Genomic DNA, 288,358 nt, shown 5'->3' with positions numbered 1-288,358 from the left:
GTGTCTTTAGCCTTGCCCCACAAGTGCAAGCTACCCCGATTTTTCGTCCTAGTTCATTAATCAACCTAATGGGAACTTTGTCTAGGCCTGTGGCTGTGCGCTTAGGAATTTTCTCTTCGGCTTTCTTCCAATTAAAATTTGTCAGCACCAGCTCGTTCATGCTCTTTTTTGCCTCAAATACAACTTCGTCATTGCCTTGGAAAGATTCGGCTGCTATTTTTCGGATGTAATTTAATGCCGCTACCCCTTCCAGTTTGTTTCCATCTTCGTCTAGGATATGTTGTCTTTTTCCCGACTTACTGCCTAACAAGTTTATGTGGTTCCAAAATATTCTAGGTGGGGCCTTCTTTTTCTCACGTATTTCTGACAACCAACGTTCACTTTCACCTTTTATCGTTGCTTGAACCAGTGTTCGAACCACAAATATTTTCTAGCGGTATATTTATCGTTTTCTGGCTACTTCATCCTGCGGCAACTGCGCTTTTTTTGCCTGCTTGTGCTCTCGTGATGCTTTCTGTCGTTCGACAATCGCTTCTCATATCTCCCTGTTCCACAAGCCTTTCGGTTTCTTTTTGCCTTTCCAACGAGCATGTTGCTTCTCTTTCCGTATTGATGTCGTAATTAGACTTGAAAGCTCTCCCGTGATCTTTGCTTGGCCATTTGCCAATTTATTCCTCTATTCTTGTGATTATGTTCTTTATTTGTTAAGCGTTCAAATTTGGCTTTGAAGGCACGGCAGCGCCATCTACATTTCACGGCGCCAACTTCTCGCTGAAAAAAAAAATCAAAATTTGCCGTTCGACGCTTGTTGCGCCAAGAAGTCTACTGCTCCAACTCAGATCACATCGCTACGACGTCGCATATACAGAGCACACATCAACACACACAAAAAAATGCGGGCTCTCCCGTGATTGAGAGTAGATGCAAGCATGAAATGGCTACCGCAAAGCAGATTGGTGCCGCGACACAGGCCTCACAGCTTACTGAGTCGGAATGAACCTGTTTTGAAATCAACCTCGTTGCCAGTCTTGTCTCGGCCAAACAACCATCCACAGCGCACCGGACCCTGCCGACCTGGTCATAGGGTGCCTCGATGCCAGCGCCACCGTTCAGGGTGGTGCCATCCTTTGACCGCCCCCGCGCCGCCGCTTTCTCGCTGCGACGCCATCTTGAATCACAGCGAGCGGTTGCGAGTGCTTGGTGCCGGTGCTTAGTTCGAGACACAGTGCGCGCGGATGCTTCGCTGACGCTTCTACTTGCTGGACAGTGTTCAGCCGCATGAATGACAAGTTGTCAAGTGCATCGAGTCGACATGACGGGCTGTTGTGTTCCCAAGTGCACAGGATCGACGCGTAAAGGGCTTCGTTGCTACGCTTCCCCCGGGACCCAGAGCGAAGGAAGAGATGGGAAGCCCAAGTAAAGTGGTGTCACTGGAAGGCAACGGATAACTCCTACATTTGCGAGGTAAGTGTCAAGTAAGTTTAGACTATCGCACCGTGTTTTTCATTTAAATAAGAAAGTATTCTCTGATCCTCGCTCACGTACCTACGTTCGCTCACGAACTAAGCACTACACCGATGCTGTCTGAGTAGCCTATAGCTTGCGAGCGCGCGTCGCGTAGACTTTTGCCGTTATGATCGGTGCAGTCTATGCGAGTAGTACCCTTATTTTATGGACTAACGAAAATGCTTCGCCGCGAAATAGTCTTCCATTAGCTACAAATCGTCATGTAAACCACCTTTTTCTACTTTTTGATGGGAAGTACACATCGTGTGTCTCTTGTTTCTTTTTTTCCTGAGTTTCTTTTTTCGCTACTGGTTATTTGGGACTAAAGAACGCAGTGCTTATTCTGGGGAGAGCGGCTGTTGTATACGTGTTGTGTACGCGGCAAGCGAAGCATTGTGATTTTCTCTGCAGATATCTTGCGGATCTCAGGTTGTTACGTTATATAGCTGATTTTTTAGGCGAATATATTTGTAGCGTGGTGCTCGTAAGCCGATGGTCATTCGTGCTCATTCCCGATTGTAGTGGGTACTGTGACGGTCTTTAAATGCCTGTGCACGGTATGCCCAGGTGTAGTAGAGTTAATGGGCATCATGGGACCAAAATGATTCGGCGCTTTCTGGCAGGGTGTCTTTTGTAGCCTGTGCATTTCTTCGAAACGTGTGAAGCGAGGTAATACAGCATTACTTCTGCGAAAATTTATTTTTAAGCACTGTAATGGGTTCTCTGTATTTACAAGGCAACTTTTCATATCAATAATCACTTTTGTTGTTTTACTTGTACTTAGAAACACTTTGAAGAGGACCAGTACGAGGGAAATCGACAGGATGGGCGCCGTCTGTTAAATTCAACAGCCCTACATCATCATGGACTATACTTTCGAAGTAAAACATTGCTAATCTGTATTTGACTGTCTTAGTTTCATTTACGGTTTTTGTACGCGATATGTATGCAGTGTTGTTTATTTTTTCAATGTAGTTATCAGTGTTCTAGTGGTTATCTATAAAATGTGCTGTACTCGCCATCGATGTGTTTGGCTAATGCGACGTATTCGATAATAGCTGATGTATTCTGGCTGGATATCTTGATTAATATTACCCGTGGTAGCGTTTTCTTGTTTGTATTCTTGTTTTCGATTTATATTGTGTGTAATAAGGTTGATGTACTCACTTGAACCCCCCCCCCCATGTATTGAATAAATAATAAAAAACTCCCTAACCCGAATTGTGTGTGTCGAGCCTACCTTGCGAACTTTTTTTTTTCTCGTCTTTCAACATAACCTTCAGGCGTCACACAGTCCATATTTTTCATGTACATATCTCTTTCATGATTGACTGTACTAGACATCACTAAGTAAAGGGATTTTGTGCATCGTTTGGTTTCTTGTGTGTACTGCGCAAGATTGACACAGGCAAGTTACGTTACATTTTTCTCTACAGCAGTAACTAAACCTTATTTTCACATCGCGGTTATTTTTACACCTGCTTAATCCTGTCAGCACACAGTTTTGTGGGCAAAAAAAGCAAAATTGCGCGTAGATATCGTCAAATAATTGCAACGAACGCGAAGAGCACGCGCAACGCAAGGGAAACTAACCGCCGTGCGCGAGTGGCTGGCTACGGTAACGGAGGCGTGACGTGTAAACCAAAATACAACAGCGAAAAAGAAAAACTTCCACACACAGGGGGTCGCAAACCTTATATACCAAGCATCAAAGCGCAAAAAAATAGTGCGTATTTCAAACATACACACCGCATATTAAATGCGATTGAATTAGGCAACTTGGGGCATGTTCCCGGCAGCATACATTTACGTCTTCGACCTTCGACGAGTTAACGGCTATTGGTTATAAAGATGTGCAGATGCGATACCGATAAAAAAATCCTGAAGGCAAAGCACTTGGAAGTGCGCCGTGAGCGCAATTTATGAACGCAAGCATAGCAGAGTCTGAGCTCGTGTGATTCAATATGGCGGCGCCAGCGGGGTTGTCTCCGCCCTTAACGGCGGTCTGGCATCGAGGCACTCTACCTGGTCACGCAGCGTGGCGCCATCTCTCGAAGGCGCCGGAGCAAAACCCGCGCCGCTGAAATCACGGAACTCTGGGCTTGAAAAGAGCGCAGACAACCCTGTCTAAGCGCCAAAAGACGAGAAGCAAGTGTAAGGTGCCTTTTGAACGTAGCTATTGGAAATGACAAATAAAACGTCAGCGTACTATAATTACAGCTTCAGTGATATTGTTACGAAGAGTTGTGAAGAAATGGTTTTATTTTACAGGAGATGGGCGATGATCGGAGCGTGATCGGAGCGCAGTCCGGCCTCTCGAGCTCTTCTTCTCTTCGTCTTCTCTCTTTTTGTGCCTGCCTTTCGTATCCGTTACATTTCCCCGCAAGCAGACCAAGCCCGTGGGGTGAGTCAGGATGGACAAGCAGGGTAGAAAGGCTTCTGGCGAGCGATGTGAGTCAGCTGAGTTCTGCTTGATCGCTGACCATTGCACAGGAGGCGAGCTATTACGTAAGTGAGTTCGCTCAGGCGATCCACAACTACAAATGGGCCTGAATATTGTGACAAGAGCTTCTGGCACAATCCACGCTTGCGTTGCGGTGTCCAAAGAAGGACCAAGTCAGCTTTTTCGAACGATACTTGTACGTGACGGTCGTCGTATCGCTCTTTCGAACGACTTTGCGAGGCCAGAGTACGAAGACGAGCTATTCGACGGGCTTCTTCGGCGAGACACAGTCTTCGATATAGAATGGTCATTGTGCAGAACGAAGGGTAAAAAAGTGTCCAGAGGGCTTCGCGGTAACCTTGCATACAGAAGATAAAATGGGCTATAGTTCGTGGTTTCGTGTTTTGCCGTGTTATATGCGTAAGTGATGAAGGGTAGCACGTCGTCCCAGTTCTTGTGATTGGAGGAGACGTACATGGCAAGCATGTTGGTCAGCGTTCTGTTTGTCCTTTCAACGAGGCCATTGGTCTGTGGATGATACGGCATGGAATACGGAACTGTGAAGTGCACAAACGAAGTAACTCTTCAATGGCATCAGCAGTGAACTGGCGACCGCGGTCGCTGATGATGACACGTGGTGGGCCATGACGAAGGACCACGGAACGCAGCAGGAAGACCGCCACGCAAGCAGCGGTGGAAGAGGGTATGGCTGCAGTTTCGGCATACCGTGTAAGGTGGTCGACGCAGACAATTATCCAACGGTTCTTGTTGTTGGATAACGGGAATGGACCCAAAAGGTCAGTGCCTACTTGCTCGAACGGCGTACTAGGCAGTGTCAATGGCCGAAGGGGACCCGGGGCTGCGGTGGTCGGTCGCTTGTGACGTTGGAACGTTTCACAACTAGCGACATAGCGCTTGGTTGTTTCGTACATCTTGGGCCAGTAAAAGCGCTCCTGCGTGTGGTGTAGCGTTCGTACGAAGCCGAAATGTCCGGATGTCGCATCGTCATGCATGGCGCGTAGAACGTCGGAGCGGAAACTCTCGGGGACAACAAGCAGAAAATGCGCTCCATGCCCGGATTAATTAGTTTTGTATAGCAACTCATCACGGACAGTAAAGCGACCACTGCCTTGAGAAGTACGGGCGGCAACAAAAAGCGGATCGAGGGTAAGATCATTCCGTTGTTCTCGCTGAAAGTCTGCCGCATCAGGGAACGTACAAGTAACAGCAGTGAGGCACTCGTCAAAATTCTCAGCATCGCAGTCGGTAGTTGCAAGAGGAATCCGAGAGAGGCAGTCTGCGTCAGCGTGACGACGGCCACTCTTGTACGACACCACAAAGTCGTATTCCTGGAGGCGCAGCGCCCAATGTGCGAGGCGACCAGAGGGATCACGCAAACCGACCAGCCAACATAAAGAATGATGGTCGGTGATAATCTTGAATGGTCTACCGTAAAGATAACACCGAAACTTCTGTACAGCGAAAAGAGCTGCCAGGCATTCTTGTTCCGTAACCGTATAATTGCGTTCCGATTTGCTCAGGCAACGGCTGGCATATGCGACAACATGTTCTGAGCCACTGTGACGTTGTACAAGCACCGCGCCTATCCCGATTCCACTAGCATCAGTGTGAACTTCGGTCAGGCAAGATGGATCAAAGTGACGCAAGAGGGGTGCTGACGTTAGTATAAACTTCAATTTAGAGAATGAAGCGTCACACTCTGGTGTCCAATGGAAGGCCGTATCTTGTCGCAAAATACTTGTCAATGGGTAAACGATGTCGGCAAACCGGGGAACAAAACGACGGAAATACGAACATAGGCCAATGAATGAGCGAAGTTCTCGTGCTGACTGTGGTGGCTTGAAGGCGCTCACCGCTTCAATCTTACGAGGATCGGGTCTGACGCCATCCTTGTCGACTAAGTGTCCCAGGACCAGTGTTTGGCGTTCGCCAAACCTACATTTTTTTAGTTCAGAACCAGTCCAGCTTTTTCGATGCAGTCGAGAACAAGGCTGAGGCGTTCGTTGTGTTCTTCAAACGTGCGGCCAAATATTACAACATCATCGAGGTAACACATGCATATCTCCCACTTTAGACCACGTAGTACTGTGTCCATGAATCTTTCGAAGGTGGCAGGAGCATTGCAAGGGCCAAAAGGCATAACATTAAATTCGAATAGGCCATCTGGAGTCACGAAAGCGGTCTTTTCCTTGTCGGCAGCGTCCATAGTTATTTGCCAATACCTCGATCGCAAATCAAGTGTTGAGAAGTACGAAGCAGCGTGCAAGCAGTCAATGACGTCATCGATTCGTGGTAGCGGATATACATCCTTCTTTGTCACTGCGTTTAGGCGTCTGTAATCTACGCAGAATCTCCAGGAGCCATCTTTTTTCCTGACCAGGATTACTGGGGCTGCCCATGGGCTAGACGACTCTTGAACGACACCTTTGTTCAACATCTCCTTGACTTGCTCTGCAATAACTTTGCGCTCGGAGGATGACACTCGGTAGGGCTTCTGGCAGATGGGGTGCGCTGAGCCGGTATCTATTCGGTGACGAGCGCGGGACGACGGTAGATGAAGGGGTGCATCTCCATGCGTGAAGTCGAATGCGGCCTCATGCCTGGCAAGGACCTGTACCAGTGCTTGCCGTTCCGATGTACAGAGAGCCTTGCTGATCATGCCAAGCATTAACTCTTCAGAATGGCGATTATCGCAAGGAGAGCAAGCCGCAGAGACGTCCGCAGTTAGTGCCGCTATTGAGCTACAAGCGGCTTCATCGAATAGAGCGATTTTCATACCACGAGGGAGGACAACCGGCGTGGATGAACAGTTCAGCGCCCATAATGTGGCAACTCCTTTCGTCATGCACACGACAGAGCAGGGCACAAGTATACTTTTTTTAGCACAGTTTATGCGGAGAGGCCTAACTACAAGGTCAACACAATCAGCGTCAACAGTATGTGCAAAAACACCAACGGGCACCACGATGGTGCAATCACTTCATCAAGAACATTGAGCGTGTCTGTGGCCCTGTCTTCACCACGCGAGCTTTGTTCGGGAAGTGCTGATATAAATAACTTGTTCAACGATATTTCGCCACAACCACAGTCCACGGAAGCACCGCATTGTTTAAGAAAATCGATACCAAGAATGTTCTTTCTCGTCGTGTGAACAACGAGAAAGAACAAGGAATGCCGACACAAACACTTTCCCAGCCAACAAAACAGTCACAGCACATATTGTTAACAAAAATTAGGAATAACTCGGAAGCAATAATTTTTGTAACTTGTTTGGGCAGTAACTAGCGTATGTAATGCGTTCCTTCACAAAGGGTTGAGGGCAAGAGACCGCATTTTCTTTGAATGGTTTCTCGGATGATCTCGTTTTGTTTTCGCAAGGATGCCCGGATGTTCTCGTTTGAGTGCCCGGATAACGGCTCTGGATATATGGCTCAAGGTCACTTGAAGGTCGCCGGCAACGGGAGCTAAAAGCATTTCATGCTAAATAAACGTAAGTGAGAATGTTCGCCACAAGGTCGTGTCACAATATGACCTTATAGTACACCTATCTATATTTATAGGCATCATTTTATAACTGCACGCATTGCACTAGTGATTCGTGAGAGTTTTGCGTAAATTAAGAGCAATGCGCTCACCCAGAGTTTGAACGAAGTAGCATATCCTTAGCACCCACATATATCTGAGCGAGCCACCGCTCCACCAGCTTACGCTGTCACTGTGCTGCGTGTGCAGCGCAGGCCTGTGACTTTATAATACGCCTTCCACTTATATGCTTGTTAATAATCTGCGCTAGTGATTATCTAGCCAGAGTAGAACTTGTTGCTGGGCGAGTTGGTTGACATCTGAGGAAAGCATGGTTGCGCGAACAGGAAAAGAAAGACATGGAAAGAAAAGTAGGAAGCGATAGGTCAGGCACAGATTTTTTTTCAACTGTTTTTTTTTTCTTTTTTCAACTGTTTTATTCTTACAGCAGAGCAGGAGGGAGTCAACAAATGCGCATGCGCGTGTCAGTGTCGTCTAAGGCGAGAACAGTGACGTTTTTTTTAGCAGCTGCATCTTGTTGCCAAACAGATGAACAGACGTATCACTAATGCAACTCGTGCCTCTCTCTTTTATGTGATAGGCCTCCAAACGTTCTCTAGCTAACGTATCTCCACTCTTGCCAATTATCTTAATGTCACGCAGTAGTGGTTTACACGTGCCGGCCAAGCAAACCATGCAATGCGCAGGTAAGTGCGCATTACCTTTGTTTATGACTGACAATTCATGCTCCCGTGCCCGGTCATTGACACATCTTCCCATTTGGCCCACGTAGGACTTCCCACATTTCAGCGGTATCTTAACGCCAGTCGCACATTTCACATAAGGTCTGGTGTGGTTTTTCTGGCATCCCGACTTTTTGTCAACGCGGCTAATGCGCGGACACAGTCCAGCCAACTTTCGTGGCGCCGAGAAAACAAGAGGTACTCCAAACCTATTTGCGACTTTCTTCAAATTGTGGGAAAGTTTGTGGACATATAGCACCACTGCGGGCTTGCATCCTTTTTGGTTAGGGTTAGGCATATGCTTTTTGCCCTTCACCTTCTGGAGCAATGTTTTTGAGACGGCCCCTATTGGATTAGTTATTAGCTATTAGTTGGCTGAACTGTGTCCGTGCATTAGCCGCGTTGACAAAAAGTCGGGATGCATGGTTTGCTTGGCCGTGGCATTAAGATAATTGGCAAGAGTGGAAATACGTTAGCTAGAGAACGTTTGGAGGCCTATCACATAAAAGAGAGAGGCACGAGTTGCATTAGTGATACGTCTGTTTATCTGTTTCACAACGAGATGCAGCTGCTAAAAAAAACGTCACTGTTCTCGCCTTAGACGACACTGACACGCGCATGCGCATTTGTTGACTCCCCCCTGCTCTGCTGTAAGAATAAAACAGTTGAAAAAAGAAAAAAAAACAGTTGAAAAAAAATCTGCGCCTGACCTATCGTTTCCTACTTTTCTTTCCATGCCTTTCTTTTCCTGTTCGCGCAACCATGCTTTCCTCACATTATCTAGCCACTTCCCCCTTTTTTCGCGCAGTTTCGAAGTCAATATGAGCCAACCAACTCGCTTTAAGACCCTTCTTACTGGACCACTTTATTCTGCCGAGGCGGCGAAGGGGAGAAAGCCCACTCACAGTAGTCATTTACGCTTGTCATGAACAGCTTGTCCTCGCAAAATATATTTCCAGTGCCTAACAAGATCATGGACTGAGGAAGCTACGCACTCTCAGTGGTAGAATAATAACGCGTGCTACGTTTTTAGCGCGATATATTTAACGATTTAACGCCAACAAATGTAAATGCGTGTCCTTCTCCCGCCGTCGAAACCCCATCTTTTTCCCATACACAATTAATAACATGCCACTAGAACCAGTGCAATCTTATAAGTATCTAGGTGTAACATATCTCATGATTTGTCTTGGCGCGCACATGTCACTAACATTATCTCCGCAGCTAACAAAACCTTAGGCTTTCTAAAACGGAACCTACGGAACGTTCCACCAGACGTAAAATTACTAGCTTATAAGTCACTTGTTAGGCCGAAACTAGAATACGCGTCAGCCATCTGGAACCCGCATCAAGCATATCTCATCGACGCACTAGAATCAGTTCAAAATGGTGCTGTTAGATTCATTCATACCTCATATTCATATGACGTTAGCGTTTCATTTCTGAAATCAGAATCCGGCCTATCAATTCTTTCATGTCGACGTCGCATTTCCAGTCTTTCCCTGTACCACAAGTTTTTTTTTCTACCTAGATATAGCAGAACGTCACACCAAGGTCATACAACTCGATGCCGATACGCCCGCGGTCGACGCGCATCTTCTCCACCTCTGGGAAGCCAGAAGTGCCCTCCTCAAGAGATGGAAACGACAAAAGCTTAACAGAAAGCTAAAGACACGCGTCGCTCTCCTTACCAATCAGGCTCAAGAATATGCAGACCAACTCGCCAGGCAGAACTGGCATGCTTTCTGTGACAAGCTACAAGGGACTCTGAGCACCAAAAGGACATGGCACCTCCTACGCGCACTCCTAGCCACGGAACCTACCAAAGCGGAACAGAAGCAACATCTCCACAGACTTATCCACAACCACGACGGATCAGAAGAACATCTCCTCCGAGAAATACAAAAGAAGCTCTGCGGAGATGCACCTTCTCGCGTGTCAACTAGCAGCAAAGTATACGCTGGAAAACCGAATCCAGAACTCGACCGACCCTTCGCGCAGGCCGAACTCCACGTAGCACTATCCAAGCTGACTAGAAATACCAGCCCCGGCAAAGACCGGATTGCCAACAAGCATCTACGCAACCTACCGCAGCAGGCCATTGCCGCTCTCCTCCGGTACTACAACGAGTGCTGGGAGAAAGGAGAACTGCCTGATGTATGGAAGCACTCGGAGATCACTATGATACCCAAGCAAACAAACATCTCAGCTTGGAGAACCTACGCCCGATCTCCCTCACTTCGTGCGTGGGAAAGCTCTTCGAACATATGGTGCACGACCGCATTACCCAGAACCTCGAAGATAACGGCCACCTACCCGACACCATGTTCGGCTTCAGGCAGCACCTTTCATCGCAGCATGTACTCTTACAACTGAAAGGAGACCTCCTGGATCACCTTAACAATCGAAGCAAGTACTGAATACTGGCAGTAGACGTCAAGGGAGCCTTTGATAACGTCAGTCACGACGCGATCCTCAACAACCTCGAAGGCACCGGCTGCGGCACTAGGACCTACGCGTACGTCATAAACTTTCTGACAGACCGCACGGCAACCGTCGGGATCTGTAACATCCGCAGCGAAAGCTTCCAACTTCCAAACAGAGGCACCCCGCAAGGGTCGGTCATCTCACCGCTACTCTTCAACGTGGCCATGATCAAGTTATCCAAACTTCTCGAGACCATACCAGATCTGCATCACGCGATGTACGCTGATGACATCACGCTCTGGACCAGAGCTGAGAACATTGGAAGGCAAGAAAGCGCCCTACAAGAAGCCGTAAACACCATCGAAAGCTATCTCCAAAACTATGGCCTCCGCTGCGCCCCCGAGAAATGTGAGCATCCCGTCCTGAAAGCAAGAACGAGAGGCAGGCCACCCAGCTACGAAGAGCCCGACCCCTGCGTCACTCACCCTCAATGGGACGCCAATCCCGAAAGTAGACACGTTACGAATACTGGGACTCCTTATTCACAAGGACGGATCCGGAGCGGCCAGCCTACCAAGACTACAACGCACCCTTTCGCAACTCACGCACCTCGTCAAGAGGATCTCAAGCCAAAGAAGCGGCCTCAAGGAGCAAGACACGCTCAGAATAACACAAGCGCTGCTCACTAGCCGCATCACATACGGCATGCCGTACCTGGCTTTAAAGAACACAGAGATCGAAAAGATCAATATCATGATAAGGAAGGCAATCAAAGTCGCCCTGGGACTCCCCCCCCCCCCCCCCCCATGGCATCTACTGCACGTCTCCTTAAGATGGGCGTCCACAACACGTGGCAAGAGCTCGCTGAAGCGCACAAGAACAACCAACTGGAACGACTCAAGCTTACACCCACCGGGAGATCAGTACTCCGACACCTGAAATACAGTGAGACGTACGTCGCAGACACGGACAAGAAAGAACGAATCCCATCGGACGTTCGAGAGTCCCTCTGCATTGCACCCATCCCGCGCAACATGCATCCCATATACCACAAGAGTACAAGGCAAGCTAGAGCCAACGCGATCAAACGAAGATTCAAGCAAGACCCAGACGCCCGCTACACCGACGCGGCCAAGTATCCGCATCGAAACGCGTACGCTCTCAGCGTCGTAGACTCCCGAGGCCGCGAGTTAGCATCGGCAACCGTCAAGGCACGCAACCCGGAAACGGCGGAAGAAGCGGCAATCGCTCTCGCTACCACCACATGCACAGACGCAGCAGTCATTTTCACCGACTCTCAGGCCGCCTGTAGAAATTTCTCGAGGGGCCGCATCTCGGCTGATGCACTCAAGTTACTACAACGACGTAGCACTCCGCTCCCGTACACCTGCGTAACGTGGGTACCCGGACACGAGGGACTAGAGGGGAACGAAGCAGCCGACGCCGCTGCCCGCGAGCACGTCAGCCGGGCTCCCCTCGCCCCAAACGCCCTCCAACCCGCGGCAGAAGAGTTGGAAGCCGTACCCAACAACTTTTCGGCGATATTGCAACACTACAGGCTCGAGCGCCGCGTGTACCCTCCACCGCACCCAAACCTCGGCAAAGAAGAAAGCGTGGTCCTCAGACGCCTACAAAGTAATACCTACACTCACGGAACTATAATACACCGCCTCTACCCGACGCTCCACAGCTACCTCTGCCCACTTTGCAACGTTTCCGACACCCTGGCACACTTGCTCTTGGAATGCCCGTGGCATGAAGATAGCGAAATGCACCCGGAAATGGACGCCAACCGAGCACCACAAGCAAACGAAGACCACCTATTCGAAACGTGGGAGGCCAAGATCGCCCTCGGGGACCTGGAAGACCAACGACAACTCATCGCCAGGGCCAAGAGGGCAGCCGAAGCCAGAGGGTTCCTGGACTAAGGAACCTTCCCACCTCAGGGTGATACCGGGCCTCGCTCGGGACACTGTTTCACTAATAAACGTTTCTCTCTCTCTCTCTCTCTCTCTCCCTTAATCAACCACCTTACATCAGAGCAGCAGCCCACATATCTCACCGCACAAGCCACCCACTTCAAGTAGCGCGCCCACGTGCTCGGACAACCACCTTCACTGGCTAATTTTTCTTCCGAACCGCGACAGACTGGAATGGCCTTCCCCCGAACATCGCCGCGAGGAACACCGCCTGCCCATCTTCGTTTATAGAACTTGTCACTGACCAATTTGTTAAATGATTATTTACCTCGATGTTTTTGCGATTTTATGAAAACCCACTCCTTATGTAATGCCCCTACGGGGGACCTTTAGGGTAATAAACTGAACTGAACTCAGCAGACAGCCTACGCACTCGATGGCAGCATACACTTGTTGACCGTACCGCCACTGGCCATTTCCTTCTGTTTGTACGACTAAACAATGCACGCGATATCCGCAAGGGGGCGCACATTGTAGGATGCCGACTGAAACCAAGTACAACCAAGTACAAGTGGCATGGGAAGGCCGAAAAGGAAATGAAATGGTGGGAATTCACCAAGGATTGAAGCAAGGATGCCCTCTGTCACCATTGTTGTTCACGCTTTACGTCAAGGGCATAGAAAGACGACTGGAAAACAGCGAATTAGGTTTTGATTTATCCTACATGCGTAATGGACAAATGGTGCAACAGAAGGTCCCTGGACTGATGTACGCAGACGACATTGTGCTACAAGCGGACAATAAAAAAGATTTACAGATACTTGCGAATATCTGTGGGAACGCAGCGACAAATCTAGGCCTTAAGTTTAGCACAGAGAAATCAGGGATTATGATCTTTAATGAACACACGAGTAACTTCGTGGTGTCAATTCAACAGCAAGTAATACCCATAGTGAAGCAATATAGGTACCTCGGCGTACACATAAACGAAGGAAAGAATTACTCAAGCAACCACCAAGATAATCTGAAAATAAAGGGGAAGCGGAATGCAGCATTAATGAAACACAGAGCACTGTGAGGCCACAATACGTATGAGGTGGTGCGTGGAATCTGGAAAGGAGTAACGGTGCCAGCGCTAACATTCGCAAATGCCATTATATGCTTAAAATCGGATATATTGGCGGGTTTGGAAGTTAATCAAAGATCAGTAGGCCGGTTGGCTCTGGGAGCACACGGTAATACGACAAATGAGGCAGTGCATGGAGACATGGGTTCGGCCTCTTTTGAAGTCAGAGAAGCACAAAGCAAAATTAGTTTTGAAGAAAGGCTCAGGAACATGGATGAAAATAAATGGGCGGCTAAAGTGCACAAGTATCTCTACATGAAAAGCGTGGACACAGAATGGAGGAAGAGGTCAAGGAAGTTGGCAACCAAGTACAGGATAATCGAAACTGTAAATAGACAACCAGGGGTCATCAGAAAGAAAGTGAGAGAAATAGAGACCGTGAATTGGATGCAAAGAATGGAAACGAAAAGGACAATGGAGATTTACAAGAATGAGAAGAATGAGAAGAAAGAAATTAGAAGGGAAAATCTGTACGATAACACAAAGGGCAGTGCCTTGCTATTTGAGGCTCGAGCCGGTTGCCTAAGGACGAAAACATATCGGAACAAATATTCGGAACTAGATGAGACATGTGTATGCTGCAGTAAAGATCCAGAGACCACTCAGCACATCCTAATGGAATGCGACGGGATCCACCCAGCGAGAACCGTAGGTAACATGCAACTCCCAGAAGCGCTTGGGTTTAAAGTGGAAGGAAACAAACAGATCAGCCGTAGAGATCAGCAAGAGACGATTAGAGTACTGGTGGAAAAAAAGCAGGGAAAAGATGGATACGACCTGATCTCTTAAAATCATAGGCAGCAGTACAAGGTAAATTTTTGAAAAAGAAAAATAATGAGAGGTATGCAAAAATGCTAGATAAAGAAGATGTATAGTATACCTGATTAAATCAAGCAGGCTAGGTGACTATTTGTCGCCGCCCCGTTTCAAAGGGGATGCCAATATATCATCATCATCATCATCATCGACTGCCTCTCCCGTCAGCCTGTCGACCACCCTGACGCTTGTGCTCGGCAGAGCAGGAGCGAAGGAGGTCTTCCACTACTCGGGACAAGAAGGTGCGGCCGCGATCAGTGAGTGAGGAGCTGCCGGGGTGCGGCTGGCGTATGCAACTACGCGCTCTTCGTTGCGCTACCATTGAACGAGTACAGCCCCAATTCCATGGCCACTGGCATTAGTGTGAAGTTCAGTTGAAGCCGTTGGACCATAATGAACCAGTAATGGGGGCGCAGTTAGCAAGCGTACGAGGGCGGGAAAGGCTTTCGTCTGAGCAGGGTTCCATGTGAAACAACGTCATTTTTAAGTTGGCGAAATTCTTGTGAAACGACAGAAGTAGGAGCATAGTCCAACAAAGCTTCTTACGTCTGCGGTGGAAGACGGAACAGGAAAGTTCTGGACAGCGAGAATCTTGTCAGGGTCGGGATGAATGCCAGCGGCACTGACGAGATGGCCAAGAACGGTGATTTGACGACGTCAAAAGTGGCACTTGGATGAGTTCAATTGGAGGGCGGCGTGTCAGAAAACAGCAAGAATGGCCGATACACGCGTTAAATGACTCGCGAAAGTTGGCGAAAAGGCTATCACATCGCCTGGATAATAAAGACATGTGGACCATTTATAGCCGGGAACTAAGAACTCCATCATACTTTCGAAGGTTGCCGGCGCATTACAAAGGCCGAACGGCGTAACCTTGAGTTCGTAGAGGCCGTCAGGTGTGACGAAGGCGATTTTCTCACGATATATGTCATCTACCGAGATTTTCCAATAGCCTGATCGAATGTCCATGAACGAGAAGGACTTGGCTCCGTGCAAGCAGTCCAAAGCGTCATCAATACGCGGCGAGAGGTAGACATCCTTGCGCGTGATTTTGTTGAGGTGACTGTAATCGACACAAAAGCAAGGACGGCAGGGGACGCCCACGGACTGCAAGATGGCTCGATAACGCCTTTAGTCAACATCTTATCGACTATTTTAACAGCGAAGCTGTTTAAGCCAGCCGTAATTTGTGGTGCGTAGCCGTGGTAGCCATGTCAACCCGGCGGAGGAGGAGGGGGAGACCGCATGCATGCGCACACAGTCTCCTCCTCGCCTGCTCCCTGCGTTCCCGACCCTGCCTCTCTTCTCTCCGCGGCGCGTTGAGCCAGGAGAAAAAAAAAGGCGAAAGCTTGCACTAGGCCACGCAAAGCTCAAGACACAGTGAAGCTGGCTGATTGATATCGAGCAGCTAGCCTCCAACGCGTTCGGCGTCGGCAAGCAGCAGCGTTCTTGGCACTGTGCCAACCTTGGTTAGCCTGCCTGCGTTTGTGGCATGCCAGTTACGCTGTCGCTCGTAGGCGCCGACGCGTACAGCGCTAGTCACGCGAAATATCGCCAACGCGTTCGGCGTCGGCAAGCGACAGCGTTCTTGGCACTGTACCAAACTTGGTTAGCCTGCCTGCGTTTGTGGTATGCCAGGAGCGCTGTCGCTCGTATGCTCCCACGCGTCCAGCGCTAGTCACGCGAAATGTCGCGAAAGGGAAGGTACCTCCGAAAATGATCGCTCGAGAATACCTTCCCTACATGCGCAGTTAAGCTAAACAAAGTTAAGACCTAGCAGCAACCAAGTTCAGACCTAGCAGTAGCAGCCAGTAAGCTTCATTGTGCCTAAGCTTTGCGCGAACGAGTGCAAACTTGCCAGATTATTTATTTATTTATTTATTTATTTATTTATTTATTTATTTATTTATTTATTTATTTATTTATTTATTTATTTATTTATGCATACTGCAGGCCAACATACTGGTCCATGCAGGAGGAGCATTGAGGTTGACAAGGTAATGACAATGCAAGAAAAATAGAAAAATATAAACGGTGCATGAAAAGGATGTAGCCCATAGACTTCAGACTCTGCCCAGGCGGCGCTGCGGAAAAATCCGCCACCAGCGCCCCCATCGCAGCCTTGGCGCAAACTGAGTAGCTGTCCGCACAATAGAGCCCCGTCTTCCGGTTTTGTTGAGGCACGGTTTCCTAAAAATCAAGGACCTGGAAAGCTTCTTCCGCCCATCCACGCTTCGGAAAGGGAGGAGAGCGAAGTACGTGTACAATGTAAAAGAAGTTTCAGGTGTTATTTCGGCGCGCTGCAACTCGCAAGTACAGCGAGCATCGTACAACGTCGAGTTCGAGGCAAGCACTCCGATGTCCGTTCTCTAGCGCCTAAATGTGTTAAATTTAGGTACGTACATAATGTCAAAGCGATGAAGTACATATATGATTCAGTCAGTTAACTATGTAGCTTACGGTCAGTGGTACAAAGCTCGCTTTATCACGGGCGAAAGGCCCTGGCGACCTTCGCCTTTTCAGTTGCCTTCTCGCTTCAGCTCTCGCTTCCTGGGCGTTCGAGCGTGTTATCGCGCATCTTCGAATGTTTTCTTCACGGTTGTCTTCCGTTTGTATTTACTGCAAATGGAGATTTCATTTTTTCCAAGGCAGCAAACAGCCTGCGAACATAACGAAAGTAAGCTTCCTACAGTGCCTGCCCGAAGCATATTCCTGTCTCGCGGGAGCTACAGCACCGCTCAGTACCCTAAAATTTTTAGCAGACGCTTAAAACAACACACGCGCACAAATGAATGTAAATAAACGCGACATTTTTTTTCTACACACATGCGTTACTTCGCAATTACTCATCCAGTGCTCCCACAGCAACTGTATTGCTCAGATTTAAAAAAAAACGCAGTCAAGAGGGCTCAGTGCATTGCGAAACGTGCTTGTTGTATCGGAAAAGCCGAAACTAGAAATGAGCTCGCGATACCACAATGCCATAGAACACGATTTTGAACTCATAAAGGAACCAAAATGTTTGGTTAAACTGACCTGCCAAATCTCTCCGTTCCACTTGCTGAGTCAAGCGGAGGCGGACGTGTGTAAAACAGGTAGAAATATCGATGGCACATACGCAGGATGGTTCACAACTTTGCTTATTTCGTTGCCAACGAAGGGGCGGCTGCAGATTCTTTAGTTTTCGCTTGGTTGCCATAGTCCCTCGTCAGCGCTACGCAACACATTTACAGCAGACCAACATTATCACACTTTCTCATTTGAGCGGCTGTGTTGTGGAGAATGCGAGTAATTCGCTTACCCAACACGCGAACGGCCCGTATCTAGCGCTCTCGCCCTTCTCCTTCATACGACCGGGATGGAAATCGGTAAAACTGAACGTTGTTATTCAGTCCTTCACGTTCATGGCAATTTACAACGCAACAGTAACGTCGATTGCGGCGTTTCTTCGTAGCACGCGGAGCTGTCGCGGTTGCCGTCGTGCTCGCCATCGTCAACAAGAACTTTATGGCAGTTCGGCGGCGCGTCCGACTAGCGGAGAAATTCATAGCTCTCATTCTGGGTGTTAAATGCGCAAAACATTCGCAATATGAACCAAAATTAAGTTAAATCTTTGTTTCGCACTCGCTAGCTGCTTAGGCAACTTAGCGAGGGAGTCGGACTTTGCACTACTCAATTATTACCTCTTCGCACCGGCAGGTGGCGCTACACGTCTTGCAAAACTCCAGAGTCTGACGTCTATAGCCACGTTACAAAAATCGAAATGCTTGTCTTAGCACAGTAACTGCAACAAAAAGAACCGCATATTTGAATTTATGTGTGGATGAAAAACGCTATGCCAAACAATAATCGAGCACTGAACATAACAAAATACAGGAAGTTTCACATAAAAAACGAGAAAATAGTTACAAATACTGCTTATGGTAGTGTTAATTTATGTGGCGTTACATAATGAGGCATTTGAAGCACGATTTTTCCATTTATGATGGTATGTAAAAACTGGAGACGACTAACTTTACGCCTGTGTTGTAGTGAACTGATTTTATTTCTAAGCATTAGTAAGGACAGGGAATCTTCTCTTTCATATTTTCCAAAGATAAATCTAACGGCCTTCTTTTGTACACGTTCCAAATTCATGATGTCCTTTTTCGTATGAGGATCCCATACAACCGCCGCGTATTCAAGTTTAGATGGCACGAATGTGTTATTTGCTAAGATTTTCGTGTTTACCGGTGCCTTTCTAAGTTTCCTTTTCAAGAACAATAATTTGCGCAAAGCTGCTGAACATGTAAGGGAAATATTATCTGACCAGGAGAATCTGTTAGTCAATGTGACACCTAAGTATTTGTAATTTTCAACATCAGTTATTTTTGTGTCGTTTAGAACATAAGAAAATATATTAGGCTCCTTTTTTCCTGTTACTCGCAGCAAGACTGTTTTATGTACATTTATTTCTATGCCCCAAAGTTTACACCAATCGGAAATTGCAATAACTGACTTCTGCAAGCATGCGTGATCGTTTCGTGAATCATTTTTTTTAAATATGACATCAGCAAACAAATTAACATGCACATCATCGGGGATTTGGTCTATTATATCATTAATATAGATAAAAAAAATAAAAGGGGTCCTAATACGCTGCCTTGCAGTACGGCCGAAGTTACCTGACGGACACTTGAGGAACATTTATTACCTTCTATGAACTGCTGCCTATGTCGGAGATAGGCCTGGATCCATGATATAAATTATATAATATTTGAAGGAAGACCAATGCACTCGAGCTTGTAGATTAATTTTCCGTGGGGTACCTTATAGAACGCTTTAGTAAAATAAAAAAGAGCCTGGGAACTTGTCCGGACGAGTCAAGTACTTCAGAGAATTCATGAACAACTGACACAAGCTGAGTTGAAGTCGATAATCCCTTCCTTAACCTATGCTGTAGTGGAGATGGAGGAAGGAAGGAAGCAAGAGAAAGGCAGAAGGCAGGGAGGTTAACCAGAATAACGTCCGGTTGGCTACCCTACACCGGGGAATGGGAAGAGGGAACACAAAGATGACAGGAAGAAAGAGGAGGGAAGGAAAGAAGGGAAATGAGCGGTTAGTTCGCTGACGCGTGTGTTAGTGCACTAATAGTCACAGACGTTGACACAGAGTGGAGATGGAGATTGTGATTTGTCAAATACTGACGAATAAAGCCTGCGACAATTTGCTCTAATAATTTTCTGCATGTGCTTGTAATAGAAACAGGACGATAATTTGACACTGTAAGGTGATCACACTTTTTATGAATTGGGACAACTCTTGCTTCTTCACTTCACTTCACTTCACTTTATTACCTTAAAGACCCCATTGGAGGGGTATTACATAAGGGGTGGTTAAAAAAATAAACATCAGATACAGGCGTTTACGCCAGTCTGATAGTATCTCCGCTAAATGTAAGGATACTTTGAAAAGCTCTGTTAAGAAAACACATATCTGTTTCGCATACCTTCGTAAAAACGCATTCGGAAGCTCATCAGGGCCTGCAGATTTCCTAACGTTGATATTTAGGAGCATTTCCAAAACATCTTCTCGGGAAATCGTAAGAGCGCGTAAGAAAGACCTATTTGTATTGCATCGTTCGAATTCATCTAGGTCAGAAAATACACTCCCGAAGTAATTATTAAAATGCTGAGCCATTATGTGGGCGTCTTCAATAATTTTACCATTATTCTTTATTTTATGTGGTGCCTCTTTTGATTGACCTAAAAAGCGCCAAAACTTCTGTGGAGCATTTGAAATAAAATAAGCAGGGCTATGACTGAAGAATCTTTCTCGTCCAGCTTTAACTTGTGCCAGTAAATCATTTTTTAATTCTTTTACATGCGAACTCTTTATTTTTTTATGTTTTGGTTTCATTCTTTTCAGCTTCCGCCTAGTTTGGATAATGTCTCTGTCGATCCAAGGGTTAGATGGAGGTTTCTTGACCGCCTTCAAAAAATATATATTTCAATACAATCAGTAACAGTGTCCCTGAACCTTTGCCACGAAAGCTCAACATCATCCTGGACAATATTAAGGTGCAGGTTCAAGTATTTAATAATCGATGTATCATCTGCTTTAGCATAATCCTTAACCTGAATTTTTTGCCGGGGTAGTCTGACATTATTCACAGCCATCGATGTTGAAAAAGAAATAAATTTATGGTTGGAAATGCCAGTGTCAATTTCGACGGGTCCTGAGTAAATCAGAGGAAAGACTGAATCCATCACTCCAATTTTGCCATTCTATTTGTGGGAGATTAAAATCACCAGTAATTATTAAGCTTTTTCCTCGATATTTCAAAAGATGATCATATAATTTCTGTATAAAGTGATCATCACCATTTGGTGTCCGATACACAGAACATTGTAGGAGTCATGAGGGAGGTAGTGGCCGAATACTGCACCAGGGAGGCCAATTCCTGTTCTGATGAGGGAGCGATCTTGTTGAAGGTTAGTGGGCCTTCCTAATTTGGTTGCACCTGCAATAGTATAGCCACACTAGCTCTTGGTGATATTTTTTGCCGATGTCAGGCGCCACTCCATGCCTGAAAATATGGTGGAATCGAGGAGAATTCGAACTTACGACCTTCAGATTAGAAGCCGGGTATTCTATACCTCTGCTCCACGCCACCACTTTCACGACTTCAAGTGTACCAGAGAGCTGGAAGAACGCCAACACTAGACTAATCCATAAGAGGGGAGACGCTAAAGAATTGAAGAATTGTAGACCCATAAGCTTGCTTTCGGTATTGTATAAAATATTCACCAAGATAATTTTCAATAGAATCAGGGCAACACGACTTCAGCCAACCAAGAGAACAGGCTGGCATGCCACAAACGCAGGCAGGCTAACAAATATTGGTACAGTGCCAAGAACGCTGTCGCTTGCCGACGCCGAACGCGTTGGCGACATTTCGCGTGACTAGCGCTGGAGGCGTCGGCGACTACAAGCGACAGCGTTGCTGGCATGCCACAAACGCAGGCAGGCTAACCAAGGTTGGCACAGTGCCAAGAACGCTGCTGCTTGCCAACGCCGAACACGTTGGAGGCTAGCCGCTCGATATCAATCGGCCAGCTTCGCTGTGTCTTGAGCTTTCCGCGGCCTACGGCAAGCTAGGGAGCCTACATGCAATGTTGCATGTAGGCTCCCTACTGCAAGCTTTCGCCTTTTTTTCTCCTGGCTCAACGCGCCGCGGAGAGAAGAGATGCAGGGGTCGGGAAGGACGCCACGTGCGCATGCACGCGGTCTCCTCCTCCTCCTCCGCCGGGTTGCCATGGCTACCACGGCTACGCACCACAAATTACGGCTGGCTTAAACAGCTTCGCTGTTAAAATAGTCAATAAGATGTTGACTAAAGGCGTTATCGAGTCATCTTGCGGTCCGTGGGCGTCCCCTGCCGTCCTTGCTTTTGTGTCGATTACCGTCACCTCAACAAAATCACGCGCAAGGATGTATACCTCTCGCCGCGTATTGATGAGGCTTTGGACTGCTTGCACGGAGTCAAGTCCTTCTCGTCCATGGACCTTCGATCAGGCTATTGGAAAATATCGGTAGATGACATAGATCGTGAGAAAAATGCCTTCGTCACACCTGACGGCGTCTACGAATTCAAGGTTATCCCTTTCGGCCTTTGTAATGCCCCGGCAACCTTCGAAAGTATGATGGTCTTTTTACTTCGCGGCTATAAATGGTCCACATGTCTGTGTTATTTAGGCGATGTGATAGCCTTTTCGCCAACTTTCGCGAGTCATCTAACGCGTCTATCGGCCATTCTTGCTGTTTTCTGACACGCCGCCCTCCAATTGAACTCATCCAAGTGCCACTTTTGACGTCGTCACATTACAATTAGCCATCTCGTCAGTGCCGCTGGCGTTCAACCCGACCATCACAAGATTCGCGCTGTCCAGAACTTTCCTGTTCCGTCTTCTACCGCAGACGTAAGAAGCTTTGTTGGACTATGCTCCTACTTCCGTCGTTTCACAAGAACTTCGCCGACACCGATCGCCCACTGACCAACTTAAGATTGACGTTGCTTTCACATGGGGCCTTGCTCAGGCGAAAGTCTTCTTCACCCTCGTATGCTTGCTAACTGCTCCCCCATTACTGGCTCATCCATCCGCTTCCACTGAACTGCTCACGAATGCCAGTGGCCATGGAATTGGGGCTGTACTCGTTCAATGGCAGCGCAACGAAGAGCGCGTAATTGCATACGCCAGTAGCCTCTTGTCACCCGCCGAGAGGAATTTTTCAGTTACTGAACGGGAGTGCCTTGCGTTAGTTTGGATAGTAGCCAAATTCCGCCCCTACTTGTACGGCCGCACATTTTCCGTGGTTACCGATCACCACGCCTTGTGCTGGCTCTCGTCACTGAAAGACCTCACTGGACTATTGGGCAGGTGGGCGCTACTGCTCCAAGAATATTCATTTTCTGTTTTATACTGTCAGGGCAGCTTGAACAAGGACGCAGACTGTCTCTGCCGTCATCCTGTCGACCTCCCTGAATATGATGCGCATGACACCGACTCTTGCATTCCAGCCATTTCCGATCTGCGCGACATCCGCACTGAACAGCGGTGTGACGACTGCTTACGTGTTCTTATCGATCATCTTAATTCTGCACATTGGGAGCCCACGGTGGGCATGTTCCTACTCCGCGCCATCTCCATACATCTATTTTTGAGCAGTTGCATGAAGCACCTGCTGCAGGCCACCTAGGCGTTTCTCGCCTTAGTACGGCGCCGCTTCTACTGGTGAGGCCTGTACTGCTCTGTGCGCCACTGCGTTGCAGCCTCCTGTACGCTCTGTCAGCGCCGCAAAAAAAAAAAAAGAACACTGCTGTGCTGCCCGCCGGACGCCTTCACCCCATCGATGTGCCCTCAGAACCATTCTTTCGCGTCGGTCTCAATCTTTATACGTCGCGACTGATTAAGCGACCTGCGCGAGCTTTGCCCACAAGCTGTGCAACTGAGGTGGCGGATTTTCTTTTGCATGACGTCATCCTCCATCCCGGCGCACCCCGGCAGGTCCTCACTGATCGCGGCCGCACCTTCTTGTCCCAAGTTGTTGAAGACCTCCTTCGCTCCTGTTCTGCCGTGCACAAGCGTCAGGGTTGTCGACAGGATGACGGGAGAGGCAGTCGGCGTCCTACCATTCGCGCCCCCTTGCGTACATCGCGTGCATTGTGTAGTCATACAAACAGAAGGAAATGGCCAGTGGCGGTACGGTCAACGAGTGTATGAAGCTATCGAGTGCGTAGGCTGTCTGCTGTCATATATCGCGCTAAAGACGTAGCAAGCGTTATTATTCTACCACTGAGAGTGCGTAGCTTCCTCAGTCCATGATCTTGTTAGGCACTGGAAATATATTTTGCGAGGACAAGCTGTTCATGACAAGCGTAAATGACTGACTATTGTGAGTGGGCTTTCTCCCCTTCGCCGTCTCGGCGGAATAAAGTGGTCCAGTAAGAAGGGTCTTAAAGCGAGTTGGTTGGCTCATGTTAACTTCGCAAATGCCCGAAAAAGGGGGAAGTGGCTAGATAATAACTAGCGCAGATTATCAACACGTACATAAGTAGAAGGCGTATTATATATATATATATATATATATATATATATATATATATATATATTGTACTGAAGGCAGTGGGTCACGGTGCTGGTGAAGGAAGAAGACGAGCAACGCTTGCTCGCCCGCTTCGCCATAGCTCCCTTTGACTTGTTCCGGTCTACCGCTGAAGCTCTAGATCGAGCGCTGCTAGGCAAACATCCCCATTGCATCTGGTGGAGGCGCTGGGTTTCTGTTCCACATCCTGGAACTCCGCAATCGGACGTTACCACCAGCTCCTGCAATGAATGATCCCGGACAGTCCCAGGCTGCTGCTCCCGTACCCCCGACCATTATCTGCCCTGGCGTCGTCCGGCAGCGCGATCCTGCTACATTTAGCGGAGCAGACGACCTCGACGTGGAGGACTGGCTCACCGAATACGACCATGTAAGCGCATATAATAAGTGGGCCGACCGCGATAAGCTCACTAATGTAGGCTTTTATTTGACGGGCGTGGCGAACCTATGGCTCAGAAGTCACGAATCCAGTTTTACCACCTGGTGCGCTTTCACGAGCACTATGACTGAGGTCTTCGGCCGTCCCGCCGTTCGCCGCCTTCGTGCTGAGCAGCGATTGCGTGGTCGCGCTCAACGCAATGAGGAGAGCTTTACCAGCTATATTGAAGACGTGCTCTCGCTCTGCCGGCGCGTCAACTCATTCATGGACGAAGCTGACAAGATCAAGCACATCATGAAAGACATCGATGACCACGCCTTCCAGATGCTCGTCGCCAAGAGTCCCCAGACGGTAGCCGAGGTAATTCAGCTCTGTCAGCAGTACGACGAGCTGCGCTAGCAGCGTGCCTCAACACGTTGTGCTGCTCAGCAGGATACCGCGGATCTCGCTCCCTTGGATTTCAGCCGCGACACTGCCGACATTTCTGCTTTAATGCCGCAAATAAAGCAGTCCTTCAGCCAAGAAGTCGCGCGGCAACTGTCTCTGGCGAGTAGCCCTCCTGAGCCGGTGACATCCTTGGCTCCTTCGCTTCGTCAGGTGCTTCAAACGCAAGTTGCTGAGGCGCTGTCACCTGCCCCTCATCCGCAGCCCGTTGTTGGACCACTGACTTACGCCAACGTTGTCGCCCGGCCTTATGTTCCTCCGGTTCCTGACGCCTACCGGACCACCGGAACTTTCCCTGTACCGCCACCACCTTCACGTCCGGTTCCTTACTTGACCGCTGGAGCCTCTGTCGTCAACCCGTGGCGCACACCTGATAACCGGCCAATATGCTATTCCTGTGGTTTCCCGGGCCACGTAGCACGATTCTGTTGCCGTCGCAACTACCGTTTCCCTGACAGTGGGAGCGCCTCCGGCTACATGCCTGCTCGACTTCCGCGTCATGATGTGTCTAATCTTCCTCCGGACTCGTCTTCTAGTCGCCGCCCCTTCGATTCACGCCGGTCGCCCTCCCCACGTCGTCGATCCCTTTCCCCCATGGTTCGTCGACTTAGTCCTGCCCGCGAGGAAAACTAACAGTCGCAGTTCTCGAGGCAAGAACTGCGTTTACGTAGAACATTTCAAGCCCTCATTTTTCCCCTGCGAACGAAATTGAACTGTCCGTAGATGGCGTCACCGTACACCCACTTATTGACACCGGAGCCGCCGTTTCTGTTATTAGTGAAACGTTTTGCCGCAGTTTGAACAAAGTGACCACTCCACTTACCTATCTATCGCTGCGTACGGAAACCTCGCATTGCATTCAGCCTTCAGCATCATGCACAGCTCGAGTCGTCATTCAAGGCGTTTTGTATGTTGTCGAATTTGTCGTCCTATGCCGTTCCTCGCACGACGTCATTCTTGGATGGAATTTCCTATCTGTAAATCACGCTGTTGTCGACTGCGCTCGTGCCGAACTTACGTTGTCAGTGCCGTGCTTTGACCCTGACGACCACCGTTCTACTAAAGTTGTTGCTGCCTCGGACATCGACATCGCACCTTTTTCAGCCGCTCTGGTCCCTGTGTCGTGTGACTCTGTCGCGAACTCATCTGTTTTGTTTACGCCGTCTTCCTCTTGTGCGAGCCGTCGGAACCTTCTGCTTCCTTTTGCTATCGTCAGTTTTTGCGGCGGTACTGTTGCCCTTTACGTGTGCAATCCTTCCACGAGCCCTTCATCCATACTTCGCGGCTAGTGCCTGGGGAGCTCTGAATATTTCGACTGCGTCCTCCCGGCTACCATGTTTGACGATGCGGCATCACTTCCACTTTGCGCCGTCACTCCTCACGCGACCGATGCCCCTGTGGACGTCTTCGCTCATGCCGTCGACTCGGCACTCACACCTGTCCAGCACGCGGAAATTATCAAGCTCCTCCAGCGTTTTCGGGCCTCATTCGACATTGGCCAACCGTCCTTGGGTCGCGCGTCAGCAGTCGTTCACCATATCGACAGCGGTCAACAAACCCCTTTGCGCCAGCGTCCGTATCGTGTGTCGGCCGCTGAACGCCGGATCATCGACCAGCAGGTTGAAGACATCCTGCAGCGTGGCATCATCCAGCCCTCTAACAGTCCCTGGGCATCTCCGGTTGTCCTCGTTAAAAAGAAAGACGGCTCCATAAGGTATCGCCGCCTTAACCGCATAACGCGCAAAGATGTCTATCCTCTGCCGCGCATCGACGATGCCTTGGACAGCCTACAGGGCGCGGAATTCTTTTCCTCGCTGGATCTGCGCTCCGGGTACTGGCAAATGCCGATGGCAGAGGCCGATCGCCAAAAGACAGACTTTGTAACACCTGATGGCCTATATGAATTCACCGTCATGCCCTTCTGCCTTTGCAACGCGCCTGCCACTTTTGAACGAATGATGGACACCATTCTCTGAGGCCTGAAGTGGAATACCTGCCTTTGTTACTTAGATGGCATTGTAGTTTTTTCTACCGACTTTGCGTCACACCTCAGCCACCTCGAGCAAGTCCTTGCGTGCCTCACCGCTGCAGGAGTGCAGCTAAATTTGAATGCCACTTCGGCGCTCGCAAGCTTACTATTCTCGGTCATGTGGTCTTAGAAGATGGTATCCTCCCGGACCCTACGAAACTTAGGGCCGTGTCCGCGTTCCCCAACCCAACTACCCTGAAAGAGCTTCGCAGCTTCATCGGCTTATGCTCGTATTTCCTACGCTTCGTCCGCAATTTTGCCTCCATAATCGCCCCCTTAACCGCGCTCCTTACCGGCCGTTCCGAGCTACCGGACTGGTCCCCGGCATGTGACGACGCATTTGAAGAACTGCGCCACCTTCTCACCTCACCGCCAATACTGCGCCACTTCGATCCCTCTGCTCCAACTGAAATTCACACGGACGCTAGTGGGGTCGGACTAGGCGCTGTTCTTGCACAGCGCAAGAGTGGCTTCGATGAGTACGTCGTAGCGTATGCCGGCCGCACCCTTACCAAAGCTGAGGCGAACTACTCCTTACTGAAGATCACGTGTATCGTGACGCCATCGGGCTAAAAAGGATTTTCCACATCCACCCACCATGGTTCTGAGTGGCGCTGGCTAACACTCCTAGGGCGAGATCTAGTAAACATAAATACCCAAGTTAGTGGACGAATTGATGGCTGTCGCTATAGCACAATTGGTAGTGCAACGCACGCGTAATGCGGAGGTTGTAGGTTCGGCTCCCCGCCGGCGACAAGTTATCTTTTCGTCCACTTTCCATTTCCCTTTTCTTCATTATTTTCTACATTTATGTGGTTATGACTAATAAAATCGAGCCCCTCGGTTCCCATTCTTCTTTCGTATTTCATTACGAGGATCTCGAATCTGGCAGCCTTGATGTCATTAGGCAGCATGCGAGGGTTTATTAGCCACGTGCCTGCTCTCCCAAGGTCACGTGTATCGTGACGCCATCGGGCTAAAAAGGATGTTCCACATCCGCCCACCATGGTTCTGAGTGGCGCTGGCTAACACTCCTAGGGCGAGATCTAGTAAACATAAATACCCAAGTTACTGGACGAATTGGTGGCTGTCGCTGTAGCACAATTGGTAGTGCAACGCACACGTAATGCGGAGGTTGCGGGTTCGGCTCCCGCCGGCGACAAGTTATCTTTTCGTCCACTTTCATTTCCCCTTTCTTCATTATTTTCTACATTCCAATTTCAACTACACTTAATTTCCCCGATGCTTTCCTTGGCTTCGTTTTCTGTTGGCTTTATGTGGTTACTGAAAAGGAATGTCTGGTCATTATTTGGGGCTATCGCAAAATTTAGACCTTACGTGTATGGGCGCCCTTTTGACATCGTGACGGACCATCATGCCCTAGGCTGGTTGTCTTCACTCAAAGATCCAACTGGTCGGCTCGCTCGTTGGGCATTACGCCTACAAGAATACGACACCCGTGTTGTTTATCACTCAGGCCAAAAACATTCCGACGCAGACGCTCTTTCCCGGTCACCCCTGTCACCTGATCCTATCTGCTCGTCTGTTTCCGCCTGCGGTGCCTTCGCCCTCAACAGTTCCGACAAGCCATCAGAGCAGCGCAAGGACACATGGATCTGTTCGCTTCTAGACTTCCTGTCTAGCCGGTCGCCAGCGCCGATCTCTTGGACGCTCCGTCACCAAGCCACGCCCTTTATTATTCGGGATAACCTGCTTTACCGCCGCAACTACAACTCCAGCGGCCGCAAGTGGTTGCTTGTTATTCCCCGACACCTCCGCTCCGACATCTGCGTCACTTTCCACGATGACCCACAATGCGGCCATGCTGGGGTATTGAAGACATACGCTCGCCTCCAGGTTCGGTACTACAGGCGCGGTATGTACCGTTTCGTTCGCCAGTATGTACGGTCATGCCCCCTGTGCCAACGCCGCAAGACGCCACCTAAACATGCTGCCGGTCCCTTGCAGCCTTTACCATGCCCCGCTCGAGCGTTCGACCGCGTCGGCGTTGACCTATACGGTCTGCTTCCGAGCACTCCCAGCGGCAACCGCTGGGTTATTGTTGCTATCGACCACCTTACGCGGTACGCAGAAACTTCAGCCCTGTCATCTGCCACAGCAAAAGACGTCGCTAGTTTTATCCTTCAGAACTTGATATTACGGCATGGAGCACCTCGAGAATTACTAAGCGACCACGGTCGCGTTTTCCTTTCTGACGTCATTACAGCGTTGCTAAAGGAGTGTCGCATCATTCACCGCACTACCACGGCATACCATCCCCAAACTAATGGCATGACAGAGCGTTTTAATCGCACCCTTGGCGACATGTTGGCCATGTATGTTTCATCTGACCACTCGAATTGGGATCGGATTCTGCCTTTCGTAACATACGCATACAATACTGCAACGTAAAGCACTACTGGATTTTCACCTTTCTTTCTTCTTTACGGACACGAACCTTCATGTACAATGGACACAATTCTACCCTACCGGCCGGATGCTTCGGAGTCGACAACTGTTTCCCGAGCGGCTGCATATGTCAAAGAATGTCGCCTGCTCGCTCGCTCGTTCACATGTCAGGACCAGTGGCGCCAAAAGAATCACCACGATGCGTCCACTACGGCTACATCCTTTGCTCCCGGCTCGCTGGTCTGGTTGTGGGTGCCGTCTACTCCACCAGGCCTTTCCTCTAAGCTGCATTCCAAGTACCTAGGTCCCTATCGGGTACTGCGACAAACATCCGCAGTCAACTACCTCATCGAGCCGATGGACGCGTCTTCCGACCAGCGTCGTCACGGCCAGGAAATTGTCCACGTCTCCCGCCTCAAGCAGTGCAACGACCCCCTTGTCTTCTCCTGCCCCTAGGTCGCCAGGATGGCTCTTTCGGTGGGGAGTGATTGTACTGAAGGCAGTGGGCCACGGTGCTGGTGAAGGAAGAAGACAAGCAAGGCTTGCTCGCCCGCTTCGCCATAGCTCCCCTTGACTTGTTTCGGTCTACCGCTGAAGCTCTAGATCGAGTGCTGCTAGGCAAACATCCCCATTGCAATATATATATTGAAAGACGGAAGACGACCAGGACAGGCAGCACTGGCAGACCCGTTTATTCCACCGGCACGGCCGAGGCTCCAACAAGAAGAAAAGAAACAGGGATGATGGTAGCTATATACAAAGATATATATATATATATATATATATATATATATATATATATATATATATATACACACATTCACTTCGACGAAGGCAGGTCCTCGGGCCGAAACGTCAGTAAATAGATACGCCATAATGTTCGTTTTCCCCCCTTTTGCATGTTATACCGTCAGGTATAATATTCATCGGCTATATATATATATATATATATATATATTGCGAGACAGCTGTTCAATCTCGACGGTTTATTATGCCGGCCACGCGCTGAAGCGAATGACGCTGGCCATGATGATGAGTATATACAGATGAAGAAGATGAAGGGCTAATATAATGCTCACACAATTACCCCCGCGCATGGAAGCGGCCAACCTGGCCGCTGGCTATAGCGGCGAACGCCGTATGAAAGGCTTCAAACGTGAGACATGCATAATCTCTGTGGTACGGCAGCGGCCGTCGAAAGGCGTAACAACGGGCGCGACACGATAGTTAACTGGCGAAGTCTGTTCCTGAACTGTGTAAGGCCCGAGAAAACGGGACTGAAATTTCTCGCATGAACCAGGAACGCGAACTGGAGTCCACAGCAACACTTCGTCTCCAGGCTGGAAGGAAACGACACGGTGGGATGCATCATAGCGAGTTTTGCGGTCTTGTTGACTGGCGTCGGTGTTGAGGCGGGCGTGTTGGCGACACTGGGTAATTCGCGAAACAAATTGCTCACACGTTGATGTGGACGATGGCACGGGGACGTCAAAGAAAGAGACGTCGAGGACAGTGATTGGTTGACGCCCATACACAAGGAAAAAGGGCGAGTACCCCGTTGTGCGTTGGACGGCCGTGTTGTAAGCGAAGGTGACGAATGGGAGAATAACATCCCAATTGGTGTGATCAGGGTTGATGTACATTGAAATCATGTCGGACAGCGTACGATGAAAGCGCTCTGTGAGGCCATTAGTTTGAGGGTGGTAGCTGGATGTCGTTTTATGGATGGTATTGGACGCACGGAGAACATGATTGATTGATTGATTGTTGGAGTTTAGTGGCGCAAGGGCCAGGTATGGCCAAAGAGCGCCATGACAGTATTAGTTCGCGCCAAGACGATGGTAATGGCTTGTTAGTGGTAGATGAATAGGGAATTATATGAACATTAGATGTGGCATGGCTGTAAAGGGGCCTAAAATCAGTCGCTGTAAAGTGCGTAAAATCTATAAGTAATAAGATTATGGCAATGAGTGATTATGTGTACTATGGACATGAAGAATGCATTGCGAAAGAATGATACGAGTTACAAAAAATTAAAGATACAAGTATTGGCCAGAAGCACAAGTGCCTAAACAGAGTCCTTGAAACACAAGGGCCTGGAGGCATGTGCAGTTAAAAAACTATCGCAGCAACATCCTCTGGAGAGAGGATGCACTACGAACTTATTGGGCTAGTAACATGTAGCACAACATCTTTCAAGAAAGCAAGGACTGCGTTGGTGCTAAAAAGTGGTTCTTTACCGAGAAACATAGCGGGATGCAGAGGGACACAATAGCGATATGCGAGAGGAAAATGTTTCTTTCTTTCTCTTTCGGCTTCCCGACACTCCAAGAGGACGTGGAGGACGGTGAGCCTGTCGCCACATCTACCACATGTTGGAGGATCATTTCCATTCAATAGAAAATTGTGAGTACCATATGTGTGTCCTATTCTGAGATGGCAGAATAGGACATCAGTTCGTCGTGTTTTAGTTGTACAGGACCAGAAACCTAACTGTGGCTTAATCAAGTGGAGCTTATTAGTTGTTTCGGCGTCCCACAGACGCTGCCAGTGGCCTCGCAGTTTCCTTCGCAAAAAAGGCTTCAGATCTGTGGAGGAAATAGCAGCGGCAGGATTAATAGCTTGCGATGTAGTTGATGTGGCCAACTGGTCTGCTAGCACATTGCCCTCGATGCCTCTATGACCAGGCACCCAGCATATTATTACATGTCTACGAGCTTGGTAAATGTTACACAAGAGTGAGTAAAGCTCGATAACAACAGGATTCTTATGCTTTTGTAAAGATGTTAGCGCTTTTACAAGACTCAACGAGTCTGTGAATATTATTGCCTTTTGTAGTTTCAATTTCTCTATATGCTTCACCACAGACAGTACTGCGTAGGCTTCTGCGGTGAAGATACTTGTTAGGGGGTTCAATACGTCAGATTTAGAAAAGGAGGGGCCAACAGCGGCGTAAGATACGCCAGCATGGGACTTGGATGCGTCGGTATAGAATTCCGAGCACGAGTACTTCGATTGAAGTTCGCGGAAATGCATTGCAATTTCGAGCTCGGGAGCGTGCTTTGTGACCTCTACAAAGGATAGATCACATTCTATCACCTGCCACTCCCAGGGCGGTGAAAGCTTAGCTGGAGGTATTAGGCGATGTTCTAGAAGTGGGATATCCATCTCTTCGCTAAGTTCTCTAACACGCAATGAGAAAGGCCGCCTCATAGAGGGTCGATTATAGAAAAGCGTTGCACACTTCAAATCATTAAGGGTTGTAGAACAAGGATGTTCACGATCGGAGTGTACTTTGAGAAAATAGGTGAAGCTGATGTATGTTCTCTGGAAATGGAGTGACCACTCATTGGATTCTACGTATAAACTTTCGACGGGGCTTGTTCTGAATGCGCCAGTGGCCAGGCGGATACCTAGATGGTGGACGGGGTCTAGCATTTTTAGCGCGCTCGGGGCGGCAGAGTGATATACTACGGCACCATAGTCCAATCGGACGCACGGAGAACATCGTCGAGAAGTTTAGACAGAAAGGTCCTGCCGCGGTCACTCAAAAGAATACGTGGGGCTCCGTGTCGTAAAAATATCGTTTCCAAGAAAAAGGATGCAACCTCCGCTGCGGAACCGGAAGGTAATGCGGCTGTTTCAGCGTACCGTGTCAAGTGGTCTACAGCTGTGACAATCCATCGTTTACCGCCAGCCGATAAGGGTAGTGGACCATACAAGTCGATACCAACTACTGCGAAAGGAGCTTCAGGACACGGTACAGGTTGTAGCAGTCCAGCCGGAGGTGAGGTCAGTCGTTTGCGGTGTTGGCAGATCGAACAGGAAGCCACGTATTTTGCTACGCTTGTTGCAAGTCCAGGCCAAGAGAAGCGGCTGCGAATTCGCTCATAGGTTTTATGAAAACCAAAGTGACCGGCAGTGGGATCGTCATGAAAGGTCTCCAGTATCTGGGTCCGAAGTTATCGGGGAACTACAGGGACCCAACGGTGTCCTTCGGGATGAAACACGTACCGGTATAGCACCGAATTTTGAATCTTGTGGTTCTTCAACTGCCGACGGAGTCGAGCGTTAGGTGTGCGAGAGGATCCCCGAATACGTTCCATAACGGAGTGGCAGTAGGGGTCACTACGTTGGCAAGTTGCAAACGTATGAGAATGGCTAGGTGGGAGCCGGTCGAGAGCTGCGAGTGAAGGAAATGCAGGAGAGACGTCCGGCGGGTTGCTCACGGAAGGTGGTAAGCAGGCAGTGTTTGAAGACGGTGGTAGGGGACAACGAGAGAGAGCATCGGCATCCTGGTGTTTCTTTCCAGACTTGTAGGAGACGACGAAGTCGTATTCTTGTAAACGAAGTATCCAACGGCCGAGGAGGCCCGTTAAATTTTTTACCGTCGCCAACCAGCACAAGGCGTGGTGATCAGTAACGACCGTAAAGTGGCGGCCGTGCAGATAAGGCCGGAATTTTTGGACGGACCAAACAACGGCAAGACACTCTTGCTCGGTAATCGTATAATTTTTCTCTGCAGGTGTTAGCGTGCGACTTGCGTATGCGACCACACGTTCTTCGGAAGTTTGCTGACGTTGCAGAAGAACAGCCCCGATACCATGGCCGCTGGCGTCAGTATGTAGAAGAGTGGGTGCGGTGTTGTCGAAATGACAAAGCACAGGTTCGGACGTGAGGGCACGCTTGAGGGCGTCAAAAGCAGTTTGGCATTCGTCCGACCATACATAGGGAGCTCCAGAAGGAAGTAGTTGATGGAGCGGCGCCGCAATGGTGGCAAAGTTACGTATGAAGCGCCAGAAATACGAGGATAGGCCAAGGAAGCTACGCAAGTGTTTGGCGCGTTGAGGCCTGGGGAAGCGCAGGACAGCGGTAATCTTATCGGGATCAGGTCGAATGCCCTCCTTGCTGACAAGGTGTCCGAGTACTTTAATGGTTTTGCTGGCGAAGTGGCACTTTTTTGTATTCAGCTGAAGGCCAGCAGCAGAGAGGCATGTCAAAACTTCGTCGAGGCGCTGCAAGTGCTGATGGAAGGTCGACGAAAATATGACGATGTCGTCAAGGTAGCATAAGCAAGTCTTCCACTTTAGGCCCCGCAGTACGGTGTCAATCATCCGCTCAAATGTGGTGGGAGCATTACACAGGCCGAAAGGCATTACGTTAAATTCGTAAAGTCCATCGGGAGTGGCAAAGGCAGTTTTTTCCTTGTCTTCTTCATGCATCGGGATCTGCCAGTATCCGGAGCGTAGATCAAGGCTGGTGAAATACTCCGCGCCTTGTAATGAATCTAACGCATCATCGATTCGGGGAAGGGGATATACATCTTTGCGGGTTATTTTGTTCAAGGCACGGTAGTCTACGCAAAATCGCACTGAGCCATCTTTCTTACGCACCAAAACGACAGGTGACGACCAAGGGCTTGAGGAAGGGCGGATGATGCTTCGTTTCAGCATGTCGGCAACGTGGGTATCGATGATCTGGCGTTCGGCGGAAGAAACACGATATGGCCGCCGGCGCACGATGGAAGTCCCATCTGTGTGTATGCGATGAGCCGTTGCAGAAGTCTGTCCCAGAAGAGGAGAGTGCGCGTCGAAGGAGTCTTTATGCTTGGATAACAACGCCAGTAACTCTTCCGTCTGCTGTGGCGTTAGATCAGTGCTGATTGCACTAGCGAGAACAGAAGCAGGGGCTGGCTCTATAGCTGTAGGTGCCCGTGAAACAGCAGTAGTCGAGGTAAGCACACAGACAGGCTGAGTGTCCAAGACGCAAATGACAACAGCGCCTTTAGGAAGAAGTACTGGCTCAGTGGTTGTGTTGAGTACAGCCAAAGTGGCCGTACCGTTGGTAAAGCGAACAAGGCTAGGTGCCAGAGCAATCCCTTTGGATAGGCAACGAGCTGATGGTACAACTAAAACGTCACCATCGGCGATGTCAGAGTTAACCACAAGAAGTTGTTCGCGGCCAGGAGGCACCATACAATCGTCAGCAGTTCGTAAGCGAAGGCGCGGGTCGGGCACGTCGTCGGAATTGTCGGTCTCGGTCAAGTTAACGAGGCGTTGACGGCACGAAATAAAAGCGGACGCGGAAGAGAGAAAGTCCCACCCTAGTATAAGCATGTGATCACAGGAAGTCAACACTGCGAACTGAATATGGTGGCGAATCCCGTCAATCGAAACTCGAACTGTGCATTGCGCCGATGGCCGAATCACAACATTATTTGCGCCATGGAGAATAGCTCCATTGTAAGGTGTAGTAACCTTGCGTAGACGAGAGCACAAGTCAGCGTGAATAACAGAAACAGCTGCGCCCGTATCAATCAATGCAGGAACGGGTACACCTTCTACACACACTAATAAAGTATTGGCCGGGCACACTGGAGGAATTGTAGTCTGTGCGGGCCATGCAGCTTTCCCTCCAAAAACTGCACCATCTAGTTTTCCGATCGGTAGTCAGGAGTGCGGGAGGCCGGTAGCAGAGGTGATGTCGAGCGTCGGAGAGGGGAAGGCGAGCGGCGGCGCCCTGGACGGTAGTTGTGAGGCTCTTCGGGATTTGGAGGCGGAGTAAGTGAGCGTTGGGAAAGCCGGCGCTGGTAGGCACTTGGAAGAGGCAGGTCTCGCTCGTAAACATCGTAACCACGGCGTTCGTCCTGTTGTCGTCTGCGACAAAAGCGCGATATGTGCCCGCGAATACCGCAGTAATAACAAATGGGGCGGGGCGAAGGCCGGGTAGGGTAATATGCTGTGGCAGGTGCACGAGGTGCCAGAGTCGCCAGGTGGTTGGGAGTAACAGGAGCAGGAGGCGTTGTCTGAACGAACGCTGGTTGCATAGCCGCAACCTGAGCATACGAGGGCACCGGCGAGGGAGGGACACAGCCCACAGTGCAGGTCATGGAGGACAGCTCCTCTTTGATGATGTCGCGCAGGCCAGGAACCGAAGGTTGCGGCTGAAGAACGGGAGGACTGCGCGGGCCGTACACTTGGAGCTCCTCGCGTATGAGAGTCCTAATCAGGACAGGCAGGTCCGTATCGGAGGAAGGAGGCGTGTCACAGGCGACAGGTTGTAAACGGATGGCCTGCAGGGCGTCCAGATGCTGGAAAGTCGCGATAACATCGTTAACGGTATTTGGATTCTTGATGGCCAGTGCGTTGAACGCGACGTGGGCAATGCCCTTGAGGATATGACGAACACGATCTGATTCAGTCATGGCTGCGTCAACCCGGCGACAAAGGGCGAGGACGTCCTCGATATAAGAGGTGTATGTTTCCCCGGGAAGTTGCATGCGTGCATCAAGCTTTTTCTTGGCTACCTCAGAGCGGACGTTGGGGGCGCCGAAAATTTGCCGAAGCTGGCGTCTGAAAGCCGCCCAGTCAGGGAAGGAGCGCTCATGGTTAAGAAACCAAGTCCTGGCAACGTCAGTGAGGTAGAATGCGACGCTCCGAAGCTTGTGAGAATCATCCCACCGGTTAGACTCACTCACGCGGTCATAATTGTCTAACCAGTCGTCAACGTCCTCACTAGGAAGGCCAGCGAACATGGTGGGATCGCGCTGCCGCGCGCTGACGGTCCATGAAGGAACGGCCGGTGGGGCAGAGACGGTGACGCTGGGGGCTCCTGGTGGATCTTCTTGGGGCATGGTGGCGGAAAGGCGGGGCAAGCGGCGACCGGAACGAAGCTCCAGGGAAACTCGAAGTCGTAGAGGACCAAGGGATCGAGAGCACTCTCCACCACTTGCGAGACAGCTGTTCAATCTCGACGGTTTATTATGCCGGCCACGCGCTGAAGCGAATGACGCTGGCCATGATGATGAGTATATACAGATGAAGAAGATGAAGGGCTAATATAATGCTCACAATATATATATATATATATATATATATATATATATATATATATATATATATATATTGTGACAGGTGAGAGTCTAGGAAAACAGTCCAGCACCGGTTGCGTTCTGCGCTCCGCACCCAAAAAGATGCGTCGTCCTCTTCCTGTTGCCTCAACCAAGGCGTTACATTCCCCGTTTCGCAGACAAAGCCCACCATGGGAGTTAGGGCTGAGTGATAGTGTGATATCGTTTGAGGCGTGTAACTTGCGCAAGTTGAGTTAATAGAGCACTGCACGGGCTCGGGCACGGCGTGTGCGGCCGGGCTCGGGCTCGGGCTTTCTGGTGGTGTGCATATAACGTGCAGCGTGTTATTCTCGGGCGTCTCAACTCTGAAAAACATTATTTTTCGGCTCGGGCCGGCTTCGGGCCGGTTTCGAGTCGGGCTCGGGCCGGGCCTAAGGTGAAGGGGTGGCGGGCCAGGCTGGGCCGGTAACGTAGATTATTTCCGGGCCCGGGCCGGGCCCGGCTTGAAAAAATCGGCCCGTGCAGTGCTCTAGTTGAGTAGCGCTAAAGTTGCGTCCTGGTGACCTTACACGGGCGACCACATAGGTTAAATCACTAATGCGGTCAATGATGGTGAAGGGACCTTTTACTGAGCCAAGAACTTTTGGCATAACCCACGTCTGCGCTTAGGGGTCCACAGCCACACCAAGTCACCTTTTACGAATGAAACTGAGTCGTGGCGGCGGTCATACCGCTCCTTGGAGCGATCTTGTGATGCCAGTGTACGCAGACGAGCAATTTGTCGGGCTTCCTCAGCACGGCACAAAGTTTCGGCAACTGAATCTTCTGTATGGAGAGTAAAGGGGAAAATGGTATCGAGACAGTTGGGCGGTGCCCGAGCATGGAGTAGGTAGAAAGGTGTGAAGTCCGTAGTTTCATGCTTCGCTGTATTGTAGGCATGGGTAATAAATGGTAAGATGTCATCCCAGTTCTTGTGATTGGATAATACATACATAGCAAGCATGTTGGTCAGGGTGTGGTTCGTACGTTCGACAAGACCATTCGTCTGGGGATGATATGGTGTTCAGTGGCGGAACTGTGAAGTGCAGATTCTAAGCAATTCTTCCAAGGCGTCGGCGATGAATTTGCGACCACGGTTGCTGATGTTTACACGATAGCGGACCGTGGCGTAACAAGAAGGCAGCGACGCAAGTAGCGGCAGAGGGGGATATTCCAGCGGTTTCAGCGTATCTAGTAAGGTGATCGACACAGACGATGACGCAACGGTTGTTGTTCGAAGAACGTGGAAAAGGTCCTAACAGGTCGATACCAACTTGGTCGAAAGGTGTAGTAGGCGGCGCTACAGGATGAAGAAGGTCTTGTGGAGCGCTTGTAGGTCGCTTGTCACGCTGGCACTTGTCGCAGCTCGACACGTATTGTTTAGTAGAATGTCGCATCTTAGGCCAGTAAAAACGCTCCTGGATTCGATGTAAGGTGCGAATGAATCCAAGATGCCCTGACGTCGGATCATCGTGCATGACACGGAGAACGTCACCTTGCAGGCTTTCGGGAACAACCAGTAAATACCGCGCGCCACTTGCTGAGTAATTTGTCTTGTATAACAGTCCGTCGCGAAGACAAAAGCGACCACTGGCCTTGGGACTGCAGGCATCGGCGAATAAGGCGTCCAAACATAAATCATTGCACTGCTCCCGCTGGAAGATGGTGGCGTCAGGAAACGAATGAGATACAGCAGCAAAGCAGCTGTCGAGACAGTCCACGTTATCCTCCGCTGTGGACAGAGGAAGGCAAGAAAAAAAGGCATTGTACGAAACAATGAAGTGAAATTCTTGGAGCCGTAAAGCCCAACGTGCTAGACGACCGGAGGGATCCCGGAGGGTAACAAGCCAACATAAGGAATGATGGTCAGTTAGAATTGTAAATGGACGCCCGTAGAGGTAGCAACGAAACTTCTGAACAGCGAATACAGCTGCTAAGCATTCTTGCTCTGTCACAGTGTCGTTTCGTTCAGCCTTGCGGAGAGAACGGCTCGCACAGGCCACCACATACTCTTCATTGTTATGGCGCTGAACAAGCACTCCTCCGATGCCGATTCCGCTGGCGTCACTCTGTACTTCAGTAGGAGCGGACGGATTAAAGTGCCGAAGAATGGGTTCTGATGTCAGCAGAAACTGGAGTTGCGGGAATTCCGCGTCGCATTTAAGTGTAAACTCGTATGAGCTGTCTTTTGCAAGAGACTTGTCAATGGATAAACAATGTCCGCGAATTTAGGCACGAACCGTCTAAAGTAGGAGCATAATCCCAGACAGCTGCGGAGTTCTTTTAGTGACTGAGGTGGCTTAAAGGCACTGAATGCTTCTATTTTCCGGGGGTCTGGCCTGACACCATCTTTGTCAACCAGGTGACGACGGACTAATGCTTGTCTTTCGCCAAACCGGCACTTCTTAGAATTCAAAACCACGCTGGCCTTTTCGATGCAGTCTAAGACGAGGTTTAAACGGGCGGTATGCTCTTCGAAAGTACGTCCGAAGACGACAACGTCAGTTAGATAGCATAAACGTACCTCCCATTTTAAACCGCGCAGAATCGAGTCCATAAATGTTTCGAAAGTAGCGGCGGCATTGCAAAGACCAAACGGCATAACCTTAAATTGATACAGTCCATCGGGTGTGACGAATGCAGTCTTCTCCTTGTCAGCAGGGTGCATAGGGATCTGCCAATATCCTAATCGTAGATCTGGTGAAGAAAGTAGGAAGCCGAATGCAGGTAGTCGATGACATCGTCTATCCGAGGTAGTGGATATACATATTTTTTGGTGAGGGCGTTTAATCGCCTATAATTAACGCAAAAACTCCAAGAGCCGTCTTTCTTCTTAAAGGGTCCCTGAAACGGTTCGGACAAATTTTGTAGACGCGTAGGGTGCAGCTACAGTAAAACATTCGCGTCACAATTTAAGTGAAGCGTCTCATATTAAGAGAGCTACGGACGATTACAAGTTACCCTCCTCCCTAGCCATGCATTTCCTCCTCAACTTTCTCGCCTAGTGATCGGGGATAAGCTCCGCCAGCACTGGCTCAGCGTCATGTTGTGACGTATGTTGTCGTCTAATTCCGAGTCTTGGAGCCAGGGCGCGAAGGCTCGCCAACCTCCCCGCTAGCCGCCCGGCCGTCTATCCCCAGCGAGAGCGATCAAGCAGCGTGCGTTGCGAGCGTTCTGTCGCAGCGCCGAGCGTGTCCGGTATTCCAGTAACCACAGGCGGGCTGGGTGTTTTGACGGATATCCAGATGCGTAAACTAAAACCCCTCCATACCGCTGTGATGAAGGAGCTTCGTAGACGTACGTGAGCAGCCTGATCGGCATGCACGATCCCGGGTCCAGCCATCTGGCGGCACAGAGTTCAAACAGCTAAATACAGATCTAATATTCCTGTAACCAAGTGTAAAACATTTGAAACATAAAAAGACAACGTGTTCAAGATTACCCTCCTGCCAAAAATTTGAGCCAGCAGCAAAGTAGAAAAAAAACTTGGTTATTGCTATATTAGCTGTGTGTTTGGTTGAGCTTTGTGCCGCCAGGTGGCTGCACCGTGCAAGCAGTTCACCTTGAAACTTTGGGTAACAGCGCAAACAGACGACCACAAGAAGGGAGACACGGACACACAGGCGCTGACTAACAACTGGTTTTATTGTGAAGGATAGCACACCTTATATATGCCACCCGATAGCCGCATCCAACCCCCGATAGCCGCATCCAGAAGATAAAATTCAGCGTCAAAGAGAGCAAGGGAAGGGGTGCTGAAGCACTTGCTACCGAACTTCCTGATGTGGTAGGCTTCCAAACTGATGCGCGCTGGTGAAGAAAGTTGAGTCCGGTATTCTGGATGCGGCTATAGGGGGTTCAGATTAGAAAGAAAAATAATTGTTTGCGTCTTGTTGCGCTTGGTTGGCTGTTTTGCGCTTGCGTTGTTGGCACGATGTTACCCTTGTTATGTTTTCCCCTTTCCCTTGCTTCACTCTGGCACAGGCGCGGATCCAGGGGGGATGTCCGGATGTCCTGACCCCCCCCTCAGATTTCTGCATCGCCCCCTCGCTGACAAGGGGATGGCCCTGTCGCAAAAAAATATGGCCACCAGCATTTTTCAAAATTATTTTTCGCGAGTACCAGTGGTAACAGCCACGTAGAAGTAAAGCTAGCTCGCTCACAAGCTTAGTTGTATTCCGTAGGGGTGTGGTGTCGCGAGGTTGCCGTAGTTATTTTTTCTCATGCACACCTTGGACCTCCTGGCGCCGGCCGTGCCTTACTCGTACCGTCGGTGGCGTCGAATGAACGAGGGGACGTCCCTTTTGCCAAGCATGCCGATGTCTGCGCGAGCGCCTTCGCGCCTGATCAACTTAGTTCCCCCTCGGGGTGTCATCGGTTGCCTCATTGGCTGTCATCGGTTCCGCGACCAACCTGCTTAATGAAAGAGATCTCTCGCTGAAGTGTTCATATATAAACAATAACAACTAACAGCTAAACTAAGGACTACGCATAGGCGACTTTTTTTTAACTGTAGCACCAATTGTGATCACAGTTACACGTTGACAATATCCAGTACGAGCACAGTACCGTTCGTATGCTACAAGTTTTTCATTGTAATTTCGCAGTTGTCGTACATTAAGCATAGGAATCGAGGGTTCGACGGAAGCCCGTCTGGTCGGGATGAAACATGAAGCAACAAAACGACATTGTGAACAAGGCTTCCGTAGCGAAGCCGAAACGTCTTTTAATCAGTTTTTATTATTTTTTAGCTTTTATTTTGGTCGGTGTCTGTCGTTTTGTTGCTTCATTAAGCATAGGAGGCTCAAAGCCGCCGGATCCGTTTATCTGAGTGGCCGTGCTCGCGGAGCGGGGCGAAACCTCGAGCAGCGGCTGCGAAATGGGGGAGCGTGACGTCAGCGGCCAACGCCAGCGCGCGGGCATAGGATGGCGTCGCGTGATTAGAGAAACGGGAGCAGATGCGCGCCTTGTGTAAAAGGATGACGTCGCGTGGGAAACAAAACATGAAGACGCTGGCTCGCCCTCTCGGCTACTACACCACATCGTTCTTCTTGTAGGTGGCGTCGTGAGTCTTCATACGCGGTGATTCGCATATCGTAAACAACCAGCGTAGTGGTTGCCGCGTTGGAGCTCCAAAGCAAACGAAGGTGTCTCAGCCGAACGCCAAGAATCTCCTTAAGGAAAACAAGGTGTCCCAACAGAACTCCGAAGATGGACCCGTGCTTACACGTTTATAACGAAACTGCGACAGATGATCCCAAATTTTATTTTAAGAAACAATACAGGCTAGATATACCGGGTGTTCAAAATTAAGCTTTATGGTTTTCTTAAAATGAGGCACTGGGAGGCACGTGAAAACCACCTGCGCAAATAAGTTATGTGGCCAGGGGGACACAAAGTGAGATGATAATTATCGCTAGTCAGCAGCCGAATTGACTAAAATTGAATAATTAACTTTTTATTGACTGCAGTAAGTGTGTATGTTTGTATTCAAAAGTTAGAGGCAGTCGTGTTTCTACACAGTTTCACTTCGAAGAATCCTTCTTTACTCGCGGACAACTTTCTGTGGCAATGAAGGGAAAGCTACGGAGGCAAAGCGCTCACAAGTGAGGGTGCTTCTGAAAAGAGGCCCGCGTTTTAATCCACGTTGGTTTATGTTGGCGAAGAGTAAACATAAACAGCTTATTAGCAACAGTTAAATAAGACAGAACACACCACTGAGTGTAAAAGTTTACTCATTTTGCGGCTGTTCCCTTCCGCGTCTGGGCAAACGCGAAATCGTCGCACGTGGAAGTTGCGTCGATTCAGCGTCTGTTCCGAGCAACCAAAAGCACTGTCAAACGCTGCCGGACTACTTGGCGCGGTAACACATGTGCAGCATCCACGCGCCCGTAGCTTGCCCTTCATTGCCACAGAAAGTTGTCCGCGAGTATAGCGTGTCTATGCTCCGAGATATCCAACTACAAATTGTAATTGTCGTTTGCATGATTACGCATGCAAGAGAGTGAGGTTCGGCGCAAAGCTCCTCCCTGATGTGCCGCGGCTGTTGGGTACGGCGCTTAGTCTGACAACGCGGCGGAGGCATTGGCAAGATAATAACTGTCCCCCTTCCCCTCACGGCTGGCGAAAAAAAAATCGAAGAACCCGTAACCGCTGTCGTAACACGCGACCGCGCAGCCTGTAAAAATGGCGGCAGCTGCCATGCCGAGATAATGGCGCGCGCAGAGAAGCCGGAGGGCAGTGCGCGTGCGTAATGGTGACTAGACGACCGGGCATGGTCCTTGCTTGGGCTACGCAAATAAAGTGACTGCTGATTTCTAAGTATTGTAAGTTTTATTGAAATCAAAAGCAACAACGGTACCATCAACAGCAGAAACCTTTTTAGCTATGCTAACGAATATTTCATACTGCCGCTTTAAATTTGGTGTTGTCATGCACAAATTTCATGACAACAATTCACCCATCAAGATGTCAATGCCCTAAAAATGTTCAAAATGCCTCCCTTCCACAGCAATGCAAAGCATAAACCGCTCTCGCGTCAACTCGATAACTCTGCGCAGTACAATTGAAATTTGGAGTGGGATATCTCGGAGCACGAACACGGCTAGAATAATTCTCCCGACTGATGCTGTGTAGACACACGACTGCCTCTAAGTTTTCAATACAAACATAACCACTTACTGCAGTCGTCAAAAATTCTTGTTCAATTTTAGTTAATTGGGCTGCTCACAGCGATAATTATCTCACTTTGTGCCCCCCTGGCCACATAACTTATTTGCACAGGTGGTCTTCGCGTGCCTCCCAGTGCCTAATTTTAAGAAAAGCATCAAGCTTAGTTTTGAACACCCTGTATTATCAGGCACAGGCGCCAAGCGCATGGCTGTATTGGGTAATGTCATTTTCCTATAAGCTCGGAGAAACCGATACCTGGCTTCGCTATAGGGCTTCTTCATCTTTCTGGGGTTTTAGGTGCCAAAACCAGTTCTGAATATGAGGCACGCCGTAATGGAAGGATCCGAATTAATTTTGACCACCTGGGGTTCTATAACGTGCCCTACAACGCAAGCACACGGGCGTTTTTGCATTTCGCCTCTATCGAAATGCGGCCGCCGCGGCCGCGATTCGATCCCACGATCTCGTGCTCAGCTGCGCAACGCCTGAGCTGACTGAGCCACCACGGCGGGCTACAGGTGTTGTTCTAGCCGTATGAAACGCGGGTTTATCGTGAGCAGAAACGGTGAATTTCGGTAAATGAGAAGCTACTGTCATCATCATCATCATCATCATCATCATCATCACCGACAAAAGCTGACCCCCCCCTCAGAAAAAACCTGGATCCGCCCCTGCTCTGGCATATATAAGGTGTGCTATCCTTCACAATAAAACCAGTTGTTAGTCAGCGCCTGTGTGTCCGTGTCTCCCTTCTTGTGGTCGTCTGTTTGCGCTGTTACCCAAAGTTTCAGATGTACCAACTCGCCCAAAAAGAAGTATTGATCAAGCAGTTCACGTTTGCCCTTCCGTTCATCACGTAAGACGTGGTAAAACGGCCAGTACACTACTGCTTGCGTTCAATTGAATACCGGACAAGCCAAATTCTATTGTGGCAATCCTTCGACGTGATGTGACGTCCGCAAATGCGTAGATGCTGGCGCCGTTTGGATACCGTCAGTCCGATGCGCTGCAGCCACTGCGCTCGTCTGCTGCCCAGCAGCGGGGCACGATGTCGCATCTTGACATGTCGCCGATCGCTACGTTTGCAGCCCAAGACGCAAGGGCGAACCATGGTGCTTGCGAAAAGAAAGAACAAGACCAACACTGACCGCGCAGCTCTCGTCAACACGGAGCATGTTGCAACACAAGCAGACGACACTTGCTGTGGGCCGGAAGTGCTTTTTGTGTAGTGATACATGTCCTTGTGCATTCTCTTTCTGTTACTTTCTTTTTATAGAAACAAATTAACTAACATCTAAACTATTACGAACAACATTTGTTCACCATAATGTTGAAAAAATTATCGATGACGCGCCCTAGGCAGCCAATCGGATAGCTGGCCCAGTGACGTATTCTGGGCAAAACACGTCATCTGGGCAAAAAAATCAGCCGCTTGGCGTGCTGCAACCGGTAGCGATGTACATTTTTAAAACCTTATAATAAATTACACGCTTTACGTGGAGCGCTTAGAAGCGTCAATTAATGATCAGAAGGACCTACTCTAACGACTCAGTACGTTTGTACACAATCGTTAAAATCGTTTCAGGGTCCCTTTAACCAAAATGACAGGTGCTGCCCAAGGGCTGCATGATTCATCAATAACGCCTTTTGCAGCATATCCTGAACTTGTTCGACAATAACTTTCTGCTCCGATGACGACACTCGGTAACGTTTTTGCTGGACCGGATGAGCAGAACTTGTATCGATCCTGTGCTGAGCTCGAGAACAGGGTAAATATGGTCGCCTTCTCCTTTTCGCAGAAGTCAAACACAGAAGCATGTCTCTCCAATATCTCCACCAATCTTTGCCGCTCGTGCGACCGTAGGTTCTTACTAACCATGCTCATAATCTGCGACTCGTAGGAGCAACTGCATTCGCCAACGGCCAAGCGAGTTTGATCTCCTTCGCCGTCCACGGCAGCGATAGAATTTCCGATGGAACCATCAAAGACGGCAAGCTTCATTCCTCGAGGAAGTATAAGAGGCACTGTCGAACAGTTAAGTGCCCCCAAAACGAGGCTCGGTTGCTAATTGACACAATACAGCGAGGCACTAAGATGTCTTTCTTAGCACACTCACCGGTGAGAGGTTGAATGATGGCATCAAAGGGATACGGCAGAGACGGCAGCAAACACGGCAACTGACCGCATGGACCATGGTGGCACTGTAAGTTCATCGGAAACAGCCAGTATGTCTTCCGCGGGCGGCAGCTCGTCACCGAGGGCAGGAACAACTTCACTGCTGACTGAAGGTTCACCGGTGCCACTGTCGACAAAAGCGCCACACTCTTGGAGAGAGTCAATACCGAGAATAACTTCGTGTGTACACCGCTGCAGAACGCAAACGCAAACTCCCAGAGGATGAAGCCTTTCTCCGCCGACACCAGGAAATCTTGTATATTTGTGCCAAGAAAACATAACTTTGTGGCCAATGCGATCTTTGAAGGAACGACTCATTACAGAAATGGTTGCACCAGTGTCCACTAAAGCACTTGCACATACTCCACCAATTAGCACGTGTATCTTGTGCTTAAGCATCGTAACTGACAGAGGCATCTGAGGTAAGTCATGTTGTGCGACCTCACCTCCATCGGTCGCGCCGGCTAGTTTCCCGGCGGTGGCGGTGGTGATAGCCGCTGCCGCGGTGAAGGCGAGCGGCGCAGTCGGGCGGACGGAGGTGTCCAACTACGGTCAGAAGCGGGAGAACTATTGCGCCGATTCTCTTGTCGTGAGGTGCTCCTGGAACCAGGGATCGTTGTTGTGATCACGGCCGGCGCGAAGAAACGTTGATGCCGGAACATATCCTGATGTTTCCCTGCGCCGACGACACAACCGAGCTCTGGTTGCACCACAACAATAACACACAGGAGGTTGACGATATGCACTGTACTCCTGAAAAACATTGTCGCAACGCTGTGGGACAAATGCATCTTCACGCGGCTCCTGGTGTGTAGCGGTCGGCTGACGAGGATAGCTGAAGCGGCGTTCGTACCGCGACTCCAGGTAGTGATTGCGCTGCGGCCTCGGTGGCGAGCGAAAACTGTAGTTGCAGTTCTCGACGCCAGTTGCAGCGATAGAAACATTATGAGAGGGGACCGGGATTGGCGCAGCATCATAAGGTGTCGAGTGTACGTGTCGGGCGAGCTCTTCCCGTACAATCTCACGTATCGTAGACGCGAGATCAAGGGACGTGTAGTCGTCAACACTCACAACGGTAGTTACATTCGGTAACCGACCGAATTTAGGCGTGATACGCCGCATCTTTAGGGTCTCAAATGTGCGACAATGCCGTATGACGTCAGCTACTGTACCAAGGTTCTCTTGGCCGATGAGAAAGTGACATACATCCTCGGCAATCCCTTTTAAGAGGTGGCCGACTTTGTCCTCCTCTGACATGCGAGGGTTGACAGTCTTGCATAGCTTCAATATAGCCTCAATATACGTCCTGCACGTCTCACCTGGCACTTGGGCTCTTTGCAACAGCGTTTGTTCAGCCTGCTTCCTCTTCGTGACTGAGTCTCCAAAACACTCCGTTATTTCCGACACGAACCGATCCCAGGTCGTGAGGGTGTCCTCATGGTTGTCAAACCCCACAAGTGCTGTGTCCGTTAAGAAAAACACGACGTTGGACAGCTGAGTTGCCGCATCCCAATGGTAATAGCTGCTCACCCGTTTTTAGTGAGTAAGCCACTCATCCACGTCTTCGCCAGACTTGGCTCCGAATGTGCGAGGCTCTATCAGGTGCTGACGCTGCCAGGGACCAGCCGCGGCTGAAGAAGGTACCGAAGGGGCCGCTGTGACCAGAGCAGGGGCTGCAGCTGCAGGAACTGGTACAGTCCGGGTTCCGTCTTCACCGCGAGACATATCGACCACCAGCGGCAACGGCGGCAGTCGAGCAAGGCGGCGGCTTCGGCGCAGATCAGGTGGTTGCAGAGCCGTGCTGCGTGGTTGAGTACCCAGCACCTTCCACCACAAAACTGTTACGGATGAGGCTCGTTTATTTACAGATGATGGATGAGAGTCTAGGAAAACAGTCCAGCACCGATTTCGCTCTGCGCTCCGCACCCAGAATATCCGTAGTCCTCCTCTTCTTCATTTTGCGTCAAACAAGGTGATGCAATATATATGTCGTAATGTATCGAGTCATTGCCCCCCCCCCCCCCCCCCGCCACTTGAAAGAGTGCCTAACAGAGCACGCCGTTTGCTTTGCCTCGGAGCTGCTATGGGTGAAGGCCCAACTTCGCAGTGTGAAGCAACAACTTTATTCGTGCCAGCGGAAGCTCGCAAAAGCGGAGGCGCAGGCAAATGAAAAACGTGGAATGCAGGAAACCATTCAGAAGCGATTGGGCCGCGAGAAGCTCATTCTAGATCAGTGCATCATGAAGGCAAACATGAAGTCCACGAAATCAGCGCGGTAAGCCCGTATTGGTGATGTTTTTTTCTATAAACTGCGAGAGTGTGCGTTTTAGAGGTTTACTTGAAGCGCCGGATTTGCAACGCACGTGTTTACTTTTTGCTTCATGATCCAAACGAAAAAGTGATAGCGTAGACTAAGATCAAGATGGGCAGCGCCTACTCTTAAAAATGCAAAATCTCTTTCAGCATAAAGAACCTACTGCTAACCTGGTAAACTTTTTAACACACACACCAAAACAACTTGCACAGTAGCTGTGTACTGTATGGAAACGTTATAATGATCACATAATGATCCATATGATGCTAATGCCATACACGTCTGGTTGTTTGAAATGCAGTGAACATCTATTATGCCTTCTGGTGTTAAAAATTTCTCACTCTTGCCATTCACCGATTGATAGAGCAAAATATTTGCGCTTCAGATTGATAACCTGGCAGTTCTTTTGGACGATATATTGGAGCCTGCTGACTGCATGCAAGATATCAATCGTCCGGAGTCAACGAAGGACTGCATTTTGGACTACCTTGATGGCTACATTGCACGAAAGGTTGCTAAAATGAGCTGCAAGGACTGCCTCCAAACACTGCGGAGCACCTTCCTAGAGCCAAGTGCACTGACGGAAATAAAGACTAGGGGGTTTTTGCAAGTACCATCAGACTAGCTGCTTTGCCTTCTGCAAACTGTTGAAGAGCACATAGAAGTGTGCACCGTGGACAATATAGCCTGTGCCAATGTCTACATGAACATTGTTGAAGACATCCTGCTGGACGACCGTACTTAGTCGGCCAGTGTTGGCTGCACAACACATTTTGTCAGCACTACGGCTGAAGTTGTGTACTATTTTTATTAGGTGCCGTTTGCATTTTTTTACACGCGAAAGGAACAGGCTATTTCGGGCGGGTCCTCGTTCATCCTGTCCAGCCACAGGAGAGAGGAAGGGAGTGACAAAATATTTTTCCAGGTGTTTTGTCTGATTCCCTCTATTCACCAACTTTTCCGCCAGTCTATGAAACGCAATCTTAATTGCAACCGTATGTGCAGTAGTGCTTGCGGCACTTTTGCGTTCTTGACGCTTGCTACTAATTGCTGCCTGATAATTGTCCGCCATGCCATCTATTCCGCCCTTTTACTAAGCAGACACTGTGTTGCAATGGGCAGCCTAGTGAGCACAAGTCAAAATGCTATCCACAAAGACCTACGCAAAATCGTTTTCTGTTAGGCAGAAAAAATATAACGAAAATTAGGCTCTAGTTGGATTACGAACACTGAGTATAAATACAAACAAGACAAACATGCAAAAAAGTAATATAGTTATTCAGTTTGATCGGTAAATGTAGTCCTTAATGACCTAGTGACGATGGAAGCTGCGAGCATAGTTTCAATCTGCTCTGGTATTTTATAAAAAAAGACGCGGGTGGTGTTTTAGGGTGACTAAGTGGAACGCGAAGCTTGAACTGATGGTCACTGCGACATTACATGTGAATAGATTTTAAAAAAAAAGAACAGTCGCGCAGTTTTAAACTGATCATGTTCAAATTTATGTGCGTAAATACAAGAACTTTCGCTTAGAAACTGCGGTAGATAGATAGATAGATAGATAAATAAATATATAAATAGATAGATAAATAAATAAATGGATAAATAGATAGATAAATAGATAGATACTGTAAAAGTAGCGAATGTTCGCCAAGAAATGCTTCGCATTTAAAAAGCAGCGCAGATTCACTTAACGAGTGAATCTGCTTCACTCTACTTAACGAGTAATCTACTTAACGAGTGAATTCACTTAACGAGTGAATTCACTTAACGAGTGAAAGCCGGAAGATCCCACACTCAATGGGAATCGATGTTATGCGAAGCAGTGTACAGGGAGCCTACCAAGCTAACGAAACGACCATTGGAGCACCGAGGCGTAGGCGGCTGTTTCATGATCTACATGACACGCATGTCATGACATTTATGTAATGACCTATCACTTATATTCGTCATACACTCCTGTCATACTATGCCCATTTTGGTACCTACTAAGTTAACGAAACGACCATGGGACCACCAACACGTAGGCGGCTGTTTCATTACCTACATGACACGCATGTCATGACATATCATTTATGTTCGTCATATACTCTTGGCAGAGTATGCCAATTTTGGTACATACAAAGTTAACAATACGACCTTGAAAGCACAAAGACGTAGGCGGCTAGATAGATGATAAATAGATAGATACTGTAAAAGTAGCAAATTTTCGCCAAGAAATGCTTCCCATTTAAAAGTCACAGGCCTGTGCTGCACACGCAGCACATTCACAGCGTAAGCTGGTGGAGCGGCTCAAGAGTAGCTCCAATTTGGGCACCGTGGCACGCACAACAGGGTCTTCGCGGCAGTCTGTTCGCCTCGTTTTGACGAGATCTGAACTGTCCGCCCGGCGTCGACGGCGAGCTGGCGCTTTTAATGCTCTCTGCACAGCAGTTTGCTGTGCCCGATCAAGCCTTACAACTGCAACTTACATGTCGGGCAGGCTGCGTTTGCAGGCACCTTAAATAAATGGCGCCACCACGCTGGCGGAGGCTCGGCAGCTCGGGATCGAATTGATTGCGGGCCTCGTCTGAATCGCATCTCGTCGTCTGCGCCTGCACACGCTGCGTTTGCAGGCGTCTTACCTAGATGGCGCCACCATACTGGCGGAGGCTAGGGTCGTCTGCCCCTACGTGCTTGCCTTATAGGGCATTTTCCGCTGCCCGATAGCAAGCGCTTGCGTGGCTCAGTGGTCGAGCATCTAGCTCCCACGCAGCGGGCGCGGGTTCGATCCCAGCGGGAATCTGCTACTTTTTTCGCATTTCCGGCGATAGCGGTTACGGCGCCGTACACCGGCGGTGGCGCCATCCTCGCGAACCGAAACGGCTATTGGAATGAGCCCATAACAGCTTACGCTGTAAAAAAAAAGTTTACAATGTCTTGTTGGCGGAGCTTGCGGACGACGTGGGTGCCGCCATTTTGCAAACTCCAGAAACGACTTTGGCCCCCAAGCGGCTAAGAGTTACTTGGTGGAATGAAAAAACCTCAAGCGACAATAGTTGGACAACTTTGAACGATCCATTATGATCCTAGCAAACGGCAGGGTGCGTAATTGGGTGTTGCAGATAAGCTACAAGGGGCAATAATGGGATAAAGAACCGGTAGAATGCAATGATTGTACACTTTTCTTTTCAACGACAGTGGTAAGCTCCCAGTCAGGATTTGGCAATGCCTGCCGTATGCACTCCAACCCAATTTTATTCTTCTGTAAATTTCTTTCTCATGATCAGGGTCCCCTGTGAGTAATTGACCTAGATAAACATATTCCTTTACAGATTCTAGAGGCTGACGGGCGATCCTGAATTCTTGTTCCCTTGCCAGGCTATTGAACATTATCTTTGTCTTCTGCATATTCATCTTCAACCCAATTCTTGCACTTTCTCGATGAAGGTCCTCAATCATTTGTTGTAATTCCTCTCCATTGTTGCTCAATAGGACAATGTCATCTGCAAACCGAAGGTTGCTGAGATATTCGCCATCGATCCTCACTCCTAATCCTTCCCAGTCTAAGAGCTTGAATACTTCTTCTAAGCATGCAGTGAATAGCATTGGAGAGATTGTGTCTCCTTGCCTAAGGAGTCTCCTTGCCTAAGATATAGCATGCCAAAAAAGAATATAGCCAAAAGCACATTTTATTTCCACACATGATTGCATCACTTTACTTGCTATGTGGGTTGAAACGATGGAGCCCACACATGCAAAAGTTACTGAATTTTCCTTTGGCTACCAGTGTCATGGCGACGCTTTATTGCCAATATCGAACGGAGCCCCACTGTCCATCCCCTGACTGTACTCTGCTGTTAGTGTTCGTGGGCCTAATGAAGCGCTGTTTTAACGGGATAGCCTTAAAGGCCCCGTGTCGCAGAAAATCCGGCGTTGCCCGGCCAAGAAAATCATCCCGAACCACGCAGGCCCTTCGCGTGGCGCTGGTAAACTAATCGAATTTCTCACAGTAAAATGCGTCAGAAAAATCGTAAAGTAGGACGTAACCACAGCGTCAGATTGTAATAAGAATACACGAGAAAACGATTTTCTTACGCGGAAACTCAAGCTCCTTTTCCAGCATTTCTACCACTCATACAGCGGCGCGCCGCGGTTTACTCCTTGCAAAAATATCATTCACATGGCGCTCGCCTCCTCGGCAGCCTACAACAGCGCGTTGCATGTAGGCTCCCTACGGCAGCTGCATGCGGAGGCGAAAAGGAAAGCTGCAGTTGCCGGGAAGCCTGATAAGCAGCCAGGGATCTTTTAATACTATCGCGTTCCACTCTTACCCGTCCTCCAATTTTATTGTGATAGCAATTATATGGACACCCCAAAACGGATTTCTGCCGTCGCCGTCGCCGTGAGGTTCCGTATGACGTCAACGGCGATGAAATCGTCGCCGCGCGCCGGACGCTGTATGTGCGAGTGAGGGCGCGAGGGACGCGCGCTTTCACGGGGAGTGAACGCACGGCGGAGAACAAACGCGCGTTCTGCGCTGTGCTCCCTTAAAGGGACACTAAAGAGAAACAGGAAGTTCAGCTGGAATAAAAGAGGGACCTTCAGGAATGCATGCCGTTTTTGTTGGGTGCAAAAATATGAGTTATTAGCGGAGAAATTCGTAAACAAAGGCCAAATATCTCTTCCTCAATTTCTCTCACCCTAGATTTGGCGCTGAAGCAGTGTCGTCACATATTGCATTGCTCTCAGCGAATCAGAATGCGCCATGATACGTCACCGCTTGCGTAAACGGCCGAGGCGCTGGGCTGGATGTATCATGGCTGCATGCATGGTCGCTGCGTTTGCGTTCGCCGCGATGGATACCGTAGCTGCCGCTGAACCTTGCAACGAAGAGCTCGCCAGGAAAGCAGGACTGCATTTCAGCGATATTCAGTGAAACGGAGCGCGAAATGATCCTCTGTGCTCGAGCGGTAGGTGTTTCCGCGTGCGATGGCGGTGAGCCGCCGGCCGCGCCGGCGGATTGCAGAGCTTCGTTTTCGTCGATGGGAGGCGAAGCGTCCGGTCCGCCAGGCGACGGTGTTCCCGACAGAACAAGCGTAGAAAATTGTGCACGTACTCAGTATGGTTATTTCGTGGCTTTATTTAATGACATTCAGCACTCACCGAGCCGCCAGTTTGCTGCTGCAGCCCCACCGGTAGGAGGTTTGATGAAGGCAGCATTGAGGGAACAGCTGCTCGAGAAAGGACTGGCCTCTGGGGCACGCCAAGATACTTTCCGAGGGCAAGATTATACACATAATCCGAGGGCGAGAAATGCAGAGAGCACACCATCGGTTTCTCTGGCTCTTTTGCCGTTTTATCATCGGCAGAGCACTGAGCCATTGCGAACGCCGGGGAGCCGGGGCTCTCCGAGCGACGCCACATGAAAGGACACAATCGAGTCAACACTGCCGCTGCCCCTGATCAAGCGCCTTGGGCCATTTATACAGCGCTCAACACTACACACACGAGGCATTTTCTGGCTGTTTCCCGCGAAGTCAACGTTTTTCGAGCCACGCAACACGCAACCAAACACCGTAGAGCGGAACAGGCGCGCGCGACGATGCATTGACCAAAAACGAAACTACGAAACTATCACGGCCGCATGTTTCGCTATGCCACTTTTTCTTATTTATTTAATTTTGTGCTAAACTTGTACTTCCTCGCTTGAAACGGTTTAAAAAGTTGGAAAATGCTGTTTATGTACGTTTAAGGTGTATTTCATTTTGCATTTTATTAACAGCGATAAATCGCTCTCGACCAATCGCGACCGGCCTGCGTTTGTTATCTCCGACGTCACATCACGTAGTGCGGGAATTTCGAAGGGGCGTCAGCACCTATTCTTCAGTTTTTCGCTATTTTCTCGCTTATTAAACATCTGTTTGCAGTAAGAATGGTATGGCTGTGATCGTGAAGGGATAATCTACCATTTAAGCTCAACTTCCGGTTTCTCTTTAGTGTCCCTTTAAGGGCTGCAGAAGTAGGCGTCTCTTTCCTCCTCTACAATCACCATATATGTAGAGCAAACGTGCCTTCTTCCGACGCGCGAAAGGCCGTGGGGGAGGGGAGAGGGGGAGGGAAGGGAGGCGGCGTTTAGCGGTGGCACTGGCACCAAAGTGCCTATTTATATCAGAGGCTCCGGCAACAGTCACCAACGCCGCATGCATTTTGAGCGAACGCGGGCAAAACGCCGACGGCGTCGACAACAGTTCTGCGTGTTGCCGGTGCTGCTGCATGTCCAAGTTTATACAGCTGATAAAGCTGCTATCATTACTCCGCATAGCTCTCTTCAAATTTGCTATCGCAATTGATACTTCGCCTTGCAGGTGAAACTGCGAGAACTTTTTTTTCAGGCCCTGCATCCATTTATTTAAGTGACTGACACACACATCGAAGCTGTAAATAGCTCCTCTACAAGCTGCTATTCTGATTTTCAGTAAAACAGGCAACGGATCCTAACACTCACGAAAAGTGCGATCGAGTGGCTGTATAATCGGGTAGATTTGTTCAGTGGGAAGCAGAATCTATAATGCTGCATTTCTGATTTAATAACAGTTGACGACGTACGAGGTCATGAAGTCCCAGCAGAATATTCAGCATTCTGAGGAGAACCCCATTTTTATGCAACGTTCAAATTGCCGCAACAAAAACGCTAATGAGCAGGCCGGAAGAATTGAAAAAATTCAGCATTAGGGGATGCTTTGATGAGCAATAAGAAAGGCGCCTTACCTCGCAACAATACTGTTCCTTGTCGGAACAAAGCTCTTTCGGCCAATGTTGTGCAGCCACTGCTTCTTGCGCAAGCCATCACGCTTTCCTTGGGGTATCGTAAAAGCTTCATAACCATCATCACGCTTCTTGCTGCAGTTATGTGCGCAGCAGCATGGCATAGCGCTATCAGACAGTGCACGAAACAGCGTGCAATGTTAGCGTGCGACGTTCTCTATACACCGAGCCAACCAAGCTAAGGCGCAAAATGGCGCGAACGAAAAAGCAAAACACAAGGAAAACGCAATCTCCGCTCGTTTCCAAGGGCAACGGCAGGGAGACCAATCATCGTGCAGGAAAAAGGGCGCAAGACTATCTACCGCGGAGGGGACTCGTGAGGGGCGAGCATGAGGCGAGGAGGTCGCGCGCCGGCGGCAGAGTACTAAGAGTGGCGGTACTTAAGAATTTTCAAGGGGCTTTATGCTCGACAGGTGGTGCGACAGCTGCATACTCTGTTGGGGGCGCCACGGTAGTTCCGCGGTATGAAAATGACGGAGCACGCGCGCCTCATTCTCTCTCTCCTGTGCAGCGCCGCGATGAGCGCTCGGGTCGCTGCCGCGAAACCATCTCCCGCTCAAGCTAACCATCTCCCCGCTGCTTCGCATCCACACATGGTTCCCTTTAGCGGGACATGGAGTAATTTCCTTGTTTTCTCGCCTCAACCAAAAATTACTGGAATTAAAATTGCTACATCAGAAGCTGAAAGGTTGGTGCGTATGAGGTATCTTACGTATTTTTATCTGGCCTTAATGCTTAATTTAGATCTGAACATCGTCAAAAAGTGACTTTACGCCAAATTTAGAACTAATTTTCTAGAAGAGTACTTGATTTCAGAGTTGCAAGGAAATTTTACCGTAAACTAAAGCAATCATAAAAATATTAAAAGAATGTTGTGGCTGTAACCTTACCGATGTTTATGCAAAAATTGATGAAAACACACTTTCTTGCTTTTTCAACTCAGCAAAATGAACGAGGAAAGTTAACGTGTTAACCTATGACGTCACATGAAAGAAACACACCAGTACAATATCCTAACATACATTTGTCATTGTGCTTAGTTTTACACTCGATTAAAAACGCTATGCCTCCAAGCAATTTTTGCTTCCTCGCGCAAAATTGTAAGAGCACTTGCGTCACCAAAAAGTTTTTACGTGTAAAATGCTTTGGTGAGACATCATTCACATAATCCCCAACACGCCCCATTTTTTCCGAGAGAATCGGCGATGGACACTTTTGGGCGTCTGGGATGTTTCGCGTGGAATGACCCTGTCGGAGCTAACACGAGAAAGATCCAGCCCTTACAGTGTTGAGTTTTCGAACTGATTTTTTATGCTCGCTCTGCACCTGCCGCGCGGTCGAATGCCAACTTCGTCTTCCGTGACGGGCACCGCGTGCTGAAACGCTACAGGGCTCCCCCCCCCCCCCGTAGAGCGTGAGCCATTGAAGTCTCCCAGTGAAGGTGCTTGGATGTGGGCATCCAGACTGGAGATGGAAGCTCCGCGGAAACGAGAGCGGCAATGTATGCAGGTTTTATTCGATCGGCAGCCACGACGTCTTCACGGCCGTTGGTGTCCAGCGTGAACGTCTTAGGTGTACGATGGAGTACGCGAAATGGGCCATCATAGGCCGGTGTGAGTGGTGGCCGTATTTGGTCACGCCGAACGAAGACGTGACTGCAGTCATGCAGATCCTGGCTGACGAAGACAGACTGGGGGTGTCGGTCGGCAGGAATTACAGGAGCAAGGTCGTGAAACGTGGTGCGCAGCTCTCGAATGTACGTGGAGGCATCATGAGTGGAAGGGGGCGACGATGGCTCAAAGAATTACCCTGGAAGACGCAGGGACACGCCATAGACTAGTTCGGCTGATGCAGTAGAGATCCGTCTTCAATGCTGATCGGATGCCCAGAAGTACGAAGGGGAGGTGATCAAGCCAACGTTCTCTTGGCTGGTGAGCAGTGAGGGCAGCTTTCAGTTGTCGATGAAGCCGTTCGACCATGCTATTGGCTGAAGGATGGTAGGCAGTCGTGTGGATGTGTCGAATGCCCAAGATATTGGCAAGTGCGGCGAAAAGGGCCGACTGAAATTGACGACCGCGATCGGTGGTGACGACAGAAGGGCATCCAAAGCGTGATACCCTGCCGTTTGTGAAAGCCTTAGCCACTGTCGGTGCTGTAATGTCGGAAATGGGAAACGCTTCCGGCTATCTAGTGAAGCGATCGACACATGTCAGTAGGTAACAGGCCCCTTGTGATGGTGGAAGAGGGCCGACGATGTCGAGATGGACGTGGGAAAACCTGGCGTCGGGAGGCCGAAAGGGGGATGGTGCCGTGACCCTGTGACGGTGAATTTTAACACGCTGGCACTGAAGGCAGGTTCGCGCCCAGCGTCGGACGTCAGCATTGATGCTTGGCCAAAAGAAACGAGATGCGACTAGCTTCTGGGTCGCACGAATACCCGGATGGCTCATGTTCTGCAACCGATCAAAAATTGCACGACGAAAAGCTGTAGGCACGAAGGGCCAAGGAACACCAGTAGACGTCTCGCACGTTATTAATGAGGTAGAAAATGGAAGCAGGCACTCCATGAAAGATAGAGACGTGGATGAAAAGCGAAGACTATGCCGCTCAGGATCGTTCCTCTGGGCAGCTGCTAGCTCTTCCATGGCTGGGTCGACAAGGCAACGATGCGTGAGAGTGCATCAGCGGCGGCATTTTCCGGCCCGTGGACGTGTCTTGAGATCCACGGTGAACTCGGAGATAAAGCATAGTTGACGGATCTCCCTTGCAGTGTAATTGCCGTGATTGCGATGGAAGGCAAACGTCAGGGGCTTGTGGTCTGTAACGACGTAAAAGTCCCGGCCCTCCAGTAAATGGCGGAAATGTTTGATGGCGAGGTACACCGCAAGGAGTTCTCGGGCAAATGTGCTGTATTTTTCTTCCGGTGGTTTGAGTTTTTGCGAGAAAACCCAAGGGGCTGCCAACCTGATGTGTGCTGCTCGAGAACAGCGCCAACTGCCACACTCGATGCATCGGTGGTGAGACAAATTGGGGCATCAGGAACGGGATGTATGAGCATGGTGGCGTCTCCAGAGCCTTTTTGGCAGTGGCGAAGGCAGATGCGGCATCGTCGGTCCATTCCAGTGGCGCAGCCGGGTCTTTTTTTTTATGCCTAACAGGTCAGTCAAGGGCTTTAGGAAAGTGGCACACTTAGGAAGAAAGCGGCGATGGAAGTTTACTAGGCCCAGGAATTCTCGGAGTCGTTTCATTGATGTCGGGGGTGGAAAGTCTAGGATAGCCTTCACTTTGCTGGCGAGCTGTTGGATACCCTATGGAGTGACAAGGTGGCCTAAGAACTCGATCGTAGCGACGCCAAACACGCACTTATTGGGATTAATGACGAAGCCGTAATCATCCAGACGATGAAACAGGGTGCGCAGTTGGTCTTCATGCTCAGCGCCCGATGAGCTTGCGACCAGGAGGTCATCAAGGTAAGCAAATACGAAATCGAGACCTCGCGTGACCTTGTTGTTAGTGCGCTGAAAAGTCTGTGCTGCGTTGCGCAGTCCGAAAGGCATCCTCACATATTCGAACAGACCAAATGGGGTGGTGATGGCCGTCTTTGGAATGTCAGCGGGTTCTACAGGAATCTGATGGTAAGCCTTCCTTCACTAAGTCAATCTTAGAGAATATCGTGCACCCAGCCAAATTTGATGTGAAATCCTGTATGTGAGGAAGTGCGTAGCGGTCTGGTAAGGTGTGGGCATTGAGAGCGCGGTAATCCCCACATGGTCTCCATTCGCCAGGATCTTTCTTCGGCATCATGTGGAGTGGCAATGCTCAGTTGCTGGAGGAAGGCCGCACAATGCTAAGTTCAAGCATGTGCTCAAACTCACGGCGGGCGATGGTGAGGCGTTCTCGAGATAGTCGACGAGGCCGTGTAAAAACGGGAGGTCCAGTGGTCACAATGTGGTGAGTGACGGAATGCTTCACCGGTGACTCTCTGGTGTGCGGCTTCGTGATGTTGGGGAAGTCAGCGAGTATTTTTGCATACGGCAAAGCGGGTGTGAGAGCTCGAAGACTCGTTGACGAGGAAGTGCAGAGTATACCGTTGATGGATAGGCGCGTGTTGAGATTGATGAGGCGATGAGCATGCATGCCCACAGCAAGGTTGAAAAAACTGAGGAAGCTCCAAGAACAGCTTGCGAGACGTCAGCGAGGATGAAAAGCCAGCGGAACGTACGGCGTAGTCCAAGGTCAAGTGCAAGAGAGCGTTGGCCGTATGTGGGAATGGCGGAGTTGTTGATCGCTTGGAGTGGGCAGGTCTGTTCGTTGCGACGGCGATCTGCACAGGAGGCCGGTATGACGCTAACCTGGGCTCCTGTGTCGACGAGGAAGCAAGCGCCAGTCATCTTATCGGAAACATAGAAAAGGCGGCATGACTTTCGAACAGTACCACTTGCCGCCGTCAGTGGCCGGTCGTCACATTTCCCGACCAGGAGCACGGGCGAGTGAACTTGCGAGCAGAGGCCCCAAATCGGCGGTGGTACAAGCACATGGTCGAGCGGTGGTACCAGCACATGGTTGTCTGAAGTCCCAGAGAGGGTGGAGACGTCGAGGAACGACTGTGGAACTGAAGTCTCGATGCCAATCGGCGATGCGCAGGTACGAAGTCATCGAGACGTCTGACAAGGGCGTCCAAACGGTTGTCGATGCTCGCGAGCGCGGGGTCTGCAGCGGTGGCCGGTGGCGACGTGGTCACGGCGTTGAGGCTTTGTGCCCGCGAGTAGTCTGCTACTCGATCAGCCATTTCAGCGAGCGTGTCTACTGGGACATCTCCTGCAGCGACGAGGACCGGGACCATGCTCGGCGGTAAGCGCTGGAGGAACAACTCTCGCAACAGCTTCTCATCTTGAGGAGTGGAGGTCCCGCCTATGAGCTGGCGCATGCGTCGCAGGAGCTGGGATGGGCGACGGTCACCGAGCTCTGTGGCCGTGATGAGCTGTTGGAGTCTGCTGTGTTCAGACTCGGACTTGCGGGAAATGATAGCTTCCTTCAACGTGTCGTAGGGATGACTCGGGTGCGGCGAAGCTAAAATATCTGCAAAGTCTTCGGCTACGTCCGGAGGTAAGGAGGACACCAGATGCCAGTACCTGGTCTGTTGGCTGGTGATTTGCCGTAGACGGAAGTGCGCCTCGACCTGCAGTAACCATGTGCGGGGGTTGTTTGGCCAAAATGGTGGCAGGTTGACGTGTCGCAGCCACCGCAGCACTGCTAGGTCTGGCGTCTTCTTGGGCGTCAGGACCGGTAGGCTGGGTGGAAGAGCCGGCGGGATCCATGCGGGATGGTTGGGGTTGCGTGTTCTTTATCGGGTCACCATTAACTGTCGGAGCTAACACGAGAAAGATCCAACCCTGACAGCGTTGAGTTTTCGAACTGATTTTTTTTATTCTCGCTCTGCACCTGCCGCGCGGTCGAATGCCAACTTCTTCCTTGACGGGCGCCGCGTTCTGAGGCGCTACAACCCTATAGAGTGCTAGATGTCGTCTAGTATATTTCATGCAGTGCATCAAGCCCCCAAGAAACGTGTACAGTTACGCAGATCTCGCAGAAAAATGCTTGGTCAACTGCAGCGAAGCAGACGACGCTGACGGTTCTCTCTCTAAATTATCCCCGCGGTATATTTCCGTGATCTGAACTGTGATCGCATTAAAGACGACGCATTTACAGGCAACCGTAGACGATGAGACGGCTACGGCGTATTCGGAACGAGCCATCGCAGGCGACTGACAACCGCAAACGCGCTGTGGCCTGCTGCCCTCCGCGCCGTTCTCGCACACCTCACCACCACCCTAAAAAAATGGCTTGTCTATAGCGAAGAAGAAACTACCAAGACCAGCGTTCCATACCTTAGTCGAGTCAACTGTATTAACCTTTTGAAAGGAATATCAACTCATCATCGTTCTATGCACGCGCACGCTAGCGTTTCTGCTGAACTCTAATGTGAGCAGTAAACGTCAAGTATCCAACAGACTAGGCGTTGTTGTTGTTGTTAGAACGTTTATTAAGATAATCATAAAAAGTTTCCGCCCCCAGGAAATGAATCCATCAGGGCGGAGGGAGGGGTAAAAGAGGAGGTTCAAATATTATTCATCATTTTTGACTCTTGTAAAAATTGTAGTAACGACTGGAATATGAGGCACCGTCTCTCGGGGGGACCAGTGGGAAGGCGCCAGGAGTCCTGAGGCCTCAGAGTAGGGGGAAGGGTAGCTATCGCTGTTCTCTGGTGTTCGGTGAGATCCGAGCAGCCCCAGAGTATGTGGTTCTGATCCAGCAGCTGGTTCCCTGGACAGGAGCGGCAAGTGGCTGATTGCCAGGTCTGGAGGCGCATCATGGCGCGGCGGGCTGGTGTCACTGCTGTCTCCGTGACGATGCGTCGCAGGCGTGTGGCCTCAGCACGGGTAAACTTCTCTGGCAGGGGCGTAGGATTTTCCGGGAGGATGTTCAGGAGCGTGGCCCTTCGAGCAGCCTTCGCCTCTGCCAGGACTGTGTCCGGGTCGATGGGGTACGGGTCGTCAGGCACTTGTGGACGCGTCTCTGAGGGGCAGGAAAGAAGCTCCCTTGCCAGAGAGTCGGCCATTCGCTTGCCAGCGACCCCAGCGTGACCTGGTACCCATGCGAGGCGGACAGTGTGGCCAGCCTCGTCAGCGATTCGGATCGCCCGGTGTACTGAGTGAACAGTACCACTGCGCGAGTCCAGCCGGGCGCAGGCCTTTATGGAGGCCTGCGAGTCTGTGTAAACTGTGTGATGAGTGAAGGCTGCGAAAGGAGGCTTGAGGACGGCGTCGCATACAGCGGATATTGCAGCCAGTTCCGCCGTTAATGGGTCGTTGCAGGCAGGACGACAGGAGGAGTAGGCCGTGGCGGTGTATGGGCAATAGTTGACTGAGGGCGGCGTCGTCACTGAGGGCGGCGTCGGTGTAGACAGCGTGGTGATGGGGAGGAGCGTCATGAACTTTTGCCTCATGCCGCCTTGCGTAACTGCCCCTCTGCGTGATCGGCATACACGTTTTGGGGAATCGGTGCAAAGTCCCCGGTCAGGGGACAGTCCTACGGAGCAGGGAAGGAGGGCAGAGGCGCTGAGGGGACTGGCAGATGAAGCGAAAAGATGCTGCGACCGGATATCGTGGCTCTTAGTCGGAACTGTTGTGAATGCTTCGCAGCCTCGGCTATTGCCTCGATCGGATTCATCTGGGCCATTTGGGCAAGGCGGTGCAAGGGTGTGAAACGCGGCAGGCCGGTGACAACCCTCATGGCTTCGTGGTTGAGCGATTCCAGTTTTTTTCGCTGCTTTTGGGTAAGACTGTAGAAGTTATAGCCATATACAGCACGTGAGATTAGTAGAGCAGTCACGAGACGACGGAGAGTTCGCTCCTCACTGCCCCAGTTCTTGGACGCGATGCGGCGGATTAGGTGGAGTATCTGATGCCAGGTCCGAGTGATGTTGCGAAGCCATGTTGCTGCACCACCATCTGCATCGATGCAGATGTTAGAACTCGAACACCGTCAAAGGTGAACGAAAATTGCGAAGCAGAACGGGCTGTCTTCGTGCCCAGTACTACGAAGTTAGTTTCGTCAGAAGGTGTGAGTCCAACCTCCTTCAGAAATGTGGCAATGGTGTCGAGTCCGGTTTGAATGGCATCGGACTGGTCGCCGTCGGAGCCTCCGTTAGTTCATATTGTGGCATCGTCCGCGTACACACTGAAGCGAAGTCCAGGTATATCAGCCAGGCGATAGCAAGGTGGTGCCATCAACAAGTTGAACAGCAACAGCGAGAGGACTCCACCTTGCGGCACTCCCACTCGTGATTTCTTCGTTGCGGAGAGTGTCTGACCTACAGCGACTTGAAATTCACGGTCACAGAGAAATCCGCGTATGTATTTCCAGGGAATTCCTGTGATACCGGCGCCAGCTGCGGAAGCGAGGATCGAGGGGTGAGGTACGGAGTCAAACGCCTTGCGTATGTCGACCGTAACCAAAATCTTCACATTTAAGCAATGGCGTGTGTGTATAAGGTCCTGCGAGAGTAGTGCCAAATTGTCTTGTGTGCTGTGACGATGGCGGAAGCCAGTCTGGCAGGCATGATCGATGCTGTTGCTTTCTATGCTATGTGCCAGTCAAGGCGACTCAGTGCCATTTTTTCTAGAAGCTTTCCAGCCTGGGAAGTTAATGATATAGGCCGAAGGTTGCTCAGAATAGAGGCTGATTTTCCGGGTTTGGGAATGGGCATGACCGTTGATAGCTGCCATGAACCGGGCAGTTTTCCACTGTCCCAAACCTGATTAAGAAGAGCAAGAAGTTCCTTGAGGGTATTGTCTGGAAGGTTGCGGAGGATAGCATATGTAATGCCGTCCGGGCCTGGTGCGCTGGACGTGTTGGTGGAAAGCAGTGCAGCACGAAGTTCCGCCTTGGTGAAGGGCGAGTTCATCCCATCGTCCATCGCACGTGGACTTGGGTTCGAAGTTATGTTTGAAGGATCGTATGAGGGTGGGGGGTTCATTAGGGAAAAGCGGTTCCGGCGATGTCTGCCACTTCTTGTGCGGTGATTCGGAGGGAAAGAGCTAGGTCTTCTCCTGCTGTGCGAAGGCGGGGGCGCTGGGATAGTCCTCTGAAGGTGCGCCAAACGCGGCCGGCTCCTGTGTGGCTGTCAAATGTTTCACAATGCCGCTGCAAATTTTCACGAGCCAGTCGGTTGGCATATTCGGTTGAGTCGGCAGTTGCGCGGTTAAGGCGAATTCTGTCAGCCATTGTTTTGCCGCAGGTGAGGTAGATATCTTGGGCTTCTTGCCTGGCCGCCCAGAGGTTGAGATGTTGGTCGGGGACTGGCGTGGAGTCAGTAAGCTGCAAAGTACGTGCGGCGGCACGTCTGGCTTCTTGGAAGCGGTCAAACAACGGCCGTTCTCGGGAGAGATCTCAGAGTGCAGCTCTGAATGCATCCCACTGAATAATGGGAACAGGTGAGCGGGCCTTTGCGCGGCTCAGTGCCGTGAGTTGTATTCAGATAGAGAAATGGTCGCTGCACCTGGCGTCTGCGAGGACATTCCACGTACCGGTAAGTTTCCGAGAGAGCCAGGTAAGGTCCAGCGTGGTGGCTGATTGAGCCGCATGTAGAGTGTAGTGCTCAATTCGCCTGTCTGGCGAATTGAGCAATGAAAGATGAAGCTTGTAAAGTCGATGAACCGCGGGCACTATCGTGTGCATAGATAGCTCCACGCGCGATGTGGGGCATTGAAGTCGCAACCGATGACACAGATATGGAGAGTGAGGTTTGAAATTTCGGCAAGCCATGATGCGTCCGTGTCACCGGGAGCTGGTTTCCAGTACACCGACGACACAGACAGTGGCTGGGAGCCAAGTTGCACAATAACTGTTGTGAATTCACGAGTCCCTGTATTTAGGTGATACGTTGGTACTTGCGTCGCAGGAATTGAGCGTTTCACGAAAACGTGAGAAAAACCGGGGGGGGGGGGGGGGGGGAGGTGGAGTTTGTTGGCGAGCGTACTGGGGTGGTATAGAAGGCTGCTTGAAGACGCGGTAACCGCGCAGGGTGAGTGGCGATAGGTTAGCTTCTTGCAGCAATATAATATCAGGGACTTGGTCTTGGGCAATCCAAACAGAGAATTCGGCGTTTTTGTTGCGGATTCCACGACAGCTCCTTTGAAGGATAGTGTAAGGGCTTGCCTTAGGTTGGAAGCCATGTTGTGCCACGGCGTTTAGGAGAGGCGAGGTGGTGCTCATCATCCTGGCGAAAACATTTTCCACAGTTTGAGTGAACTGGGTGGTTAGGCAAATGAGTTCATCTTGTAGGCGACGGTTCAGCCTTTCCTCAAGAGCTGCCAGGGCTGCTCGGTACGGCTCGGGCATAGGGGCCATCACTTTTGGTTGCGGGGCCCGTGTCGCTGATGCGCCTGGTGTAGAGATTACGGGCGTCTGTGCACACAAGTTTGGCGACTTTGCTTTTTTGCTACTTTATTGTGAGAAGGAGCTGGCTGAGATTTCTTGGTGCCTGTTGAAGTCGAGGCTGCTGCCTGATGAATGTTTGGGTGATGAGGGAGTCTTGGCCACTCCACCCAGTCAGTGGTATGGCGGCTCAATGGAGGCGAAGACTGGGAGCTGTGGTCGCCTGGTTGAAATGTGCTAACGATTATTTCACTGTTATGATTGATCGGTGCTGTGGGAGCATTAGTGCGGGTGGGTTGGGGCGATTGGCGATGCCGAGCGATGCGTACCTTGTGTTGGGAGCGACGCTGCTTCGTGAGCTGTTTCTTTAATGGGCAAGAGTTATCAGTGGCAATGTACGGGCCTTGACAATTTCTGTATATAGGAGGCTCATGGCACCCATCTATCTGAACACGGTTAGGTGGACGGCCACATGTGGAGCAGCATGGTGTCTCTGTCGGGCACACGTCGTGGGTGTGTCCGAGCAGGTGGCAACGGGTGCAGACCGTCGCCTTAGGGCGAAACGGATTAATCTGCTTGTGATGTGGGCGGTAAGTTATGAAACGTGGGAGTGTGGGCCCGGCGAATGTCACGAACACGCTCCGGCCTTGGCTGTCGAGCGGACGTGCGGCCACCGGCTTGTGGGTCCGGCAGACGATTTGTGCGAGGAGCGTGGGGCCATCGTCTTTAACGTTGAAACCATGAAATATGCCCCTTGCGTGGTCTGGTGGCGTTGCTTCGTACGGGCGGAATGCAAAATGTCCAACTCCGTCTTGAATGGTTGTTAGCCCGAGAAAACGGAGTATGAGGAAGGGGTTCCATGCGTCAATGGCGATGAGATTCGCGTCGGGCTGAATGCGGATGCGGTAATCTTGGGTTTGAGGGCCTCCGATGGCCATGACACCATCCTGAAGCGCTCCGTGAGGTATTTCCGACACGGCGAAACGCTCGGCAGGCCGGAGCAGGACCGTTTGGCATGTGCGAGTCACAGGTTGCGGAGGTGTATTCAAGCTTGATGCTTGAATTTTGGTGCGTTTTCGCTGCTGCTGCCATGGGCGGTTGTCAGCTTCCGCTGCGAGGGAGCTCCACACTACTTGGAAATGTGGTGTTATTGTCGGGACAGAATTGCTGTCGCCGATGCGGTTGTTGCCGGGGTTTAGCACGTCAAATGGGTTAGGAGAATAAAATCGACTGACCATGCACTGTGCCGTGCGTGGCATGAGTGTCCGTTGATTTGAAGGCAGTAGGTTGTATCGATGATTTGGTGCTTGTTAGTGGTGGGGCTGTTATGTCCATCATCTGTGCCACCGTGAGTTCCGGAGCATTAGATGCGGGCCCCGAAGGGTTGTTCGTCTGCAATGGGGTCGTAGTGTCCATTCTCACCTTTGTTGGCTGGATTGCAGAGTTCGGGGGTTGGTCCGCGATGCGTGCATTGGTTAGTTACATGGCATCTTAGCTGATGTTTCGGTTGAGAAGAAACTGCTGCTGGCGGCATGCATGCAATTAAGCAACCGGTAGTAGGGCGGCAGGGGATGGGTCGCGAGCAGACGACAGCGAGAGGGGCACCGGAACCTGAAGGCGCGCGGAGCCGGCGGGGCTCTGTTCGCCGTTCATCGCCGTGAACGCCGCCGCCGCTGCCGTTAGGCTTATCGCCGAAACGGCGGCGATGCTTGCCTTTCGGTGCCTGTTAGTGCCGAGCTGGAGGTCAAACTCTGTTGAAAAATTGTCCAGTAACGTCGGAGGCGGGTTGGAGTATACTGGCCGGTCGAAGAGCAGAGTTTCGAAAGCGTTTCCAGGAAAAAAAGATGTCGCAGTTTCACCCGAAAGGCGACGCATCAATTGCGATAGCAAATTAGTAGAGATAGTAGATTTATCGGCTGCATAAACTTGGACACATTCGCTTACTAACTGAATTAATAAGCGTGGTGTCAACGCGCACAAGCAAACATGAATAGATCACACTGAATGACCGCAGACAACGACTCTCAAAACGCTGGCAGCAAGCGCAGCCGCCGCAGCGGGCGAAGGTTCGCGCGGTCTGTCGCTTCAACGGGAACTCAGCGGCGAATGTACTGCGCATACAAAGGTCAGAGCCGTGAGGAGATAAGAGACGGTGCGGGCGACCGCCACCGCCGCGCAATGTTCAGAAGAGTTGTGCAGAGGAGAAGTTGTTGGCAGAGGAGAAGCTGCCCCCCCCCCCTCCCTCCCGCGCTGCCTTCCCTCTTTCTTGATTTCGCGTGGGAGATTGAGTGGCCAGTTCCCCTTGCGCCCGGTTGCAAGATAAGCGTTTCGTGAAGCAGCACAGCATCTCCCCACCTCCCTCCCTCCCTCCCTCCCATACTCCCACGGCTTTTCGCGCGACGGTCGCGTTTGCTTTCCGCCGTGCGTTCGCTCTGTGTGATAACGCGCGTCCCCCGCGCGCTTTCACTCGCGCATACGGCGCGCGGCGACGATTTTATCGCCCTTGGACTTTATACGGAACCTCACGGCGACGGCGACGCCGACGGCAGAAATCCGGTTGAAGTGTCCACATAATCACAATAAAAAGGGAATATTGACGGAGCGTAACGAACATGCGACTATTCGCTTGCACGCTCGCAGCGCCCTCCTACTAGGCACTGAATAAGGGCGACGGTCAACCTCGCATACCGTGGAGCTATACCAACCCCAATGGCGGCACTTACCACGCGAGCGCTTCTGAGACGCCTGGCAGCAGCTGCCGGGCCGTTGTTCCTCTGTCCAGCAGCCGTTGCCTTGCGCGAACATGTCTCACCCGCGTACACCGCCTGATGACTTGACGCGTAACCTTGCTATTGCTGTCAATGCTTCAGCTTAGAACTAAATTGCCAGAATTTTTAATATCGAAGTGCTTTCTGCGAGTTGCGTTTATGATTTGCAATGTGGAACTCGCGCCTTATTTTGTACCCAGGCAACCGCCCTATGCAAGCGCTACTGCATTTTCAAAATAAGAGCCCTGGAAATTTGAAGAACAGCGCATTCAAAGGCCGACAGCTTTGCTACACCTGCGCCGTAACACACGGAAAATGTGAAGCAAGATCGCCCACGTGATTGGACTTTACGCGCCATCTGCACATAAATCCCGCACATCGCAAGTGGTTGTTGTTAACTTTGCCCACTGCAATAACAACCAAAAATAAACACAAAGTTTGTTCCGTTTATTAAAATTATGTACAGGACTGCACTGACAATGCGCCCAGGTGTACATGATGAAACCGGGCTTCATACAGGTGGCTAAACGAATACTTGGCAATGCGAAAAAGGTGAGAGCAACGTGGCTAAAAACGTGGAAGAAAATGCCCACTGCGTGATCGCCACCGGCATTAATCACTTGGGGTAGAAATCCGAGATGGGGAGGCGGGTGACCTCAGAGATCCAGTCGAGGTACTTGGCGACGCGCATGTAGACGCCTGGAACGTCCGGTGTGCCACAGTCGATGCCCCAGGCGACCAGGCCGGCCAAGTGGTAGCGGCCGTCTGCGGTGTAGCAGGACAGAGGCCCGCCGCCGTCGCCCTGCGCAATGATATATCGCCGGCTATAGAACAGTGTATGCGCCCGAGAGGCATCCGGCGCTGCGTAAATAAAATGGACCGATTCATTCAATTATTTCAACACCAAAATGTCGGCCACCATAGAAAAAGCATTCGCATGGTTTGACGTGGTCCTTCATAACAGGCAGTGGCAGAGCATCACGCCTGATATATTGACATATTGATATGATTCGTAATTATTTGCGCTTAAGTTATTACCGCGCATCTGCAAACAGAACTGCGTGCATAATTAAAATGAGCTCCAAAATGACAACAGGCTATGAGAGACGCCGTTTTCATTCTGAACGCGCAATCAAAGCGCAGTGTATGCGCTCCACTACCAACCATTCCCGTGCGGCACACATTGCGAGCAGCAACATGACATTTGATCGCCTAAGTGCTTTAGAATACCTCGATAAGCTAACGTGACTTTGCATGAACGCCTTCGTCGACTTGCAAAAGCACAATTGCGCGCACAGCAAGTTCGACCATCTGTGTAAGCCGAGTGCAATGCCGTGACTAGACTTACTCCGGCGATGAAACGCTACAGTGTTGCGCTGCACAGGATCTTTTTTTATTTACATGATACTACAGGCCAACATGTGGCCCAGGCAGGAGGGAATTCGTTCATACAGTAATGAAATTACATACGTTCAAAGAAATACATGCGAAATATGAAATACATTGAAGCAAATCACATACATTGAAGGATGATATCAAATAAATTAAAAAACACATTCTACAAGCATACAAAGCAAGAGATTGAATTGAAAGGAGAGAAATATTTCCAGTACCAGTTTATACAGTTTTTTTTTCAGGCCTAACGCAGCGAAGATAAACAAGTGATCTCTCTCATGCGCTGGCTAACACGCATGAAAGTACTCACGCGCTCATACGTTCATTTGAAATGCAGTTTTTCAATGGCATGTGGTACGTTATTGGACAGGAATACATCGGCCGGCAGAAAGTTCCAATCATTTATTGTTCTAGGACAAAATGAATACTTAAAGCAATTTGTGCGCGCGAAAATAGGGGTTGTCTTGTCGCGGTGATGATTTCTGGTAGGCCTAGCTGGTAGCGGCTGGAGACATGGTGAATGATCAAGTTGTAGTTCCCGTTTCCAAAAGCGGAAAAGCAATGTTAGGCGTGCTACCTTTCTACGGGATTCTAGGGTGGCAATATTATTTTCGTTAATCAATTGAGGTGGGGAGTCATAACATCCATAACAATTATATATGTAACGGACGGCAAGCCTGTTAATGTTTTCCAGTTATGTTAACATTTTTTTTTTCGTGAATGGGTCCCAGACGACGCAAGCATATTCTAATCGCGACCTTACCAGTGTGTTGAATGCTAATTGTTTCACAGATGGAGGAGAATGTTTCAGTAGGCCGGGTTTAAGTCGAGCAAAGATTTTCAACGTGTTGCGACCAGGTGAGGCGATGGTTACACCTAAATATTTAAAGGAGTCTGTTTCAGTGACCGCGGATAGGTTAACAGTGTGTTGATATGCTAGAGGGTGTTTTTTGTTGGTGAAGCGCATAAAAACAGTTTTTTCTTCATTATATATATATATATATAAACTTTATGTGGCTGGAAACTATTTTAAGTATATAAATGTATATATTGTAAAGACGAAGTGAACTTCATCTTCGAACGGGCTCTGGAAGAAAGAGACGACGAGGCAGAATAGAACAGCTGGACCAGCGAACGGGTGCTGTGTCTCTGTCTTCCCTGTTCTTTACAATGGCGCAGTCGGCAATAAACCTGTCTTAAGGTTCCTTCAGTGTTCCTCGCCGGGTCCCTCCCCAGGAACGCCGTTCACGCTTCCCCCGGTATGGAGCCCGCCACCTTACCGTCGCAGGTACCCACTGCACCGTCCGGGGACGGCGTCCACGCCTCCTCGGCGGCTCTCGGACAGGAATGTACTGATGCCCTCGTCCACGCCATCGCCGAGCTGACACAACAGCTTCAGGGTATGACGACCGCGTTCGCGTCCGTCGGCGGTTGCAGCCTGCCTGGGAACGCCGTCCACGCTTCCCTGCCGCCGGCGTTCGTGGAAATACCAACGTTTCGCGGCTTTCCAGACGACGTCACCCTTTGGCTCCACAACATCAATGCCTTGGGTGATCGTCATACCTGGCGCGACCACACAAGATGGCTGGTTGCAGCACAACGACTATGCGGTGCCGCCAAGGCGTGGGAAAGCTATGAAGGCATCAAGCAGCTTTCCTGGTCTGCATGGAGCACAGCTCTGATAGCTGCTTTCGGCCCGATTCCTTATGCCTGCGGCGAGTCCGATCAGCACAGTTCTGCGCAGGGCGCTCCGGAGAGCTACCGCTTCAAATCTGCGGCAGGTGTGCCCAGCAACACCTCAACAGCCGCAGGCTGCCCCGCCGCAGATGCCGGCTCACCGGCTGTCGTCGTCGGCTCTAACGAAGACGGTGGGACAGCGCTTCGGGCCCTCCGTCTTGGACCTGTCCTGCCTGGGAACGCCGTCCACGCTTCCCTTGGCAAAAATATCATGCCCGGAACTTCTTCGACTCCTCAGCCACCAAGGTATGCCGTCGATGCTTCCTTTGTGGTAGAACCAGCTGCTACTGCTACCACAGCGACCCCACTGTCCGTGGACACCGGCCCTGGTTCCTCGGGCCGATGGACAGGTAGCCTGGCGGAGATGATACGCTGCGACTTCCAGCAACCAGATTTCATACAAATTCCGACGTTTCGCGGCTTTGAAGATGACGTCATCCCTTGGATTCGCGCTATCAATGCCATGGGTGACCGTCATGCTTGGTCAGACCAACAAAGATGGCAGGTTGCGGCAAACCGTCTTTGCGGTGCCGCCAAGGCTTGGGACAACTACGACGGAATCAAGCAGGGGTCCTGGCTTGAATGGAGTGCAGCTCTTATAGCTGCTTTCCGCCCGCTCCCTTATGCCTGCGCTGCCCCTACATCCCCGAACATCAGCTGCGGCTCGTCGTCATCGAATATCGCGGCCGAGAACCAACGGTTCAGCAACAGCGAGTCGATCCCTCAGCCGCCCCCGCATCAATCACAGACCTCCGGTTCGAGGATCTCCACGTCGGCGTCCACTGTTTTCCATAGCATACTCGGCAGCATGGCCTCCAAGACAGCAGATGAAGCTGCACCCGCAGCGGCGGCGGAAGCAGACGCATGCGGCGACGATGCGGGCAATCAGCAGTACGGCGACCCTTGGGACACGGACCCAGCCGCCGTGGCTCTACGGCTGCTGAGGGCCGAGGATAATCGCAAAAGCACCACTCCGGCACACGCCACCCCTGCCCCAAAGGGGGCGCCATCCACCAACGAGGTGGCCTGCCAGCCCGTCTATGAGGTGGCGTTCGAGTTACATCTCAAGCAGCGAGAACCCGACCAGGGCCTGGACCGAATGGCGCAGAGCCCTGTCCCACTCATCCCTGGGCTGCAGCAGCAGCCGCTTGCAGGCCCCCTCCACCCGGTGCCGTCCTCGTGCTCGTCTTCGGAAGTTTCACTTGTACCGGGTCGCAGGGGAGGCATCACGGGGCAGCCTTCACTGCGGGATGCCTGTTGCCCGGGGCCACCGCCGCACCAGGGAAGCAGTGGCAGCATTTCGGTGTCTTCCAGTGTTCAGCTGCAACCAGCCCCAACACCTTGTGGTTGCAGCAGCAGTGGCGGTGGCAATCCTTCAGGCCCGATTCCTGCTATCAGAGATCCTGATTTGGCGTCCAGGCAAGCGTCAGCGTCCATTGACCAGAGGTATCCATTACCATGGTCGCCTATTTCCGAGAACGCCCCTGGTGCACCTGTCGGCGCTGTCGCTGTTAAGCGTAGCATCCATGCAGGTGTCAAGGTGCTCCCTTCAGGGTCAGTCCGGCGCCCAATGCACAGTAGCCACCGCAACGAAACACCGCCCCAGAATGGCTCCGATCATGCCCCCCAGTCATTCAGAGCATCGCCATCCGTGGACAGCCTCCACAACGCTGACAACGCTGAGCGACAACGCAAAATTGACAACGTTGAGCGGCGAGGCAATTGTCAGCTAGACCTGCGACCAGCGCGCAACAGTCAGTGCCGCCCTCCAGAGAAGCTGGTTGCGCGCTGGATGGCTCACCAACGACGACCTCACGCCCTGGACAAGTTTCTTTGTTGCAAGCGTGCCGTTAACTCAGTTGCAGCGTGGCCGAGTGTAAAGACGAAGTGAACTTGGCCGCGAGCGCTCGCAAGTTGGGCTCTGGAAGAAAAATACGACGAGGCAGAATAGAACAGCTGGCCCAGCGAACGGGTGCTGTGTCTCTGTCTTCTGTGTTCTTTACTATATATATATATATATATATATATATATAATGAAGAAAAAAACTTTTTATGCACATCACCAACAAAAAACACCCTCTAGCATATCAACACACTATTTTCTTCATTAAGTTTCATTTCCCAGGTGTCGCACCAGTCAGAAATCGCAGTAAGACTATTACTCAGGATCACCTGGTCATTCGAATCTTTGATCTCTTTGTAAAGTAAGCAGTCATCCGCCGCGAACAATTTAATACTCACACTATCGTCTATGCATGCTGTTATGTCATTAATGTATACCAGGAAAAGTAGCGGTCCGAGCACACTTCCCTGCGGAACTCCGGAGTTTACGGGGAGACATCCAGAGTAATGGCCCTCAACATCGACAAATTGTCTGCACATGCTCAAATATGCACAGATCCAGTTTACAATGCTGGTGGAAACCCATAGTTGCTTTGTTTTGTTATCAAACCAAAATGAGAGACGCTATCGAAGGCTTTGTTGAAATCGAGGAATATAACATCAACCTGGCCGGCTTTATCAAGAACCGAGGCAAAAGTGTTAAAGGGGGAGAGAAGCCGAGTAGTGGTAGAGAGCCCCTTGCAAAAGCCGTGTTGGCACGGGGACAGAATACCACGTTTTTCAAGAACTTAATAATTTGAGATAATATGTTCTAGAAGCTTGCAAGATGTAACCGTCAGTGATATAGGGCGATAGTTTGATAGTAATGCAGGGTCGCCTTTCTTAAGGACAGGCACAACTCGAGCGACCCGCCAGTCTGATAGAACGATGCCACAAGATATGGACGAGCGGAAAATTACAAGAAGAAAATGTGAAAGCCACTCGGCATAGCGACGAAGAAAGCATTCGAAACACCGTAAGCACCGCATGTCGTTTTTGTGTTTAGATTTAAGAGCATAGAAAATACACCCTCGTATGTTATAAAATCAGAATTTACGTTTTCCACATCTTCAGCAATGACCGGAGAGCACCGATTAGACTCAGAGAAGATAGAATGGAAGTAATGATTAAATTTCGATGCCTGTTGTTGCTTATCTTCAATTATTTGACCATCAATCTTTAAGTGGTCAAGAGCTTGTCTCTTCTAGGAGTTCAAATGTCGCCAAAATGTTTCAGGGTCAGTCTTCAGAAATTGTATATGCAGTCTCATGTATATGCAGCACGCCGGTCAAAAGCTAGGCGAAAGTGCCAACGCGAAATCAGGCAGGTGCATAGTCCCCGCATTTCTTCGTGGCGTAACGTAGACAGAAAACGATCATAACTGGCTCACCCCCCCCCCCCCCCCCAATGCGCATACCCCCCAAGTAAGGCAGAGGCTACAAGCACTCAGCAAGGTGGAGCGAACAGTGCACACATTCTTTGGAATAAATCATACAACATACAGAAGAGCATGCCTTTCGATAAACAACACGTCCAAAAGAAGCATCCGAACCGCGTAATTCGTAATAAGGCCTTCCTGCGCCTACATGGAATGCGAAGCACGCAGCATACCTTTCCCGGTAGATATTACTCTTGCGCAAGCTGCCGCGGCGACGGCAGCTTGACTGTAGCATAGGACGCAGGGAGTGACGTAACTACACATTCGTACGTCGCCACGTGAATAATTTCAACCTAGCTCGCAATTGGTAATCCTAGTTGTTGTTTAAAGCTTCGCTGTCCAACCACCTTCGCAGCGTGGATTGGAGACCATTTTTTTATAATAAAGGTATTCTGGCGCAATGTAATATAACCTGCGGTAGAAAAAGTCGCAGTTTCGGCCTAAAGGCGAAGCATCAATTGCGACAGCAAATTTACTAGTGGAGTATACGGAGTAAGGATAGCAGTTTTATGGGCCGCATAAATATGGACTACGCTTACTAACTGAATTAACAAGCATGGTATCAGCGCGCTCAAGCAAACATGAATAGGTCACACTATTCAAGCATAGGCCAGCGCAGACAAGCATAGGCCAGCGCAGACAAGCACTGTCAAAACGCTGGCGTGAGCAAGCGTTTTGACAGTGCTCGTCAAAACGCTTGAATCAAGGAAGGGGTTGAAAAACATGCGGTATTTCATTAGGAGGTATGTGTGTCTTCGAGATCTCTGTGGGCCGGCATTATATGTAGAGGTTTTACTTTGCGATTTATTGTTTCATTATCCATTGTGCGCTGACTCGCAGCACTTGGTCGGTTAGGCGGTAAGACCAGGCTCACCGCACGAGGAAACGAAAATGGACGCCAATATTACTTTACTCTTGAAAATTTCGACGATTACGATACTCCCTAATGCGAAATTTGAGCGCAGCTCTATACGTGTTTCCATTTAGTGATATATTGGCTGACGCGGACAGTCTGCCTCGTGCCCTTCTCCGCTTCCTTCCTCGCACTTACTTCGCTATGGCCGTCTTTCATCTACCGCTGCATTCCGCCTTCGCTCTTTCATCCTTCGTTGCGCTCGCTCGGTTACACTGACGCAGGAACGGGCGCCTAAGAGCTGGGCTGTAAAAACACTGCTACGCATGATTGGTCGCGAGCGGTGCATGTTAAGCGCCGGACAGATATTCGAGCCGAAGGGAAAGGAAAAAAACTGTCAGCCCTTCCACTGGGCTGGAGATGGAAGACCAGCGAAGCTGTACTACGGTGGGAATTACGTATTTCCAATTATGACTATATTAAGATGTGATGGTGTAATTGGTTCATAATCATCTTCATCATCAGCCTATATTTTATGTCCACTGAAGGACGAAGGCCTCTCCCTGCGATCTCCAATTGCCCCTGCCTTGCGCTAGCGTATTCCAACTTGCGCCTGCAAATGTCCTAACTTCATCATCCCATCTGGTTTTCTGCCGACCTCGACTGCGCTTCCCTTCTCTTTGTATCCATTCTGTAACCCTAATGGTCCACCGGTTATCCATCCTACGCATTACATGGCCTGCCCAGCTCCATTTCTTCCGCTTAATGTCAACTAGAATATCGGCTATCCCCGTTTGTTCTCTGATCCACACCGCTCTCTTCCTGTCTCTTAACGCTAGTCCTAAGATTTTTCGTTCCATTGCTCTTTGTGCAGTCCTTAACTTGTTCTCGAGCTTCTTTGTTAACCTCTAAGTTTCTGCCCCACATGTTAGCACCGGTAGAATGCAATGATTGTACACTTTTCTTTTCAACGACAGTGGTAAGCTCCCAGTCAGGATTTGGTAATGCCTGCCGTATGCACTCCAACCCAATTTTTTCTACTGTAAATTTCTTTCTCGTGATCAGGGTCCCCTGTGAGTAATTGACCTAGATAAACCTACTCCTTAACAGACTCTAGAGGCTGACTGGCGATCCTGTATTCTTGTTCCCTTGCCAGGCTATTGAACATTATCTTTGTCTTCTGCATATTCATCTTCAACCCAATTCTTACACTTTCTCGATTAAAGTCCTCAATCATTTGTTGTAATTCGTCTCCATTGTTGCTGAATAGGACAATGTCATCTGCAAACCGAAGGTTGCTGATATATTCGCCGTTGATCCTCACTCCTAAGCCTTCCCAATCTAAGAGCTTGAATACTTCTTCTAAGCATGCAGTGAATAGCATTGGAGAGATTGTGTCTCCTTGCCTGACGCCTTTCTTGATAGGTAACTTTCTACTTTTCTTGTGGAGAACCAAGGTAGCTGGGGAATCCTTGTAGATGTTTGCTAAGATATTCACGTATGCCTCCTGTACTCCTTGATTACGCAATGCCTCTATGACTGCTGGTATCTCTACTGAATCAAATGTCTTTTCATAATCTATGAAAGCCATGTAGAGAGGTTGATTGTACTCGGCAGATTTCTCGATTACCTGATTTATGACATGAATATGATCCATCGTAGAATATCCCTTCCTGAAGCCAGCCTGTTCTCTTGGTTGGCTGAAGTCAAGTGCTGCCCTGATTCTATTGGAAATTATCTTGGTGAATATTTTATACAATACTAAAAGCAAGCTAATGGGTCTATAATTCTTCAGTTCTTTAACGTCTCCCTTCTTATGGATTAGTATAATGTTGGCGTTCTTCCAGCTCTCTGGTACACATGAAGTTGTGAGGCATTGCGTATAAAGGGCCGCAAGCTTTTCAAGCATGATATCTCCTCCATCTTTGATTAAATCTACTGTTATTCCATCTTCTCCAGCAGCTTTTCCCCTGGTCATGTCTTTCAAGGCCCTTCTAACTTCAGCGCTAGTTATAGAGAGCCTCTGTATCCGGTTCATCACTATTTTGAATGAAAGTAGCTTGGCTGTTTTGGGCACTGTACAGGTCAGTATAAAATTCTTCCGCTGCTTTTATTATGTCATCGAAATTGCTGATGATATTACCATGCTTATCTTTCAGTGCATACATCTTGCCTTGTCCTATGCCAAGCTTTCTTCTTACTGATTTAATGCTGCGTCCATATTTTACGGCTTCCTCAATCTTTGCCACGTTATAATTTCGAATATCCCTTACTTTTTTCTTGTTGATTAGTTTTGACAGTTAAGCGAATTCTATCTGATCTCTTGAGTTGGACATTTTCATCTTCTGTCGTTTCTTTATTAGGTCCTTTGTTTCTTGGGAGAGCTCACCTACTGGTTTCCTTGGTGCCCTACCTCCCACTTCAATTGCTGCTTCTGAGATCAACCTAGTTACGGTTTCATTCATTACCTCTATGTTCTCGTTATCTTCCTTTTCTAAAGCTGCATATTTGTTTGCAAGCACCAGCCTGAATTGGTCTGCTTTTACCCTTACTGCCTCTAGGTTGGCCTGTTTCCTCTTGACTAATTTCACTCTCTCTCTTCAAATTGAGAGAAATCCTAGAGCTCCCTAACCTATGGTCACTGCACTTAACCTTACCTAACACTTCTACATCCTGCACTATGCTTGGATCGGCAGAGAGTATGAAATCTATTTCATTCCTTGTTTCTCCATTAGGGCTTTTCCAGGTCCACTTCCTGTTGCTGCGCTTCCTGAAGAAGGTATTCATTATTCGGAGCCTATTCCTTTCCGTGAATTCTACTAACATCTCTCCTCTTGCAATCCTAGAATCGATGCCATAGTTGCCAATGGCTTGCTCACCAACCTGCTTTTTCCCCACTTTGGCATTGAAGTCGCCCATGACTAAAGTATACTGAGTTTGCACCTTTCTCATTGCTAGTTCAACATCTTCATAAAACTGTTCTATTTCTTCATCCTCGTGACTAGAGGTTGGGGCATAGGCTTATACTACCTTCTTTTTGTACCTCCTATTCAGCTTTATTACGACGACTGCTACCCTCTCATTAATGCTGTAGAGTTCATCAATGTTGCCCGCTATGCTGTTATGCACTAGAAATCCTACCCCGGATTCTTTCTTATCTGGAAGACCTCTGTAGCAGAGGACGTGGCCGTTAGTCAGCACTGTAAGCCTCACCAGTTCTTCTAACCTCACTAAGGCCAATAATATCCCACGAAATGCCTGATAATTCTTCAAATAGTCCTGCTAAGCTAGCCTCACTCGAGAGGGTGCGCGTGTTGAACGTTGCCAGGTTCAGTTTCCATTGGCGGCCTGTCTTGACCCAGAGATTCTTAGCACCCTCTGCCGCGTAGCAGGTCTGACCGCCGCCTTGGTCAGGTGCTCGGCAGCCACTGGGAACTGAGGGCAGGCGCGTGAGGGGGGGGGGGGGGGGGGGGGGGACTGTAGCCCCATCAGCTCCCCCCGAAATTTTTTCGTGCTGGCATGCACCGCCGACCAAAACTACCACCGACGCCGGCAATCATTCTGGATTTTATGTACAATGTCCTTTTCACGCTCGAAAAAACATTTCGGCACGAGCATTGCGAACTCGGGCTGGATTTCGTGACAACGCCCTTGCACCTGGAGTCACGTAACGCAAGGAGCCCCATCCGAGCACAAACTTTCAACGGCTTTTCGATAGCGAGCCAGCGCGTTGCGGCATCTCGCAGCGGCCGCGGAATATACGGAACGCATGGATTTCAATTACGAAACTTTATGGGTATACAGTTCTCATAAACTTTTGACGCGTAAGGTGCGCTGAAATTTCCAAAGGCATGCTTTAAAAGATTTTCAATTCTAGAACTTTATGGGGTTAATGTTCTGATAAACTTGGGCCAACATGCGCGCACTGGAACGCTCGTGTCCAAGCCGTTCCATAAATGGAAGCGCGCGCTCGCAATCTCCCACACACATGAAAATACTAAATATCACCGTGACTGTCAGCTAGCAGCGGATAATTTTCTCCAAACATTTTCAGGAAGCGTGCCCAATGTGATTGATCAGCTGGACCAGGGCAGGCAAAGTAAAATATGAGAAAACAGAAGAAAGTGAACGGCCTATTATTGAGGATTTTTTTTTCTTTCTTTTTTGCGGGCGACAAGGTCTGGCTCTCCGTGGCCACAGGGACAGGGGCCCTATGGATTTAAGCAATGCCCCTGCTGAAAATACAGGCATTTTCAGAGTGCTTCTTCGCATGCGAGCTGATTATGGAGATACATATCTGAAGAACCATTTGGAAAGTTGCCCCAGTATTGCCTCGTATTTAAGCCCAGACGCACAAAACCAAATTATAGAAATTTGTGGTGACATTATCAAAGAAAGCTTAGATTCAAAAGCAGGCTACTTCTCCATACTTCCTGACGAAACGACGGACATCGCTGGAATCTAACAGCCTACTGTTTCTGCAAGGTACCTAAAGAAGTGTGCCAACGACATCAAGGGAGTGTTTTAGGTTTTAGCACCAGAATAGATGCCCATCTCTCACTGCGACAGCAGGTTCTGTGTAAATGTGTAAATACTGCTGCAGCTTCTAGTCACCCTTCTAGTGACCACTGCCAGCGCAGAGAGAATATTTTTTTAACAAGAGTTTACTAAAAAACTACTTGCGCTCTACAGTGTCTGTGGAACGCATGGTTAGGCTGGCGCTTCAATACACCCACAGAGACGTCGGCATCAATGTGTCCGAAGTCATTGACCGCTTCGCTCAACTTTCCCGCCGAGAGAAGTTTGTCCTTTAGATAGCGAAGCAGTAAAAATCAATGCAAGTAAAAAGCACTGTTCCTTCAGTTTCATAAGTTCTTAAATATGAAAACGTATGACCGCTCATTAGCTATTAAAACCGCAGAAATTTTCGTCGTTTATTCTAGCAGTTCGCATCATGATCACAATTATCACGCGAATACAAAAATTACGAGGATACCAATAACCAATTTTGACCGACCTTGCTCATTGAAAGCCCGGCCCACGCGGCGTTCGCCAAATACACTCGGATATTGGGTAGTTCAACTTACCGCATCATCTGTGGGCTTCGTTTGTCCTTTTCTTTCCTTTTCAGCTACCTGCTTTTATTTCTTTTTTGAAACGAAGGAATACCCTCCTTCGTTTCAAAAAAAGGACGCGCCTGTATCGGAAGTTTCTAGAACGTTATCGATGCTTCTTTCCATTGCCTGTTTTCACCGACGCTTATGTTATCTGATTGTATGACCGACGCGAATTGTCTAGAATTTTGGGTGCAGAATAATTGTTGGCGTTGTGCATGCAGTTAAATTGCACATTTTCGTACTGATTTACGCATTATTCCTCTATTATTCTACCCACATGGCACTGTCGCGACCACTGCATGGCCCAAGTACATATCACGATTTCTGCGATCATAGTTATGTTCTTGCCAGGATCATCTGTCTTTCTGTGCGCAAAGTTTACTATCTGTGACTGAGCAACATGTTTATTAGTCGTATTTGACACATTATATACACTGACGTTTGCTTAAATACATAGATTTATTGGAGACTCATACGTATTTTTAAATATCTTACTGCGAGGTTTTGTGTATACAAGCAGTGAACTTTGTTTCCAGCGACTCTTTTATTGCCCTTTAGCGAGTTGTATCTTCGCATTTCTAATATATTGACACGTATACATGTTTATCTTTCACCGGTGGCCACTTTCCACCGGCGAACAAATTTTAACGTTATCGCTCGGCGCAGGACGCGCCTGTATCGGAAGTTTCTAGAACGTTATCGATGCTTCTTTCCATTGCCTGTTTTCACCGACGCTTATGTTATCTGATTGTATGACCGACGCGAATTGTCTAGAACTTTCTGGAAGACACACGGGCATCAGGGATTAATCTGGAACCTTCGATGACTCAGGTATAAAAGCCGACGCGCTTCGCCGCTGATGAGATTTTCGACGATCGCCGACTGTGTTCGCCGCTATCGTTGTGCTTTGAGTGTAGCTTGCTTTTGTGGGCACAGGTTCGCCCAATAAACAACCAGTTTCGTCATACACAATTTGCGACTGTTTTATTTACCGTCACTACTACGTGACAATATACTTTGCAGAACTCCCACTTTTTATTTGTACTCACTGCTGCGAGTATTAGCTCAGTAGAATTACAATACACGACGAATTACAGCTGCTCCTGCGCAATCGATTGCAACGAGGGATAGCGTCATTGAGGTTTCTTCTTGGCCGTTGCATATGTATAAAAATGTAAACAAGGTTCTTGAACGACAAAGATTCATCAAAATATTTGTCCTCAACTTATTCATTTCATGGCCTTTACGTTTTTTCATATAAGCTTCATGCACTGCTTTGCTGGTTTCTAACTGATATTGACCCTTTTCGCGGCGATCCCGTGGGCACTGCCATATTTGATCACGTGGTGACGCGTCCATTGCTTGCCTCAACTGCCTCCGTTGCCTCCTTGTTTACAATGGAAGTGTATGACGCCAGCGCGGCTTAGAAAACCTCTGTTTACGGAGATATCGTAGACGGTGACTAGGTGGATGACACGAAGCTTTCATCACTGCTTCAGAGAACATGCAAAAGCGCTTTCGGAGCTGATTGAGCTATGTCCAAACGGCGCAGGCAGTTTATATGGTGCTTCTTCTAAAAGCGGGGCTAAATATACATTCCAAGCTTTGCGATTATGAATTCAGTAAGGATTAGTGTGTTTTGCTCTTTGTTCTTTAGTCGGCAAATATTTTGAAGCAGTGGCTTGTCAGTTTCTGACTCACTGAAGTTCCTCGGTGCGGCCACTATCTGATTATTTTCTGCCTAATCACTCGCTGGTGTGCTCAGTTCCGAATCCGATAGATTTGTTCTTGCTGCGCACAAGGCTTGAAACGTAGCTGTTTTGTACATTGTAATACCTTGTAGCAAATATATATTACAGCTAGTAACTTGCTTACTCTTGTGGACCGTCACGAAACATTCAGCTTCGACCATTAATTCGTGCGCAATCGCTGTAATCTTTCATTTATTGTGCATATAGAGTGCGCATATATTCTAGTGTGCGCCCATTCACTTATTCTTGATACGTCGGCGATAGAGTGGGCGTAAGTTTTCCTGTCATTTGGACAGATGTGTATAGATAACCTGCGCGAAACTTACTATGACAGGAAGCGGCGCTACTCCCTATGTCATTGTTTAACGAGTGGTACTCACTGTTGCCGACGTTCTGGGGATGAAGCCCTTTCTTTGAAGGTTAGCGATACAAGGCTGGCGGATGAGTAAATTTCTGTATCCTCTAGGAAAGCCGTACATCACGAAGTGCCGGTAACACGTTCGGACAGTTGCAGCAGCGGTCCGCGAACTTTGCCACACAGATTCATTCTATTCCTTAACATGCCAGTCACTATTTTTGCAGCCAACTACTGCACACGTCTTCAATCCACATTATTCAATCTAGCATGATTGGAGCACAGTGTGTTAGCGAAAACTCAGTTGCATTTCCGACAGCTGATCGCACAGAAGCAAGGTAGAATCGGTAATGGTTTCGTATTCGTGCGCGGTCGCTGAGGAGAGGTATGGCGCGCCGCCGTGAGCGCCATCTCGTTTCTCTAAAACAAACTGCTCCGCGAAAAGGGTCAATAGTTCTAAAGTTCATGTGATGTTTTCTTTACTTATTATTTAGAAAAAAACACGGAAGCATTGATATCAGTTATTTCAGCCACAATTTTTGGCGCATACGAATATATTCTGTTATGAAAACATACATATTTTAATGGACAGTGCATAGCGTTCAATAATTCGTTTGCAGCATCTAATATACAATGAAATTGGCAATGCAGTTATTATTCATGCATTTGATCCCTCGACAAGTTCTATAAGGAGGAGGCCGCGCTGCAACCTGAGCCCCCCCCCCCCCCGAACAAAATTTCTGGCTACGCCACTGACTGAGGGCCATGGGTTAATTGTCGGAGTCTTGAGGGAGGTAGTGGCCGAATACTGCACCAGGGAGGCCAATTCCTGTTCTGGTGAGGGAGTGACTGATGAAGCTTGGTGGGCCTTCCTAGTTTGGTTGCACCTGAACTAGTATAGCCCCACTAGCTCCGGCGATGTATTTTTTTCTTGCCGGTGTCAGGCACCACTCCATGCCTGAAAATGTGGTGGACTGGAGTAGGATTCAAACTTACGACCTTCAGCTTTGAAGCCGGGTATGCTACCTCTGCTCCACGCCACTTGGTTATTTGAACTTATATTAAAGAATGAGAAATATATATGATCCGGTGGTTTTCATTTATTTAGTGACCACAGGGACCATAGCCTTACGGTCGCTAGGGTACACCGATGTAAGGTCTACTGAAACGGTTGGTACGTTCTTTATAAACACGTCACCGACGCCGCGCGCGTTCGGTGCGAACGTGGACAAAACGCCGCCGCCGTCGACAACAGTTGTTTGTGTGACCGCACACAACCGCTGTCAGAACGCTGGCGTGAGTAAGCGCGCCAGCAGCACCGAGCGAAGGCTCATGCAGTCTATCGCTTCAACGGAAACTGAGCGGCGAAAGCACAGCGCATACAAAGGTAGGAGCCGTGTTTCAGATCGCTTTCAAGATACGGTGCGCGCGACCACCCGGCGCCGCGCAAAGTACAAGTTGCTCGCAGAGCAGAAGCCGCAACCCCTCCCTCCCGCGCTGCCTTCCCGCTGTGCTCCTTTCGCGTGGGCGATTGAGTCGCCAGCTCGCCTTGCGCCCGGTCGCAAGATGCGCATTTGGTGCAGCAGCTAAACATCGCCTCCCTCCCTCCCACCCTCCTCCTAGGTTTTGCGAGGTTATGCTAGGTTTTTCTAAGTTGTGGCCCAGAAGCTGGAATCGACCGTTCGCACCTCCTATGAATCGGCGGGTGTGGCGTTGTAAGTTCACGAGCAGTCGCAGGCCGGGATCACTTGCTCGGCGACGCTGGGCATTCAGGCGACGGCTCGTTATGTGGACTGAAACTCGGGATCCTCGACTCGGCGTCGTCTTTGCTCAGCTGCAGCTTCAGCGCGGTGTTCCGGATCAGCTCGGCGGCGACGCATCGCTTCTCGTGCAGTGGCGCGACGAGTTTCCTGGTAAGCCTCTTTTTCGGGCGTCCGCGGACTTTCTTCAGTCTTCCCATGGCAGCCGCTCGTACACACGGAGTAGAGGAGGCGAGAGGTCTGCCGCCGCGCCGACGGTTCGGAGCTTTTACGCGCCCGTGACGTCACGGCCAAGCTCCGCCTTCACACTTGTAGCCCGTGGCTCGGGGAGAGTAAAGCCCCTTGATAATTATCAAGGATCTTTAGGGGAGAGGAGAGCGAAGCGCATGCATGCATGCATGCCACTCACTCTGACCTACGCGCGTGGGGTGCGAGGAGGTTACGTGGCTCGGCAGCGCAGCTGTGGCAGGTGGTTGCTAGGCAACGCGAGGCTACGCACAGCTGGGCCGAGTTTTCTCCTAACGCTCCACGGTCTAATCAAAAGCTGAAACAGCTGCCCTGTTAAAACAATCGGCGTTGCCCTTATGTGACTGAAAAATAAATCCGAGATTGAACTGTCACCCATCATGGCAAAACTTGACTGGTGGTGATTCATAATAACCGAAATGCAGCGCTGGAAGACCGACGCTACAGCAAGCGTCTAATCATTGTAATCGTGATGCGTGTTTTATTATACAGAGCCATACAACATCATTGAAAAAGAGACAACAAAGGCACAGATAACACTGGAGGAATTCCACTCAAGATTTGGTGCCGTCTCCTTTTATTTCTTCCGTCGATTTTACTATTGTGCCCCGCATCGTTCTAAATCTATAGCGGTCAGTTTGAGAATTCCGTCGATCCGGCTATATCCAGCATCAGCTAACATTGCTATGTCACTCACTTGCCAAAGTCCGACATGAGCATGACGGCATGACTACCGAATGACCAAGAACGAATCACGTCGATGGAACCACGAAGGTGGTATGACGACGACGAGCCTGAAATGATGACAACAGCATGATGACAATGGCATGAAAAGGACGATGACGGAATGACCACGGTATGATAACGAATGCATCACGACGATTGAAGGGCATGATTACGATGGGCAAAGACGAAATGACGTCGATGGAACGACGAAGGCATGTCGGCAATGGGATGACGTTCATGATGGTAAGGCGTGATGACGTAGTCGAATGAGATCACGACGACATGTGACAACGAACGTATGACGACTGTACAAAGGGCGTCGGATGACGAATATGGAATGAGAAAGATGCATCACCTAGTGGCCCAAAATATTAGACAGATTCGACAACTGTGTCCGCATAGAATGCATGACGAGGATGGCAAGACGAGAATCAGCTGAAATGAAGGCGATGCCTTGTGGCCCAAGCTGGTGGAGAACGTCTAGGTTAGCACAGACAGACACCCTGAAGTATAGGCAACGAACGCCAATCACGTGTCCTGTTCTCTGGTACTGGACGGAATCGAACCGTTGACATATATATCGAGATAATCTTGCCTTATAAATTTAATTAAATATGGAGGAGATATCGTGCTTGAAACGTTACGGCCCTTTACACGCAATGCCTCATGACTTCAAGTGTACCAGAAAGCTGGAAGAACGCCAACATTATACTCATCTATAAGAAGGGAGACGAAGAATTGAATTATAGGCCCATTAGCTTGCTTTCAGTATTGTATAAAATATTCACCAAAATAATTTCCAATAAAATCAGGGCAACACTTGACTTCAGTCAACCAAGAAAACAGGCTGGCTTCAGGAAGGGATATTCTACGATGGATCATATCCATGTCCTCAACCAGGTAATCGAGAAATCTGCGGAGTACAATCAACCTCTCTATATGGCTTTCATAGATTATGAAAAATGCATTTTATGGAGCCAGCAGTCATAAAACCATTGCGTAATCAAGGCGTACAGGAAGCATACGCGAATATCTTGGGAAATATTTACAAAGATCCCACAGCTACACTGGTTCTCCACAAGAAAAGTAGAAAGTTAACTATCAAGAAAGGAGTCAGGCAAGGAGACAATCTCTCCAATGATATTCACTGCATGTGTAGAAGTATTCAAGCTCTTAAGACTGTTTGACATGATGTGATTTTCATCGCACCGGAAGTGCAATTTCCGTCGCATGCGACGAAAATCGCGGTCGTAGTGCCAACTCCGATTTTCGGCTGCGACCAACCAGATGGTCGCAGTGTCGGAACGTCTAAGCGGTCGCTGCGATTTTTCGTCGAAATTGCGCCGACAGCTATTTAGCGGCCTGTTTTGGAAATTGGCGTCTCGCTCAACAAGTGCAATGCGCGCGGAGGTGGATTGCTGGATCCGGTATGTGCGTAATGGGAGAATAAAAAACTTGTGCCGCAGATTCCACTCTCCCATTTCTATGCGTCCGTTGACGCGCTGCGTAGCAAATGAAGTGCATTTTCACCTTATTTTTTTCACCTTATATTTTCACCTTTGCTTCGTATGCTGTAGACACACCTATGTGAGTTCCCAATACTACGTGGTGTTCGATTCCCACGAGACGACAAGGCCTTTTGGAGTCGTCACAATTTTAATTTGTTGAGTAGCATATAAAAGTCGCGCACACGGAGCAGTTTAAATATTTGCAACCTCTACAAGGGCAAATGGCACGGCAGCAAAGTACCCGAAGTTTCAACGTAATGCTGAACGCGCGACCGTTTAGGTCCATTCTTTTCCTCTTGGTTTTCCACACGCGTAAATTTCCCGATGCATCTTGAAAGGTTATCTTACCTCACTTGCTTATTAAATTTCGCATGCCAAGCGTGCAGGCTATCATAATGAATTTTCTACGATAGCCTATTTAACTCCGTGGCTTGAATATAGAGAGTCAATTTGTTTTCGAATACTCCATGCACGTTAAGTTGTATCTTCTCTGATGGCGATTTTTTTTTTTTTGCTACGCAGAAACCAATAACCCTTCAATATATTGCGGACTTTTTATCATATTGACTCTTGCTTTGAACCGTAATCAACACCCGCCGTGGTTGCTTAGTGGCTATGGTGTTGGGCTGTTAACACACAGCGCTGAACAACCAGCCGAGAACAGCTGTTTACGTACGTCTTGCATATGAACCGTCATGTCGCACTGCAAAGCAAATTTAAGCTTCAAAACGTTTCTTTTTAATTACAAAACACACGTATTATTTGGTCCTAATAAAGAGAGGTCCATTATCTCATAAAGCGCACGTCTTTTTTATTACATTAAAACAATTATGCGGCGTGTGCGCCAAAAACTGGCAGTAAGCAAACCTGGGCGTCGCATCAGTCGCGTTGTTGACATCGCAATCATGTGAATTGAGCCCTCAAAAAATCTCACTGCGACGCGTGCGACCGCACCAATTTTTTGGCTCCAGTCGCGGCATGTGAAACAGCCTTTAGACTGGTAAGACTTAGGATCAACGGCGACTATCGCATGAGCAGCTCGTCGCAGAGATCAGACAAGTACACCGTCGCATAGTTGACGAAGGACATGATATATCAGTGGTTGCCTAGTCACTGTGACATAAATGGCAATAATTGAGCGGACGCAGCTGCCAGATTTGCCCATGACGGCGTCAACTGCGTTGCCATTCCTCATTCGAGAGCCGGCGCAGCGAAAAATAAAAGTCACAGGCCTGCGCGGCACACGCAGCACAGTCACATCGTAAGCTGGTGGAGCGGCTAAAGAGTAGCTCCAATTTTAGCACCACCACAACAGGGTCTTCGCGGCAAAGTCTCTTCGCCTCGTTTTGACGAGAACAATCGGAACTGTCCGACCAGCGTGGACGGCAAGCTGCGCCTTGTAATGCTCTCTGCACAGCAGCCCGATGATGCCTGGTTGTAGCCCCGCATAGAGCACTGCACGGGCTCGGGCTTACCCGGGCCGAGCCGGGTAGAGGAGTTTTTTCACGGGCTCGGGCCGGGCTCGGGCACGGCGTGTGCTTTTTGACCCGGGCCGGGCTCGGGTTTTTTTGACGCGGGCCCGGGCCGGGCTCGGGCTTTCTGCGAGTTATTCTCGGGCTTCTCAACTCTGGAAAACATGTATTTTTTGGTCTCGGGCCGGGTTCGGGGCGGTTTCGAGTCGGGCTCGGGCCGGGCTCGGGCTTAAGTTAAAGGGGTGGCGGGCCGGGCCGGGCGGGTAACGTAGATTATTTCCGGGCCCGGGCCGGGCCCGGGTGTCGCCATAAAAGTTTTGATCGGGCTCGGGCGGGCCACCCAATGTAAATACGGGCCCGGGCCGGGCCCGGGCCGCAAAAATCGGCCCGTGCAGTGCTCTAGCCCCGCACGTAGCTCTACGATTCGCTTCTTCAGCAGCGGTTCGTGCCTTGCGAGGAGACGCCATAACGTGTACCGAAGAGCTATCCAGAATACGTGGCTTACATCTCGGATCCCTTGACCCGTGGCACGGTACGTTGTTGTTGACGATGATGATCATAATGATCATGATGATCGAACGGGCTGGTGACAAATAGTCACTTAGCCTGGTTCAGTTCACCAGGTCATGTTACATGCAGCATGCAACTGCAATATGCAACTTACATGTTGGGCACGCTGCGTTTGCAGGCACCTTAACTAGATGGCGCCACCATACTGGCGGAGGCTTGGGATCGCGTTGATTGCGCGCCTCGTCTGAATCGCATCTAGTCGTCTGCGCCTGCGCGCATGTCTAGGGCGCGCTTATAGGGCATTTTTCCGCTGCCTGACAGCAAGTGCTTGAGTGCCTCAGTGGTAGAGTACCCGACTCCCACGCAGCGAGCGCGGGCTCAATCCCGGCGGGAACCGGGTTCTTTTTTCGCATTTCCGGCGATAGTGGTTACGGCCGCCGGCGTTGGAGACCATCGCGAACCGAAACGGTTATAGGAATGAGCCCAGAATAGCTTATGCTGTAAAAACCTTCCGCGCTTGCGCGTGACCGAACATTGGTTCAGTGAAATTCATCTGATTTCACAAGTACACGCCTTCATACCCTGGACCCTAATTTGCAGCTCCGTATTTCGTCCAACCTTCCACGACGTGACGGCCCACTTCTAGTCCGTATAGGGCTTGGAGTAGCATTTTCAAATCCGTACTCCTTTCTTACAGGAATAGCCCATAGCCAACTTTGTCACTTCTACGGGTGCAATGAAACAATCGCGCCTTCTTTGTGAGTGCCCTCGTTTCAACCCGCAGAGAGCAGCCCTCTCAGCCACGACAGATCAACTGGACAAACGCGCAATAACGGAAAACAACATCCTCGGAAACTGGCCTACGCAAGCCACCTTGAAGGCACTGCTGCGTTATTTAAAAGACACCGGAGTAAGTGAAATTGTGACTCTACACTGTGTGGCGTAGGATGGAACGTTTACACTATGCAACACTACAACGCCTTCGCAGACTGCATGACAGTGCCCAGAGGAAGTTTTGTGCGCACGCGCGTCTGCGTGCGTCCGTGTGGGTTTCGTTCCTTTTATTCTCTTTTTCTTTTATCTCCCGCCTATCGCATCCATTTACCCCTCCCTCGGTAGCGTGTTTCTTTTTACGCCCAAGCCCATGATGATTATGATGATTTATTGGCATCCCCTTTGAAACGGGGCGGCAACAAATAGTCACCTAGTCTGCTTGATTTAATCAGGTATACTTACACGCTCTTCATCTAGCAATTTATTGCGATAGCAATTATATGGACACTTCAACCGGATTTCTGCCGTCGGCGTCGCCGTCGCCGTGAGGTTCCCCATAGATAAAATCTTCGCCGCGCGCTGTATGCCCGAGCGGAAGCGTGCGGGGACGCGCGCTATCACGGAGAACGAACGCACTCAATCTCCCACGCGCAAGCAAGGAAGCGGGAAGCCAGCGCCGGAGGGAGGGGGGGGGGCGCACTTCTACTCTGCCAACAACCGCGCTCGTCGCTCGCTCGCACCGTCGCTTATCTCCACACGGCTCTGACATTTATGCGCCGTGCATTCGGCGCTCAGTTTCCGTTGAAGCGATAGACCGCACGTACTTTCGCCCGTTGCTGCGGCGTATGCACTTGCTGCCAGCGTTTTGACAGTCGTCGTCTGCAGTCATTCAGTGTGATCTATTCATGTTTGTTTGTGCGCGCTCACACCCCGCTTGTTCAATCAGTTAGTAATAGTCGGGCCACATTTTCCAACGCACGCTGCACATGCAATCCTGCCCGGATTGGCAGTGCAGCGCTACAGGTGTATCCCTTCGCACGCGCTGCCCACGGGAAGCGCTTCACATCAACACCACCGTTTCACACGCGCCTTCTCGTGGTCATCGAGTCTCTCTTCATGTCGGTCTACTTACGCCGCAGCACACACCAGTAACCCACTTCTGTTCATCATGCAGGTTTGTGAACCAGACTGCTTCTATACTAAGAGAACTAGCAATTACTTCTTGGTGCAGCTTCCGAGCCCGCAATGCTGCTTTGATATTGCTTGTGAGTGTCTTAGTGTAATGAGATCTATTTTGTTACAGTCGGGGGATATTGAAACGAACCCTGGTCCTGATACTGATGCTGTGCTTGCCGAACTGAAAAAACTGTCCGCTCGCCAAACCACAATAATAGCCGACATGCAGGGCCTTAAAAGCCAATGCACGGCTACAAGTGCTGCACTCGCCAACTTAAGGAAGAGGTTAGCGGATCTAGAGGGCCATTACCAGAAACTACTACCAATGCAAATCGAGATACAGACTATACGGGCGGATACCGAGCAAACAACAAGACTTGTTCACGCTCTGAATGCCCGCGTTGACGATGCAGAGAATCGCTCAAGGCGAAACAATCTTGTGTTTTACGGCCTTCCTGACACAGCAGCATCAGAAACGTCGGCCGCGTCTGAAGAAAAAATTTTACGTCTATGCTCAGACCACCTAAACGTGCCACTTGAACCTCAAGATATAGAGCGAGCGCATCGTGTTGGTCGCTATTCTGTTAATCGCCCGCGTCCACTAATTGTTAGGTTTAATCATTATAAGAAAAAAGAAAGGGTGCTCTCAAATGGGCGCAAACTTAAGGGCACTGACCTCAGCATGGGTGAAAATTTCTCCCCAGCGGTTAGGAACGCCCGCAAGCAACTTGTTTCCTTTGCGAAAGCCAAATCTGTGCCATTTTCTTTGCGCTTTAAAACTCTTCTAATTGGTTCTAAGCGCTACGTGTTCGATGACGCATCGCAAACAGTGAAAGAAATATAGCAGTCATCACATCATCAAAAAACAAGCCACCCCCCTCGAACGAAACCTATATCGCATGTTTCCCTTTCAATAATTTATACTAACATACGAAGCTTCATTCCAAAACGAGAACACGTGTCCAACCTCGTGCTGTCGTCCAACAGCAACGTTCTTGTACTCACGGAAACATGGCTTTGCAACGACGTCTATGACTCGGAAGTGTTGGCTGATTTGCCAAACTTCAGCGTATTTCGAAAAGATCGTGCCGGGACTAGAGGAGGAGGTGTGCTTATTGCCGTTAGTCAACAGTTGTCGTGCTCTGCTATAAACATCACATCAGAATTGGAAATACTGTTTATTCTATGCCATGCCGCCCCCCAATCTGTAATTTTAGGTGTATGTTAAAGGCCTCCACGCAATAGCGCCGACTTCGCTCGTAATCTAAACAATGCACTAAACGTGGTTTGCTCTCGCTATCCTAATGCCGACCTTCTTCTTTTTGGAGACTTTAACTTACCAGACATTAATTGGCGCAACACAGTACCCTCCCTAGTAAACCAAACCGAAGCGAGAGATTTTCTGGTCGTTTGCCTCAACTTTAATCTAACACAACTCGTGTCAGAGCCAACGCGCGTCACCCAAGACACTGCAAACATTTTAGATTTAGTACTAGTCAACCGTCCAGATAGTTTGTCGTCCATCACCTTTCTTAGAGAAATCAGTGATCACAAGGTCATCCATGCTTCTTTTCGCTTTGCTCCAGCTCTGCGGCAGAAGCGCGAGAAAACTATACACTTATACGACAAAGGTAATTATGATGCAATATGTGAACATTTACAGGATTTTCTACCTTCCTTCCAAGATGCGTTTCATAACCGCAGCATTCATGAAACTTGGCTGATATTCAAAGAAAAAATAAACAACTTAACGAACCGGTTCATACCAAAAATTACCTTTCGAACGCATGAACAAAAACCATGGTTTAACAATTCCTTAAAAAGGCTAGAAAACAAGAAGAAACGCATGTATCGCGCCGCAATATGCAGGACGAACACGTGTGCATGGGAAAAATACTACGCTGCTGAACGCGCATACCTTTCGCAAGGCGAAAGATGCATTCTTTGGTGATGACCTTCGGAAACTTTTAATCAATAACACAAAAAAATTCTGGCAGGTGATAAAACCTCAAGAAAGGCGCAGTGTAACACTTACCAATGACGAAGGTGAAACGGTCGACGATGTAGAGTGCGCGAACCTTTTTAATGCAGCTTTTGTATCTGTATTTACAGAAGAGCCTACCACGTTCCCGTTTTCTTCGCGTACTAATGCATCAAGTGTTATGCCCACCATTACATTTTCACAGGAAGGTATCTCATCGTTAATTGACGATCTTAAACTCACATCGTCGGCCGGCGTGGATAACATTAATTCGAAACTGTTAAAGAATACTAAACATGTCGCCGCGGTGTTCCTGTGTTTGCTATTCTCGCAGTCACTTTCAACTGGAGAAATACCATATGACTGGAAGGTGGGGAGGGTTGTTCCCATCCACAAAGCAGGCGACAGGAATTGTCCGCTTAATTATCGCCCCATTTCATTAACGAGTGTGCCCTGTAAGCTCATGGAGCACGTCATGTACACAGAAATCATCAAGTTTCTTGACTCGAACAAATACTTTCATTCATCACAGCATGGGTTCCGCAAAGGCTTTTCCTGTGAAACACAATTGGCCATTTTCCTGCATGATATTCACACCAACTTAGATTCTAACCTCCAAACAGACGCGATATTTCTAGATTTTGCAAAAGCGTTCGACAAGGTACCACACCAACGTCTACTACTAAAACTTTCTCTTGCGAACCTTAACCCCGACATTTTGCGATGGATTGAAGCGTTCTTGACAAACCGATCTCAGTTCGTTACAGTTAACAACTGCGCATCTAACCCCCTACCAGTGACTTCCGGTGTACCGCAAGGATCTGTTCTTGGACCTCTACTCTTCATAATATACATCAATGATCTACCCCTGCACGTGTCTTGCAACGTTCGTTTGTTCGCAGACGACTGTGTCATTTATCGAACAATTACTAGCACATCTAATCAAGACTTACTTCAGGAGGACATTAACTGCTTACAGCAATGGTGCGACCGTTGGTTAATGGAACTTAATCCTAAGAAATGCAACTTGATGGTATTTTCTCGTCGGCGCGATCCATTTTCTTACCAATACACAATTAATAATATTCCCGTGTGTTCTGCGCAGTCTTACAAGTACCTAGGTGTTACTATATTTAACGACTTATCCTGGCGCACACACGTCAGTAATATCATTTCATCTGCTAACAAATCACTGGGTTTTCTCAAGCGTCATCTAAAACGTGCCCCCAAACCTGTGAAACTACTGGCCTACCAGTCAATAGTCCGACCAAAACTGGAATATGCATCCGCCATATGGAATCCACGCCAAACATACCTCATCAACGCACTCGAAGCCGTCCAAAACCGCGCCGCAAGGTTCATCCATTCTAATTATTCATATGACGTGAGCATATCTTACTTAAAGAAAGAATTGAATTTACTTCCCCTTTGTACGCGCCGGCGCACTGGAACCCTTTCACTTTTTCATAAGTTCTATCACACCTCGCTTAATCAACCACCCTATATCCTACCCGCAGCCCGAACATCTCATCGTACACGACACACTTTTCAAGTGGGCCGCCCTCGCATGCGCACTGTCACCTTTTCCGCCTCATTCTTTTGCCTTGCCGCTACAGATTGGAACAACCTGCCCCACCAAATCGCCGCCATCACTTGCCCTCGTACGTTTATGGAGAGTGTCACTGCGCACTTTTCACAATGAAAGTGACTTGTGCTAACATACTTATATGCTCGTGCAATTTAGTTTGTATTATTTAGGTCTATGTGTTTGCGCTGACGTAGGTAACCCTTTAACTCATGTTGTTTTCTTTTGTTCTTTTATTGTTTGCGTGTTCATTTCTGTATTATACAAATTATGTACTAATGTATTGCCACCCCTTATGTAATACCCCTGTCAAGGGGTCTTTAAGGTATTAAAATGAAATGAAAAGCACACCTGCTTGCTTAATCAGCTCATGTTCACTAGAATTCATATTGCTACCAAAGCCGCTCACCTTACTTCGTATGACATTGCTGTGTTGCTATCGCATTCATTGCTTCGCCCTTAGGGCGAAACTGTGATATTTTTTTGTATACCTCTCATTATTTTTCTTTGTCAAAACTTTATCTTGTACCGCTGCCTATGATTTCAAGAGATCAGTTCGTATCCATCTTTTCCCTGCTTTTTTTCCACCAGTACTCTAATCGTCTCTTGCTTATCTCTACGGCTGATCTGTTGATGTTTCATTCCACTTTAAACCCAAGCGCTTCTGGGAGTTGCACGCTACCTACGGTTCTCGCTGGGTGAATCCCGTCGCATTCCATTAGGATGTGCTGAGTGGTCTCCGGATCTTTACTGCAGCATACACATGCCTCATTTAGTTCCGAATATTTGTTCCGGTATGTTTTGGTCCTTAGGCAACCGGCTCGAGCCTCAAATAGCTTTTGTGTTATCGTACAGATTTTCCCTTCTAATTTCTTTCTTCTCATTTTTGTAAATCTCCATTGTCCTTTTTGTTTCCATTCTTTGAATCCAATTCACGGTCTCTATTTCTCTCGATTTCTTTCTGATGACTCCTGGTTGTCTATTTACAGTTTGGATTATCCTGTACTTGGTTGCCAACTTCCTTGACCTCTTCCTCCATTCTGTGTCCACGCTTTTCATGTAGAGATACTTGTGCACTTTAGCCGCCCATTTATTTTCATCCATGTTCCTTAGCCTTTCTTCAAAGCTATTTTTGCTCGGTGCTTCTCTGACTTCAAAAGAGGCCCAACCCATGTCACCTTGCACTGCCTCATTTGTGGTATTACCGTGGGCTCCCAAAGCCAACCGGCCTACTGATCTTTGGTTAACTTCCAAACCCGACAAGATATCCGATTTTAAGCATATAATGGCATTGGCGAATGTTAGCGCTGGCACCATCACTCCTTTCCAGATTCCACGCACCACCTCATACTTATTGTGGCCCCACAGTGCTCTGTGTTTCATTATTGCTGCCATTCCGCTTCCCCTTCATTTTCAGATTATCTTGGCGGTTGCTTGAGTAATTCTTTCCGTCGTTTATGTGTACGTCTAGGTACTTATATTGCCCAGTGCTCGACCGCTGGCGCCGCCATGCGCCGCTCGCGCGTACCATGTTTCTAGGTGGTTTCTTTGGCCGAGGGCGCTTTACCGCACTCATATGGTTCGCACGAATGCGTGCTCTGGAAGCGCGGCTGTATGGCCTAGTGGTTAAGACGCTCGCTTTGAGACCAGGGGCACGCGGGCTCGAATCCCGCCTTAGCTAGAAATTTTATTTTTGTTCTTAGTATCACCATTTTCTTTTTTTTCCTCTGTTTGCTGGCATGGTCGGTTGAGCACCGCTGCCGTGGCGGAAGCCGCGGTGCCGGGCGCCGACACGAAGCGGCGGTCGTTGGGGTGTTGCCGAGCGCAGCGTAGCAACATCCCAAATAAAATAAAATACTGCTCCAGTCAGGTAGACTGCTCCCTCCCTGATAGTGAGATTATATTTGGATCATCAAAACAGTGTTGCGTTTAATTAGGAATACCATCGATCCCTTAACAGCAGCCACAGTTGTGCCTAGTCAACAACAGTCCAGCGTGTTCTCCGTTCCAACGGCGGCGGCTAGAAACATGGTACGTGCAAGCGGCGCATGGCGGCGCCAGCGGTCGAGCACTGGGCTTGGGCGCAAATAGAAACACGCCCCCTGGTACAGGGTAGCCAAGCGGAGATAATCTCGAGTTAACCTCCCTGTCTTTCCCTTGCGTTGTTATCTCTCTCTACCTGATGTGTTTTCGCGAAAAAGAAAACCTTTGAACTATTACCCTTACTATTCCTGATATCATTAGCGATAGCATTCAATTTAAAGTCCTTACAAAATTTCATTAACTTAGTCTTAATCCTTTCCGCACTTTTCTTAACAGGCATAAAGTTCTTGTCCTCTGCAGCTTGGGCTTTTTCATTATACATGATTTTCGGCATCACAACACACCCACCTCCCTTTTCTGCTTGTAGGAGAACCAAACTGTTCTGCCTGAAGTGCTTCCTCTCCAACTCCTTATCCCAACCCCTGATTGATCGTTGAAGGGCACATCTCCTTAGGCAGTCTATACCATCCAAGAAACAGCGTTCCTTGCTTTACCTTGGAGAGAGCTGACGGTTAATGCCAACAAGATCATGAGCGGAAACTCGGTCCTTTCTTCAGGATCTGAGACAATTCCGGGTAAGGAGACGCCACCCTGTACCACGACAGGCTTTTGTTCTGTGAAACTCTGCTTATTCTCGGTCGCCTTGAGCTGCGAGCCCAGGACGGTCTTAGAAGCTATCCATCTGTAGTCCCGCAGTTTGGCCGAAGCAAACCCCTCTGGCTCAGCTCTGGCTCAGCAAACAAAACGTAAACATTCTTTCAAAGCTGAACACGTGTGTTGGGTGTATGAGCCCAGAGCAAACAAGCCCCCCCTTAAGGTACGGTTCTGCACACTCAAAACTCGTAAAAAGTACTGCACGTTCTTTCTTGTCATGCGGTCTCTCTAGTCTTGTACCCACAAGCTGGATGAAGGAATTAGTAAGCAGGTGGCTCGTTTGGAAGCAGCGAACTATCCGAGACACATCATTATCTCGGTTGCTGAAAGCCTGCATCGTCGAAGGAAGGTAACTTCAGGCCTGAGTGAAGAGCAGAGATCGAATGACGAGAGAAAGAGGAAAGAACTAAGGGACAAGGTGGCTGTAATTCCCTACTTTGATAAGGTTTCCCACAACCTAAAAAAGGCAGGGCAACGGTCTGGTGTAAACGTTGTTTTTACGGCACCTAACAAACTTTTGAGTTTGAGTTAGCTGAGCTGTCCTACGAGGAAGCGGAAGCCAGTTTGCGCTACCGCGCATAAGGACCCTTTTTTAACATGCACTCGAAACGTCGTGTATAAGGTTCCACTTTCGTGTGGGAAGTACTATGTGGGCCAGATGGGCAGATGTTTAAACGTGCGTCTGGCGGAGCATAGTAATAAAGTAGAGAGCACCGCAATAGACGGGCACCTGGCTGCCCACTGTAGAAAATGTGACGCGAAGGAACCATGCTACCCTCTCTTAAAACAAACTGTTGTTGTGTATCGCCACAGGAATAAGACAACGAGGGAAATTGTCGAAGCAGCAGAGATAGCTAGAGCAGGTGACGATTGTGTTAACACGTCGTCTATACTTTTATCTAAGAAAGAGCTTGAATTTTTGGCATAGTAGCCACATGAATGCTTTTCCTTTTCTTCTATTGGAGTGCCTTCCCTGTGAGTATATATATATATATGCTTACCAGCTGCAATAAATTAATTATTGAAAGTTAGCGCTCGTCCTGTGTTCTTCGTCCTTGTGTCATTCTAGCGCTATGTATCCCAGTTAAAATTACAATGAAATAACCGGACTTGGCGCCATAACTCCGATTTAATAAGAACTTGATTTGGGCGAGTTTGTTCATTTTGAGTACAACTTGAAGCAGCGCGATGAAAACGAGGGCAAATCCGATTTAATAATCTTGCAAAAGCTCTTAGCATGACCCAGAGAAGGCCATAACCCTCCGAAGAGCCCACTACGAAGATGACTGATGTTGCTAGCTTGGTGTGCACCTCTCTATAGCAGACTTGTTTACTCTTTGCCTCTGGTGGTCGGTAGTGGTATAAAGGGCAATGGGATAGAAACGCTATAATTACGAAATAACCACGACGGCCAGACAACTGTGGCATGACAACTACGAAGTGACCACAGGTGCATGACAATGACTGCTTGCCGACGACTGCATGATTACGAAGGCGCCACGACTTCCTATGACGAAGGGATGACGACGAAGTGACTAGGTAATAAAATGACAGTCGAGTGACAACGACTGAGTGATTGACGACAACAGATTAATGACGGGGAAACGATGGAACCAAGAAGGATGACGACGATAGAAAGACAATGATTCACTCAATCGTTGTCATATGTAACGACCACATATTCACGACGGCGGAACGATGGAACCCCGACGAGGATAGTAACGACGGCTGAGGGATGTAGCACCGAAAGCTTGAAGACAGTGGCATGGCTACGACGTAGTGAATAACAATTGACGACGGCGGAACCACGACGAGGACAGAGCGACGGCCAGAAAGTGACGACGGTAGAAGAATGACGACGAATACTTCGGTATGACCACGATGGAATGACGACAGCGGCATAACGTTGACAGCATGATTACGATGGGGTGACACGTGAAGAAATGATAATGGCGTGACGATGACGAAGTGACGAAAACGGCATGTCCCGAACAAAAGACAAAGAACTTGCTGGCTCTCCCGTAATCGAGAGTACATGTAAGCATGAAATGGCTACCGGCAAAGCAGATTGGTTGGATATGATACAAGCAACAATCTTTAAATTAGTATAGCGCAATGGCACACCACACCACACCGCAGCATGCCATACTGTGCACTGTTCCATATGGGCGGTGCCCAGGCAGCCCAGCTAGAAGAAGAAAACCGGCTGAAGGCGGCACGACAGGCAGTGGAAGACACCAGGGACACAGAGCGCACTGCCCAGCTAGAAGTCGAAAAGCACCTGAAGGAGCTGCGTGGCGCCATCTATCGAAGCGACGCAAAACCCGCCACTGTGGAGCTCACGGACAGCTAGCGTTTAAACGAGCACGGGCAACCCTGTCTCAGCGCTAAAAGATGACAACCAAGTGTATGGTGCCCTGTATCTGCGTTTTAACGCCGCTATTGGAGATGACAAATAAAACTTGGGCGTACTAGAAGTTACAGCTTGCGTGATATTGTGAACAAACATTAGAAAGAAACGCACGACACGAGAGAAGGCACACAGGACACAGCGCTGTGCCCTGTGTGCCTTCTCTCGTGTCGTGCGTTTCCTTTCGCTAAAAAACTATTAACATTCAATGCCAACTAGCCCACCAGTCTGTTTTGCTGACTTAGAAAGAACTCGGCAGCAATATTTTTTGTAACTTGCTTGGGCAGTGACTAGCGTATACAATGCGGCGCTGTACAAACGGTTGGGGGCCGGAGACCGCATTTCCTTAACTTTTGACTGGTTACCCGGATGATCTCGCAACAATGCCCGGATAATCTTGTTTGAGTGCCCGGATAACGGTTCTGGCTTTTGGCTCAAGGTCACTTGAAGGTGGCCGGGAGATAAAGTCATTTCATAACATTACGATGTAATGATGACAGAATGAGACTAGAGACTATGTCCGGTAGCTGGTCTGCAATACGCGCGGAGGACGAAGGAATGACTGCGACGACGTGACGACGAAACTGCCCGAGTATGAGGTCACGTCGACTCTTACGCATGTTTGTCGTGCCCCTCAGTTTGAACTATATCCGGTTCAGGTCTGTGCTATAACCAACAGTCATCACTCGAAAAAGAACAAACAAAGCTTCGCCGTAAAATGCCACCGTCATTTAGAAAATAGTGGCGATCTCAAAATACACCTTGCGCAACTTGCGCAATTCTGGAGACAATTTGAACAGAAAACCGTGTGGCACCCTTTTATGATGTGGTATACAAAAGGGAGCAATGGAAGAGCGCACGAAAGAAGACAGGCACGTAGCCCGAGGAGGAGGGCGAACCTGCCCCCCCCCCCCCCCCCCGGCAGAGGTACCCGACGGTGCTCCAGGGAAGAGTCCAATGTCACGTGTACAGCCCAGATCAAGTAAACCCACCTAATGTCCAATAGCACAAAGGCTTCTACAACTGTTTTCAGTAAACGCAAGATTTAAAAAATGTATAATCCGCAAGAACGATGAGCGTCTGTGCTGTTCATGTTGACTTCTACCCGTGATACTTAAGCGTTCCCCTTTACACAAAAAGAGCTGCAAGTTTTAACTGAAACGGGCATGTCTCCTTTGAAGCGCCCGCCCTATTAAATTACCGAAACTCGAATTGTATACGGTGGCATCAGGCAACGTCTGCTTTCAAAGCATCCGTTTTGGACTTAATACAGGTGTGATCAACCCTCCGTCGCAATATCGTGAATATTTTTCTTTAGAAATTTAGTTGGCGCCCAGAAGTTGCTCACAAGTTTGTTCTATTCTACTAGTATGCTCAGACAATTTAACTGCATTCCACTAAATTTTCGCTACGTACCTTGCAGGAGTCGACGCCGTCCTCCGTGCCAGCGCAGATAAAGCCCTCGTGCAGGCGGAAATAGCGGCCCAGTCGCGTCTGGCGCAGAAGATTCTGGCACGTCGGGTTGTCAATCACGGGCACCGTCACCTCCTTCATGATGTTCGCGAACTTGCCGGTGCCTGCAATCAAACGATGCTCAGTTCTCCCGCTGAACAGACGGGGCACACGCGGGCGAGTAAATCGAGACGCAAGGACGACCGTCAACTGGCAAGTTCGCTTATACGGGAGTCTGTTCGTTCCCGAACTCGGCCTAAGCTGCCAAGAACCAGACCAGAAAATAACGCTTGTTTTGGACAAGGAGGATCTGCTCGGTTGGCAGAGCGTGCCTCCGGTGCGGTCTTTCTCATGCACGCCTTCCGTCTAGGAGCACCCCCACATGCTGTAACTGACCGCAAAGAAAATTCAGCTGAAAAAAATTAGTTAAGAGGTGAGTTAAATGGCAGCCGCCAGAGGCAGCTCCGGCAAACCTCCGGTAACGAGGTTTTAGAAATAGCGTCTTCAAGCGCATTTGCACACTCACAAACCAAAAGAGCGTTACGTTTCCTGTTTTTTTTTCCCTTTGGTTGGATGGAACGATGGATACTATGAGCGTCCCCTTTGAAACAGGGTGCTGGATTGCGCCACCAAGCTCTTGTTATTATTTTGCCTAATGTCCTACCTTTGTTTTTGTGAAACACACAAATACAAAGAATTCCAGGCATCATTCTTTTTGAACCATGACTGGGAACTCTGTGTCTCCGTTGTTTGTGGTCTCCCTACTTTTCTGCCACCAAACCTCCAACCGCCTCTTACTAATCTCTACAGCTGTCATTTTTACCTTGCCCGTGCTATCCCTGAACACAAGGACTACTTTGGCGTGTGTTTGACTTCTTTTTTACGCTTGGCCGATAGCGTGCACTAAGCTTGAGTCTTCCGCAGCCAAAGCCACGAAGGCATGTTATAATCAAATCATATGCTTGTTTTTGTAGGTGGTTTTTTACTTTAGGCCATTGGCTTATTTGGCTTTATTGTTCTCGATGATATTGCTACGGAACAATCTTCAGGCCACGGTACTTGAATGGTATTAAACTTTCCCAAGTGCGTGTAACTGGCGTTAATTCTAACATGCGCCAATTGCTTTTCATCTTCGCTTTTACCTTTTATTAGAACATGCTGTCGTGATTTGAAGTAGGAAAAAAACGATACCTGCGTCCAATAAATGCACTTGGTGAGCTTTTTACAGCGAAGCTGTTGAGGGATAGTTGCCCCAGGATCATGTAGGAAAAAAAAACTATCATTATCAGCCTTGTTCGGATCCATGTGCGTGGCGGTTTCCCGCCAGTTGTGCCTGAGTACAGGTGTCAAAACGGATGGTCCATTGTTATACCCCTCGCCACTGCCTCCTTCACAAGCGTCGCGATAATCGGCGGCGGCACGTCCCACCAATCGTTGTGCCCCTTTGTCTCGTGACATCGAGATCGCGCTGTTATGAGCAGTTGCCCTTTGGACTCGCTATGGGACAGACGCTCGTTTGACCACATGATCCTGACGCTATACGCTAGCACGAACAACATTATCACGCTTTTTAATGGACAGTTTTAGATTAGGGTTTAACCCTCCGCTTAGGCGTTGAGCAGAGCGGAAGCACGAATGCGCATGCGTCCTCCGCTTAGCCGCAAGCGGAGCGAGAAACACGGTCCGCTTACAAGCTGCCTGAGCGGAGCGTTGCTGCCGTCATTCGCTGGCGAGGGTGGTCGATGCAGGCGCCCTCTCTCGCGCGTACATCGAAGCATCGAGGCCGTGCGAGCGCGAATAACTTGTGTAATACAGCTCCAACTGGCTCTTTAAGGAAATAAAGTGTCGGCAGCGCATTGGCGTTAGAAAGGATTGGATCGGATTCGAAATGCAACCTCGCTGGCTATCACGTGGCGTTCACCAAGTCGACGCTGCCATTCCCACTCGATAAAATGGAGCGGTAACGCATTACAAGCACCCGTCTAGATATTTCATGAACAAATAATTTATATACATATATATATATATATATATATATATATATATATATATATATATATATATTGTAAGCACCATTAACGTACTTCGTCCTTTTCATTTGTACATAGCCATCATCACCTTCCCTGTTCTACTTCTTCGCGCATGAGCTGGGGCGTTTGCTTTTTGGAATAAAAAGCGCTTGACAGCTCGGTCGGTCTCGGTCTTATAAAGTGGTGGAGGTACGTCAAGACCCCGACGTCCTCTCGCGTTCCCGTCCTCCCTGGAGCTACGTTCCGGTCGCCGCCTGCGCCCGGTTACCCCTACTATGATGGACACTTCCAACCCCGGCTCTTCCGGCGCCTCTAACCCTACCGCACAAACGACTCCGCCTGCGGTTCCCTCTTGGACTGTGACGTGCCCTCAACGCGATCCCCCTGTCTTTGCGGGACGCCGCGGTGATGACGTCGACGATTGGATCGACAACTACGACCGCGTGAGTTCTTGCAATAAGTGGACCGATACCCAGAAATTGAGGCACGTCGCATTCTACTTGACCGGTGTTGCACAGACGTGGTATTTCAATCATGAATCCGACATCGCGGATTGGTCCACGTTTACCGCCAAGCTGCGGCAAGTCTTCGCTTCCTCGTCTAGCCGTGCAGAAGTCGCCAAGCAGAAGCTGGGCACGCGCCTCCAACTTCCGCAAGAGTCGTACACCTCATACAGAGGATGTCTTGGCTCTGTGCCGCCGTGCGAACCCTAGCATGACGGAAGCCGAACGCGTGCGACACATATTAAAAGGCATTGGGTCTGTCGCGTTCAACGCCTTAATCGTGCAAAATCCGGCTTCTGTCCAAGACATCACTGCCACGTGTCAGCGCCTGGACGAGATGCAGTCTCTTCGTCTTCAACATGACAGTAGCGATCCTCAGGTTCCCCATTCTTCAGATCTCCGTGCTCTCATCCGCACCATCATCCGCGAGGAGCTTCAAATATTAGACCTGAGGCGTTCACCTACTTCCTGTGCATGTTCGTCTTACTTTGTAAAAGTAACAAAACGTTTTTTTATTTTGTTTACCTACGCTGACTTTGGCCAGAGATCACTGCAACTATGAAAGGTCCACTCCGCTACGCTACACGCATAACTAAAACGGCGACCACGCCTAACTAAAGTAGATCAGTGTGGTTGGCACTGCACAACTTTGGGTACAGCGCAAAAGCGGCACGCAGGACGACCGCACTGCGTCTCCTCGGTCACCCTGCATGCACGTTTGCGCTATAGCTCAATAAAGATAGTTCGGGCTGATGGGTGCTTCTGCTGCTAGATATTTTATAGCGCTTCTTTCTGGGGTTTGACGTGTCAAAACCAGTTCCGGTTATGAGGCACGTCATAATGGAGGGCTCCGGATTAATTTTGCCCGCCTAGGGTTCTTTAACGTGCACTACAACGCAAGCACACAGGGGTTTTTGCATTTTGCCTCCATGGAAATGCAAATATCTACAGATCCCGCGGCCGGGATTCGATCCCGCGACCTCGTGCTCAGCAACGCAACGCTTTAGGTGATTGAGCTAACGATAACGTGGAAACGATGAGACAGGGCAGAACGCTAGTTTAGTTACGCTATGTCCCGTCTACTCTTTCTTTTTTCTCGTTAACAATTTTTTTTCACGCGAGAAACTATTCAGTAATATTTTTGCCTACCACAGTCGCGAAGCACGGCCGGAAACTGCCCTCACAATTCTAATGAGTTGACTAACTTTTCACTGGTATGTTCACAATCTACGGAAATGGCTATCAGAATCGCCAAGAGATGTTGCCGCATCAAAACGTAATAGATGAGAGACAAAAACAATCTCAACGAATGGCCGTTCAATGGAGTCAAACATATTCACTCCCTATGAACACTAAGCAGCTGGACAGACCCTTTAAGACTGGAGAAATAAACGCGCCTGCTGCGTGCGGTGCACTAGCCATATTATTGCGATAGCAATTATATGGACACTTCTACCGGATTTCTGCCGTCGGTGTCGCCGTCGTCGTCGCTGTCGCCGTGAGGTTCCGTATAGATTTCAAGGGCGATAAAATCGTCGCCGCGCGCCGTATGCGCGAGCGAGAAAGCGCGCGGGGGACGCGCGCTATCACGGAGGGCGAAGCCCCCCCCCCCCCCCCCCCGCACTATCACGGAGAGCGAACGCTCGGCGGAAAGCAAACGTAACCGTCGCGCGAAAGACCGTGGGGGTATGGGAGGGAGGGAGGGAGGGAGGCGGGGCGGGGCGGCGCTGTGCTCCGGCACCAAAGGCGTATCTGGCCACTCAATCTCGCACGCGAAAGCAACAAAGCGGGAAGAGGGGGGGAGGGGGGGCAGCTTCTCTGCCAACAACATCTCCTTTGCGCTTTGCCCGGGCATGCCGGTCGTCCGCACCGTCTCTTATCTCCACACGCCTCTGACCTTTGTATGCGCTGTGCATTCGCCGCTCAGTTTTCGTTGAAGCGATAGACCGCGCGAACCTGCGCTTGCTGCCAGCGTTTTGACAGTCGTTGTCTGCGGTCGTTCAGTGTGGTCTATTCATGTTTGCTTGTGCGCGCTGACACCACGATTGTTAATTCAGTTAGTAAGCCAATGTGTCCAAGTTTATGCAGCCGATAAAACTACTATCCCTAGTCCGAATAGCTCTCTACTAATTTGCTATCGCAATCAATGCTTCGCCTTTCGGGCGAAACTGCGACATTTTTGTTTCCCCCACATTGCACTTCGTTCGGCAGTGCATTCTATAATATTCAGACCTGTGTTGGTTTCTTGAGCATGGTAGTTAAGAATCAGCAACGGCTTACTCAATGCTTGAGATAAAGTCGCTGTCAGGCCCGAAAGGCAAAGCATCTATTGCAATAGAAAATTAGTAGGCAGCTATACAAAGTAGTTCTATCAGCCGTATGAACTTGTAAACATTCGCTAACTAATCAAATTAACCAACATGGTGTCACGCGCGCACAAGCAGATATGAACACATCTCACCCGATGACCGCGCACACCTCTGTCAAAGCGCTGGAGTGACGAAGTGCGACAGCAGCGCGAGCGAATTGACCTTCGTGCCTCCACGCGAACTAAGCGGCGAGAACACAGCGCACACGAAGCTATCAGCACCCGGCGCACTATCTCCCCATCGCAGATTGCTTTCAAGACAGGGTCCGCGCAGCTGTGCCATACGCAGCCCAGCCGCCGGAATAGAATGTCCCCCCCCTCCCCCTCTTCCCTTGGTACCGTGCGCACGACGGAAGAAGGCACGCTTCCTCCCCGTTTTCCTCCCTTGTGCGCGCAAGATTGAACCACCATCGTCGGCTCACCCTCGCACGCTTTCACTCGCAGATACAGCATACGGCGCGTGGCGACGACGTTATCGCCCTAGGAGTTTATCACGGTGACGGCAGAAATGCGCCTGGAGTATCCTTATATCGCAATAGAAATTGCTTCCTTCTGCACAAAGCAAACTATGCCCCAAGATTAGAAGTGTTTGCGCGTTCTGTAAGAGCAACTCACGGTAGGCGTCCTTTCCCCATCCGGTGACTACGCAGGAGCTGCCCTCGAAGATGTCCTCGAGCTTCGGCAGGCAAATGGGAGAGATGTGCGGCGCGAATGAGACAGGTCGCGTGAGCTCGAGCAGCGCGATGTCGTTCCAGAGAGAGCTGTTGCGAAAGTACTGGTGGATGTAGATGTTGCCGACGTCGTAGTCCTCGTGCGGGTAGAACTCCTTCATCGACTGCGTGTCCCACTCGCCCAAGCGGACCTTCAGGGGCACGCGGTCGGCACCACTGGGAAACAAAGATCACAAAGGCCACGTTCAATGAGCTCAGCTGAGTTAGCGATAGGCACAAGAAAAAAAAATGTGGATAAAAACGGTGTGGTGCCAGCGCGCTCTCTTGCTGGCACGCCCAACACGCTCAGATCAAATAAGTAGAAGGTAATCAGTGTGACTAGGCACAAAGCAAAGGGCATCGTTAAGTATCGAAATTGTACCGCACACGAACTAGTTATACAAATCACCCACGCACACTGAGGGATTGCTTTTCGCCGCCGTTCCCGCTACATTAAAACGCGTCTATGTTCTTTCAGCTGCATTTGAGGGGGTTGGCATCAGTTAACATACTTCATTGCAGATGAGACAAATAGGACGAACGCTCACTCACAAGTGAGGATGTCATTAGAAAAGAGCACGTATTGCAAAACAGTAAACAATTACAGGACGTTTCCTCAGCATGCGTAGTTCACCCCTACATGTCAGGAATATGTGTGCATTGTTCTTGCTTCTTATTATTTTGTGTTGCCGATTATGAGTTGTTTTACAGCGAAGCTGTATATGGCCAGGTTCCGACGAAAAGTGCGTACGTCGACAGGGTGTGTAGAATTGAATCCACAGTCGCCTATGCATTTAAGTTCCTTAACGGAAGTGTCAAAACCAGTCATGGATGACCATTACGTCACACTCTACCCAACAATCCACCAATTATGGTGGATGAAGGAGTATTAAGATGGATTATGGTGGCTTAAGTCTGATTAAGGTGGAATAGGATGCATTAGGGCGGATTAAGGTGGATGCACGATTAAGGAGGATTAGGGCTGATTAAGGTGGATGGAAGATTAGGGAGGATTAGGGATGATTAAGGCGGATGATGGACGATGTGGCTGGATTAGGGTGTCTGTCTTGATGCTTTAATTGCATAATTGCCTACTCAGGATTTGGCAATGCTTGCGGTATGCACTCAAACACAATTTTATTCTTCTCTAAATTTCCTTCTCATGATCATATCGTCATGCATATATAAAATTGCGTCATTTTAGAAGAAAACAACATCTTTGCTAGTCGCCCCTCATCACAAGTGGCAATGGCAATAATTTTTTTTTCATAACCAAGCTTTCGTTGCCGCTTACCTGGGGTCTGGTTCAATTCGTTGTCGTTTCCTCCCTCGACATCAACGTAATCATCAGCCTATTTTTTTTTATGTCCACTGCAGGACGAAGGTCTCTACCTGCAATCTAGAATTACCCCTGTTTCCACATTGCAAATTTCCACATGCAAATTTACTACTTTATTGACCCCGCCTAGTTTTCTGCTGTCCTCGACTGTGCGTCCCTTTTCTTGGCACCCATTCCGTAACTAATGGTCCACCTGTTATCTACCTTACGCATTACATGGCCTGCCTAGCTCCATTTTTCCTCTTAATGGCATTAGAATATCAGCTATCCCCGTTTGCTCTCTTTATCCACACCGCCATCGGCCTGTCTCTTAACGTTATTCCTAACATGTTTCGTTCCATTGCTCTTTGTGCGGCACTTGTTCTCGAGCGTCTTTGTTAACCTCCAAGTTTCTGCCCCATTTATTAGCACCGGTAGAATGCAATGATTGTACACTTTTCTTTTCAACGTCAGTGGTTTGTAAGCTCCCAGTCAGGATTTGGTAATGCCTGCCAACCCAATTTTATTCTTCTGTAAATTTCTTTCTCGTGATCAGGGTCCCCTGTGAGTAATTGATCAAGATAAACGTACACCTTTACAGACTCTAGAGGCTGACTGGCGATCCTGAATTCTTGTTCCCTTGCCAGGCTATTGAACATTATCTTTGTCTTCACATTAATCTTCAACCCCAATCTTACACTTTCTCGGTTATTTGACAAGATATTCACGTATGCCTCATATACTCCTTGATTACGCAATGCTTCTATGACTGCTGGTATCTACTGAATCAAATATGCTTTTCATAATCTATGAAAACCATATGGAGAGTTTGATTGTACTCCGCATATTTCTTGAATATCGTAGAATATCCCTACCTGAAGCGAGCCTGTCCTCTTGGTTCACTGAAGTACACTTGAAGTCATGAGGCATTGTATTTTTTAACATATCTCCTCCATCTTTGATTACATCGACTCTCATTCCAGCGTCTCCGGCCACTTTTCCCCGGGTCATGTCTTGGAAGGCCCTTCTAACTTCAACTCTAGTTGTAGAAGAAACCTCTGTATCCTGTCCATCACTACTTCGAATAAAAGTAGCGGGACTGCTCTGGGTACTGCACAGGTCAGCATAGAATTATTCCGGTGCTTTTGCTACATGATCGAAATTGCTGATGATATTACCCTTCGTATGTTTCAGTGCATGCCTAGTGTTTCTTGCCTTGTCCTATGCCTAGTTTTTTTCTCACTGATTTCATGCTGCGTCCATTTTTTTTACTGCGTCCTCAATCTTGCCCACGTTATAATTTCGAATATCCCTTACTTTCTTCGTGTTGATCAGTTTTGATAGTTCAACGAATCCTATCTGATCTTGAGTGAGATTTTCGTGCTTTGTCGTTTCTTTATTAGGTCCTGGGAGAGGTCCACTTGGCAGTTACTTGGGAGAGCTTACCTAGAGGCTGCCTTGGTGCCTTACCTCCCACTTCAATTGCTGCTTCTCAGATCAGCCTAGTCACGGTTTCATTCATTACCTCTATATTTTCTTCATCTTTCCACTCTAAAGCTGCATATTTGTGAACACCAGCCTCAATCGGTGTGCTTTTACTCTTACTGCGTCTAGGTTGGCCTGTTCCTTCACTTATTCCTCTCTTCAAATTGAGAGAAATTCTAGACCTCACTAACCTAAGGTCACTACATTTTACCCTACCTAACACATCCTGTACTACGCAGAAATCGGCAGAGAGTATGAGATCTATTTCATTTGTTTCTCCATTAAGGCTTTTCCAGGTCCAGTTCCTGTTGCTACGCTTCTTGAAGTAGGTGTTCATTATTCGGAGCTTATTCCTTTCCGTAAATTCTACCAACATCTCTCGTCTAGTGTTCCTAGAATCGAAGTCGTAGTTGCCAATTGCTTGTTCAACAGCTTTCTTTTTCCCGACTTTTGCACTGAAGTTGCCCATGACTACAGTATACTGAGTTTGCAACTTTCTCATTGCTAATTCAACATCTTCATAAAACTGTTCTATTTCTTCATTATCGTGAGTGTAGGTTGGGGCGTAGGCTTGTACTACCTTCATTCTATACCTGCTATTGAACTTAATTACGACTGAAGTCAAGAGTTGGACGGAAACTCGTCTGGTCGGGAATATGCATGACAATAATTAAAACGGACACCGACCACGAAAATTGAAAAAATATAATAAGACGTTTCGGCTCCCGCACGGGAGCCTTGTTCACAATGAAGTTGAAAGCGGAAATGGTATGGTTATGTAGGCTTTAAGATGTGACGTAAGCAATGTGTGTACACGTGGGGAAAGTTGCCGTCGTTGCGATTAAGTGTGTGTTCGGTGGTCTGAATTGTCAGGGATTCAAGCAAAAGCCGAGAAGTCCAGTCCTTTTCTTTTTCTATTATCTTTGCGTTGTCCCAGTCTATTTCATGACGAGTCGCTTCTGCGTGTTCGGTCAGAGCATTTGTAGTTACGTGCTTCTTTCTTACATCATACATGTGTTGCTTGAGTCTTAGCGGAAAATTGCCTGTCTCGCCGACGTAGCTTCGATCGCAGTCTGCGCATGGGATGCTGTAGACAACACCTGGGAATTTTTCTTTTGGTAGCTTGTCTTTTATGTTTACAAGGGAGTGTCTCAACTCGTAAGCTTGATCTTTCAGGTATTATTATATTTTTTCAACTTTCGTGGTCGGTGTCCGTTTTAATTATTGTCTTAATTGCGACTGCTACCCTCTCATTAATGCTGTAGAATTCGTGATTGTTGCCCGCTATGTCCCTAGAAATTCTACCCAGTATTGTTTCTTATCTGGAAGACCAGTGTAGCAGAAGACGTGGCCATTAGTCAGCACTATATAATCCTCACCAGTTCTAACCTCACTTAGGCCAATATTATTCTAGGCAATGCCTGATAATTCCTCAAACAGCCCTGCTAAGCTAGCCTCAATCGATAGGGTGCGCGTGTTGAACGTTCCCAGGTTCAGTTTCCAGGGGCGACCTGTCCGGATCCAGAGATTCTCAGCCCCGTCTTCCGCGTCCCTGGACATATTCGCACATATATGGACAACTTGGAGTATGTACAGGCTGCTGTCTTGCCGAATAGGCTACTTGGGTATGGCCGCTGTCTGGCCTAGTAGACGGCCACTGGGCCGTCTACTAGGCCAGACAGCGGCCATACTACAGCGGCCAGACAGCGGCCGTACTTCGGGACACGAAGTTGTCCCGAACGGACAACTTCGCCACTGTGTACCTTGACCCCAGAATGGACAAGTCACAGCGCATGACACACGGGCTATGCATCCTTAAATGTGCCTTAGATATGCGTCGTACACCTCTCATCCACCTTTCTCCCTCGATCAGCGTTATTGTACTCGGGACGCACACTGGGACGAGATTGTACACGTGACATCTCGCTAACTCAAACAAGGTTCACCCCATTTAGATTCCAACATTACGATGGATCTGTGTGTTGTTTTGCAATCACTTATATACCTCGCCTTTGATTGAAATATTCTTTTGTGAGCCAGCGCTCGTCATGTGTGCCTCTACTGCGTTTTTTAGCGTTGCCACAAAATTTGTTACTTTCGTTTCTCATCCCCACGCTTGCAAGATATATTTGGAGATTTCTGTTGACTGTACAACGATTCTGTCCGTAAATGATTGACGACGCATAGTTCTGTATTTGTGTAGTTGAACGAGCTGTCGAGACCAACTGTTCACACAACACCACTCTGGTCAGGACGAGCCAGTATAGAAATCATCATCATAATAAACGTGACGCTAAGGTAGGCAACGCTCGACAAAACGCTACAAATAACGTACCATTTTGCACAAACGTAGACGGAGCAGAAGTAGTGCCAAATTCATTGCTCTAAATGATTTTCGCGGTGCATCTTACTTTTAAAACCATGACAACACAAACCAGCCACCCTATACCGTAGTCGGAAGCAGTCCGCACAATGTGAGATACCACAAGCGATCCGACGCCAGGAATACCAATTACATCTACGGCATCCGAGATCATGCGGCACCCGTGCGCTGAACATCTCGAAGGTCATGCTACAAGCCTTCCCACGCCGGTTGACGCTGTATTGCCTGACTCGAGCCTAGCGGAACATCCTAATACGTGTACGTAAATACTGAGGCTGCGTTTTCATGCGGATAGGTAATATTTCGTGCAGACTATCTTTTGGTTTCACTGTACTGTTGCTGATTACTATTCTCATCCTGAATGCTTCCCAGGTTCAAGCCATCTTGTTTCACTCTGTCACTCTTTCGAACGTAGACGTAATAGAGCAGAAGAATGCAAACTAGAAATTTAGGGAGGCTGTCATATCGCCTGTGGTCCCTTGTCCGAAAGTAGAAGCACGAACAAATCCAGCAAACAATGAGATTACAACTGGTTTAATGAAAGATGCGGACTAAGAAATGCAATATTGTTGAGAAATATGCGAGCACACAGCAGTGGTAAGAGCAAGCAATTGATGAACCTTTCGTTGAAGACAAAAAATTATTGACTTGCAGGTATTAAGCATGGGCTTGTGCACATTCAAAAATACCGCTTGACCAAACTATATTTCTTTATTGAAATATTTCCAGGGCCCCTAGGGTTTTACTGAAGGGAGATCAGCAAGCACGCACACAATCTAGACAAAAGTACAGCAACGATTCGCGAGTCAAAACAAGTTAAAGGGACCGACCAGTCTCGTAGTGCAGTCTGATGTGTCGCAACAATCAACTGTAACTGAGCGCAGTGAATTAGTTTATTAATGGCATGAATGTGGCCAAACTGCACCGTTGTTTGACTTGTTTGATGGACTAACAAAATACTGGTTAGTTTTACGAAATGGAACATGAAAGTATAGTCTGTGCAAGTTAAGGGGCCTCGAAGAGAACGTTTCGATGCCTGGTTAACAAGACAGATCTACAAGATGTCTTTTCTACGCAGTGAGAAAAATGCTCACATCGACAAACTTATCAACTATGCAACCCGTATTGCTAGCATATTTACCAGTAGGAATTATATGTAGCGGTAAAAAGACACGGACGGAAATGAAGTATCACAATACATGGCACTAACTTCCTGCTGTTTACTTCGAGAGCGTTCATATTATCATTGCGCATGAAAAACACCATATGAAATTCGTTTTTTTTTTTTTTTTAGGCAGATAGCGACAGGGATGCAGTGAGCTAGCTTATTCTTCGACTGATTTTTGTGTATTTGGCACTGCAATTATCTCACGGGATAGCTCCTCTCTGGCTCAGCCCACTACGCCGCACTGTTATCGTCTACCTCACTTCAGCACTAAGGTCGCTCACAGCCATCGTAATTGCTCTTGGTTGGCTCATTACAAGTAGTGCCTGCAAATTTCATCCTTTCAGCCCACCTAATTTTTAAACAGGCGTACAGGGTCGTCCACTCTTGGGGTGAACACGGCTCCGCGTGGCCACGCTCCGTGCAGCGCCGGTCCCTCCGGCGCGGCCGCGCATCGAAGCAAATCGGCGCAGGCGCACAGGGGCCTAGGGGAGGTGCTTCGCGTCGTCTGGTACAGCGCTGGCGCGCGCCGCTCTTGCCTTGCAGAGGAATACACGGCGCTAAACGCAGGTGACCGAGCGCCCGAGGTGGCGTTGCCGGAAAACGCGCTTCACTAACTGAATCATTTTCCGGCTGGCTTTGTCTACAGCTTGTGAACAGCCTGCTTAATTAATTTGCATAAACAGATGCAAGCTTCTCAGCAGACAAAACGACTTTTTTTTTTGTAATTGACGAGGGTAAACGAACAAAGTTATTGCTTGCGCGTTCTTTATTAGGCCGGGGCCAGTTATTTTACTACCACAACTGTTGGTGCCGTGCATCCGGAGAGGCCCATCAGGCGCGCCTTTCACGATTTGTGTCATGACGTGATGAGACTTGCAAAGGAGATGGTTATGCGCAAAAACAAAAAAACACGGACACAGAAGTAGACGGGGACGAGCGCAATCCCCGTCTACTTCTGTGTTCGTGTTTTTGAGACTAACGCGCTGTTTCGTGCATCTCTTGATGCTATACCGAATTTGGTTAACACCAGCCGTAAATTTTGCAAAGAATTAAAGAGCGAATGTTCAATCGTGCTTATATATTTGATCATGTTTCTCATTGATTCTACCACTAAGGCGGGCAAAAAAGATTGACAGTAAATAATGGGTGACATCCGCTGCTCTGTTATGGCCGCGTTAATGCCGCTTGTAGGTGGGCGTGGATCGCTTTACGTAATGTAGGAAACTGATTTGGCAGTAATTTTACGACCAATTTTCATCTTTCTAGATCGAATAAAAATACAGTTTATTTTCGTTGTCAGACTCTATGTAATATCGCTCAAGCGGTGTCGGTCCTTTGACGCATACATTACGCGGGAAGTCGCGTTCTCAATTAAAGGGATCGTCGGATAACTGTTTGATAGCTTGGATAAGCTCGTGTAAAATAGGTGGCGCGGACCTTTCCTTATTTATTCACTTTTTTTTTTTTCGTATCCTTCGAGTCAGTGCACGCAGCATTCGACTGCTGTTTCTGTTCATTTCGAATAGGTGGTTGGAGTGGGAAATCTATAATCGACGCGCCAGTTTTCCAGCTTACATTACGTCTTGGCGGGTAATTAAGTCGTTATTCGCTTCCACTTCATTTCACCATTACCTCGGAATTGGTCAGATGCATATTCTCAGGAAAATTTAATAATTTGGTAATTGTGGGGTATAAGTGCCGAAGCGACACATGGCCTCTGCGTTACACCATAGAGGTGGACAGCGGAAAAATTTGCTATGGTGAATTGATTTATATTTTTTTTTTCGAGGTGGGAGAGGGGGGGTTAGGCTGAGTGGGTGAAACCTCATTATGAATACCGTCAAAGGAACGCCAGGAGTGCACAAGCCATGCTGCTGCCGTCGTGGGGAAGTCGCCGGCTCGTGTCGTCGGGCGAACGCGGCCAAGATTATTTACGCGGCGGTCATGACGCCGGCCCGGTGTCCTCTGTCGACCGCCTGTCGGCTTGCATGAACATCACGTTATCAGCTTTCAAAAATTGATTGCTTTTTATTCGATTGCTGGGTGCCGTAGCATCGCGCCGATAAAAACGCTTTAACAAACATGATCAAATATATAAGCACGATTGAACATTCGCTCTCTAATTCTCTGCGAAATTTATGGATGGTGTCAATTAACCAAATCCGGTATAGCATCAAGAGATGCACGAAACAGCGCGCTAGTCTCATCACGTCGTGACACAAATCGTGAAAGGCGCGCCTGATGGGCCTCTCCGGATGCACGGCACCAACAGTTGTGGTAGTAAAATAAATGGCCCCGGCCTAATAAAGAACGCGCAAGCAATAACTTTGTTCGTTTACCCTCGTCAATTACAAAAAAAAGTCGTTTTGTCTGCTGAGAAGCTTGCATCTGTTTATGCAAATTGATTAAGCAGGTTGTTCACAAGCTGTAGACAAAACCAGCCGGAAAATGATTCAGTTAGTGAAGCGCGTTTTCCGGCAACGCCACCTCGGGCGCTCGGTCACCTGCGTTTAGCGCCGTGTATTCCTCTGCAAGGCAAGAGCGGCGCGCGCCAGCGCTGTAGCAGACGACGCGAAGCACCTCCCCTAGGCCCCTGTGCGCCTGCGCATATTTGCTTCGATGCGCGGCCGCGCCGGAGGGACCGGCGCTGCGCGGAGCGCGGCCACGCGGAGCCGTGTTCACCCCAAGAGTGGACGACCCTGTACATCAGCCAATTTTGCAATGCAGAGCATGACAATGTTAGTGTAGTGCTCCAAAAAGTCGCAACCAGCAAAGCGGATGCCTGTAAGAGGCTGGTTTGGTTTCAGTAATTGAAGGAATTCTTAAGATGCAACGATCCAAAAATGAGACTACAAAAATGGTCAAACGCAAACGACAAAAAATACGGCAATTTCTGCTCACGGTACACCAACGCCAGCCACGGCGCCGGACGCCCACACCGAATTTTCTGCGACAAGGGGTCTTTAATGCTTTCGCGTTAATAGCTGCGACTCACTCAAGCGATAAACAACTTAAAAAGTCGTAGTTTCGCCCGAAAGGCGAAGCATCAATTGCGATAGCAAATTTACTAGTAGGGTATACGGAGAAAGGATTGTTGTTTTTTGGCCTGTACAAACTTCGACATATTCGTTTACTAACTGAATTAACAAGCATGGTGTCAGTGCGCTCAAGCAAACATAAATAGATCCCACTCGATGACCGCAGACAAGCACTGTCAAAACGCTGGCGTGAGCAAGCGCGGCTGGAGCAGTGACCGAAGGTTCGTGTGGTCGATCGCTTCAACGAAAACTTAGCGGCGAAAGCACAGCGCATACAAAGGTCAGGGCCGTGTGGAGCCACTTTCAAGATACGGTGCGCACGACAGCCCTCAGCCGCGCAAAGTACGCAGTTCCTGGCAGAGTAGAAGCCGCGCACCCTCCCTCCCATGCTGCTTCCCGTTTTCCTCCTTTTGCGTGGGAGATTGAGTCGCCAGTTCCCCTTGCGCCCGGTCGCAAAATACGCATTTAGTGCCGCAGCTGAACGTCGCCCCTCCTCCCTCCCCTCTCTCTCTCTCTCCCATCCCCCCACGGCCTTTCGCACGACCGGAGACGTCGTGTTTGCTCTCCGACGTGCATTCGCTCTCCGTGAAAGCGCGCGTCCCTAGCACGCTTTTACTCGCACATGCAACGTACGGCGCGCGGCAACGACTTTATCGCCGTTGGACATTATAGGGAACCTCACGGCGATGGCGACGACAGGAATGCGCTTGGGGTGTCCATATCGTAATAAAAAAGATTGCCCAGGTTGCCTTTTCGGCCCCAAGTAATCTTGAAAAAAAATTGTAGGACACTTAAGCTTCGCATTTAAGAGTCGCACGCAATAACATTGAAAGATACTTGACTTCTCATGCCTACCGGCAACTGCAGCTTATGTTATGCTGGAGTAATGTTTCCCGGGAAACGCTGGCGGAGAACGCTGTGCAGGAAGGCAGGCTTTCTGGTAGAAACGCGGTCTCTTCCGCAGGCCCACATTCTGTAATTGTTTCGCGCTTTTAATATTCCAGTTTGAGAAGATTTAACATGAAAGGCCTGCGCTGTCGGTGTTTTGTGCTCACGAAATGCCAACGCCGGCTACGACGCCGACACCGGATTTTCTGCGACACAGGGCTGAAAATGAACGATCCCAGGGTCACTGACAAGCAAAAGTACGGGAAAAGTACAAGTTCATGGACTGCGCGGATGTGTTATCTGCTGCATTCTGCTGTCATGTGGGAGATGTTACGTCGGTCAAATGGGACGTTGCCTGAATGGTAATAAAGGTAAAACTCGATCTAACGAAGCCAGATTTTATCAAGTTCCCGATCTAACAAAGACATTTCCATTCTCAAGCAGGTACCCATAGGGTTCAATGTTGTCATCAACCCGAATAAACGAAACTAGTGGCCACTAAACCCGATTAAATGAAGTTCTTTCTCAAATAAATGAGTCAAATAGCGGCGATTTCTTCCTAATTTTGACGCAGACGGGCTTGAAGCATGCGCTCTAACGCTACCGCGTTACAACGCCTAGCCGCCCCGGTTCTTGCGCCCGCGTCTTTGCATAGCGGCAGCCTGTCATAGCCTCACGTGACCTGGCCTACATCACACAAGCAATTCGGGCCGCCCTCGCGGACTTTTCAGACGCGCATACGTGGGTTAGCAGCAAATACAATGCCGCGGTATCCAATTGGGTGTCACTACGTTACAATTTTAGATTTTGAAGAGCCGAAAAATTGCTTTCTCGATTTTACCAACTTCCCGACTAAATTAAATAATTCGAGCGCGGTCATCACTCGGTGAAATCGAGTTTAGCTGTATTTCTTAGTGAAAATGACTTCCAATGCCCGTTCGCTGTAACGAGTTCGCCGCTATGCGACGCACTAACCGATTTTTGCCCACGCGCTAGAGACATGTGCGATAATGAAAGACGCTGTTGCGTTGGGGACTCACGTGAACCGGGCGACACAGTGGGCAACAGTGAGGACGTAGCGGCTGGCGATCAGCGTGCCCCCGCACTCGAACTTGAGGATCTCGCTCTCGTACTTCAGCACAGCAGCCTGGAAGTAGATTGGCACGGCGCTAGCTGAACGTGGGCCTTCTGGAACGGTCGTCAACGCAACACTCCACTTGAAGAGCGGATTGCAGCACCGAAAGAGGCACTTCATAGTTGAACGTCGAGGGGCAACGCTGTGCTCGGTGGAGCTTCGATCCAGAAAGACACCGGCGTGCGAGTTCAGTTCCATCGTTATTCGCACACAGCACGAGACAGCGCGACGCAGAAAAAAGACGGAATGACCTCGTGCCGTTGTGTACCATGGCGTACACAACGTGAACAAATTATGAAGAATCCAAAGAAAAGCTGTCAGGTTTATATTTAACAAACTTTTCGTATTCGACTATCCCATTGAAAGAATGCAGTGCAATCAAATACAGCCACTCGAAGTACGAAGGAGAGAATTGAGGTTGCGGTTCCTTCGTACGCTTATTAATAACGAACCCTCCCAATTTCTGACGCCCCTAACGACCAGACATACCCGACACCACCCTGATAATGAACTAACATCTTATTTTGTGCGAACACACACATTTAAGTTTGCATTTTTTCCCACGTGCAATACTTGACTGGAATTCCTTACCGCTGTTCATTGATTATTCGCTTATTTTTGCATTATCTGTTCGATTATGATGCCTAGCATGCTTGGACCTTGATTCCGCACTATGTAGTAATTCAAAAAAAAAAAACATACCATCTAGCTCTATTTGCACTGCTGCTCATCGGCACAGAAGGGCACACACTGCAAGGAACAATGAGCCACGTGACGCATATGCTTCGTAGCTGATGCAACTCCCTAGAAGAAGTTTCTCTGCGTAAACAGTTCATGTGAACGACTTAAAGTTTACGCGAACAGTTCCTTACTTTATGCAGGCCTTAGGCCTGCGTATAGATTTACCTGACATTCATATTTCGTGAACTTTGAAAGCCATGGCCTTTAATATCTATAATTGGACCGCATCACGCTTTGTCGGGAAACGGATAGGTATTAGAAAAACGGTTAACAGAACACCGACCAAAATGGCGTTCTCGAAGGGGTTAGACGTTTATTCTTCCACACGAAACGTTCACCTGATGAAGGTGAACAAGCCTTCCGTGTGGAAGCCTAAACTTGTAACCCCTTCGAGAACACCACATGAGTCGGCGTTCGGCTAACTGCCTTTCTAATAACTATGACACTTCACATACAGACCGCCAGCGTATTATATAGAAAGCAGAACGCTTGAGTTGGCTACGACATGCAAGAGAACAGTAATTAAGGCTGAAAGAGAGGCAAACTGTGGCGTGTTAGTAATCAGTTGTTAACCAACTGGAAAAATAAGGTGGTGTTCCACCCAATCTGTAAAGGAATGACAGCGATAGCTTGCGACGAAACGCTGTATTCTTTAACTAGCAATGTGTCGCACCATATCGCGTGCTTAGCGTGCTCTGTTTCCGGCGTCCCTCACCTGGCCTAGCCAGGCAGGGAGCGCAAAGAGAGATGAGAACCAATTGCGAACAGTGAAACTAAACGAAATAAAAAAAGCCTATAAGCTACTTTGTCGTCAGTCCGCGTAGACGTGTGAACAAAATTGGCGAACACTTTTTGTCAGGCAGCAATAGTCTCAATAATCGCCGACATATAGTAGGGTTGAAATTTTTCTGCAAGAATTTCTTAGCAAGATCAGAAGAATGGAAGACCTGCAGAACTGATCATAAGGACTGATTCTTAGTTCGCTAAGAAAGAACACGCCAACTACAATATCTTTGATTTTATCACAAAACAGGATAATGTCACGAAGTTCCCACAGAGCACTACGTTTTACCAAAAAGGCCACGTAGCACGAATGTGAAACGCGCGAAAAGAAGACAACGCGTCGAGTGTTCTGCGGTTTGAAGCCTTAGAATTCACATTTCCAAATGTGAATTCTGTGGAAGGCCGCAGACAGACAGACAAAAAACTTTAATGAACGTCCTGAGAAGCTCCGTTGCCCCCTCTCATGGAAGCGACGGAGCCGCGGGCCGCACCCATGTCGGGACGGGGAGACCAAGCTCCAGCGCCGCATCGTGGGCTCTCTGGACAGCCCAAAATTGGCGTGACTGGTCGGAGCCCCGAAGAGCAGAGCTCCACTCCTCTGCATTGCATCGATGCGGGCCCCTCTGTAACGAGGGGCATCCCCAGAGCATGTGGTGCGCAAGGAAGAGGAATAGAAAGTAGCTCAAGTGACAAAGAAAACCCAGCTCCGCAGGAAAATAAACCTTCGCAGCTGAATAAAAAAATATTGTCCCGGACAAGGAGGAATTTTTCAACTTATATTACGAGAAACATGTAACGAGTTTCCTTTGTAGCTTCAGCTACAAACAATGCTGCCGTCAGGGGAGCCGAAACGTCTTGCATTCTTTCAGTGGTCGGTGTCCTTCTTGCCCTTCTTCATAGCTTCAGCTACTGTGAGGTCGATGAGAAATTTCTTTTTTATTATTTGCACTTGTTTGCACACGCATGCTGGTGAACCGGGCAGTTCGACAGCAACCGAGGCTCAGGGGTGCAACGACGCCAAATAAGGCTGCTCCGAAGCTGCCGAGGGAATGGCAAACTGGCCCACGTCCAATTCAGTCCTGTGTACTAACAATGCGCAGCATATGCTGTCACGTACGTACGTACGTTTTGTGACGGTAAAGAAAACAGTCACAAAACTGTATGACGAAACTGGTTGTTTATTGGGCGAACCTGTGCCCACCAAAGCAAGCTACACTCAAAGCACAACGATAGCGGCGAACACAGTCGGCGATCGTCGAAAATCTGATCACCGGCGAAACGCGTCGGCTTTTATACCCGAGTCATCGAAGGTTCTAGATTAATCCCTGATGCCCGCGTGTCTTCCAGAAAGTTCTAGACAATTCGCCTCGGTCACACAATCAGATAACATAAGCGTCTGTGAAAACAGGCAACGGAAAGAAGCATCGATAACGTTCTAGAAACCTCCGACACAGGCGCGTCCTGCACCGAGCGATAACGTTGAACATTTGTTAGCCGGTGGAAAGCGGCCACCGGTGAAAGATAAACATGTATACGTGTCAATACGAACGTTGTCGCGTGAGGTCCAAGGCGCTTATGACGTATCTGTTTTGACATGAGGCAGGCGAACAAGCTTCGCGAATAGTTGCAGTGACCGTAGACGAACTTGTGGAATAAGCTGGGGTAGGGGGAATGCTAGTATTACATGTGACAAAACACAGCATTGCGCATCTTCACGCTTTGGCTTAAGAGGAAGCTGTAGCTCGGGCCCAACACCGATGCCGCCTATTCAAATACATGTAGAACGCAGAAACGCTTTTCTGAGATAACCATTCGGCCGATTTTCATTAAATTTATTGCATTTGAGAGAAAAAAGTAAACGCTAGTGACTGTTGCAAGCAGAATTTCGATTCAGGGCCTAGATGTCTGCAATGGAATTTTCAAAAATTGAAAAATATAGAAGCACGAAGTGAATAATTTCGTAGCTCTGCACCTAAAACAGCTAACGCAGTTCTGTAAACTACGCCCATTAGAGCATCCAGAGCAGACAACTTTCTAAGTCATTTTATATCTTACACAAATTTGGTACATTGTTTATAAGGGTTCTCCAAAGTTCTACTCACAAATAAGTGGTCGATTTCAGAGCCATGTATATTAAATCAACTTTGTCCGCTTTAGATGTACAACTAGGTGCAATTCACAACATTATGTTATCGATTTTTATTGCTGAATTGGAGTTTGAAACTTGATAGTTTCGTGATCAAGAAATTAGGGATGTTTCCTAATTTTTATTCAAACATTTACAACTTAACTTTTAAAAATTTCGCAACCAACAGTCACTAGATTTCAACTGTTTCTTTGAAATGCAAGAAACGTTCTCACAGTTTGTGCTGTGTTTGCCGAGAAAAACGATTTATCATTTTGCATGAAACGAACCACTTTTTTTCAAAGCGGAGAAAGACATTTGAAGTTCAAATATGCGATTTCAGAAATACTTTGCCGCAAAAAGTACTTCAGTGCGTTCCGCAGAAGCAAAGTTGTTGGCAATCAAACACGCCCTGCGCGGATAAAACTCGTACAGTTTTTCCTGTATGCTTGGTTAAGCAATTGTGTCTGTGAAAGTTTTGCCAAGTTTGTAGCAAAATTTCACACACACAAACGTTGTTCTTCAACCTCTTTCATTGTTACTTTGGCACTAACCCAAGAAACAGCTTGCGCACATGCTCACTTCGGCGGCTGTAGCTCACCAACTAATGGTCCGAGCGAAACGCATCAAATGGAAGTTTGTTGTCTAAACCCGCTGCTACATGCGTTCAGTAGCTCTCTGCCGGTTGGCGTGCAAAAGTTTGGTTTCTTTTTGAACACACTTCGTACATTTTCATGCCGCACTTTCATGCTTTCTCTTTTAATGGATAGCTATTCTTTTCTTTAAAGCTGCGAGCACTTAACTGTCTAAATGAGGCTGTCTAATTAGATAACTCATCCAGAGAAAACGTGACCTTACAGTAAATTTAGTACGTGTGTGTTCTGTTCCTCATGTTATAGTTATCTGCTATTTTACATAGTTTTGGTTATAAACAAAACATTTTTAATGAACAAGAAAACTGAACTGAGAGGACCAACACTTGTTGGTCACAACTGCATGAAGTTCATGCAAGTTCATGCGTTATGCTTGTTTCACATTTTAAAAGCTGGAGGCACTAACGCTTGCCTATCTGCTTTTGTATTTCCTGTTGCAGTTTGTCTTTTACTTGTTACTTTCAGAGCTTGGTATCTAAGTCCCCATTCTGTGTTAAAAACCTACAGTGAAACTATGCTGGGCACGTTCTTGTACTGTAAATAAATCATTCTCGTTTGAAAAATATGTTGTTAGTTCATGTTTGCACGCGTGTCCGCATGAATGTACAGCATGCTTTCAGATGGCGTACACAGATGAAGTGGGCATCCCGCAAAAGCATACTTAACGTGGTAGGAGAAAAACGTGTGATTTTAACTGTGTATATAGGGCACAGTTGATTTCACGAAGGCAGAGGTACAAAATACCTAAATCTGAATTCAATCTCTCCTTCAAGATAATTATGTAAGCTAGCGTGCAGTCCATCTCACCCGCTTGCAACCACTTCACGGTACACATTCATTTGCCTGACACAGCACAATAGTGCGTGCCACTTAATACAGCGCGCGCACGTTAATGCAGTCTGCACGGTGCTTTCTTTTACTTTTTTTTTAGATAACTAAAACTAGTTTGTGCATGAATGCGGCTCGTCTTGCACACGGAGAAGAACTTGCATTCCAGATAGCAGAAAGTACTCATTGCGGTGGTGTTGATCATACAAATGTAGCGCAAGATACAATGGGCAAATCGCTGTTATTCCACGTTCATTTTGCATCGAAGCCATCGACTTGCAAGGCTAGGAACGGAGCCATTGTAAGCTTCGACGCGCCGGCAATATCCCGCGTTGTTATACGAAATTTCCAACAGCTGATTCGGTCTTTCAAGGACAGTCACCACAGCAACAAGGTGACTCTAGCGTTACGCCCGCACCTGTCGCATTCCGACGGAAATGCAAGAACGCTTGTGTCGTTATTTTGGGGCGCGTTATTTGGGCGCGAGATGGTCACAATTAATCCTCCATTACTGCGTCCCTCGCAATCCACTGCAGTTTCGGGACGCTAAGCACCAAAATATAAATTCTTTAACCAGGCCTCGATTTCTTTTCTCCCTTCATTCCTTCAAGCTCGGCGGCACTGCAGGTGGCTAGTTGCAACGTCACGTGCATGCGCCTGGCAGGTGAAGAGGTGAAAACAAGCTATCGTGTGCAAAGCACTGAAGCTTCCGATATTTGCAATGCTGTTACGGTAGGCTCACGGGCGGAGATACCGACGTGCCCTGCTGCTTCAAAATAAACACTGAATTATTAGCTACAATGGAGCAGCATAATAGGATCGGGTCGAGAAAATTCTTGATACTCACAAAAGATATGTCAGTCTTTCAGAAAGGGCATGCCTCCTGAGGCCAGCGGAGGCAAATGTAAATATTTGTCGATTCAACAAACTTGAGCAAAACAGCAAAATTCTGCCCGCTTATTCGACGTCTCAGAATATCGGAGCCGTATTGCAATTATACCGTCGAGGCAGCGCAACAGGGCAACCTTGAAGTAAGCACACTTAAATGCAGTTGCAGGTGTGCGTGTTAGCGGCGGATCAGTTTTAACTGAACCTTCTGAACGAGGTTGAAAGTTTTTCAGACAGAGCCGAGTTCCCCGTTAAACAGCGACTGCAGCATAGCGAATAAAGGTTGAAGAACAACATTCGCCTGGCGAAGCAGTTTTGAGCTTCGTATACTCATTTAAATACATCTATTATCACAAACCACCTAAGCATCGGTAACAGCTACACGAACGCATGCAACGCACGATGGCCGACGGTGAACGATCGACATAAAACGACAGCCTCGGAAGCGAGTCTTCCGCGGCAGCGTAGTGGTTAGAGTGTTTATGTGTTTATGCTTGTGTGCTGTCAATTTCCTATAATGTGGTTCTATGTAATGTGTATGAAACAGCGCGCAAAACCACTCTGGACGGCACCTGTCTGTATATAAATATTTTTTTCGTTAAAAAATACCCACTGGGCCGCATAATTTTGAGCCTCAAAATATTTGAGCGGCTTAGTAATCCGGACAGATTTGATCTAAAAAATTTGGGGCAAATATGGAAGAGCCGCATAAAATAGACCGCATACTCCGTAGGCCACTTGCAGTGCGCCTTTTATAAGCGTCGAAATTTCGATCTACTTTCCGTGTTATGGGGCATTGTTTTAAGCGGGTATTGACTAAGAGTGCGGCATTCCAGCGGCATTAAATAGGACTCTTGAAAGCGCGGTTGTAGGCAGCCGCTGCGGCAAATGGCATCCGTGGCAGCTGTGTTTTTTTAAGTGAAGCTTTATAGGCTCACAAGTGATGTGTGATGTGCGTTGCCATGATGAACGGTGGTGGTGGAGTCACGCTGAAAAGTGGGCCGATCCTGGTGGTAGTGCAGAAAGGGTCCAAGCTCAATGGCACATACCAGGGACAAAAAAGAAAGAGAAAGGAAGAGAAAGAAAATCACCAGGAAGGTCAAATACATACACGACAAGCTTCGCTTATCCCCAGTATCTCGACAGGGGAAGGGCTGGTGATTTTTTGTTTATGCTATTTTCTAGTAATGCAGTGGCCGTACTGGTAAGTTTCTCCTGCTAACATAAAAATATGTGCACGCAAGTTTGTGTTTAGCTAGAAAGAGATGTTACATATTACAGCATACCTAAACAGAGTTGATCGCGTTCAATACAGTAGTAACAAATGTTAATTCCTGCGATAACTCGAACCGACTTAGATGCAACTAATACGAAATGTAAGTAGTGGAATGCCTGTAGATCTTGCGAAGGAATATCTTGGGTTATAGTGATCAACAACTCGTATTCCTTTCTCTTAGCATTTCTGTAACAACCTCAACTTAGGTGTCAATAAGCGGCGTAACTTAGGAGCGATCGTATTTTATCGGCAACCATGCACTGTACCAAATGTGACGAGGCTTCTCGAATTTAAAATAAGTGAAATTTTAGTGGCTTCGGCAACCAAAGTGTTCTCTCTCTCACACACACACACACACACACACACACACACACACACACACACACACACACACACACACACACACACACACACACACACACACACACACACACACACACACACACACACACACACACACACACACACACACACACACACACACACACACACACACACACACACACACACACACACACACACACACACACACACACACACACACACACACACACACACACACACACACACACACACACACACACACACACACACACACACACACACACACACACACACACACACACACACACACACACACACACACCACACACACACACACACACACACACACACACACACACACACACACACACACACACACACACACACACACACACACACACACACACACACACACACACACACACACACACACACACACACACACACACACACACACACACACACACACACACACACACACACACACACACACACACACACACACACACACACACACACACACACACACACACACACACACACACACACACACACACACACACACACACACACACACACACACACACACACACACACACACACACACACACACACACACACACACACACACACACACACACACACACACACACACACACACACCCTTAGAGACCGCAGAGAGGAAGCTATACAGAACTGTGATATCATTCTTCAAACTGCAGCTAATAATACATCTAAAGCTGGCCAAATTCATTTAGTGTAGACGCTTTGAAATACACCACTAATTTGCGAGTACGACTCAGTTACATAGGATGTATGGTGACCCTTGTAATAAATTCACGTAAGCTGTAAATTCGTATATCAAATTTGTTCGATTTATATTCTCTAATATGGGTGCAGTTTACAGAGGTGCAGATTAACGGATATGTAAGCTTTTGGTTCTAATTTTTGTCAGACACCGATAACCGGCTATTTCCGAAAAAACATTCAGACCCTACATAAAAATTATGTTTGCTACGGTGGAAGAGAGAGCGCGTGCTCCGACGAACGCTGACTGAGTGTGATTGCGCTCTGACAAAAACGCTTGTGGAAGCCGTTTTCTGGGACCAAACATGGAAGCTACGGACACGACCTGATTCGTCAACTTCCAAGGAACCAGGAGACAAGACTTGTGAGTGTTCACCCAATATTTACTGTGAAATCGACCTCGAACTGTTCTGACCACAACGGGCAGGCAGCTGAGACGCCGGCACCGGCGGCGCACGTGCCGTGTGTCGCGATGTCGAGCGTGCGGGGCTCGAGCGACGCTGCAAATACAACGACGACGTTGAAAACATCATCGAAGGCGCCTGAGCCCAAAACGGACTCTGAGCGTGATGTAATAGATTATCAAGAAGAAGGGGATCCCAGTGCGGGCATTTTGGTGACCGCGGGTCCTTCGACTGCATCGAATGGCAGAGAACCGAACAAAACACAAGAAGACGGAGACTGGCAGACTGTATTAACACTTCGCCAAAAGAAAGAGCAAGCTAAACAGAAGAATCAAACAAAGGGATCGGGTCAGGTCAGCGGAGAACTGCGAGCAGCGTATCAGACCGCAGGAACTAAGAAGACACCAATCTACAAGAAACTGCCGCCGCTACCCAAAGATTTTAAAGTGATTGTCAGACCACACAAAGGACTCGCCATAAGGGATTTCACCAGCCCCCATCTAGCCGAAGCCGTTACCAAAGCGAGGGGAGGCCAGGTCAGTGTTGAAAAATTTCTCTTACGCCGAAAGCCAGGATCTAATATCTTTATAGTATCGACACCGGAACAAGAAATGGCGGAAAAGGTCCGAAAACTAACTTCGATCAGCCTTAACGGCAAGGTGCACGATATAAACGCTTATGTTGCAACCGGAGAAGGAACGCTCAAAGGTGTTATACATGGACTGCAACCAAAGACGAACCCCGTGGAGCTGAAAAACAACTTACGAATAAGAACTCAAGGAGTAGAAATCATCTACGCAAGAATGCTCGGGGAATCAAAGACAGCCGTTATTACATTTTATGGCAATATTCTTCCCAGGCAAGTGTATTATAAGGGGGGTGAGTTGACCTGCTTCCCTTACAAAAATACAATCCAAACATGTAAAATGTGTTGCCAAATAGGGCATAGGACCGACGTCTGCCCGAACCCCAGCCTTCCTGTATGCCACATATGCGGGATACAAGACCCCGACCCCAACCATGACTGTGCCCCAAAATGCGCATCATGCGGAGGAGACCATCTAACAGGAGCAAAAGAATGCGCTAAACGACTAAAACCAACGAAACCATTCCCAAACAAACAAAAACAAGGGCACTCAAAAACCTCGCGAAAACATAGATGGTTCGTGACGGACGACACCGAATCGGAGGACGACATGTGGCCAAGGCTACCAGGCAGAACCTCACGAACAAGATCTCCATCGCCGGAGGGACACCAATCCAGATCAAGTTCCAGATCGAGATCAAGACAAAGACCTGACATAGACTATAAGAATCTACCCAAATCAAGATCCAACTCAAAATCAAGATCCAACTCAAAATCAAGACCAAGCATCAGTGCATCCGAACAAACTCTCTTCCCTTACCCAAACCACATTCCCAGGATCCAGAAGGCCGGTGCCGCAGGGAGACACACGCCCGGGCAGGGAGAGGAGGACAAGGGTACCAGGGTGAGTTGGGCGGAGGTGGCAAAACCGCAGGCTCCCATAGCATCCAATATAGCATACCAAAGAGTGATAGCGGAAAACCGCGCACTCAAAGAGAGCTTGTCGGAGCTCAAAAAGGAGATCGCGTCTCTTAAACAACTATTAGACAAAACAGCAATCGCGAACTCTTCCACAACGGGTGGCGCGGAGAGTAACACAGCAGAGCCTAAAACAAATTCAACAGAGCAAATGTTGCAACAATTAGTTCAACAGCTGCAGGGAGTACAAAACTTCCAACAACAGATGTTTAATGAATTTCAAAATCTTAAAACTTACGTGGACGAATCCATCACCAATCTACGGCAAATTAAAAGGAAAAGAGCCGGGGATAACCCCGGGACTCCACAACCACGCAAAACGAAAAATGTAGTAGTCTCCGACTCCTCCGATAATGAATTATCGACCCCATATGGCCAATAGATCACGGGTATTGGAGGAAAACATCGAAATTTGGCACTGGAACTGCCGCACCTACCAAAAGAGGGCAGCAGCCCTACAACAATTCATTAATGCATCGTTAACCCGGCCAGATATAATCTGTCTCCAAGAGGTAGGAAATCAGCCGGTAAAGCTACGGGATTACTATACATATCAGGACTCCAAGCATTCGAAAGTAGCGACGTTGGTGAGAAAGAACATCGCAACTAGTATTCATGAGCCCCTTCAAGGCTCAACTCATCACCAAATTATTGAAATTCACACGAAAAAGAGGGGGAAACCTAAATTTTTCATTGTTAATACATACAGCCCCCCCAAAGAAAAAGGCACAGATTTTGAGATCATCATTGAATTAACAATTGGTAAAATGAATCACAAAGATAAATTAATTGTTCCCGGTGACTTCAATGCACCCCACTCGCACTGGGGATACGTAAGGGATTCGCCAAAGAGCACCAGGCTGGTGCAGGTCGCGGACAAGTTCGACCTAAAACTAGAAACGCTGCCGCTAGCGCCTACTAGACTGGGGAACAGTGTGAGTTTAGACACTTATCCCGATCTGACGTTTACCAAAAACATAGAGGCAGCGTCTTGGAAGAACCTAGATGAAACACTAGGCAGTGACCATTATATTGTCAGTCTATCAACCTCGTCACCAAAAATCCGTAGACAGCTTGGAACAGCCAACATAACCGATTGGGAAAAATTTAGAAAGTATCTCTTTGCAGAAGGGCAGATAGAAGATATCAACCAGTGGTCGGAAGAAGTGCGAACAGCACACTCGACTAACTCCAAGAGCATAACTCTGACGGTGGAACACCCCGCCGTAGACCCACAGTTATTACACTTATGGGACTGCCGAAGAGGCCTCACAAAACGCTGGAAGCGTCAAAGGCTTAACAGAAAACTCAGAGCAAGAATAGAGGTAATTGCACAAGAAGCAAATGATTACGCACAGAAACTAGAAACAGAAAATTGGCTGCAGCTCAGTGATTCCCTAAGGGGGAACCTCGCCACAAAGAAAACCTGGAACATACTTAGAAGTATGTTAGACCCAGCAGCAACAAAATCAGAATCGTCACGCGCCCTTGCAACCATAGTGGGAGAATTCCAGGGCACAGAAGGCGAACTCATAGCCAAACTGAAAGAAAGATACATAGGGGAACCAATTATTCAGTCATACTCGAAAGCATACGATGGGCCCCCGAACGAAATTTTGGACGCCCCCATAACGGAAGCAGAGCTCTTCGCAGCAACCCAGGCAGCTAAGAAAAATACAGCGCCTGCAAAGGATCGGTTAACTAATGCAATGCTACGGAACATAAATCATGAACAAATTAAGAAACTAACTGAATACTTTAACAGAGAGGTATGGCCAACCGGGAAAATTCCAGAGCAGTGGAAAGAGGCAGAAATAATTTTGATACCTAAACCCGGCAAGGCTCGTAACATACAAAACCTCAGGCCGATCTCACTCACGTCTTGCCTGGGAAAACTTTTTGAGCGAGTCATCCACACAAGACTTAGAAACTATATAGAAGACAATAACCTCTTGTCAAACTATATGTATGGCTTCAGGCCACACTTATCGACACAAGATGTATTCCTAAGACTGAAGGAAGAGGTACTGAGCCACATTCCAACAGGTAGTGAACATTTACTAGCGGCCCTAGACCTCAAAAGCGCATTCGATACCATCGCGCACGAACTCATATTGAAAGAACTTGAGAAAACCAGGTGCGGTGAAAAGACTTACAATTATATCAAATCTTTCTTGGGGAATAGAACTGCTACTATCGGCATAGGAGAAACCCGATCCGGCGCTTTCAATATGCCAAATAGGGGCACACCACAAGGTGCCATCCTCTCACCCCTACTGTTCAACTTGGGGATGAATAATCTAGCTCATAGGCTGGAATAGTGTCCAAATCTGCATTTTGCCCTTTATGCGGATGACATTACTCTTTGGGCGACAAAAGGCTCAATCGGAACAAAAGAACAAGTTCTTCAAAACGCCATAAACATAGTGCACGATTTCGCCACTGAGAACGGAATGAAATGTGCTCCTGAAAAATCAGAATGCATTACGGTGCACGGAAAATATTACAACAAAACTGAAAAGGCTGAACTGAAGCTTGGAGACTCGACACTTAAAGAATCCCGAAAAGTGAGGATTTTAGGGCTGTGGATACAACACAATACTAGAGCAGACCATACTCTAAACACTCTAAAGAATTCAGTAAAACAAATCACACGAATGATAGGAAGAATTACGCGGAACGGGAGAGGACTAAGCGAATAAGACGCATTAAGACTAGTTCAATCTTTTGCAATAAGCAGAATTACCTACAGCCTCCCATATCACGAGCTTAACCGTAAAGAGAAAGATCAGGCAGACATCCTAATACGCACGGCGTATAAGGCCGCCCTGGGTCTACCACTGGGGACATCCACGGAGAGACTCGAGGCTCTTGGGGTGTACAACACATTTGAAGAACTCAAAGCAATGACAATGGTCACACAACGAGAACGCCTTAATATGTCACAGGCGGGCAGGAGGGTCCTAGAAGAGCTGGGATACCCGATCAACCCACAATACTGCAGCAGCGAACTAGTGGACATATCGAGGGAGATGCGAGAAAAACTAAAGATCTCCCCCCTCCCCCAAAAAATGAACCCAAAATATCATTGAGGCAGGCGTAATGCCCGAGCCAAACAATTAGAAAAACGATTCGGCAATAACCCCGACACAATATACACAGACGCAGCACAGAACATTAAGGGACACGTTATCGTGGCTCCTTCGGCACCCTCCGGTATTCCAAGAACCATAACAACAGCTTCAGTCCGCACAGCCTGCACCAGCACAGCGGAGGCGGATGCAGTGGCCCTGGCAATAAAGACACGGGAGGGAGAAGACAGGCCCGCCTACGTCCTTACGGACTCTCAGGCGGCCTGCCGACTCTTCCTCCACGAAAGAATCCCTAGGATCGCCCTTAACATCTTGGGCGATCGACTAAGACAAGAACATCACATTGTATGGTGTCCGGGACATGTTGGTGTCACTGGTAACACAGGGGCAGACGCTCTTGCTCGCGAGACTTCAATCCGAGCAAGGAATGACACCCCAATCGGAAATAACAATCAAATACTAGCATGCGATGTCTTAGAACATCAACGTCGTTCTCGCCAAGAACTCGCCGCGCCAAACCCGCAATTAACAGTGGAGGAGGTTCGGCTATACAGAAAAATCCAGACAAACACCTACCCACATCTGGGGCGATGACATGCCATCTGGCCAACCAGATATGCCAGTCAATGCCCCTGGTGTGGGGGGAGGCCATCCTTGCCCCATGTGACATGGGAGTGCCAATCACGACCCCAAAATTCAAATTCACCCCGTTTAGCACAAAATTCCTTTAGGGAGCCTTGGGCAGCCATCCTCGCCCGGACTGACCTGGAGACTCAATTGAGCCTCCTCGACCAGGCACGGCGTGTGGCGGTGGCCACTGGAGTCCTGGACTAAGGACCCACCCTCCGGCCCCCTTAACCCTATTTTTCCTAAATAAAGTTATTTCTCTCTCTCTCTCTCTCTCTCTCTCTTGCTACGGTCACTAGAATTAACCGTTTTCTCTCAAGTGCGCCAAATTTATGAAATCCATCCATCGCATGTCTAATAAAATCATTTTTGCGTGTACAGCTATTTGAACTTGAGCTTGGCTACACTTGATTAATGTGCCCGCTGGTGGAGCACGCTCGGCCCACATGGTGCAGCACTTGACAAAAGTATGCGAGCTGCTAAGGATGGGCTGCTGCCTGCAAACGTTGCCGGCTCCGCCTGAAACACGTCCAGCTCACACCGTCAAGAAGTTGACATGGAGCCAAATGCTTTGCGCGTTTTCCTAACCGCGACGACCCACCCACGGGGAAAAAAAAAACAAGTGCTAGGTTATCATTAGTGCTCTCTTCACAGCTGCAATGCGTCAATATACATGCGCACACATGCACACATACGTATCCCGTCAATGTAGCCGATACCATCAATATACGTATAGGCCATCAGACACCCTCAAGTAGCTAACCCGAAACTGTCTCGCGAATGAATTAAAATTTACTTTCAGATATAGCGCAAATAAGTACACATACCCACAAGAAGGCACGAAATACACGGACGAGCGCTACTACCAACTGTTTATTACAATCGGCATAGCGTCGGATTTATAAGGTGAACCACGTACACAAACAAGTGTCACGCCCCCTTCCCCATGCGAGGTGATAAAAACAAATTAAAAAACTTACACCATCTTCCCGTAGGGGAACCCTGAGTAGTATGCGAAGCAGCCATGGGGTCGACTCAAGTTCCCATTAGTTTTCAGATCGGCCTGTCGCCAGTGTTGCCAGGTTTGGCTATATATAGCCAAATTGGGCTACGGTAAAAAATTTTTGGCGTCGAGTTGGACGAGTTGGCTATGTGGCTATATTTGGGCTACTGAAAACCTGCGACTTGGCTGTATTTGGGCTATAAGTGGCGCCCTAATCCACGCTCCACAGGTGGCTCTGATCGGGCAGAAGCAAATCTCGAAGGCTATGTTTTAGCTGGCTGAGCCGGCCACGTGGCTGTGCGTGTGTCACCCCCCCCCCTCCCCCCCCCCCCCCCCCCCCCCCCCCCCCCCCCGCCTTTCTTCGCCTCTCTGCGCTGTTGTCTGAGCCGGTGGCTTTTATCTTTGATGCACTTAAACTTACACCCTGCTCGACCGTTAGGCACCCGATCCCCGGGCGTCAGGATGAACCTAGGCGTAGTGGGTTTTTTTACAGTATACTGTACTAACATGGCTATGCTCAGGAAGGGCGAGCAATAACATAGGGTCGGGGCCGTCGGGCGATCGTGGCGCCGACATGAAAGAAGGGAAGCACGGGTGGGTGACACGCTCAAGTGTGTTCATGGCCATGTCTTCCGGATGAAGTATCGCGCGGGGCACAGCTTTCGACCTACTCCCCATTTCTGACGCGAAGCTTTACTGCCATTTTCCTTTTCCTGCTAATTGAATTTTTCTTCGTGATTCGAGATTAATTTCGATAGGTTGGACGTAAGATCGGATCCTCCTCAGAGAGGAGAATCCACACATGGGGAAGTGGGCCAAGTATGCGAGAACGTATAAAAAAGAGTGGGAGCAAGACCCCGAGCCAAATGTGGGTTCTGGTGCTTTTACTTCTAGATGGTTTGCCCGTAACGTCGTGGATGCGGATACTCATTCTGCCAATATCGAAACATGTTTGCCACGATGACATAAGTGCCCCACGTCACATGAACGTCACCCACCACGTTAGCTTAGCTTGTGAGGTGTGCTGCTGGCTCGATGACGCGGGTTTTATTCACGGCCACGGCGGCCGCATTTCGATCAAGGCGAATTGCAAGTACACGCGTGTACTTAGGTGTAAGAACCCGAGGTGGCCAAAATTATTCCGGAGTCCCCCACTGCGTCATGCCTCCCAATCATATCGTGGTTTTCGCACGTAAAACCCCAGCAATTATTAGTGTTTAGAACGTATTGGGGCCCCAAAGAAATAGCGTCGAAGCCACTGCGAATGCTCAAGACGGAAACTGTTTGGGTTCTGCGTCCGGCTGTCTATTTCATCGATTTAGCAGGAGCCCCAAAAGCTACCCCAAAAGCTTTCGTCAAAAAACATGGCGGCGCCCATCGAAGCGACGGCTCTAACCTAGCACAAAACTGGGCTCGATTCGTGGTAACGTGTGAAGTTCGTAAGCTAGAAGAAGTCAGTGCGGTTATCGCTTTCTCTCAACTAACATGTGTAATGAAGATTGATTCATTATACGCCGCTGATTCCGAATTCAATTGTCCATTTCATGGCTCGTAGGCCTATCACGGATTGACTTGGCTAGGTGAAGGTGCGTAAAGTTGGTTATTCAAAACTAAGCGCAACAAGTTGCATGCTGCTAATAGAATAAGTTCTAAATTGTAATTAAAGGCGGAAACACGAAAGTCTAAATTAATTTTCTTATCATAAAATAGTATATTTTATGTTAATATCTATAACAGCTTTTCTTTGACGCCGTAGTGCCGCTGCAAACGCAACACGCTATCCGCAAACGCATAACACCTATTCCAAAACTCTTCATTCCTGCTTGCCCCGACGCTATCACCCGCAAAGCTCTTTGGGGCCCCAAACTTTAGGGGCCCCTATTCTAAAACTTTATTAACCATCAACATGGTTTTTTACGGTAACCGGTTTTCACAGCATTACCACTGTTATCAATGTGTTGTTTACCATCGCTCTTTGTGCGCCATCGCGGCTTTTACAATTTCGAGCAAGTTCGGGACGTGCTTGTCGCCGACAACGATTGTGCGCTTCTTACACTAGTGTGCCGGTTTGCGCAGTAATCTTTTAAAGCTTTGCTTATACCGATTCAGACAGTGAGTGGCATCCGTTGCCTGTCCCTTTTCTTAATGCATGTTCTTGGCGTGCTAGAGACCTAGGATGGCGGCCAGGTTGATGTAAATTGACACTATATAGGCAGTGTGTGGCCCAGCTAATCCGGGCCAAGCTAATTTTTTAAAAAATGAGAAAACAAGATAGGACGATGAGACAAATAACACGAACTATCAGCGCGAAAGACTTGTCCTAGCTCAAAAAAAAGGAAGCTGGGCAGCTGAACTACGCCATAGGCAGAGATGACTTGAGAGATCGATAACGTTAAAGATAATTTTGTGTTCACGACAGCTAAAAAGCACAGTTCGTAGTTAATATTACTGGAAATAACTAAAAATATTAACTTAGTACTATCTGTCATAAAATAAAAGCACTGATTCGCCCTCTGCAGCGATTCGCTGGAACTTGAGAGCTTCCGGGGCCAACCAAAAAGTGTTCTGTGCAACCATGATGCCGCTGTTGATGTAAAGGGCCGACCGTCACGGCGGCACGGACATTTTGTTACGACAGGCTGTGCAAAAAAGGATTGGCGTAGTCGAATGTGAAACTATATACACAAATAAAATTGCAAATAAAAATGGCTATATTTGGCTACGAAATATTTTGCACTTTTTTCTGTTTGGCTACAGTTGGGCTACAACTTCTCTAGCTTTTGGCTACGCTGCCTCGTCGGACCTGGCAACACTGCCTGTCGCCGCTGCCGTTTCGTGGCAGCGGCTCGAGCGCTGTCCGCGGCGCTGACACTGGCGTTGACGCTGGCGCTGTTCGTGGCACTCATTGCGGCGTTGCGGGAGGAGAATGAGACGAAGTGAATGATGATGAGTGGGCGAAGCACCTGGGGATCATTCGGGCAAAACGCCGGAAGCGTTCTCCGAAAGCCGGAAGCTGGCTTCCGGAACCGGAAGTGGACGCCGCACGGCGGAGGGAGGGAGGGGTGACATAGCCCCCGAGCATATCTAAAGCACTGATTTGCTTTAGATATCTGAAATATCTAAAATCTAGATATCTAAGATATCTAAAAAAAGCGAATGCTTGCACTAGGCCGCGCAAAGCTCAAGACACAGCGAAGCTGGCCGAATGATTGCGCCTCTTGGCTGTAGCTAGGTTGAACTTGGCTATGTCGAGGTTTAAACTTGGTTGTAGGCCTATGCTCATGTAGCTAGGTTCGGCCTGCTTGGCGTTGCAATGCCGACAACGCGTCCCAGCAGGCCCGCTCAGTGAATGCGTCTCCCTCTCTCTCTCTCTCTCTCTCTCTGTCTCTCTCTAGAAATTACGGCCGTCACTGCGCTATGCAACGGGCAGCTTGTAACACCGACACCACGTTCCAATGCCGACAACGCGTTCCTGCAGACCCGCTCTGCGAATGCGTCTCACGCTCATTTTCTTTATCTCCCTCCCGAGCATAGCGCGCAAAACCTCTCCTTCACCTCGCAAAGCAATGACACGAGCGTGGGACCGTGGGTGCACCCGCCTCGGCAAGAAAGTTTACTTCTTTCTTCACTGCTGGTGATGATAGTCTCTTGATACGAACCACAAATTACGGCTGGCTTAAACAGCTTCGTTGTTAATATTGAACAATACTATCTGCCTCAGACAACAGAGTTCAAGTAGTTCAGTTTGGCACAGTGCAAAAGAATAGACGCTTCGCTTATACAAATATCTGAATTCTTGTGGATACGAATGCTTCTAGAGCCACTCGAGCCGTGCAGTTTGCAGATTTGCCTAAGATGGTGGTCTCAAAATTGTGCCTCGCAACCAAACGTAGTGAATGGGCAACCAAATGTGCATACTTGTCATCCTTTTTCTTAACCTTCCCACACAACAAGGGAACGGAGTATATCACTCCTGCCGCACACCTTACGAAGCGGCTATCATGGCTGGTTTGGCAACCTCGTTTGCTGACAACGCATTATATGCATAATTTCTCGCAAACCTGAACAAGGAAAAGCGCTGAGACCCAGCGAGACCCTTCATCATGCCTTATATACGGTCTCGCACAACCAGAAGACGGTCGCGAATACGTATCGTATTCCTGTGGCCTTCACGGCTCCTACCTAATACGCTATCTAGGCTATGCCCAACGTTACTAGATTAACGAAAACGAAGTAAAAAACAGCTGTACGCCCCTATATATAGCTAAGACTTAAACTGTCACAAGGGACATATGATTTGGGCCTACGTGGAAACCAACTCCATCTACAGCAGCTTGACACGTTTCCTCGCTGCCTTTACTGCAAGACTGCATCCCTGCCGCTGCTCCAGGAACCTTGCCAAAGAATGCATTTTTATGCAAGGTATGCGTCTATATGCATGCGCGTGAATAAATAGAAATTAGCGTAGCTTGCACAAGTGGCGCAAAGCTAAAGAAGAAGCAGAGCCGATCGGCACCTAGCTGGTCCTGGCCTTATACGAGTTATGCTTTTCAGGAATTTATTGATTATTGATCGATAACCTATTGATTGGTTATCGCAAGGTATTGGCCACGTATTCGGGCTAGGCTAATCACTACCAAGTCGTCTCCAGCATTTTCCGGAATTTGCTGATTATTGATCGATTATCGGTTAGCTATTGATTGGCTATCGCAAGGTGATGCGAGGCGCAGCTGTGCGCAGTGACGTCATCGCTGGGCGAGTTTTTGCGAACACTACGCAGGGAAGCAAGAAGCTCAAACAGCTCCGCTGTTAAAAATTTAATGATGCGTGCACTCAGTTCCTGAAAGCGCAAGGGGCACCCAACACGTACGACTCGGCGTATTCTCTCACAGGCCTTCTTAGATGGCCCAGAACAGGTCACCAAACATCTCTCTTCGTTTGCGTTTTTTTTTTTCCGGTTGGTTCGACAGATACGAGGGAATTCGGTTCGGGAACACTTTCGGCACCGCACCCTCGGCAAGTGTCCACTTGTCTCGTGGCACCTCAACCATCTGATAATATGCACGAACACTAAGATGTCGTGCTCACGAAAGTGTAAATCACACACCATGGATTTCGCAGAGAGTTCCCGGTCGGCATGAGGAATCGCTCTGTTCTACGCCGAGCGAAGTGTCGCATTGCTGGGAGCACACAAGTGGCGTGCCGAACTGTCGACATCGTTCGATAGCCGCTTGTTGCAGTCAGGAACGCAGCACGTCGGCATCGTCTGCTAATATCCTTAACACGGCGAAGGCTACAGTTTCGCGGATGACATGCTTCCTGAAATCCGCCGTCAACAACCAACCACAGAATACACCAACGCTGCACCGCGTGTTTCGTCCGGCCAGTTCACGTAGCCGGCTAGTGGGAAAGTGAAGCTGGGTGCGACAGCAGCGCCATGAAGGCGCGGGTGGGTGGCGGTTCCGCGCAACGCCGCCGAGTTTTACAACTGAAGCTAGTCTAGTAGCTTTGGCTCTGCCCTAGAATTTGCGGTGACAGAAAACGAGGTTGCCAAACCAGCCATGATAGCCGATTCCTAAGGTGTGGGAAAGGAGTTGTATACTCCATTCCCTTGTTGGACATCGGCCAAACCGAACGGTGCATTAACGACCGGCCCAGGGAGCATGCGCTAAAAGTTAAGAAAAAAAAGATTACAAGTATGCACATTTCGTTGCCCATATAACTACGTGTGGTTGCAAGGCACAATTTTATGAGACCGCCACCTTAGGCAAATCTGCAAACTAGACGGGCCCCCGAGTGTGGCTCTAGAAGCATCGTATATCCACAATCAGCTATTTGTATAAGCGAAGCATCTGTTCTTTTTCACAGTGCCGAACCGAACTACTTGAACAATGCTATCTGCCGCAGACAACAGAGTTCACTTTTTTTTAGATTAGTTTTTGTCACCTCGCACGGGGGAGGGTGCGTGACACTTGTGTACGTGGTTCACCTTATAAATCGGAGACTGTCGATTGTAATAAACAGTTGGTAGTAGCGCTCGTCCGCGTTTTTCGTATGTGTATGTATGTGTACTTATTTGCGCTATATCTGAAAGTAACTATAGGTTAGACCAACTAGCCGGGTCCTTCTGAATTGGAACCGGGGGAAGTGTGTATACGAGAGGCGGCAGGAACATTTCCGCACGCGTTCGCAGCATGTCGATTGCGCGCAAGAGCCACAGCGACGCGAGCGGTGAGTCAGCTACGCGGCGACAGCGGGAGATTGGCCAACATGTTGCGCCACGGTCGTCCTCGAGGGTGCCTGTTGCGAAAGCGTGCGAGAACACTCGCCGACAGGGTGCGCCAAAAAGGAAAGACGCCGGCTGCTCACGTTCCCACGGGACTGTTTGGCGACCTAGATTCCTCCCAAGGTGTGCGCTCCTCGTGCTGCATTGCACGTAACGCTGTAGCTTCGACGTAAATTCTATGCTTACCCAACGAGAAAAACTGTCCGTCCCGTAAGGCGATCGCTTTGAAGCTGCGAGCGACCTTTGTCGCTTCAACGCCAACGAAGCGGCGAGAACACCACGTGCGTCCGGTTCGCAGATCGCTTTCAAGGTACGGTCGCCGTTCCAGAGGGCGTTTGATCGGTCCATGCCGCCGCCGGAGTCCTTTAATTGATCACGGTTAATAATGATACGACACGGATGGACAAGGTGCTAAAGAGCAATCGCGGCTTATGATGACCGCAACGTCATTAGCGCACCTGACGCTGCCACCTGCAGTACTTTGCTTGCGTCATCAATGCACCTTGCGCCGCCGTCCGCACCAGTTCGCGTTGCCGCAGGGCTGTCGTTGGTACTGGCAGGATCAAGTGTCATAACAGTGATAATGACACCAGGCTGCGCGGAGATTACCAAGTGGCACAATGCTTACGCATACTTAGGCAACTCCCGGAGGAGTTTCTACGTGAATAAAGTGGGGACTAAAAGAAACCCACCCGCGGATCCGTAGCCTGACGCCCCCCCCCCCCCCCCCCCCGCCCATAAAGTGTCATTACCGGAATTCTGTAACACACATAATTTCCTCCTCCTTCTTTTGCATTGCCTCTACCTTTTCACTTTTGTTGTGGCTAAAAGCTCACGGTATCATTCTTGGCGCGGACGTGCACGGCTTCTAATTTATACTTTCGCTTTATTTCGGCAAATCCTGACAGTAGGAGGACAAGCGCATTAGAAGCACCGGCGGCGGCTACCTCCTCCGTGTTTCCTCAATTCAACATTTTTTTTATTTCCACTGAGAACACCATTCATTCATTCATTCATTCAAAATACCTTACAGGCCCATCGAAAGGCATTGAGTAAGGGGGGCAACAGTAATTACAAGCCAAAAAAATAAAAAAACAAAGATACAGACGAAAAAAAAGGCAATACAAATATTACAAAAAGCAAAGTACAACGTCTTTAGACAATATTAATACGCAACAAATACAAGTTATCACGGAATGTTTCGCCATGAGAGATGGATGCAATGTGATCCGGAAGACTGTTCCAATGTGCAATAGCTCGAGGTAGTGGTGATGAGTTAAATGCCTTTGTTTGACCATGAATGCGTGCAAAACTAAGTTCATTGTGAATGCGTCGAGATGTGCGCATAGGTGCATGAAGCGGCAAACAGTGAAATTTATTACTATAAATGTACCTGTGAAAAAGACAAAAAAGAGCGATGACACGGCGATCTTCCAATGACTGAAATGCAAGGTCTTGCTTTATTCGGGTAACACTTGAATGATAGTCGTAGTTGCCAGATATGAATCTGGCTGCCCTATTTTGAACACCTTCCAACATACGGATTAGATAATCTTGATATGGTGACCATGTGGATGAAGCGTATTGTAATTGTGGACGAACATAAGTAAGGTATGCTAATTTACGTACATCATAAGGTACGTTGCGCAAGTTTCTGCGCAGATAGCCGAGAGATTGAGAAGCTTTCGATGTGACAGCTGCTATATGCGTTGTCCAGGATAAATATACTCACAAACAATATATTTAAATATATGCACAGGACAATGTTTCTTATCTTTTTTTTTAAAAGAGAAGGAGCTAGCCAACTAAATGGATAGCCTATGCCTAGAGAATGAATATGTTGATGTATGTTCACCTCACTTCAAATTACTTTTCATGCTTTTTTGACCCAGAAAAAAAAACTGCAGACTTCAGTGACCCCTTCGGCAGAGTCTTCTATCAACGGCGTGTGAAAAGTACGTGAGTGACATTTGTCTCAATATTGATTCTCTTTCCAGTAGCCAATGCTAACGACAGGCGACAAAAAAAAAGAAAAAAAAACTCTTCTAATTATTTACAACATTTACGCCTTAGGGATGGAAACATCGCCTATTGCATGCAAAGGCCATAAATACTGGGTGTTACAGCAAACACTCAAATATTCTTTAAAGGTTGCCTGTGGCAGATAGCACAATTCTAGTTCATGAGCTGGTCTACTCGAAGAGGCGGACATTACTTGCACAAAAATTGAAATGCATAATCGACTAATTAGCAAAAATTCACAATTAGGTTTTCCCATATTAACTTATGGCCCAAGTTGCAATTTACAAATTCTTAGGATGGCACCAGTTTAGAGATATTAATTCCCGAACATTGTGGAGAAATGCATTGGCGTTCCAGTTACTTTTGTGCTTGCCCGTCGTGGTTACTTAGTGGTTATGGTGTTGGACTGCTAAGCATGAAGTCGTGGAATCAAATCAGGGCCACGGCGGCTGCATTTCCATGGGGGCGGAATGCTAGAACACCCGCATACTTCGATTTAGGTGCACGTTAAAGAACCTGCGGTGGTATCAATTATTGCAGAGTCCTCCACTACGGCGCGCCTCATAATCAGGTCGTCGTTTTGGCACGTAAAACCCCATAATTTATATATCTATTCATATTTTTGTGCTTTCGATGCATAAAACGACGTTTTGTTAAGAAAGTGACTGGCACGTCAATGCATTTCTCCACAGAGTTAGATAATTAGTATCTCGACACTGGTGTCAGCCTCAGAATTAGCTCCAAGTGGATCCGAACTCCACGACTTTGTAAATTGTAACATGGACTATAAGGTAATTAGTTAAAACTTAATTGGTTAATTTTGTTTATTAGTCGCTCATGCATTTCAATTTTTTGTGCAAGTAATGTCAGCTTCTTCTAGTAGACGAGCTCATGAACTAGAATTATGCTATCTGCCACAGGCAAACCTTTAAACATTTTTGGAAGTGTTCGCTGCAACACCTTGTATATAGAATTCACTCAGTAACCGAAATTATGCCAAGCCGGATTCACTGAAATCAGAATAATTATAAGTCATGCGCAGCAACGCTTACATTCGGACTCACAGTACTAAAAAAAGAATTAGTGCAGTTTGGCCGGGAAGGCCAAGCAGTATTAGTGAAGTGAAGTAGAAGACAATTACACGAAGGAAGATTATTACCGTGCAAATTCGTGTAAGGATCGCACCCGTGTTAGCGCCGCACCCGCAACTTGACAGGCAATATTTAAAAAAAATAAAAGACATCCAACCGAGAAGCAATCGCGTTCCGTGCGCTGATTCTGATCGGGCTCAACAGCGAATTGTCGAGCGTAGCGTACTTTCGTGCATCGCTACTGGATGTCGAGTGAAGGCGATCGCGGAGGTTTACGGTGGATTTCACACTCGTAGTTGGAAAAATGAAGTCAACTGGCGCGGTTCCATCAAAGGCCCGTCAAAATCGTGACAGAAAAGTGCGGCCGTTACACGGGTCTATAGGTTAGTTATAGTGGCCATATAAATTGTAGTAAACATTCACTTAAAATTAAAATAGCAAGCATAGTGTAATGCACGGACCATGTAAACCTGTAAATGCCTAACTGTATGACCTCGAGCACTCGCTTTCACAACGCAAGCATTACGAAGAAGGCCGGCAGCGGAGGCGAACGGTTCGTACAGCCGCGCGATTGACCGAAACTCTGAAAATTAGATTCATCATCATTATCTGCATATTTTTATGCCCACTACTGACGGACTCTGTGAGTGATCTGCGATGACCTCTGTCTCTTAACTCTGCAGCACTAGGGGCGCAGAAAGACAGCCCGGCAAGAAAGACAGCGCGCATAAAGTTAGCAACCATCCCTGCTCACCCTTTATCATTTCACTCACCAATGATTACCAACAATTAGATACGGCACGCTGGCCGCATAAGCGTCAGCCGCGCACAGTCATTCACAGCTACGGCAGGGCTATAGAGGAGAAGATGCGTGCTCTCCTTCCCATTCGCGTTTGACCTACAAGTGACCCGAATAGTGAGCGCCGTGAGCCCATGAAGCCGCCATCCTTCTCCGCTCACTGTAACATGCTTTTCCCGCAACCACAGTATGTGGGTCGCTCATTTATATGGCTTTTGGGTTTAATGCGGAAGAGCACGGCGACGACAACAGCGAACATTTGACTGGAGTGTCGATATAATAGCAGTCGCAAATCGAAAATTGTTAGCAAAGAGTATGCAGGTTTCGGAAGCAGGCTTCCGAAATATTCTGTCTTATACCTGTGTTTCTTCGTGTCAGCGGACTTCTAGTGACAGTGCCGAAACTGCAGCCCCAGTGTCAATAAGCGCAGTTGTGGCGGTTTCTTCGACCAAAACGCCCAGTAAACTGCGTGGTGACTGTGCAGGCCTTGTAGAAGTCGCGAAGCTGGCAATTCACGCCTGCGGAACTGCAGCAACTAGTTTCCCTCGCTAGGTGACTGGCGACGACGTAAGCGAGCGACGACGCGGTGACGGAGAACGATGGTTGCCGAAAGGGCGTCGAGGAAACGGTGAAAACTTTGGGTTGGGATGCATGGCATGCCCGGTAGCATCGTGGGAATAGCCATATCCAGGCGTTTCGACAGCACGGTTAGCAGGTGGCGTGCGATGCTGGCACAGGCGCGCCACATGGCCGGCGAAACCGCACGCGAAACATATGTCGGTTGTCGCGTGTGCGGTTTCTGAACTTCGTTTCGGAATTGGAGACGAGGCGGGAGGTGGCACTGTTTGAGGTCGCATTGTCGTAGGAAACGCGAATGGCGGCGGCGCAGGTCGCGCTGGGACTGCGGCATAGGTCAGAGGTGCAGCCACGGGAGGACTGGGTTGCGCCAATGGTAGCGACTCCGAAAGTTGCTCACGAATGGCCCTCCTGATGGGAGCATCCAGAGGTGTGTCAGGCTGTAGAGGTCGATCGCTGAGAGGCAGCACAGACAGTTGGCACGCCACCTCCTCACGAATGAAATCGTTAATTTGAACGGAGAGCGATGATTCCGGCGTTGCAGGGAAGCGCGAGGCCCGAGAGAGAGTGGCCAGGTGCGCTGCTTGCAAAGACCCTTTGTCGACGCAGCTCATCGAAGCTCTGGCAAAGAGTGACGACAGCAGCGACAGATGAAGCGCTAGAAGCATTTGCAATGCGTCGTCCTCGATGCCCTTGAGGATGTGCTTCACCTTGTCATCTTCACTCATGGTGCAATCGACGCGGGCGCAAATATCGACGACATCCTCTATGTAGCTGGTGTAGGTCTCGCCGGGCTCTTGAGCGCGCTGGCGTAGGCGCTGTTCAGCACGGAGTTTTCGCAAGGCCGGGCTGCCGAAGACTTCCGCGAACGCTGTCTTGAAAGCAGAGAAGGTTTGGAGTTCCCACTCATGATTGTGAAACCAGAGGTTCGCAACGTCAGTCAGACAGAAGATGACAGTACATAGCTTCGTCGGGTCATCCCACTTGTTGTGATCACTGACCCGCCCATAGGTAGAGAGCGAATATTCCACGTCAGTCTCACCTGTTCCGCTAAAGACAGAAGGGTCGCGCTGCCGCTGGGCGGCGCCGCAAATGATGGGAGCGGCGGATGCGCCAGGCTGAGTGTCGGTAGCCTCAAGCATGATAGCGGCTGAAGCAGACGGCAACGTTCGGCAGGCGAAGTTCCAGGGTGATGTCAGAGAATGCAGCATCTCCACCAAATGTAATACGACGATTTATTACAAGACACTGAAGTCGCACCGGTAGTCCACGAACGCTGATCGCGCGCACAGCGACAGACGCAAGAGCGCTTATTCGTCCTCTTCTTCACTACAATTATATATATATATATATATAATGTACCGTCTGTTTCACACTTAGGGGAAATTTCGGAGCGCATTGCATCGCGATACGGCGGGCGCTGGAGTCGGGTGCCGGAAGCAGCTCGCGCAGGCGCAGACGGTCGAGGCGTGTTATCTTGAGCCGCGTCGACTGCTACGGCGGCGCGCGCTGGCCGCATCGTCGGGAAGCGTGCTACTGTCAAGGGCAGTTCATCGTTACTGCGGGCACTGAGCCGATAATGTTCACTAAACGTTGTGCGCACATGTTTGTGTCTCCTTGTCGCTGCGTATTACGGTAGCGCACGCAGTGAAGAAATATACGTGCACGCACTCAGTACCTCGGCCTTCCGAAAGAACAAACGAAGCGTGCTGTCAAAAGAAATGTGTAGAACCCCATTTTTGCCAATGAAGGCTCAGAGGTTGGCGTCGCACAACGTTTAGTTTAAGATTATCGGCTCAGTGCCCGCAGTCACGATGAACTGCCCTTGATAGTCGCACGCTTCCCGACGATGCGGCCAGCGCGCGCCGCCGTAGCATTCGACGCGGTTCAAAATAATGCGCCTCGACCGTCTGCGCGAGCTACTTCCGGCACCCGACTCCAGCGCTCGCCGCATCGCGATGCAATGCGCTCCGAGATTTCCCCTAAGTGTGAAACAGACTGTACAGAGGGGTCCACTGTTAAAGGGAACACCGGAGCGCGTGGCGTCTGCTCGGCGCCACCGCTGGTCGGCGGCCGCAACGAGTGTCGCGCAGTGAGCGCTGTGGGCGGTGCTCTTTCGTCGTCTGCTACGGTCAGCTGCCGTGCTTCGGATCGTCGCGAAGCAAGCAGCTCGCGCAATTCGTGTTTGAACGCAGCAATTTGCCTTCCAGCTGGAAGGAAAGTGACTGGACTGATGTATAATGAGATAAATGCCCTTAACATCAGAAGCAATGACCGTGCCGTCTTTTGTTTGCCTTATCGTTTCATAAATATTTGCCCGCCTCAAAAAATGTTTACTGTGCACGTCGATTCCCATGATTCAACGATAACTTGTGTGATAGCTATTTATAAATTAATATGCTCGTTAAAGGCGCTTGTGGATTCTTTGTGCAGCCTACGCACTGCAGCGACTCGAATATGCAGTAGTGCATATGAGATGGGCACGACACACGGAGAAGTATTCTCTAATATAGCTGTGCCACAAAGAGACATCCATAAAAAAATCATCGTGTTTGTCTTGTAAGCCGAAACGGATAAAATACCTGCTTCTTAATATTTTGCGTCGTCTAACTTTCCTTCAGCTTTGCAATGGCTGGCTATCAGTGTGTGGCACTCAGCGGCCAACATTAAAAAGGCGTGATCGCCTTGCTTCTCTATTATCCGATGCGCGGCAGCAAACGGTCGCAGACGATAACAGAGCAACGCTCACTGCGCCTCCGCGAAACTCACTGCGGTTGCGCGAAACTTAATGTAGCCACCAGCTGGTGGTGGCGCCGAGCAGACGCCACGTGCTCCGGTGTTTCCTTTAACAGTGGACCCCTCTGTACATATTTGTATATTTGCACAAGAAGGCATGGATTTTCTGGGCCCCTTCCCAACGTCTACTACTGGCAATAGGTGGATAATCGTCGCCACGGATTATCTCACGGGATATGCCGATACAGGTGCTCTGCGACGGGGAACAGCAGATGTAGCGGCGCAATTTTTTCTTGAATCCATCGTTTTAAGACATGGCGCTCCCACAGTAGTCATCACGGACAGAGGTACTGCGTTCATGGCCAAATTTTTGGGCATCGTTCTACGTTTAAGTGGTATGCCACCGGAAGACCTCGGCCTATCACCCTGAAACAAACGGGCTGGCGGAACGACTCAGCAGGACACTGGCTGACATGATAAGCATGTACGTCGATGTAGAGCACAAGAACTGGGACGAGGTTTTACCCTATGTCACCTTCGCGTACAATACGGCTCGTCAAGAGACCACTCGCAAGACACCCTTCAGCCTCGTGTACGGCCGTGAGGTTACGACAACTTTAGATGCAATGCTCCCTCATGAATTTGTTGACAACGAGACGGGTGCTGAAGAGATCACACAGCGAGCAGAAGCAGCTAGGCTGCTTGCGCATTGGCGAATCCACGAACAGCAGGACTCTGACACCAGATGCTACAATCTTCGGCACAGACCCGTAACATACAACATCGGCGACAAAGTGTGGGTCTGGACACCTATTCGTCGGCGTGGACTCTCTGAAAAGCTCCTGCGCAGATACTTCGGGCCCTAGATAGTTCTTCGACCCATCAGTGACGTCACCCACGAAGTCGTTCCGGACAGCTCTCACTGTTCAAAGCGCCGACGGCATTTACCCGTGCTCGTTCACGTGCTTCGTATGAAGCCGTACTATAAAGACTGACCAGACTGCGCGGTTTTTTTTTATCGCAGTTTGCCAAGCATCTGTCATCCGGAAGGTGATTTTTTTTTTCTACGGGTGGAGCCAATGGAACAACTATATGGCCGCAGGTATGTGCCAGTGGGGACGAGGTTGAAGTAGCGCGGGTTAAGCGTGGAGACGAAGAAGACGTTGTTGGTTTTGTTGACGACTGACAAGGTGTGTTTGTTGGTGCTGCTCCGCGTCGATCCCACGTCGTTACATTATATATATATACATATAATATATACATATAATATGTATATGTAATATGTGCTCATATCTTGTGCCCCCCCCCCCTCTGAAAAATGCCATCTTTCTGCAAGTGCATGTAGTTGCGCAAGAAGCAAGACAAGACTTGGATCATCATCATTATTGTGTGCATTGTCAAGCTATTGGTATCATCGACAATTACATACTGAAGTGTCCTGAATTTGAAGCAGAATGTAAGATAGTTGTTGGACTGAACCGCATGCAAGACACTGAAATGCAAGGGATATTTTGTTCCCGCGAGGACTTTGGATATTTAGCAGAGGGGCTTCGGCTCCTCCTAAAGCTCCTCCGAGGTGCAGAATTTGGAAATGAGTGGTGAGTCGTGTGTGTAGGCATGGTTTGGAAAACGCGTCAAGTATTGGGCTCCACGTCAATTTGCTGACGCTGCTGACTGTTGGGGCGGTCGCTCTTGCATTATCACTCCGGTAGCTTTGAGCAAAGTAATAAATTGACACAAACACGCGTCATTAGTTTGTTCTATTCGCGGCACTAAACGTCGCAAATTAAAAAACAGCAGACATAACTACTGCTACAATTGCGACTATACCTCGTCTCTGTGGAGTAGTCGCCATAGGAACAAACTGCGCGCGAAGACGGCCCATAGCAATGCTTTCGCGCTGTTTGTTTACACGCTGCCCCAAAAAAATTTGCGCACTCGATCAGAATGCCACCGCCGTGGTAGGAAAAGCCTTTAAATGTTTCTGTCGCAAACCTTCTGCGGCAACAGTGTCGACAAACCACCGCAGTTATGAGGTGGCGCAATGCGCACCCAAGTACAGAAAAGCAGATAACGCGTGTGAGGAATGCACTCGATATCGCGGGTGTGGTGCACCTGTCACCACGGCGTAAGAAGCCATACCTGCCACGGCCACTCTCCGAACTCCGCCTCGCCCTTGCCGTCCTTGGTGAGGATGCGGCTGTTGATGCCGTTGTCGTTACGGATGCCGCACGAGGCCACGTACGGCGTTTCCGTGACGGCCGACGGCTCGGCGCAGCACACCTGGTCCACGCCCGGGCACTGTTGGTTCTGGTCGCCGAGCCCATCCAGCGGGATCTCCTCCTTGGGCGGCAGCTTGCGGCGTGCATCCAGCAGTCCGCCGCCGTCCTCGGACACCTTGCCGTCTTTGCACTGGTAGTAGGGCACGCACACGCAGTCGCCCAGCGGCGGGACACCTCCCTGAGGGCCTGTGTACGAGTTTCCACCCTGAGGTGAAGAAGGCAGCTCGCCTAGGTAGGCCAAGTCCTTCTGCGGGGGCAGAGGCTGCGGCGGGGGAAGCCGACGGAAGCCGTACTTACCGGCCAGGCCGCCGTCCTGCGCCTGGGCCGCCAAGCACGCCGCCCCAAGTGTCGCCAGCAAGAGCCACATGGTGGTGATGCAAGCTGCGTCTCTGCGCACAGTCGTCAACACCATACAGCTGTCGAGGAACGTGTTATGTGGCGAAACGAAATGGCTTGCGCGAGGTGTCACGAAAACGAGGGTCGCCTGATCTAGCGTTGATAGACGTTACGATACCAATTAAGCAAAACAATTACTGCGAACACTCAACGCTGCAGCAACAGTGCCGTACAGAACCAAAGCATAGGCTATCTATACCACCTTCGAACCCAAACGGTCCACGCACACACTTGAACACAACCGCGTGCGATTAGTTCCTGCGTTCGCACTGCTATCGCAGAGTACGACAATCCAGCCAGTTGACCTCGTGCAAGACGGATGTAGTCTACAATGTATTCGTGAGTTGTGGCAACATCGGGAAAACAGGCCATAGAAGAACAATATGAATAGAAACACTGGCTGTGGTTAGACTAATAAAGCATTCATTTAAAACTATTTTAGTTAATGTTGCGCCAAAAGGTGGATTATTAAGTGAGGTCTAAGTTCCATTTATTAAATGCGAAGCATTTCTTGGCGAACATTTGCTACTTTGACAGAGAGAGAGAAAAAGGTATCTACCTAGCCGCCTACGTCTTTGTGCTCTCACGGTCGTTTCGTTAACTTGGTATGTACCAAATTTGGCATACTATGACAAGAGTATATAACGAACATCAATGATCTGTCATGACATGCGTGTCATGTAGGTCATCACAATGACCAAGCAAAAAGGATTAACACTCAAAAGCCACTGAAATGGGCTCTGACGTGGGTACTAAGTGAAGGAAACACTAAAGGATGGTGGTAGAAGTCATAGTCATGACCATGACTCAGCAAAATGACAATGACTCAGCGAAAAAACATTTACACTCAAAAACCAACGGAATGGTTTCCGATATGGTACTAAGTAGAGGAAAAGGCAAAGGTTGATGGTCGAAGCCATAGTCATGCACATGACTATGGCTTTCGCCTTAAGGTCTCTTCATCATCATCATCATCAGCCTATATTTTATGTCCACTGCAGGACGAAGGCCTCTCCCTGCGATCTCCAATTACCCCTCTCTTGCGCTAGCGTATTCCAACTTGCGCCTGCAAATTTCCTGACTTCATCATCCCATCTGGTTTTCTGCCGACCTCGACTGCGCTTCCTTTCTCTTGGTATCCATTCTGTAACCCTAATGGTCCACCGGTTATCCATCCCACGCATTACATGGCCTGCCCAGCTCCATTTCTTCCGCTTAATGTCAACTAGAATATCGGCTATCCCCGTTTATTCTCTGATCCACACCGCTCTCTTTCTGTCTCTTAACGTTAGTCCTAAGGTTTTTCGTTCCATCGCTCTTTGTGCGGTCCTTAACTTGCTCTCGAGCTTCTTTGTTAACCTCCAAGTTTCTGCCCCATATGTTAGCACCGGTAGAAGGTCTCTTAGGTGTAGCTAAAGGGACTCCTGATGACTCATGACATGAATGCCATGACATATATGCGTGTCGTGTAGGTCATGAAACATCCATCTACGTATTGGTGCTTTCATGGTCGTTTCGTTAACTTGGTAGGCTCCCCTCACACTGCTTCGCATAACATCGATTCCCACAGGGCGTGGGATCTGCCGGCTTTTGAACTTGGCCCCGAAACCTTAGCACCATGCAGTACGTCTTGTGGTACATCAAATATTTCAAAATAATTCGCATTAGGGTCGTTATAGCTCGGTAAATGTTTTCGAAACTTGTCCAGTTCGGTTTAGGCTCCACTTAGTCCGCGTTTAGCCAAGGTAGTCCACCTTTAGCATCAGGAAATTTACAGTGTGCGAGCAGATACCGTTAAAACCTAAGGCGGCCTCGCCACCCGTCGGTAGTTGTGCGTCTTTACTGGCTGCCACGGTGAGAGTCTAATAAAGCGCGAATAACTTAGTGTCCCCTTAATGATCGAGTCGCGGAGCACATTCGATGGAGCGCCCAGACTCCGCCCCGAGAGTGCGGCCGCAGCGCGTCATCGTGCAAGTTCCGCATGTCGCGCGGGGCAAAATGCAAAAGCCCATTTTATCATACACGACAGTGTGCGTGTAAGCCAACCCTCTATATCGATAATGCATGCTGTCCTAGTGCACGAGACGAAATGCTTTAGCCATGCAGATCACGCAGACCAATGCGACGCACGCTCGCAGCAGGCCAGCTTGTTTTAAGTTATGCATAGGCTTTCGTATGCGAAGAAACTTTCAGTGGTTAGCATATAGCCATACCTGCGAAAATAATCACAAATATCCAGCTACACAACATATGAAATGGGGGGGGGGGGGGGGGTTATGAGAAATAGCAAATTTAAAAACGTTCGCCCTGAGCACATTGCCTTTTGTGAGTACATACGCAGTGAACGATCATTTAATATGCAGCACACAAGTGTAGCGTGCAGCAAAGTTGGAACAGCAGCTAGTGAATGACACATTGTTTTTAGATCGCAGTGACGTTTTCAGCAGCTTTGCTCTTGCTGATTGATGCTGCTTTAGAAGCTTGTCTTAATGAACGTGTTCGTAGCAAGCACTCCTCTGGCATATGGCATCTTGCCCTGCAACAAGATTATGGCACAGCTATCTTCTTTCTGGGGTCTTACGTGCCAAAACCAGTTCTGATCATGAGGCACGCCGTAGTGGAGGACTCCAGATGAATTTTGAACACATGGGGTTCTTTAACGTGCACTACAACGCAAGCACACGGGCGTTCTTGCATTTCGCCTCCATCGAAATGCGGCCGCCGCGGCCGGGATTCGATCCCGCGATCTCGAGCTCAGCAGCGCAACGCCTTAGCTGACTGAGCTACCGCGGCAGGTATATGGCACAGCTATTATCGCATTCTCTGTTCTGTATGCATTTCTTACAATCTTGCATCGCGATAACCTTCAACACCTTTAAAAATTATCCGAGAACAGAATTCGTAAAACTTAACGCAACATTGGTAAAATCATAGTGCGAGCCCAAATTCGTAAGCTATACGATAAATTCCGGAGAGTTGGCAGGTCTGACTTAGCGTATGTGCTTGCTTCCTATTGGTAGCGTGTCCTTTCGCACTATAAGGAACATGAATCGATGGCAATATGGTGCCACAGAAGTGAAGCATTACTAGTCAACATAACATAGACAACGACCAGGTCAAACGAGTGAGATCTAAAAGAAAGTTCGCCGACGGCTACGATACTCCCCAAGGCTAATTTTGAGCGCAGCTGTTTAGGTGTTCGCGATATATTATGGCCAAGAATTTGATTGTATTTCTCGATCGAATATGGCGTCGCTCGCTCTCAAGCACGATGCGGCACCCAAGCGACGTCGTCCGACTTCGTTCCGCGAAAGCTTTTCCGGGGGGAGTAAGGAGGAAAGGCACGGAGGTTAACCAGAATAACGTCCGGGCTTGATGCAGTTCGCATGAATGCGCTCATGGAATCTTGCCAACTTGTGAAGAGGGCTCCAGAAGCATGGTCGAAACACTTCCTTGTGCACTGCTGATTAAGATGAATGCAAAACGCTCCTCACCGATACTAAACTAAACGATTGGTCAAAAAATTAGTAAACATAGCACACTGATTACAAGGCAAAAGAAAAGTGATACTGGTAGAAACCAGCGCACGTAGCAACGGTGCCAGTAGATATGCGGGCGTGAAAGTAAACTTTGGTCGGTGCGATTTCCTTAATGCTATGTTGGAGGAATAGGTGTTAGACTCGTACATGCATTTTGGAATCACCAGCGCTCCATGTTTTCAGCTTCTGCGCCACTAAGTCGAGCGGAAAAATTCTCCATTGGCACCACTCGAACGAGAACGAACTTTGGGAATAAAATACGAGGTAATGAACACAAGAATAAATACGGAAATTTGGGAATAAATACGAGGCAAACGCTTTCAAAGACTAAAAGGGCTGGTCGAATGCTAGATCTGCCAAACAGGCTACTGCGCAAATACAAATTATAAGGAAGAAGGAGAAACCGCAAGCGCTTGAAGTATACACGCAAAAACTACGAAACGTCGCTTTCTTCCTTACCGCAAACATTAACGCAACTTCACTGGTCAGCATTCACTCAGCCATCGCGCCAGATATTTAACGCATCAGCTGGCCTTTCAGAAGTAGCGAAACAGAAGCTGGCGACCGACGCACATCCAAGAGCCGGTGCTCTGCCACCGAGCACAAAGTGACATGACGGAGGCCGACCGCGTTCGCCAAAAGGCATCAACTTGATCGCCTTCAACGTGCTTGCCGTTCAGAAGCCAAACACAGCCACTGACATTATCGTAACATGCCAGCGCCTGGACACGCTCTATTCCCTTCGCCTTCCACGTGTCTCTCGTTACAACACGCCTCACTGGTGATGCCGAGTGGCAAACGCTGATACGTATTACAATCAGAGAACTTGAGCGACACGTTTCTGGCCACACGAGGTCCGTTCGCCCTCTAGTCTGTGCGAAATACAAACTGGCGTCGATGACGAACGCCGAACCATATGGCACTTCATGCAGACATTGCTTCGCTGCCTCTGGACCTGCGGATGGCACCGCATTGCTCTTCGCGCCATGGCCCTCGCGGCAATATTTCGCGCTACTGCCGTCGGCAAGGCACGGGTGAGCTCCATTTGAGAAAGACTAACCACAACATCGCAGGTATCCGTATTAAGCATTATCCATTTCGAAAAGGGACTTGCTTAACAAAAATAACGCGATTTCGCCTGAAAAGCATCATCCAAGCACGATCCGCATCTACTGCTGCCCTTGCTCAATCCCAAACCGTCAACTCTGCCCTTCACCAGCATAGGATTTATTGTCATTGATATAAAGGCATTTTATGCCATTTGTCCATCAGCACTGTTAGAAAAACTCAGGTGCTACGGTATTGTTAGTGGCTCTCACGACATTTCTAGTTATCTTAAATCCCTATGGCAAATCGATGGGTTTCTATCTGCATCAAGATGTGGTGTGCCGCTACGGTCCGTGTATTCTTTGTTCTCTTTATATGTTAATGGTTTCCCTCCCGTATTGCAGCCCTCAAATGGTTCAATGTATGCAGAATATACTCCGATATCATTTACAGGGAGTACATTTGTATTCTTACCACACACTGTGTCCAACGGACTACTAGCTGTGTCAAAGTGGTTTCGTGACAATCAACTGTTAATAAATGCCGACATGACTAAACACATTTTCCATTCACGAATGAGATACTTTAATTGCGGTTCATTAATATATCACTAAACAACCGACAGACAACGTGTTCACAGCATTAAATATCTGGGAATTATTTTTGATAGCAACCTTCATTGCAAAGACCAGATACACGCCGTTTATAAAAGCTGCCCTTAAGCTTTTCAATTTACTTTGATAAGGTCTTTGTATTTTAGTTTATTTCACTGCAACCTTAGCTATTCATTGAGAATCATGGGGCCAAACATACGCAAATTATCAAACACCGTTACTCCGTTTACAAAAGTGGGCTCGGCGCACCATTACTTTTTTTTGCCGGTGCACCATCCCAGTACCACTTTCTTGTGAGAGACTACGTGTGCTGCGAAGACGTGCACGATACTCAGACATCTACAAGATCCTACCCAGAGCAAGAGAGAAAGCAAGCGCACGATGAGCCGAGTACTGCACAACTTCGGAGGCACAGACGATCAGCTGCTATTGTGTGCCCTACAAAGTAGATACATTGGCCAGCCGATACTCGGGCCCGCGGCTGACTACGCCGGACTGAAAAAAGTTGTCGCAGTTTCACCTGAAAGGCGAAGCATCAATTGCGATAGCAAATTTGTAGAGAGCTATACGGAGTAATCATATTAGCTTTATCAGCTGTATAAATTTGGACATGCAGCAGCACCGGCAACACGCAGAACGGTTGTCGACGCCGTCGGCGTTTTGCCCGCGTTCGCTCAAAATGTGTGCGGCGTTGGTGACTGTTGCCGGAGCCTCTGATATAAATAGGCACTTGGTGCCGCAGCTAAACGTCGCCTCCCTTCCCCCCTCCCCCCCCCCCCCCTCCCTCCCTCCCTCTCTCTCTCCCCCACGGCCTCTCGCGCGTCGGAAGAAGGCGCGTTTGCTCTACATATATGGTGATTGTAAAGGAGGAAAGAGACGCCTACTTCTGCAGCCCTTAAGGGAGCACGGCGCAGAACGCGCGTTTGTTCTCCGCCGTGCGTTCACTCCCGGTGAAAGCGCGCGCCCCTCGCGCCCTTTCACTCGCACATACAGCGTTCGGCGCGCGGCGACGATTTCATCTCCATTGACGTCATACGGAACCTCACGGCGACGGCGACGGCAGAAATCTGCTTTTGAGTGTCCATATAATTGCTATCGCAATAAAACAGCGAGCTCGACCGGGACATAATGCGCTCCGAGCTAACACGAGTGATTACAAAACTCACTCGAAACACCACCCCAGGCAAGGACGGAACCATCAACAAGTTGATTCAACGTAACCTGGACGATACAACCGTGCAGGCAATACTGGAACTCTTCAATGTACACTGGAGCCGAGGGACCTTACCCCCAGAATTCAAGCATGCAGAGATCACGCAAAGCCGGGAGAAACGCCCTGTCTGGGGAACCTGAGACCCATTTCGCTCCCGCCTTGCCTCGGTAAACTGGTGGAACGCGTGGTCTTAGACAGGCTACAGACGCACCTCGAAGAACGTCAGCTGATGCCGAACACGATGTTTGGTTTTCGGCCCAACTTGTCAACGCAAGACGTGCTTCTGCAGCTCAAAGAGGAAGTACTGAATGCCGTAACGCCGTGCTGCCCAAAAGCAATTATCGCACAAAGCAAAGTGCCCCCTAAAGGGGGCACTTGGCCACGTTTGGCACGAAGCCATACTACCCAATCTCAGTGACACGAATTGCGACCGACGAACTTACTACGCGACGGCTTTTCCCACAAACCGTACAGCCACAATAGGGCTGGGAAATGCGAGGTCGCAGCGAGCAGACACACCTAACAGAAGAACGCCACAAGGAGCAGTGCTGTCACCGACATTTTTCAACGCTGAAACTCCCAGCCCAACTCGAGAGAGCGAGAGAAAGCACTTTGTTTGCAGCCGTCAGAGAGTATGGGTGATCGAGGTGAGACGCAGCTCCCCCTTTCACCGTCTACCTCCCCCCCCCCCCCTAGTCGTCGGCCGGAATCAGTTGGCTTCACAGATGGCTTGTTTTAGGGCTTGTTCTTCCTGGCTATGAAGGGAGGATTCCCATGACTCTTTGCTCCCATGTAGACCGTTTAGCGCTGGTGTCGAGAAAATACCGGGGATAAGACATGCCTTGTATGCAGATGACATCACGATATGGACGGTCGGGGGGTACATAGGAGAACAACAAGGGGAATTACAGGAGGCAGTAGACGTCATTGCAAGATACGCGAAGACATGCAGACTTACAGACTGCAATGCGCGACGGAGAAGTCAGGGCTCCTCATAATCGAGAAGCGCTGACGAAGACGATCAACAGCGTAGGCAACAACCATCAACCTGTGAATAGGTCCTAGAGAATTCACTAAGGTGGACAGACTTCGTATTCTAGGCTTATACTTACAAAAAGACGGCGGCGGAGGATACGCCACGCAAAAGCTGCAACACACGACCACGCAGATCTTGCGCATTAAGCAAGGAATTACCAGCAGTAACAGGGGACTCAAGGAACAGGACCTGATCCGACTAGTGCAGGCTCTGATTGTGAGCCGCATTGCGTACTCGGCGCCATATTCAAATTTCAGTAACGCGGAAGTGGACGTACTGGACCGGCTGATACGCAAGTCGTATAAGCAAGTGCTCGGACTCCCACCGGGAACGGCTACTTTTCGCCTCGAGGAGACAGGGATGTACAACAACGCAAGGGAAATCATACAGACCCACCTGGTAAGCTAGAAGGAAATGCTATTGCGCACAATAGCGGGACGCTGAGTCTTGGAACGTCTTGGATATTCCGTACGGAAGACCAGCGCACTGACGAAAATCCGAACGCGAATACAAGAAACTATGCACGTCTCACCGATTCCCTGGAACATGCACCCAAACTTCCACATAGGGCGGCGACAAGCCCAAGCGCAGGCGCTCGCGAGAAAGAACCACCCTAATGTCTTATATGTAGACGTGTCCAGCACCGCAAGAAGCGCCACATTCGTCACCAGCGTAGTTGACAATCACAGGACCGAAATAAATGCGTCGTCGGTTTCCAGAGCCAGCGATGCAGAGGCAGAGGAACTAGCCATAGCGTTAGCCATCACGACGAGACCGCAATTCTGACGGACTCTAAGACGGCATGCAGAACTTTTTCCAGGGCCGCACATCGTATTCTGAGTGCAGTGCACCAGCTCCCACCATATATACAAATCATGTAGACTCTGGGGCATGAGGGGGCATCAGCAGGCACACGCCGCGAGCACACCAGGAGCCGCGAGAGGGCCTCGCCGAGCAGTTGCATCCCGAGCCGATACCATTAACTTACAAGCACATCCTACAACACTATCGCCGCCTCACAATGCTCTGACGCGAGAGGAAGCCGTATTATGGCAAAAAAAAATACAACATATCCCCATTTGAGTCTACCACGCCATGCACGCTGCGCAGTGTTCCTATGAATGTCCACACTGCGATCAATGTGCAACGCTGTATACCACATGGTATGGGCTTGCGCAAGCACTCCACAGCTCACACCCAAAATACACCCCATCACACGGCAACGGGAGACAGCGCTGCCCAGCTCCGACTCAACGGACCAGCTCAACCTGGTCAACCGAGCGAGAAGGGCGGCTGAGGCTGCTGGACTCCTGGACTGAGGGGACCACCCACTGCAGAGCGGAGGAGCTACTACCTACGCTCATGTGCTCTTTTGCATATAGTTTATTCTATATATATATATATATATATATATATATATATATATATATATATATATATATATATATCCGTATGCTGTCGTTTATTATTCCACGGAACTACAAGTTCTTGTGCCTAGTAAGCAAGATAAAAAAAATGTCACAGTTTCGCCCTAAGGGTGAAGCAATGAATGCGATAGCAACACAGCAATGTCATACGAAGTAAGGTGAGCGGCTTTGGTAGCAATATGAATTGTAGTAAACATGAGCTGATTAAGTAAGCAGGTGTGCTGCGGCGTAAGTAGACCGACATGAAGAGAGACTCGATGACCACGAGAAGGCGCGTGTGAAACGGTGGTGTTGATGAGAAGCGCTGCCCGTGGGCAGCGCGTGCGAAGGGACACACCTGTAGCGCTGCACTGCCGATCCGGGCAGCATTGCATGTGTAGCGCGCGTTGGAAAATGTGGCCCGACCATTACTAACTGTGGTGTGAGCGCGCACAAACAAACATGAATAGATCACACTGAATGACTGCAGACAACGACTGTCAAAACGCTAGCAGCAAGCGCATATACGCCGCAGCGGGCGAAGGTACGTGCGGTCTATCGCTTCAACGGAAACTGAGCGGCGAATGCACAGCGCATAAAGGTCAGAGCCGTGTGGAGATAAGAGACGGTGCGAGCGAGCGACGAGCGCGGTTGTTGGCAGAGTAGAAATGTAGAAAAAATAGCTGACTACTAATTAGTACTTACGTGTAGCAATTATCTGTATTTCTTACGTGTAACAGTTCGTACAGGATTGCTAATCATTTCTGTATTGGACCGGTCACGAGCCATTAGTACATCGGCCCAAATTTATCTTTAGTAACTTTTCCCCAATCATACAATAATGTTTCCTTTTGGTTGATTGACCCTACACATCCTTGTCATGTTGCCCTCTATCAGCACCGCTTTCCGAAGGCATGTCTCGAGCTTCTCGCCGCTCGCCCCGGTGTCGTTCCCCCTGCCGCTGCACTTCATTGCCCCTGCCCCCATTCTCTGGACAACTCGGGCTAGAGACTGCACTTTCAGGGGGCGAAACTGCTTATGTCCCGATTTCTCCTGCTCACCCTGAAAGTTTGCTCATGGTTTGTGAGAACGCGCTTGTAGACACTGGAGTCGCTATTTCTGCTATCCATAGGAACTAGGCTGTCGTCTACGAAAGGTCCAAACGCCGTACGTTGGTCCGCTCCTACGTGTGGCCAATGACATTCCAGTTTACTCTGCTAGACAGTGTACTGTTCTCATCGACGGCATTCGCCATCGTATACAGCTTGCTGTGCTTTTGTCGTTCGCTCACCAGGTTATATTAGGCTGGGACTTCCTGACAGTTGCTTCTGCTCTTATTTCATGCAGTGAACCAGTGATTAAGATTGCGGACACCGAGCTCTCTACTACTTTTGATTCACTTCTGTGTAAAATCACTCCGTGTTAACGGTCGCGCATCATCCACGGACACTTCATTTTATTGCGATAGCAATTATGTGGACACTACAAAGCGGTTTTCTGCCGTCGGCGTCGTCGCCGCCGTCGCCGTGAGGTTCTGTGTGACGTCAACGGCGATGAAATCGTCGCAGCGCCCCGGACGCTGTATGCGCGAGTGAAAATGCGCGAGGGACGCGCGCTTTCACGGGGAGCGAACGCACGTCGGCGAGCAAACGCGCGTTCTGCGTCGTGCTCCCTGAAGGGCTGAAGAATTAAGCATCTCTTTCCTCCTTTACAATCACCCTATATAGAGAGGAAGCTCGGCTTCTTCCGTCGGGCGAAAGCCTGTGGGGGGACGGGAGGGAGGGAGGGAGGGGAGGCGACGTTTAGCTGCGGCACCAAACGCGTATTTATATAAAAACGTTGCGAGGCGAGAAGGTGGGTAAGATTTCCAACGCTGCTCGACGAGTGTCCCATTCTGATCTCGTCGAAAACCTCAGAGCTGCCCCTAGAGACACCGGCAACAGTCACTAACGCCGCGTGCGTTCGGTGCGAACGTGGGCAAAACGCCGACGGCGTCGACAACCGTTCTGCGCGTTGCTGGTGCTGCTGCTGCATGTGCAAGTTTATACAGCTGATAAAACTACTATCCTTACTCCGATGGCTCTACTAATTTACTATCGCAATTGATGCTTCGCCTTTCGGGTGAAACTGCGACATTTTCCCTGGCACAATCGTTCTCTGGAATGCGCTCCAATATCACATAGTTTCATTCACCGACCAAGTAAAAAAGTGGGCAGCTTGCACAAGTGGTGCAAGGTTGGAGTAGAGTGTACTAGATTGGGGGAGTGGGTCCAACGAGGGCTCTGCGCTGAGGCATTTTTTTATGGAAAATACAGGTGGCGCCACCGTCACTTTCTTCCGAATGAGCGGCCCCGCTCGCCGGCCGGACTAGTGTCGCGTCGGAGACCCTACCGCAGCTGGATGGAGCTTTAACAGGCGGATGCTCGGTGGCGGCAACACTGAGAATATTCCCCACCGATCTATTGTAAATAAAATGGAAAAGAGCGGCGGAAAGAACGCAAACGACGCAACAACGACGGTGCGTCAAGCAGACGACAGCTACTCACCCCGCGAGCTCGCCTCAGCCTATAAGCGCTGTTGAAACCACGACCTACTGAACTACAGACCTGCACAGATCTCCCTGCTCCAGCACGCCTGGTCTAGTTCACCCCTTTTGCCGCTTTGGGATAGAACGTACGAGCAGAGTGGCGCTAGTTATAACCTGTTCGCTGTCGTCTGCTTCTGCGATCTGTTCCAGCGCTCGTGCCGCTATTTCGGCAGCCCCAGATCGTTTACATTGTTTGTAAATGAATAAATTCACGAAAATAAAAAAGAAAACAAAATTTGCGAATGATTGCCTCTCATTTCAATCACGAGGTACAGTAGGAAGAGCGGTGCAAGAAAGGAAAACAACGAGTACAGCCGGCAGACGGATAACATTTCCTCCCGTTGCCTTCGCAGTAGAGGAAAAAAATTTGATTACCAGAAGATTCATAGGATAAAATATAGTACAATGGAGTAATAAAGAAATACAATAATAAAGAACTTGATATATTTATATGAACAAGGACATTTAAACGAATCACGCAGACGATATGTATACGCAGACCACACACAAACTGCGTGAATCTGCAGACGCTGCAGAAGGCATGTAACTTCAGCTTTAGCTACATGCAGCTTGCTTGATTTAATTACAGATGGTATAACGTAAACGATCACATTGTGGTGTATTGCTGTGCGCCATCATGTAAATCAGAACAAAGCAAGGACTCTAGCATCAGTTTTCACAGTTTCATAAAAGCTTTGCGATGCATATTTGACGGGCCGAACAAACACGTAAACAATCACTTCATCAGCGAGTTTTTTTTTTTTTTTTTTTTTTTGTGTGGAGCGGCGCGAAATTTCCGCATAATAGCAAACCTAGAAAGAATTCGTATACTATTTTACGCATTATTACATAGCACTACAATGAGTACACTTAAACAATTTTGCATACTAGCTGTTGTCTTCGTAAGAAATTGTCACATATGCTAGCAGCCCGCTACAGAAGAGCAGGCGAACACATTCGAACGCCGCCCAGCCACCCGCCGAGTAGCAGACGAACAGGTTATAAAAGCGCCACCTATGGTCACCGGTTGAACGAAAGTGGGCGCAAGCTGCTCGCATAGAAGCCGGACATCTGTGCAGGTCTGTAGTTCCAGTAGGTCGTGGTTGAAACAGCAGGAGCCAACGTTTATTGGCCGGAAATTCAGAAAAAGGCGACGGCAGCGCCGCCACATTTTCCGCGTTTTTTGCTTCACTCTCGCCGCTTGCTAAGACGTCCGTTGGACCCACTCCCCCATTCTAGTACACTCTAGCTGGAGTAAACAGTGGAGCTGGTTATCGGCCTAGCTTTTCTTTAACTCTTGGCTAAGTTTTGCTATGAAATGCTAAGTGCTGCTAGGCACGGTATTCCGAATCGACTCGACGCCGACGCGCAGATTCTCGCTTGGCCACGCGGCGCGCTTCAAGATGAGCGGCTTCATCTTCGGGTGTCCGGATCTTCTTTGGTCGTCCCTTGTCAAGGTTACATGTACTCGCCACAGAGTCAACCAGAGTTGTGCCGCCGTCGCGGCGGCTCCGTGCTTTTCTCCCCGGTGACGTCACGGCCAAGCTTCGCCTCCACACTTGCCGGGATGTGGTTGGTCGAAACCTGCCGAGCTGCTGCTGACGCCGCCCGCGTTTCCTCGGCGTGAACCGCGGGAAACAGGGAAACGCGGGCGGCGTCGGCAGCAGCTCTGCGCGTTGCCTCGTTGGTGGTGCTACAATTAATTTATTTCGCTCTCTATCTCGCTCTCATTTTCTCTTTCCCTCTCCAGGGCATTGTGCGCGCCGCGCGCATGCGCTCCGTCCCTCTCCTTAACGTCCCATGTCAAGGCAACATGCGCACGGCACGGAGAGGAGGCGAGGCACACGGGTGCGACTGTTTTCACAACAAATCCTTGCAGGGGCGGGGCCTCGCCTCGATGACGTTTCATCATTTTTTCCCCTCTCTGTTTGGTGGCGCGGTCGGTGTGCGGCGCCTCAGTTCGGATCAGCTTAAAGTTTTAGATCAGCTCATTCCACGTGAGCGAGAACTTGGCGCGCGCATCATATTCGCGGCGTGCGTTGTTTTGTTTCGCTTGTGAAAGCGCGGAATGTAACGATGAGCGACTCAGCGAGCCTCCTGACCGACAGAAGGTGAGTCAGGAGACTCGCAGTTTTAAGTCACAATTAGCTTGCATGCGCGGTTCTAATCATGACTGAAACCGAAAAATAACAGTTCAGTTATTTTTACGTTTATCAAAATTTCTGAGGATCGGGTCATGTCGCGGTAACCAGAACAATACTCCACTCAAACCCGAAACAAATCGGTGCCACGAGAACGCTGAACCGGTAACCAGAACAATGATAACCCGATGTTCAAAAAGGCGAATCAAGATAAATCAATTGTCTAGTGTTGCGCACTAACCGCAACTGAAAACAAGTCATTCTGCCGGGTTGGGTCCCTGGTTAAAATTACTACTGCGTTTTGAATGACAATTCTACGCGTAGAGCGAAACACTAACAAGCAGTCGATACATCCTTACATTTAGACGGCTTGTTCAGGTCTCTTGATGTCTGCACAGCATACCTCTCGTTGACGGCAGCCAAGGACCTCTCAAAAAGCTTAAGCTCATCGTCTCACTTCAGGTAGCCATGGGAGTAGCCATCTTCATGATAATGTAACCCTTGAAGGTACTTTTCGATCACCTTCTGTCGGTCAGGAGGCTCGCTCATCGTTGCATTCCGCGCTTTCACAAGCGAAACAAAACAACGCAGGCCGCGAGAATGATACGCGCGCAAGTTCTCGCTCACGTGGAAGGAGCTGATCCGAACTGAGATGCCACACACCGACCGCGCCGCCAAACAGAGAGGGGAAAAAAGGAAAATGTGATGCGTCATCGAGGCGAGGCCCCGCCTCTGCACGGATTTGTTGTGAGAACAGTCGCACCCGAGGCACACGCCACTCTGCGAGGTGGTTGCTAGGCAACGCAGTGACCTCATAGCTCGGCGAGGTTTTGCGGCAGGTGGCACTTTTAGATGCGAAGCATCTTATGGGGGCGGCTTTGTGCGTCCCTCCCGCGGCGTCCCACACCCCCACGGCGCATGCGCGTCCCCTCCCCCTCTCTCCTCTCCTACGTTCCCCCTTTCTCTCCTCTGGAAATCCTCTACGGAGCGGCGCCCGCGTGCCACACCCCCACAGCGCACGCGCGTCCCCTCCCCCTCTCTCTTCTACGCCCCCCCCCCCTTTCTCTCCTCTAGGAATCCGGAGCGGCGCGCACGACAGGTGGTGTGACACCTGCATACTCCGCTGGGGGCGCCACGGTAGTTCCGCGGTGTGAAAATGACCGAGCGCGAGTGCCTCATTCTCGATCCTGTGCAGCGCCGCGATGAGCGCTCGGGCCGCTGCCGCGAAACTATCTCCCGCTCAAGCTAACCATCTCCCCGCTGCTTCGCATCCACACATGGTTCCCTTTAGCGGGAGATGGAGTAATTTTTTACGGTGAGCTAGAACAGCTTCACTTAAAATTCCGCTACAAGTTACCCGAAAAACTTCACATAAAATGCTACACCTCACTCCTGAAAAGAAAATCACACACACCTTCAGAGTGCGCTGGACTGGGCTGGTTGGTGCATTCTTAGAGGGTAAGCGAACAGCGCTTCAGTGAAAATTAAAGATGACATACAAAGCGCTGACTAACAAGTAGTGTTTAATGCACCTGGCCGTCAGTATAAAGGGACAAGGATTGGCGCAAGAGAAAAAAAGGTAATCACAAATACATCTCAATTTTCTATTGTTAGCAGACAGATACACATTCGTTAGGTGCCTTAGTTGACAGCTGTGTAGAAATATGGAGAGTACGCTAACCCAAGAACCACTAAGATGGCATTTCAGAAATGCTTCGCTTATCTCTCGGGCACGTTACTCTCGGTATGGTCCTCAATGACAAAACGTTCACGTTTCGAAAAATGTCGCAGTCTCGCCCGACAGGCGAAGCATCAATTGCGATAGCAAATTAGTAGAACCATACGGAGTAAGGATAGTAGTTTTATCAGCTGTATAAACTTGGACATGCAGCATCACCAGCAACGCGCAGAACTGTTGTCGACGCAGTCGGCGTTTTGCCCGCGTTCGCACCGAACGCGCGTGGCGTTGGTGACTCTTGCCGGTGCCTCTGGGGGTGACTCGGAGGTTTTCGACGAGATCAGAACGGGACACTCGTCCAGCAGCGTTGGAAATCTTACCCACCTTCTCGCCTCGCAACGTTTTATTGCGATAGCAATTATATGGACACTCCAAAGCAGATTTCTGCCGTCGGCGTCGCCGTCGCCGTGAGGTTCCGTATGACGTCAATGGAGATGAAATCGTCGCCGCGCGCCGCCGAACACTATGTGCGAGGGAAAGGGCGCGAGGGACGCGCGCTTTCACGGGGAGAGAACGCACGGCGGAGAACAAACGCACGTTCTGTGCCGTGCTCCCTTAATGGCTGCAGAAGTAGGCGTCTTTTTCCTCCTTTACAATCACCATATATGTAGAGCAAACTCGCCTTCTTCTGACGCACGAAAGGCCGTGGGGGGGAGGAGGGGGAGGGAAGGGAGGCGACGTTTAGCTGCGGCACCAAGTGCCTATTTATATCAGAGGCAACACTCACCAACGCCGCACGCATTTTGTGCGAACGCGGGCAAAACGCCGACGGCGTCGACAACAGTTCTGCGTGCAGCCGGTGCTGCTGCATGTCCAAGTTTATACACTACACTAATGCCCCACAAGGGCGCTGTAGGTACTGTAAATAAATAAATAAATAAATACAGCTGATAAAGCTACTATCATTACTCCTACTAGCTTCCTCCAATTTTTTCGCACTTCCGTTTACTTTAAGAGCAACGATCTTAGAGCCTGCCGCGTGCGTTTAACGGAAATTTAATGCGATGGATTGAAGGGGTCGCCCTGTCAATGAAGATCAGGTGTTGGTGCCGGCGGCGTTGTTCATTAGAGAACATTACCGTATATAAATATCTAGATATATGTAGATGCCACGCCTTCCTATATGACATCTGGTAAATGCGGATTATATTGCCACAACATTCTGTCGCTCATATCTCGTGCCCATATCTCGTGCCCATATCTCGTGCCCATATCTCGTGCCCATATCTCGTGCCCATATCTCGTGCCCACACCTCGTGCCCATATCTCGTGCCCACACCTCGTGCCCATATCTCGTGCCCACACCTCGTGCCCACACCTCGTGCCCACACCTCGTGCCCACACCTCGTGCCCACACCTCGTGCCCACACCTCGTGCCCACACCTCGTGCCCACACCTCGTGCCCACACCTCGTGCCCACACCTCGTGCCCACACCTCGTGCCCACACCTCGTGCCCACACCTCGTGCCCACACCTCGTGCCCACACCTCGTGCCCACACCTCGTGCCCACACCTCGTGCCCACACCTCGTGCCCACACCTCGTGCCCACACCTCGTGCCCACACCTCGTGCCCACACCTCGTGCCCATACCTCGTGCCCATACCTCGTGCTCATACCTCGTGCTCATATCTCGTGCTCATATCTCGTGCTCATATCTCGTGCTCATATCTCGTGCTCATATCTCGTGCTCATATCTCGTGCTCATATCTTAACAAAGTTATCAATAAAAATTGGGAGGACGCATAAGCTTCGCTTTTAAGAGTGGAACGCGATAGCATTAAAAGATGATAAGTGGTTCTTGAGGGAAAGGGAAAGGTTGGCGCTATCTTCTGCAGCCCTTGAGGGAGCACGGCTCAGCGCCAATTAAAATATCCCCGACTGCTTCTCATGCTTCCCGACAACTTCCCGCCGTAAGCAACCGTAATGGTTACCGGGAAACACTGGCGGCGAACGCTATGCTCGAAGATGAGCTTTCTGGTAGAAACGCGGCATCTTGCGTGGGGCCATCCCGAAGATATTGCACAGCCGCGCCAAAAAAAATTGCATAATTTTCAGGTTTCCGTTTTTGTTTCGTACTTTTAATACTTCAGTCAGAGGATTTCACATAAAAGGCATGCGCTGTGGGGTGTTTTGTTTCATGACATTTGTTTGTGGATTGTCATTCTCAAAATTCCGAGGAATAGCTTTGCCAAGAATGCAAGACAGGGTATGAGCAACATTATAGATAGAATGGTGTGGCATACCTAAATATATTCGGAGGGCCTGCGTGGTTGGGGATGACCGACGCCGGATTTTCTGCGACAGGGGGCACTTAAAAGCTGATGAGTTTTGCGTGATGGCAGCAACTGTGGAATTGCAGTATCTGGATGAGTAGTCACTGACGCGCTGTGATAGCACCTTTCCAAGACACGCTTTGTCTGTGTCGTCGTTTTCGCGCCTTTTACCTGAAGCTCTTCGACCTAGGCCGATCAGGCCGAAGTTGCCCTTAACATTTCAACCTTTTCCGATCGCACCGACCTCTCCAAATATAGCTTTTTTTTCGTCAACGATTGAAGCCTGGAACTCGTTGCCGGGAAGCATCTGTTCACTACCATTGAAAGAATTCTTGGAAGCTTGTTCATGAATGTTCATACTATAACGAACATACAAGAAGCAGTTGGGAAAAAGAGGGAAGCGAAGTGCTTGTAGGCTTGATTGCGCGGTCATCATCCATCTCCTGTAAATAAAGCCATTTCTGCACAACTCTCCGTAACAGCTTTGGTGGAATGTGCTGGGTAATCGACACCCGAAGATGGAGGTTATACATCAAATTCTTTGTCGAAGCCGCCGCCTTGCTGGACTTCCACCGAACCCAGCGGAGTTGGAGATGTCCCGCGACGAGGAAGAGCAACGGCCTGTCCCAGCACCTGCCAGTTCTGTCCACCAACTACGAGATACACGTCCCTTCGCCGGATAGCCGGACGAAGACGTCGAGGAATGGCTCATCCGTTACAAACGGGTGAGCGCCTAGAACAAGTGGAATAGCACTTCTCAGCTTTCCAACGTCGTGTTCTTTCTTGCGGATACCGCGTTGGTGTGGTTTGATAACAACGAGGAGAGATTCACAACATGGGAAAGATTTGTTTCGCGAATCAAAGAGCGCTTCGATGACTCCGTGACGAAAAAGAAAAGGGCAGAACAGACGCTTTCACAACGCGCGCAAGTGCCGGGCGAAACATGCATGACCTACATTGAGGAAGTGCTAAAACTCTGCAGGATGGTGGACTCTGGCATGTCCGAGGGAGACAAAGTCGGGAACATCCTAAAAGGAATCGCCGAGGACGTTTATAGCTTTCTGATCGCTAAAGACAACCTGGCCTCTGTCGCCGACGTCATCCGGCACTGCCGCACGTTCGAGCAGCTTAAGACGAGGCGCGTTACGCCGAAGTTTGGCAGGTTAGCCAACGTTACGACCGTTGCAAGCATAGATAACGACCAGTCGCTCGATCTTGCTTCAACCATCCGTCAAATAGTTCGAGAAGAGCTCTGCCTGCACTCACAAGTGACTCACCGCAATACTTATCACCCATGCTCGTCACCAGCTGTTGAAACAACCGTCTCATCCTTCTCCGAGTATCCAGCGGATTATGGACTCCCGCCGCAACAGCCACCACTTGTCTACGAAAGCGGCGCTCCCTCTGACGCTCGATCACGATGGGCAGATCCACGTTATTATCGTCAAGGACCCGTGACTTATGATGCCGGGACGCGACCAGAGCAATGCCGACCCTACTACATTACGACCGATACAACCTATCCCAGCGAACACTGGAGGCGAGTTACCCCAAAGAGAACGAACTCGCTTACAGCCCACAGAGAGCAAGCATTGGTTTTGAGGAGTATACAGTGAACCATGACCCTCCCGTGTGCTAGAGCTGCGGTTCCACGGGACTCACAGCTCATTACTGTCGCCAACGCCGTCAGTCACGAAGGACACCACCGATGTTCTCGCCACCTGGAACCCGTACATTGCATGACTAATGGACCAGTTCACTTCCCACGGACCGTTCCTCGCGCGAGATCAGACCCAGCAATTCGCCAGCGTCTGACCGCAGCCTGACACCACCAATTAACCGTCCTCGTTGTTTTCCGTCCCCTCGGCGCCGTGGATCTTCGCCCCGCCGGGAAACTAGCATCCGCGGCCGATGGAGGTGATGTCGCCAGACGGTCTCTGGATTAAATACCTCTGCCTGCTGTGATGATCAAAAAGAAAGTGAATGTGCTAGTTAACGGATTGCCGACCATTGCTTTAGGTGGTACTGGTGCGAATGTGTCTGTCATGAGCCTCGCTTTGAAGAACCACCTAGTCCACAAAGTTATGTTTTCATGGCACGGAGCCGTTACCATGTGAACGTTATACATGTGAACGAGGTGCTTTTACCCGCGCTTTCTGAGCAAAGCTCGTGTGGAGAAGAAAGGGACACACGCAGTGTGCTTGATAAAGTGCTTGCTCCCTTATGGTGCATAATGCCCGTTCGTGTTTGTGCGACTACTGTTGACTCTGCTTGCTTTGACCTCGTGATTAGGCCCCTCAGCATCAACTGTGCTAAAAATTCAACTGAACTCGTGCCTTGCTCTGTCGTGTGCATGACGAGAGGAGTGGGTGCTGAATTGTTCCGCCACGCCAGTTGTCCTGCCTCGAGGCATGCAAATTGCTCATTTCGATGAAGCTTCATGCAGCTAAATAGCAGTACTCACAGAAGAGCCCGCTTCTGCTTACTCTCCTTGCGACTACCGCCCTTCTGAAGACCTGATTCTCAGTATGATTAGCAAGGCTCTCTGTACATCTCAGCGTCAAGCACTGGTACAAGTCCTGTCCCGACATGTTGCTGCATTCGATTTTACTTACCGAGATGCGCCACTTGATTTACCATCATCACGACCTCGCCACAAAATAGATACCGGCTTAGCACACCCGCCTCGCCAGAAGCCCTACCGCGTATCATCCTACGAGCGCAATGTTATCGCAGAACAAGTTAAGGAAATGATGAACAAAGGTGTCGTTCAAGAGTAGTCCGGCCCATGGGCAGCTCCAGTATTCCTCGTCAGGGAAAAAGATGGCCCCTGGAAATTCTGCGTAGATTACAGACGCCTAAACGCTGTGATGAAGAAGGATGTCTACCCACTACTGCGAATCGACGACGTCAGCGATTGCTTAGACGCTGCTCATTTTTCGACGCTTGATCTACGATCGGGATATTTGCAAATACCTATGGAACCTAAACACAAGGAAAAGACCGCATTCGTTACCCCAGGTCGCTTATTCTAATTTAATGTTATGCATTTTGGCCTCTGTAATGCTCCCACCACCTTTGAAAGATTCATGGATACGATATTACCTGGCCTAAATTGGGAGATTTGCATGTGTTGCTTTGATAGTGTTGTAATCTTCGGCCGCCCGTTGGAAGAACGTGCGGCTCTGACCCACCTGAGCCTTGTTCTGAGTTGCATCGAGAAAGCTGAACTAGTTTTATTAAACTCAAAAAAGTGTCGGTTTGGCGAGCGTCAAACATTGGTTCTGGGACATCTAGTCGACAAGGATGGCGTCAAACCCGATCCTCGTAAGATTGAAGTCCTTCAAACCACCACAGACAGCACTCCTCATTCACTCCTTCATTGGTCTATGTTCCTATTTTCGTCGTTTTGTACCCGATTTGACGATATTGTTCACCCGTTGACATGTATTCTGCGACAGGATGGAGCCTTCACATGGACACCAGAGTGTGACGCATTGTCACGGAGCGGCATATTTTCGAATGGTTTGGACGCTGATTAACGACACACCGAATTACGAGCGTCAAACACGTGGGCTCCTGACTGCGCAGCGTATAATGCATTCGACATCGACACGCCGAATTACGAGCGTCAAACACGTGGGCTCCTGACTGTGCAGCGTATAATGCATTCGACATCGACACGCCGAATTACGAGTGGCAAAAACGTGGGCTCCTGACTGTGCAGCGTACAATGCATTCGACATCGACACGCCGAATTACGGGCGTCAAAAGCGTCGTGGCCGCTCGGGCTGCCATCTCCATTCCAGACGCGTCACGCCGATTACGGACCCCGAAGTGTGCGCGTACGGCCACGTGGTAGTACCGGGCTCAACCTTGGCCCTTGACATTGGGAGAGAGGCTAATCTGCGGTTCTTCGTCCATAGTGGGAGTGCAGCCAAGATTGTTGGGAGCTAAGAGAGCTGAATTCGGAGAATGCTACGTAGCGGCAGTTTCCCTACCTAGGGAACTAGGGAAAGGAGAGGCTATTTAGGCGCATGTTTTGGGCCCTGCTGATTAGTCTAGAAGCTGAACCTATGCGCTGCTGAGAAGCCGTTGGGGGGGGGGGGGGGGGGGGGGGGGCTAGTGCCGTCCAGTATCGCCTGGGCCGCCTGGCCACGTCGGAACTCCGAGGAACTTGTTGACGTACGAGACGTCAAACCAGCGTCTGCAACGAAGTTCACGGTAGTTCGCCTCAAGTTAGCTCAACCTGCTTGAGGGAAGACGTCCAATCTAGACTCCCGGGAAACCCAGCTCAGCAATTCGCATCCACCTCGACAAGATCGGACCGCCAGCATTCTTCGGGAAAGCTTTGTGCACCGACTTCCACGGTTTATGGACTTGCTGCTGCTGCCCGGCCATGCGTATGACACCATTTGTTTTCTTTTGAACTTTCAATTCTTTTGAACATTGCTTTAGTGAAATACTGTTAAGTGTGTTCTTGTTTATTTGATCCTCGCACTGTTTCATTTTGATATCTACTATTAATTGTTCGTATTTATTGTCTTCATCATTGTGATCTATTAAGCTCAGGTGTGTTAGTCTGTCTTGTGTCTTTTTTTTATTATTGTATTTTAATAACTTGTGTGTATTTATTAGCCGATAAATATCTTCTTTTGTTTACTCCCGACTCTGACTCTTTTCACTGTGCTCGCTTGCATACGGAACGACCAACCAGCTTGTCTACCCCGTTGATCGACTTCGCGCCGACGACGAATCGGGGACAGCTGTGACACGCATCATTCTCGCAACAGAAGTTTATACTAACGTCAGCACCCTTCTTGCGTCACTTCGACCCATCAGAAGTTCACACCGATGCTAGTGGAATCGGAATAGGAGCGGTACTTGTACAACGTCACAACAACGCCGAAAATGTCGTCGCATATGCCAGCCGTTGTCTGAGCAAGTCGGAGCGCAATTATACGGTTACGGAGCAGGAATTCCTGGCAGCTGTTTTCGCCGTGCAGAAATTTCAATGTTATCTTTACGGAAGACCATTTAAGATAGTCACCGATCATCACTGTTTATGCTGGCTGGTTGGCTTGCGTGATCCCTCGGGTCGACTCGCGCGCTGGGCGCTGCGCCTTCAGGAATATGACTTCGTGGTGTCATACAAGAGCGGACGTCGTCATGCCGACGCAGACTGCCTTTCTCGCATTCCCCTTGCGACTTCCGACTGCGAAGATGAGAATTTTGATGACTGCCTCGCTGCCATTACTCGTACGTTCCCCGACGTGGCAGACTTTCAGAGAGAGCAACGCAATGATCTCAACCTGGATCCGCTGTTTGCCGCCGCTCGTACTTCTCAAAGCAGCGGTCGCTTCACCATTCGTGATGAGTTGCTCTATAAGAACAATTACTCCGGGAATCGAGCACGTTTTCTTCTAGTTGTTCTCTAGAGTCTTACGCGTCATGCATGATGATGCGACATCAGGTCATTTCGGTTTCATGCGAACGCTACACCGCACGCAAGAGCGATTTTACTGGCCCAACATGTACCAGACAACCAAAAACAATGTCGCTAATTGTGAAACGTGTCAACGTCACAAGCGACCAACCACAACTGTACCAGGTCCCCTGCAGTCATTGACACCACCCAGTACACATTTGGAGAAAGGCATTGACCTTATGGGTCCATTCCCGTTATCTAACAATAAGAACCGTTCGATAATCGTTTGCGTGGACTATCTCACACGGTACGCAGAAACTGCAGCCATACCCTCTTGCACCACTGCCTGTGTGGCACTCTTCCTGCTGCGTTCCGTAGTCCGTCGTCATGGTCCGCCGCGTGTTGTCAGTGACCGCGGTCGACAGTTCACTGCGGACGCCGTTGAGGAGCTACTTCGTCTATGCACTTCTGAGTTCCGTCACTCCACGCCGTATCATCCACAGACCAATGGCCTTGTTGATAGGACGAATCGAACACTGACCAACATGCTTGCCATGTATGTTTCCTCCAATCATAACTGGGACGACGTGCTGCCCTTCATGACTTACGCATACAACACGGTGAAAGATGAAACCACGAACTATACAGGCCATTTTATCTCCTCTATGCAATGCTACCGCGCAGCCCTCTCGATACTTTCTGAAGCTTTATTATTGCGATAGCAATTATATGGACACTCCAAAGCAGATTTCTGCCGTCGGCGTCGTCGTCGCCGTGAGGTTGGGTATGACGTCAATGGAGACGAAATCGTCGCCGCGCGCCGCCGAACGCTGTACGTGCGAGTGAAAGGGCGCGAGGGACGCGCGCTTTCACGGGGAGTGAACGCACGGCGGAGAACAAACGTGCGCTCTGTGCCGTGCTCCCTTAAGGGCTGCAGAAGTAGGCGTCTCTTTCCTCCTTTACCATCACCATATATGTAGAGCAAACGCGCCTTCTTCTGACGCACGAAAGGCCGTGGGGGGAGGGAAGGGAGGCGACGTTTAGCTGCGGCACCAAGTGCCTATTTATATCAGAGGCTCCGGCAACAGTCACCAACGCCGCACGCATTTTGAGCGAACGCGGGCAAAACGCCGACGGCGTCGACAACAGTTCTGCGTGTTGCCGGTGCTGCTGCATGTCCAAGTTTATACAGCTGATAAAGCTAATATGATTACTCTGTATAGCTCTCTACAAGTTTGCTATCGCAATTGATGCTTCGCGTTTTAGGTGAAACTGCGACAACTTTTTCTGCACGACGACGATTCTGTGTCAAAGAATGTGTGCCTCGCTGTAGAAGCCCGCCGAATGATCCCGTCTTCGTACTTTGGCCTCGCAACACCGTTCAAAGGACCGTTACGACGAGCGTCACGGACCAGTATCGTTCGCCAAAGGCGACTTGGTGCTTCTTTGGACACCGCAAAGCAAGCGGGCCTTGTGTCAAAAATTCCTGTCCCACTATTCCGGCCCATACGCTGTCCTAGAGCGTTTGAGTGAACTTTGTTATGTAATAGCTCGCCTCCTGGGCAATGGCCGGCGATCAAGCAGAACGCAGGTGACTCATGTTGCTCGCCTGAAACGTTATTCCCCTACTGATCCCTCCTAACTAGCCCTACGGGCTTCGTCTGCTTGTCGGGGAATGTAACAAACATAAGAAGCAGCTGGAAAGAGGGGAACTAAGTGCTTGTAGAGGTATACAATGCCCACCCTGTAACAGACGAAAAACACTGAATAACTGCACAGATGAACGGTCACATTCGGATACAGTGGATCCCACGGGACACTATTTCTGCTAGTATACAAGCTGTCACCGCCACCCACAGTGAGCTGCCACTAGATGCGGAAGCACCTTTCCCAAGTGACCCCCAGGGCGATTTCCTCCACCACAAGGAGATGCTCCGCCGCACCACACGAGATTTAATTCCACCGTGTGGTTCAAACCTTCCAGGCGGCCTTACACGCCATGAGGAGGTGGTGTTGCGGAGACTCCGTGTGGGGGTGGCACTTACCCCATCGGTTACCTACGCCTGGCCACAACACCGCCGTGGATCATTTGCGGATACCTGCCCATATTGCCGAGCTCGAGCGTCCGCGGCAACAATCAAACACCTGTTGTGGACATGCCCTGGTCTAAACCAGGTACGACGGCGCTACCTACGAACAGTGGGCCTTCATCCTACGCGACCACCGGACTATGATTCATGGCTCTATGGAAGCAACCACCGAGCACGATTGCTGTTCATCGCAGAAACCGGCCTACATTTCTATATTTAATGGTTTGTGCCGTTGGGTGAACTTTCGAAATAAAAAAAATGCTTGTAGGCCGGATTGCGCACTCACAATCATCAATATCCTGTAAATAAAGAAATTTATGCACAACTCTCCGTAACAATATGTTTGTTGATCCCACTCCTGCAATAGCCTAATTGAGGCTGCAGTATGTATAAATAAATTAATAATTAAATAAAAGAAATTGGAGGACGCTTAAGCTGCGCCTTTAAGAGTGGAAAGCGATAGCGTTATCGGGCCCCGTTCGCATCGCATTTTGCTTTCAGTAGGCTTCACTGCAACACAGAACGTGGGAAAGCCAGCTTACAAAGACCAAAGTTACACCGATCCCCTTAAAGTCGGCTTCACTTTTAAACAGTAATGCATTGCTGGGAAGACGTGTTTCCAGGGGCAATTTAGGCCGTCTTATATTATAATGTGAAGGCCCTAGCACCTTTTTTATTATTTTATTAATTGCTTGCTATTGCCCCGAGGCGCGCGCGTGTCCAAAACGCATTAGGCAGGCGAAGTCCCAATTTCACCTGCCCAGCATGCGAGCGCCATCTGGATTGCATTTTCGCAAGTACCCGAGCGCGCCGCTGTTATAATGCTGGAAAAGGGGTTTCTGGGGTTTGAGTTTCCTCGTAACAGAATGATGTTTTCTCGTACATTCAAATTACAATCCGACGCCACCATGTCTGTAGGTTTTGGTTAAGTCGTACTTTACCATTTTTCTGGCTGATTTCAATGTGAGAAATTCAATTTTTGTTCACCACAACCTTGCCCCACGCGGAGGGACTGCGCGGTCGGGGATGATTTTACCGCCACGGACGCCATCTACGCCGACGACGGATTTTCTGCGACACGGGGCCCTTAACGGTTAAAAAAGGAGGCGGTACACAGCGCCGCATTAGCTGCTACAAGGAACGTACTGGGGAATGTGGGCCGATCCCGGTGCTGTCTAGAGCTATCACGAAGAAAGAACACTGGCACGTGAGGCACGCGCGAAAGTTTCAAAGAGCTTTGGCATGAGCAAAGATTGCGTGCGGCCTAGTGGGTAGAGCATTGGGCTCGAAGGTTTACGTCCGCTGTCGGTTACACTCCTTTTTGTTAAAGATGGCCGAACTGTGGCGAGACAGGGAATTCCTACATATCGCTAAGTGTCTGGAACGAGGCAACCTGTCTAATGAACATGGCTTATGCGTTCAGCCGAATTTCTGTAAACGCGGTGCAATGGCAGCGATAAAGAGGGGATTTTCACCAAAGACGGTAGGTTGCGTACTGCCGTAGGTAAATTCATTCGTTAAAGGGGCCCTGAACCACCTGCAAAAAAAAAAAAAAAGCATACGCTGACTGTGAACATCCCAGCCAAGTTGTGCAGTCATGCACTGCGCGTGGTGTTTGCAAGCGGAGCGCTTAGTCACATTTCTCTCAAACGCTCTTTTCAACTAAATCCTGCTCCTCACTCTTCTGGACGCTTTCTTTGTAATAAAGTGGATTCCCATACGCGCCTGCTATTTGCCAATAGCTGACATCAATCAAGACACCGGTGCTTGGATGAGTGCGCTTCTTTCTACTGTTACTGCGTATATTTGTTGACAAAGTTGAATAAACAGGCTGAAGTAAGCGAAAATGTGCTTTCGAATCCCGATAATAATTACGTACTTCCGGAAGAAGCCTACTATCATGTGCTCACGCTCAGCCGCGGCCGCCCACGTATGAACTTTGGCCACCCTGCTTTTCGGTATCGTCGGGTCTCGGTAATTTCGACTAGTTCTTAACGCTCAACTCATGGCCGCTCCTGCTCATAGACGCCTTGGCAAGCTTTGCTTCCTATTGAGCTTGAAAAATGCGCAAGCTGCATGCGTCGGTGAAGGACAAAGCCGGTCCGCACCACGACCAGACTGGAGCGCGCGATCACGCCTTGTGTTGCACAAAGCAAACGCTGCGCATACGCACTACATGTATGCTGTCTGCTACGTAGCGTAGATATCGCGGTCGCTGGCCGAGTGCACTGCAGCTCGCTGAGCGCGTTTGGCTTATGTTTGGCGCGTCGTAGGCGCCGAAATCACAAGTGGCGTCTACGTGAGCATCCAAAATCAAACTTGAACTGCGCGCCACGGTGACGTTAAGTAGACGCCCGGTCCGCCGTAGTCTTCGCAGTGCAAGGCATTGAAGAAGGGGAAGCTTGACCCCGTGCTTCTGCTGAACGCATTCAAGTACTTTTTGCGGCAAGGTATTTCTGAACTAACCTATTCTAACCTAAACCACTTGGATAAAAAGTGGTTTAGTGCCCCTTTAAGATCGCGCATTTTCCCGGGAAGAACGCAGCTGAATGTACAAAACAATGACGGTGCATTTTACCTCGGCATAGTACAGCGACCTCTCGTCGTTCGCTTAAAATATGATGCAAATAATGCCACATTTTCTGCATGTCTGAGCGGCGCTGCTTTGAGCGGTACGGGAACTTGGAAAGCGGGATGTTATCATTCTCATGTGTTCCCCACATAGATTGAGCATGTGCCCGTATTAACGTTCATTTAGAGAACGCGTGGTTTTTTTCGTGGCAACGCCGATGCCTGTACCGTTGGCAGCTGGTTTAGGTTTAAGCTGCTGTATCCGAGCTTGTTAATCATTTCGGATAAGAAGCAAACAGTGCACCTCAGAAGCGCAACAGTACACCGATGTGCGTATGCACATTATTTAGATAAGTGCCTGCGAGCGCGACTGGCTGCCTTGAAAACGTCAACGTACCGGTGTTGATAGTGCGCCGTGTGATCGATTCTTAATTTGTGTGTGTGTGTGTGTGTGGTGACTCCATGGTGTGTGTGTGTGTGTGGTGACTCCACTTGCGACGCCGAAGCCCCCGGGAAGCAGAAGACGCGGCTTTTGACCGGAAAACGCCGCGAGGCAGCCCAGCCAAGAAGCAGCAGCAGCGGCAAGAAAGTGGTCGTCGCGCAGTGTGTGTGTGTGTGTTTGTGTTTGTGTTTGTGTGTGTTTGTGTTGTGTGTGTGTGTGTGTGTGTTGTGTGTGTTGTGTTGGTTTGTGTTTGTGTGTGTGGTGTGTGTGTGTGTGTGTGTGTGTGTGGTGTGTGTGTTGCTGTGTGTGTGTGCGCGTGTGTGTGTGTCGCGTGGTGTGTGCGCGTGTGTGTGTGCGCGTGTGTGTGTGCGCGTGTGTGCTGTGCGCGTGTGTGCTGCGCGCTGTGTGTCGTTGCGCGTGGTGTGCGCGCGTGTGGTGTGTGCGTGCGTGTGTGCGCGTGTGCGTGCGTGTGGTTGCAATATACGAAATTACTTTTATTTCAAATTTGTATGGTAAAAAGTGAACTACAAAAGCAGTTTTCGTCGTCTTAATGGCGTAATTAGCTTCGGGGTCAATCGCTCAGGTCCGCCGGTAGTAGACGCACGAACTTGGCGGCTACCCACGGCTGAACGCGATCGCCTCAAACTGCATGTGCGGCTAGCGAGGGCTGAAGTTCGTGCAGCCAGCGACGCAACCCCATCACTTGCCCGCCGCCGACACTGAACGTAACCTCTCCAGACAGAAACTTCCCGCTCCTCGACGCTGTCGTTCATTCCCAGCATGATCTGCGTGTGCCGCATTTTACGTCATGTGGGCAGCAGCTGAGGAGCAGGCAGGTGGTTCGATAGAATTAGTCATTTGCAAGAAATATGCGCAACTCTCAAACCTGATTGTTTGAGGAAATGACGCAAGTGCGCAGAGAAACTTTCATTGACAGCGAAAAATCGCCCTTTAAGCCCAGCACATCCGACACTGGACAAAGAGCGACAGTGAACACCTATCTACATAGTGCCAACTTTCAACAACGAGTTTATTTGCGGCATCAAAACGTACTTATGTACGCTTATAAAAGGCCTTCGCTACGGGTGCGTATTAAACACTTGCTCGGAGCGCACTAACAATGTCTATCGCGTCATATACGGGACCTATCATGTGATAAACAGTCATGCCATACGCAACAATTGTAACTTTTTTCTTTATAATAAGATGAATGGTTTGCTGATGCAAGCGTCACCATGTGTTGTGCTTGAATGAGTAGCCTGGTCAACTCGTTCATGCTCTGTGTCGTTAAAGACTGGCCGGCATTTCTTGCAGTCAAGTGGCAGAAAACTATCGCGCTAATCCTTGCTTTTATGTTCACGTAGCCTATCGTTTAGGCTTTTGCCAATCTGGACGGCGCACTCTAAGTTTGTCAAGAGGGGCATTGTGAAGATGTGCTTTAGTTATGCCTTAAAAAATCATGCGAACTTCTGGTTCCACGCAACAAGCGAAGAACATTCGCTACTCTGCTCATCCAAACCATATCACTGCATCAGTAGCGGAAGCACTGCTAAAGCAGATTCAGTACAACACTAACATGCCCCAATAGAGAGAAGGAAAGGTTAGCAGTGACATACATTCATCGACTGTCCCACCAACTCAAGAAAATTGCACTGCGTAGTAACAGAAGCATTGCGTTTCCAGCAACAAACAACTTAGGCAGTCTTTGAAGGAAGACCGGACCAGGGTGCACCTGGTAAACACGCTGGTAAACACGCTGGTAAACACGCTGGTAAACACGCTGCGAACACAGCGAGAGGTTTGTCGAGTGTAAAACAAGTGTCCACATTCCAACGATATGCGGGCCTAGCTAGTCTGGCCGATGCCTCAACGATGGGCTACGTGAATATAAAAGCAAAGTAAGCAATGCGATGGTTTTCTTGCGCTTGACTGCAAGAGATGCACCAGCCGACCCCTCTTTAACCATATAGTGTTTCTGGGTAAAAGCGTGAACGAGTTGACCAGACTGAAGCCCAACACACAGCCATCTACGGTGACGCTTGCATTAGCAAGCCATCTATATGCTTATCGAGAAAAGAGATTTTTGCGCGCCGATGAAGCCACGCCCCCGAGAGGCGACGTACCTTGCTGCAGACACTTGCGACGCCGAAGCCCCCGAGAAGCAGAAGACGCGGCTTTTGACCGGAAAACGCCGCGAGGCAGCCCAGCCAAGAAGCAGCAGCAGCGGCAAGAAAGTGGTCGTCGCGCCGGCGGCTGTTTAAATAAGTGGCAAGGCCGGTTCCACGCCGGCGGCGAGGGTGCGCGTGACGCCACCCCGCGGCCTTCACCTGACTAGTCGCGCCGGAAAGGGTCTGAACACCACGCATTCGGCGACCTTCGCGGCGCCGGTCGAAGCCCGGCATCAATCGCTTTCTCGGAAACGCCTGACCAGCACGTGTCGCGCTGTTGCCACTCGGCGACACGGATGCTTTAAGTTCGAAATCAAAGTCAGTATGCACGTGTGACACGTTTCCCCGGTCGGCCTCTGGCTTTTTTACGGCCCAGCGAATATGCTATCCTAGTAATCCTACTTTTTGTAGCAATAGCGAAACTTTCCTGACACTATATCTGCGCGATTTGTAGAACTGTGCCGACAATTCGCACGACTCTTGTAGACTTATTGTGCCACGAGTGTGTTCGAAAAAAAAAATGAAAAAAGGAGCGCGCAACGAATCCCATTTTGGAGAAATGTGCAATGCGCCTGCAATCGTGACCTTTTCCATTTTTTTCTGTCTTATTGTAGCAAGCATTAAAATAAATGTCAAGACAGCGTAAAAAAAAAAAAACAACTAAATTGTGCAGCATATAAACTAGTCATGCACACACGCAGCTCTCCCTTTTCAAGTAGAGTGCATTTAGCTGTTGTCCCGGTTTCGCCCAGAACCGTCGCATGCGCCAAGACTCACGTGAGCATGCTTTGCACTATATTGCAAAACCATAACAGCTAGCGAAGTTGCTAGAAGATTTTAGACCAGCTTATGAACAGTCTATTTGTACGTAGTCGACACCGATTTAGAGTTTCTGATCGCTGCTGGCGGTGGCCGTGGCATACATTCTCTGATCTGTCATCTCAGTCGAACCGGAAGGATGGAATAAGAAAACAAGAGGTGAAAAGCAGAGAGGTTAACCAGGTTAAGTGGCCGGTTGGCTGTTCTGCACACGGGGATAGGGTAAGGGCAGAGAAGATAAGAAAACAAGATAATATAAAAAAAGAAGAAAGAACGCATCAGTTCGCACATTCTATAGTTTTTCAATGAGTCCTGTTTCTTTTAAAATTCTTACTAGCGCTTTTAAAGCAGTTCGTGCCGACGTCGGCATGCGTGCTTCAGTTAGAGGGAGAGCCCATTGAACGTGTGAATAGCATAACATGTTTAGGTGTTGTAATAGACCACCATTTAAACTGGAAAATGCATATTGGTTCGCTATGTAAAAAGTTCAGCAGTGTTTGTTTTGTGATATATAAATGTCGCCAGTTTTTCGATGTACCGACTTTGAGAACCATCTATTTTGCTGTTTTTCATAGTCGGATATCATACTGTATAGAGTCGTGGGGCCATACGTATCAATCTTGCCTAAGGCCACTTGTAGTGCTGCAGAAGCGAGCAATTCGTTTTCTGTCAAGTTCAAGTTATGCAGCCCCTAGAAAGCCGCTTTTTAACAAATATCAAATCATGCCCCTAAACTGCTAATAAACTAAAAACTACAATTACGGTGTATAACTGTATAACTAACAATTGTCCACTTCACCGCTCATCATTCATGTCTTCCCGGTTCCAAACAAGAGGTTACGAAGCCGGGAATTTCCTAAGACGGCTTCCTAGCATTGGTTTTACTTTGTGGAACTGTCTTCCTGTACACGTAAAACAAAGTAAATGCTTTTTGTTAAGCTGAAACCCCATTACAAAGACCTGTATTAATGTTGAATTATAATTACAATACAAGATGTCTGCTACCTGCATAAACACACAACTGTTGAAATTGATATTCTATAAATATAAATCTGTGTTATTATCCATGTATGGATCCAAACTAGCTTGATGCTAAGGATCCAGATGCTTCTCATGTATTTTCATCATTTTTGTATCCTTTTGGCAAATAAATTCAATTCAATTCAATTCAATTTAGCTATGGCGCCTGCAAACGCAGCCTTTTAGACACCGTAAATGTTATAAAAAATTTTTGAAATAGCCTTCTGATCTTTCTGAAAAATAAGGGAATGAACTTTAAACGTTGACCGTGCCTACGTGCTACGCGTAAGTGCTTGCTTTTGCATAATATTTTGAATATCTTTAGTGCTACAAAAATGAGTCGTAGCAACATGGCGGCGCCTATGCGGTTCCCACTTTTTTTTTTTTTTTTGGTTCAGCTTTTCCTCTAGAGTTAGTAAACTAACTCTATGGCCCAGCTAGAAGCAGTGCCGGCGCCACGCAGCGTTGCGCCATCTCTCGAGGCGACGCAAAACCCACCCCGCTGAATCATAGCCTCGGAGATTTGCGCGCACCAGCTGCTCAGCCGGCGCGCGGAAGTCTTGGGGAACTCACAGACCGCCGCTGGCGTTCAAAAGAGCACAGGCAACCCTATCTCAGCGGCAAAAGATGACAATCAATTGTATGGTGCCCTGTAATCTGCCTTTTGAACGTCGCTAGTTCAGATGACGTATAAAACTTCAGCGTCCTAGAAGTTACAGCTTGAGTGATATGGTGAACAAACAATAGGAAGAACTTGGAAGCAATATTTTTTGCAACTTGTTTGGGCAGTAACTAGCGTATGTAATGCGGTCCTGTACAAAGGGTTGGGGGCCAAAGAGAGCATTTTTGACTGCTTGCCCAGATGATTTCATTTGGTTGCTCGAAAATTGTCGTTTGTGTCCCCGGATGACGGCTTTGGCTGTTTCCTGAAACGGTAGCTAAAACCATTTCATGCTTAACAAATCGCTTTGTTCAATTATATGGACACTTCAACCGGATTTCTGCCGTCGCCGTGAGGTTCCGTATAGATTCCAAGGGCGATAAAATCGTCGCCGCGCGCCGTATGCGCGAGCGAAAGCGCGCGGGGGACGCGCGCTATCACGGAGGGCGAACCCTCCCTCCCTCCACCCCCCCCCCCCCCTCGCGCTATCACGGAGAGCGAACGCTCGGCGGAAAGCAAACGTGACCGTCGCGCAAAAGACCGTGGGGGTATGGGAGGGAGGCGGGGCGGCGCTGTGCTCCGGCACCAAAGGCGTATCTTGCCACTCAATCTCCCACGCGAAAGCAACAAAGCGGGAAGAGGGGGGGGGGGGGGGCAGCTTTTCTTTGCCAACACCTTCTCCTTTGCGCTTTGCCCGGGGATGCCGGTCGTCCGCACCGTCTCTTATCTCCACATGGCTCTGACCTTCCTATGCCCTGTGCATTCGCCGCTCAGTTTCCGTTGAAGCGATAGACCGCGCGAACCTGCGCTTGTTGCCAGCGTTTTGACAGTCGTTGGCTGCGGTCATTCAGTGTGATCTATTCATGTTTGATAGTGCGCGCTGACACCACGATTGTTAATTCAGTTAGGAAGCCAATGTGTCCAAGTTTATGCAGCCGATAAAACTACTATCCCTACCCCGAATAGCTGTCCACTAATTTGCTATCGCAATCGATGCTTCGCCTTTCGGGCGAAACTGCGACATTTTTTTTTCTATATTCACTAGTTGTTATTTGTGCTCATGGCAGCTGCTTTTTGACACAATACTCTCGCTCTGTTCATCGAACAATTCCTAACTCTTTTGTAACCTAGCCCGCGACAAAACACTTGTGAACATTTGGAATGCATAAATCGAGCAAGGTTAGAGTAAAAACCCCCACGACCAATCGCGAAGCAACGGCCTTTGCGAATTCTCCTTTAAGCTTGTGCAAAACGAACTCAAGTCTTTTTCTAAAGCTTTTCAGCTACCTTATCGACAAGACGTTGCTGCTCCCTTGCAGTTGTGTGCACAAGCCCCGGTGTTGTGCGTTAATGCACGTACGTTATTTAATTGGTTGGCCAGCCTGTCTGTACAACTCGCGGACGAGTTATATGCGAAGTGTACCGCTATCTCCAGGAAATTTGTTCCGCGTTTGAGGTCGCAAGCTGCCCGTGCAGCGCCGCGCATTTGCGCAATGCCGTCATCATTTTCACTTAACCGGCGCTAAAATTACAGCTTTTACCCTTAAACTAAAAACAGTGAAGAAGCAGAAGGAATGACGCCCACAAGGCACGAAACAAACTGGCCTAACCTTGACATTTCCTTCGTGCTGGCAAGCCTTCAACAATTGCGAATAACATTAAAGTGTGGTGCAACCACCAACAAGTTTTTGCTACAACGACAAATATAAGCTACAGAATGTGTTGGCGCCACTCTGTCCGCACTCCAGCTGTTCCTGCGCCCCAAAGCCCTGTGACGACAGAAGCACGCCATCTTTCTGTAGTCGTCTAAAATGAGATAAAATGCGCCAAATTGGGACAATTTGTGTCTCCTTTAGCTCCTTCGCGTCTGCGGTTAGTCACGGATTTTGCAAGATAGAACGCAGACAGATTTCCCGCCCGTGTGCAAAGGTTTTGTAATATATCATGCAGTGAAAAGCCGAACTTCTAGAGAAAGGTTTGCGCAACACTGCATAGCAATTTGATTTTGTGATAGCACTTGCGTCCAAAAGCCGGAGGAAATCTTTGGGGTATGAAGTTCTTCAGATTTGTTCTCCTCATGGAAAGCCACTCCTTGTAGGAAGGCGCACGGCTGTTATAGTTGGTCTTTCATAAGTGTCGAGAGAAACGAGCGCTAAACCAGACGCACACACAGAAATGACAACTACTACGAGCACTATTGGCCGCGAGCAGGGTTTCCAGGACCACGGGAGAAAATGAAGCCGAAAATTTCCGAAAAGTAGCCAATAAAGTCGTCAACTGTGGTAAAAGCTGTATTAGGTGGCCAGAAAAGTAGCCACGGTGCGACAAACTAACCATTGTCAATTTGAGACGTGAAAATGAAGAAGGAAAAACGAAAAAGAACTAGTTTTCTGCTGCAATGATGGCGAACGAGAATAACAGAAGAAAACAAATGTTATCAAAAATTGTATCATAATTTACCAGAATGACTAGCTGACGTTGTTTGATGACTTGCACCAGTTCCACTACAATAAACTCGCTGCACCCCGCCCTTGTACTATGACGTGTCTCCAAACGTTCCCCTGCAAACTGGATGACATAGCACATGTTCCACTCTCCCTGTCATGCAGCCGCAAGCACCTTTAAGAAACTTGCATAGACCCTGGCACCTGTAATGGCATGGTTGCCATGACGCGTTTTCGAGTGTTGCACTCGCTTCTGGCGCCAAGAAGCAGGGTCTTCCAGATTCGCTTTCAAGGTAACTGTCGCTTGCGGTGGGACTAGGACCCCACCTATTGCTTCCGTCCAACGAAGCAAAACGCGAGACATCGATTGCGATAGCAAATTAGTGGACAGCTATGAGAAGTAAGGACAGTAGTTTCATCGGCCGTGTAAACTTGTAAACATAGACATACTGACTAAATTAACCAGCATAGTGTCACGCGCACAAAAGCAAACATAAACACATCTCACTCGATGCCGCGGAAACTCGCTGTCAAAGCGCTGGAGTGAGGAAGCGCGGCGGCAGCAGCCAGCGAATGGATTCTGCCGCTTGTATGAACGCGAACTAGGCCGCCAAAACACAGCGCAAGGTGCGGCGGGGACAGAGCAAACACAGCTCTGTCCCCGCCGCAGATGGCTTTCAAGATACAACGGCCCGAGCGGGCGCGCGTGGCCACCCGGAATAGAACGCCCCACCCCTCCCTACCCTCCCCCCGGAGCCTTGCGCGTGAGTGAAGACGGCGTGCTTCCTCCCCGCATCCCTGTCTTGTGTGTGCGAGATTGAGCCGCGATCGCCGGCTCACCCTCGCGCGCGTTCACTTGCACATATAGCATACGGTGCGCGGCGGCGATTTTATCGCACTTGGACTTTATACGGAACCTCACGGCGACGGCGACGGTAGAAATGCACTTGGCGTGTCCATATATAAATGCTATCGCAATAAAAGCCAATTTCGATCAAAATGCGAAGCAGAGCTACTTGTGTGCGCCGTGTGCCTGCCGAACGATACTCACGTTGGATTCTGTGAGCATGATGCTCATGATATAGTCGTACGGTTTCTTTGAATACCTCAGAAACGGTTGCAACGTGCAGGCAGTATGCAGAGCATATGTGATGACTGGCGTAGCGCTGTGTGCATGTGGCTCTCTCGTGTCCGAGTCCTTTTTGCGCTGTGTTTTTTTTTTTTTTTTCAATAGTGACAGCTACATGCATAGGTACGTTGTCGTGTCTCCGTTGAAGCCATGTCCAACATAGAGCGAGGAACTCACGGGGATGGCGGCAAAGGGGCAACGCGAGGAAGAATTGGGTGGCGAAATTTGTAAGTCGAGCATCTCACCGAGCTATAACCGTTTATGAACTTGGAGGAAGACAGTGGGGGTCCAGAATTATAGGTGGAATGACTTTCCCTGACGGGAAGAGAACGCAACAAATTTAGTCTTGGTCGCATTATTACACAACCTAATGACATTACAGCACCTTAGTACGCTTTATAAATGCATTTTGTGCAAGAGTTAAAGTTTGGTAAGTCATTAATATAAACCAAAAATTTATGAGCCATTCCATCAGTGAAGGTGGATGACCAGCGAAGCTGTATATATGCATGGTATATCTAAATGTACAACACGGAGATACATAAATGTTTTGGTGTTGTTTATTTTTTCACGCAAGTTACTACTGCTTTGTGGTCGCTATGGTAGACGGCCAAGCGTTCAGTGACGACGATGGACAGGTTCTTGGCGAAGCACAAACACGGGCGCCTCGTGGTCGTTGGCACCTTGGGATCGGTGTAGCACTGTAGATCTAACCGTTCGAGCAGAAACGAGGGCAGCCAATTGTCATCTGGCCGCGACACGTCCACGTTGAAGTCGCCAACGATGAGGACTGGAGTTTTCTCGTCGCCGGTCGGATCGAGCGACCATCCAAAGTGGTCGTTCATAAAGTCCCCTACGTCGCGCTTGGAAGAAGGCCTCCTCGCCGGGAAAGCACCGAATCAACACGTCCACCGCCTTGTTCCGTCGCTCTTCTGACCGTATCATGTTGATTTCGAAGAGGTCGTTGTCGAACCACAGCCGATCGCAAGCTCTACAACTCGATCCGAAGTTGAAACATGTGTGTAACAGCGCAAACAGACCACCACAAGAAGGGTGACACGTACACGCACGTACTGCTCTTGCGGTCATCTGTTAGGGCTGTTACCTACACGTTTCAAGATGAACCAATTCTCCAAAAAAGAAATATTGATCGATTCGAAGTCTGTCATGATTCGATCGGTCGAGAAAGTCTGTCATGAACCACGCGTGGGCACCGTCGAACCCTCGCTTGCCTTCGTTGCGGCCAGCGTCGCCGGCTCTGCGCGGTCTCTTGCTTCTCGGTTCGCCGCGACAACGACGACGTTCCGCGGCGCCGACGCTTGGTCGCCGCGTCGCGCGCACGTCCTTCTTCTCGAGACGGTACACATTCCCGTCACTGCTCCCGGCGTCGTACCTCGTGAGAGCGCTGTTTTTCGGGCCTGCGAACCACTCGCGGCCGTTCCATGGCGAAGGCAGAGCTCAAATGAGACCGCAACTTCACCTGCTCGAACGTATGACATTGCGCGCATGCGTGCGTGTGCTATACGGGGAAATGCGTTCGAGCAGATATCGTTTCAAGGCAGCTAAAGCGCGCTGCGATGCGATGGAAACAGATGCGGTGATGATAGTTTGTTGCACAGGGGAGACACCTGTGGAAGAAGACGACGACGAACGCGGAGCAGTGGCACGATCGCATTCGCGCGGTTGCACTGAGGGGCGTCAATGAGCTGTGGAAGAAGACGAGGACTGTCGAGCCATTGCTGATGATGATAGTTTTTGGTCGCGGACAACGGGCATGCCCTAGCCATATACAGCTTAGCTGTAAAAACACAATTGGCTCCGGGATGGAGCCTCGTGAAATTAAATATGTCTGAAATTATATCTAATATCTGAATAAATGAAAGTAGATCTCAAGTCACAGGAATATGATGACAATATGCGCATTGCACTACGTGCTACATTCGCAGTAGAATATGGGTGTCTCCAGCGATAGTGAAAGCACGATATCGCAGAAAAAAAGCTCAAGAGATCAAGAGGTGTCGTCACAGAATTAGCGAAAAAAGAAACCATGTCTTTCAATATGGCAAGAAAGCGGGAACGATACCTGCCCTTAGAAATGTCTAGAGAAATATGTCGCAGTTTCACCCGAAAGGCGAAGCAGCAATTGCGATAGCAAATTAGTAGAGAGCTATACGGAGTAAGGATAGTAGTTTTATCAGCTGTATAAACTTGGACATCTAGCAGCACCAGCAACGCGCAGAACTGTTGTCGACGCCGTCGGCGTTTTGCCCGTGTTCGCAGCGAACGCGCGCGGCTTTTCTGGCTGTTGCTCTGGCGGCGGCTCGGAGGTTTTCGACGAGGTCAGAACAGGACACTCGTCGAGCAGCGTCGGAAGTCTTTTACCGTCTTTTCGCCTCGCAACGTTTTATTGCGATAGCAATTATATGGACACTTCCACCGGATTTCTGCCGTCGTCGTCGCCGTCGCCGTGAGGTTCCGTATAGATAAAATCTTCGCCGCGCGCCGTATGCCCGAGCGGAAGCGTGCGGGAACGCACGCTGTCACGGAGGGCGAACGCACTCAATCTCCCACGCGCAAGCAAGGAAGCGGGAAGCGAGCGCCGGAGGGAGCGTGGGTGGGAGGGGGGGGCACTTTTACTCTGCCAACAACCGCGTTCGTCGCTCGCCCCGCACCGTCTCTTATCTCCACACGGCTCTGACCTTTATGCGCCGTGCACTCGCCGCTCAGTTTCCGTTGAAGCGATAGACCGCACGTACCTTCGCCCGCTGCGGCGTATATGCGCAGCAGCGTTTTGACAGTTGTTGTCTGCAGTCATTTAGTGTGGTCTATTCATGTTTGTTTGTGCGCGCTCACACCACAGTTAGTAATAGTCGGGCCACATTTTCCAACGCACGCTACACATGCAATGCTGCCCGGATCGGCAGTGCAGCGCTACAGGTGTGTCCCTTCGCACGCGCGCTGCCCACGGGAAGCGCTTCTCATCAACACCACCGTTTCACACGCGCCTTCTCGTGGTCATCGAGTCTCTCTTCATGTCGGTCTACTTACGCCGCAGCACACCTGCTTACTTAATTAGCTCATGTTTACTACAATTCATATTGCTACCAAAGCCACTCACCTTACTTCGTATGACATTGCTGTGTTGCTATCGCATTCATTGCTTCGCCCTTAGGGCGAAACTGTGACATTTTTTATATAAATACGCATTTGGTGCCGCAGCTAAACGTCGCCTCCACTCCCTCCCTCACGTCCCCCCACGGCCTTTCGCGCGACGGAAGAATTCGCGTTTGCTCTCCGCCATGTGTTCACTCTCCGTAAAAGCGCGCTTTCACTCGCACATACAGCATACGGCCCGCGGCGAAGATTTCATCGCCGCACGCAGAAGTGGCGAAGTGTCTTTTCAGAATTCTACCGGGTTGACTGTTGATAGGTTTTAGAGCCGAAGCACCTTAGGGCCGAGCCTTGTCCCTCGTAGTTGTCCGTTGTCCGTAGCTCTCGTTTGCATGTATACTGTGTATACCAGAGCATGTACATGTGTGCATGTGTACTGCACACATGTACAGTATATATATATATATAAAGTGTATGTACGCAAAGCTCCTGCTTCCGGCTTCCGGAGAAGGCTTCCAGCGTTTTGCCCGAATGATCCCCCGGTGCTTCGCCTACTCATCATCATTGACTTCGTGCATATGCGATGTTTTTTAGTGTTGCTTGAGTTTTACTTCAACTCTACCTCCATCCAGTTTCAAGAAGACTTTTACGTGCAGAAACAAGGCATATGCATAGGCTCTTGCGTTGCTCCTATCTTGTGCAATGTTTTCTTATCGGAATTTGACAGAGTGGTAAACGAAAGGATCGATCGTGACCAGGTTGTTACCGTGTTTCGCTATGTTGACGATTTTCTTGTACTTTTAAAGAAGCAAGTCAGTTCCACGTATGACGACGCCATCGCCGGTGTACTACACATCTTCCAGCGCCTTGGCAAAGGTTTGACATTCACCCATGAACTAACAATGGATAATAATATCCAGTTTTTAGACAGCGCTATAACCTTCTGTGACAACCATGTGTGCTGGAAATATAACCCATGGTCCCAAAAGAAATTGTTGCCCTATGATTCGGCTCATTTGAAAACGTGAAGTGGGAAATAGCCACCCAGTGTATCATGTCAGGCTTTTAGAAAGTCATGCACGCACAAAATACAGGAAAGCTTTGACAGGCAGATTATAGGATTAGAAGAAGCAGGTTTCCCGCAATCAGTCATTTCAGCAGTAGCGGAGGTAGTGCTTTAGAAGATAAAATTAAATAATGGAGTTTTACGTGCCAAAACCACGATCTGATTATGAGGCACACCGTAGTGGGGGACTCCGGAAATTTGGACCACCTGGGGTTCTTTAACGTGCACCTTAAAGACGGAAAACAATGTTACTGAAGACGCAAGGAAGCGCAAAGATAAGAAACGTCAAGTTGTGCCTTATGTACACAAGACATTCCACAACTTAAAAAAGATTGTCAAACGATATGGAGTTGGAATGGAAACGAAATGGCAAGCTCGCTGGAATATGCTCGCGCTTAGGAAGAAGCACAGGTAGGTTCCAAGGGTGCGGAATAAAGCACACCAATTCCCACATAGATTGCAGTGTTGTAGTAGTGTATCAGATACCTCTATGATGCGGCAAAGTCTACGTAGGCTAAACATGAAGGTGCGTGAATGTACGCTTGCGTGAGCATGAATTGTCAATTTGGAATATAGCGAATGCGCACCTTCCTGTCCACTGCTTGGCGTGCCCGTGTAAGCCGATCATGAAAAAGGTAAAGGTCTTGTGTCGCTGCCGAGATAGCCGAGCGAGAGAGCTACTCGAGGCGTACCATATAAGACAGAAGGGACAAGATTGTGCCAGTGACACCTCAATTTATCTGTGCAACAGTGAGATGAAGTTTATAGACGAGCGTAGGTAGGTTGCGTTTTGCATGAACAAGGTGTTTTTTTTTTCGCGCACGCGCAGTGGTGTATGTCTGGGTTGTACTCATGCGCGGATCCAGGGGGGATGTCCGGATGTCCTGACCCCCTCCTCAGATTTCTGCATCGCCCCCTCGCTGACAGGGGGATGGCCCTGTCGCAGAATATATGGCCACCAGCATTCTTCAAAAGTATTTTTCGCGAGCACCAGGGATATCATCCATGTAGATGTAAAGCTAGCTCGCTCACAAGCTTAGTTGTATTCCGTAGGGGTGTGGTGTTGCGAAGTTGCCATGGTTATTTTTTCTCATGAACACCTTGGACCTCCTGGCGCCGGCCGTGCCTTAATCGTCTCGTCGGTGGCGTCGAATGAACAAGGGGACGACCCTTTTGCCAAGCACGCCGATGTCCGCGCGAGCGCTTTCGCGCCTGATCAACTTAGTTCCCCCTTGGGGTGTCATCGGTTGCCTCATTGGCTTTGATCGGTTCCGCGACCAACCTGCTTAATGAAAGACATCTCTTGCTGAAGTGTTCATATATAAATAATAACAACTATCAGCTACACTAAGACCTACGCATAGGCAACTTTTTTTAACTGTAGCACTCATTGTAATCACAGTTACAGGTTGACAATATCCGGTACGAGCACAGTACCGTTCGTACGCTATACAAGTTTTTCAGTTTAACTTCGCAGTTTTATTGTCGTACATTAAGCATAGGAGGCTCAAAGCCGCCGGATCCGTTTATCTGAGTGGGCGTTCTCGCGGAGTGGGGCGAAGCCTCGAGCAGCGGCTGCGAAGTGGGGGAGCATGACGTCAGCGGCCAACGCCAGCGCGGGGGCCTAGGATGGCGTCGCGTGGTTAGAGAAACGGGAGCAGATGCGCGCCTTGTGTAAAACGATGACGTCGCATGGGAAACAAAACATGAGGACGCTGGCTCGCGCTCTCGGCTACTACGCCACATCGTTCTTCTTGTAGGTGGCGTCGTGAGTCTTCATACGCGGTGATTCGCATATATCGTAAACAACCAGCGTAGTGGTTGCAGCGTTGGAGCACCAAAGCAAACGAAGGTGTCTCAGCCGAACACAAAGAATCTCCTTAAGGACCTTAAATCAAGGTGTCGCCGCAGAACTCCAAAGATGGACCCGTGCTTACGCATTTATAACGAACCTGCAACAGATCATGCCAAATTTTATTTTAAGAAACAACACAGGCTAGATATACCGGATGTCCAAAATTAAGCTTTATTTTCTTAAAATTAGGCACTGGGAGGCACTTGAAGACCACCTGCGCAAATAAGCTATGTGGTCAGGGGGACACAAAGTGAGATGATAATTATCGCTGTCTGCAGCCGAATTACCTAAAATTGAATAATTGGCTTTTTATTGAATGCAGTAAGTGTGTATGCTTGTATTCAAAAGTTAGAGGCACTCGTGTTTCTACACAGTTTCACTCTGAAGAATTCTTCTAGCATGTCTGTGCTCCGAGATATCCAACTCCAAATTTAAATTGTCGTTCGCATGATTACGCATACAAGACAGTGAGGATCACCGCAAAGCTCCTCCCTGATGTGACGCGGCGATTGCGTGCGGCATTTAGTCTGACAACGGGGCGGAGGCATTGGCAAAGATAATAACTGTCCCCCTTCCCCTCACGGCTGGTGAAATAAAAAAAAAATCAAAGAACCCGTAACTGCTGTCGTAACACGCGACCGTGCAGCCTGTAAAGATGGCGGCAGCTGCCATGCCGAGATAATGGCGCGAGCGGAGAAGCCGGAGGGCAGTGCGCGTGCGTAAAGGTGACTAGACGACCGGGCATGGTGCTTGCCTGGGCTACGCAAATAAAGTGATTGCAGATTTCCAAGTATTGTAAGTTTTATTGAAATCAAGACCAACACCTGCACCATCAACAGCAGAAACCTTTTTAGCTATGCTAACGAATATTTCATACTGCCGCTTTAAGTTTGGTGTTGTCATGCACAAATCTCATGACAAGACTTCACCCAATGAAAATGTCAATGCCCTAAAAATGTTCAAAATGCCTCTCTTCCACAGCAACGCAAAGCATAAACCGCTCTCGCGTCGACTCGATAACTCTGCGCAGTACGACAATTGAAATTTGGAGTCTGATATATCCGAGCACGAACACGCTAGAATAATTCTTCCGACTGATACTGTTTAGAAACACGACTGCCTCTAAGTTTTCGATACAAACATACCTACTTACTGCAGTCGGCAAAAATAATTGTTCAATTTTAGTTAATTGGGCTGCTCACAGCGATAATTATCATCTCACTTTGTGGCCCCCTGTCCACATAACTTATTTGCACAGGTGGTCTTCGCGTGCCTCCCAGTGCCTAATTTTAAGAAAAGCATAAAGCTTAGTTTTGAACACCCTGTATTATCAGGCACAGCCGCCAAGCACATGGCTGTATTGGGTAACGTCCTTGTCCTATAAGCTCGGAGAAACCGATATTTGGCTTCGCTACAGGTCTTCCTCTTTCTGGGCGTTTACATGCCAAAACCAGTTCTGACGCTGTAGTGGAAGGCTCCGGATTACTTTTGACCACCTGGGGTTCTTTAACGTGCACTACAACGCAAGCACACGGGCGTTTTTGCCTTTCACCTCCATCGAAATGCGGCCGCCGCGGCTGGTATTCGATCCCGCGATCTCGTGCTCAGCAGCGCAACGCCTGAGCTGACTGAGCCACCACGGTGGGCTACAGGTGTTCCTCTAGCCGTATAAAACGCGGGTTTATCGTGAGCAGAAACGGTGAATTTTGGTAAATAAGAAAGGCTACTATCATCATCATCATCATTGACAGAAGCTGACCCCCCCCCTCAGAAAAAACCTGGATCCGCCCCTGCCTGTAACCTTGTTCTACCAACTCAGTGTCCTGTTTTTACTCTTGCCTGGCGCTTCGTGTTCCGTTTGTACACATAGTCGTCGTGTTTTCCTTTGATTGGTGCGTTTTCTTTTGCCTTTTTTTTTACATCTCATTTTCCCCCTACTATAATACCCTACGGGCACTGTAGGTTTTAGCATAAATAAATAAATAAATTTCACATGCTCGACTACAGCCTATTTTTTTTTCGCTTGGGTCAATTGCCATGTCGCATAACTTCAGAATGAAATTAAATATAAGCATGTAGGCTCGTTTCATGAGTCTTCTTTCGGATTACTGCCCGTAAGTGACGATCCAAAATTCTCACCAAATGTGCTTGCCTATGGAGAACACAAAATACCAAGACCAGCCCTTATTTCTGTGCGTTAATGTGGAATTAACGATTATTCGGCATATCGCGAATTCTCGACACTGGGTATTGAGGGGTTAAATAGCGCGACACAGGACTTATAGTTTGGTGACAAGATCAATATTTGATGACAAGTTCACTCCCAAAGGGTACAATCATTACACACAAAAAAAAGGCGGGGTACACCCCTGCCAAGGTACACCCTGGGGGCGTACCTTGGCCTCAAACGATAACCATCATCTGTCTTGCTAGCGTCTCTACTACTTATCTGTCGAGAATGCAATGTTTCGAAACGAGCATGCCGTTTGCAAACTGGAAATGAGTGGTGTCTAAATCCTGACGTCTATGATATGTTCCGGCTCCCACAATCGCTTTCTCTATACTCGCGGACAACTTTCTGTGGCAATCATAGTCGGAAAGTTTTCATTTTTCCGGGGGGGAGCTGGGGCCCGACCAGCTTTCCGAAACCTACCTATATATGTATATATATATATATATATATATATATATATATATATACAGGCGCGGATCCAGGGGGGATGTCCGGATGTCCTGACCCCCCCCCTCAGATTTCTGCATCCCCCCCCCCCCCCCCGCTGACAGGGGGATGGCCCTGTCGCAAAAAAATATGGCCACCAGCATTTTTCAAAAGTATTTTTCGCGAGTACCAGTGGTAGCAGCCATGTAGACGTAAAGCCAGCTCGCTGTCAAGCTTAGTTATATTCCGTAGGGGTGTGGTGTCGCGATGTTGCCGTAGTTATTGTTTCTCATGAACACCTTGGACCTCCTGGCGCCGGCCGTGCCTTACTCGTCCCGTCGGTGGCGTCGAATGAACGAGGGGACGTCCCTTTTGCCAAGCACGCCGATGTCCGCGCGAGCGCCTTCGCGCCTGATCAACTTAGTTCCCCATTGGGGTGTCATCGGTTGCCTCATTTGCTGTCATCGGCTCCGCGACCAACCTGCTTAATGAAAGAGATCTCTCGCTGAAGTGTTCATATATAAATAATAACAACTGACAGCTAAACTAAAAACTACGCATAGACAACTTTTTTTTTTAACTGTAGCACTCATTGTGATCACAGTTACACGTTGACAATATCCAGTACGAGCACAGTACCGTTCGTACGCTACAAGTTTTTAATTGTAACTTCGCAGTTTTATTGTCGTACATTAAGCATAGGAGGCTCAAGCCAACCGGATCCGTTTATCTGAGTGGGCGTTCTCGCGGAGCGGGGCGAAGCCTCGAGCAGGGGCTGCGAAATGGGGGAGCGTGACGTCAGCGGCCAACGCCAGCGCGCGGGCCTAGGATGGCGTCGCGTGGTTAGAGAAATGGAAGCAGATGCGCGCCTTGTGTAAAAGGATGACGTCGCGTGGGAAACAAAACATGAAGACGCTGGCTCGCGCTCACGGCTACTACGCCACATCGTTCTTCTTGTAGGTGGCGTCGTGAGTCTTCATACGCGGTGATTCGCATATCGTAAACAACCAGCGTAGTGGTTGCCGCGTTGAAACGAAGGTGTCTCAGCCGAACACAAAGAATCTTCTTAAGGAAATCAAGGTGTCCCAACAGAACTCCAATGCCGGACCCGTGCTTACGCATTTATAACGAACCTGCGACAGACCATCCCAAATTTTATTTTAAGAACAATACAGGCTGATATACCGGGTGTTCAAAATTAAGCTTTATGGTTTTCTTAAAATTAGGCACTGGGAGGCACGTGAATACCACCTGCGCAAATAAGTTGTGTGGCCAGGGGGACACAAAGTGAGATAATTATCGCTGTCAGCAACCGAATTAACTAAAATTTAATAATTAACTTTTTATTGACTGCAGTAAGTGTATATGTTTGTATTCAAAAGTTAGAGGCAGTCGTGTTTCTGCATAGTTTCACTTGGAAGAATTCTTCTAGCTTGTCTATGCTCCGATATATCCAACTCCAAATTTTAATTCTCGTTCGCATGATTACGCATGCAAGAGAGTGAGGATCAGCGCAAAGCTCCTCCCTGATGTGACGCGGCTGTTGGGTGCAGCGTTTAGTCTGACAACGCGGCGGAGGCATTGGCAAAGATAATAACTGCCCCCCTTCCCCTCACGGCTGGCGAAAAAAAAATCGAAGAACCCGTAACCGCTGTCGTAACACGCGACCGCGCAGCCTGTAAAGATGGCGGCAGCTGCCATGCCGAGATAATGGCGCGAGCGGAGAAGCCGGAGGCCAGTGCGCGTGCGTAATGGTGACTAGACGACCGGGCATGGTCCTTGTTTGGGCTACGCAAATAAAGTGACTGCTGATTTCCAAGTATTGTAAGTTTTATTGAAATCAAAAGCAACAACTGCACCATCAACAGCAGAAACCTTTTTAGCTATGCTAACGAATATTTCATACTGCCGCTTTAACTTTGGTGTTGTCATGCACAAATCTCATGACAACACTTCACGCATCAAGATGTCAATGCCCTAAAAATGTTCAAAATGCCTCCCTTCCACAGCAACGCAAAGCATAAACCGCTCTCGCGTCGAGTCGATAACTCTGCGCAGTGCAATTGAAATTTGGAGTCGGATATCTCGGAGCACGAACACGCTAGAATAATTCTTCCGACTGATACTGTGTAGAAACACGACTGCCTCTAGGTTTTCAATACAAACATACCCACTTACTGCAGTCGACAAAAATAATTGTTCAATTTTAGTTAATTGGGCTGCTCACAGCGATAATTATCATCTCACTTTGTGCCCCCCTGGCCACATAACTTATTTGCACAGGTGATCTTCGCGTGCCTCCCAGTGCCTAACTTTAAGAAAACGATAAAGCTTAGTTTTGAACAACCTGCATGATCAGGCACAGCCGCCAAGCACATGGCTGTATTGGGTAACGTCCTTTTACTATAAGCACGGAGAAACCGTACCTGGCTTCGCTACAGGTCTTCTTCCTCTTTCTGGGGTTTTACGTGCCAAAACCAGTTCTGATTATGAGACACGCCGTCAGCTACCATGACCTCACCCTGTTCTACAGAAATTCCCGCCTAATCTACCCCCCGCCGCATAAATCTCTTCCCAGAAGTGACCAGGCTTTGTGGCGAAGACTTCAAACAGCCACAGTTACGACCCCTTTTCTTCTGTCGATTATTACACACCGGGAAACCTCTCCTCACTGCCACTTGTGTCCTAGCACCAGAGCTGACTTTGCCCACATCTTTCTAAATTGCCCGAACAAGCCCAAGCCCCCGTGGCGAGGGTCAGAACACCAGGAGCGATGGGAGGCTGCTCTGCGCAGCTCGCAACCGGACTTACAGCTTCGGACAGTGGGCTGGGCCAGAGGGCTCGCCGAAGCACAAATGTGCCCAGCCATCTAGAGCGGCCTGAGGGCCCATCGTCGTCCTGCTTCCCTTTCTCCCCTCCCCCCCCCCTCACATGATTCTGTCGTGAATCAATAAAGTTTACCCACCCACCACGCCGTAGTGGAGGGCCCCGGATTAATTTTGACCACCTGGGGTTCTTTAACGCGCACTACAACGCAAGCACACGGGCGTTTTTGCATTTCGCCTACATCGAAATGCGGCCGCCGCGGCCAGGATGCGATCGCGCGATCTCGTGCTCAGCAGCGCAATACCTGAACTGACTGAGCCACCACGGCGGGCTAGATGGCGCGAGGTAACACTCGTTTTCATGATGACAGTGGCGGAAGGGGAATAAAAAAGTTGTCGCAGTTTCACCTGAAAGGCGAAGCATCAATTGCGATAGCAAATTTGTAGAGAGCTATACGGAGTAATGATATTAGCTTTATCAGCTGTTTAAACTTGGACATGCAGCAGCACCGGCAACACGCAGAACTGTTGTCGACGCCGTCGGCGTTTTGCCCGCGTTCGCTCAAAATGCGTGCGGCGTTGGTGACTGTTGCCGGAGCCTCTGATATAAATAGGCACTTCGTGCCGCAGCTAAACGTCGCCTCCCCTCCCTACCCCTCCCCCACGGCCTCTCGCGCGTCGGAAGAAGGCGCGTTTGCTCTACATATATGGTGATTGTAAAGGAGAAAAGAGACGCCTACTTCTGCAGCCCATAAGGGAGCACGGCGCAGAACGCGCGTTTGTTCTCCGCCGTGCGTTCACTCCCCGTGAAAGCGCGCGCCCCTCGCGCCCTTTCACTCGCACATACAGCGTTCGGCGCGCGGCGACGATTTCATCTCCATTGACGCCATACGGAACCTCACGGCGACGGCAACGGCAGAAATCTGCCTTTGAGTGTTCGTATAATTGCTATCGCAATAAAACAGCGCGAACTTCTTGGCAATAAATACAAAAAAAGAAGAAAAAAAAGTGGCTTGCCTTCTCAAGCCTTGTAGGCTACAGGTGCTGCTCTAGTCGTATAAAACGCGGGTTTATCGTGAGCAGAAACGGTGAATTTCGGTAAATGATAAAGGCTATACTATCATCATCATCATCATCATCATCATTGACAGAAGCTGACCCCCCCCTCAGAAAAAACCTGGGTCCGCCCCTGGTTGTACTTATATGTGGTCTTTGTGGAATAATGATTCGTTGCAAGTCTGCGCCTATCCTTGTTCCATGCTGTCTCTGTGGTTCGTTTGTTCGCGCAGTTAAACGATGTTCGGTAATATGTACCAACTCGCCCAACAACAAGAACGTCTAAACTAAAGATTTCATCGCCGTTAGACTTAATACGGAACCTCACGGCGACGGCGACGCCGACGGCAGAAATCCGCTTGGAGTGTCCATATAATTGCTATCGCAATAAAATAACTTCTTTCTTACGGTGGCATATCTACAGCCCGAATGATAAGGCTTTTCCGTCGTAAGATCTGCTTGGCACTGGCTCGTACCTTTACCCTTACTTCTGTTTACTGCGCCAGTTGTGACGCTACTCATGAGGTATACCGATTTTTGAAGGTGAATAGAAATCTCAATATACCACGCCGAATTTTCGCTCTAGTAAGTGTAGTTTATCAGCGAATCTCGGATAAGAATGTAGACAAAAGTAGCTTAAGTTGCGTACTTGTCTGTATTTCGGTCATTGCCTCATCAAGTAGAGAGCGTTATCCCAAAACAAATATTCAGTGCGTTTATGAAAAGCGCTTAGCACCTTTCTGAATATTTCTGAAAAATTCGTGGGGCTGCAACATTCATATGGGAACAGATTACCGGCGAAGCTGGTTTAGGCTGCATACATGGTTGCAGACATTATGAAATCAAATAAACGTTCTAACAACAACAATAAACGTTCTAGCAACATTTTGAAATCCTACATTTTTTTTTTCATACGGCACCACACTACGCCGACCCAAGCGCCGCCGCGGTCACCGCTCCCCCCATACATCTGCCGCAACCGCTGCTGTAGCCGCGCCGGAGCGTGACGTTATAACCACGGAAGCGCAGGCCACGTGCACAGGTGCCCCCTCTCATTATTCGTCAAGAGAGAGAGGAGAGGAAAGGCAGGGAGGTCAACCAGACGAGCGTCCGGTTTGCTACCCTACACTAGGGGTAAGAGAAAGGAGGAATAGAAAGAGGAAAAGAGGGAGAGAGTGAGTACTGAAAAAAAATGATGGGGTTTTACGTGCCAAAACCACGATCTGAGGCACGCCGTAGTGGGGGACTTCGGAAATTTGGACCACCTGGGGTTCTTTAACGTGCACCTAAATCAAAGTACACGGTTGCTTTCGCATTTCGCGAAAACAACCTTGAGGTCTCTAGGCTGGTAGGGAAGCTAGGTTATGGTCGGGGATCCTTGACAGATGACGAATGTGCGCTCTGAGGGAGTCGACAGCTACGTGTGTCTGGATCGTATGGTCTCTCGCGATGGCTATTGCTGTTGTTGAGGTGCACCGAGGTAGTCCTAAACACGTGCGTAGGGCTTGACCTTGTATGCTCTCCAGACCGCAAATGTTCGTCTGGCATGTATTTGACAAAACTGGCAGACTGTAACGGAGGAGTCCTTGTACAGCTGCAGTATAGAATGGACTGGTGTACCCCAAGTTTTTCCCGCAGAGAAATTTGAAGACCTGTGCAATAACAAATAAGTTCTTGGTCAGATAGATGCAGTCAGGCGTCCACGAGAGGTTGCGGTTGGTGATGACACCTAGAAAGCGATGCTTCTCAACCTAGGACACATCGAAACGGGATACAATGACATTTTTTGCGCGTAAATCCAACTAATGCGCACTTTTCAGTAGACACACTGAGGCCTTGTTCTCGTAGATAAGACGCCGTCATGTTTGCCGCCCGCTGAAGCCTGGCCTGTACCTGAGGGCAAGTCACCGCAGAGGCCCAGATGCAAATGTCGGCGTATATATAGACACATGAACTGTCCGCGGTAAATACTCCATAAGTCCTACCAAGACGAGGTTGAACGATATAGGGCTCAACACTCCACCCTGCCGCACACCACGGCAGATGTAATGTTCCGAAGTTGGGTCGTCTTTAGTCTGTAAGAAAAAGCACCTCTCAGTCAAATAGTCACGAATCCATTGATACATCTGGCCACCCACTCCCACAGCCTCAAGTGAATTCAGTACGGCTTCATGGGCGACGTTGTCATATGCTCCTTTGACATCGAGAAAAAAGTACAACTGGTAGGCGCTTGAGGACTTTCTGTTCTTTGAACCAGGTAACAAGGTCAATAACATTGTCGATGGATGAGCGACCTCGACGAAAGCCAGTCCGGATAGATGTTGAATCGCTCGAGGTACCATTCCAAGTGAGCAAGAATCATTCTTTCCATCACTTTGCCGACGCAGCTCGATAGCGCAATCGGTCGATATGATGATAAATCAAGCGGAGACTTTTTAGGCTTCAGAATGAGGATCTAGCAACTCGATTTCCATTGTTTAGGAACGACGCCGTTTCGCCAAGACTCATTGTAGTAGTTGAGCAGCTCACTACGTGCGTCATGTCCAAGGTGGCATAGGGCAGCGTACGTGGTGCCATCTCGTCCTGCATGGTGACGAAGAACGCCTGCAGGTCACCATTCCAGCGTCGAGCTCTTCAAGCGGAAATGGCACGTTCGGTTTTGGTACACGTGCCTCAGGGACGTCGTTCAGTGCCGCGTCAGTAGGAATGATCATGGACCCAGCAACCCGCACACAGAACTCTTGATCCACTTGAAACTGCGAGCGGCGTTGGTAGAGGGCCAGAGCAGCAAAAGGCTTCCTTTGATGCGGACATGAGCGAAGACCCCTAACCGTTCTCCACATATGCAAGAGCGATCTATCTTCGGGGGTCTAACAGAAAGATTTCCATCGCTTGTATTCCAATTTATCCATACGACGCTGGACTTTCTTTTGTATGCGTCGTGAAGCCCTCAGATCTAGGACGGACTTCGTGCGCCGATACCGCGTGCGGCACGCAGCCTCTCAAGTTCTGTGTCGAAGTGTGTTCGCCTTGCTGACCTTGTCAGCGAGCACATGAATGTTTTTATTGCTTCGGCGATTTCATCTTGTATATTGTGTGAAAGGCATTCCCGACATGCATCATCCATATGCTCCTTAAACCTTGACCACTCATCTGTGGTCAAGGTTTAAGGAGCATATGGAGCATCTGTGGAGTTGAGCATTGCTCAACTCCGCTAATCATTATGTATGTTGGAATATGGTCGCTTCGATGTTTATCTATGTCCGTAAACCCTTGGACGCTCGAGGCGAAGCGCCGTGACACCAAAGTCAAATCTAAACAGCTGCTATAGGTCGTGCCTCGCAGAAATGTAGGCTTGTCATCATTCACACAGCACATATCATGGTCGGCAGCAAAGGAGGCAAGACTCCTGCCTGTGGAATCTATTTTAGTGCTTGGCCCATAGCTGGTGATGCGTGTTGAAATCACTTGTGATAACGCACTGTGCCCCTGTGGTCATTAGCAATATTTTCTTGAGCCTTTTGCCGCCAAAGTGACCCGCTGGGGATATGTAGGCTAAAATAAGTGTAAATGACACAGTCTTCTTTTTTACATGCAGGCAGACATACTGCTTGTGGTCATGAGGCTCTACCACGTGATCGACATACGTAAAATCCGTGCGGATGCAGATGATTACTTTGCTGCAAGCTCCGCATGTGGACGAGACGAAAGGTTCGTAACCAGACAGTCTGAGTGGAGTTGATGTATTTGGTTCGCAAATGACCATGTATGGGGAAACGATTTGTAATTGGTTAAAGTCTGCTATGCGGGTCCTGAGACCTCTAGCATTCCATTAGAAGATTGACGCACCTTTAACTTCTGTGCGGAAGGGGACTATTGGTCGATCCATGGTGCTTAGATGATGCTAGCAAGCACTGGATTTAGTGCATCCAGTATTTGCAGAGCACTTCGAGCTGCTGGTGTTTGCAGCTTGTTGAGGATCATGCGGATTGTATAAATTAGCGACTGCAGCATTACAGTCACTTGCCTGTCCTGGTTGGACAAATCACCGACAGTAGACGCCGGGACTTCCATCAGAAGTTTGCTGCGATCCTGTTGGTGCTTGCTGTCGTTTTGGTAGGGCCGGCCAAGATTCGGCAGATGTCTTCTCAATGGCCTTGTCCTTCGCGGTCCTTTCCGCATTGTATGGTTTGGGCGGCAGAGGAGGAGGTGATGTCATGGGAAGTGGAAGGCGCGTCGTAGAGGCCTGCCTTGAAGTTCCCATCGCCGACGGGAACGTCGCCTCCTGATTTTTGTGGCGGCTTCGCGATGAGATGAATCTCACCATTTTTTTTTCAAGATGGCCATTTCCTTATTATGTGAGCAATTCTTCGATGAAGCCTCTTGTGACCCGCTGCAGTTCAAACACTTCATTACAGTGGCGCCACATTTATCTGCAGCGTGGGGCTCGGCGCAGCGGGGGCATGCTGCTTGGTTTTCACAGACGCTGCACACGTGTCCCAGTTTCACGCATTTGCGGCATTGAAGAGGCTTCAGAATGAAAGGTCGCACAGCATGTCTGAAGTGTCCCACATTAAAATGCGAAGGTAGATATTTACCCTTGAATGCAATCTTCACGCAGCGTGAACTGTCTAGCCGAGTAACATCAACAGTTACCTCGTCATTAGCTGGCTTGACAAGAATCGGCAAGTCGTTATTAGGGATGGCCACGTCTACGTCGTAGAAAACGCCGGTGACTACATCAGATCCCAGAGGGATGTTGGAGCCCACCTGAATGCCATCTAGGTATGTTACGCTGCGTAGAGTGGCCAGAGCACCCACATGCTGGACATCGACCGCTAGTAGATTTTTTGGGGTGTTCACTCGAATGTCTGATATTTAGTTGGGCACCAGGGCTTCCAGTGACATCGACGCAGATTGTCTGTTGAGTAGCTTCATGCTAATGGTAGGAAGCACGGGCACAAATATGATGGTATTGGCCTCCGGCCTCTGCGTGTGTCTTACTGTTAGCGTACTTCATGATGAAGACGTCCTAGTGTTCCTTCTCTTCGCATTGCGGCTCTGCACAAGTTGGAAGTCGTCATCGGAAAGCTCCTCACTGCTGAGAGAATAGACATGAGTGTCCTCGCTGTCGCTCTGTTGACCGATCCCCTTCCTAAAGGCGACCGCCGCGGACGCCGCCGCCGACGTGCGGAGTGGTCCACGTTCATCACGACCGAGCAAGGAGCGAAGACCAGCGGATGCACTTAGATTTGCACAGAAATAAACCGGAGCTAGAAAGAACAGCACTGTGTCCTTCGTCAGACAGGATTCAAAACAAATAAAGCGCATGAAGGCCAACTTGCCCCACTAAGTTCACTTTCTTATATACAGATAGTGTTTCGCTTGCATCACCGAATTTATGTGGTTCTATTTGGAGCCGAGATATTAAACTTATTTTTCAAAGCTGGCGGAGTGCTTGAAGCCTGCCCCCCCCCCCCCCCCCCCCCTCCGCCGCGGGTCGGCCCAGTATTGCACTATCTGCGGTTGAGCATTGCACGGGCCGATTTTTGTCAGGCCGGGCCCGGCCCGGGCCCGTTTTTACGTTGGGCTTCCCGCCCGTGCCCGACCAAAAGCTTTATGACGAGACCCGGGCCCGGCCCGGGCCCGGAAATAATCTACATTACCCGCCCGGCCCGGCCCGCGCGGGTACCCTTTACCTTAGGCCCGAGCCCAGCCTGATCCCGGCTCGAAACCGGCCCGAACCCAGTCCGAGACCGAAAAAGATCACCGAGCGGCATTAAAAAAAATAAAATAAGGAATAGAATGAAAGAAAGTTATTCTTAGGCATAAATACATGTCATATGTAATTATGAACACCATTTGAGCGGTCTGAACGCAAATACCAGCGCTCGAAGTAGTACCAATGACCTTGCCGAGCAGTATCGCCAGCAGTTTCCAACGACGCGAACTTGATGCGGCTAAATCCACTTCTATCGCAGCGCCACCACAGTATTCATCCACGTCGGGCGCCACACTGCAAAGCATGCGCCGCCCCAGCCGCTCGTCCCACTCAACCATATTCTAGTACACTATAGCCGAAGCGCAGCCGCGACCGGTCGTGAGCGCAGCGCATGGATCGAGTAAATGGAGAAAGAAAGCTTCTCATTCCCCCATGGTGCAGCGTAATGCGCTGCTGCTAGGCGGCCGGTTAAGAACATGCGTGCAATCATGGATGGACACAGTGCCATATTTCAGCCGCGCGACGAATTATCTTACCAGTCATCGTTTTACCAATTCGTCTTTGAAGAATCAGCAAGTCGCGAACGTGCTTGCACCATGCTGAAAGCATTAATTACATTGATTTAGGTAAGGAATACAATGGCATATTTTGGTTTGAGGCGACTTCGCTCTTTCTGGACTTTTACATTCTGTTCGAACAGCGCAAAATACGACGGAAGAAGAAAAGGGAAGTACACAGGAGTAGCACTGCTAGCTTCCAGCTGCGCCGGGGCAACAGGTTTTTCAGAGTCGAGACGCGCGAGGATAACTCGCTGCACGTTACATGCACACCACCCGAAAGTCCGAGCCCGGCCCGGACCCGAGCCAAAATACCCGAGCCCGGCCGGGGCCCGGGTCAAAAAGCACATGCCGTGCCCGGCCCGTGAAAAAAACTGCCCTACCCATCCCGGCCGGGCCCGGGCTTTCGGGTAAGCCCGAGACCGTGCAGTGCTCTAATCGGCGGGATCGGCCCACGCAGCGTGATACGGACGTAAACCGGCCAGGGTAACCCGCTGGGAATGTATGCGAGGAATGCATAGGGGGGCTATAGGTAAACATGTTAAAAGGTCGTTAAGCAGCAGCACGATAAGCTGCAAAACAGCGGCACTGCCCCGTAGTAAAAGGGCAATCAGTGCACAGCCACTCCAAAGACACTCAAGGAAACACTTTGCACAGTTATCATTCACGTGAACACTGTCTTTCCACAGCTTGAGGGCCCCTCTCGACATGCGCATAGAATATCTGGGTCCGCCTTCAATCTTAAAAACGTTTGCGCCTATTGGGCCTTATCTTGTCCCACAACGATAATCGTCATCTATGTGGCGCGCCTTTCCTTTCTTTAATGCTGCGCGCCCGGTACTTCCTGGTCATGAACGGCATGGATGTTATCAGCGTGACGAACCATTCTCGACCGGAAAGTAGCGAGCTCAGACTTTTCAAGAAGGCGTGCAAGGCGGTAACTTGTAATAATCGCGAGAAAAACACTCAAACTTCGATGCCATCAACCTATTCGCGCAAACGAAAGAGCGTATCGTGTCCAGTTTCACGATACGCTACCAGAGCCCCCAAAGGGTGCAATTTTTTTAAGTGTTCGATTTCACATTGTATGTGGTGGCGCCATATTGCGTCTCCTAACTGTCATCATCATCAGCCTATATTTATGTCCACTGCAGGACGAAGGCCTCTCCCTGCGATCTGCAATTACCCCTGTCTTGCGCTAGCTGATTCCAACTTGCGCCAACTGCAAACTATATTTCATGTTAAGTTTCGCAAATAGGGCTTCATGATCAGAGGCCTCAGAACTCGAAATATTGGCGTAGCTTTCTTGTTCCAAGTCATTAATTTCTGTTTCTATCTGAACCAGCTCCCGCCAAGCCGCTGCTTTGTGATAATCAACTAGCTCTTTGAACTTGTAATAGTCGCGAGAAAAACACTCAACTTTCGATGCCATCAACCTATTCGCGCAAAGAAAAGAGTCCACTTTCACGAAGAAGTAGGGGCTTCCAGTGTGATTGTCGTCCCCATGGTTTGCAGGATGCGTGCATGCAAGCTCATGCTGTTCAGTACATTTTCTCTTGCGGCTAATTACGCACCCTTAGACACGCTCGAAAGAAATAATTGCGCGCAGAGCATGAGATCTGTCAACCTGGCTGATACCTCCGCAGGCACAGCAATCTTTGAGGCATAGCCTTTGACTCTAGTGTAACGTGCAATCATTTCGCACCAGTGGCTGTATATAAGACAGACACTCCTAAAGAAAAAAAAAAGATGGCAGACAGTTAGCCACCGCGGCAGTTTCTACCTCCGACGGACCGTAACTAACCTTTTACTACTTATTTACTAGCTTACGTGATCTATGCAGGTACATTGCTAAATGCAGGTACTACATGACGCTAAATTAGTAAAGTCTCCGATTGGCCATTGTCTATTATTCTGTGTTGTGCTGGATTATGCTGTTTATGCTTATGTTTTCATGCTGGATTAAAAGTAACACGCTAGATCGTCGCGCACATAAGTGCAGGCATTGCGGTATAGGAATTGCTAGCTCTACTTTCTAATACATAGGTGCTCACCGGTGCTACCCCTCCAACATACGGCTCCTGAAATCATTCATCAAGCTCATAGTCACTCAAAGTAGATTCTAAGCCCTGCCAAAGGAGAACACCAAAGGCGTATTTTAATTTAATTGCTTTCTGACTCCGACGGCGTTCTTCAACCAGGGATTCTAAGCGAATATCCTGCTGTAGAGCATGAAGCCTCAACGAGTGAAATGGCGGCTTCATCAGGACACGCTCCCTTCGGAAAAGTACCGCCATCCAATGCCACCCGCCGTGGTTGCTCAGTGGCTATGGTGTTGGGCTGCTGAGCACGAGGTCGCGGGATCAAATCCCGGCCGCGGCGAAATGCGAAAACACCCGTGTACTTAGATTTAGGTGCACGCTAAAGAACCCCAGGTGGTCCAAATTATTCCGGAGTCACCCACTACGGCGTGCCTCATAATCAGATCGTGGTGTTGGCACGTAAAACCCCATAATTTCATTTTCATTCGCCATCGAATGCCGCTCCACTCTCTCCTGTATCTCCGATTGGACGACGATAGCGCGTGCTTTCACTTTATATTTTTTTTCGCCTCAGAGCCATGTTGTAAGTCACTCTGCGCAGCCCGGCCTGAAAGCTTCAACGGGTACTTTCGAGGAGCGCCACCGTCGACTTGCTTTCGCAAGCAAAACGTAAAAAAAAAAAAAAAAAAAAAAAAAAAAAAAAAGAACGAGCGTTTTAGGAGAGGAGATGGCGGAGGAAAATTTCGCATCAGGGCGTATCGTAATCATCGGTGATCTTTTTTTCTCCTTTGAACAGCTTGGCTAACGTTAGCTGGGATACCCTATGGTGGTACTTTTATTATATAGGGATTTTACAAGTTGCTTCAAAACAGCGCCATCCTTTAAGACTCGCACCCAGCATGTTTTTCTCTCTTTTTCCTGCCATTGCGCGCTGCCCGTGACACATGCTGCTCGGGAAATCAAGGCGTGCCGTGGCCGAGCCTCCACGTTGAGCTGCACTTTATCGCCAGTTTCCGTCGCTCGCGGGCGCGGCTGCGCCGCTGCTCAGCCTGCGTGTCCAGACATTTGGCGCTCCTCAACTGGAAAGTAAATTGCAATATTCTAAATGCTGAGATGGCATGTACGGAGTGCTAGCTTCAATTTTGTCATCGCGATCAGCCGTGCAAGTCAGAAAGCGACGTAAGTGAAATTAAGAAACTTACTTAAGTGAAAATTAATTATGTAAAGGGGAATGTAATTGGACAAAAAAACAGCTGGCCGCCGGTGGGAGGCTACATACCACCACTCCCACCAGCGGCTCTTTCGCCCACTTTCATTTTCCTATAGCTTATCATTGATACATTTCAATTAAAACCCCCATATGCAGATTGATTTTATGTTGGCTTCACAAAAATCTGGATCCTCGGTATCCACCCCCTTCTTATCGGTCGTTGTATGCGAGGGTTGTTCAATAAAGACTGGGACTGATCCCCTAACACCTTCATTTATGAAAATTATTTATCGGGTATTTTATCCCTTTTTATACGATCCCGGTAAGTGAAGTGTCCCGTCGTTTCTACCAAGCTTATAGATAACGTGATTCAAGCTATCATCGACACCTGCTTCAAGATCGCCTCCAATGTCATAACTATAAACCTTGTTTCATATCAAACCAATATCCCTTCTTACCGGGAGGTGCGCAAAGAAGTTCAAGACGCATCAGGACTGTAAAACAGGTAAGCGGATTCTTTGGATGCTTTGGGAGGTGAGAAAATTACATTGCTTTGGCATGGAACAAGACACGGAAGCAGCATGGAAATGTATCGCAGTCGTTTTTTAAGTAGGCGCTAAAAGTTGTCTTGACTCGTGTCATCTAGGCGTGGTAGGAATGATGGGACTTACTGGGGGCCATATTTAAAGGTACAAAAGTGCCGTACATTAATTTTCATAAATGAAGGTCTTAGAGGCTCAGTTTATTATGGGACACCCTATGTACATAGGGTATCCCAGCTAACGTTTGCCATGCTGTTGAAAGAAAAAAAATTCACCGATGATTACGATACCCCCTGATGCGAAATTTGAGCGCAGCTCAATACGTGTTTTAATTTCGCGATATATTGGCTGGCGCGGACAATCTGTCTCACGTTGCAAACGGAGTGAAGACTTTCTCGCTAATCGGGAGATCGCGATTCACAGCAGCCGCCGCAGACTCATGCAGCGCTTTGTTTCTGGTGGCGCCATCTCGTAGCCATCGTTGCGCGACACTACGCTTTTCTTCTCACGCTCTCGTCTCTGTCGCCGTCTTTCATCCTTTGCGGTTCGCTCGGTTACGATGGACGCCGATGCTCGCCGCAGGAACGGACGCTCTAAAAAATATCTAAAATACAAAGTGCAAGATTTCAATCCCTACAGTGTTCAGACCTCTGACGACTGCTCGCCATTCTCTTGGCAAATCCTTTATCATTTATAGATTTACTACAAATAAGTCTCGTAGGGCCAAGAAATTCGCTTTAATGTGTTACAAAATGCCATCGAAAAGAGTTCCCACCAAACATAAGTTGGTATAGCGACTAAGGCATCGTGACGAGTAATAACGCCTCCGGTATGCGGCGAAATTTGGCCTCCAACGCGAAACATTCGGCTCTCGCCTACATTGACAATCATCTTCTGTGCATATAACTTTTATAGCATTTGATCAACACTTCATGCAGATTCCAACATGTGCGTTGCGTGTGCCCAGCTTATTTCTATATTATTCAGTACAGCACTGCAACTGTTACAATTCTTTTATTGTTTCGACGGCAAACACATTCCAATTGATTCAATTGAATCGTACATAGCAGTACAACTTTGTGCCGTTGCTAGTCTGCTTCTCGGAAACTCTGTTCTGTTCACCGGATGTGTGTGCCGCTGTGTATGGAAACTACATCGTTGCACACAATCTGTCGTCAAACAGCACGTTACATCGTGAATAAAGCTAGTGAAACAGATATTCACCGAAAAAATTATAGGCGTCATGAGAAATTTGTTATGTTTAAATCATGCTTGATTTGTTATGTCTCACATGCTACTTTTCTATATCTATTTTTTTCTGTTTCGGAAAAAAAACCCCATCAAACCTGAAAACGCTGAAAAGTATTATAGCCGGATTACTTTTTCAAGTGCTATAGAAAATCTGCAATAAACGCAGTAAACCAGAAATTATCGCAAGCAAATAAAGGTTAAAAACACTCAATTTTTTCTTACAGTAAAAGCAATTAATTCCTTACACCTAATTGTTGCGTAGTAAGGAAAAAAGGTATTCGATTCTAAAAGGTTATAAAAAGTCTCGTTTAAGATGTGTTTTATTAGTTTTAAAAAATGCTTGTCAGAGAAATCGGCCTGTAATTAAGGGGAGATGCTTGTTATCTGATTTGTGAAAGGGAACCATCTTACCAATTTTTTACACCCCTGGAAAAATATGATGGTCCATCGGCTGCTAAAAACTTGTAGAAAATTCATGACTTTTTTTTTTGCTTCGGAAAATGTTGTTTGGTTGTCATTTCCGCATGACGATAAAAACGATTAGTTTTAGAATTCCAGTCCATTCAATATTTATGGAAAACAGAGAGAGAGGAAAGGCAGGGAGGGTAACCAGAAGCGAGTTTCCGGTTTGCTACGCTGCACTGGGGTGGGGGATATAGGGGTTGGAAAGAGGGCAAAGAGAGAGAGAGAGCGAAAAAAATATGGGAAACAGGGACATGTGCTACTCATATCAACGTCAGTTGTAGGGGCAAAAGATGAAAAACTTATCGAAAATAAACCATTAAAAAGTTAACGACACTTGAAGAAGCGATAGGTAGGCTGGAATTATTATCAATACACCAGTAGTTTATTTTTTGCATAGTTTGTAGGGTATGACGGGTATCGTGTGGCTAAAAAAGTTATTTCCAGTTCTATATTAGGAATTTTCAGTCGTAATATATGCATCCTGCAAATTCTTTTCTGCTGTAATGCTTATCAATACGAAACAAATGCCACTTTATTTTACGAAGGCGCTTAAATTTAATGACAGATCGCGGTGACGACGATGACTGAATGTGGTGAGCATTGGACGATTTCAACTTAAGAAGACAGCTGGCGGATATGTCTTGGATGCTACCTGCCGTGATAAAGTTGAACCGCTCCCGCCATGCAGGATTGTTTCATAACATGCAGGACGAAACTCAAATACAACAATGGACTTTTATTTCTAGCCTAAGAGGCGGCAATGTACGCTAAAAGAACTGAATAACATGACTGAATTCAAACATTGTTGTTTGCGATATACTGCCTGATTGAAGTAGTTATACCATGTTTATAACATATGGTGGTTGGCGCGGATGTTTTCTAGCATTATATGAATAATCTTGCTTGGTCCATAAAGTCATTGGTCCATCTTTTGTGGCACATGTCCCAGGTGTAATCATCGTATTTCTCTTACAGAAGAATTCGCAGAATAAATTGCAGAAGAAGTCTTGCAGAAGAAAGAACTTGTTTTTAGGTAACAACAACTGCGTTTGCATCCACCTTGAATGAGTCCGCTAGATGCAAGCTGTTGTGCCGTCGTATGTGGTTGACGTGCCGTCATCGAGGCTGCCGTTGCTATCGGCTTGTCATTGGGCCACCGTCGTCGCTGTTCTGAACGGCATCAAGAACTCTCCCGGACATATATCCCCTCCATTCTTTTAAAGAGGGCCCCTCGGCAGGTAAATTGTATAGCGCCGCGGCACCCATTCGACAAGCGCTCGAGGTGCTTTCATTATCAGTAGTGCTTTCTACTCTCCAATTTTTCGATTTAATCGCGCTTAATTGTCTGATCTGGCGTGAGAGCAAAGAGGAAAGCAGGTGTTGCGCTGCATGCATTTCCACGAGGCACTGATGGTGACCACCTTTGTTCGACTAAGGTGCTTGGCCCAGCATACTGTTTACTGAGCGTACTGAGCGTGAATTAGTGAACGTTCGCCTTCGTTTCTTTAAGTTACCAGTTGATTGTCATTCGTTTAGTTGTGCATTATGAGTGCTGTGTTATACCAAAGGCGCATGCATTTCGCCCACTTTTGTAACTAAGTAGGTATGAAACCAAAAAATGCATTGTTGTAGAGCCTGACGTCGTCAGTGAAGCAAGGTAACTAATGCTCTATGTTGCAGCTAAACTTATTGCTTTGAGTAGGCATATGTAATGTCCCGTTCCGGGACATTTGAGCTATCATGAATCAATAAAGAATTTGAGGACGCTTAAGCTTCGCTCTCAAGAGTGGAACACGATAGCATTCAAAGATCCCCGACTGCTTCTCACGCTTCCCGACAACTGCAGCTTAAGCAACCGTAATGGTCACCGGGAAACGCTGGCGGCGAACGCTATGCACGAAGGCGAGCTTCCTGGCAGAAAAGCGGCCTCTTGCGTGGGGCGATCCCGAAGATATTGCACAGCCGCGCCAAAATAATTGCGTAATTTGCAGGTTTCCGTTTTTGTTTCATACTTCAGCCTGAGAAGATTTAACATAAAAGACATGCGCTGTGAGTGTTTCATGACATTTGTTTGTGGATTATCATTGTCAAAATTCCGAGGAATAGCTTTGCCAAGAATGCAAGACAAGGTATGAGCAACATTAATGATAGAACATGTGCATGTACCTAAATATATTCGGAGGGCCTGCGCGGTTGGGTATGATTTTCTCCGCCACCCGCCGACATCGCACGCCGGTTGCCGACGCCGGATTTTCTGCGACGCCCCCCCTTAACGCTATCACATTAAAAATAAATCTGCTGGAACGGTCAGCCAGGAGGCGCGATTGGTTGCAGCAATCTCTCCAGCCTTGGTCCATTGCGCCGCTGACAGTCGCGGCATGTCAGGCGCGGCCAGTAATACTTCTCCTCAATCCTCATGAGCGTACGGGAGAATCTAAGGTGTACCCAGCGGTCGGATCGCCATGAACGGCATGCAGAACCACTGGCAGAGCTGAAGGCACAACTCGAAGGTGGTTCGCACGGACTGGAGAGTTCTTTACGAGCACGTGGTCTTGCCGTGAAAACGAACCCCATATACGTTTAAATGCCCTAAGGACCATATCGGTATTGCCTTCTAGGTACTCCACAAGGCTTCGTAACTCCGGGCTTGCTCGTTCGGCGAAGTCGTCTGCAAGGCTATTTCGCCGAACAATTAAAAAGAACATCACCAATTACACACCCATCTTAAGAAATCTGTAATCGCATTAACGTTGGCAAACATCTCGAAAAGATTAATTTGCTGCTAATTTTTTTATTATACGCGTAGGTTGCAAAACGTCACTATATAACTGCGCGTGCTTGAAGAATACACGGGTCTGGAGGGCTAGAAAGGGACATCTTGACATGTGAGCCCCTTCTTCAACACGGGAGCGTTACGAAGGTTGGTGCGACATTCTTGTCATTGTAAGACAACATGCACGGTAAAGAGTGTTAGAAGCGAACGGAAAGGTAGACTCACAAATTTATAGTACGAGTCGAGAGTTGTTTTTTTTTTTTCGAGAGTTAGAGAGGGAGTTTCGAAGAGGTATAGTTGGTTTTTAAATCAAGTGCATGTGTAGTGGTCACATGTAACAGATGTGTGGTGGGAATTATTGCGGCATCGGCCATAGGACTTTTATAAGAGCGGACTTCTGTTCTGAGCAGTCGTCATAATGCTGTCTCTGTATAAGGACTGGCAACCAGCGGAATAAATAATAATATTATGAAAATTATTCTCCCGTTAATGTCAACCGGAACAACGTTCCAGGCGCACTTTATGTCGACGTCCGTTAAAGGTGTTGCGTGCATTATATTCAGAAAAGGAAAAAAAAAAGTACTCTCTCATTTTAGGTTGCCATTTTTTCCTCAGGGTTTCGTAATTTGTATTGTTGCCCTGCACGCATTTTCCTCTCGATCTTGTGGTCAGCAACGCGGCAGATTCACTTCTGTGAAAGCACACGTCAGGACAGTCACGATGCTCGCCTTAACTAATCTCCACGCTTGTGAGTACAGACCTTATCGCCGCTAGCGGCGAGACGGATTCAACCTTGGCAGTTCCTCCCGGCCCGCCTCCCCGTCTTCGAAGTTGACGCCCATGCGTGCGGCATTTCTAAGAATACCGTAAAAATTGCAAGAATACGCTGTGCATGGTACTAAACTGCTAAGGCCGTTAAAAGGCCTTCGTGTAGCAATGCTGCCGGCCGCCATATGTTTGGACACATAAGCTTAGAAAAAGCGCCTTGGGGACTTTGTGCATACACGTAGTGTTTACTGATGAACATTCGAGCTGAAGCAGACCATTGTAGTTTTAAGCAAAGTCGTACGGGAAGTACCCCGCCGTTTTCACTTCACTGCACGAACGACGGCCCGTGGCATAATAACGCCGACTGAAACTCACCGTTGGCTGACTAGACTCGCGGTGGTGCACACGGTGAGAGCTGCGTCGTGCGAGCGCGGCCGTCCTTGGTCTGGGCTGAGCGACGAGCAGCTGGGAGGGAGAGCGATTGCCTCTCGGCTCGGAAAGTGCCCCGCGGGTTTCCTCCTTAATGTTACGCGCCACCTTAGCAAACGTCTCGACGTAGGAAACAAAACAGGCCGTGATGTGGTGTCGATTAGTGACGTCGCATGACGTCGTAGATCGCCGAGACGGCGCGCCCAGCTTTTATTCAAGCGGCAACCGGTTCGGGATTTCACACTTGATGGCGCATTCCCAAGGCGTCCACTTTTGCCGCTGGTCAAAGCAGTTGATCGGGGTCGCTAAAGAGGGTCCCTGATATGCAGAGCATCTGGTTACGCATAAGAGAAATGCAAGCACGCTAGGGCTGTTACAGTTTTGTCACCTACTCTCACTTTTAGCTTATGTAATTAAACAGCAAATTCTTGTTATTAATTATGGCGAAACAGCGAAGACGACTGGACGTGTGAAAAATGGACAGGACAATGCGCTGACTATCAATTTACTCTTTATTCGAAGCAACATAAGGTAGAGGACACAAAGGGTACAACGCTACATCGGTAAGGTGATCGGCCGGCACATAAAAGCGGTTAGAAATAAATGCCATACTTGATGGTAAACACGAATTGACAGCTGTAAAACTCAGAACAGCACTAAAGGAAGGAAGGAAAATAAGAGGCGAAAGGCAGAGAGGATAAGTGTCCGGTTGGCTAAAGTAAACGAAAAGGATTGGTACTAAAACGGGAATCAACAAGAAAGATTTATAAACACATTCCAACAATGCTGGAGTTCGGAAAAAAGAAAAGAACAAAAGAAAGACATGCCAGCAAGGCTCTTCAATCAAAACTGGGAGTCGAGATACCTAATCTCTGTCAAACAGAGCGACTGATGGCAGGCGCGGATCCAGGGGGGATGTCCGGATGTCTTGACCCCTTCCCCCCCCCCCCCCCGGATTTCTGCATCATCCCTCGCTGACAAGGTGATGATCCTGTCACAAAAATTCTTCAAAAGTGTTTTTCGCAGTACCAGTGGTAGCAGCCATGTTAAAGTGCAGCTAGGACGCTCACCTGCGGGGTGTCCTGAAGTTACCGTAGTTTTACCATGAACACCTTGGACCTCCTGGCGCCAGCCGTGCCTCGTCCCGTCAGCGGCGTTAAGCGAATGCGGGGACGTCCCTTTTGTCAAATACGCCCAAGTCCGCGCGAGCGGCTTCGCGCCTGATTAACTTAGTTTCTCCTCGGGATGCCATCAGTTGCCTCTTACCGTTACCTACAAAAGCCAGGTGTGCGGCGCAGCGCATTCACGTCGGAGGAAAAAGCTAACAAAGCGGAGAGGCGTAGATAGCAGCAACGTGAATACAGACACCGTGAAAACAGACAGCGAAAGCGGGATCGTGCAAAAGCGAAGAATGCGTCTCAGGACCATTACCGTCTGCAGTCGCTCATGCCAGAGAAACTTCAGGTGACGATGATTTAATGGCATCCCCTATGAAAGGGGGCGGTGACAAATAGTCACCTAGCCATTTAATCGGGTAAGCTATACGTGTTTTACAGCGACGATGTATATGGCCTATGCTAAACGTCCGTCCGTGCCCAGGAGGCGACTTTACAATAGCTAGTAGGTACAGCGGAGGCGTGGCTCTGCGGGTCACGTGACCTCCGCTTCACACGTGTTGCCATGGCAATCGTGGAGCTCCTAGGTGCCTAGGGACATAATCGCTTAGGGACTTCTGAAGCACTGGTCTGCGCGGCCGCGCGTTGGCTGCTAGTTACTGAGCGTGGCTCCCTTATCTCCGGGACCGGGCGCAGCGACCTTGCTTACTCCTGCACGTCTTGCCCTCTTCCACCCCGGGACGTACTCGCCGGCCTGCCGCTTATGTGACAGCTCCCGCGCCGATTACGATCGCATCTTATTCTCCTGCCCGGCACACTTGCCCCCTGCCTCTTGGCACCTAACCAGTCCGCAGCAGTGGGAGGCTGCTTTGTCCACCACCGAGCCGGATCTCCAACTCCGGCTGGTGACCTGGGCAGAGGGCGTCGCGACTAGGCACGGCCTGGACGCCACAACCGGCAGCCTGAAGGCCGCCCACAACGCTGCTTTTTAATTTTCATTACTTCGGGCCTTCTCAATAAAAGCGTGCGGGGACGCGCGCTATCACGAAGAGCGAACGCACTCAATCTCCCACGCGCAAGCAAGGAAGCGGGAAGCCAGCGCCGGAGGGAGCGGTGGGGGGGGGGGGGGGGGGGGGGGCACACTTCGACTCTGCCAACAACCGCGCTTGTCGCTCGCCCGCACCGTCTGTTATCTCCACACGGCTCTGACCTTTGTATGCGCTGTGCATTCGCCGCTCAGTTTCCGTTGCAGCGATAGACCGCACGTACCTTCGTCCGTTGCGGCGTATGCGCTTGCTGCCAGCGTTTTGACCGTCGTTGTCTGCAGTCATTCAGTGTGATCTATTCATGTTTGTTTGTGCGCGCTCACACCACGCTTGTTCATTCAGTTAGTAATAGTCGGGCCACATTTTCCAACGCACGCTACACATGCAATGCTGCCCGGATCGGCAGTGCAGCGCTACAGGTGTGTCCCTTCGCACGCGCTGCCCACGGGAAGCGCTTCTCATCAACACCACCATTTCACACGCGCCTTCTCGTGGTCATCGAGTCTCTCTTCATGTCGGTCTACTTTCGCCGCAGCACACCTGCTTACTTACTAAGCTCATGTTTACTACAATTAATATTGCCACCAAAGCCGCTCACCTTACTTCGTATGACATTGCTGTTGCTATCGCATTCATTGCTTCGCCCTTAGGGCGAAACTGTGACATTTTTATTGTAGCTTTTGTTCAAGTGGCGGAAATCCTTGCAGTAGTGGTGGTGTGGCATGACGGGTTTTGATCTCGGTGAACTGTGGTGGTGTAAACAAGCGGATACTGCTCGCGTTTGTACCCCGGTGCCGCGGTGGAAGCCGCGATACCGGGCGCCGACGCGAAGCGGCGGTCGTTGGGGTGTTGCAGAGCGTAGCGTAGCAACCCCCCCCCCCCAAATAAAGAAATACTGCTCCACTCAGGTAGACTGCTCCCTCCCCGATAGTGAGATTATATTTGCATCATCGATACAGTGATGCGCTTATTTTTAGGAATACCATCGTTTCTCTCTCGCAGGCGCGAGGGCAAGCGGGTGCGAGAGAGAAACGATGGTATTCCTAAATACCATCGCTGCGCTCCGCAACACCCCAACGACCACCGCTTCGCGCTGGCGCCCGGCACCGTGGCTTCCGCCGCGCAACCGGGGTACAAACACGAGCAGTATCCGCTTGCGCAAGCGCGGACGCAATTTTCTCTCTTGCACCCGCTTGTCCTGGCGCCTGCGGACTGGCGCCTGCGGACTGGCGGTCCTTCCAAAGACCGTCTTGTGCCAGACCAGTGCCTAAAAATTCCCTAATAGATTATGTCCCTAGGCACCTAGGAGCTCCACGATTGCCATGAAAACACTTGTTAAGCGGAAGCCACGTGACCCACTGCCCCCGCTGTAGCCACTAGCAATTGTAGAGTCGCGCCCAGGAGGGCCCTCCGCAGGAACCAGTGGGCATAGAAAACAAACCGAGTTCGAGAGGAGTTAGGAGCAAGAGGAGAGGGAATGTCTGGGTCTTTCACATCGGAGTAACATGTGTTCGTGACGTACAGAGCGGTCCACTGTTAAAGGGAACACCAGAGCGCGGGGCGTCTGCTCGGCGCCACCGCTGGCTGGCGGTTGCAACGAGTGTCGCGCAGGCGCACTGAGCGCTGTAGACGGTGCTTTTAGATGCGAAGCAGCTTATGGTCGGGGCTATGTCCCTCCCTCCATCCGCTGTGCGGCGTCCACACCCGCACTGCGCATGCTCATCCTCCTCCTCCTCTCCCTGTATGTATATGCATAGTATATGTACGCCAAGCTCCGGCTTCCGAAAGCTGGAACCGGAAGCCGGCTTCTGCTTCCGTTCTCCGGAAGCCAGCTGCCGGCTTCCGGAGAACGCTTCCGGCGTTTTGCCTGAATGATCCCCCGGTGCTTCACCCACTCCTCATCATTCACTTCGTCCTCTCATTCTCCTCCCGCAACGCCGCGATGAGTGCCACGGACAGAAGTACTGCGGATTGGGCAAGTTGGTGCATCGTATTCGTGACTTCCTTTAGCGCAACTCAGTTTGAGTATGAAGGGAAAAAGGGACAGGTGACAGGGTGAGCGCTAACTTCCAACTGGTTTTATTTCATGACCCTATTGCACATTATATAGCCCGCTCAAAGCACTCGTGACATAGCACACACACACAAAAAAAAAAAAATTAAATATAAGCATGCGATTGCAGTTCATTGAACCAGTGTTACTCAAACTGAGTTGCGCTAAAGGATGCCACGGACAGCACCGCGGAGAAGAGGGCTCGAGCCGCTGCCACGAAACGGCAGCGGCGACAGGCCGTTCTGAAAATTAATGGGAACTTGAGTCGACCCCATGGCTGCTTCGCATACTACTCAGGGTTCCCCTACGGAAAGATGGTGTAATTGTTTTTCGTCTATTAACGTAGAGATCGCGCTAGCGCTGTTATCAGCAGTTGCCCTTTGGACTCGCTATAGGATAGACGCTTGTTTAATCACATCTTCCAGGATCCTGACTTGAGCATCCTGATGATGCCGTGCAGTGTGCCGCGGCTATGAACGTTGTGGCTCATACGCTAGTCTATGACGATGGGCGGACTTGGTGCAGAACGCAATACTTGGCCATCGAGCCGGGCGAAAACAAGACGCCGGTGTCCCTGCTTGTTGACGACAATGCCGAAGACGCTCAATATAGTCAATAATGATAATATATAAATCCACTATAGAAATATTCACTACAGCAAACCCACCATAGTCCCAGCTTCGCTGGCTTCCATCTTCACACTAGTGGAAGGGCTCTGAATGTTTTTCTTTCCCCCTTCAAAATCTACCTTGTACCATTACCTATAACTGCAAGAGACCCGGTCGCATCAATTTCTTCTCTGCCTTTTTTCCACCAATACTGTAAACGTCTCCTGCTTATCTTGACCGGTTGACGATTCCGTTTACTTAAATCCCATGCGCTTCTGGAAGGTCTACGTTACCTACGGTTCTCACTGGGTGAATCCCTTCGCATTCCATTAGGGTTTGTGCTGAGCGATCGCCGGATTTTGGCTGCAGCATACACGTGCCTTACCTATTTCTGAATATCTGCTCCGCTATGTTTTTGTCCTTAGGCAACCGGCTGGAGCAGAATTGCCACATGCCATCGAGCATCTCATAATCATCCCAAAAGAAGCCCCAAAGAAATATTCGCATTCTTGAAAAAAAATTTGGTTATAGTATGAAAAAATCGCACAAATACGAAGGGAAGGTAAACAAATAACTTTAATTATTTTGCACAAAGAAAATATGCTCAAGAATGAACGAAAGCACTCGCTGACTTTTTAAAATAGTCTCCAGTCTGCACCCTGTTCATTGCACGTTTGCCAGAACATGAATAACGTTACTTGTTGACTGCCTCATTTTATATTTGATTTCACGGCTCGGCTACAGTTACTAGACACAGTCATCATCATGTGTCCGACTCATCAGGAAAATCCTCGCCCTCCGCTGCTGCTGAACCATACATCTTTTTCAAGTTGAAAAGCTGCAACATCTTTACGGTCGGTTGAAAGTGCCTAAATGTCACTAAAATACGAATATTTGCAGGAAAAACACGAATGAGCCCCCCCCCCCCCCCAAAAAAAAAAAAAAAGAAAGAAAACGCGGCGCGACTGTAAAAATCTAGAAGCGACTCGGTAAAAAAGAGAAGCCGAAATCTGCGTATTATAAGCGGGACTGGCAACCCGGGCTAGAGCCTCAAGTAGCAAGGCTCTTGAGGCTCTTTGTGTTATCGTGCAAATGTTCTCTTCTGATTTCTTTCTTCTCATTCTTGTAAATCTCCATGGTCCTTTTTGTTTCCATTCTTTGCACACAATTAACTGTCTCTGTTTCTCTCACATTCCTTCTAATGACTCTTGGTTGTCAATTTACAGTTTCAATTACCCTGTACTTGGTTGCCAACTTTCTTGACCTCTTCCTCCATTCTGTCTCCACGCTTTTTAAGTACAGATACTTGTGCACTTTAGCCGCCCATTTATTTATAGACTTAGAAACTTAGATAAATTATCAGGCACAGCCGCCAAGCACATGGCTGCGTCGGGCAACGTCCTTTTCCTATCAGTTCGGAGAAACCCATACCTGGCTTCGCTACAGATGTTGCACTAGCCATTTAAGAGGCGGATTTATCGTGAGCAGGAAGGCTGAATTTCGGTAAGTAAGAAAGCCTACTATCATCGTCGTCGTCATCATCATCATCGTAATTGACAAATGCTGAACCCCCCCCCCCCCCCCCTCAGAAAAAACCTGGATCTGTCCCTGTGATGGCACGCTTACATGTCCCGACGTCTGCGCTGTCTAGCATAATGTACATACGTGAACCAACAAGCTCAGCTAAGAACCATCTTGTTATTCATAGAAACAGCAGGTAAATGAAATGGAACGTTTTAGTATTTAGCTGAGCTAGTTGGTTCGTATCCGCGACGAGTTGCAACAGTTGAACTGAAAACAAGAAACTAGAAGACAGACAAGGACTTTGGTGTTTTTATTTTGGGGCATGCAGTTACACAAATAACAGTACACATGCAAAAACTAAAAACAGAGATATTCATCGTCCGCACCTCATATCGGCCACATAAACGGGGGCGATACGCGATAGGGTATCATCGGCCGGCAAGATATGCTTCATATTTATATTGTAAAGGGGTTTATTAGAGTTCGGAGAAGTGCAGCGGCGACAGTCAAAAGGAGACACGGCTTTCAAGCACGAGCACCATTGCCAAGCAAAAGCGCTGGACCCACTAGCGTCTGGTCCCACTGGAGCTGGACCCACTAGCGTCTCTCTTCGCTACAATTTATTAAAATACTTTCAGGGACCAAAGGCACTACAGAAAGGAGTCGAAAAGGTAAAATACGTGCAGCTAGAACCTTACACGCAAAATCTTCTGTGGAAGTTATCCAAATGATGCGTAAGCATTTGCAACTAATCACCTGCTGTTTCGTGGTCGTATGCTTCTGTGTATGGTATGAATGCGAGAAACACCGCGAAAGAACCGTGAAACGGAGAAGCGCGGTTGCAACTCCGAACTGAGACCAGAATTAGGCGACGCCGAAGAGGCGAGTGGTAGCAATGTTCCCTCATGTTATGCGATGGTGCGTTTGGGTGATGCCGCTGCTTCGTAGAAGATGAGCACTGGCCGATGCGTGCTGTACCTGATGTAATTGAACAGTGTCACGTTTGGTAGACCTCGCACGTAGACGTGTCGATGATCATTTTCTAGCGTTACCAACCGTACTTCGGCGGCGGCTGCCTTTGACGCGGCCGCGCGGGCCCTATCTCGAACGAGATCTGCGAAGGGGGCGGAGTGGCCGAGCGCTGATAGTTTCGTGTGCGCTGTGTTCTCGCCGCTTAGTTGACGTTGAAGCAGCACGAAGGTGAATTCGCTCGCTGTTGTGGGCACTATCTTGAAAGGTGTCGGAGGAATCGACGAACAGACGGTTTTCCTCGTTGGGTAGGCACAGAAATGCTTACGCATTTAAAATTATTGCAAGGCGAGCTTCAATAGCTGTTAATCAGTTATGACAAAATGGTGGCGTGAAGGTTGTCCATTCAGCGCTTGTTCTAGGGATTACACAAGTTTAGGCGAGTAGATGGTAAGCCCACCCTGTAACAACGACCGATTCTAGCTGATACGTATCGAGGTGGGATGAAAAAGACCGTCCTTGGAACCATTGTTGTAATGGCAGATTTTTATCAAAAACTTCCGGTGACGTTTCAATTCGTGAACGCAGGTTACGCACAAGCGTATGGACGCCACGAACGTGCACAGCGAGCACCGCGGCGTCGAAGCACAGACGTAAAGGGCGCGGACACTGCATGATGATGATTTGATGGCAACCCCTTTGAAACGGGGCGGTGACACATAGTCACCTAGCATGCTTGATTTAATCAGGTACGCTACACATGTTTTAAATGCGAAGCATTTCTTGCCGGCGGCTCTGTTGTCCCGCGTCCCACACCCCCACAGCGCGAGCGCGTCCCCTCCCCCTCTCTCTCCTCTCCTACGCTCCCCCCTTTCCTCTAGGAATACTCTACGGAGCGGCGCCCGCGTCCCACACCCCCACAGCGCATGCGCGTCCCCTCCCCCTCTCTCTCCTCTCCTACACTCCCCCCTTTCTCTCCTGTGGCGCCCCCAGCGTGGCGCCCCCAGCGGAGTATGCAGCTGTCGCACCGCCTGTCGAGCGATCCGGAGCGGCGCGCTCGACAGGTGGTGCGACAGCTGCATACTCCGCTGGGGGCGCGACGGTAGTTCCGCGGTATGAAAATGACGGAGCGCGTGCGCCTCATTCTCTCTTCTGTGCTGCGCCGTGATGAGCGCTCGGGCCGCTGCCGCGAAACCATCTCCCGCTCAAGCTAACCATTTCCCCGCTGCTTCGCATCCACACATGGTTCCCTTTAGCGGGAGATGGAGTAATTTTTCATCTAGCATTTTTGTACACATCTCATTATTCTTTTTTTCCTCAATATCTACCTTGTACCGCTACCTATGACTCTATGAGATCAGGTCGTATCAATCTTTTCCCTGCCTTTTTTACACCAATATACTCTAATCCCGTAGTGTTTAGACGCAACCAAGGACGGAAAAAATCAGGACAGAAAAGAGCGTCACTTGCAACTAATTTATTGAAAGCAGACAAGGGTCAAATTTATAGGAGAATATGGCCTTGTGCGCACGTACATTTGCGCACGTAACTCAAAGTTTGCATCGTTACCCAATCATATAGTACAGAAACTGGCGTTCAGTGCTGCGTAAAGCCACAGACGTATCGCTGAGACAGATGTCACGTTTCATAGCGATGAAATACTCTAATCGTTTCTTGCTTATCTCGACTGCTGACCGGTTGATTCTTGCGTCCACTTTAAACCCAACCGCTTCTGGAAGGTGTACGTTACCTACGGTTCTCACTGGGTGAATCCCTTCGCATTCCATTAGGGTTTGTGCTGAGCGATCGCCGGATCTTTGCTGCCGCATACACATGCCTCATCTAGTTGCGAATATTTTCTCCGGTATGCTTTGTTCTTTGGGCAACAGGCTCGAGCTTCAAATAGCAAGGCACTGCCCTTTTTGTTATCGTACAGATTTTCCCGTCTAATTTCTTTCTTCTCATTCTTGTAAATCTCCATGGTCCTTTTTGTTTCCATTCTTTGCATATTCACTGTCTCTATTTCTCTCACTTTATTTCTCATGGCACTTGCCTGTCAATTTACAGTTTCAATTATCGTGTAGTTGGTTGCCAACTATCTTGACCTCTTCCTCCATTATGTGTCCACGCTTTTCAAGTACAGATACTTGTGCACTTTAGCCGCCCATTTATTTTCATCCATGGTCTTTCATCCATGGTCAAACTAATTTTGCTCTGTGCTTCTCTGACTTCAAAACAGGCCCAACCCATGTCACCATGCACTGCCCCATTTGTGATTTTACCATGACCTCCCTAAGCCAACCGGCCTACTGATCTTTGGTTAACTTCCAACCCCGCCAATATATCCGATTTTAAGCATAGAATGGCATTTGCGAACGTTAGCCCTGACACTATTACTCCTTTCCAGATTCCACGCACCAACTTATACTTATTGTGGCCCCACAGTGCTCTGTGTTTCATCATTGTTGCATTATGATTCCCCTTTATTTTCAGATTATCTTGGTGGTTGCTTGCGTAATTCTTTCTTTCGTTTATGTGTACACCGAGGTACTTATATTGCTTGACTGTGGGTATGACTTGTTGTTGAATGGACACCACGTAATTACTCGTCTCTTTATTAAAGATCATAATTTCCGGTTTCTCTGTGCTAAACACATAAGGCCTATATTTGTCGCTGTGTTGCCACGGATATTCACAACTGTCTGTAAATTGTATTATCCGCTACTAGCACTATGTCGTACGCATGCATCAATCTAGGGACCTTCTGTTGCCCCATTTGTCCATTACGCATGTAGGATGAACCAAACCTGAATTCGCTGTTTTCCAGTCATCTTTCTATGTCATAAACATAAAGCGTGAACAACAATGGCGACAGAGGACATCCTTGCTTGAGTCCTTGATGAATTCCCACCACTTCATTACTTTTTCGACCTTTTCATGCAACTTACATGTACTCGGTTGTCTCTATTTACCTCCCTGAGCAGCTCCACGAAATCGTCATCTATGCCCTCGTGCTTAAGAATATCACATAACAATTCCCTGTCTACGTTGTCATGGGCTCCTTTATAATCTAGAAATGCTATCCATAAAGGCATATTCCGAGCTACTGAAATCTCTATGCACTGAGTTAGTACAAACATATTATCCTCTACGCGTCTGTCTGGCCTGAGCCCATGCTGTAGTTCACCCTATACATCATTTATCTCCCACTCACTTCGACAGTTCTAATTTTATGGCTTGCATTGCCATTCTATATATCACCGACATTACTGTAACTGGCCAGTACGAGCTCGTCTTATACTTATCTCATTTTCCATTGTAGATGAGGTTCATCTTGCTTTCGCGCCATCCAACCGGAACATTCTTTGCTCTAATCCCTTGCTCTGTTGATAATAGCAAAGAAATAGCTTGCGCAAAAAGAAACGAAATGGGAGTGCGGCGATCGAGGCATGCTCGGCACGGGAATTTTCGTCTTCTTGTTGAAATAAACGGCAGCGTTAGACGCGCTGCTCTCGGCTCTTCGGGCGTATTTTCCTTCACCGTACTAGAAGCTTGGTCTACCGGACAGCGAGGTCCTCGGACTTTACACTGGTGCCGAAACCCGGGTCCAGCTTTCGTGGAGGACCAAGGAACGCCTGCGAAACGCGAGAGCAGCTCGGCGACGACTTAACACTAAGATCATCGAGGAAGCCGAGGCCCTTCTAGCCAGCAACGAGATCGATCTCGCGGGGCTTTGCAGCATTCTTCAGCGCCTCGAGAAAAGCAACGACGAGCTCGCCAAGGCCAACGAAGCACTGCAGGTGGAGATGACTGATGACGAGATGGCTGCTGACATTTACTCTGTGCTGGAGTACGAGGATCGTGCTGCGGGAAGCGTTGGTCTTCTACGACATCACATCCAGGAGCTAACCCTCCGGACTTAGGCGACATCAAGGCCCAATGGTGATGTACCAACTGACTCATCCTTGTTGCGTCCAGCAAGCCCGAGAGAAGCTTCCGTCGTGTCCGGTGCGAGGCTTCCTAAGCTAGACTTAACGAGATTCGACGGTTCCCCTACGAAATGGCCTCCATTTTGGGGCCTCTTTCGCCACTCGGTACACGAGAAGCCGCGCCTTAACAACTTCGATCGGTTCCACTACCTCCAGTCTCTTCTAGACGGTCCGGCTGCAAAGGCTATTGCACGCATACTGACGACCGACAGCAGTTACGCGGATGCCATTTCCATCTTAAAGGAGCGGTTCGGTGGCGTGCGAATCATTGAACAAAAACACTTCGAAAACCTCCCCACTCTCCGCCCCGTCACTACGTCGTCGAACGTTAGTACGCTGAGAAGCCTCTACGACTTTGTGCAAGTAAACATCAGGGGCCTCAAAGGACTCGGAGTCGAACTACGCCGCAATGCTGTGCAAGGTGCTGACGATATCGATTCCACAAGACATAATGCTGGAATATTACTGACGGCGTCGACTTGAGGCGTCAAGTCCGAATGACCAGCCGAGCTCGGAACAAGAACTTGAGCAACTGATCAAGTATCTTCTCATCGAGTATCTTCGCAGGGAGCAGATGACCTACCAGCAACGTGTGTCGTACAGCGGTGAGCAGCAGCCTTCCGGCAGCCATAAGAGACAGCCAACAGCATCAGCTGCAGTCCTCAATAACAACGCCATGACATGGCAGGAGGCCTGCGTCGTTTCCCAGAAGGCACATACAACGCAGGATTGCAACACACCTATTGATAACGTCGAGAAAAAGCGTCTCCTATCGACGGCTGGCTACTGCTACAGGTGTACAACCAAGGTACACCGAGAAGGTACACCGAGAAATTCACCTTACCGTCAACGTTTTTGGGATCAAACGTGGAGGTCGAAGTACTCGTCGAAGATTAGTGGAAGTAACCTTACAAAGTCAGTTCGACGGTATTCATCATGTGATCGAAGCTATAGAAATAGCACACATCTGTGAAGTCCTCGTTGAAGTTCCAAATAACCATGAATTCATCAAAGGCCTACAGAATCACGGCTGACGGTTGGCTGATGCCCTTCGCTTCCCCGAACGTTCACCAAGAAGAACACATTGGCTTATTAATTGGGTCAGACTAGTTGTGGAAGACACTCGGAAAGGACGTCACTTGGGATGATAAACACAAAGGTCTCCTTTCAATTGAAACTGGACTGGACTGGACATTCCAAGGATCCTTAAACAGCGATGAGCCCGTTCACCCGCACACAAAAGCAAATGTTTGTGTACTTCGGACGAATTGCTGCATGAACGACGGAGTTTTATCCTTAGAACTGCAAAACTTTAGGCAGCTCGAAAGATTAGGTATCACAGATGCTATAGAACTATCATCCCATGATAATCTACTTTTGAAAGCTTTCAACGAAATGATTAAGCTGCGTGATAACAGATACGAAGTTTGCCTGCCTTGGAAGGACCTGCAAGCAGACCTGAACGATAATCGTGCGGTAGCTATCAAACGGCTCCGCTGCCTCCTTCATCGGCTGTCTCAGAACAAAGACGTTCTGCTTATCTATCATGCTTAGTTAGCTTAGTCAGGCAGTATCTTAAGGATGGTCATGCGGAACCTATTCTCGTCGTCAAGGATGCGACTACAACTATATACCATGACTATATGCCCCATCGGGGTAATCAGGGAATCGTCCACCACGACGAAACTCAGAGTCATCTTCGATACGTCGTCCCATGGAACTGGAATGACATTGCTGAACGACAACCTGGAAAAAGGCCCGAACCTCAGCAACAATATGTTGAAGATGTTGCTGCGCTTTCGCCAGCACCAGTTCGGAGTCGCGGCCGACGTCTAGAAAGCCTTCTTACAGATTGGAATCAAGCCGTGTGACCGGGACGCCCTGAGATTCCTTTGGTTTGAGAAAACACCAAGAAGAATATATGACATGCATGAGGCTCTCGATTACCGCATGACCCGCGTGCCTTTTGACACTACGGCAAGCACCTTTTTACTGAGTGTCCAACTGCATTATCACTTCCAGCGCGTATCCGGAAAGCACCATCAAACAGCTGCGAAGTTGGCGAGTTGCCTTTGTGTAGGTTTATTTGTATTTATTTATTTATGTATTACAAGTACTGCCAGCCTTGTTACCAAACCTTAGGCAGGAGCGGGCATTTGAAACAAAAAGCAAGCATGAAATAAGATAAAACAAAATCAAAGAAGTTAGAAGACACTGAACGAGAATGTGCATAACAAGCAGCACATGAGAAACATTCTCACAATCATGATTTGACGGGTAGAGACGAGGGATGAACGCTATGGTTTATTGACAAAGTGTAGCATAAAAGGATGGAACCGTTGGACAGTCAACAATTGTGGCAGGTAATGCGTTCCGTTCGGAATCGTGCGCGGGAAAAAGGAATTTTTAAATGCGTTGGTCCTGCAGAAAAAATCTCTAACATTTTTGTTGTGATAAGAGCGCGTGCAGCGGTGGCTACCGGTACAACATTGTCGCGGTGCAAAGCCAAGCGAAGACAGGGAGACGACGTTCTTGAAGAACAACAGGGCAACCTTGCTTGCTTGATCCTCATCCGTGGCGCTTACCCACTACGGGGATTGGCCAAGAAGCCGTCGGTTAAAGGGGAGAAGGGGAAAAAAGCTAGACAAGAAAGTAAATCATGGTCAAGTATAGCGTTTACAATAATTTGGAAAGAGATTTACAGGGCAGAGAGAGAATTAAAATCATAAAATTGTAATTATAAACTCATAAAATTGTAATTGTAAATAGCAAAAATGTTTTGGTGGTATTAGAATAATTTCGACACAACAATTAGCGATTTAATGAGCTATCCAATTATTTTTTTCGAGAATTAACTGGGTAGTCTTTTTGTGTCCCAGATATAGTGACAGAGGGCCACGCACAACCTGTTCAAGCAAAACATATCAGAGACACGTCTTTTTCGTCGTCGTCGTAAAAATCCCACTGACCCACTAGACGGAGTCGGTTAATGCTCCCCATCGTCGTTGTCGTCTGCCTAGAGCACACGCGTCATTTGTCCCTCCCTAGAAGAGCATTGCCCCGATGCTAGACCAGAAATGTCACTTGCGGAGGCGAGGTTATTGCGCATAGTCATTCGCTCACATACGGCTTCATGCGTACAACATGCGCAAGTTCAGGACGCAGCGGGCGGCGCCGCGTACAGTTGGGACTATCGGGGACGACCTCGTATGTGACATCACTGAGTCGCCGCAATACTCGATATGGGCCGAAGTTTTGCCTTAACAGCTTCTAGGAGAGGCCATGTTTCCGTGCGGGTGTCCAAACCCACACTCTCTCGCCGACTTCATAGGTTACGGTTCTACGGTGAGCATCATAATGCCCTGCGTCGTAGTCTTGCTGCTGGCAGATCCGCAAGCGCGCGAGTTTGCCGAGCCTCTAAGGCGCATTGCGTAAACATATCGGCGCCCGTGTCAGTGTCGTCAAATTCATGTGGAAGCATTGCATCCAACATTGTTCGTACATCCCGACCGTGAACAAGGCTGAACGGAGTCATGCGCGTCGTCTCTTGTTTCGCCGTGTTTTACGCAAACGTGATATAAGGGAGGATGTCATCCCAATTTTTATGTTCGACATCCACGTACATTGAAAGCATGTCTTCAATTGTTTTGTTTAGGCGCTCTGTCAGTCCGTTGGTGTGTGGATGGTAGGCAGTTGACTTCCGATGAGCCATTCCACTTAGCAGCAAGACGTGATCTAAAAGTGCAGCCGTGAATGCGGTTCTTCGGTCGGTTATTACGACGCTTGGTGCGCCGTGTCGCAACGCAACATTCTCAATGAAAAAGCGCGCCACCTCGGGAGCTGTACCTCTCTGGATGGCCTTTGTTTCAGCGTACCGAGTCAGATAGTCGGTTGCGACGAGAACAAAGCGATTCCTTGCAGTAGAAGTAGGAAGTGGGCCCAAAATATCCATACCAATTCGATCGAATGGTGTTCGAGGAAGCTGGACAGGTTGTAGGAGGCCATCTGGTTTCGTCGGAGGCGACTTGCACCTCTAGCAGTCAAGACAAGTGCGAACTTGATGTTTCACGGTGGTGGTAAGTCTCGGCCAGTAATATATTTGCCGCACTCTATCCAATGTTCACGTGTAGCCTAAGTGACCAGAAGTCACCTCGTTGTGACAGGCTTGAAGTACTTCCGTACGAAGAGCTGCGGGAATGACGAGCAGGTAGGGTGACTCGGTAGAATAAAAGTTTCTTTTGTAAAGAAATTTGGCCCGTAAACAAAATGATGACAATCCTCTTGCGAAAACTGTAGGTGCTTTCGCAGATATTCCCTCTAAGTAAGTGATGAGTGCAAGCAACTCAGGGTCATCCCGTTGTTGTTGAGCGACGGCGGATGTGTCCAGAACATAAAGAAATCCTGTATCTTCTTCTTCGAGTGGAGAAGCCGATTCTATCGGCGACCGAGACAGGCAGTCAGCATCTGTATGTCGCTTCCCTGACTTGTACGTCACCGTCATGTCAAACTCTTGCAGCCTTAGGCTCCAACGCACTAATCGTCAAGACGGATCTTTAAGGTTAGTCAACCAACACAGTGAATGGTGGTCGCTGAGAACTTTGAAAGGGCGGCCGTACAAATATGGGCGAAATTTCATAACCGCCCATACTACGGCGAGGCATTCTTTCTCAGCTGTGGAATAATTTGCCTCGGTGTGGGAGAGCGTTCTGCTTGCATAGGCAATCACTCTTTCCGTGTTCTCCTGCCATTGCACAAGAACAGCTTCAAAGCCAACATTGCTGGTATTCGTATGGAGCAATGTAGGAGCGGTCTCATCAAAGTGGGCTAGCACTGGAGGTGTCTGGAGACGTTGGCGCAAGACGTTAAATGCACCTTGCTCTTCGTCGCCCCATACAAAAGCAACGTCGTCTCTGGTGAGGCGAGTTAACAGCGACGCAATGCGAGCAAAGCCTGCAATAAACCGCCGGTAATAGGCGCAGAGACCGAGGAACCGCCGGACAGCTTTTTTATCGGGTGGTACGGGAAACTGTGCGACGGCGGTAATTTTTTTCAGGATCCGGGCGGACACCAGCGTTGCTGACGACGTGACCGAGAAACTGTAGTTCCGCAAAGCCAAAGTGGCGCTTCTCTGGCTTCAGGGTGAGGCCGGCGGATCGTATGGACTGCAAAACCGCTTCAAGCCGTGCGAGATGTTCTTCAAACGTTGCGGAGAACACGATGACGTCGTCGAGGTACACTAAGCAGGTTTTCCACTTCAGACCCGAAAGCACAGAATCCATGAGGCTTTGGAACGTAGCAGGGGCAGAGCACAAGCCGAAAGGCAAAACCTTAAATTCGTATAGGCCTTCTGGCGTCACAAAAGCAGTTTTTTTCACGGTCCCTGGGGTCTACCTCAATTTGCCAATATCCGCTCTTTAAGTACATTGAAGATAAGTAACGTGCGTGTCGAAGCCTGTGGAGAGAATCGTGGATACGGGGAAGCGGGTACGCGTCTTTCTTCGTCGCCTGATTTAGTTTTCGGTAGTCCACACAGAAACGCAAGCTGCCGTCTTTTTTATTGACTAGAGCTGCAGGGGATGCCCAGGGACTCGTTGATGGTTGGATTACGTCGTCTTCAAGCATTTTTGTCACCTGTTGTATGGCTTCCCGTTTTCTGGGAGCCACACGATAAGGATTTTGGTGAATCGGTATTGCCGTATCCTCTGTAATTATTCGGTGCCTTGTTAGAGGCGTCCAACCGACTCTTGACGTCGACGCAAAGCAGTCGCTGAACTTGGCCAATAGCGTAAGAAGCCGTTCTCGTTCGTGCTGCGGCAAAACAGTGCTGACTTCAAGTACAGGAGCTGGGTAGGCAATTTTCTGATTATATAACTGCCATATCAATAACTTCTTTTTGTATATATGTACCCACCCCTTATGTAACACCCCCAAGTTGGGGGTCTTTAAGGTAATAAAGTGAAGTGAAATCATTGTGCACGCATTCGTCATTGTATATTGAAAGCCATCTGCAGCGGGGCCAGAATCCGCCCTCCCTGTGTTTTCGCGGCTAAGATCGCGTTGATGCGAGCGCCGGCGCGAACCTCAATTCGCTCGCTGCTGCTGGCGCGCTGACTCCAGCGTTTTGACAGCGACTTTCCGCGGTCCTCGAGAGAGATGCGTTCATGTATGCTTGTGAGCGTGAGACACCATTCTTGTTAATTTAATTAGTGTGCCTATGTTTACGGGCGACAAAACTGCTATCCTTTCTTTGCATAGCTGTCCACTAATTTGCTATCGCAATCGATGCTTCGCCATTCGGGCCAAACTGCGACTTCTTTTATATAGGTTAGGGCATAGGGCTGCTGCTCTGGGGTCTGAGGTTCGAATCCTGCCTCCTAGGCAGGATTCTGTGCTCGGTGACGGCAGCGGCAGGCAGCTCGAACGCTTCACCCGCCCGTGTTACCTTCCGTATTCGCAGGCTTGGCGACCGCGGATGCTGTTTTTGACATCAAGGAATTATATCTTGGCTGCTGAACAGATTCGTCGATAGCCGTACACCGAAGACAAGTGCCGAGGGAATACGTCACTACCGCTCAACGATACGGCCGTGTCCGCCCCCTCATTCTGTGCTCGGCGACGGCAGGCAGCTCGAACGCTTCACCCGGCCTAACGTGTTACCTTCCGTATTCGCAGGTTGGTAGATTACGCTTCTTTACTATTGCGTAAAACACTATTCAGATAGCACTGCTGCTGCCTCTGCCGTCGCACGAGTGACATTTGTATACATGTTCTAATGGCGGGCTCACAAGATTCGGTGATACGTGATGTTTGTGGCACTTGCGCCAAACATTTTTCAGACAATCAGCCATCGTTGAAATGCATCGAGTGTGAAGCATGTTTCCATGTAGGAAAGTGTTCGGGAGTGACAGCAAAAGCGTTTAAGCAGATGAATGCCCAGTTGCAAAATGACTGGCAATGCTGTTCCTGTGCAAGCCCTGACCATGGCAGATCGTCAAATGACGACTCTAAGACAAGGGAAGAGTCGAGCACTGTTGATAAACTGAACAACATTCAGAAAATGCTAACGACTTTGCTGCCCCTCGCCGAGAAAATGGAATTATTCGTAGGAATGAAACAAACCATTGCTCTCAGATAAATATGATGAGTTTGCAACGCAGTTGAACAAGCAAGACGAGGCGATAAATAATCTTCAGAAAAGGGTGACTGAAATAGAAGCGGGAAATCGAAGGGAAGAAATACCTCGGTTGAAGAAAGAGCTAAATGAACTTCAGCAATATAGTAGGCGAGAGAACCTGGAGGTTCACGGCATTCAAGTAACAACAAATTAGAATTTGCTGGCCGTAGTAAACTCTGTGGGTGAGTCACTGGGGCTACAGGAATTGACTGACTCTGACATTTATAGCATTCACAGGTTGCCCTCACGCCCCAATCGTGTGCCACCCATCATCATTTGTTTTGCCACTCGCAAGATGAAAGAGCAATGGAAGGCAAAGGCTAAGCTACTGAGAGAAAGAGGGTCGGATGTCCGCTTTTTTGAAAACTTGACACCGCTAAATAAGAAGCTTCTTTATCTTGCACGCTCAAAGGCAGTGGAAAGAGGCTAAGAGTTCGTTTGGGAACATCGCGTAACAGTGCTCGCACGCAAGAAACCAGTAAACTCTGCAACTAAAATTTCCACTGAGAGGGATCTCGAGAAGATGGTATAAGTGTTCTGCCTGCATAATTTGTTGAATTCTTCGCTGAACTCGTAAATACCATGGATGGTTCAATGTATAGTCCAGATTACTTTAACCAGTACGTAAGACAGAATGCGTGGACACACAATGCGTTTTCTATGCTGCATTTTAATGCACGTAGTTTGAAAAACAAAGGGGAAGAAATTGAGGGCCAATTGGAAAAGATGTCATTGAAGTTTGATGTACTCTGCGTCACTGAAACATGGTTTTCGAGTGATAGGGATGTCTATTTGTTCAATGGCTACAGGGAATTTAGTGTATTTCGCAGGTCAAAAAAGGGTGGTGGTGTCACTGTTTACATAGGGGATGATGTTGATTGCTCTATGGAAACAGAATACTCATTGATTTCAAATGATTACGAAATCGTTACAGTATCGTTTTGCAACACTTGCCTAATTGCTATATACAGGCCTCCATCGGGAAATGCCACGCGCTTATTCGAATATCTTGATCATGTTCTTGCATATGTGTCAACTTCTTCAGAAAAATTATAGTTACTGGTGACATAAATATTAACCTTTTGTCGAACAGCGCTGCAGAAAAAGAGTTTTCATCTCTTATGTCTAGTTATTGTTGTGAAAATCTCGTAAAATGTGCCACGCGAGTAACTGTTACCCATGAAGCAATGCTAGATATTTGTTAAACAAATAGTGCGGAAAACAATATAGCCTCTGGAGCACTATCTATCGATATTAGTGATCATTTACCTGCCTTTTGTATCTTGGGAAAAACAGTAAGAAAGAAAAAATACGATAAATGCCATAAATTTAGAAAAATAGATGATTCTAAAATAGAAGTGTTCAAGCAGATCGTGCTTGATGCAGACTGGTCCGAAGTCCTGAACGAAGACCGCTCTTCGGTCTGTTTTTCAAGATTTTACGAAAAGATACTGGACTTATACAACCAAGCTTTCCCAGTAGTTATATGGAAAAAAAGAAAAAGGTTAGGAACCATTGATGACACCTTCAATTTATAACAAGACAGGAACAAGCTGTTTCAAGAGTTCTTGAGACTGAAAGATAGCGATAAGTTCAATGAATATAAAAGGTACCCCAATAAACTAAACAAGGAAATCAGAAAAGCAAAAGACAACTTTTACGATAATAAATTTGATGGTGTTGATGATTCCACTAAGCTTTGGAATATCTATAATGAAATATGTCATTCCAAGCCCATCCATTTAATCCCTGATGAAATTACATTTGCCGGCAAAACTGTCGCAGGTCGAGACCTTTCCAACAAATTTAATCAGCATTTCCTAACTTGCGGCAGGAAATTAAATAATACGATAAATGTTGACCCAAGGCGTTATATGAACATAAATTGTTCTGATACTTTATACCTGATGCCTACTAGTGAATTCGAAATATTTACCTTAATTGAATCTATACATAGTAAAACTGCAGCTGGTCACGATGAGATTAAGGCTGATCCGATCAAAGCTGTAGCGTCAACGATTTCAGTTCCCCTCGCACACATTTGTAACTGCATTCTTAAAGACGAATACTTTCCCGATGAATTAAAAGTAGCACGCATAACTCCTGTACACAAAGGTGGAAGAAAAGATTACTTAGGAAACTATCGTCCTATCTCCGTTCTGAATGTATTCTCGAAAGTAATTGAACGCGTTATATTTAGAAGAATAACTGACTTTCTAGGAAAACACAAATTGATAGTACCCCAGCAGTTTGGATTCCAGAAAAACAAGTCGACTGAGCTAGCGCTACTAGGCTTAAAGAAAAATTAGTTGAGAACATTGAAAACAAACACTTCACGGTGGGAATATTTTTAGATATTAAGAAAGCGTTTGACTCAGTTACTCACTCTATATTATTAAATAAGCTACCCTGTTACGGCTTAAGGGGACAGGTTTATCATTTAGTCAAAAGTTACCTGGAAAATCGCAAACAGTACGTAACATTAAACAGCTGTTCTTCTGATCAACACATAATCACAACGGGAGTACCACAAGGCTCGATATTAGGTCCCCTTTTATTTCTTTTATATGTGAATGACATCTGCATCATACCCCATACTGAGGAGATAGTACTTTTCGCCGACGATACAAATGTATTTTTCCATAGTAAAAATTTGGAAGAGGCCGAATTAAAAGCTAATATATGGTTAAGAGAACTATCACTATGGTTAGATGCAAATGAATTGCAGTTGAATATAAGTAAAACGAAATATGTCATCTTCAGAGCTCGAAACTCGCATATACATAATAGTTTCAAACTGCGTTTCGAAGACGCAGTGCTTGAAAAGACGAGCAGTATACAGTTTCTAGGTGTGTTTTTTCAGGAATATTTATCGTGGAATGACCACATATCCCATCTCCAAAGTAAGCTATCTCGAACAGTTGGCGCACTATGGAAAATAGGTTCTTTAATTCCAAATAGATTAAAACAGGTTATATATCATGCATTAACTCAGTCCGATATACAATACTGCTTACTGATATGGGGCTCTACAACAAAGACCAATTAAAAAAAAGCTAGAGGTTTTACAAATGTTCGTGCTCTTGAACGCGTCCGCTTCAATGATACCACATCTCCATATAAAAGGAGGTATAAATTAGTGCCACCAAATCATCTCTATACAGAGAAGCTCTCACTTTATATGTTCAGGCAAATTAAAGAAAACTGGGCAAATTTTGAGTCTATCTATCTTCAAACGACAACAGACCGCAACTTTCGTGTGATTAACTATAAACTACCTAACATTAGAACTAATTATGGGATGCAATGCTTGAGGTATAAAATTCCTAAGCTCCTAAATGAAAACAGGCAAATGTTAGACCTAATAAAGCAATCGTCTTCAATAAAATTGTATAAAAGGAATATATGTTACCGAACATAGCTCGTTGGTGTGATGTGCGGTTTTCATGTCGATTATGTGTGTTTTTTCGCTCTAAATGTTTATTCATGCCAGTTGGAGCCCAATGAATAGTACAGCGCTTTTATATGTAAGACACAGTAATGAACTATGGCTGTTTTTGTTTCCCTGTTTCCTATATTTGTTCCCGGATGCGTACTGTAGCAAATTGTGACGTCAAGAACTGGAACAGCAGTACTACAAATATGGTTAATTACGTTTCTTATTACTCGCCCAAACTGTGTTGCTCATGCCGTTTTTTTAACGCTTGCACATGGTTGTGCTTGTTTTTCTTAGATTGCATGTATAATTTTTTTCTCGAACTTGCCTGCTTAATTTGCTTGTTCACGTCTCCCCTACTTCTTTGACCCTTTTCGTTTATTCTTACACTGTCCTGATTGCGTCGCTGGAGCGCAGATTGTACAGGGGTCAGGGCCTCAGTCAGGCGCTTGCTGGCGCCTTTAGTCCTGACCCTTCTGGTTTTCTGTAAGCAAACTGGAGAATTTGGGAATTAAAAAAAAGTGAATGCGAATCCACTCGGCGAGGACCCGACCAGCAATCGACCGACAGAGTGACACCCCAGGCGAAACCATGGAAATGGTCGGCAAATAAAGTTGGTTTTAAAACCTTATAGCTGTAGCTAGGGAAATTTTGCGTAAGGTGGCAATTTTAGAGCACAGTTCTTAGGCACCCGTTCCTGCGTGTCGCGTCGGCGTCGTCCCTCGGCGTAACCGAGCGAACGAGCACAGCGAGCGCGGATGAAAGACGGCGATAGCGAAAAAAGCACGTGAAGGAAAGCGTGAGAAGCGTAGTGCCGCGCATGATGGCTGGCTACGAGATGGCGCCAGAGTAGCGTGCTTCGTCTTTGACGCCACCGATATGGAAACAAAGCGCTACATGAGCGCTCTGTGGCGGCTGCTGTGAATCGCGCCCACGCGTCACCCACGCGCTTCCTCTCCCGATATTTTGGCAGCAGCAGTGACGTGGTGAACACATCGTATAACTTGCGCATCACGAATCTAACCCGGCTATGACTGCTGTCAACTTTCGTGCTGCGCGGGCTCGTGGCTGAAAACGTGGCTCTGCGCGGTATCATCAAGCGGTATCATCTGTAAGTTTTCGGGATCACTGTTGCGTCTCTGATATCTCTACCTGTCCTTCTGTCCACAAGCCGCCCACCAGCGATGAAAGCGACCCTGCACCTATAAAAGCACCTGGACTTCACGCACTCGGTTCTTTTGGCAGCAGCAGTGGCGTGGAGAACACCTTGTGCTACAAAAATCTTGCAAGTTGGTGCACACATTTTCAGTTAGTTATTGCTAGCATTTTTTTTTCGCTGCTGTTGCTGCCACTGTGTCCTTCTTTAGCGTCTTGTGTTGCCTGCCTTAAAGGATTGTAAATCTGTCGATCTGTCCGTAGTGTGTCTCGAAATGGCTCCTTCAGCAGTCCATTGTACGAGATGCTCAGCTGCGCTACAAGCAGACGATAGCTTTATGCAGTGTTCCGGGTGCTCCCGTCGATACCATCTTGGCTCTTGTTTTGGAATCGCAGAATCCACATTTAAATCTAAGGGAGAAGACTACAAAAGGAATTCGAAATGTGCGGATTGTCACAGGACAAAAAATGTTGCTTCGATTGGACGAGAAAGAGAAGAAAGAGCCTACTATTGCGATTTTTGCTACTCGACATTAACCGTAAACTTGATGAATTGCTTCCCCTAAAGAAAACAGTCAGCGACATGGAATCCGCTTAACCTCATCTCAACAAAATATGATGAAATCCTTAAGAAGGTATCAAATCTTAACACTCAAATAAAGAACATCAACTCTAGTTTGACAAAGCCAGAAGAGGCCAGACAGAGCAGACAGCGAGATAGACAGGGTATCTACTGCGATTAATGACCGTGAGTTCCAAGCTCGTAAGCTCAACATCGAAATTCACGGCTTGAAGTGGAAAGATGAATGTCTCATGACGGAGATCAGCAAGATTGCTTCCAGGCTTGAGCTTCCGCCACTGACAGAAAGTAGCGTCTCAGCGCTTCACAGACAGCCGTCTAAGGCTGACAACATTCCTGGAATCATTGTCTGCATTACGCGTCTAGAAATCAAAGAACAATGGCTCACAAAAAGACAGATCCTGCATACTGTCCAATGTGATCTGTATATGACAGAAATCCTGGCATGCGCAAAACGGGGTCCTCCGTCGTGGAACTAAAGCATGGGCCTATCGCCTTGCGTGTCATCGCGACGGGAAGGTCTTAGTACGCAAATGCGAAGGTGAACGTGCGCAAGTGATAACATGAGTAATTGACCTTGAGCGGCTGATGAAATAATTATGCTAAGTAATGAACGCAGTGTCTTCTCAATCACGGCATGCACCGATTGGGTTGATCCCAAACAGTTCACAGCGGAGCTGTTCAGTCCGGCTAGTCGTTCACAAAAAATGTGGGCCGATCCTGGCGGTAGTGCAGAAAGGGTGCAAGCACATTGGCCTGGGTAAGCCTAGCTAAGCGTGCTTGGGACTACTTAAGCTTAGTCAGTCATCGATAGCCAATGAATAGCCAATCAATTAGTAATCGATATTTGATCAATAATCAATAAATTCCCGAAAACGCTGACTTGGTAGTACTGAGCCTAGCCCAAATACGAAGCCAATACCTTGCGATAGCCAATCAATAGCCAATCAATAGCTAATAGATAATCGATCAATAATCAATAAATCCCGGGATATGCTGGGGATCACTTGGTAGTGCTTAGCCTAGCCAAAAATTCAGGATTAGCAAGGTGCCCATCAGCTCCGCTGTCCGTTTAGCATTGCGCCTCCAGTGCAAGCTACGCAAATAATTTTTTTTTCAACTTTGTTGGTCATGTGCACTGAAAATCTATGTGATGCTTCCACCTTAATTGCCAATCAGAAAAAAAAAACGCTTAACCTTGCACTCGGCCACGCAAGGCTTGAAACAGCGAAGCTGGGCCATCGTAGCCGAAGTGCGTGCGTACTTTTCATCTTATTACTAATGATGATGATAATGTATTTTCGCGCGTCTCGGGCCTACGGTCGTCAGTGCGCGTTGCATAGCGCAGCTTGCGAAACCGACACCACGTTCCAATGCCGACACCGGCCGTGTTCCACCGTGTTGCAATGCCGACAACCTGCAGACCCGCTCCGTGAAAGCGTCTCTCTCTCTCGCTCTCATTTTATTGCGATAGCAATTATATGGACACTCCAAAGCAGATTTCTGCCGTCGGCGTCGCCGTCGCCGTGAGGTTCCCTCTGACGTCAACTGCGATGAAATCGTCGCCGCGCTCCGGACGATATATGAAGGTTATGAAGTACTTTCTGTTCTTTATGGGCGGACCGATTTTTCCACTTTCTACCGCCCACTAACTGGTAATGCTGAGTGCGAGTGAAAGGGCGCGAGGGACGCGCGCTTTTACGGGGAGCGAACGCACGTCGGAGAGCAAACGCGCGTTCTGCGCCGTGCTCCCTGAAGGGCTGCAAAATTAAGCGTCTCTTTCCTCCTTTCCATATATAGAGAGCAAACAACTTTTTCCGTCGCGCGAAAGGCTCTGGGGGCACGGGAGGGAGGGAGGGGAGGCGACGTTTAGCTGCGGCACCAAATGCGTAATTATATAAAAACGCCGCGTGCGTTCGGTGCGAACGCGGGCAAAACGCCGACGGCGTCGACAACAGTTCTGCTCGTTGCTGGCGCTGCTGCATGTACAAGTTTATACAGCTGATAAAACAACTATCCTTATTCCGTATAGCTCTCTACTAATTTGCTATCGCAATTGGTGCTTCGCCTTTCGGGTGAAACTGCGACAAATTTTTCTTTATCTCTCTCCCAAGCATAGCGCGCAAAACCTCTTCTTCACCCAACGCCACCTAGAGGAGAAGTCTAGGCGGCGTTGCTTCACCTCGCAGCGCATTGGCACGAGACCCGCCGCGGTGGCTCAATCAGCTAAGGCGTTGCGCTTCTGAGCACGACAATGCGGGATCGAATCCCGGCCGCGGCGGCCGTATTTCGATGGAGGCGAAATGCAAGAACGCCCCTTTGCTTGCGTTGTAGTGCACGTTAAAGAACCCCTGGTGGTCAAAATTAATCCGCAGCCCTCCGCTACGGCGTGCCTCATAATCAAAACTGGTTTTGGCACGCAAAACCCCAGAGAGAAGAAGATTGGCGCGGGTGAACGCGCCAGATGTGTACAAAGACGACGAAGCTCGAACGCAATCATATGGTTCGCATAAATGCACACTCTGCAAGCGTGACCTAGTGGTTACCACGCTCGCCTTGGAACAGTGGGCACGCCGGTTCGAATCCCGCCTCGGCAAGAAAGCTTATTTTCTTGCTTATTTCTTTCTTCATTGCTGATGGTGATAGTATCTTGATACCAGTGGCGTAGCCAGAAATCTTGTTCGGGGGGGGGGGGGGGGCTCAGGTTGCAGCGCGGCCTCCTCCTTATAGAATTTGTCGAGGGATCAAATGCATGAATAATAACTGCATTGCCAATTCCATTGTATATTAGATGCTGCAAACGAATTATTGAAAGCTATGCACTGTCCATTAAAATATGTATGTTCTCGTAAAAGAATATATTCGTATGCCCCAAATATTGTGGCAGAAATCAATGCTTCCGCGTTTTTTTGTCTAATTAATAAGTAAAGAAAACGTCACATGAACTTTAAAACTATTGACCCTTTTCGCGGAGCAGCTTGTTTTAGAGAAACGAGATGGCGCTCACGGCGGCGCGCCATACCTCTCCTCAGCGACCGCGCACGAATACGAAACCATTACCGCTTCTACCTTGCTTCTGTGCGATCAGCTGTCGGAAATGCAACTGAGTTTTCGCTATCACACTGTGCTCCAATCTTGCTAGATTGAATAATCTGGATTGAAGAAGTGTGCAGTAGTTGGCTGCAAAAATAGTGACTGGCATGTTAAGCAATAGAATGAATCTGTGTGGCGAAGTTCGCGGACCGCTGCTGCAACTGTCCGAACGTGTTACCGGCACTTCGTGATGTACGGATTTCCTAGAGGATACAGAAATTTGCTCATCCGCCAACCTTGTATCGCTAACCTTCAAAGAAAGGGCTTCATCCCCAGAACGTCGGCAACAGTGAGTACCACTCGTTAAACAATGACAAACGGAGTAGCGCCGCTTCCTGTCATAGTAAGTTTGGCGCACGTTATCTATACACACCTGTCCAAATGGCAGGAAACCTTACGCCCACTCTATCGCCGACGTATCAAGAATAAGTGAATGGACGCACACTAGAATATATGCGCACTGTATACACGCAATAAATGACGGACTACACCTATGGCGCACCAATGGTCGAAGCTGAATGTTTCGTGACGGTCCACAAGAGTAAGCAAGTTACTAGCTGTAATATATATATTTGCTACAAGGTATTACAATGTACAAAACAGCTACGTTTCAAGCCTTGTGCGCAGCAAGAACAAATCTATCGGATTCGGAACTGAGCACACCAGCGAGTGATTAAGCAGAAAATAATCATATAGTGGCGGCACCGAGGAACTTCACTGAGTCAGAAACTGACAAGCCACATGCTTCAAAATATTTGCGAATAAAGAACAAAGAGCAAAACACACTAATCCTGACTGAATTCATAATCGGAATGCTTGGAATGCATATTTAGCCCCGCTTTTAGAAGAAGCACCATATACACTGCTTGAGCCGTTTGGACATAGCTTAATCGGCTACGAAAGCGCTTTTGCATGTTCCCTGAAGCTGTGATCAAAGCTTCGTGTCGTCCACCTAGTCACCGTCTACGATATCTCCGAAAACAGAGGATTTCTAAGCCGCGCCGGCGTCATACACTTCCATTGTAAACAAGGAGGCAACGCAGGCAGTTGAGGCAAGCAATGGACGCGTCACCACGTGTTCAAATATGCCAGCGCCCACGGGATCGCCGCGAAAAGGGTCAATATCAGTTCGAAACCAGCAAAGCAGTGCATGCAGCTTATATGAAAAACGTAAAGGCCATGAAATGAATAAGTTCAGGACAAATATTTTGATGAATCTTTGTCATTCAATAATCTTGCTTACATTTTTCTACATATGCAACGGCCAGGAAGCAACCTCAATGACGCTATCCCTCGTTGCAATCGATTGCGCAGGAGCAGCTGTAACTCGTCGTGTATTGTAATTACACCGAGATAATACTCGCAGCAGTGAGTACAAATAAAAAGTGGGAGTTCTGCAAAATATATACTAGAAATGCGAAGCTAGAATGGAATATACAAATGTGAAGATACAACTCGCTAAAGGGCAAAAAAAGAGTCGCTGGAAACAAAGTTCACTGCTTGTATACACAAAACCTCGCAATACGATATTTAAAAAAAAAACCTATGAGTCTCCAATAAATCTACGTATTTAAGCAAACGTCAGTGTATATAATGCGTCAAATAAGACAAATAAACATGTTTCTCAGTCACAGAGAGTAACTTTGCGCACAGAAATACAGATGATCTAGGCAAGAACATAACTATGATCGCAGAAATCGTGTTATGTACTTGGGCCATGCAGCGGTCGCGACAGCGCCATGTGGGTAGAATAATAGAGGAATAATGCGTAAATAAGTACGAAAATGTGTAATTTAACTGCCTGCACAACGCCAACAATTATTCTGCACCCAAAATTAAAGGAGGGTATTCCTTCGTTTCAAAAAAGAAATAGAAGCAGGTAGCTAAAAAGGAAAGGACAAACGAAGGCCACAGATGATGCGGCAAGTTGAACTACCCAATATCCGAGTGTATTTGGCGAACGCCGCGTGGGCCGGGCTTTCAATGAGCAAGGTCGGTCAAAATTGGTTATTGGTATTCTCGTAATTTTTGTATTCGCGTGATAATTGTGATCATGATGCTAACTGCTAGAATACACGGCGAAAATTTCCGCGGTTTTAATAGCTAATGAACGGTCATACGTTTTCATATTTAAGAACTTATGAAACTGAAGGAACAGTGCTTTTTACTTGCATTGATTTTTGCTGCTTCCCTATCTAAAGGACAAACTTCTCTCGGCGGGAAAGTTGAGCGAAGCGGTCAATGACTTCGGACACATTGATGCCGACGTCTCTGTGGGTGTACAGAAGCGCCAGCCTAACCATGCGTTCCACAGACACTGTAGAGCGCAAGTAGTTTTTTAGTAAACTCTTGCTAAAAAAATATTCTGTCTGCGCTGGCAGTGGTCACTGGAACGGTGACTAGAAGCTGCAGCAGTATTTACACATTTACATAGAACCTGCTGTCGCAATGAGAGATGGGCAATCATTCCGGTGCTAAAACGTAAAACACTCCCTTGATGTTGTTGTCATACTTGTTTAGGTACCTTGCAGAAACAGTAGGCTGTTCGATTCTAGCGATGTCCGTCGTTTCGTCAGGAAGTATGGAGAAGCAGCCTGCTTTTGAATCTAGGCTTTCTTTGATAATGTCACCACAAATTTCCATAATTTGGTTTTGTGCGTCTGGGCTTAAATACGAGGCATTACTGGGGCAACTTTCCAAATGGTTCTTCAGATGTGTATCTCCACAATCAGCTCGCATGCGAAGAAGCACTCTGAAAATGCCTGTATTTTCAGCAGGGGCATTGCTTAAATCCATAGGGCCCCTGTCCCTGTAGCCACGGACAGCCAGACCTTGAAGCCCACAAAAAAAAAAAAAACATTCTCAATAATAAGCTGTTTACTTTCTTCTGTTCTCTCATATTTTACTTTGCCTGCCCTGGTCCAGCTGATCAATCACATTGGGCACGCTTCCTGAAAATGTTTGGAGAAAAGTATCAGCTGCTAGCTGACATTCCCGGTGATGTATTTTCGTGTGTGTGGAAGATTGCAAGCGCGTGCTTTCATTTCTGGAACGGCTTGGATGGGAGGGCTCCAGTGCGCGCATGTTGGCCCAAGTTTATAAGATCATTAACCCCATAAAGTTCTAGAATTGAAAAACCAAAGCACGCCTTTGGAAATGTCAGTGCGCCTTTCGCGTCAAAAGTTTGAGAACATTATACCCATAAAGTTTCGTAATTGAAATCCATGCGGTCCGTAGATTCCGCGGCCGCTGCGAGATGCCGCAATGCGCCCGCTCGCTATCGAAAAGCCGTTGAAAGTTTGTGCTCGGATGGGGCTCCTTGCGTTACGTGACTCCAGGTGCAAGGGCGTTGTCACGAAATCCAGCCCGAGTTCGCAATGGTCGTGCCGAAATGTCTTTTCGAGCGTGAAAAAGACATTGTAGACACAATCCAGAATGATTGCCGGCGTGGGTGGTAGTTTTGGTCGGCGGTGCATGCCGGCACGAAAAAATTTCGGGGGGGGGGGGGGCGGAAGCTCCATCAGCCCCCCCCCCCCCCTGGCTACGCGCCTGCTTGATACGAACCACAAAATACGGCTGGCCTAAACAGCGTCGCTGTTAAAGCAAACTTGATGACCTTGACATATTTTTGGGACTCTGTCCTTCCACTTTGACATCACAATGCTCTCAGAAACGTAGTATGAGCCGACTTCGCTTCCTTGGAACCTCCCTAATTATCATTGCTTTACCCGGGTAAAATCAAGAACAACTTCCCGAGGTGAAGGCGTCAGCTTGCTTATCCATTAAAATTTTTAAGTAAATCGCATTAATGAATTCTGTGTTAAAACTAAAGGTTATGAAGTACTTTCTGTTCTTTATGGGTGGACCGATTTTTCAACTTTCTACCACCCACCGACTGGTAATGCTGAGTGCTTGTTCTCGTTCCTTGAAAAATTTATTATTGCGATAGCAATTATATGGACACTCCAAAGCTGATTTATGCCGTCCGCGTCACCGTGAGGTTCCGTATGACGTTAACGGCGATGAAATCGTCACCGCGCGCCGTATGCTGTATGTGCGAGTGAAAGGGCGCGAGGGACGCTCGCTTACACGGGGAGCAAACGCACGTCGGAGAGCAAACGAGCGTTCTACGCCGTGCTCCCTGAAGGGCTGCAGAAGCGTCTTCTTCCTCCTTTACAATCACCATATATAGAGAACAAACGCGGCTCCTTCCGTAGGATGGGAGGGAGGGAAGGGAGGCGACGTTTAGCTGCGGCACCAAATGCGTAATTATATAAAAACGCTGCGAGGCGAGAATGTTGTAAAGACTTCCGACGCTGCTCGACGAGTGCCCCGTTCTCATCTCGTCGAAAACCTCCGAGCCAACCCCAGAGGCACCGGCAACAGTCGCCAACGCCGCGCGCGTTCGGTGCGAACGTGGGCAAAACGCCGACGGCGTCGACAACAGTTCTGCGCGTTGCTGGTGCTGCTGCATGACCAAGTTTATACAACTGATAAAACTACTATACTTACTCCGTGGCCACTGGATAAAAAAAGGTACGGCCTGCCGCGTACATCGAAAACGGTGTGATCCGCCGCAGCGCCACACGCCGGGGTCTGTTGTCTGGCATCGGCATAGCAAATGCGTCAGGGACGCGCTTGGAACGCCGTCGCGCGTGCAAGCCAACGCGTTCCATCCCCCTCAGCTAGCGCCGTTCGGCCCAGCCAAGCGGCCGACAATGCAACTACGGCCGTCACGTTCACTCCCATAGCAGCACGCCCGATGCGGCAGGCCGCACCTTATTAGGGGCGGAGCTCCTTACGCCGTGGGTCAGTCTCTCCTCCGTCGTAGCCACCTCGTCTAGTTCCTGAAGTGATCACTAGATGGCGTTGGTGGCGCTCGCTCCATTCAGATGTATGGGTATAGTGCCTGGAATATACTTACTAGGCACTATAGTATGGGAGCGCACGTTGACTCCACCAACGACTTTACCATTGCCCTCCTCAACGTTCGCTCTCTGAATGCACACGTGGAGATGTAGACGATGTAGACCCCATGCTGACTGCTGTGGACGTGCTCTGCCTTACCGAGACCTGGAACGCGAAATAACCGTTTATTAAAGGTTTCGTTCCCGTCGTTTGTACCGAGGAGGCAGAGCGTCCCGCAGGCGGTGTGGCCATCTACGTCAAACAAACGGAAACGGCTCAAGACCTGAAATTACCACTCACCACTCAGAGCCATAACGGGGAACATGCCGGTGTAAAGCTCTTTGACAGCGGAATCAACCTACTCACCATGTATCTAGCTCCCAACCTGTCGGTCGGAAATGTCAAGGCATACATTGATACGGCATTGAAAGATTACAATACAAAGTACAAGAATGCACCGTTCATACTGGTTGGTGATTTTAACGTGGATATCGCAGACAGGAACAATAATTGGCTTATACAACACATGGCTTGCAGATATGCTCTCACGTGCACATCCTTTGACTACTTGAAACCCACGACCACCCGAGGGACGTGCATATAGACATTGGATTTACGAACGTCCAACTGCACCCCATACAAGAACCGCTCTCCTTGCATTTCACGGACCATAAAGCCGCCATTTGGAAGGGACAACGGAAGCCAAACCTCATCTTAGAAAATGAATAAAAGTTCTTATATAACCTCACACACTGGTTCTCACGTATTTCATGATGATGTAATGGGCGAACTTTCACGGAAGAGTCATGGACCTCCGGAGCTTCGCCCACTCATCATCATTCACCCCCTGGATATGCTGTGAAAGCTTTTTTTTTTATCCAGCGGCCGTGGTATAGCTCTCTACTAATTTGCTATCGCTATCGCAACTGATGTTTCGCCTTTCGGGTGAAACTGCGACAATTTTTGTACACCTCTGAATAAGAATATAAAATTGTGTGGGGAGGCGATTTCAACATAAACTTTTTAGCACAAAGTAAAGTTAAGCGCGAACTCCCGTTGCAATCTTATGGGTGCTTCAATGCTATCACAGCAACCACGAGAGTTGCGTGCTCTACGGAAACGTGCCTTGATTTTTTCATAACCAGCTCTGCCGCATGCAGCATAAAGGTAGCGTTTTTCATCAGTGACCACATGTCAGTTTATCAAACTTTTGATCGCGTCAATAAAAGAAAACAGAGTTATGCACAAGGGACGTATTCTGAAACGTTCCACTTCAGCGATATTTCGCTTTTCGACTTCAGATGCGCGCTGATTGGCTGTTTTAGCAAAATTGGATGAGCTGATTAGCTGGTTGAGCCCGACGTCATTCAATTTTGCTCAACCAGCCAATCAGCGCGCATCTGAAGGCCAAAAGCGAAATAACGCCGAAGTGGAACGTTTCAGAATACGTCCCCTGATACCACTCTGCCGATTACACGTGTTCGGCTTGAGCATTATCGGGCAGAATCAAGTCTGATAAACTGGGACGATGTCTACCAAACGAAGGATCCTGACGAGGCATTCAATATCTTTCTTGATAAGTTTTGTGCCTCCTACCGAAAGCATTTTCCTTGCCAAATACGAAAAAAGCGGTCAGCTAAAATTCGTAAACCATGGATAACCAAATAATTGTACGCTCATATTCAACTGAAAAATAAATTGTATGACGAATTTAATTACTCCCGTAGCATGTTATGATGAGAATTATTTTCAGTGTTCTGAAAATGACAGCAAATAGATGTGGAACAAATTAAACTCGCTACTCAACCATTCACCGAAAGATCGCACGATCGTACGCGATGGAAAAGAAATACGAGGTGATTGTTTGGCCGGAAGCGTTTAATGAACATTTTACTCAAATTGACAACCCACCCGTGAACATGAACGCCTGTCACCGATTGTTAGGGTGTCCGGACACTGTTTGTTTGAGCACTATGACTGTGTCTGAAGTAGTCACCATTTTTCACGAATTAAGGAATAGCACCACACGTGATATTAATAATCTACAAATCAGGCCTGTGAAGTAAGTATTGACATTGCAGCTCCTCTGTTAATGTATACCTACAATCTCTGCCTTTCTTCTGGTGTGTTTCCGTGTAAAATGCACATTGCTATGGTACTTGCAATGTTTAAAAAGGAGATAACAGACAAATACGTAATTACAGACCAATTTCAATATTACCTATCTTTTCGAAAGGATTGGAGAAAATTATTGCCAGTCCTATAACAGTATTCACTGAAACAAAGAGATTGATATCTAATTGCCAGTATGCCGTTCTAAAACATTTATCCCCGGAAATTGCCCTCGTTGAACAAGAAGAATTCATTGTGAACCTGGAAGAGCGTTTTTTAACCCTAGGAGTATTTATAGATTACATTAATGAATTCGACAGTATAAATCATGCTTTATTGTTGCAAAAATTAACCAATTACAGTATACGGGGCTAGATCTAGACTGAATCACATCGTACCTGAAACACAGAAAGCAGCTAGTGGAACTTGATGCTGTATTCCATGTCAGACCAGTCGAGGTTGGCGTTCCACAAGGAAGCCCCATTTTGGGGTCCCTTCTGTTTCATTTCTACGTAAAGGACTTGGTTAATGTTGATCCTAACACAAAATGTTATTTGTGCTGAAGACACCACTTTGCTATTTAATTCAAACAATGCACATAGCCTCATAATGACCTCCAACATTGTTCTAAGGAAAGTCCACGAATGGTCTGTTGAAAACGGCCTTAAAATAATGCAAACAAAACTAAGGCAGTGCTGTTTGAAGCAAAAAATAAGAAAATTACATCAGAAACAGATTTACTTATAGGGGGCTCAAGAACTGAAATTGTAAAAACAATAAAAACGCTAGGTGTCTTCTTCGATAAGCATACGACGTGGAACACCCATTATGACTTCCTCGCTCAATAACTATCGCAAGTTGTTGGCGCAGTCTTAAATATCTTCCACACGAAATAAAAAATGTCACAGTTTCGCCCTAAGGGCGAAGCAATGAATGCGATAGCAACACAGCAATGTCATACGAAGTAAGGTGAGCGGCTTTGGTAGCAATATGAATTGTAGTAAACATGAGCTGATTAAGTAAGCAGGTGTGCTGCGGCGTAAGTAGACCGACATGAAGAGAGACTCGATGACCACGAGAAGGCGCATGTGAAACGGTGGTGTTGATGAGAAGCGCTTCCCGTGGGCAGCGCGTGCGAAGGGACACACCTGTAGCGCTGCACTGCCGATCCGGGCAGCATTGCGTGTGTAGCGTGCGTTGGAAAATGTGGCCCGACTATTACGAACTGAATGAACAAGCGTGGTGTGAGCGCGCACAAACACGAAGAGATCACACTGAATGACAGCAGACAACGACTGTCAAAACGCTGGCAGCAAGCATACGCCGCAACGGGCGAAGGTACGTGCGGTCTATCGCTTCAACGGAAACTGAGCGGCGAATGCACTTAAAGGTCAGAGCCGTGTGGAGATAAGAGACGGTGCGAGCGAGCGACGAGCGCGGTTGTTGGCAGAGAAGTGCGCCCCCCCCCCCCCCTTGCTCCCTCCGGCGCTGGCTTCCTGCTTCCTTGCTTGCGCGTGGGAGATTGAGTGCGTTCGCTCTCCGTGATAGCGCGCGTCTCCGCACGCTTCCTCTCGGTCATACGGCGCGCGGCGAAGATTTTATCTATAGGGAACGTCACGGCGACGGCGACGGCGACGGCGACGACGACGGCGACGGCGACGGCGACGACGACGGCGACGACGACGCCGACGGCAGAAATCCGGTTCAAGTGTCCATATAATTGCTATCGCAATAAAACACTAATTTACAAAGCTTTATTTTTAAGTCATTTAAGTTACTCCTGTCTAGTATGGGGCACCGCATCAAAAACAAATATTCACTGTCTCTCTATCTTGCAGAGAAAATAATAAGCTTGATATGTAATAAGCCGTACGATGCTCCTACTCAGCTACTGTTCACAACACTTAGGATTGAAAATTTCTTTCAACACCGTTTGGCACTGACGTGTCGAACGTCAGTGCCAAACGAACATGTCGCAGCCCTGACACTAGGACAGCTGAACAATGCAACATTCCGCACTCAAGAACGAATTATGGTGAACAAATGCTTCGACATACATTTCCGACTTTAATGAACAACCTCGCGTTACGAGATCTTCTGTCCTTATGCACCGTTCAGTCCAACTAATTATTGTTGTTTATTGCGTTTGTGCATACGCTATGCTGTATATTTGCCGTCTATGCCGTCTATGCCGTTTCTTGCTTTAGTTTGTGTTGTACTAAATATAGTGCTATGTTACGTTTTTTTTTTTTCGTTCTGGTATCATACCAATGCTTTAAGTAATTCATAACGCTCATATATAAAATTAATATTTCCTTGTGAACACAGACAACTTGTTTTTCTGATTATTAAAATGTTTTACGTCCTGTTTGTAAACCAACATTTTTGTAATTTGACACCTACCCACCTGTGTACTCACATGTGAGCGCCCGCTGCCTTCTGTTGCCTTTCATGGGTTTTTGGGCTGGTCAAGTTGCCTGCGCGCAACTTTTTACCCAGAACCCCACCATGTAATACTTTTCATAGGAAAATAACTCATTAATTTTCATTCGTTCATCTCCCGATTAGCGATGCAGTTGCGCCCCACTAAGCTCCGTTTGCAACATGCCTGTACAGATTGTCCGCGCCCGCCAACATATCGCGAAATGAAAACACGTATACAGCGGTGCTCAAATTTCCCAATAGCGAGTATCATAATCGTCGGAGAATTTTCGCAGAGGAGCTGTGAAAGCATCACTAGGTTGGTCTCGTCGTGCGCAGCATCGCCGAGCTGGGAGAGAGTGAAAGCGGAGCATAGAAGGAGAGGAGGTACAGAGAAGAAAGAGAGACAGACAGAAAACGAGAGAAATAAATAAAAAAATGTGGCAGCTTGCACTAGTGGTGCAAGGCTGGAGTAAACAGCGGAGCTGGTGATCGACTTAGCATCTTCCAGGTTTTACTAGGCTTGGCTTAGTTTGGTAGGCAATGCTAAGTGCTGCTGCGCGCGTTATTCCGGATCGGCTCGCCGCCGACGCTCAGATTCTCGCTTGGCCGCGCGACGCGCTTCAAGATGAGCGGCTTTTTCTTCGGGTGTCCGGATCTTCTTTGGTCGTCCTTTGTCAATCAATCAATCAATCAAATCAGGTTTATTTTTCCATAAAGAAATGGCTACATGTACTCGCCACAGAGTCAACGAGAGTGCTGCGCCGTCGCGGCGGCTTCAAGCTTTATCTCCCCGGTGACGTCCAGGCCAAGCTGCGCCTCCACACTTGCCGGGGAGTGGCTGGTCGAAACCTGCCGAGCCGCTGCCAGAGGCGCCTGCTGCGGTTCGCGCGCGTTCAGCGCGAACGCGGGGAAACACGGAAGGCGTCGGCAGTAGCTCCGCGCGTTGCCTCGTTGGTGCTGCTGTAATTTCTTTCTCTCTCCCTCCCTCCCTCCCTCTCATTTTCTCTCTCTCCTGAGCATCGCGCGCGCCGCGTGCATGCTCTCCTTCCCTCTCCTTAACGTCTCATGTCAAGGCAACATGTGCACGGCACGGAGAGGAGGCGAAGCACATGCCGCTCAGCGAGGTGTTCGCGACACACGGACTGACGGTCGGCTTAAACAGCTCCGGTGATCAAAAATGTTGCAGTGGCTTAGCTCGGCTATGCCAGGATATACGTAGCGTTAGCAAAGGTTCAGCTGATTATTCTTAGCTTTCCTGGTTGTCTAGATTGTCAAGGATTAGCTTGATTGTCATGCTTACTGCTGCTCCAATGACACACACAAACGCCAGTCAGAAGCGCAGCGGCTCCAGCGCAGTGTCAGACGGCGACTGCACAGCGAGCGCGCGCCAGCGCCAGTGCGTCTACCACGGCTACGACGTCACTCCTCTGGAATGCGCAGACCGGCGGCGGTGAGTCGCGCGCGGCGGCGGCGGCGGAGTGCGCGAGAGGTGCCGGCTCCGGTGGCTCCGGTGCGCAAGCCGTGTGACATCACTGATCCTTGCGCATGCGCAGCACGGCTCTTGATGTACCGCGCGAAACGGGCTTGGCTAGGCCAGTGTAGCTAACGCTACAAAAAAATCACAGCATATCCACGAGGTGAATGATGATGATGGGGCGAAGCTCCGGAGGGATCATCGGTAAACCGTGAACACTCCGAGTAATTCGCCCAGTATATGATCAAGTAAACACGTGAGAAACAGTGTGTGTATATATACAATACGTTTTATTTTCTTGGACGCTTGGTTTGCGGAGTCCCTTCATTACCACAGCTTTGTGGTCCGTGAAATGAAGGGATAACGGTTGGATAACGCCGCTACTTCGCGTTAGCGAACGCCTGAGTCTTCGCGCCGCAGCCGTGCCGCTTCTGCCTCTCGTTCTCGCACTACGGGGTCTTCGCGCCGCCGCCGCGCTGCCTGTCGTGAAGCCGTGGCCTCGCGGGCTCTCACTGCGGGATTCTGCCTGCGAGCGCGCGCCGCCGCCGCCTTCCGTGCTCTCCGCTCCGCAGCCTTGTCTTCCATCCGGCGACTCCGAACGAAAGAGAAAGCGCGCCAAGAGCGAGCACCTTTTATTATAACACCCCCTAGCGGTAACCCGTCGCACCACATTGTAGGTTTTCTCATCAACTATACGAAAAACTAGCGCCACCTATAGTCGGATACAACTTTAGAAGACAGCGGCATTTGCCCCTCAAAGGCGGATGGACACGAGCCGGCACCAATAGGCGCGCACTTCAGGTGACGTCATGAGCCGGACGGCCGGTGTCCCCGCCGACGGAGAACATGCCTAACATAACCGCCCTCGCTTCGAACGGGGCCGAGTCGCGTCAGCTCTGTGCGTCTCCCTTCGTCAGAGTGAATTCAAATTGTTTGTGGTGGTCTGTCATGCCAGAAATATTATTGTGAGCTTACGATGCACAATTTGTGCCGCGTGCGTTTGTTCTGAGCCTTGAGCCGGCGAAGAAAGATTGCAGCGAACATCGGTGGCGCTGCGCTGCACTTCGTGTGGAAACAAGCGCGGCGGCATACCGCTGCAAACAAACATCGTACGTGTTTGTTCCGTGGTGTTTTGTTTTGCTCCTAAGTGAAGTTACGACGAGGAGAGTTCGCCAAAGTCTGGTACCTACTGTGAGCGGCGGGTGTGTTTGTGTACTGTGCCCCTGCGTTTCTCGTCGGACGTGGTGAAGTGATGGAGCAAAACCATTATCAGGATAAATGAGAAAAGCGTGCGCGGATGAAACCAACCTGCGAGTTTCTCAACAGAAAAGATTTGTGAAAGCAACCTCCAACGCACAGATTCGTTGCCGCCAGCTCAGCGTGCAAACGACCGATCGTTGGCAGCAGTGTGATAAGATAGCCGAGCGTCTAGCGGCGTCGTTCGAGTGTTGTGTAGCACCGTCGATTGATTGCTTTCCACCAATGCTAACAATCAGTGACTAACACGCGCTGCTTGAGCGAATGTCATTGGATTGTTAACGGTCAGGCGTTTGGAAGCAGTGTTTGTTTCCTTAATGTCAGCCTGAATGCTAATTTAAAATTATGACTGATACACTGGTGCCGTTGCAAGGGAGCTTGGCATGAATTCCCGTCGCTGTGTGGCTTACAACTCTTCGCTCACTGCACGCGCCAGCTGTAGAAAGCCTGCTGTGACACAATCGCGCATAAGTTGTGCTGTCAGCGCTCGACTTGCTTTCCCACAACACAGCTTTGCGCTTTGTCGTGATATGTCGCTACTAAAAAAATCCTATGACAGTGAAGGCAACAGAGCCAATATGTACATTAAAAAAAAAGTACGACAAAGTAGGCACAGCTGCTTGTGAACTGACTCCTAATAGTTCTACTCGTGTCTGCGTTAAATGAGTGTGCGTGTTTTCTTGTGTGTTTGTGTATATTTGTTATTTTGCCCTTTTTGTATTTTAGATCTTAGTTTTCGCGCTCGCGTTTGTGTTCATGTGTGTGAATATGTGAGTTCTTCCGTGCGTGTATGTATTTGTTCCTATTTCTATCCTTTTATTTTTGCATTTGTTCTTGTAAGCATGCTGCAGCCACGACTTTCGACAATTCCATTAACTCGTCTCATTCAAAGCATCAAGTCCTGTGAATAGCAGGGCTGGTCTCTTCGATGTCATTAAAGCTATTCTCTCTTGTCAACCTTGCCTCCTCAGTCTGCCACCTTGCTTTGTTTTCTCCTACTATTCTGACCTTGCTTCTTTTGCTGTTGCTGCAACGTGATTAATCAACTTGCACCAAAGAAAGTTCTATCAGCTGTGACAACAGAAACATTGACAGATACAAAATGTTAAAAGCATCACGTGGCTTGCACAGTTACTTCGTCTCTTTCCCCTGTTAATGTGTTTATGCATCAGTTCATACGGTAGCTTACCAGAAGTGCACATGAAAAGGTGCCATATTGTGAAACAGCACCTTGCTATGTTGTTGCATTCAGTCTTTATAAACAGATGGTTTTGCTGCCCGTCACATGTAGTGGTACACATATATAACATTGTGCAGTGGGGTATCATTTCCTGTCATGACGCTTTCATCATTACAAATGCAGTTTTCTAGTGAATGGAGTCCAGCAAAGCAGTGCTGTGAGAGCTTTTGCAACTTTCACCATTTATTCCCCAGTATCACTGTCTGAATCTGTCCGTCACTTTGCCTACGGCTTGTAATGAACAAAGTGACTCACTAAAACACGTTCAACTTTTTTCCGGTACGTAAATATGACAAAAAAATGCTAGCAAAGTTATTCACGTTAATAATTGTGCTTGCATTCGCATTACTTGCTCGAGTCAGGTTAATAAATTGAAAATTGGCTATGACAACACCTCAATTTTCAGTGCAGACTGCTAACGGAGCCATAAAGCGTGCTCAGACTAATTTCACTATGGGGCGCGTCAAACTCGACGGTTGCTGCCTGAATGAGCAGTTTGGGCCTCACTAAGCTAATGATGTTTTATATTTGTTCTCTTAATCGCAATTACTTGTGTGAGCCAGATAACAAAATAAACAATGCAACCACATGAATGTGCTTTGGCATTCAAGCTGCTGACAGTGGCTGTCAGTTTGGTATTGTCTGCTGCTATTTCACCACCACTCGCTATGACATGACTGCGATTTCCAGTGCAGACTGCTAACGTAACCATCAAGCGTGCTCTGACTCCTGCTATTTCACTATGGGGCGCGTCAAACTCGACGGTGGCTGCCTGAATGAGCATTTTGGGCCTCTCTACGCTAATGATGTTTTATATTTGTTCTCTTAATCGCATTACTTGTGTGAGCCAGATAACAAAATAAACAATGCAACCACATGAATGTGCTTTGGCATTCAAGCTGCTGACAGTGGCAGTTTGGTGTTGTCTGCTGCTATTTCACCACCACTTGCTATGACATGACTGTGATTTACAGTGCAGACTGCTAACAGAACCATCAAGCGTGCTCTGACTACTGCTATTTCACTATGGGGCACGTCAAACTCGACGGTGGCTGCCTAAATGAGCATTTTGGGCCTCTCTAAGCTAATGATGTTTTATATTTGTTCTCTTAATCGCATTACTTGTGTGAGCCAGATAACAAAAGAATGCAACCACATGAATGTGCTTTGGCATTGAAGCTGCTGACAGTGGCTGTCAGTTTCGTGTTGTCTGCTGCTATTTCACCACCACTCGCTATGGCATGACTGCGATTTTCAGTGTAGACTGCTAACATAACCATAAAGCGTGCTCTGACTACTGCTATTTCACTATGGGGCGCGTCAAACTCGACGGTGGCTGCCTGAATGAGCAGTTTGGGCCTCTCTAAGCTAATAATGTTTTATATTTGTTCTCTTAATCGCATTACTTGCGTGAGCCAGATAACAAAATAAACAATGCAACCACATGAATGGCTGCCCGAATTAGCATTTTGAGCCCGCCAACGATAATCAGGGTTAACAATAGTGTTTCAATTCAGATATGCCAGCATTTAAATGTGTTTCTATGCCACTTCTTAAATCGAGCACAATGTATGCAGGACGTTGCTTATCAGAATTGAGCTTCTATTTTAAGGAATATGCCATAAATGAAACTGCTTATTTATTTGAGAGGTCACGGAATGGATGGTTGGCTGTTGCGAACCCACCGGCAAAATTTTGGTAGCCCTAATAAGGGCTGTTCTTTTGTTAATAAGAAGCGTTTATGCTTCGTCAAGTGGCTCAATGCCAGACAGCTCGCAGTCGGAGTCGCTTTCTTCAGTGTCATCTTCACCCAGCTGGATGATGATGGGTTGAATGTGCTCAGTCCCAGACGTGTCAAGTCTGAACTTTGCCTCCAAGTCCATCACATGCTGAATGCTCTTCCTCCAGTCTTCCGCCGTTACCTGCTTGATTTTCTCCCTCAAGATGACATCAACCGAGGACAGCTTGAAGTCTCTGTTGTCCGCAGCGATGCCATTTTTGACCTTGGCCCACACAAGCTCAATGGGATTAAATTCGCAGTGGTACGGCGGGAGCCTGAGTACAATGCAACCGGCCTTTACAGCTGTGTTGTCTACGATGTAGCTCAGAAAGCGTGACTTTACAGATGCCACCAGCTCAAGCAGCTGCTTCTTTATCATCCTTTCACCGTAGGTGATGTTCTTGCTTGTGAGCCACTCCTGTATCTTTTCCTTCTTCCAGGCCGTCGTCGGCAATTTCTCTTCTCGCCGGCTATGGTAAGGTGCATTGTCTAAAACAATGACGCTACCAGCTGGCAACTTCTGCAGAACGTCATTGAACCAGCCCTCAAAGCGATTTCCGTCCATTTCCTCGTGGTAGTCGCCTGTCTTTTGGCCTCGGAATATATCCAAGCAGCCGTCGACGAAACCATCCTCGCTGCCGATGTGCGTCACGATTAGGCGCTGACCTTTCCCAGAAGGTTGTTTTAGACCCGTCGTCAGGCCATTTGCTCGAGCGAACAGCCGTCCGCGCTTCTGCACCACGGTGTCTGTCCACACGATCGACCGAGTGTGTCCTGCCGTCACCCATGTCTCGTCCAGGTAGAAGATCTTTCGGCCTGCCGCCCGGTAGCGCTCCACATCACGGAGGTAGCGATTCCGCCAATCGGTGATGTCATCCCGGTCGATAAGCAGCGAGTTGCGGCTTCTCTTTTCGTGCTTGAAGCCGATCTCGGCAAGCAGGCGACGCACAGTACACCGCCTTAGTGATGGTAGTTCCATACGCTCCGAGAACTCGGTAGTTACCTTCTCGACCGTCGGTATCTCGTTGCGGCGAAAGAAATCGTGCACACATGATCTCAGCGCGCACAACGTGAAGCTGTCAAACTTCGCGCTGCGTCTCCTCTTCTCCGCATTGCGTGGCCGCTTTCGCGAGGGCGTCGTCAGTTTGCCACCCGAAAAATGCGAAGCTTTAACTTCCTGCCTCACCCTGAACACAGTCCTTTCGCTTACACCAATCATGTCGGCGACAAACTTGTTCGTGTCCTCCACGCTGCGTTCAGGCTGCCTGTTACGCCAAAACGTGTAGCAGTGGAAGATCATGTAGCGTGAATCGCTGTTCAGGATGTGGCCGCTCTTGTTCTTGCCGAGGCTCCTTGGTGGTGTGGTCATCGAGGCGACACAAGGCTCGTTCGGCAACAAAGGATCGCGTTCCGATGTCACCTCGCTGGGCTCCATGGCGGAAAACTGGCACGGAATGCCGCGCGCGATCGTTCGCGAACTCACGAGATCGCAGGTTCGCAACCGCGAAAAAAAAAGAAAAAAATATTAATTAAAAATAAGCCCAACACATTAAAAAAATAAGGTTGTGCAAGCACACAAAAAGTATATATGAATCTTATGCTATTAAGCCAGCGACTGCTACGCCCGGTGCCGTCGATCTTGCTCTGTAGCAGACGACGCACAGCGTTGTAGAAGGCACGGAGTTATTTTTCTCTCGCGATCCGGCATGTGCGGTAGCATTTCCATCATGATAGTTTTACCAAACCACTCGTCAAGATACACAAATCTTATTTATACCGACAAATACGTGTTTTAAAAGCAGTCACAATTTTTTGAGTGGGACTATTTCTTTAGTCGCGGAGGAATTGGCTGCTGCGCTTCGGTCAACTGGGCGGGGCCTCCTCCTGTCTTCTAAAGTTGTACCCGACTATAGTGACATTATATACACTTATATAAAGAAAGATCGACACTTACGCCATCTAGTGAACACTTCATAAAACTACAGGTGGCTACATACTACATCGGAGGAAGGACAGACCCACGCCCGAAGAGCTTCGCCCCTAAAATGAACTTTATGGCGAGGCGGCATTCGAGTCCGGGTACCCAGGGTCCGAAGGCAAGCGTCATAACCACTGCGCTATATAACCACTTTTTTTAACGTGGTATTTATTACAATGAATGAAATGTATGTACAGGAACTATTTACAATATGAGCACCAGGTGTACATAAGTAATCAAACGTCAACGAGCAGTCCATATGAAGAAAATGGCACACACAGCAACACCGTCCTTCACAGCAAAAACTTGAAAGACGAAGTTAAACACCTAATCAAAAGTGGATACCAAGCCGGCTAACATTCTTCTTGGTTGTAAATGTCCTTTAAGTGCATGATCATCTGAGTGAAATGCGATCTTGAGGAAATATTTTTTTCTGCATTTCGGTCTTGCATACGAGATTTCCATAGGCTATGCAGGCCTATCAGTAAAACTTATCGAATGGAACATCACCTTACGGAGCAACAATATATCGGATACTGTGATAATTTAGATCAAAATATTTTTGCAAATTTCTATGGATATATCCCAAAATAAAATGGCATCTTTAGAAACAATAAAACAGTGTTCAGTGGTTTCAGGCACGTCACATAGGCGACAGTTAACTGACGAAACGAAAATATTCTTTTTATGCAGCCTTGTTTTAACAGGCAAGGTTTCAGTGTGTAATTTGTAAAAAAAAAGTTTTTGTAGAAGGGGGAACTGACATTTTGCGCGCTCTTGCAAGCACATCATGTCCTGGTAATGTGATGTATACGCATCGATAAAACGGCGGAGGGAACAACATCGATATTAAATCTTCGTAAAGATTTTTTTCGTCACACAGTAAATAAATAATCTTTAGAAAAGCGAACAGTCAGAAAAGAAATCGAAAAATAAACCTCACGCACAAACCCCCATAAACAAGGTCTAGAAATTCAGTTTGAGGACACCATCAATTCTGGCAGGACATGAACCAGGTTTACCTGCAAGAAAGCTCGTAATACCAGATGACAGCTATCCCGAAAAAAGAAAAAGCGCGAGACTAACTGTCGCGCATATAAATGCACCAACCCTAACCCTCCAGCACTCACTGGTCGAAAAATGTTGTCGCGTCTCATAGGTTCAGAACTGGAAGACCATATGAACGTTGAAAAAATCTTATGAAAACGTTGATGGTAAAGCCTTGCGCAGTGAAGAACCTGAAAGACATGGAAAACTTTGGTTGCCAAAAACATGTTGCAGGCTTCTGCTCTTCCAAATATTGATAGACGGTGCGGGACAAAGGTATTTGTGTAGCTCTGGAGGACTGGAACGCGCTCTCTCCAGTAGTGTGCACTGAACTTGTAGGCATGCAGTGGAACTCCTAGATATTTAGGTGGCACACAGGATCACTAAATGCCAGCATAATTTGATGGTGTAATGGCCCAATATCCAAACCATAGCCCTGAGCTTTTAGTGCTATTCATCCGCGCGCCGGAGACACAACCAAACTCTTCTATGATAGAAAGAGTTTTATCGATGCATGGCTTGTCTTTGCAGAAGAATGCAATATCATGCTAGCACTTTTACCTCATTACCGAGAATATTAAATCCACGAACACTGCTGCAGTTCAAAATGCTGACAGAGTATTTCTAAGTAGAGGCCAAAGAGGAGCGGGGACATAGGGCATCCTTGTTTCCCGGAAGAACGAATGTGGACGGGATTTGAGAGCCTACCATTGACAGCAAAGCGGATCGTACAACGACTATAACAAAGTCGAACGCCATTAAGCCCTGTGGATCCTACATTGGCATGTTGTAGAAGAAAAAATAAAAACGAACCCGATCAAATGCTTTTGCGAGGTCAATCTGGAGCATTGCAAGTTGATCATAAGAAGTAGAACAGTATTCAAGAACTGTGCGAGAGACCTGTATGTTAGTTTCTATGGAACCGCCTTTGATACCGCATGTTTGATGAGGACCAATAAGAATTGAAATCGCTACCTGACACCTATTTGACAAAATTTTAGCAAAAGTTTTGTAGTCAACGTTTGACAATGTAATCGGTCTATAACCATCAACAGAACGTAATTTTTCTCTGTCAGTACTTTAGGTATTAACATTGTGTGGCTTTTTGTGAAAGACTGTGGTAAATCCTCTAGTTCAAAACTTGTTAAAAATATCTTCAGTAGAACAGGCGTAAGAAAGGACTTAGAGGTTTTATGAAATTCACCCGAAATTCCATCGGGACCGGGAGTTTTTGACATGGGTAACTGATCAATGGCAACCTCTAGCTCCTGTTTAGTAAAGGGACCGCTAATGACTGAACATTGTTCATCACTTAGAGGAGTTATTAAAGACGCAAAGTATTGTAGAAGCTTGATATTGTGGTCTCCAGAAGCATCACTGAAGAGCATCGAATAGAAGTCTTCGAATTGAGACACAATATCACTCGTGTCAGTTACTAATGCGTCTTTCGAATACATGTCGGTAATAACTTTTGCAGAAGCGTGGCGGCGTTCATCAATCAAAGTCTGACGGGTCGGCTTCTCAGAAAGCAAGGCGCGGTTATTACGTGACCGAACACGGGTGCCTCTATAGTGCACTGCGTCAAACTTTTGCAAGTCACATTTCGCGAGCGTACGCTGATGACATTGCAAACGCGAAATGCGCTATACAACCACGCTTGCAGGACATACATTTATGGGACCCATATGGTTGCATTGTACCGATGATTGTAACACAACTTGCTATGGGCGAGAGAAAGAGAAAAGGAGAGCCAGAGAGAGAGCAAGAAAACAATATAAACTTTCATGGCAAGGCGGGATTTGAACCAGGGTACTCACGGTCCGATGGCGAGCGTCATACCCACCACGCTCTATACACCAACGCCTGCAGAGCTCCGCTGTTTCATCATATTTCACAAGCATGAAACTGGCTTAGTCATAAAGATAATAGACATTGTTACATAAATATAAAGACATTAGACATTTTTACTGTAATTTTTCCAGTAATCAACACTGTTGTAACTTCTGAAATCGCGAATATGTATGTAATCTGCTGTATAACCTGTAGTTGGCGGGGGCTGAGGCCTTTAGTCTCAGCCTACCCTCTATTGAATGAACGAGAAGTAAAGTTCCAACTCAAATTCAAATGTGCGTCGGGTATGCATATTTTTACTGCTTGAGTTACATTGCTCTCTTGATGATCACTGAAAGGGGAATTGTTATCCACCTACTACGAGGTTTCTCGGAAAGAAACGTTCACAGTTCACATCTTTTATGAACGTCCTGCCACTTTATTTCCGCAGTACTTATTTGCCATATTACGTGTCCCTAAACTACGAGTTGTATAACTCAGCCTCGCTCTACATCCTTCCAACTTTGCTGCTAACCTTTTTTTTTTTTGGCAGTCTCAATGGTAGGACAGCTTTGCATGCTACCCACCCAAGCAATAAATTTCGGTTTTACAAGCTTATGTTCACCCTTCGTATGTCGGGCTAATCGCGAACACACTGCGTTGGTAAGGGCAGAGTATGCTCGTTCCCTAGCCATTACAAGCCAAGCTGTCTATGAATGAGGCTTAGCTGTGAATCACTTACTCGAATGTAGTGGTTTAGACGCACTCACGTTAAATCCACCGGCGCGCCTTGAAGCCGTCCCGTCCGATGGCACACGTGGCTACTGGTGACGGAGGAAACACGAGCAGCCCGGACACCCGGAGGCGGCGGTTTCGCTTATCGGCCCCGGAAGGTTGGAGGCCGGAACGGGGCATCCCGCCGGGCGCGCCTGCACGCCTGTGCATGGCAACGATGCAGTAGCTGTCTTTGCATGATTTCTAACGGGAATCAACTTATCCCACCTACATATGAAAGAGCGGCACTGGGCAGCAAGAAGTCTATGGCGACAGCAAAATGACGCGGCACCATAACCTTGGGGGCTAAAAAAATCATCGGCACGTTAAATCGAGTAGCCACTTTTTTCAGGCAATGTATGACCTTGTGCATGTACGGAACCACTTCTGGCCTCTGAGTGCCCACCAGGGTTTCCGCGGCATTCTTGCAAGAACGGCGCTTAATTTTTTTTTTTTTTTTTTTTTTTCTTTTTTTTTTTTTGAGGAGCGTTTCCGCCACTGACATGACGACCGACCCAGGGAAGCCGGCTGAAAAAAGCCTTCCCAATTGCAAGTCAAAACTAGCTTGCACATTGTGAACGCACGACTTCCGAAGCGCCGATTCCAAACAGAGTGGTGCAATGCCTCTCTTTCTTAATTATCTTAAGAGTGAGCTGATTTGTGCTCTTTTTGTGCCCACGGGGAATATGCCCAGCACACGTGGCTTTCGCTGAAATCCAGGCGTAAATCTGCAGCTTTCCTTCTTCTGGAAGCTCATATGTGAAAGTCAGCCCTTTGCCGTGATTATTGAAATCATCGAAAACACACTTTTGCGCTTGCGGATACGAGTTGGAGCATTTCTTGGTAAAAAGAATTAAGAAGTCGTCCATATAATGAAAAACTGTAAGGACAGCGTCATTGCTAGCATGAACAAAACGATCGTGTAAAGAGCGATCAATGGAAGATAAAAAATGTGGCACAGCACAGGCACGATGCAGGAACAAGTGCCTCTTTTTTGCAGATACATCTGGCCGTCAAATTAATTACTCTGAAGGTAAAATGCTAAAAGGGCTAAAAGGTTCTCTACCGACATGCCTGGGTCTTGTTAGTAGCACCTGTGTTGTGCCTTCCCGTTGCGCTCCATTTCAAGATGCTTCTTATGTGATACCTTATATGCATAAAGTTTCCCAAGGCCTCAAAACAATTTGCGAAAGGTATGGCGGGAGAGTGGCTTTTTCGGCTCCTTTAAAAATGAAATGCCTTCGTAAAAAAGTAAATAACGACAGAAACAAATAAGCGAAAAGCAAATGCAAAATAAACCACGTAGATAGATTTTTGGACGGTGTAGAGCGGCCTTGCCTACAAGATACCTTTCTCGTGCGGGAGATCATACATAGGGCAGACAGGCCGCTGTATCAATATTAGGTTAAGAGATGCGACAGAAATGCTCCAGGACATTTGGCGACACACTGCGCATGACATGGCTGTAAGCCTGTCTCTGAGAAAAGCAAGCTCGCTGTAGCTCTGAAAAAGCACGTGAAATCTTGGAAGCGTATTTCATGCTAAAAAAATGAACCAGGAAACCACGCGAGCACACCTTCTGTGGCGCTGGGAGAAAAAGCTTTTAAATCCATAGATGAATGTTAGATTAAGCCATACCAGTAATTGTGAAATCGGATGTGCCTAGACTATACCTTCATTTTTCGTCTTTCTTTTCATGTTTTTTTTTTTTTTTTTTTCCTTGTCTTGCAGTCACCTTTCATGTTTAGATTTGACGTGCGCTAGCGATTAATAAACAGTTGAAACTTTGCGCACATGTGTGTCAGTTGTTTTTTCGTCCTTTCTAAAACAGTCGAGCGCAGTGAACAGAAGGACGCCATACCAGAAGGGCCCCGTATTCAATGTAGCGGCATTGCCGGAAAGCGCCAATGGTGCAGCCGGATGCCACTCTCGCGCTTACCACCGAACAGCAGCAGCGCCGCCGCGAAGTCACTTGTGCGTTCCGGCAAGTTTGTCTGAACGATTCAAGCAGCAGATAAACTTTGTATTGTGGTTTCGCCATTGAGGAGCGCCACATAGTAAGTGTCCACGCAGTTCCGGCACACACCCAGCGGTTAGCATGAAAGATCCAAGAGCTGCGCCTACCGAATTCCCAGTGGCTGACGTGATAGTTGAAGAGCGCCACGTAGGCTCCGATGGTTGGTTTCCAACTCTCAGCACAGCAGCCCGATGTTTTAACCATTTGACAGTGACCAGGTGCGCGGGAAAACGGTTACAGACGGAGCCGGATACAAAGCTTGCTCCAAGAAAGGGCGTCAAGTGCCCTAAGAATGCTAATGGCATTTTCAAAAATTAGGACAGAAACTCCCCGCTGGTGAATCGCAATATAGCGCGAAGCGTTCCTCGTAATCATTACTTATGAAGCCCTTGAAATCAAGACTTCCAGATTTTAAGAGATAAGCAAGTACAAAGAATACCCCCAGTAAATTAATTTTTACTACCAATCTTGTGTTTGGTAAATAAAAGAAATGTCACTGTAGTGTTTTAACGCCATAGCGTTAAACACTACAGTCGCAGAAAATCCCGCGTCGGCAATCGGCGGGTGATCGCGGGTGGCGGAGAAAATCATCCAGCCACATCGACGGCCCTCCACGTGGTGCAAGGTTTTGGTGAACAAAAATTGAATTTCTCAGAGTGAAATCCGCCAGAAAAATGGCAAAGTCGTTCGGTGTTGGATTCGCCGTCCAATTGTAATTTGAATGTAAGAGAAAGCCTAATTCTGCGACGAGGGAACTGAAACATTCTTTACCAGACCTGCGCGCGTCGGGGCAATTAATAAAGCAGATGCTAGGGCCTTCACATTTCAATATAAGACCCCTGGCAAAGCGTCTTCCCAGCAATGCATTTCAGTTTAAAAGTGAAGCCGAGTTTAAGGGGATCGGTGTAAGCTTGGTGTGTGTAAGCTGGCTTTCCTAGTCAAACAAAAATGCGATGCGAACTGAGCCCGATAACGCTATCGCGTTCTACTCTTAAAGGCGAAGCTTAAGCATCCTCCATATTGACCTTACCTGCGCGAAATCGTTTTAAAAAACAGGTTACTTACGAATTTATCACCTGAAGGAAAACTTGGTGCTGCTGCGCTTTTGTATGCATGGGAATGCCGGTATATGGTGACTTGGAATTGGTATCGTCCTCGGAGAGCCAGGACACCTTGAAGACAGGCCTGTTTCTACTTCTTTCTGGACTTTTATGTGCCAGTTCTGATTATGAGGCACGCCATAGCTCTGGACAAATTTTGACCACCTGGGGTTCTTTAACGTGCACTACAACGGGCGTTCTTGCATTTCGCCTCCATTGAAATGCGGCCACCGCGGTGCTCAGCAGCGCTGACTGAGCTTTAGCTTAGGCTTAGCTGACAGGCCTGTCTAGCACCGTTCCGGCTGTCACAATGATCCTGCTAAAATAGCACGTAAAAGCTTAACTGTTTAACAAACACATGTTTTGGTAATTTATGACAACTTTATTTATTGGATGTACAGGTGCCCACAAAATAACTCGGAACGCCGGACCGGTGGCCGCTCGTCGGCGGAGCACACCCGCGGAAAAATACAGCCATGGTCTGCGCGTGCGCGGCATCCCTAGCAAGCAAGCCTCGCTCCCTAGTGCATCTAGATAAGCGTTGCCTTGCGTCAAAAAAACTTGCGGTTTGTCCCTCTTAGCGCTGCGACAACACACCTGGGCCGGGGGTGGGGGGGATGGATCGGGGCCTGTAGGCTACAGCGTGCTCGCGCGCTATGCAGCGTACTCTCTAAACGCACGCGTAATCCTTGTGGCGCATTTTCGTCGGAATCTGCATTCAATCTAAGAGATCATCATGCTTTATGGATAGTTTGGGTGGATGGTATTCATGAGCGTTTATAACTGAGTGGGGACCAATGAGTTCACCATGCTCTACTTTTAATTATACCTTATGTCTTGCTTACCTGAGTTAATTATTTCGCCTAAAGAAACTATGAATTCATAGCTTATCTTTCATGTGCATGGGCCAGCGCCACGGCTCGCCTATAACAGCACTGGAATGCACTTTTCAACCTGATTATCGTGTTGCGCGGTGTATTTTAGTCCTTGTTCATTTATATTGGAGCAAGCATTGAATTTTTTGTACAGTGTGGTGATACGTTACCAATCAAGGGAGTGCTCAGCTGTGTGTTCAGCTGTGGTTCCATATCGATTGCTAAGACGACTTTAACAGCAAAAGCTTTAATGCATTGACGTCATTTCATTTGAGATTGCTTGCTTATTTCGGTTAATAAATAAATAACTATTAATTAGTCGTAATCTCCTTTAATTATTTTCTTACTTGCTGTTACAGAGTTTTCAATTGATCCTAATTGGTATGTACTACTCCTTGGAACTCTTAATTAGTCTTAATTTGGCATTACCAGTTCTATCACGAAGTCTTGAATTGATCTTAAGTAGTTTATATTACTGTTCACGACCCTTAATAACCTTTAATTATTCGTAATTACTATCAGTTACATAGTAATTCACTTTAGCACGCTTTAATAAAGGTGTATAATGTCTGTGTATCAGTCTTGTTAATTGCCCTAACTACTTTTAATTTGTCTATGGGACTCTTGAATTACCCTTAATTACTTTCAACTACTTGGTAATTAATGCACATTTACATGCTTTATTAATGGTAGTGGTGTAGTAAGCCGCTTTCTGATTTTTGCTACCGCAAGCGTTGTCGACGATGGTCACATTCCGCGACTAATGAGCCAGTTAAGCCTATCGCTTTATAAGGCGCCGATGTCCATTAACGCCCACGCAGGCGTGCTTATGCTCCTTCGCATGCACACACGTGCACACAGCGTTTTAGAGACCGCATCCGTACAGCCCTCCTGTGACAACGCTAAAAGGCACCCAACGCTATTCTTTTGGAGCAAGGCAACGCTTATTTAGATGCACTGGGGAGCGAGGCGAGCTTGCTAGGGAGACCGCGCATGCGCAGGCCCGGGCACTACTTTCTCACCGGTGCGCTCCGCCGACGAGCGGCCACCGGTCCGGCGTTCCGAGTTATTTTGTGGGCACCTGTACAGTTATATGAAACGTAAAAAGTATCAGCGGGCTTCTCACTTAAACTGGCACAAACATATTGCGCGAAATCGTTTTAAAAAATAGGTTACTTAAGAACAAGTTCATCTTGCAAATGAGAAAGGTAAACTCGAGTCCGTCCAGCGGAAAGCTATCAGATTAATTTTTAACCGTTACGATCGCAACCTTTCCCTTTCAGAGCATTACCATGTCTTATCACTGAATTGCTTAGTGATCGGCTTATCATGTTACATAAATCCGTTTGCAAAGCTGCCCCTATTTCTTTCACTTGTCATTCTACGCCTGGGACCTGCCGGCCCGATCCTTTGAACATTGTGCATTGTGCATTTCCGATCTTTTCTTGACTGTGGTAAATATTCTTTTTTTCCGTGCACTGTTGACGCCTGGAATTAACTTGATAGTTCTTTGCGACGACTTCCACATGCACAATTTGTAAAGCAAGTGTCTAATTCTGTGTTTTTATGTTTCTTTTGTTCTTGTTTTGTGTAACCACTCCTCCAAATGTCTCAAACCTGAGACAGAAGTATCTGTAAATAAAAAATAAATAAAGTTGGGGGGCAGACAACAAGATTCGCGCTCGCTTTGGAACACTTTGTTGTCTGTTCTTGCTTTTCTTTGCTTAATTATGCATTGCAGTGAACTTCATTCAACGATGTAATATTGGTGAATGAAAACCTTTTATGAAGATTTTGTTTTAAGAACACATTATCGGTGTGGCCATATCCACGTTTTAGACGAAGCCTCGTACAACACCAGCAAACACAAACCTCGCACCGTCATTCCCGTGACGGCACAGCGCTCGTTAGAAAACTCCCATACACGGTGGCGACACATTTCCCATTGGGCAATATAGCTCTATGGACCAAACGGACTGGAGCAGAAAATTACCCCAGTGCCAAGGAATGCTACGCAATTAAAAGGTGAGCAGCGACCTTCTTCGAGTTGTTCCTCCGTGTTTGCGAACTCTTCTTGCTTCGAACTACACTTTCTGGCTCCTTGTCACACACATCTGAAGCAAGTGAAAATAGAATGCGAATGAGTATTCAACTTATTTTTTCGCTTTGGTGGTAGTTTTGGTGGTATGGTATGGTATGATAAACTTTATTCGGGTCCTGAAGATCAACCCTTAGGATGACGCAGGCGGCTCCCACGTCGGGACAGTAAGGTTTAACCTTACCGCCGTGTCGTGGGCCTTCTGGACGGCCTGTACTTGATCTAAAAGCACTCCACTGTGAAGCACTCGCCGCCACCAGTCTCTTTCCTTGTCGCAGTCTGTGAAAGCCACAGGACATTGCCAAAGTATATGATCCAGAGTAATGATGCCATTACACTTCTCGCAATTGATTGGTACCTCTCTTTCTGGATATAGCTTGTTAATAAAGTTTGGACTAGGGTAAGTTCTTGTCTGTAACCATCTCAGAGTCACCGCTTGAGCTCTATTGAGCTTAGCATGTGGCACTGGGAATTCCCTTCTGTTCATGTAATAATGCTTCGTGACTTCATTATATGTAAGTAATCGGTCCCTGTTCTCCTCCAGCATATTATTGGGGTCCTAGTCGCGTAGTGCACGGATAGTAAGTCCTCGTGCAGCTGCGTTAGCCACCTCGTTCAAATTCCTCCGAGATGGATCGACAGACCCCATGTGTGCAGGAAACCAGCGGATTTCGATCCCTTGGCTGTCCATCTCACCGATCAGCTGGGCAGCCCTTTTGGTTACAAAGCCTTTGGTAAAATGTCTAATAGCCATCTTAGAGTCACTGTAAATTCGCGTCCACTTATTATTCCTTAAAGCCAATGCTATCGCTACTTGTTCTGCCACTGTCGCTTCTTTAGTCATGATTGTAATAGCATCCCGAGTGAGTCCATCTGCATCTACTACTACTGCCGTAAAGGCTTTCTTTCCTCTGACCCATGCAGCATCTACAAAAGCCGCATGTTCTCTGTCCTGTTCTATCTCCTGCAGGAGAGCTTTGGCCCTTGCCTTTCTTCTTTCCAGGTTGTGCACCGGGTGCATATTTCTGGGAAAAGGAGTAGTCTTGATGATCTCTCTTACGCTATATTTTAGTTCTACTGTGTCTTCCGAATTTTCTGATTCGCTTGGGTACCACCTTAGCTCTTCGAGTATTGCTCTACCTGACCTTGTTTCGGAAAGCCTCTCTCTGTGGGCAATTTGCTGAGCTTCAATTATTTCGGCTATTGTGTTGTGGAGCCCTATTTTCATTAATTTATCATCCGGTGTGCTAACCGGCAATCCCACTGTTGCTTTGACAAGCCTTTTAAATAATCTGTTCAACTTCTTTAGTTCTGTCTGTGTCCATCTAAGCATTCCTGCTACATATGAGAAGTGACACAAGGCGAAAGCATGGACCAGCCTCATGGCGCTCTCCTCTCCCAACCCTCTGTGTCTGTTAGTGATTCTCCTTAGCAGTCTTATTACCTCCTCATCTTGCTTGTGATGTTTTGTATTGTTTTTCCGTTTGCCCCGTTTGCCTCCAGGAATAACCCTAAGACTCTAATGGATTTGACTTGCTTAATAGTTTTGCCTGCCTTCGTGGTTAGTACTAACCTGGGTTCTTCCTCGGGAACATATCCCCTCGGTTTTCTACCCCTTTTCCTGTTACTGACTTCTCAGCAGAGCATTTCAGTCCCATGTCTTCTAAAATGGACTCTACCTCATAAATGCTCTCCTGAAGTCTGCTTTCCGCCTGTCCTATACTTCCTTCAGCGTTCCATATTGTCACATCGTCTGCATAAATGGTAAAGTTAATGCCCTCTATCCCTTTCAATCCCTTTGCCACTTTTGACATCGCCAGGTTGAAAAGCATAGGTGACAAGACCGACCCTTGTGGCGTACCTCTGTCACCGAGATCTATCTTCTTTGATTTAATGTCCCCGAATCTAAGGTGTGCTGAGCGATGGCCAAGAAAGGCTTTAACCACTTCATATAGTTTTCTGCCTAATCCCAGTTCAGAAATGACCTCAAGTATTGCTCTATGCTTAATTTTGTCAAAAGCTTTTTCGACATCCAACCCCAAGAGAGCTCTAGTGTGCTTTGGACTGGCTAAAAGCAATATATGTTTGATTAACAACATGGCATCTTGTGTGGACAAGCCCGGTCTGAAACCAATCAGATTATACGGTAGGATGTCATTGTCCTCCACATATTCGTTAACCTGTTCAATATGACATGCCTCCATTGTCTTTCCTAGACATGATGTTAACGAAATGGCCTGAGGTTATCCAAGTTGAGTTGTTGCCCGGCTTGGTATTAAGATAGTACAGGCCGTCCTCCATTCTTCTGGATAGAACCCATTCATCCATAATTCATTAATGTATGTGGTCAGATATTTTATGGAGTCGTCGTCCAATTCTTTAGCAATCTGTTAGAGATGCCATCCGGGCCCGATGCTGACCTACTATTTAAATCATACAATGCCGTGCGTACCTCACTTTCGTTGAATTCCTGATCCATAAAGTTGCATTCTGCCCCTAAGTAATCGGGGTAACTTACTTCCTGATCCGCTGTCCTGAGAGGCAAGTATTTAGCTGCCAATCGCTGCATTATGCTCTCTGTGCTTGCAGTCTGACTTTCCTGGTGTACCAGCTCGCCACTGCCGTACGTCTATTCGATTTAGTGCCTTTTTCATTGAGCAGATGCCTGAGCAGATTCCAATTGCCTCCACGTTTTATCCTTCCATCTATAGGTAAACACCTCATTCCACTGTTGTTTCTCTGCAAATATCGGCGTGCTCCCGATATCCCTATTGGGAATTAGCAATTCGCTTCCTAGTCTTCTGTTCAAGCGTGTGATTTCCATCTTTGTGTGCAGACTGCTAACAGAACCATCAAGCGTGCTCTGACTACTGCTATTTCACTATGGGGCACGTCAAACTCGACGGTGGCTGCCTAAATGAGCATTTGGGCCTCTCTAAGCTAATGATGTTTTATATTTGTTCTCTTAATCGCATTACTTGTGTGAGCCAGATAACAAAAGAATGCAACCACATGAATGTGCTTTGGCATTGAAGCTGCTGACAGTGGCTGTCAGTTTCGTGTTGTCTGCTGCTATTTCACCACCACTCGCTATGGCCATGACTGCGATTTTCAGTGTAGACTGCTAACATAACCATAAGCGTGCTCTGACTACTGCTATTTCACTATGGGGCGCGTCAAACTCGACGGTGGCTGCTGAATGAGCAGTTTGGGCCTCTCTAAGCTAATAATGTTTTATATTTGTTCTCTTAATCGCATTACTTGCGTGAGCCTAGATAACAAAATAAACAATGCAACCACATGAATGGCTGCCCGAATTAGCATTTTGAGCCCGCCAACGATAATCAGGGTTAACAATAGTGTTTCAATTCAGATATGCCAGCATTTAAATGTGTTTCTATGCCACTTCTTAAATCGAGCACAATGTATGCAGGACGTTGCTTATCAGAATTGAGCTTCTATTTTAAGGAATATGCCATAAATGAAACTGCTTATTTATTTGAGAGGTCACGGAATGGATGGTTGGCTGTTGCGAACCCACCGGCAAAATTTTGGTAGCCTAATAAGGGCTGTTCTTTTGTTAATAAGAAGCGTTTATGCTTCGTCAAGTGGCTCAATGCCAGACAGCTCGCAGTCGGAGTCGCTTTCTTCAGTGTCATCTTCACCCAGCTGGATGATGATGGGTTTGAATGTGCTCAGTCCCAGACGTGTCAAGTCTGAACTTTGCCTCCAAGTCCATCACATGCTGAATGCTCTTCCTCCAGTCTTCCGCCGTTACCTGCTTGATTTTCTCCTCAAGATGACATCAACCGAGGACAGCTTGAAGTCTCTGTTGTCCGCAGCGATGCCATTTTTGACCTTGGCCCACACAAGCTCAATGGGATTAAATTCGCAGTGGTACGGCGGGAGCCTGAGTACAATGCAACCGGCCTTTACAGCTGTGTTGTCTACGATGTAGCTCAGAAAGCGTGACTTTACAGATGCCACCAGCTCAAGCAGCTGCTTCTTTATCATCCTTTCAACCGTAGGTGATGTTCTTGCTTGTGAGCCACTCCTGTATCTTTTCCTTCTTCCAGGCCGTCGTCGGCAATTTCTCTTCTCGCCGGCTATGGTAAGGTGCATTGTCTAAAACAATGACGCTACCAGCTGGCAACTTCTGCAGAACGTCATTGAACCAGCCCTCAAAGCGATTTCCGTCCATTTCCTCGTGGTAGTCGCCTGTCTTTTGGCCTCGGAATATATCCAAGCAGCCGTCGACGAAACCATCCTCGCTGCCGATGTGCGTCACGATTAGGCGCTGACCTTTCCCAGAAGGTTGTTTTAGACCCGTCGTCAGGCCATTTGCTCGAGCGAACAGCCGTCCGCGCTTCTGCACCACGGTGTCTGTCCACACGATCGACCGAGTGTGTCCTGCCGTCACCCATGTCTCGTCCAGGTAGAAGATCTTTCGGCCTGCCGCCCGGTAGCGCTCCACATCACGGAGGTAGCGATTCCGCCAATCGGTGATGTCATCCCGGTCGATAAGCAGCGAGTTGCGGCTTCTCTTTTCGTGCTTGAAGCCGATCTCGGCAAGCAGGCGACGCACAGTACACCGCCTTAGTGATGGTAGTTCCATACGCTCCGAGAACTCGGTAGTTACCTTCTCGACCGTCGGTATCTCGTTGCGGCGAAAGAAATCGTGCACACATGATCTCAGCGCGCACAACGTGAAGCTGTCAAACTTCGCGCTGCGTCTCCTCTTCTCCGCATTGCGTGGCCGCTTTCGCGAGGGCGTCGTCAGTTTGCCACCCGAAAAATGCGAAGCTTTAACTTCCTGCCTCACCCTGAACACAGTCCTTTCGCTTACACCAATCATGTCGGCGACAAACTTGTTCGTGTCCTCCACGCTGCGTTCAGGCTGCCTGTTACGCCAAAACGTGTAGCAGTGGAAGATCATGTAGCGTGAATCGCTGTTCAGGATGTGGCCGCTCTTGTTCTTGCCGAGGCTCCTTGGTGGTGTGGTCATCGAGGCGACACAAGGCTCGTTCGGCAACAAAGGATCGCGTTCCGATGTCACCTCGCTGGGCTCCATGGCGGAAAACTGGCACGGAATGCCGCGCGCGATCGTTCGCGAACTCACGAGATCGCAGGTTCGCAACCGCGAAAAAAAAAGAAAAAATATTAATTAAAAATAAGCCCAACACATTAAAAAAATAAGGTTGTGCAAGCACACAAAAAGTATATATGAATCTTATGCTATTAAGCCAGCGACTGCTACGCCCGGTGCCGTCGATCTTGCTCTGTAGCAGACGACGCACAGCGTTGTAGAAGGCACGGAGTTATTTTTCTCTCGCGATCCGGCATGTGCGGTAGCATTTCCATCATGATAGTTTTACCAAACCACTCGTCAAGATACACAAATCTTATTTATACCGACAAATACGTGTTTTAAAAGCAGTCACAATTTTTTGAGTGGGACTATTTCTTTAGTCGCGGAGGAATTGGCTGCTGCGCTTCGGTCAACTGGGCGGGGCCTCCTCCTGTCTTCTAAAGTTGTACCCGACTATAGTGACATTATATACACTTATATAAAGAAAGATCGACACTTACGCCATCTAGTGAACACTTCATAAAACTACAGGTGGCTACATACTACATCGGAGGAAGGACAGACCCACGCCCGAAGAGCTTCGCCCCTAAAATGAACTTTATGGCGAGGCGGCATTCGAGTCCGGGTACCCAGGGTCCGAAGGCAAGCGTCATAACCACTGCGCTATATAACCACTTTTTTTAACGTGGTATTTATTACAATGAATGAAATGTATGTACAGGAACTATTTACAATATGAGCACCAGGTGTACATAAGTAATCAAACGTCAACGAGCAGTCCATATGAAGAAAATGGCACACACAGCAACACCGTCCTTCACAGCAAAAACTTGAAAGACGAAGTTAAACACCTAATCAAAAGTGGATACCAAGCCGGCTAACATTCTTCTTGGTTGTAAATGTCCTTTAAGTGCATGATCATCTGAGTGAAATGCGATCTTGAGGAAATATTTTTTTCTGCATTTCGGTCTTGCATACGAGATTTCCATAGGCTATGCAGGCCTATCAGTAAAACTTATCGAATGGAACATCACCTTACGGAGCAACAATATATCGGATACTGTGATAATTTAGATCAAAATATTTTTGCAAATTTCTATGGATATATCCCAAAATAAAATGGCATCTTTAGAAACAATAAAACAGTGTTCAGTGGTTTCAGGCACGTCACATAGGCGACAGTTAACTGACGAAACGAAAATATTCTTTTTATGCAGCCTTGTTTTAACAGGCAAGGTTTCAGTGTGTAATTTGTAAAAAAAAAGTTTTTGTAGAAGGGGGAACTGACATTTTGCGCGCTCTTGCAAGCACATCATGTCCTGGTAATGTGATGTATACGCATCGATAAAACGGCGGAGGGAACAACATCGATATTAAATCTTCGTAAAGATTTTTTTCGTCACACAGTAAATAAATAATCTTTAGAAAAGCGAACAGTCAGAAAAGAAATCGAAAAATAAACCTCACGCACAAACCCCCATAAACAAGGTCTAGAAATTCAGTTTGAGGACACCATCAATTCTGGCAGGACATGAACCAGGTTTACCTGCAAGAAAGCTCGTAATACCAGATGACAGCTATCCCGAAAAAAGAAAAAGCGCGAGACTAACTGTCGCGCATATAAATGCACCAACCCTAACCCTCCAGCACTCACTGGTCGAAAAATGTTGTCGCGTCTCATAGGTTCAGAACTGGAAGACCATATGAACGTTGAAAAAATCTTATGAAAACGTTGATGGTAAAGCCTTGCGCAGTGAAGAACCTGAAAGACATGGAAAACTTTGGTTGCCAAAAACATGTTGCAGGCTTCTGCTCTTCCAAATATTGATAGACGGTGCGGGACAAAGGTATTTGTGTAGCTCTGGAGGACTGGAACGCGCTCTCTCCAGTAGTGTGCACTGAACTTGTAGGCATGCAGTGGAACTCCTAGATATTTAGGTGGCACACAGGATCACTAAATGCCAGCATAATTTGATGGTGTAATGGCCCAATATCCAAACCATAGCCCTGAGCTTTTAGTGCTATTCATCCGCGCGCCGGAGACACAACCAAACTCTTCTATGATAGAAAGAGTTTTATCGATGCATGGCTTGTCTTTGCAGAAGAATGCAATATCATGCTAGCACTTTTACCTCATTACCGAGAATATTAAATCCACGAACACTGCTGCAGTTCAAAATGCTGACAGAGTATTTCTAAGTAGAGGCCAAAGAGGAGCGGGGACATAGGGCATCCTTGTTTCCCGGAAGAACGAATGTGGACGGGATTTGAGAGCCTACCATTGACAGCAAAGCGGATCGTACAACGACTATAACAAAGTCGAACGCCATTAAGCCCTGTGGATCCTACATTGGCATGTTGTAGAAGAAAAAATAAAAACGAACCCGATCAAATGCTTTTGCGAGGTCAATCTGGAGCATTGCAAGTTGATCATAAGAAGTAGAACAGTATTCAAGAACTGTGCGAGAGACCTGTATGTTAGTTTCTATGGAACCGCCTTTGATACCGCATGTTTGATGAGGACCAATAAGAATTGAAATCGCTACCTGACACCTATTTGACAAAATTTTAGCAAAAGTTTTGTAGTCAACGTTTGACAATGTAATCGGTCTATAACCATCAACAGAACGTAATTTTTCTCTGTCAGTACTTTAGGTATTAACATTGTGTGGCTTTTTGTGAAAGACTGTGGTAAATCCTCTAGTTCAAAACTTGTTAAAAATATCTTCAGTAGAACAGGCGTAAGAAAGGACTTAGAGGTTTTATGAAATTCACCCGAAATTCCATCGGGACCGGGAGTTTTTGACATGGGTAACTGATCAATGGCAACCTCTAGCTCCTGTTTAGTAAAGGGACCGCTAATGACTGAACATTGTTCATCACTTAGAGGAGTTATTAAAGACGCAAAGTATTGTAGAAGCTTGATATTGTGGTCTCCAGAAGCATCACTGAAGAGCATCGAATAGAAGTCTTCGAATTGAGACACAATATCACTCGTGTCAGTTACTAATGCGTCTTTCGAATACATGTCGGTAATAACTTTTGCAGAAGCGTGGCGGCGTTCATCAATCAAAGTCTGACGGGTCGGCTTCTCAGAAAGCAAGGCGCGGTTATTACGTGACCGAACACGGGTGCCTCTATAGTGCACTGCGTCAAACTTTTGCAAGTCACATTTCGCGAGCGTACGCTGATGACATTGCAAACGCGAAATGCGCTATACAACCACGCTTGCAGGACATACATTTATGGGACCCATATGGTTGCATTGTACCGATGATTGTAACACAACTTGCTATGGGCGAGAGAAAGAGAAAAGGAGAGCCAGAGAGAGAGCAAGAAAACAATATAAACTTTCATGGCAAGGCGGGATTTGAACCAGGGTACTCACGGTCCGATGGCGAGCGTCATACCCACCACGCTCTATACACCAACGCCTGCAGAGCTCCGCTGTTTCATCATATTTCACAAGCATGAAACTGGCTTAGTCATAAAGATAATAGACATTGTTACATAAATATAAAGACATTAGACATTTTTACTGTAATTTTTCCAGTAATCAACACTGTTGTAACTTCTGAAATCGCGAATATGTATGTAATCTGCTGTATAACCTGTAGTTGGCGGGGGCTGAGGCCTTTAGTCTCAGCCTACCCTCTATTGAATGAACGAGAAGTAAAGTTCCAACTCAAATTCAAATGTGCGTCGGGTATGCATATTTTTACTGCTTGAGTTACATTGCTCTCTTGATGATCACTGAAAGGGGAATTGTTATCCACCTACTACGAGGTTTCTCGGAAAGAAACGTTCACAGTTCACATCTTTTATGAACGTCCTGCCACTTTATTTCCGCAGTACTTATTTGCCATATTACGTGTCCCTAAACTACGAGTTGTATAACTCAGCCTCGCTCTACATCCTTCCAACTTTGCTGCTAACCTTTTTTTTTTTTTGGCAGTCTCAATGGTAGGACAGCTTTGCATGCTACCCACCCAAGCAATAAATTTCGGTTTTACAAGCTTATGTTCACCCTTCGTATGTCGGGCTAATCGCGAACACACTGCGTTGGTAAGGGCAGAGTATGCTCGTTCCCTAGCCATTACAAGCCAAGCTGTCTATGAATGAGGCTTAGCTGTGAATCACTTACTCGAATGTAGTGGTTTAGACGCACTCACGTTAAATCCACCGGCGCGCCTTGAAGCCGTCCCGTCCGATGGCACACGTGGCTACTGGTGACGGAGGAAACACGAGCAGCCCGGACACCCGGAGGCGGCGGTTTCGCTTATCGGCCCCGGAAGGTTGGAGGCCGGAACGGGGCATCCCGCCGGGCGCGCCTGCACGCCTGTGCATGGCAACGATGCAGTAGCTGTCTTTGCATGATTTCTAACGGGAATCAACTTATCCCACCTACATATGAAAGAGCGGCACTGGGCAGCAAGAAGTCTATGGCGACAGCAAAATGACGCGGCACCATAACCTTGGGGGCTAAAAAAATCATCGGCACGTTAAATCGAGTAGCCACTTTTTTCAGGCAATGTATGACCTTGTGCATGTACGGAACCACTTCTGGCCTCTGAGTGCCCACCAGGGTTTCCGCGGCATTCTTGCAAGAACGGCGCTTAATTTTTTTTTTTTTTTTTTTTTTTTTTTTTTTTTTGAGGAGCGTTTCCGCCACTGACATGACGACCGACCCAGGGAAGCCGGCTGAAAAAAGCCTTCCCAATTGCAAGTCAAAACTAGCTTGCACATTGTGAACGCACGACTTCCGAAGCGCCGATTCCAAACAGAGTGGTGCAATGCCTCTCTTTCTTAATTATCTTAAGAGTGAGCTGATTTGTGCTCTTTTTGTGCCCACGGGGAATATGCCCAGCACACGTGGCTTTCGCTGAAATCCAGGCGTAAATCTGCAGCTTTCCTTCTTCTGGAAGCTCATATGTGAAAGTCAGCCCTTTGCCGTGATTATTGAAATCATCGAAAACACACTTTTGCGCTTGCGGATACGAGTGGAGCATTTCTTGGTAAAAAGAATTAAGAAGTCGTCCATATAATGAAAAACTGTAAGGACAGCGTCATTGCTAGCATGAACAAAACGATCGTGTAAAGAGCGATCAATGGAAGATAAAAAATGTGGCACAGCACAGGCACGATGCAGGAACAAGTGCCTCTTTTTTGCAGATACATCTGGCCGTCAAATTAATTACTCTGAAGGTAAAATGCTAAAAGGGCTAAAAGGTTCTCTACCGACATGCCTGGGTCTTGTTAGTAGCACCTGTGTTGTGCCTTCCCGTTGCGCTCCATTTCAAGATGCTTCTTATGTGATACCTTATATGCATAAAGTTTCCCAAGGCCTCAAAACAATTTGCGAAAGGTATGGCGGGAGAGTGGCTTTTTCGGCTCCTTTAAAAATGAAATGCCTTCGTAAAAAAGTAAATAACGACAGAAACAAATAAGCGAAAAGCAAATGCAAAATAAACCACGTAGATAGATTTTTGGACGGTGTAGAGCGGCCTTGCCTACAAGATACCTTTCTCGTGCGGGAGATCATACATAGGGCAGACAGGCCGCTGTATCAATATTAGGTTAAGAGATGCGACAGAAATGCTCCAGGACATTTGGCGACACACTGCGCATGACATGGCTGTAAGCCTGTCTCTGAGAAAAGCAAGCTCGCTGTAGCTCTGAAAAAGCACGTGAAATCTTGGAAGCGTATTTCATGCTAAAAAAATGAACCAGGAAACCACGCGAGCACACCTTCTGTGGCGCTGGGAGAAAAAGCTTTTAAATCCATAGATGAATGTTAGATTAAGCCATACCAGTAATTGTGAAATCGGATGTGCCTAGACTATACCTTCATTTTTCGTCTTTCTTTTCATGTTTTTTTTTTTTTTTTTTTCCTTGTCTTGCAGTCACCTTTCATGTTTAGATTTGACGTGCGCTAGCGATTAATAAACAGTTGAAACTTTGCGCACATGTGTGTCAGTTGTTTTTTCGTCCTTTCTAAAACAGTCGAGCGCAGTGAACAGAAGGACGCCATACCAGAAGGGCCCCGTATTCAATGTAGCGGCATTGCCGGAAAGCGCCAATGGTGCAGCCGGATGCCACTCTCGCGCTTACCACCGAACAGCAGCAGCGCCGCCGCGAAGTCACTTGTGCGTTCCGGCAAGTTTGTCTGAACGATTCAAGCAGCAGATAAACTTTGTATTGTGGTTTCGCCATTGAGGAGCGCCACATAGTAAGTGTCACGCAGTTCCGGCACACACCCAGCGGTTAGCATGAAAGATCCAAGAGCTGCGCCTACCGAATTCCCAGTGGCTGACGTGATAGTTGAAGAGCGCCACGTAGGCTCCGATGGTTGGTTTCCAACTCTCAGCACAGCAGCCCGATGTTTTAACCATTTGACAGTGACCAGGTGCGCGGGAAAACGGTTACAGACGGAGCCGGATACAAAGCTTGCTCCAAGAAAGGGCGTCAAGTGCCCTAAGAATGCTAATGGCATTTTCAAAAATTAGGACAGAAACTCCCCGCTGGTGAATCGCAATATAGCGCGAAGCGTTCCTCGTAATCATTACTTATGAAGCCCTTGAAATCAAGACTTCCAGATTTTAAGAGATAAGCAAGTACAAAGAATACCCCCAGTAAATTAATTTTTACTACCAATCTTGTGTTTGGTAAATAAAAGAAATGTCACTGTAGTGTTTTAACGCCATAGCGTTAAACACTACAGTCGCAGAAAATCCCGCGTCGGCAATCGGCGGGTGATCGCGGGTGGCGGAGAAAATCATCCAGCCACATCGACGGCCCTCCACGTGGTGCAAGGTTTTGGTGAACAAAAATTGAATTTCTCAGAGTGAAATCCGCCAGAAAAATGGCAAAGTCGTTCGGTGTTGGATTCGCCGTCCAATTGTAATTTGAATGTAAGAGAAAGCCTAATTCTGCGACGAGGGAACTGAAACATTCTTTACCAGACCTGCGCGCGTCGGGGCAATTAATAAAGCAGATGCTAGGGCCTTCACATTTCAATATAAGACCCCTGGCAAAGCGTCTTCCCAGCAATGCATTTCAGTTTAAAAGTGAAGCCGAGTTTAAGGGGATCGGTGTAAGCTTGGTGTGTGTAAGCTGGCTTTCCTAGTCAAACAAAAATGCGATGCGAACTGAGCCCGATAACGCTATCGCGTTCTACTCTTAAAGGCGAAGCTTAAGCATCCTCCATATTGACCTTACCTGCGCGAAATCGTTTTAAAAAACAGGTTACTTACGAATTTATCACCTGAAGGAAAACTTGGTGCTGCTGCGCTTTTGTATGCATGGGAATGCCGGTATATGGTGACTTGGAATTGGTATCGTCCTCGGAGAGCCAGGACACCTTGAAGACAGGCCTGTTTCTACTTCTTTCTGGACTTTTATGTGCCAGTTCTGATTATGAGGCACGCCATAGCTCTGGACAAATTTTGACCACCTGGGGTTCTTTAACGTGCACTACAACGGGCGTTCTTGCATTTCGCCTCCATTGAAATGCGGCCACCGCGGTGCTCAGCAGCGCTGACTGAGCTTTAGCTTAGGCTTAGCTGACAGGCCTGTCTAGCACCGTTCCGGCTGTCACAATGATCCTGCTAAAATAGCACGTAAAAGCTTAACTGTTTAACAAACACATGTTTTGGTAATTTATGACAACTTTATTTATTGGATGTACAGGTGCCCACAAAATAACTCGGAACGCCGGACCGGTGGCCGCTCGTCGGCGGAGCACACCCGCGGAAAAATACAGCCATGGTCTGCGCGTGCGCGGCATCCCTAGCAAGCAAGCCTCGCTCCCTAGTGCATCTAGATAAGCGTTGCCTTGCGTCAAAAAAACTTGCGGTTTGTCCCTCTTAGCGCTGCGACAACACACCTGGGCCGGGGGTGGGGGGGATGGATCGGGGCCTGTAGGCTACAGCGTGCTCGCGCGCTATGCAGCGTACTCTCTAAACGCACGCGTAATCCTTGTGGCGCATTTTCGTCGGAATCTGCATTCAATCTAAGAGATCATCATGCTTTATGGATAGTTTGGGTGGATGGTATTCATGAGCGTTTATAACTGAGTGGGGACCAATGAGTTCACCATGCTCTACTTTTAATTATACCTTATGTCTTGCTTACCTGAGTTAATTATTTCGCCTAAAGAAACTATGAATTCATAGCTTATCTTTCATGTGCATGGGCCAGCGCCACGGCTCGCCTATAACAGCACTGGAATGCACTTTTCAACCTGATTATCGTGTTGCGCGGTGTATTTTAGTCCTTGTTCATTTATATTGGAGCAAGCATTGAATTTTTTGTACAGTGTGGTGATACGTTACCAATCAAGGGAGTGCTCAGCTGTGTGTTCAGCTGTGGTTCCATATCGATTGCTAAGACGACTTTAACAGCAAAAGCTTTAATGCATTGACGTCATTTCATTTGAGATTGCTTGCTTATTTCGGTTAATAAATAAATAACTATTAATTAGTCGTAATCTCCTTTAATTATTTTCTTACTTGCTGTTACAGAGTTTTCAATTGATCCTAATTGGTATGTACTACTCCTTGGAACTCTTAATTAGTCTTAATTTGGCATTACCAGTTCTATCACGAAGTCTTGAATTGATCTTAAGTAGTTTATATTACTGTTCACGACCCTTAATAACCTTTAATTATTCGTAATTACTATCAGTTACATAGTAATTCACTTTAGCACGCTTTAATAAAGGTGTATAATGTCTGTGTATCAGTCTTGTTAATTGCCCTAACTACTTTTAATTTGTCTATGGGACTCTTGAATTACCCTTAATTACTTTCAACTACTTGGTAATTAATGCACATTTACATGCTTTATTTAATGGTAGTGGTGTAGTAAGCCGCTTTCTGATTTTTGCTACCGCAAGCGTTGTCGACGATGGTCACATTCCGCGACTAATGAGCCAGTTAAGCCTATCGCTTTATAAGGCGCCGATGTCCATTAACGCCCACGCAGGCGTGCTTATGCTCCTTCGCATGCACACACGTGCACACAGCGTTTTAGAGACCGCATCCGTACAGCCCTCCTGTGACAACGCTAAAAGGCACCCAACGCTATTCTTTTGGAGCAAGGCAACGCTTATTTAGATGCACTGGGGAGCGAGGCGAGCTTGCTAGGGAGACCGCGCATGCGCAGGCCCGGGCACTACTTTCTCACCGGTGCGCTCCGCCGACGAGCGGCCACCGGTCCGGCGTTCCGAGTTATTTTGTGGGCACCTGTACAGTTATATGAAACGTAAAAAGTATCAGCGGGCTTCTCACTTAAACTGGCACAAACATATTGCGCGAAATCGTTTTAAAAAATAGGTTACTTAAGAACAAGTTCATCTTGCAAATGAGAAAGGTAAACTCGAGTCCGTCCAGCGGAAAGCTATCAGATTAATTTTTAACCGTTACGATCGCAACCTTTCCCTTTCAGAGCATTACCATGTCTTATCACTGAATTGCTTAGTGATCGGCTTATCATGTTACATAAATCCGTTTGCAAAGCTGCCCCTATTTCTTTCACTTGTCATTCTACGCCTGGGACCTGCCGGCCCGATCCTTTGAACATTGTGCATTGTGCATTTCCGATCTTTTCTTGACTGTGGTAAATATTCTTTTTTTCCGTGCACTGTTGACGCCTGGAATTAACTTGATAGTTCTTTGCGACGACTTCCACATGCACAATTTGTAAAGCAAGTGTCTAATTCTGTGTTTTTATGTTTCTTTTGTTCTTGTTTTGTGTAACCACTCCTCCAAATGTCTCAAACCTGAGACAGAAGTATCTGTAAATAAAAAATAAATAAAGTTGGGGGGCAGACAACAAGATTCGCGCTCGCTTTGGAACACTTTGTTGTCTGTTCTTGCTTTTCTTTGCTTAATTATGCATTGCAGTGAACTTCATTCAACGATGTAATATTGGTGAATGAAAACCTTTTATGAAGATTTTGTTTTAAGAACACATTATCGGTGTGGCCATATCCACGTTTTAGACGAAGCCTCGTACAACACCAGCAAACACAAACCTCGCACCGTCATTCCCGTGACGGCACAGCGCTCGTTAGAAAACTCCCATACACGGTGGCGACACATTTCCCATTGGGCAATATAGCTCTATGGACCAAACGGACTGGAGCAGAAAATTACCCCAGTGCCAAGGAATGCTACGCAATTAAAAGGTGAGCAGCGACCTTCTTCGAGTTGTTCCTCCGTGTTTGCGAACTCTTCTTGCTTCGAACTACACTTTCTGGCTCCTTGTCACACACATCTGAAGCAAGTGAAAATAGAATGCGAATGAGTATTCAACTTATTTTTTCGCTTTGGTGGTAGTTTTGGTGGTATGGTATGGTATGATAAACTTTATTCGGGTCCTGAAGATCAACCCTTAGGATGACGCAGGCGGCTCCCACGTCGGGACAGTAAGGTTTAACCTTACCGCCGTGTCGTGGGCCTTCTGGACGGCCTGTACTTGATCTAAAAGCACTCCACTGTGAAGCACTCGCCGCCACCAGTCTCTTTCCTTGTCGCAGTCTGTGAAAGCCACAGGACATTGCCAAAGTATATGATCCAGAGTAATGATGCCATTACACTTCTCGCAATTGATTGGTACCTCTCTTTCTGGATATAGCTTGTTAATAAAGTTTGGACTAGGGTAAGTTCTTGTCTGTAACCATCTCAGAGTCACCGCTTGAGCTCTATTGAGCTTAGCATGTGGCACTGGGAATTCCCTTCTGTTCATGTAATAATGCTTCGTGACTTCATTATATGTAAGTAATCGGTCCCTGTTCTCCTCCAGCATATTATTGGGGTCCTAGTCGCGTAGTGCACGGATAGTAAGTCCTCGTGCAGCTGCGTTAGCCACCTCGTTCAAATTCCTCCGAGATGGATCGACAGACCCCATGTGTGCAGGAAACCAGCGGATTTCGATCCCTTGGCTGTCCATCTCACCGATCAGCTGGGCAGCCCTTTTGGTTACAAAGCCTTTGGTAAAATGTCTAATAGCCATCTTAGAGTCACTGTAAATTCGCGTCCACTTATTATTCCTTAAAGCCAATGCTATCGCTACTTGTTCTGCCACTGTCGCTTCTTTAGTCATGATTGTAATAGCATCCCGAGTGAGTCCATCTGCATCTACTACTACTGCCGTAAAGGCTTTCTTTCCTCTGACCCATGCAGCATCTACAAAAGCCGCATGTTCTCTGTCCTGTTCTATCTCCTGCAGGAGAGCTTTGGCCCTTGCCTTTCTTCTTTCCAGGTTGTGCACCGGGTGCATATTTCTGGGAAAAGGAGTAGTCTTGATGATCTCTCTTACGCTATATTTTAGTTCTACTGTGTCTTCCGAATTTTCTGATTCGCTTGGGTACCACCTTAGCTCTTCGAGTATTGCTCTACCTGACCTTGTTTCGGAAAGCCTCTCTCTGTGGGCAATTTGCTGAGCTTCAATTATTTCGGCTATTGTGTTGTGGAGCCCTATTTTCATTAATTTATCATCCGGTGTGCTAACCGGCAATCCCACTGTTGCTTTGACAAGCCTTTTAAATAATCTGTTCAACTTCTTTAGTTCTGTCTGTGTCCATCTAAGCATTCCTGCTACATATGAGAAGTGACACAAGGCGAAAGCATGGACCAGCCTCATGGCGCTCTCCTCTCCCAACCCTCTGTGTCTGTTAGTGATTCTCCTTAGCAGTCTTATTACCTCCTCATCTTGCTTGTGATGTTTTGTATTGTTTTTCCGTTTGCCCCGTTTGCCTCCAGGAATAACCCTAAGACTCTAATGGATTTGACTTGCTTAATAGTTTTGCCTGCCTTCGTGGTTAGTACTAACCTGGGTTCTTCCTCGGGAACATATCCCCTCGGTTTTCTACCCCTTTTCCTGTTACTGACTTCTCAGCAGAGCATTTCAGTCCCATGTCTTCTAAAATGGACTCTACCTCATAAATGCTCTCCTGAAGTCTGCTTTCCGCCTGTCCTATACTTCCTTCAGCGTTCCATATTGTCACATCGTCTGCATAAATGGTAAAGTTAATGCCCTCTATCCCTTTCAATCCCTTTGCCACTTTTGACATCGCCAGGTTGAAAAGCATAGGTGACAAGACCGACCCTTGTGGCGTACCTCTGTCACCGAGATCTATCTTCTTTGATTTAATGTCCCCGAATCTAAGGTGTGCTGAGCGATGGCCAAGAAAGGCTTTAACCACTTCATATAGTTTTCTGCCTAATCCCAGTTCAGAAATGACCTCAAGTATTGCTCTATGCTTAATTTTGTCAAAAGCTTTTTCGACATCCAACCCCAAGAGAGCTCTAGTGTGCTTTGGACTGGCTAAAAGCAATATATGTTTGATTAACAACATGGCATCTTGTGTGGACAAGCCCGGTCTGAAACCAATCAGATTATACGGTAGGATGTCATTGTCCTCCACATATTTCGTTAACCTGTTCAATATGACATGCTCCATTGTCTTTCCTAGACATGATGTTAACGAAATTGGCCTGAGGTTATCCAAGTTGAGTTGTTTGCCCGGCTTTGGTATTAAGATAGTACAGGCCGTCCTCCATTCTTCTGGATAGACCCCATTCATCCATAATTCATTAATGTATGTGGTCAGATATTTTATGGAGTCGTCGTCCAAATTCTTTAGCAATCTGTTAGAGATGCCATCCGGGCCCGATGCTGACCTACTATTTAAATCATACAATGCCGTGCGTACCTCACTTTCGTTGAATTCCTGATCCATAAAGTTGCATTCTGCCCCTAAGTAATCGGGGTAACTTACTTCCTGATCCGCTGTCCTGAGAGGCAAGTATTTAGCTGCCAATCGCTGCATTATGCTCTCTGTGCTTGCAGTCTGACTTTCCTGGTGTACCAGCTTCGCCACTGCCGTACGTCTATTCGATTTAGTGCCTTTTTCATTGAGCAGATGCCTGAGCAGATTCCAATTGCCTCCACGTTTTATCCTTCCATCTATAGAGTTACACACCTCATTCCACTGTTGTTTCTGCAAATATCGGGCGTGCTCCTCGATATCCCTATTGGGCTGAGCAATTCGCTTCCTAAGTCTTCTGTTCAAGCGGTGTGATTTCCATCTTTGTAAAATCGATTGCTTAGCTTCGATCAAATGCGCCAATCTACTGTCCATTTGTGTGACCTCTTCCTTAGTTTGTATAGCCTTAGTTGCTGCATTCAAGTCCTCCCTAAGCTGAGCTACCCACTCTGGTGGTGTGATTTGCCCCATTCCTTCTTTTTCCGCTCTGTCCTCTCTGATTTTTCTAAATTGATCCCAGTCTATATAAGTGAAATGCTTTACCTCCACCCCCGTCGTTTCCACCATTATGTGTAGTATGTAATGGTCGCTCCCCAGATCCGTCCCAGAGTTGATCCAGTATGCCCTGGGCAAGTTAGAAGTGAAGGTTAAGTCCGGGGTAGTGTCCCTACACGTGGAAGTGCCACACCTAGTAGGAAAGGCTGGGTCTGTGATAAGAGAGAGGCCTAAATCCGTGGCAAGATGCCAGATTCCTTCCCCTTTCTTTGTACTCCAGTGGTAACGCCAAGATTGGTGTGGGGCGTTGAAGTCCCCGCCTATTATGAGGGGCGCATTTTTGGCTACCCCCATGGCCTTATTAAATATTGCTTTGAAGCTCTGTCTCATCTCTCTGGGACTGCTATATATGTTGAGGCAGAACAAGCTTTGCGCTTTACCTTTGTGCCTTTTTAGGACCATTCCTATAAATATATATTCAATTTTGTTCGCCCCTAATTTTAAATCATGCTCGATGTAAAGAATTTTCTTGTCAATTAGGGTGGCGATTCCCCTGCCCGGGTCTTTGCCTTTGCAGATCGAGTTAAAGCCAGACAGCCCGATCTCCTCCGCTAGAGTTTCCTGCAGCATTATTAATTTTGGCCTATTTTCAACTGTTTTGATTATCTGTGCTAATGACGCTCTTTTTTGGTGAAATCCTCTGCAATTCCACTGCCACACACTAAGTCTTTTTCTGCTATCCATTATTATTGCCGTTACCCCCCGACTTGCTACCCCCTGTCACTGTTATCTTGACTGTGCTACCCACCGCTCCTGGAAGTGTTCTAACGCTTTCTGCTTCCGAGGGCATATATTCCTCATCATCTCCTTGGGCCTCTAATTTTTTCAGCCGTTTCTCGGCTGTTAACTTCCACTTCCATATTTTGTCCATCTTAAGGTTAACGCTGTCTACCGTGTCCTTTAGGTCCTTAATTGCATTCTTAATCTCCTCCAGAACCGAGCACATCGATTCCACCTCTGGGACTACGGCTCTCTTTTTTGGCGCCGGTGTGCCTTCTTCCTCCTGGCTGTTACTTCTACTCACCGGCTTAGCTACTGCCACATTACCGCTTTCTGCCCTTAACCCTTTGTTCATTTCCTGAATCTGCTTCTTAAGTTCTTCATTTGCTTTCTTTAGTGATATAACCTCTCTGATGAGCTGTTCTACTCTGGTATCATTGCTTTGTATCTGCGAGGCAATTGCCACATTACCTGTGGCTTTCACAGTACCTTTGACTTTATCTGCCCAGGTAGCTCCTGGCTCCTTTTTCTTGTTCATCTTCAGCTCCTGCTCCTCGAAGCGCACCTGCGCCTCCCGAGACCTCGAACGGTTTCTTCCCCTCGATGTTGAACGCTGCCTTGATCTTGAACTACTTCTTGAGCGTGAGCGCTGTCTTGATCTTGAACCACTCCTTGAGCGTGAGCACCTCCCAGCGCCCGGAGGAGTCTCCTTTGTCGGTTGAGCCGATTCCATCTCGGTGTCCTCTTTCAAGCGTTCTCTTCTCCTTACTCTCACTACATACGGTATTTGATACCGCTGCTTGCAAGCTTTGTCACCTGTGGGGTGATCTTCACCGCAGAACTTGCATTTGGGAGAGCATATATGATCCTCCCCTGGGTTTTGCACACCGCATCCCCTGCACTGCACTACATCAGGTGTGGGACAAACGTCTGATCTGTGTCCAATTCTTCCACATGCGTAACATACGTCAAATTGTTTCCTGTACAGAAAGCACCTCACTAGGGTTGACCCATATTTGATGAAATTGTGCACCTTCAATCCGTCGAAGAGCACAATAACCGAGCCCGTAGCTTTGATACGCTGTGCTGCCAACGCCGTTGGGTTGTATTCATGCACGATCTTTTTCATGATAACACTCTGACTTTCGTTGAGGTTCACTCTTCTAATAACCCCCTTGCACGTAGAGTGGGGGGCCGTTTCATAAGCGCTGACTTCATATTCCGCCTTCATGAGAGTAATAGACTTGAGTCGCACATACCTTTCGGCATGATCGAAGTCCGGTGTACTAACCACCACGATGTTCTGTGTGAAGTTGGGGCAGACGATGTCTCCCTTCGCTTGGTCTTCTGTAAGTCCGGCCGCCTCGACGATCGCTTCTCCAATAGCTGTAGTGCTGACCTTGTTCAGGTTGAAGCCTCCCCGAGGCCTAACGATAATTTTCCTGTGCTCCTCTGGCAGTTGCGGCATCCTTGACGCCTTCACAATCCGGCGCTTGAGCTTGTCGGCCCCATCGGCACCTTTGCTGGCGATCTCCTTTCCTTGCAACTCTTGGGTCAAGTGGGCGGTTCCACCAGCTCCCCAGGTCTTTCCCGCAGATCGCGATCTTCGGTTGGTGACCACCTGCCAACCCATTCCTTCCTCGCCGTCTTCCGTCTCCGAGGAGACGTCGTCGTCCATACGTGTATCAGCCATGCCGACTTGGCGGGCTCGCTAGGCCTACG

The 288,358-nt window shown here is 48.3% G+C and overlaps 2 protein-coding genes across 6 annotated transcripts; one reads left to right on the top strand and one right to left on the bottom strand.

Moving 5' to 3' along the window:
* Positions 1–68,419: 68,419 nt before the first annotated feature.
* LOC119453950 (phenoloxidase-activating factor 2) lies at positions 68,420–276,800 on the bottom strand. 5 transcript variants are annotated; one of them, XM_049666931.1, is made up of 7 exons: positions 276,762–276,800; positions 149,048–149,139; positions 148,611–148,936; positions 117,749–117,855; positions 106,334–106,605; positions 100,782–100,942; positions 68,420–68,795 (listed from the first exon to the last, which is right to left on the bottom strand). In XM_049666931.1, the coding sequence occupies exons 2-7, from the start codon at positions 149,115–149,117 to the stop codon at positions 68,610–68,612; spliced, it is 1,122 nt and encodes a 373-aa protein (XP_049522888.1). In that variant the 5' UTR covers positions 149,118–149,139; positions 276,762–276,800; the 3' UTR covers positions 68,420–68,609. The 5 variants fall into 5 exon arrangements, with proteins under 5 accessions (XP_049522888.1, XP_049522890.1, XP_037571912.1 ...); XM_049666933.1 differs by lacking the exon at positions 276,762–276,800 and adding an exon at positions 276,734–276,753; XM_037715984.2 differs by lacking the exon at positions 276,762–276,800 and adding an exon at positions 261,407–261,445.
* Positions 90,685–91,865, top strand: LOC125945248 (uncharacterized). Its single transcript, XM_049666934.1, has one exon. It carries the CDS (start codon positions 90,685–90,687, stop codon positions 91,534–91,536), a length of 852 nt encoding a protein of 283 aa, XP_049522891.1. The 3' UTR covers positions 91,537–91,865.
* Positions 276,801–288,358: the final 11,558 nt, after the last annotated feature.

Source organism: Dermacentor silvarum, chromosome 5 (genome assembly GCF_013339745.2).
Source record: "Dermacentor silvarum isolate Dsil-2018 chromosome 5, BIME_Dsil_1.4, whole genome shotgun sequence".
Classification (NCBI taxonomy): domain Eukaryota; kingdom Metazoa; phylum Arthropoda; class Arachnida; order Ixodida; family Ixodidae; genus Dermacentor; species Dermacentor silvarum.
This window is presented reverse-complemented; position numbering and strand designations above follow the sequence as displayed.

Coding starts and splice junctions, on each gene's coding strand:
- LOC125945248 (XM_049666934.1), top strand. CDS start 90,685: ATGCAGGTTTGTGAACCAGACTGCTTCTATACTAAGAGAACTAGCAAT.
- LOC119453950 (XM_049666931.1), bottom strand. CDS start 149,117: ATGTGGCTCTTGCTGGCGACACTTGGGGCGGCGTGCTTGGCGGCCCAG. Junction 106,606..117,748: donor CACTGTGTCGCCCGGTTCAC/GTGAGTCCCCAA, acceptor TTTGTTTCCCAG/TGGTGCCGACCGCGTGCCCC. Junction 100,943..106,333: donor ATGGGGAAAGGACGCCTACC/GTGAGTTGCTCT, acceptor GTTTGATTGCAG/GCACCGGCAAGTTCGCGAAC.